Source organism: Salvelinus fontinalis, chromosome 8 (assembly GCF_029448725.1).
Source record: "Salvelinus fontinalis isolate EN_2023a chromosome 8, ASM2944872v1, whole genome shotgun sequence".
NCBI lineage: Eukaryota > Metazoa > Chordata > Actinopteri > Salmoniformes > Salmonidae > Salvelinus > Salvelinus fontinalis.
In genome coordinates, this window is record NC_074672.1 from 11,957,609 (window position 1) to 12,203,964 (window position 246,356).

At 45.3% G+C, this 246,356-nt stretch overlaps 4 protein-coding genes across 11 annotated transcripts in view; 3 read left to right on the top strand and 1 right to left on the bottom strand.

The window, feature by feature from the left end:
* The window catches only part of LOC129860564 (extended synaptotagmin-1-like), a 28,024-nt gene extending 277 nt beyond the window's left edge, over positions 1-27,747 (top strand). Inside the window, exons 1-31 of one of the 2 annotated variants that reach the window (XM_055931076.1) lie at positions 1-718; positions 2,019-2,060; positions 5,711-5,845; positions 6,150-6,223; positions 6,371-6,443; positions 6,650-6,739; positions 6,858-6,913; positions 7,668-7,788; positions 8,036-8,212; positions 10,190-10,272; positions 10,453-10,501; positions 11,135-11,224; positions 11,447-11,542; positions 11,704-11,775; positions 11,886-11,972; positions 12,415-12,564; positions 12,920-13,105; positions 19,669-19,845; positions 20,036-20,118; positions 20,197-20,245; positions 20,414-20,503; positions 20,633-20,728; positions 20,980-21,051; positions 21,186-21,272; positions 21,535-21,681; positions 22,316-22,443; positions 23,302-23,388; positions 23,948-24,085; positions 25,377-25,482; positions 25,576-25,625; positions 25,719-27,747. The exon at positions 1-718 is cut by the window's left edge and continues 277 nt beyond it. In XM_055931076.1, the coding sequence (XP_055787051.1) occupies positions 359-718; positions 2,019-2,060; positions 5,711-5,845; positions 6,150-6,223; positions 6,371-6,443; positions 6,650-6,739; positions 6,858-6,913; positions 7,668-7,788; positions 8,036-8,212; positions 10,190-10,272; positions 10,453-10,501; positions 11,135-11,224; positions 11,447-11,542; positions 11,704-11,775; positions 11,886-11,972; positions 12,415-12,564; positions 12,920-13,105; positions 19,669-19,845; positions 20,036-20,118; positions 20,197-20,245; positions 20,414-20,503; positions 20,633-20,728; positions 20,980-21,051; positions 21,186-21,272; positions 21,535-21,681; positions 22,316-22,443; positions 23,302-23,388; positions 23,948-24,085; positions 25,377-25,482; positions 25,576-25,625; positions 25,719-25,746 (3,279 nt within the window). In that variant the 5' untranslated portion in view covers positions 1-358 and the 3' untranslated portion in view covers positions 25,747-27,747. Of the gene's footprint in view, positions 719-2,018; positions 2,061-5,710; positions 5,846-6,149; positions 6,224-6,370; positions 6,444-6,649; positions 6,740-6,857; positions 6,914-7,667; positions 7,789-8,035; positions 8,213-10,189; positions 10,273-10,452; positions 10,502-11,134; positions 11,225-11,446; positions 11,543-11,703; positions 11,776-11,885; positions 11,973-12,414; positions 12,565-12,919; positions 13,106-19,668; positions 19,846-20,035; positions 20,119-20,196; positions 20,246-20,413; positions 20,504-20,632; positions 20,729-20,979; positions 21,052-21,185; positions 21,273-21,534; positions 21,682-22,315; positions 22,444-23,211; positions 23,389-23,947; positions 24,086-25,376; positions 25,483-25,575; positions 25,626-25,718 lie in introns of both variants that reach the window. The other variant, XM_055931075.1, reaches the window with a different exon arrangement.
* A 1,387-nt stretch (positions 27,748-29,134) lies between these two features.
* LOC129860566 (formin-like protein 3) lies at positions 29,135-88,479 on the top strand. 5 transcript variants are annotated; one of them, XM_055931081.1, is made up of 24 exons: positions 29,135-29,769; positions 62,415-62,498; positions 62,743-62,900; positions 65,097-65,180; positions 65,714-65,860; positions 68,977-69,085; positions 69,372-69,448; positions 70,288-70,381; positions 72,560-72,745; positions 73,018-73,167; positions 74,569-74,670; positions 75,017-75,398; positions 76,106-76,189; positions 76,391-76,515; positions 76,783-76,985; positions 77,374-77,677; positions 77,919-77,999; positions 79,821-79,950; positions 80,096-80,256; positions 80,596-80,697; positions 81,577-81,669; positions 81,988-82,111; positions 83,071-83,206; positions 86,516-88,479. In XM_055931081.1, exons 1-23 carry the CDS (start codon positions 29,653-29,655, stop codon positions 83,160-83,162), a joined length of 3,189 nt encoding a protein of 1,062 aa, XP_055787056.1. In that variant the 5' UTR covers positions 29,135-29,652; the 3' UTR covers positions 83,163-83,206; positions 86,516-88,479. The 5 variants fall into 5 exon arrangements, with proteins under 5 accessions (XP_055787056.1, XP_055787059.1, XP_055787058.1 ...); XM_055931084.1 differs by lacking the exon at positions 83,071-83,206 and adding an exon at positions 85,257-85,304; XM_055931080.1 differs by having other exon boundaries at positions 29,136-29,769; positions 83,071-83,192.
* A 106-nt stretch (positions 88,480-88,585) lies between these two features.
* Positions 88,586-229,989, bottom strand: LOC129860565 (low-density lipoprotein receptor-related protein 1-like). 3 transcript variants are annotated; one of them, XM_055931078.1, is made up of 91 exons: positions 229,356-229,989; positions 196,223-196,345; positions 175,686-175,820; positions 165,098-165,217; positions 164,132-164,260; positions 163,262-163,368; positions 162,794-162,947; positions 148,321-148,483; positions 147,584-147,806; positions 147,274-147,466; positions 146,811-146,960; positions 146,321-146,557; positions 145,903-146,083; positions 145,413-145,635; positions 144,849-145,038; positions 144,464-144,586; positions 144,086-144,226; positions 143,411-143,536; positions 143,155-143,271; positions 142,812-142,892; positions 141,911-142,078; positions 140,166-140,348; positions 139,167-139,364; positions 138,786-139,031; positions 138,304-138,501; positions 135,892-136,096; positions 135,471-135,635; positions 135,150-135,394; positions 134,108-134,239; positions 133,648-133,875; positions 132,776-132,950; positions 132,516-132,610; positions 131,567-131,719; positions 131,076-131,216; positions 130,799-130,924; positions 130,452-130,583; positions 129,897-130,031; positions 129,678-129,807; positions 129,347-129,473; positions 129,075-129,226; positions 128,667-128,791; positions 128,049-128,423; positions 120,956-121,145; positions 120,463-120,667; positions 120,054-120,246; positions 119,526-119,651; positions 119,281-119,409; positions 119,014-119,133; positions 118,814-118,927; positions 118,402-118,551; positions 117,994-118,116; positions 117,591-117,707; positions 117,250-117,378; positions 116,586-116,708; positions 116,180-116,320; positions 115,662-115,849; positions 115,251-115,434; positions 114,458-114,543; positions 113,924-114,043; positions 113,408-113,595; positions 112,929-113,134; positions 111,416-111,604; positions 111,167-111,315; positions 110,644-110,737; positions 110,235-110,351; positions 109,979-110,098; positions 109,618-109,740; positions 109,252-109,377; positions 108,819-108,935; positions 107,840-107,946; positions 107,413-107,545; positions 107,066-107,185; positions 106,701-106,823; positions 106,371-106,508; positions 106,070-106,207; positions 105,868-105,987; positions 105,419-105,708; positions 105,066-105,247; positions 104,780-104,886; positions 104,492-104,611; positions 104,053-104,229; positions 103,396-103,536; positions 103,136-103,309; positions 101,221-101,382; positions 100,716-100,890; positions 100,318-100,419; positions 92,594-92,667; positions 92,353-92,446; positions 91,649-91,684; positions 90,875-91,019; positions 88,586-90,655 (listed from the first exon to the last, which is right to left on the bottom strand). In XM_055931078.1, the coding sequence occupies exons 1-91, from the start codon at positions 229,450-229,452 to the stop codon at positions 90,506-90,508; spliced, it is 13,722 nt and encodes a 4,573-aa protein (XP_055787053.1). In that variant the 5' UTR covers positions 229,453-229,989; the 3' UTR covers positions 88,586-90,505. The 3 variants fall into 3 exon arrangements, with proteins under 3 accessions (XP_055787053.1, XP_055787052.1, XP_055787054.1); XM_055931077.1 differs by having other exon boundaries at positions 131,070-131,216; XM_055931079.1 differs by lacking the exon at positions 91,649-91,684 and having other exon boundaries at positions 229,356-229,988.
* LOC129860567 (delta-type opioid receptor-like) lies at positions 122,572-126,962 on the top strand. The gene is made up of 5 exons (XM_055931086.1): positions 122,572-123,908; positions 124,054-124,190; positions 124,346-124,741; positions 124,867-124,948; positions 125,056-126,962. Exons 1-5 carry the CDS (start codon positions 123,689-123,691, stop codon positions 125,322-125,324), a joined length of 1,104 nt encoding a protein of 367 aa, XP_055787061.1. The 5' UTR covers positions 122,572-123,688; the 3' UTR covers positions 125,325-126,962.
* Positions 229,990-246,356: the final 16,367 nt, after the last annotated feature.

The following is a 246,356-nucleotide window of genomic DNA, read 5'->3' on the forward strand; positions in this document are numbered from 1 at the left end:
CGTCGCTCATTGCCTGGTTGGTGCGGGGGAGTCAGTGCGTTACAACTATTCTCGGAACAAGTTAATTTTAAGGTTACTTTTTTCTCTATTTGATTTGAGGAGGGCTTTCACTTAGAAAACACGCCCTCTCAAGTCTGACAAATATTAGAATCCACTTGCCGGTGTCTGCTTGTCAGTGCGTACACGAAGAGAGGGTTTTGGCTGTTACCTATTCAAGAGGTATTTTAGACGAACATTTCGTGTCGATAGAGTAAACCACTGTCAATGGTTTGCAGGCTTAACTTAATTCGGATTTCGTTTAATTAGTAATTCACCAACAAGAAGGCACTGAACGCTGAACTGCATAGTTAGCTGTTCCATGGAGAAGGATTTTGCGACGCCATCTAGGGATGCAGGGCCGAGCATGGCCACAGGCTCGGGGGCTGCAGATTCCGCCTTGCCGGAAGAGACGCAGCCACCCAAACCGCCCGGCCAACATGCGGTGTCCGTTTTGTGGTCCTTTGGAAAATGCCTGGCTACACTTTTGCCAGTTTACCTGGCAGGATACTTCGGGTTTAGTATCAGCTTAGTTCTGTTCGGTCTGATGGTCTACATGGGATGGAAACACAGTCGCAACGAGAAAGTGATGCGGCTGCGGTCAGCCATGTACGTATTGGAGAACGAGAGAGCATACACCACTGCAAGGGCTTTTAGGAGTAAACGGGAATTACCCCCATGGGTAAGTGACAAACCTATACTGTATTGTCTATTCTCTATAGGCTCAGCCTGCTGCTGCAACTGCAGATTGCAGAACACATCTGCACCCCACTATCTAGTCTGCAATCTGGTAATTTAAAGCCACAGTCTGCAATATAATATTTCCATTCATTCAAATTAATAAAATACACCCTTTGATTTAGAATAATACCGAATGATTTAGAAATGCATTACATTAACTCGTCATAATCAAAAAACAAAGACTCCGTTGTTTACACTGTCAAAATATGTCTACATCTGTAAACAAATGATCCAGAAATTGTCTGACACAGTTGATAATGTTTATAAACATAACTGATGAGCGAAGATGTCTCTCTGTCTCCGTCTCTTTCTCTCTCATACCTTTTTATCATCTGCTGCTGAAAAATAAATCCTGACCTTTTAGTTTTCCTACTGTACCCTGTTCTTACCAACCCCCACCTCACCTTCTTCATTCTGTAGTCCATCCAACCATAGCTATATTTGGACATTGTTTATGTGCAGGGCTGGGGGAATGAGTCCAAACTCTAAAATGCCACAGTCACGGTGGAATTCAGAATGAACATTTAGTCCAACAAAGATGGCCACAGAGATATTACAGTATTTACATTTAGCACAGTTAGCCCAGTAGTGACTGTGAGTTACTCGTACTATGAGTCTCAACATTTCACAAGAGAGAGTTTGCACTCAAGGTTTTGTTGTGCCACCCTAATTTGAGGCGTTTTTCTGTGTGCACCCCCATTTCCTGTTTCAGTTCCAAGGTTCCTTAGAACTTAAGGGTTGTACTACGGTTCTCCTTTTAGATGCCAGAAGCTTGATGACTCAGAGACATCAGTCAGGGGGAGGGGGAGACTAGTTGGACCATATCAGGAAAGAAAGAAAACTTTCTTAGTCATGGGACTATTTCAACATTCCTTAACTGTCCCATCCACAGGACACTCACACTATACCACGATCTTTGTGGTTTGTGTCAACAGGATATCACAGGATATCTCTCTCTCACACACACACACATAGACACTTGATCATGATCAGTGTGATCTTGTGAAGGTCTTGTGACTGTGGTTTTGCTTTGGAGGAAAGGTTTAGGGTTGGTCTGTGGTTCGTTATCTTTTGAAACATGGCCAAAAAGACACACACATCTTCATTTTACTGTCTCAAGTCAATCTTTATCCATTTCACGAGCTTCACACATTCCTACCCAGGTTACACTCTTCTGATATTTTGTTTAAAGGCAGTTCAAAGTTCAAATCTAAACAATCACTTTATCGCTTTCTCTGCAGGTCAACTTTCCGGACGTGGAGAAAGTTGAGTGGATGAACAAGGTATGTAGTGTACACACACACACACACACACACACACACACACACACACACACACACACACACACACACACACACACACACACACACACTGCAGTTTTTTTTCAGGTCTTTTCGGGTAGTAAAAATGTATTCCCATTCAAAATCTTATTTTCCCTAACCCTAACTCTTAACCTAACCTTAACCCAAAACCCCTAATGCTAAACCTAACTCCAAATCCCAACCCTAACTTTAACCCCAAACTCTAAACCTAACCCTTAAGCCTAAAATATCACTTTAACAAATTCAGGACATAAAAAAGTCCTGGCTTTTCAAAATATGTATTGTTTTCTTACCTTGTCAGGACACTCTGGTCCTGATGATATAGGAAAACATTTACACACAAACACACATACACAGCTGGTGTGGTGATGGAGGAGCTTTGTGCTGCCTGGCATGGCGTAGTTGTGCCTGTCCATCGTTGCCCTGGGTTGCGGTGTGTGTCTACATCCTGTCTCTGGCAGCGCTCCACTCCCTCCATTAGTACCCATCATCCTCTAGTAAGAGTCAGGGGGGAGTGTAAAGGTTCCCCCTGACAACACACACTAAGCACACACACTAAACCCTCTGCAGCAGCCACAGCAGCGAGCCTCCCTCCCATCTCCACTGAGTGCCAGCAGCATCTTCAGCGAGGATGATGGTGATGTGATTATCAATAAACAAGGCTGCCCTTCTCACTGGGCGATGTAATGAAGTCTCTGTGACAAAGCACATATTGTAGGGGAGTGATCTGCTCGGCTTATCGTTCACAAGCAACAACCAGGGCTGCTCCAGGCTAGCTGCCTGGCTGACACCCACAGGCGTGCTCTGACTGCGTAGGGGGCTCTTTCTCTGCCTGGCAGGCTGCAACTACAGACCCTGGCCTGATTCCTCATCTCACTTCTTTAGGACAAGAGATAGGATGGCACAGACTAAATGTTATTCAATTAGAATTTGACCATATCTAAAACAACAGATAGGATGACACGGGCCAGAATGTCATTATATTCTTGTTAGGATTTTTATTAATTTACATGCAGTTACAGTATCTTTCATAATCCCTTGGCTTAATTCCTGGATTAATGAGGAGGAGGATTTTCACCGCACGATACCTAGTTACTGTACCTGGTTTGTGAGGATAGTCTTTGAGCACGTAGTCTCTCTTGACAGTCTCTTAACATATTGAGTAGCTCAGTGCTCACTGGATTTTCTGGGTTCCGGGAGTAGTGAGTGAGCACACATCATATCACTGAGATCATGGCCGTGCCCCAAACAGCACCCTATTCCCTATTTAGTGCACCACTTTTGACCAGGCCCCGTAGGGAGTAGGGTGCCATTTGGGACGCTGTTACGGCTTTCATATTCCTCGGACGAGGAGAGGCGAGAAGGATCGGACCAATACGCGGAGTGGTTAGTGTCCATAATGTATTAGCATTGAACTGAACACTATATGAAGCAAGATAACAAATAGAAAATCAAACCGACAAACAGTCCCGTGTGGTACAACGACTACACGGAAGACAAACACCCACAAAACACACGTGAAACCCAGGCTGCCAAAGTATGATTCTCAATCAGGGACAACGATTGACAGCTGTCTCTGATTGAGAATCATACCCGGCCGAACACAAACATCCCAACATAGAAAATCAAACATAGACAAACCCACCCAACTTACGCCCTGACCAACTAAATAAATACAAGAAAAAGGAAAACAGGTCAGGAACGTGACAGACGCAGCCCCGTGACCAGTCCCAGACAAACAGACAGGGCCCAGGGGAAGGTCAGCGTCAAAGGGAATGGCTTGGCAGTGCGATGAGAATTATTAGTGCCACTGCATTAAAGGGCCAATCAGCAGTTGCTACATCAATCTTTGGGCCTTTTAAATCAAATCAATATGTACCCTTTTGATTCTTGAAGGATATAACTTCTAAATGCCCCATGAGCTTAGCTCAACTGTCGTACCCCATCAGAACCCAATGGGTAAACAAACACTATATAGCCTGAAAACATGGTTAAAACTATACATTTGATTTCATAGATGGTCAGTCCTTGCATCCATAGCTACGTGTATGGATTTGAGTGGTTATATTTCTCCAGCCCCAGCTTTTTACCGAAACAGGGGCGGGGTCAGAGCTTTGTTATCGTTTCTACTGCTGATTGCCTCTTTAAATCCCACACACTGATTCAGAAATTAGCACCGTTTCAAAGTGACGCCAAGCTTTAGATCTCGGATGGATCTTGCCGTTAATTTGCTGTATAAAAAACTGCATGGCAGTTTGATTTAAATAGTATGACCAACAGTGATGACTTGCACAGTGGAACTATACAAAAGTGAACCATCAAATGTACAGTTGATTTATTTATTTTTATTTATTTTTTCACCTTTATTTTACCAGGTAGGCTAGTTGAGAACAAGTTCTCGTTTACAACTGCGACCTGGCCAAGATAAAGCAAAGCAGTGTGACACAGACAGTGGGCTAAATCAGGGTCACACAGTGTTTCTTGGTAGTCTTAAACACTTCTACTTTGAAACAAAAGTACACACCTCACACACATGGTTATGGACTGAAGAAAAGAAGACACCTGTACCATGTCAGATATAGAGTTGAAATAAATTACATTTTGAGTTTGCATCCCAATATTACACCTTATATACATCACAGAAGCCTGAATTTGTTTTACTGTTTGACACAGAAGCACTACATTTTTGTCAGATAAAAATAAGATGGGAAAAAAATAATGTTTATTATTCATGAAACATATGAATAAACTTCCACCCATGAGGTCACTAGGTCATTTGACTGCAGGGCCACGGCTTTTGTGTTTCCGTCATGTGAAGAGCCTCTCAACCAGATATGTGGTTGTCGTTTCCTGTAATGTAAGTGGATATGTGATACAGGGGAGGGGACATCATGCTCTAAGGTTGTGAAATCTTTCACTATCAGGTCCTCTTTCTGCGTTTGCAGATGCAGTCAATTATAAGGGACGTGTACATGACACGGGGGACTGGAAATAAATATTGTCACTGTACACAGAGGGATAGTGAGGTTCACAGTGCAGAGTGCACAGGCTCGGTTTCAAATGTTCCTTTTGCTCACAAATCCGTGCTGTGTCAATCCATTATCACATATCCTGGAGGTACAACACAAACAAATAACATTAGAGGGCGACTGCACTTCCTGATTTGGCCTCATTTCGAAGATTGCCCATTAAGAAATACAAGCGGCCATGACTAAAGCCAAAATGAGAGTTATCTTGGGGCTGTCCTTTTTGGTTGTCCAGTAGAGTTAGTCAGTTGTTATAGAACCTACTATCTGTGACTTCAAATGTGATTATACAACGTAAATATTAATGAATATAGCATAGCATATGTTGACCTAATGAGCTTTGGCAAGCAAGCTAATGCAGATCGTATATTCTAGATACGTTTTACATTCAATATTCAGTGAAGTCGCCTGCAAGCACTGCAGTCGTTGAAAAATGACAAAGGTGTCCTTGAAGCGTGGTCAAGCGATGATGATAGGATCTCATGTATATTTATTAGGTTGTAAACACACAGTGAGAAGCATGACTACATCCCCCTTCCACCCTCTCACTATCTCCCTCTCTCGCTCTCTCGCTCTCTCCTGTAGATTCTGCAGCAGGCGTGGCCGTTCGTGGGCCAGTATCTGGAGAAGTTACTGGTCGAAGCCATTGCTCCAGTCATACGTGCATCCAACACCCACCTACAGACCCTCAGCTTCACCAAAGTCAACCTAGGGGACAAGGTACAAGAGCCCTGGCCTGCATATAACACCATGTCACTACTGTATAGTAGTGCCTAGAGCCAAGCCATTTATAGAGATGTACATATGTGGCTTTGTCATTATACAAAGGAAGATGGACAGGTTCATTCGGACACTAATGACCATACAGAACATTTCCACACAAACAAATCACTTCTTATTAGCACCAGACCTCCTCCCCAATAGCCTGCAGACGAGGTTACCTTATACACAGCATCTTGCAGTAAACACGATCTATGTTGTGGACTTTCTATGCGCATGATATGATGTGTTTTTTTTGTCGCAGGCCATGAAGGTTGTGGGAGTGAAGGCTCACACGGAGCACGACAAGCGGCAGGTCTTACTGGATCTGTACATTAGGTACGCAGCCGCCGCCGCACACGTGGCTACCCTCACCACCCTCTGTGATGAAGAGCACGTCCATCGTCTATAGCAGCAGCAGAAGCTTGACAGTTACATCATCTCCCTGTTCTCCCCCCTGACTCCTCCCCTCTCTCCTCTTTCCAGCTATGCGGGTGATGTGGAGATCAATGTGGAAATCAAAAAGTACTTTTGCAAAGCGGGAGTGAAAGGAGTACAGGTACAGAGAGAACGAACAATGTGGCTGGGGATTTGGTGGGAGTGCAGTACATGAGACATTTCCCCCCGCAAATTCGTAGTCTTTCTATATAAAGCTAACCTGTATCATTCTCTCTCTTTCGGTTTCTGTCGCTAATCTCTCTAATTATTTCCCTCATTATCTCTTTTCCTCTTCTTCGCCCCTCTCCCCCTACCCCATCTCTGTAGCTACATGGTATGTTGAGGGTTATACTGGAGCCCCTGATTGGGGACGTTCCTTTGGTGGGAGCCGTCACCATGTTCTTCATACGCAGGCCTGTGAGTCTCTGTTACCAATCGCTTCATTCCTTCATCTGTCCGTCCATACATCCACCCATTCATTCATTTGGTGCAGCATCTTCTGAAGTTGACTCTTTAACTACATCTGCCTTCACAGAAGCTGGACATTAACTGGACTGGGCTGACCAACTTGCTGGATATCCCTGGACTCAAGTGAGTGAGAGGGCTCTTTCTGGCTTTCTCAAAGGAGTACTTATATGACATTGTTGATTGATGCAGTATGGAGTTTGCGGTGTGTTTTATCTTTGTGTCACCTCAGGGGGAAGTAGCCTGGTCCCCAATCTGTTTGTACTGTCTTGCCAAACTACGGTCATTGTCATTGGCCATTGTCAATGACCATAGTTGTAGCACATTTTTACTAGGACACTGTCAGTGTCCCTGCTCACATTGTGTGTGGATAAGACATGTAGCTAATTGTCTGATATTGCAATTAAATCATTAATTGTCAGTGATGTTTTAGTTAACTTTAGTTGCTAACATCATATATCAAAGATTCCTGGCAACACGTTTAATGACACAGTCTGTCATTCTTATTTCATTGTATTCTCTGAACTGAGAAATCACATTTAGCTAAAAATGATTTCAAGGAAACGTCCCCTGCCTCAACCACATCCGTACTCAACGGGTGCCGTTGGTTGGTCCTATTGTCTATTACCCAGAGCCCGCAAAGCGTCTCATAGTAGGAGTGCTAACTTAGAATCAGGTTCCATCTGTCCATATAATATTATTTATTATGAGCTAAACTGCAAAACTGATCCTAGATCAGCACTCCTACTCTGAGACGCTTTGTGCCAAGATATCATGTTTGATGCATGTTCATGTTGTCAGCAGTAGTATATAGTCTTTGTCTATTTGTTTGTTTCCCATCTCTGTGTGTCCCCAACGTCACCCTTGCATTCATTTGCAGTGCCATGTCGGACACTAAGATAATGGATGCTATAGCCTCGTACCTGGTCCTCCCCAACCGCCTCACTATCCCCCTGGTGGCCAACCTGCACGTTGCGCAGCTCCGCTCCCCTCTCCCACGGGTAACACCACTGAAATACTAAATCACCTGTCCTGGAGAGTCAGACTCAGACTGACTGAAGCATTTACCAAACACAACAGATTGACTGACCCTATTTGTATGATTGACATAGATAAACACCGATTGTACTGAGACATATGACTGTAGGAGTTCACAGCCATGTCTCAGGGCAGAGCTGCAGAATGTGGAACCAGTGAACGGCAAAAGGTAGACTCTGTGTTAATCATGCCTCTCTGTCGGTCTGTCAGGGAGTGGTGCGTATCCACCTGCTGGAGGCGGAGGAGCTGACAGCCAAGGATACGGTCATTAAGGGGATCATAGACGGGAAGTCTGATCCGTACGCTGTGCTGCGTGTGGGCACACAGACCTTCACATCACACACCGTGGACAGCAACCTCAACCCACAGTGGAGAGAGATGTATGAGGTGAGAGGGAGAGATGTTTGAGGTGACAAGAGCGGAGCGAGAGAGAGATGTTTGAGGTGACAAGAGCGGAGAGAGAGAGAGATGTTTGAGGTGACAAGAGCGGAGCGAGAGAGAGATGTTTGAGGTGACAAGAGCGGAGAGAGAGAGAGATGTTTGAGGTGACAAGAGCGGAGAGAGAGAGAGATGTTTGAGGTGACAAGAGCGGAGAGAGAGAGAGATGTTTGAGGTGACAAGAGCGGAGAGAGAGAGAGATGTTTGAGGTGACAAGAGCGGAGAGAGAGAGAGAGATGTTTGAGGTGACAAGAGTGGAGAGAGAGAGAGAGAGATGTTTGAGGTGACGAGAGGAAAGAGCGAGAGAGAGAAGATTGAGAGAGTGGAAGACAGACAGAGAGAGTGAGAGAGAAGACAGAGATGTATAAGGTGAGAGGGGGGGTGGGGAACTGATACATTACTGTCTAAAGATGAATATTCACCGTTTCGAGGGGCACAGCTGGGATAGTTCTCCGACCAATTATTACAGAGATGTGAGAGCGGGGAGAATAGATGGAATACAACACCACAGACTGTCTAAAGCTGAATTCATTACTCAGAGCTGCCGCAGAGCGTTGCTGGTCCCCCAGCTCATTATTAGTTATTGCATATTTATGAGCCTTGTTAAATGCGTCTGTTATTGAGGTGGGGCTTGCAGCTGGGAACCCTGTGAAAGACTAACTGAACAAGTAAAAATAGTTACACTAGATCCTCCTTACTTCAAGTGCCTTTCAAGACAACTCAGGAGGACATTGCAAATTGTCAGCAAAATGAAAATATGAAATTAGAACACAAAAACACTGTACATAGGAGGATTTCTACATTACTGTAACAGTGTTGAACTTAAGAAAGGAGACCTCCCACTGGTTGAAAACTGGTTTCCACGTCATTTCAGCAACAATGTTCAATGTGACGTTGAATCAACGTGGGAAACTGATTGGATTTGCTAAAAGTAATCAATGTAAGGGGATTTTACCAAATGGATCCTAAATCCAATGACATGGTGACGCTTCTTCTCGATTTCACGTTGAATTCATGTTAGTTGACAACTCGACCCATTGTAAATCGTTGAAACGACGTCTGTGCCCAGTGGGTTGACATCCACTGCTTGTACAGCGCCATTGTAAATTACTTTCTCCCTGTAGTGACCTGATGGTAGCCCTGAGCGTGACATCTCTTTTAGGCCTCGGTCCATTAAGAGTGGAGTCACTGTCCCTCCACCACCTGCAGCCTGCTAGGAGAGAGAATGTCGCAGTGCCCCTGGTTTGTTTTATCTGCTTCTCTCTGCAGAATCCCACAAAAAAAGGAGGCCTGCATATTGCAGAAATACCACTTTAGTGAACCACGCAGAAATATTTACAGTAGTAGGAGCAGATCAGCATATTATAAGTGCGTCCCAAAATGGCACCCTATTCCCTAAATAGTGCACTACCTCGCAGAGTGTTTTGACCAAACTGTCAGCGTATTCTGCTCTGTGCAACGAAGAAAAGGGGAAGCTCTGGCCTTGGTTTCTATAGAGATGGTTTTGTTTATCTAGTTTGATCTGGTACTTGTTTCCTCTGCTGTATCATAAGAGATGAACAGTCTGCACAAGGTGCAGAGTATGTCTGATAGCATGGACTTCAGGGCTGTTGAGAGAAACACAGATGCCTTATATTTGCTGCTAAATAGCTTTGCAATAATGTAGTTATCAAACATGGGACCTTTTGGGATATTTTCAATTGATCCTATTCGCATGTGTCTGTCATATTGTATTTTTAAAGAAATTACATTCTTTATTAACCAACTCCATCGGAGGACAAATAAATGTGTCGTTTTTTTTATACAGCTTTTCTGCTACATATACATTCAGTCTGTCGTGTTGTTTGCTGTTACTGTTGCCACGGTGTGATCTGGTGTCGTGTTTACGTGTGTACATGTGTTTTATACTGCGTGTGTGTGTGTCAGGTGATTGTCCATGAAGTGCCGGGTCAGGAGTTGGAGGTGGAGGTGTTTGATAAAGACCAGAACCAGGATGACTTCCTGGGCAGGTAGCGTCGTCGTCACTCCCTCGCGGTTTCTCTGTATTTCTCTGTAACACCATCCCCATCGCAGTTACAAATGCACTTGTGTTACGTTGTAATGCGCTGTAGATGTAATGTAGATATACATGTTCCTTCTTCTCTCTCTCTCTCTCTCTCTCTCTCTCTCTCTCTCTCTCTCTCTCTCAGGGTCAAGATGGATCTAGATATCGTACACAAGGCCAGAGTTCTAGATGAGGTGAGTTACAAGTGCTAATGGCTATCTGCTTTAGTTTTTCATCTTATTTACTTAATATTGAAAGTAAGTCTGACGTCACAATAGTATAGGTTCAGTAAACAGTCATTGACTTTCCCTATTTAGAAGTAGCTCCAGTCAATGAGGATTTTAACTGAGGTATACTGTATATCCCTCTCTACCAGCTATTGTCCGTATCTCGTATAAGATAGTAAAAGCTGGAATGAGTTGGAATTAAGGCTGCCCTTAAGACACGGCTGTAGACTGAATTACGGTTGAATCTGGTAATCCCGTTTAAGCAGCAGGTGTCACGCAGACCCCGTGTGCCTCCCTCCTCCTGATCTCCTTCTGGCTCTCTGGGCTCACCACCATCTCACTACAATAACGTGACCCCCCTAGTGTTTGAATTGTGCCAGTGCACACCAGTTCAGAGAATCGCCACCTCATATTGTCTACTGCTTGAGTACCGGCTATTCTAGAATATTTTCTCTAAACACCGGTACTTTAAAATGTAAATGGTTACCACCACCTAGAATGAGTATCTTTGTCGTTCCACTTCAAGCACTCACCCCCCTCTTCAACACTCATTGGTTCAGTCTGAAGTTCTCTTTAAACCCCCCTCTCTTTTTCTACTAGTGGTTTAGTCTGAAGGATGTACCATCTGGCAGTGTTCACCTCCGTCTGGAGTGGCTCTCTCTGCTGTCCTCTGCTGACCGACTCAATGAGGTGCCCACTTCATTACTGTATCACTACTATGTTCCCATGGTCAAATAAAATGCTTGCATGGTTTTGGGTAGACTCCCCTCACAGTTTTAGAATAAGGAGTGTTTGTGATGTAGTTTGTAAACATTGCCATTGCAAGTTGGATAGAAATCTCATTACGCCTTCAGCATTTAAACTGTAGTCATGGTGATGGACCACTAAAGCCCTGTCTTCCCCTGTGATCAGGTTATCCAGAGGAACCAGAATATGACCTGTAAGACAGCAGACCCTCCTTCTGCAGCCATCCTGGCTGTCTATCTGGACCGGGCTCAAGACCTGCCTGTGAGTACAGACTGACTGACTGACGCTCTGGGCTGCAGTGCCGCGGTCTTTGTCTATTCTGACCCCCCCATTAGCTGTGACAATAGCAAAAGCTTCATTATGTCCCCTGTGGCTGGCTGTTGGTGTGTGTCACATCTGTATTATATGTTGATGGGCTTCAGATGAAAAAAGGTAACAAGGACCCCAGCCCCATGGTGCAGCTGTCCGTAGAAGATACAACCAAGGAGAGTAAGGTAGGAATTCACCCCCATAGGCCCTCAGAAGTTCTTAATAACTATGGTGTATAGGTTAGTGTATTTCTCTCATGTTCCATCACTTGTATCCTCTCCCCTATGGTTCCTAGACTTGTTATCTTACCACTGACCCAGTGTGGGAAGTTGCCTTCACATTCTACATCCAGGACCCTCGCAAACAGGAAATTGATATTCAGGTAATAAGATATCCACAAGCCTATTTTCTCTCTATCAATCTCTGTCTTTCTCTATCAATCTCTGTCTCTCTCTTTCCATCTCTTTCTCTCTCTTTCTCTCTCTCTTTCCATCTCTTTCTCTCTCTCTTTCTCTCTCTCTTTCTCTCTCTCTTTCTCTCTCTCTTTCTCTCTCTCTTTCTCTCTCTCTATCCATCTGTCTCTCGTAATGTTGGCTTAACGGTCACAGTGGTTACGAGTGGATCCTCGTTTACTGCAGATGTCACAGACACACACCACTGTTGTAGAATATCAATCCTTATCCGCCCTTATCCACCTGTCAATCATATCCACACATTTTTTTACCTTTTCTCTGTCAAACACCCAACCTCCTCCTCATCTGCCTCTCTCCTCCTCCTCCTCCCCCTCTCTCTTCCTTCTCCTCCTTCTCCTCCCTCTCTCCCAGGTGAAGGATGATGACCGGGCTCTGTCTCTGGGCAGTCTGTCCATCCCTCTGTCCCGTCTGCTGGCTAGTCCTGACCTCAGCATGGACCAGTGGTTTCAGCTGGACAACTCTGGCCAGGCCAGCCGCATCTATATCAACGCTGTTCTGAGGGTGGGTGGGGAGCACGCACACAAATGCAGGAAAGCACGCACGGGAAGCACAGCGCGCACACAGAAAACCCACACAGGCACACGCAGCATGCAAACACACACGCGTGCATGCAGGCATGAGTAGGCACACATATACACACACACACCTACACACACACACACACCTACACACACACACACACACACACACACACACACACACACACACACACACACACACACACACACACACACACACACACACACACACACACACACACACACACACACACACACACACAGTGATGCCATGGCATAACCTGTCCTAAAATGTGTCTCCGACTAAGTATCTCCCTCTCTTCTCTCTCCTGATATAGGTGCTGTATTTAAATGAGGATGCCTCTCCTACCAGCCCCGTATCTCCTCACCCCCTAAGCCCAGGGTCAGGCCACGGAGATGGGGGTATCTCATCAGAGGTGACCCCTGGGGGAGTGAGTGGAGCCCCCAAACCTGTACCCACCCGACCCCAGCAGACCACCCCTGACTCGGACTTTGCTAGTGAGGTGAGTCCGCTAACCGAAACACACACACACACACACACTGACTTCCACTACAGCTTGTGTGTTCACTGATGACTGTATAATCGATGCGGGATGCACACAGTCTGCCACAGACAGAGCACACAAAGGCCTGTCCCGTTGAGGCCGGAGCAGGCATGGTCATATGTCTTCTCTGTGGCTTCGCCAGGCGACATTCAGTCCTTTTTTCATCGGCCAACAGCACTCCTTGTGGCAGAGGCCGCGCCAGGTGGAAGGGTTGCAGCAACAGTCTGGAGGGAGGCAGGGTTCATCCCACACTACTATAGTGATGTCTTCGGTTGGTCCTTTAGCCTGCTTTATCCTGCCCACCTGCAGAGCGACCGCCTAGTTGTAGCTGTCCGTACAGCGTCATTCGCAACAGGCGGTCCTCTGGCATCCGATGGCATGGCCGAGCTATCTAAGCTGGTTGCGTGTGAGGGACGCCTCAATGCTCTTCCAGTTGGTTCTCTGGAGGATCTCTGAGTGCGGAACACTGTCCTGCCAGGTCACTTTTCAAATGTGTTGGAGGCATTTTATGTGAAAGGACGCCAGTTGTGTTAAGTGTTGGCCCGTAGACTGCCCATGTTTCACATCTATATCAAATCAAATGTATTTATTTAGCCCTTCGTACATCAGCTAATATCTCGAAGTGCTGTACAGAAACCCAGAAACCCTCAAATCCCAAACAGCAAGCAATGCAGGTGTAGAAGCGCGTGAAGATACGTGAAGGAGTGAAGATACACACACTGCCTGGTACACTGCAACTTTGGTGGGTAGGTGCAGGTTGCTGTTGTTGAAAACCCTTTTCCTTAGCCGTCTAAATGAGGATGAGGCCTGTTTGATCCGATTGTGGATATCCTGGTCGATGTTGCAGTCTTCCCGAGTGGATGCTTCCAAGGTATTTAAGGTGTGGTACAATGGCCAGGGAGGAGTCTGAGATGGAGAACGCGGGTGATTCAGGTGACGCATCAGATGACCTTTGACATAGGACCTCTGTTTTCGGGATGCTAACAGACAGGCCCATTCAGCTGTATGGTCGTGTCTTTACTATCATTGAATGTGAAGACTTATTTGATCAAATCAATTCTCTATGTGTAATTATTATTATTACGTGATTAAACTAACCATGTAAACTTAATTAACTAGGAAGTCAGGGCTCCACGGAAAATGTTGAGTTACAGAGCTAGAATTTTCCGAATATAACTCTTCAGATATTTTAATATCCGATCGATTAGTCATTCTCGTTTTAATGTATTATTACCTTGTTAGTCTCTTTCCAAACTTCGTAAAATTCTTGGTTATCTGCACGAACCTCAGCATAAATTATGAATCAGCGATATACAAATTGGCTTAATTATTTATTTACTAACTAAATAATCACAGAAATACATAACAAACAGTAAATATTGGTTACTAACAATGATAGAAAAGTCCCTAGTGGGCTAAGCCGATATGACGTCTTGGTAGACAAAAGGAAAGGGGTGGGACTGAGAAAGAGCGGGAAAGACTAAATGGATTCATTACACAGTCCTATAATTATATTCATTGAAATGCTAATCCATTGCACATGAACGGCCGCTCATTCGAGAATAATTGCAATGTGTATATATATTTACGCTCGTATGTCGTTATTGTCTACTCTGTTGGAATCCTCGATCGTCCTGTAGGGTTCATCAGAGTCTCTGGTTAACTTTCATTGAAGTCACAAAGTCTTTTGTGGTTAGAATGGTTACTTCAGAGTACCATTCAAACATTTTCTCATAGAATAGATGCTTCGGTATCTGTCGGTATTCTCGTTCTAGGTGTACGTCATTTCTCGCTGCAGACTAGTAATTAGTGTCGTCTTGAATTTGCTCCTTCTGTAGTGAATCGATAGTCTCCGAGTTGAACTATTTCCAGACATGTAGCCAATGCTCCACGTGAGATGGTTTTCTAGTCTTATGGTTTGCATGGTCTTAACCATTCAAGACGTCCGGCTTACCGTGGGTCTCTTTGGCATGTTGTAGATTAAACAACTTTACACACCAGCGTCACCCGGCATGTTTTGGTGGGAATTTCTTCAGGAGTGGGTTTTATCCTCTGTCGAAGAACGGGTGGTTCTATGACGCCTAATGTGATGTCTGGGTTCACGGGGTTATGGCCATTGACTAGTTCATTTTTATATGAAAATCCATACTCTCATTTAGAAGGTTAATATCAATTACATCTTTTCTCAAATGTTTTCATGTTTAATCACATACGTTTCACAGTATTTAGATGTAATCCTGACAGCTGGGAAATGTACACTTTAAGAGATACCGTTGTGTGTGTTTCCTGTCCTTCATGAGATCACCAAATGAAACACACTCGTCATTACTGTCCCTTAAGTGTCCGTGGACCACTCCCACATTCTCAAAAGTAGAAATATTGTTTAATTCTCCCATTTTGGGAATTTAAGAGTTTGGCCAAGAGAAGTCCTTTGTTCTCTCTCTGTGCTCTCCCCGTCTCTTTCTGCATGACCAGGGGGAGAGAGTCTCTGCCAGGAATTTATGACCTGAGATAATAAAACCTGGGTTAGGAGAGAGAGAGAGGAGGATGGGGGGAAACCACGATCTACACCGAAGAAAGGGCCACATCAGGACAGTATGCTATCCAGTGTGCCAATTACAGGGGGTCAGGGAGGGCTTAGCCCCCCCCCCCCCCCCCCCCCAAATGAGACATGAGCTCCCATTATTGCAAACTTTGGGGGGGGGGGGGGTGTCTCCAATTGAACAATTCTCCTATTTGGTTAAAATGTAATTTTGTCCTGCTACAGTGGTAAATATGAAAATAAAATCTTATCCCAGCTGGTATAAACTAATGACAGTTGGTTCAGGTTCTTTTAATGGCATTCATCTCTCTACTCTGTCTGCCTCTGTCTCTGTCTGCCTATGTCTCTGTCTGCCTCGCTCTGTCTGTCTTGAGCTTTCCTTAGCAAACTTGTAACATTGTATTGACTGGGTCCAGCCCGCTAGGGAACTTGTAACATTGTATTGACTGGGTCCAGCCCGCTAGGGAACTTGTAACATTGTATTGACTGGGTCCAGCCCGCTATGGAACTTGTAACATTGTATTGACTGGGTCCAGCCCGCTAGGGAACTTGTAACATTGTATTGACTGGGTCCAGCCCGCTAGGGAACTTGCAACATTGTATTGACTGGGTCCAGCCCGCTATGGAACTTGTAACATTGTATTGACTGGGTCCAGCCCGCTAGGGAACTTGTAACATTGTATTGACTGGGTCCAGCCCGCTAGGGAACTTGTAACATTGTATTGACTGGGTCCAGCCCGGTAGGGAACTTGTAACATTGTATTGACTGGGTCCAGCCCGCTAGGGAACTTGTAACATTGTATTGACTGGGTCCAGCCCGCTATGGAACTTGTAACATTGTATTGACTGGGTCCAGCCCGCTAGGGAACTTGTAACATTGTATTGACTGGGTCCAGCCCGTTAGGGAACTTGTAACATTGTATTGACTGGGTCCAGCCCGCTAGGGAACTTGTAACATTGTATTGACTGGGTCCAGCCCGCTAGGGAACTTGTAACATTGTATTGACTGGGTCCAGCCCGCTAGGGAACTTGTAACATTGTATTGACTGGGTCCAGCCCGCTAGGGAACTTGTAACATTGTATTGACTGGGTCCAGCCCGGTAGGGAACTTGTAACATTGTATTGACTGGGTCCAGCCCGCTAGGGAACTTGTAACATTGTATTGACTGGGTCCAGCCCGCTAGGGAACTTGTAACATTGTATTGACTGGGTCCAGCCCGCTAGGGAACTTGTAACATTGTATTGACTGGGTCCAGCCCGCTAGGGAACTTGTAACATTGTATTGACTGGGTCCAGCCCGCTATGGAACTTGTAACATTGTATTGACTGGGTCCAGCCCGCTAGGGAACTTGTAACATTGTATTGACTGGGTCCAGCCCACTAGGGAACTTGTAACATTGTATTGACTGGGTCCAGCCCACTATGGAACTTGTAACATTGTATTGACTGGGTCCAGCCCGGTAGGGAACTTGTAACATTGTATTGACTGGGTCCAGCCCGCTAGGGAACTTGTAACATTGTATTGACTGGGTCCAGCCCGCTAGGGAACTTGTAACATTGTATTGACTGGGTCCAGCCCGCTAGGGAACTTGCAACATTGTATTGACTGGGTCCAGCCCGCTAGGGAACTTGTAACATTGTATTGACTGGGTCCAGCCCGCTAGGGAACTTGTAACATTGTATTGACTGGGTCCAGCCCGCTAGGGAAATTGCAACATTGTATTGACTGGGTCCAGCCCGCTAGGGAACTTGCAACATTGTATTGACTGGGTCCAGCCCGGTAGGGAACTTGTAACATTGTATTGACTGGGTCCAGCCCGGTAGGGAACTTGTAACATTGTATTGACTGGGTCCAGCCCGGTAGGGAACTTGTAACATTGTATTGACTGGGTCCAGCCCGGTAGGGAACTTGTAACATTGTATTGACTGGGTCCAGCCCGGTAGGGAACTTGTAACATTGTATTGACTGGGTCCAGCCCGCTAGGGAACTTGTAACATTGTATTGACTGGGTCCAGCCCGGTAGGGAACTTGTAACATTGTATTGACTGGGTCCAGCCCGCTAGGGAACTTGTAACATTGTATTGACTGGGTCCAGCCCGCTAGGGAACTTGTAACATTGTATTGACTGGGTCCAGCCCGCTAGGGAACTTGTAACATTGTATTGACTGGGTCCAGCCCGCTAGGGAACTTGTAACATTGTATTGACTGGGTCCAGCCCGCTAGGGAACTTGCAACATTATCAACTGGCCCCTCAGTTTCCCGCGCAGATGAGGACAGACAGCTGTATTTGCATCCCGTATTTCAGCCCCTTTTCAGGTGTCCCAACTTTTTTTTTTTATAAAAAAAGGTCAATTTGTCAGCAAGCAGCATCAATTCGACAATTGCCGAATCACAACAATGTTTGGTGATTTGTAAAAGATGTCTCTTTCCACAAATCAAATGGAGGTTGTATGGTGCACTGTTTGGATGCTGGAATCTTTTTTAATTTTTTTTATTATTATTATTATTTTTATCCCATTTTCTCCCCAATTTTCGTGGTATCCAATCGCTAGTAATTACTATCTTGTCTCATCGCTACAACTCCCGTACGGGCTCGGGAGAGACGAAGGTCGAAAGCCATGCGTCCTCCGAAGCACAACCCAACCAAGCCGCACTGCTTCTTAACACAGCGCGCCTCCAACCCGGAAGCCAGCCGCACCAATGTGTCAGAGGAAACACCGTGTACCTGGCCCCCTTGGTTAGCGCGCACTGCGCCCGGCCCGCCACAGGAGTCGCTGGAGCGCGATGAGACAAGGATATCCCTACCGGCCAAACCCTCCCTAACCCGGACGACGCTATGCCAATTGTGCGTCGCCCCACGGACCTCCCGGTCGCGGCCGGCTGCGACAGAGCCTGGGTGCGAACCCAGAGTCTCTAGTGGCGCAGTTAACACTGCGATGCAGTGCCCTAGACCACTGCACCACCCGGGAGGCCGCTGGAATCATTTTTTGAGTGGGCGAACATGCGCAGGTAGCGTTAGCCTACTTTCTGAAGTCATTTGTTTGACAATCAGATGAAAACATCATAACTGGTTGTGTTCATGCCACATTAAAAGGTAATACATTTTTAAAGATTACGTGTATTTACAATAAGTCCCATGCGTTTTAGGATGCTCAAGTACTCGTTCAGATTTGATCTTTGTAGAGCCTCCTAATGTTGAACAGGACACAAACATGCACTCTCTCTCTCTCTCTCTGCCCCTCTCTCTCTCTCTCTCTCTCTCTCTCTCTCTCTCTCTCTCTCTCTGCCTCTCTCTCTCTCTCTCTCTCTCTCTCTCTGCCTCTCTCTCTCTCTCTCTCTCTCTCTCTCTGCCTCTCTCTCTCTCTCTCTCTCTCTGCCCCCTCTCTCTCTCTCTCTCTCTCTCTCTCTCTGCCCCTCTCTCTCTCTCTCTCTCTCTCTCTCTCTCTCTGCCTGTCTCTCTCTCTCTCTCTCTCTCTCTCTCTGCCCCCCTCTCTCTCTGCCCCTCTCCCTCTCTGCCCCTCTCCCTCTCTGCCCCTCTCCCTCTCTGCCTCTCTCTCTCTGCCCCTCTCTCTCTCTGCCCCTCTCTCTCTCTGCCTCTCTCTCTCTGCCTCTCTCTCTCTGCCTCTCTCTCTCTGCCTCTCTCTCTCTCTCTCTCTCTCTCTCTCTCTCTCTGCCTCTCTCTCTCTCTCTCTCTCTCTGCCCCTCTCTCTCTCTCTCTCTCTCTCTCTCTGCCCCTCTCTCTCTCTCTCTCTCTCTCTCTCTCTCTCTCTGCCTGTCTCTCTCTCTCTCTCTCTCTCTCTCTGCCCCCCTCTCTCTCTGCCCCTCTCCCTCTCTGCCCCTCTCCCTCTCTGCCCCTCTCCCTCTCTGCCCCTCTCTCTCTCTGCCCCTCTCTCTCTCTGCCTCTCTCTCTCTGCCTCTCTCTCTCTGCCTCTCTCTCTCTCTCTCTCTCTGTCCCTCTCTCTCTCTCTGTCTGTGTAGGGTGTGCTGCGTATCCACCTGGTGGAGGCCAGTAACCTGATAGCCAAGGATAACTTCATGGGGGGCATGGTGAAGGGGAAGAGTGACCCCTACGTCAAGATCAGGGTCGGGGGAGTCACCTTCCGCAGCCACACCATCAAAGAGAACCTCAACCCCTACTGGAACGAACTCTACGAGGTAAAAAGAGCACGGTGATAGCAACTGGATGTCGGAAATATTTCCGTTTTAGATGAAAGGAGGTTCCGGACACAGCGGATCTATGCTCTCATACAGTAAACAATAATGATTTGGATTGAATGAAGGTGGAATTTAGACTCTGGAAGACGTTAAGCACCTGTTGTATATGTGTTGTGGTTGGCTTCCTCAGATCATCCTAACCCAGCTGCCTGGTCAGGAGATCCAGTTTGAGCTGTTTGATAAAGATCTGGACCAGGATGACTTCTTGGGCAGGTGAGGATCTGACCAGACGACATGTTGCCTCATAACGACTCAGAGCCAGATGAAATACGTGAATGCATTGTGTTACAGGTTCAAGTTGAACCTGCGAGACATCATCAGCCCACAGTTCACTGATGAGGTAACGTCTAACGATTCACTATAAATTTTATGACAGATTTAGCTGTGTTTGCTATATGGCCAGTGGTAGAGCTATGCCTCCAAAATATGTGTGTCATACAGTATTGCAATGATACTCTCATAGTCTGATAATGGTAGTCTGGTAATCGTGTGTCTGTTTCTATCACAGTGGTACACTCTGAATGATGTGAAGTCAGGTCGGGTTCACCTGTTCATGGAGTGGCTCCCCAGGCTCTCAGAGTCCGCCAGATTAGATCAGGTTAGCTCCCCCTGTTCTCTCTATCTCTGTCTCTCTCTATCGCTGTCTCTCTCTCTGTCTCTGTGTGTGTGTCTCTCTGCTCTACCAGTGTCTGGTTCTAACGGTGTATTATAATTCTGAACCCTCCAGATCCTTCAGTTCCAGGCCGAGCAGCAGTACCAGAACAAGGCAGTGCCGTCGGCTGCTGTGCTGTTTGTGTATGTGGAGAGAGCACACAGCCTGCCGGTGAGACCAGGGGCCTGCTGCCCTGCTGTGTGCTCTCATGCTGCTGCGGTTGTTGTTGTTGTCCTTTGACTCTATATAGCCCACAATACTTCCTCAGTGTTTATATACAACAATATTTTTGGGGGTTTTGTTACTACATCATGACCTTACATTATTGGTTTGTACATTTGTTATGTATGTACATTTGGCGATTCTGCCGCAGTCCTTTCATTTCTTTAATACACACAAAAAAAAAATCTTCATGTTCGCAGTTGAAGAAGAACGGAAAAGAGCCAAAAGTGGGGGCAGAGATTCTGCTGAAGGCCATGTCATACAAGACCAAGGTAACACTTCCTCTTCAAGTCTTCTTGACTCCTGGTCTATTTACATACTGTGTATGCTTACTAGAGAAACCAAAATGAAGTATGGACAATTTATTTGTATCTTTTTGGTTTCTCCATCCATCTCTTTTTCCAAGGTGTGCGAGCGCTCTACGTCTCCTCGGTGGGATGAAGCTTTCCACTTCCTGGTTCGTGACCCTAGAGAGGAACTCCTCATAGTGAAGGTGAGAGAAAGGTCTCGCAAAGGGTTGAAAAGTATACATTTGTTTTTGGGGCCTAAGAGAGCTGATAGCGCTGTTAGCACGTTTTCATACAGAGACACCTATTGAAACCCATTTTTAATGGACCCATTCGACGCTGGGAGAATGAGTGGTGACATCGGGAGTGATTGTGGACGAAGTTAGAAAGGAAGTATGGTACTTAATGTTACCTCTGATCATTGTGTGCGTGCATGTGTTCATGTTTTTCTATCCCTCTCTACTATAGTTGTCCCACAGCTGGGGCCAGGCCATGGGTACGGTGGTACTACCACTGAGAGAGGTTCTGTCAGAGCAGGGCCTGGTGCTGGACCGATGGCTGAGTCTGGACGGGGCCCTCCCTGAGAGCCAGATACTACTGAGGGCCACACTCAAGGTAAACTCAAAGTAAACAGACACTCTGTGTACCAGACTCACCACTGTCCAGACCTGGGTTCAAATAGTATTTGTTTTCTCTCCAATGCGTTATCTGTGCTAGATTGAGCTCGTCTGGCACAACGGAACCAATGAAACAGTCCCTAAAGTGTAAACTCTACCCGTCTGGCATTTCAGGCAGGCTCAATTTAAACACTCAAAGTATTTGAAAGAAAATATACTATTTGAACCCATGTCTGACTCGTACACCCACTCTCTATACCAAACAAACTCAGCACTGTCACATGATTTTCATACTCAGAGACTCACAAACTCACCACTTGTCCCATGACTATTCCTCCGAAACAACACGATTGCATGAATGATCCAGTTCAGACAGTGCCCCTAAGTCATTGTCTATGATTGCATTTGCTCTGAAGCCCCTCTTTCTCCATTAACGTCATCATGTGCGCTCTTAATACCTTCTATCCTGATAATCATTTTACTGTCACGTGTCTCTTACTCATAAATGTCATATTTGATCTGTTTTTCCAAAGTTTGTCGACCGTGTGTAAAATGACCTTTAAAAAAAAAAAAGTGTATTAAACAGAAGCTTGAAACTTGAGAGGAATATTAAATGGTCTTTTGTCTTGCAGATCTTGGACACCCAGCTGGCAGTGTGTCATAGTGATGGCACTAGGGAGGGCAGTGAGGACAGAGACCATGTCATCCACAGACGGGACACTGAACCAAACCTACGACACCGATCACCGCTCTCTCAACTGTGAGTCATTCTAAAGCTCACACTGACATCAGTGTCCCATTGTTTCCCGGTCACATTACAGTGTAGTACAGTGAGGACTGAGGAATCATGTCCGGCGGGCCAGCATGGCACATGTTGTTTTTCTCTGTACTGTACTTCACCATAGAAATAAATAACCCATTTCTGCAGTTTAAAATTATCATGTATCTGTAATCAAACATCATAATTAGGGCCAGGAGTGGGACCTGACCAGGAAAAACTCTGGGCCTAGTCATAATGAAGGAATGAATACATTTTATAATCCATGTAAACTGTAACCGTGGGAGATTCTCAATTGGACAAAAGTCCGTCTTCGTCTCGACTCCTCCTCGACTCCTCCTCTCCTCCGTGACCCGGAAACCATTAAGTGGTCACCGTATGAAGGAGCTGTGTCAATTCGTTAATAGGCGAACGGAGGAGTTTGCTCCTCTCCTCGGTTGCCTCCTCCGGCATAGGGTACTGAGGTGTATGCTACAGGAGTCCTACTGCAAGAGTTTGGACATTTGCCACAAACCCTTTGAAAGTCAAAGTAGAAAATAATACATTTTAGAAGCGATATGCTACTCATCCTTTTATCTATAAAATGTATTGCGCAACTCCCTACATTTAGTTTTTATCATTTTACATAGATTTTGTGATTCCTCCTCTGTAAACGTCATTTGCCAGAATCTGAAGTCATAAAAGCGCATTTGTTTCCACATTTCCCCCCCTCGCCTCCTCCCCTCGATTACCTTTGACCTTTTTCAAAAGGATGCGAGGAGAGGACGGAGGAGAGGACGCGAGGAGTCGAGCAAAACCAATTGAGATTCTCCCCCTGTCTACCTGTGTCTCCTCGCTCAGAGGTGATCAGAGCCCCGGCCAGGTGAAGCTGCAAATTGGCTACTCAATAGAGGAGAACCGGCTGTTCATCACCGTCCTTTCCTGCAGGTATGTCCCAAACTACAATACCCATAATGCACTGTGTATCACTGTACCTTGCCTGCAGGTCTGTCCTGAACCACACTGGCACGGACCGACTGGCTGGTGGTGTATAGTCACTAGACCTATAACCTTAATTTGTATCTATGTTGTGCGTAATTTATTTATTTATTTATTTATGAATGTTAAGCGATTCTTTTATTGTATTTGAATGAATTAATGCATAAATCAACTTAAAAAAGGGGGGGAAAGCTAGCCTTAATGTATATGCTAAGCAAAACAATCCTGCAGCAACAGGAAATGTGAATTATTATGTGGATTATAATTCATGGACATTTTTGTAGGACAATGATACATTTTTCATAAGGGAAATTGGAAATGACCAACTTCAGAAGCTTTTTAAAATCTCAAATACACTACAAGTTTAACATTTCCTGCATTGCAGGAAAGTTCTCCTGCAACAGGGGGATCAAATGAAGATCCTACATCTGTAAGGAGCCAGTGAACATTGTGCTAAACAGTGTCCACGCGCAGTTAGTCACCCGGTTTGTTCTCTGTTTGCCTTTAGGGGCCTGCCAGCTTGTGGGTCTGCTAAGGACGGGTCCGACCCCTATATCTCCTTCATCCTTCTGCCAGACAAGAACAGGATCACCAAGAGAAAGACCAACACCAAGAAGAGAGACCTCAATCCTGAGTTCAACGAGAGGTGAGACAGAAGGGGACGTAAGGAGACAGAGGGAATGTGTAGGGACAGGAGTTTTCATGACCATGTTTAGTTTTTTATTTGACCTTTTAACTCGGCAAGTCAGTTAAGAACAAATTCTTATTTTCAATGACGGCCTAGGAACTTGTTCACGGGCAAAATGACAGATTTGTACCTTGTCAGCTCAGGAATTCGATCTTTCGGTTACACGTCCAATGCTCTAACTACTAGGCTACCTGCCGCCCCAGAGTTACCTTAACTAGGGCCCAGAGTTATTCCTGCTATCTTTGTGTACTGTGTGGTACTGTTTGCATTTTTGTATGTCTGAAGTCCTAACCCTATAAATGGATAAAAAATAAAAATCCTCAGCAATCTACACACAATACCCCATAATGACAAAGATAAAACTGTTTTTTGGTTTTCTAAGCAAATATATTAAATACAAAAAACAGATACCTTATTTACATCATCAATATTTGCTATGAGACTCGAAATTGAGCTCAGGTGCATCCTGCTTCCATTGATCATCCTTGAGATGTTTCTACAACTTGATTGGAGTCCACCTGTGGTAAATACAATTGTTTGGACATGATTTGGAAAGGCACACACCTGTCTGTATAAGGTCCCACAGTTGACAGTGTATGTCAGAGCAAAAACCAAGCCATGAGGACGAAGGAATTGTCCGTAGAGTCCCGAGACAGGATTGTGACGAGGAACAGATCTGGAGAAGGGTACCAACATATTTCTGCAGCATTGAAGGCCCCCAAGAACACAGTTGCTTCCATCGTTCTTAAATGGAAGAAGTTCGGAACCACCAAGCTTCTTCTTCTAGCTGGCTACCCGGACAAACTGAGCAATCAAGGGTAAAAGGGCCTTGGTCAGGAGGGTGACCAAGAACCTGATGGTCACTCTGACAGAGCTCCAGAGTTTCTCTGTGGAGATGGGAGAACCTTCCAGAAGGACAACCATCTCTGCAGCACTCCACCAATCAGGCTTTTTGGTAGAGTGGCCAGACAGAAGCCACTCCTCAGTAAAAGGCACATGACAGCCCGCTTGGAGTTTGCCAAAAGGAACCTAAAGGACTCAGATCATGAGAAAAAAGATTCTCTGGTCTGATGAAACCAAGATTGAACTCTTTGGCCTGAATGCCAAGTATCACGTCTGAATGCCTGAATGCCAAGGACCTCAGACTTTCCGAAGGCACTGTATATCAAACTAGCACCTCTACAGTAGGGAGTTATGTCCTATCCCTGTATCTGCCATTCTATGTCTTTTCCTTTTTCTGTGTGTGCAGGTTTGACTTTGACTTCTCTCTGGAGGAGTCCATGCAGAGAAGACTGGACCTGACTGTCAAAAACAACGTCTCCTTCATGAGCCGGGAGAGAGAGCTCATTGGAAAGGTAAGCTACTGTAGGCTATCTAATGATCTCTGTCCTGGTTTAAGCACCTTTTTGAGATGACCTCTGACCTGTGTTTTTCGTTGTTGTGTTTAGTTACAGCTGGATTTGGATCAGATAGACCTGAAGAGTGGCAATGCACAATGGTAGGTGCCATCCCACATCTTACCTTTCTGTATTCATTCATGTAGATTCCATATTACTTTGATTGATAAGCTACCTATCTGTTACTTTTTCAGGTACGATTTGGTAGAGGAGACCAATTAGATGAGAGGATGGTCTCGCTTTCCCGCAGTGCAATGTTCCTTTTACGATCACTTCTTCAGTTCAGTTTGTTTTATATTTTTATTCAGCTTATGAGCCATGGGGCCACCACTGAAGAATTGCTTACATTTACATATCATCCCAACAATACCCCAATTCATTTGTAAATTGAATTCCTCCAATCAATGACAGATTTGGTCTGTGTTACTACTGTGCTATGAAGGCTCTGGAAAGAGAGAATTCCTAAATCCAGAGTCATGAGAATATTTTATTTAAGATTGTTTGGCTGAATAGATATTTGATATGAAAGCAACTATGAAATAAGAAATATACACTGATTGCACAAAACATTAAGAATACCTTCCAACTATTGAGTTGCACCCCCCATTTTGCCCTCAGAACAGCCTATATTTGTCAGGGGAATGGACTAGAAGGTGTTGAAAGCGTTCCACAGGGATGCTGGCCCAGGTTGACTTTTATGCTTCCCACAGTTGTGTCAAGTTGGCTGGATGTCCTTTGGGTGGTGGACCATTCTTGATACACACGGGAAACTGTTGAGCGTGGGAAAAACCCAGCAGCGTCGCACTCCTTGACACAAACTGGTACACCTGGCACCTACTATCATACCTCGTTAAAAGGAAATTAAATATTTGTCTTGCCCATTCACCCTTGGCATGGCACACATAAACAATCAATGCCCCAATCGTCTTAAGGCTTAATGTCCCCTTCACGTACACTGAATGAAGTGGATTTAACAAGTGACATCAGTAAGGGATCATAGCTTTCAGCTGGATTCACCTGGTCAGTCTGTGAAGGAAAGAGCAGGCGTCCTTCATGTTTTGTACATCAGTGTATGTTACCAAAGCACTTAAATTGTATTAACTTAAGTCACAAAAGGCGTTTAGCTTCAATCACATTGATGTTTTGATGTCTCTTTTAATGTTTGATTATGCATTTGTATCAACCCCAGAGCACCACAAAAGCAGCAAAAATCCAGAACAGTTTCAACTTTTAAGTGTTTAGAGTTGTTCTAACCGGTTAAGTTATTATTTACTCAAAAAAGGAATTGTTCTGAGTAATTTTTTATTTATTTGTTTTTAAGTCTTTTCATTCCAAAGATATCAACAACTTAACGTGATGACTCTGTGTACCATCATGGATGTTTCCAATCCAAATGAAATGATTACTGATTCCTGAAATTATTATTTTAATGATGCTTTAAGAAACAATGTTTTAACTCATCAATTCCTTCTGTTATCCTGTTTTTATATGTTACGTTTTTGCCTTATGTGTTCCAATTATTGTGCACAATTTCTTGAACTAATGATTATATGTTCATTCTGTTCCCAAATGAAGAAGTTTTAAATGTTTTAATCATATATATATATATATTTGAGGGTTGATTTTATAATTCAGGAGAAGTATTACAAAATGACCCAGAACATCACATTTGCCAGTGAAAATGTTACACATTCTAGCTTTACAGTATTGCAATATCCGAATCACTGTGCTTTTATTTGATAAAGAGAACGTTGTAGCTATATAATTCATGTATGTTCACATTCCAAGGCAGCATTGTGTTGTATACACTATGTTTGTGTGTAATTGTGTGTATTTGTAGTGCCAATAGTGACCTGGGGTCTGCTATAAGTCAGTCAATCAGAGTCATGTTACAAGTTGTTTGTTATAAAACACTTAGTCTTAGATAAAATACCCTGAAAGAACACTGAGGGACGGTTTCCTAGACACAGATGAATCCTATCCTATACTAAGAAGCATGTTCAATGGAGATTCCATGGAGAGTGCTGTTTTGTCCAGGACTAGGCTTAATTTGTGTCCAGGACACCGGCTCTGAAAGAAGCAGGCAAATTTTTTGGCAAGGAAATTCCCTTCCCTCTGCTGTCATTTCACTGCTAAGGCTTGAAATTTTTATGAAATGTTTGTAGGCAATATAAAGAAGTGGGGGAGAGAGAGAGACGGAGAGAGCTAGACGGGGGCGGGGGGGACGGGGGGACGGGGGGACGGGGGGGGACGAAGAGACAGAGAGAGAAAGACGGAGAGAGAGAGAGAGAGACTGCTGCTGCTTTAACACATATGCCTAATCACTGAATGTCTGTGTCGTAGTTGTTTCATTAAACGTTTGCACTTGCTGTAAAATGATTTATCTGATTTCTACTTTTTTTAATCATCTCTAATCAAGATGATTCCAATCTTCCATCCACCTCTTACTCACCTCTTCTGTGAAACAATGTCTTTGTCCCAAATGGCACCCTATTCCTTATATACTGCATTGCTTTGACCAGAGCCCTAACGCCTCGATCACACCGACAGCGGCATTACATTTTGGGACACCAGAAGTACATTAATTTCCAATGGAACGCTGCGTTTGCCTGGCAGCGTTGTGTTGGAGAGACAGTTGCAGTGTGCTCTGTGTGGTGCATATGTTGTACTCCAACCTACGCGTCAAATTGTATGTGTAGACGGCTTGACAAGAAATGGTAGCAGAAGGTGAATGTTGAGCTTTTGTTGCACACCTATCCAGATGATGCTGCATACTATTTTGCTCAATGGCGCTGTTGGAATGATCTAGGCGTACGGGACTAGGGTGCCATTTGTGACTCACCCAATATCTCATAAGATTTGAGGGTTCCAAAAGGGTTCTTTGTGTTCTCCTATGGGGACAGCCAAAGTGGTTATACCTGGAACCAAAAAGTGTTCTTCAAGGGGTTCTCCTATGGGGACAGCCAAAGAACCCTCAGGTTCTAGATGGCACCTTTTTTCTAAGAATTAATAGACCTTGTAGACTAAACTGAAGACTTACTGGCTTATGGACTGTCATGCCAAGTTCAAGTGCTGTCAAAATAAAGACATTGTTATACATGGTGCATGTGATGTACTGTATGTGCATTGTTGGTGCCGAAGTCATGATTAATGAACTTCCATTAGCTAACCACCAGGTGGCATTAAAGTGCTGACATAAACTCTCCAATTCCCGAACTGTAGCTAGGCCTAGCTCAATTTACTGCTACGCCTCAAACACACCAACAGAAGTAGATTCGTTTCCAATGGAACGTTGCGTTTGCCTTGCAGCATTACGTTGCAGAGACAGTTGCGGTGCGTTCTGTGTGGTGCGTACGTTGGATTTATTTGAGCATATGCATCAAATTGTATGTGTAGACGGCTTGACATAAATGGTAGCAGAAGGTGAATGTTGAAGTTTTGTTGCACACATATCCAGATGAAGCGCATACCATTTTGCGCAATAAAACTGTCGGTGTGATCCAGGCGTATATGTGTGCGAGTAGAGCGCGATAGGCAGTGTGATTGATAAGTCAACGCTTCAATAGGGAGAGTAACCCTATCAAGGGCGGGACAATAGCAGAAAGCCTGCTTCTGGGTGGAAGCAACATAGAAGAGTCTTCTAGACTGAATCACACAGCCATCTGGATCGCACAACAATAATGAATGCAAAGGCATCGTAGCCAAGAAAGTTCAGTCCAGCAACTAAGAAGTCGCTATTTGGGTGGGATAAAACATATATTATTGAAAAAAGATTTTACAGAAATAGATGGAGATGGATTGGCCTGGTAAATCGGAAACCATTCTTTGGAACAGAAAACAATTGTTACTTTTGAGGTGAGGTTCAGTTTAGAGTAAAATACAGATGAGAGTTCTCTACAAATGCAAAAGTATACGTTTTTTTAATGAGACCGCATGGAACTGGTGTGGTGTAAACGTTTGATTTAAACTGGAACTTTTGGATCAGAAGTGGCTGATTTTGTTATAACGCACTGGTGCGTTTTGGAGGAACGCAGGGAATTTTCCCACCTTTGGAAAGACTCTGAAAAAACACTCGGGAAGAGGGAACTTTATTTACTCTACTAAAAGGATACAGTACGGCTTTTAACCATGGGGAATATTGAGAGTGTGGATGGACAGGCGGACAATATGAAACATCATATGATGCCATTGAAAGTGCCCATGCCTGACCAGTCGGAGTTGGAGGAGAGATTTGCTTTAGTTTTGGTAAGTGACTGCTGCCTCAGAGTCATGTTTGAATTGAAATGGCTACTTGGTTCGGTTAACTGCGCTCCAGATTGTCACAGAGAGAGAGAGCCATATGAAACTTCTGAAGCGCATAATTAACATAGAATAAAACATTAGGCTACATACAGATCTGTCATGCTGAAATGATACGCGCCACAGAACATATTACCTACCATATGATTAGGAGTAGGCCTGTGTGAATTTTCTGTTTTTAATTAGTAGCCCATAGTTTCACCTTTTGATTCGGTGAACAAGCTCAACAACAGCTCATGGATTCACACAGGCAACACTTCTGTGTTATTTTTTTCTTTAAGATGTTATTCCTTTTATAATATGCATCACAGTTGGTCAATAAGCGCAAAACAGGTTTCTAACAACCGGAGGATTAACCATTATCAAACACAAATGCTTAAACAAGACAATAAATATGTCTGACAGTACACTCGGGTGCCGTTTACAGTAAGACAATTGATCCGTTTATATTGTCTCGTGTGTACTTCTTGTGGAAAGCAAGATGTTATCATCATAAGAGTGAGCGAAATGAACCTATCCCACTTTTACATTCTTCTCCTGTAATGCTGGAGTTGCTGATATTCTAGACCAGCCGACCCGCTCTGTCCCACCCCCACACCCTATCTGTTTCCCCAACTCGTTCCTTCGGTTCTTTTGTTTAAAAAAAGTCAACTCGAGGCTTTGGGCTAATTTACCTAAGTCCAGTAGCTTGTTCAAGAATTGGCTCGTTTTCAGAGTACAATTTCACTTTCATTATCAAACCTTTAATGACACATATAGTCAAAATTCCCAATGGAATACACCTTTTTTTAGTTTCAAGTTTAACCAGAGTCGCATTTAGGTAATTCCATGACAGATTCCGACGACAACATTTTGTGAATTCCCCTAAAACTCCCACACCGGGGAGATCGTAAAAGAGGGACCACCCCCTCTCCTCTATTGCCCCCTTCACCATCTTTGAATGCCGTCCCGCTTCACAGGCTTGAGTTGCGCTGGGGCTTTGTGATGCTGTGCACACAGTCAACACCCACTTTATCCATTGATCAACAGCTGAAGTGTCAAGTGTGTCTGTCATCCTAAATCAAGAGGCGAAGAAGATACTTTCTTTGTGCACAATACCGATGCACAGTTATGGGGCAAAGTGATCAACAATTTAAAGTTGGTGGACTTTGTTTTTATTATTTGGAATGCCTTTGATTCCTAAACAAGTTGATTCTGAATGGAATGGTACAAATCATCTCTGTATTGTAAATAATTCAATAATGGGCTTTAGGCCTTTATGGTTTATACTACCTTTTATAATGGCTGTATCACAACCGGCTGTGATTGGGAGTCCCAAAGGGCAGTGCACAATTGGCCCAGCGTCATCCGAGTTAGGGTTTGGCCGGGGTAGGCCGTCATTGTAAATAAGAATTTGTTCTTAACTGACTTGCCTAGTTAAATAATGGTACAATACATATATATTTGTAAATAAACACTTTCATCATTTTAAGAAAGCTTATTGCGACAAAAACCACTATTGGAAAAATAAAATATCACATTTACATAAGTATTCTGACCCTTTACTCAGTACTTTGTTGAAGCACCTTTGGCAGCAATTACAGCATAGTCTTCTTGGGTAGGATGCTACAAGCATGGCACCCCTGTATTTGGGGAGTTTCTCCCATTCTTCTCTGCAGATCCTCTCAAGCTCTGTCAGGTTGGAAGGGGAGCGTCGCTGCACAGCTATTTTCAGGTCTCGCCAGAGATTTTCAATCAGGTTTAAGTGTGGGCTCTGGCTGGGCCACTCAAGGACATTCAGAGATTAATAAGCCACTCCTGCGTTGTCTTGGCTGTGTGCTTAGGGTCGTTGTCCTGTTGGAAGGTGAACCTTCGCCCCAGTCTGAGGTCCTGAGCGCTCTTGAGAAGGTTTTTATCTCTGTACTTTGCTACGTTTTTTATTTTTGTATTTTTTTTAACCTTTATTTAACTAGGCAAGTCAATTAAGAACAAATTCTTATTTTTAATGACGGCCTAGGAACAGTGGGTTAACTGCCTTGTTCAGGGGCAGAACGACAGATTTTTACCTTGTCAACCTTTCGGTTGCTAGTCCAACTCTCTAACCACTAGGTTACCTGCCGCCCGTTCACCTTTCCCTCGATCCCGACTAGTCTCCCAGTCCTTGCCGCTGAAAACATCCCCACAGCATGATGCTGCCACCCCTATGCTTCACCGTAGGGATGGTGCCAGGTTTCCTTCAGATGTGATACTTGGCATTCAGGCCAAAGAATTCAATCTTGGTTTCATCAGACCAGAGAATCTTGTTTCTCATGGTCAGAGTCCTTTAGGTGCCTTTTGGCAAACTCCAAGTTGGCTGTCTTGTGCATTTTACTGAGGAGTGGCTTCGGGTCTGGCCACTCTTCCATATAGGCCTGATAGGTAGAGTGTTGCAGAGATGGTTGTCCTTCTGGAAGATTCTCCCATCTCCACAGAGGAACTCTGGAGCTCCTTCAGAGTGACCATACCTCCCTGTCCAAGGCCCTTCTCCCTAGATTGCTCATTTTGGCCGGGTGGCCAGCTCTAGGAAGAGTGGTTCCAAACTTCTTGCATTTAAGAATGACGGAGGCCACTGTGTGTACTTGGGGACCTTCAATGCTTCAGAATTGTTTTGGTGTCCTTCCCCAGTCTCGGAGCTCTACGGACAATTCCTTCAACCTCATGGCTTGGTTTTTGCTCTGACGTGCACTGTCAACTGTGGGACCTTATATAAACAGGTGTGTGCCTTTCCAAATCATGTCCAATCAATTGAATTTACCACAGGTGGACTCCAATCAAGTTGTAGAAACATCTCAAGGATGATCATTGGAAACAGGATGCACCTGAGCTCAATTTCGAGTCTATTAGCAAAGGGTCGCGATACTTATGTAAATAATGTATTTCTGTTTTTATTTTTAAAACATTTGCAAAAATTTCGAAAAACCTGTTTTTGCTTTGTCATTATGTCCTATTGTGTGTAAATTGAGGAGGAAAAATATTTATTTAATCCATTTTAGAACAAGGCTGTAACGTAACAAAATGTGGAGAAAGTTAAAGGGTCTGAATACTTTCTGAATGCACTAGCTGTGTCAATAGCTATGGGCAGTAGTTATGCAAACTGTTTCTTATTCTTACATTAGAAAGTGAGGTTCCTTGTCATTCTTTCAAAACAAACTGTCCCCAGTTCTCACGTCCCTCCAAACCACCAATTTAAGAGTCTAAACAAAGAAAGACTAATCACTTAATTCCACCATGAATCTAAACATTCTTTCTCTGCCAATATGGCTTCCACTGACCATGTCAGTACACCATGTTATCCAGCGACAAATGTGTTTGCTCACAAGTGTTAGTCTAGTGTTTCCCACGTATATGACTAACCTCACCACACCACATCACACCCGGCCTGAGTTTAGCCACTGTGTACCAACTCTACAGTAACAGTATTGCATGTCGCAGATTGTAAAGGCAGTCAATGTTGTTCTCCCCCTTAGACGAGAAGGAGCATGGATAGGACCAAGATGCGGATTGAGGGAAATAAGCCATCTTTTAATGAAAAACAGCAAACAAGACACTACAAACTACAAAACAACAAACGTGACTAACCTTCAACTGTCCTGTGAGGACACAGGAACAAACACCCACAAAAGCCTACTGCCTATGGCTACCTTAAATCTGGCTCCCAATCAGAGACAAATGAATGACAGCTGTCTCTGATTGAGACCCAATCTAGGCAGCCATAGACATAACTAGACAACCTAACAAACACTATCCCATACACATACAACACCCATGGACTAACCAAACACACACAACATACAATGCCCACCCCAACTCACGCCCTGACCAACTAAACATAATCAAAATAACATAAAAATAGGTCAGGAACGTGACATAACCCCCCCCTCAAGGTGCGTACTCCGAACGCACCACCAAAAGTCTAGGGGAGGGTCTGGGTGGGCATCTGTCCACGGTGGTGGCTCCGGCTCTGGACGCTGTCCCCACACCACCATAGTCACTCCCCGCTTCCGTATCCCCCACCCAATGACCACCCTCCAACTAAACCCACCTAACTGAATGGGCAGCATCTGGATAAGGGGCAGCACCGGGACAAGGGGCAGCACCGGGACAAGGGGCAGCACCGGGACAAGGGGCAGCACCGGGACAAGGGGCAGCACCGGGACAAGGGGCAGCACCGGGACAAGGGGCAGCACCGGGACAAGGGGCAGCACCGGGACAAGGGGCAGCACCGGGACAAGGGGCAGCACCGGGACAAGGGGCAGCACCGGGACAAGGGGCAGCACCGGGACAAGGGGCAGCACCGGGACAAGGGGCGGCAGGTCCTGGCTGAGGGACTCTGGCAGGTCTGGGTTGAGGGACTCCGGCAGGTCCGGGTTGAGGGACTCCGGCAGGTCCGGGTTGAGGGACTCCGGCAGGTCCGGGCTGAGGGACTCCGGCAGGTCCGGGCTGAGGGACTCCGGCCGGTCCGGGCTGAGGGACTCCGGCCGGTCCTGGCTGAGGGACTCCGGCCGGTCCTGGCTGAGGGACTCCGGCCGGTCCTGGCTGAGGGACTCCGGCAGGTCCTGGCTGAGGGACTCTGGCAGGTCCTGGCTGGACGGCTCTGGCAGGTCCTGGCTGGACGGCTCTGGCAGGTCCTGGCTGGACGGCTCTGGCAGGTCCTGGCTGGACGGCTCTGGCAGGTCATGGCAGGACGGCTCTGGCTGGTCATGGCAGGACGGCTCTGGCTGGTCATGGCAGGACGGCTCTGGCTGGTCATGGCAGGACGGCTCTGGCGCTAGGCAGACGGCAGACTCTGGCCGGCTGAGACGCACTATAGGCCTGGTGCGTGGTACCGGAACTGGAGGCACCGGGCCGTGGGCACGCACCTCAGAGCGAGTGCAGGGAACAGGAACAGGGCACACTGGACTCTCGTGGCGCACTCTAGGCCTGGTGCGTGGTACCGGAACTGGAGGCACTGGGCTGGAGACACGCACCATAGGGAGAGTACGTGGAGGAGGAACAGGGCTCTGGAGATGCACTGGAAGCCTGGTGCGTGGTGTAGGCACTGGTGGTACTGAGCTGGGGTGGGAAGGTGGCGCCGGATATACCGGACCGTGAAGGAGGACACGTGCTCTTGAGCACCGAGCCTCCCCAATCTTACCAGGTTGAATGGACCCCGTAGCCCTGCCAGTGCGGCGAGGTGGAATAGCCCGCACTGGGCTATGCAGGCGAACCGGGGACACCACCTGTAAGGCTGGTGCCATGTACGCCGGCCCGAGGAGACGTACTGGAGGCCAGATACGTTGGGCCGGCTTCATGGCATCCGGCTCGATGCCCAACCTAGCCCTCCCAGTGCGGCAAGGTGGAATAGCCCGCACTGGGCTAAGCACGCGTACTGGGGACACCGTGCGCTTTACCGCATAACACGGTGTCTGACCAGTACGACGCCCTCTTACTCCACGGCAAGCCCGGGGAGTTGGCTCAGGTATCCAACCCGGCTTCGCCACACTCCCCTTTAGCCCCCCCCCAAGAAATTTTTGGGTGAGCCTCTCGGGCTTCCGTGCTAGCCGCGTACCCTCATACCTTCGGTTCCTCTCTCCGGTTGCCTCTGCTCTCCTCGCTGCCTCCAGCTGTTCCCATGGGAGGCGATCCTTTCCAGCCAGGATCTCCTCCCATGTGTAGCAACCCTTGCCGTTCAAGACGTCTTCCCATGTCCATTCCTCTTTTCCCCATTGCTGTAGTTCCTTCTCTCTCTCCTCAATCCGCTTGGTCCTGTTGTGGTGGGTGTTTCTGTAAAGGCAGTCAATGTTGTTCTCCCCCTTAGACGAGAAGGAGCATGGATAGGACCAAGATGCGGATTGAGGGAAATAAGCCATCTTTTAATGAAAAACAGCAAACAAGACACTACAAACTACAAAACAACAAACGTGACTAACCTTCAACTGTCCTGTGAGGACACAGGAACAAACACCCACAAAAGCCTACTGCCTATGGCTACCTTAAATCTGGCTCCCAATCAGAGACAAATGAATGACAGCTGTCTCTGATTGAGACCCAATCTAGGCAGCCATAGACATAACTAGACAACCTAACAAACACTATCCCATACACATACAACACCCATGGACTAACCAAACACACACAACATACAATGCCCACCCCAACTCACGCCCTGACCAACTAAACATAATCAAAATAACATAAAAATAGGTCAGGAACGTGACACAGATACTCTACTCTACTGTACTCTGCTTTACTGTACTTTACTCTACCGTACTCTACTGTACTGTACTGTACTTTACTCTACCCTACCCTACCATACTCTACTGTACTTTAATGTACTCTACTGTACTGTACTTTACCATACTCTACTGTACTCTACTGTACTCATGGTACTCTACAGCTTAATTAAACCAATCAACATCTCTCCTGAGAATACCTGCCTCTTGTATGCTGTATACTGTCCTCTGTAACTGTACATCAGTACACTAGGGACATTCATGTCTGTCCAAGTCTCTCTGTTACTCTGGCACAGAGCCATCTGAATCAGTCCACTAGGGACATTCATGTCTGTCCCAAGTCTCTCTGTTACTCTGGCACAGAGCCATCTGTATCAGTCCACTAGGGACATTCATGTCTGTCCAAGTCTCTCTGTTACTCTGGCACAGAGCCATCTGTATCAGTCCACTAGGGACATTCATGTCTGTCCAAGTCTCTCTGTTACTCTGGCACAGAGCCATCTGAATCAGTCCACTATGGACATTCATGTCTGTCCAAGTCTCTCTGTTACTCTGGCACAGAGCCATCTGAACACTGGCCTGCCAGATATCCCATGCAGCCTTCACACCGTAGGGATGGTGCCAGGTTTCCTTCAGACGTGATACTTGGCATTCAGGCCAAAGAATTCAATCTTGGTTTCATCAGACCAGAGAATCTTGTTTCTCATGGTCAGAGTCCTTTAGGTGCCTTTTGGCAAACTCCAAGTTGGCTGTCTTGTGCATTTTACTGAGGAGTGGCTTCGGGTCTGGCCACTCTTCCATATAGGCCTGATAGGTAGAGTGTTGCAGAGATGGTTGTCCTTCTGGAAGATTCTCCCATCTCCACAGAGGAACTCTGGAGCTCCTTCAGAGTGACCATACCTCCCTGTCCAAGGCCCTTCTCCCTAGATTGCTCATTTTGGCCGGGTGGCCAGCTCTAGGAAGAGTGGTTCCAAACTTCTTGCATTTAAGAATGACGGAGGCCACTGTGTGTACTTGGGGACCTTCAATGCTTCAGAATTGTTTTGGTGTCCTTCCCCAGTCTCGGAGCTCTACGGACAATTCCTTCAACCTCATGGCTTGGTTTTTGCTCTGACGTGCACTGTCAACTGTGGGACCTTATATAAACAGGTGTGTGCCTTTCCAAATCATGTCCAATCAATTGAATTTACCACAGGTGGACTCCAATCAAGTTGTAGAAACATCTCAAGGATGATCATTGGAAACAGGATGCACCTGAGCTCAATTTCGAGTCTATTAGCAAAGGGTCGCGATACTTATGTAAATAATGTATTTCTGTTTTTATTTTTAAAACATTTGCAAAAATTTCGAAAAACCTGTTTTTGCTTTGTCATTATGTCCTATTGTGTGTAAATTGAGGAGGAAAAATATTTATTTAATCCATTTTAGAACAAGGCTGTAACGTAACAAAATGTGGAGAAAGTTAAAGGGTCTGAATACTTTCTGAATGCACTAGCTGTGTCAATAGCTATGGGCAGTAGTTATGCAAACTGTTTCTTATTCTTACATTAGAAAGTGAGGTTCCTTGTCATTCTTTCAAAACAAACTGTCCCCAGTTCTCACGTCCCTCCAAACCACCAATTTAAGAGTCTAAACAAAGAAAGACTAATCACTTAATTCCACCATGAATCTAAACATTCTTTCTCTGCCAATATGGCTTCCACTGACCATGTCAGTACACCATGTTATCCAGCGACAAATGTGTTTGCTCACAAGTGTTAGTCTAGTGTTTCCCACGTATATGACTAACCTCACCACACCACATCACACCCGGCCTGAGTTTAGCCACTGTGTACCAACTCTACAGTAACAGTATTGCATGTCGCAGATACTCTACTCTACTGTACTCTGCTTTACTGTACTTTACTCTACCGTACTCTACTGTACTGTACTGTACTTTACTCTACCCTACCCTACCATACTCTACTGTACTTTAATGTACTCTACTGTACTGTACTTTACCATACTCTACTGTACTCTACTGTACTCATGGTACTCTACAGCTTAATTAAACCAATCAACATCTCTCCTGAGAATACCTGCCTCTTGTATGCTGTATATTGTCCTCTGTAACTGTACATCAGTACACTAGGGACATTCATGTCTGTCCAAGTCTCTCTGTTACTCTGGCACAGAGCCATCTGAATCAGTCCACTAGGGACATTCATGTCTGTCCCAAGTCTCTCTGTTACTCTGGCACAGAGCCATCTGTATCAGTCCACTAGGGACATTCATGTCTGTCCAAGTCTCTCTGTTACTCTGGCACAGAGCCATCTGTATCAGTCCACTAGGGACATTCATGTCTGTCCAAGTCTCTCTGTTACTCTGGCACAGAGCCATCTGAATCAGTCCACTATGGACATTCATGTCTGTCCAAGTCTCTCTGTTACTCTGGCACAGAGCCATCTGAACACTGGCCTGCCAGATATCCCATGCAGCCTTCACTACGACTGCAGCGTACTGTAGCCACTATGCCAAGAGAATACAGATACAACTAGAACACATTATGTAGGCCTAACTGTCTATGTTTCTGTTGTCAAGAGACTCAAGGCAGCAGCTCGGTGGGAAACCCACTTGTTCAGGTCCCACGTGTGCTAGTATCTGATAGTATGACAACTATCTGTAACCAAAGATATTTGCTCTGATTACTATGTGAAGAGACACGCCGGCACAGTGAGAAACTGCTCAGAGATCAGGAATTGTTGCTTTTCTATCATCATCCTCTATTTCTATGCCATTGAAATGAACCTACCCCCCATACAAACATCCTATTTTTAATCACTTTTCCATGATTTTCTATGTTGTCCCGATCAAATCCCTGCCCTTGTTGACTGCTGTGCTAAAGTCTCAGCTTTGCGCGATCATGACAAACTATTATAACAAATAGCCACATCATCTATCCCGCATGCAGGACTGCCTGCAGGAGCCAGGGGGTTAGAAATCAAAGACTATGCTCAGCTAGAAGCTGTTCTCACTTAGTTATGACTGTTGGGGGTCATGCAGAAACAGTTAGAAACAGTTATTTTTAGACATCATATTTTCCAGAGGGCACAACGTTTTCTCAAGGGGTATGTTATGTATCAACAGCACTGTGTCCTCTCAAGGCCATTAGTGCCTTTGTTAGAAACGATAGTTCTTAAATCTCGACGATGACAGAAGGTAGGCCAATCACTTCACGTCATCCCAGAACCCAGAACCAAATCGTGCAGTTTGTGTTATTTGTCTCTGTCATAAGAGACAAATACGATGCGTAATCGATTTAACTGGATAAACCATGAAAATATTATACCAATACAAGAGATATCAACTATGGCGGTAACGTGAAGGCCCTTTTCGTAGATCAAAGCTCCACACACACACACACCATGTTGAAGTTGGGAGGTTGTCAGGAAGAGAGCACCAGGCCTTGACTGGCTGGGCGCGATTGGAGTTCAGGTCACGCAGGGGCTTTTCCTTCGCAGAGAGAATGATACTATTATCTGAAAACACTGGGGTTTTACATTGTTGTTTCACTCTGTTTCCTACAATAGATTGGTCATATTTTCCTTGAGTCCAACATGTTTCCTGTCTCCATTTTGTTACAAGAAGCATGGTGGGATAATCTGCATAAGTGGTATTTCATAACTGTTTTCCATAAATAGAATTGTCTAATCACAACATTCTTCCATCTCCCCCTGTTGTGTTTCCGCTGTGTACGGATGTGCATCAAGTGGAAACCACGTGTTTGATGTATCTGATACCATTCCACTTATTCCGCTTCAGCCGTTACCGCGTGCCCGTCCTCCCCGATTAAGGTGCCACCAACCTCCTGTGGTGTGAATGTGCGTTACTGCGTGTGAGCGTTTGGGAGGTTATGTGTGTACTAGGGATGTTCCAATGTTTCTGTGTCTGGTGGGGTAGCCTCCTCCTCGCAGACAGAGGCAGGCAGCTCCCAGACATCCCTTGGCCTTTGGAATGGCAGCAGCACATTATGATGTCATGGGTGTAGGCTGTGCCAGTGCAGTAATATCCACAACCTACGGTAACGACTTGAGCAGGATCACTCTTCTGTGGATGGGAGATGAGGGAGAGTAAGATGGAGGAGGGTTTGAGTGGGGAGGGGGGCAAGGGGATGGGATGAGACCCCTGGGTTAAATTAGAGTACTTCATGCAGTCTGGTTGGGTCAAGTCTAACCGGGAGAATGTGCTAAAGGCATCTCCTCTTTTCTCTCTCTCTCTTGCTCTCTCTGTCTCTGTCTCTGTCTCTCTATCGCTCTCTTCAATTCAATTCAGAGGGATTTATTGGCATGGGAAACATAAGTTTACATTGCCAAAGCATGTGAAATAGATAATAAACAAAAGTGACAAACAAACGTGACATAAACAATCAGAAACGAACACTCTCTCTCTCTTCAGAAACAGCACTAGCTCTGTTTATCTTCTTCTGTGGCTGGAAACAGCTGTCTTCCCGACATCTTCTCTCTTTTTACAGAGGAAATTGCATTGCCGGCACAGGGCCGTTGTCAGCCCTGTACAGGACCACCACCATGTACTGTAGGTAGACCACAGACAGAGACTGTTCCCCAAATGGCACTATATTCCCTATATAGTGCACTTCTTTTTAAACCAGTGCCCATAGGAAATAGGCTGCCATTTGGGATGCAACCAGACACATGGACACGATACTAGACTAGGATACACATGTGCAATCAGTGTATATCTATGCACAGATACTGGGTGTCAGCATCAAAGAGCAGGGTGATCCTATCCCTCTCAGGAGTCTCAAGTCTTTCGTCTTTTTCCCTTACCTACTCATTATTGTGTCCTTGGAAGCTTTGAATTCAAACGCTATGGGTTTGTGGGATACTAGGGAGCTTTGACTTTAAACGCTATGAGTTTGTGGGATACTAGCTAAGCCTCATGGAATACTACATGAAAAATGGAACTTCTCTCTCACTGTTGCAGCATGGGTTTTCCTTCCTTCGGATTCCTTACGTCCTACTCACCAAATTAGGGTCTGGCTTATTAGCTAACCTTCTCCATATGCCTTTCTCCTTATGCGAGAGACGTGGAGGTGGTGGTGGGGTTTTGAAAGGTGTGTATGTCTGGAGCAGTTGGAATGGGGGCCGGGGGCTTGGCGTTCTGGACGGATCTTCTTTCAAAGTGCCCCCGCACAATTCCACTCCACCGCTGGATTCCTGTGGTCAGGTCTGGGCTGGGACCACAGGACAACTCAGCTAGGCTCAGCTAGGCTCACAGAGGGAAGATTCCCTTTGAACTGGCTGCCTGCTGCTGTGATGACTTTAACAACGTTTTGAACAGTACACACACACACACACAAACATCTTAATTTTTTGGGGGGGAAAGTGACTGATTATTTTCAATACTCGATTACGTTGGTTGGAGTCCACCCTAACAGAGTCAGAGGGCTCTGGTCAAAAGTAGTGCGCTATATAGGGACTAGGTTGCCGTTTGGGACACAACCAGAGTGTTGCAGAGAGTTGCACCATACTCTGAGGTTTGACTGTGGTACAGGCAGGAAAGTCCCTCTAGTTTGCAGGAGCTCATGGATATTTGTGTGGAATTACATTTTGAGGTTGCAGGAAGGCAAGGAGCCCACTGGGCACAAACTGGTTGACTCAACATTGTTTCAATATAATGAAACGTATTGTGACGTGGAATCTACGTGTAAAATACATTGGATACGAAATAAGTCATTCATGTGAACAGCTGTTTTTGAGGGTGCAATTTCAACCACGAGATGATGTCATCATGGTAACTTAATTTCAACATAGATAAACCTTGTATAAAATACATTGATTTTGTAGCTTTAAAACCTCATCAGATGTTCCAAGTTATATCTACTGAGCAGCACCTTCTGCTACCCTTTGGTCTCCCATCCAGAGTTTTAACCAAGCACCGTCTGCTTAGCTATGACATTAGTCACTGACTTTGACCAATGTGCTATTGTGAGAATGATTGTTAAGAGATCTCCACTTAAAAACTAGATAGATTCACTGTTGCTATCGAAGTCATTCCAAAGGGTAGGGTTAACAGAGTAAATGTATAACATCGCTCATATATCATCAATGATACTATTTAGGCCTGTATATTATTTGCAAAGTCATCAACCCAGAATTCAACAAAAAAATATGGTTGATTTAATGATGTTTAGTGATATTGAATTGTAGTCAACACAACCAAATATCAACATAGCCTATTAACTTGTCGACAAGTTAAAAAATGATATGTTGGATTCACGTCTCCAACTCAACCAAATATAAAAGTTAAAGAATGGGATTAAGCCAGTGGCTCAGATGGAACTATACAAGCAGTAGATTCATCTCCTTTAAATGTTGATATTTGGCTTGCTTTGTCAACCAAACACAATAAAATATTACATTTGTAATACACTAAATAGCCTAAAGTTAAAGATGCACTATGCAGAAATCGCTCCGCCATTTCCCGATTGCTTGAATTCTAATAGTTAGCTTAATTTCAGTTGATGTGACATAACAAGCAAGTGTAGAGAATCATTGTACCATATAAACAGCTGTGAAGTACATTTTCACTAACCAAAAATATTGTATTTTCAGCTGTTTGAAGCTGGTGTAACAAAACTAAAGTAAAAGACGCAAAAATAAAGCTTAAGAATGGCACGCATAGAACTAGCGCACGTAGAACAGATCTACAGCTTCTTAGACTTACTTTCAATGAGAATGACATCTATAACTCACATTTCTAGTTGAATTTGGTCAGGTCGCCTAAAAAGTTACATACTGCAGTTTTAAGAACATTCTTGCAAACTAATGTAACATTCAACCTTAAAATGAGTAACACATCCATAGCCAACATTTTGAGGTTACTTAATGTAACTGTACATTTCTCCTTATGTAATCATATAAAATGTGCATGTTTAAGATAGCATGCATAGGTCATCGCAGGTCTGTGGAGATCTTCATAATTGCTGTGCAGAATCATGAACAGCATTGATCACTTGCACCATGTATTTTTCATGTAATCTCAACTGCAATCCAGGTCATTTGGTTCTGCTATTAGATGAAGCACAGTGGTAACCCATTAATATGTTGTATAAATAAATAAAGTATCGGACATTGTATTCCCATTTTATTTTTGCTGTGCTTTTTAAATGATTGAAAGCACAGTGATAAGTAGCCCTTTGGAAATTCAACAAACTTTCGGTTGTCTTTATGAGTGGTGTGAACGTAGGTTGTAATCATTGATCAACGGCTCAACCAAATATTACCCAATTATTCACGTTGAAATGACGTGGTGTGCACAGTGAGGGGGTTAAGTGAACCGTAGGGGAAGTGAAATGAGACGGAAAGTGCTGACAAAGGGACTCCTCCACCCCTCTGACATCAGCAGTAGTCAGAGCGAGATCGAAATAGAAGTGGAAATTACCCATGAGTGGACTGTCAAATGATCAGTCTTGGGTTGCAAAGTAGGCTTAAGGACAACGAGGCAGGCAGGTAGAGGTGTAAATGGTGATCAAATGTATTTACACAGCGCTGGTGATGATGGGGATAAATGTACAATTCAATTATATTTACAAATATATATAGAGATAAGAGATAGAGCGCAGCTTTGTGAGTGTTGTGAACGCTCATGTGCACTACAAACATCCCTCCCACCCAGGGGGGTGAGAAAAGGCTGCAGTAAACGGTAAGGGAAAGGAATGGTGTAACACTAACAACTACAGTAGTATAATATGGCTTTAACAAATATCCTTTTGAACCTGTGACAGCAACAACAAACATTTCAGCAAGGAAACAAAGCTTTCTCCACTGGCGGGAGTCTTGCCTATAGTGTGTCTTCGTCACAGGGGCGCTTTTGTCCGTTTCGTTTGCCCCTTAGTCTATTTCTCCTATTTCTATGATCAGAGAGCACTGAAAAGACCTGGGGAGTTGAGTCAGGATGGCCTCACAGATATATGTGGAATGAGATTTTGAGAAGTTGGAGGAAGGATAGGAAGGGTAACTGAAACACAGAGAGGCGACATGAGACAGAAAGCACCTACAGTACAAAGTGAATCCAACTTCTACCCACCACCCTCTCCTCTGTGATCACTCTGAGTTGAGTCAGGAGGACAGAGTGTTTGAGAGATGCCACTCAGCTGGAACTAATGGCCTAAACTGTGTGCAGCGTTTATTGGACAACTTAAATCATTTTATGTATCTGCTCTGACCACGCTAACCTCTGTCAACACATTCGACAGTTCTAAAGAGGCAGTGCGTGTGTGTTTGTGGTGTTGGGGGTCATCTTTTGTTTGTTTGCTATGCCACAAACTCCCGCTGGGAGAATCGTACATATGTCTCTGTCACCGCCAAGGCCAGGACCAGGCTTCCATACAGCTACAGAGAGGAGAGGAAGGACTGTGGGAGCATAGTCCCAAGTGAAGGCAGGTCCATCTGGCTCCCTCTCCCCCAGGCTATAGCTAGTCCTCATTATGGGTTCGTCTTTACGGGCCCAGAACGATAGGTTTTAGTGCTTTTCTGAGCAGAGCAGTTATTTTTTGAAAAGCCCAGGTCAAGTTGAAGAGCATGACTGAACAGATACAGCGTGTCTCTACGCACATGGAACGTCAATAACTCTGTGAGGTTCTTTGTGTGGCCCACCTGACTGAACAAGGATTCTTCCGTTCCATTCTTCCATTGCATTATTTTAAGGCAGTCATTCAACTGACCACCTTGATACTGTTCAAGAGTACTCAAGACTTCAACTTGAATGGTCTGGGCTGGAGGCTGAACACAAACAGTGTTCTCCTCGCTGTGACTTTGGGATATGAAGTCTACAGAACGAGCGTACGTAGTTCGTTGTACTGCCTCTGTACAATAAGCCATTTTGTTTGATCCTTAGTGTGGTTCACGTAGCCGAGTGTTGTTTATGTGTGAGGGAGTGTGGCGGCTGTATTTATGTATATGTCAATGTGTTAGTGTGTATGTGCATGCAGTGAGTGTGTGTGTGTGTGTGTGTAGGTATGAAGTTAAAGTGGGGTGTGGGGGTTACATGCTCTGTCTCTGATGCAGCTGCAGTGAGCCCCTAGCCTTTCCTCTGGATAGAAGTGGTTTCCTCCTCAATACAATGGGGACTCTGTTGGTTGGGTTGTTTAAACAGGGGCCCTCATCCCTTGGTGCCTTTTGTGCTGCACTCTCTTACTCTTTTACGTTCCCGACCCTCACAGGGACAGACGGGTGTAAATCCAGTTGAATGACTAATGGGTTATGGCTTTAACACTACGTTTGTGTTCCAAACGGCACACCATTCCCGATTCAGAGCTGTTGTTTTGAGGTTAGTTAAAGTAATGTCCGTCAATTCTAGTCCGGAATTCCACATTTGGGTGACATTCCAGAGCCTTTAGTTCCAGATAGACAGTTCTCCTGGTTCTGTTGTGTTCTTCCCTCCAGGCTCCAGCAGATCTCTAGCAGACACTCTGACTGACTGTGCAGGGTGCCGAAAGGGCCGGCGGGCCACGACCTGATTTACTGAGGCATTAATCTACCTGCATTCCTGGCATACCATACGTATATCCTCTGGTCTGGGGCTTCCCTCTGGACGGCCTGAGGGAAACAAACAGGACGTCTGTTGGCCATGCTGGATTGAAAGAATGCCTGATTCATGATCAGTTGTAGTGGCCATTTTGTTTATTTTTCATCTCATAACCTTTTTAATTTCTCTGTTTCCTGTGTCAAAACATTGGTTGGTTAGCCAGTAGTCGTGTTTTGTCAAGTGGGGGCATTCTAGGACATTGTTGTGTGATAAGGTCATTGGTATGTTTTGGACATTCACAACAAGAGTGACCCAAGGGGCGAAACTGGTTGAAATGACATCAATACAACCAGTTGGATGTTATCTAGTTGTAATCGCATCATTTCAACGTGTTCTGTCCGCTTGGAAATGCCACCACTAGGCTTTAGATTCACGTTGGAGGTTTGCGCATCTGGCTCCTTCACAGAGCCCCTGAGTCCCAGACACGGCTTTACATTTCCCACCCTGGCCAGATCATAACAAGCCTGGTCCGGCTTCAAAGAACCTTATTATGATAATTGTCTGGAAACTCATCTCGGCAGGACTCAACAGGCTATGGACGGCATAGATCATTCTTCTCATGTCCCCGATCCAGACCCATTGGAGGAAAAATACATAAATACACTCACGCAGTTTTGAGCGGCAGCCATAGCTCAATTACTTGTTGTTTTGCTCCGAAAAGGTTGTTTGCCATCACATCCAGTTTTTATGGCTCGTTTCATGAATTAACAAACAGTTGCGGGGCAGCCATACCTCAGTTATAATTTTTTATTTATTTTTCTGAAATGGTTGTCAGATATCACACCAAGTCTTTACGTCTACATAACGTATGTCTCAGATTGGCGGTGGAGGTCTAGATGTTTGCCTCTTTGGGTCTCCATTGGCAAGCGGCGACTGGTAGAGAACTTATACAAACGTCTGAGAGCCAGAAGGCACAGGGGAGATGAGGGGGTTTTCGGGCCAGGCTTCTAGACCTGGGTTCAAATCATTTCAAATACTTTTTCTGTCCTGGATTGAGCTTGTCTGTTGCAGTGGAACCAATAGAAAAGACATGAACTTGCAAACCCCGCCCCCCTGGCACTCCAGGCAGGGTACATCAAACGCTGAAAGTGTTTGAGCGATTTTCAATATTATTTGAACCCAGATCTTCAGAGGGGAAAGTGATGCGCTGATCAACAGTCAGCCCTGGCTCCTGCGCTGCAGGGAGAGCAGAGCCGACTGTAGGACAGACTCACAGTCACACCACAGCTGGAAAGCCTGTTGCTGCTAACTGCCGCATCAAGATGGTGTCATGGGGATTTTACACGCTTGTGTTTTAACGCTTTTCAGGCCATCAATTCAGCTATTATGTTGCTTAGTAGCATGGATTCATTGTCTGCAGAGAAGCAGATCAGTGTTAGATCATTCATTTTCCTTGATACCAACTGTTTATACATTATATGTAACCTATTAAATTCATTTTTTATATTCCTTTTTTATTTTTACTTTGTGTTTTAATTACTGCAGTGGGCTAAATCAGGGTCACACAGTGTTTCTTGGTAGTCTTAAACACATCTACTTTGAAACAAAAGTACACACCTCACACACATGGTTATGGCCTTAAGATAAGAAGACACCTATACCATGTCAGATATAGAGTTGAAATATATTACATTTTGAATTTGCATCCCAATATTACATCACAGATGACAGAAATATAACAAAACCATTGGACATAGAAACACCAGATTTTTGGCAGGTTTAAAAAAAACAATGTTTATTAATTAGGAAATGATGACAAAAATGGATAACATTCCACCCATGAGGCCACTAGAGGGTGATTTGGTCAGTTGACTACAGGAAAGGTGGTATGTACAGATCAGTACTATCATTAGTTGTCATTACTGTAAGTTGTTTGGGACAATGGGATTGGAATGTTTTATTGTCCTGGTGGTTCAGAGAATGTGGTTCTGTCATTGGATTTAGCTAGCATGTTAATGAACACCTCAGTTAGCTCAGGCTTGTTATGTTAATACCTTAATGTGGCTGCCGAGCCTGTTTTAGTTGGTTCTGTCAACAAGAACCTCCAGGGGGTAGAGATGGGGTCCTATGTCATCCTGCCAATACTCCTCCCCCAATACTCCACCTCTTTCTCCCCCTCTCTTCTCTCTTTTCATTCTCTCGTCTCCCCTTCTCACTCCGCTCTCATTTTTCTCCTACTCTACCCCTCCCCTCTCACTCTCTCTCCCTCACCTACCTTCTATCCCCCCTCTGTCTCTCTGGGTGAGGTGGCAGTAGGCTAGCTGGTTGGTGGGCTCCGGCCCCGGCAGTTCTCCAGTCTCTTTGTGCTGATTGCTCTGGCTCTGTTGGTCTTTGTTGTGACTGCCTGCTTCGGGTTACCTTGTGAAGAGCGCCAGGCGGATCAGATGTCGGTGCAGAGAAAGGGGGCAGCGTTTTCTCACACTCCTCTCTTCATTTAATTCAACAGGTCTTTTACCTGAGAGCATGAAAACAGTGATGGCATTTTTCAAACACACACACACACACACACACACACACACACACACACACACACACACACACACACACACACACACACACACACACACACACACACACACACACACACACACACACACACACACACACACACACACACACACACAGCCCCCCTCAGCAAACACGTAATAACATCTACCAAACAAAAAACTCATTACTCAAGGCTGTTTAATTTACTGAAGAGTCAAGGAAGTCCCCCTGGTCCCATGACGATGACGGTGACAGCTGAGGTTCCTGTCCTGTCCGCTTTCATTGTCCCAGGGTGTGTGCGAGTGTGTGTCTGTCCTCTTTCATTGTACTTTGCTCACAGGGAGGAGGACAAGGCAGACAATAGTGTTGGCAGTGATGTTAACAGGGTAAAAGACTACAGTGTAGCTAGCAGCAGTGCATCTGCAGATGTCGCCAGGGATGGAATCTTACCAGAGACGGAGCCTAACAATACATTGTCATTGATTCACTTGCATGACATTGGATTACATTGTCCCACCTATGTTTACAGCCACTGCGATGTAATATTCCTTGGTACAAACAGCCTTACCTCATGCATTACCTCAAGTATGGGAGTCTGTAGGACAGGGGTTGGAGGAGAGGGAGAGAGTGAGAGGGAGAGGAGGTGAGAGGGTATTAGGAAAAAGGGGAGAGGAAGGGAAGAGTCGGAGGGGGAGGAGGGGAGACGGGGGAGGGGGAGGAGGGGAGACGGGGGAGGGAGAGACAGGGAGAGGGGGGGAAGAAGAGAGAGGGGAGAAGGGAGGGTTAGGAGGCTGCCCTTCCTTGCCCTGGGGAGGGAACAGCCTATATTTTCAGATTCTTCTCCCACTTGTTATTTAAGGGGGGAGTCATTTATCTTGAGCCAAATACAGACTACTCTACTCACTAAAAACTGATTCACCGCCCAAACTCAATATATAGGGTTTGCTTTTCTCATCCACTGTGCCTAAGATGTGCTCAATAAAAAGGGCTTAAGAAAACAGTCAGTCCAGGTCTAGGCCATATTTATGTTGTTTTCTTTGCCTCCTCAGTCTTGGATTCTTCTTGGATCTAGTTTCTGTCAGGGATCAACGGCGAGAGGTTTTCCATCCTTACCAGCCAATACCCTTTCATTAAAGTGCAGCAGGAGCAAGCCTATAGTTTCTCTCTCTAGGGGTAAATTTCTCAGACGCAGTCTAGCGCAGTCATTTTTACAGTGGGATTGCTTTCAAAGGGAAAGTCACCAGTTGGCACTTGGCAGGGAGGGAGGCCATTCTCTTGAAAGGCATTTTTATGCAGGATTGTCACATAAAAACACCTTTGGACCACAAGGCTGAGGTCTCATCTGCTGTAGTCCTACCAGATGAGGAGGCGGTCAGACAGTCAGATTTGGTTGGGGTTGGGTTCTTCGGCTGTCCTCATAGGAGAACCATTTTTGGTTCCAGGCAGAACCCTATTTGGTTTCAGGTAGAACCCTTTTGGGTTCATGTAGAAGCCTCTGTAGAAAGGGTTCTGCATGGAACCCAAAAGAGTTCTACCTGGAACCAAAAAAGGGTCTTCAAAGGGTTCTCCCATCGAGGGGCACAACAGATTTGTTTGTTACCGATTTGTTTGCCAAAATCTATTTGCAAGCCAGAAATCGGCAATTACTGTAGTTTTAAATGTATAGGTCCATTATCATTTCTACATACTTTCTATCTGGTTTTAGACGGTCAAGTGTCGCCTGGTCTTTAACCCAAAATAAGGATTTTTACTTTGTAAGATCTGGTATGCATCAGCAATGTCTGGGCAGAGATAGTGTACTAAACACCGTAGCTAGATGTCAAATTGCGTGACTAAAACCTCCTCAGCAAAACTTCTAAATTAATTACAGATTTCTTGAGTTATCTAAGATTTCCAAACTCGGTCCTTTTTTTGTTTTTTGCCGTAGTACTACACAGTGAATTGAAATAATCAAAGCTTGATGATGAGTTGGTTATTTGAATCAGCTTTGTAGTGCTAGGGTAAAACCAAAACGTGCAACCAGGAGGGACCCCATGAACGAGTTTGAGAAACCCTGGTCTAGTGTTCAAACTACATTACAGTTCTCAGCAATCTTAGAAAATCTTGACTCAACTCAAATGGATTTAATCAGTTTGGCTGTGGGACTGGGATCCAGTTTTCAGTCTAGAATCTAGATGATCTAAATGTTGATGATTCATCACATTGAATGTTGGCCAGTCTATGGATCTAAAACAGAGAGACGATCCCACCCACTATATATACAGTTGAAGTCGGAGTTTACATACACGTTAGCCAAATACATTTAAACTCAGTTTTTCACAATTCCTGACATTTAATCCTAGTAAAAATGCCCTGTCTTAGGTCAGTTAGGATCACCACTTTATTTTAAGAAAGTGAAATGTCAGAATAATAGTAGAGAGAATAATTTATTTCAGCTTTCATTTCTTTCATCACATTCCCAGTGGGTCAGAAGTTTACAAACACTCAGTTAGTATTTGGTAGCATTGCCTTTAAATTGTTTAACTTGGTTCAAACGTTTTGGGTAGCCTTCCACAAGCTTCCCACAACAAGGTGGGTGAATTTTGTCTAATTCCTCCTGACAGAGCTGGTGTAACGGAGTCAGGTTTGTAGGCCTCCTTGCTCGCACACACTTCTTCAGGTCTGCCCACAAATTGTCTATAGAATTGAGGTCAGGGCTTTGTGATGGCCACTCCAATACATTACATTTAAGTCATTTAGCAGACGCGCTTATCCAGAGCGACTTACAAATTGGTGCATTCACCTTATGATATCCAGTGGAACAACCACTTTACAATAGTGCATCTAAATCTTTTAGGGGGGGGGGGGGGGGTTAGAAGGATTACTTTATCCTATCCTAGGTATTCCTTAAAGAGGTGGGGTTTCAGGTGTCTCCGGAAGGTGGTGATTGACTCCGCTGACCTGGCGTCGTGAGGGAGTTTGTTCCACTATTGGGGTGCCAGAGCAGCGAACAGTTTTGACTGGGCTGAGCGGGAACTGTACTTCCTCAGAGGTAGGGAGGCGAGCAGGCCAGAGGTGGATGAACGCAATGCCCTTGTTTGGGTGTAGGGCCTGATCAGAGCCTGAAGGTACGGAGGTGCCGTTCCCCTCACAGCTCCGCAGGCAAGCACCATGGTCTTGTAGCGGATGCGAGCTTCAACTGGAAGCCAGTGGAGAGAGCGGAGGAGCGGGGTGACGTGAGAGAACTTGGGAAAGTTGAACACCAGACGGGCTGCGGCGTTCTGGATGAGTTGTAGGGGTTTAATGGCACAGGCAGGGAGCCCAGCCAACAGCGAGTTGCAGTAATCCAGACGGGAGATGACAAGTGCCTGGATTAGGACCTGCGCCGCTTCCTGCGTGAGGCAGGGTCGTACTCTGCGAATGTTGTAGAGCATGAACCTACAGGAACGGGTCACCGCCTTGATGTTAGTTGAGAACGACAGGGTGTTGTCTAGGATCACGCCAAGGTTCTTAGCACTCTGGGAGGAGGACACAATGGATTTGTCAACTGTGATGGCGAGATCATGGAACGGGCAGTCCTTCCCCGGGAGGAAGAGCAGCTCCGTCTTGCCGAGGTTCAGTTTGAGGTGGTGATCCGTCATCCACACTGATATGTCTGCCAGACATGCAGAGATGCGATTCACCACCTGGTTATCAGAGGGGGGAAAGGAGAAGATTAATTGTGTGTCGTCTGCATAGCAATGATAGGAGAGACCATGTGAGGATATGACAGAGCCAAGTGACTTGGTGTATAGCGAGAATAGGAGAGGGCCTAGAACAGAGCCCTGGGGGACACCAATGGTGAGAGCACGTGGTGCGGAGACAGATTCTCGCCACGCCACCTGGTAGGAGCGACCTGTCAGGTAGGACGCAATCCAAGCGTGGGCCGCGCCGGAGATGCCCAGCTCGGAGAGGGTGGAGAGGAGGATCTGATGGTTCACAGTATCAAAGGCAGCCGATAGAGTTAGCTTTAGCAGTGCGGAGCGCCTCCGTGACACAGAGAAGAGCAGTCTCAGTTGAATGACTAGTCTTGAAACCTGACTGATTTGGATCAAGAAGGTCATTCTGAGAGAGATAGCAGGAGAGCTGGCCAAGGACGGCACGTTCAAGAGTTTTGGAGAGAAAAGAAAGAAGGGATACTGGTCTGTAGTTGTTGACATCGGAGGGATCGAGTATAGGTTTTTTCAGAAGGGGTGCAACTCTCGCTCTCTTGAAGACGGAAGGGACGTAGCCAGCGGTCAAGGATGAGTTGATGAGCGAGGTGAGGTAAGGGAGAAGGTCTCCGGAAATGGTCTGGAGAAGAGAGGAGGGGATAGGGTCAAGCGGGCAGGTTGTTGGGCGGCCGGCCGTCACAAGACGCGAGATTTCATCTGGAGAGAGAGGGGAGAAAGAGGTCAAAGCACAGGGTAGGGCAGTGTGAGCAGAACCAGTGGTGTCGTTTGACTTAGCAAACGAGGATCGGATGTCGTCGACCTTCTTTTCAAAATGGTTGACGAAGTCATCAGCAGAGAGGGAGGAGGGGGGAGGAGGGGCAGGAGGATTCAGGAGGGAGGAGAAGGTGGCAAAGAGCTTCCTAGGGTTAGAATTTAGAGTGGTAGAAATTGGCTTTAGCAGCAGAGACAGAAGAGGAGAATGTAGAGAGGAGGGAGTGAAAGGATGCCAGGTCCACAGGGAGGCGAGTTTTCCTCCATTTCCGCTCGGCTGCCCGGAGCCCTGTTCTGTGAGCTCGCAATGAGTCATCGAGCCACGGAGCAGGAGGGGAGGACCGAGCCGGCCTGGAGGATAGGGGACATAGAGAGTCAAAGGATGCAGAAAGGGAGGAGAGGAGGGTTGAGGAGGCAGAATCAGGAGATAGGTTGGAGAAGGTTTGAGCAGAGGGAAGAGATGATAGGATGGAAGAGGAGAGAGTAGCGGGGGAGAGAGAGCGAAGGTTGGGACGGCGCGATACCATCCGAGTAGGGGCAGTGTGGGAAGTGTTGGATGAGAGCGAGAGGGAAAAGGATACAAGGTAGTGGTCGGAGACTTGGAGGGGAGTTGCAATGAGATTAGTGGAAGAACAGCATCTAGTAAAGATGAGGTCAAGCGTATTGCCTGCCTTGTGAGTAGGGGGGGAAGGTGAGAGGGTGAGGTCAAAAGAGGAGAGGAGTGGAAAGAAGGAGGCAGAGAGGAATGAGTCAAAGGTAGACGTGGGGAGGTTAAAGTCACCCAGAACTGTGAGAGGTGAGCCATCCTCAGGAAAGGAACTTATCATACTTATACATATCATAATACCTTGACTTTGTTGTCCTTAAGCCATTTTGCCACAACTTTGAAAGTATGCTTGGGGTCATTGTCCATTTGGAAGACCCATTTGCGACCAAGCCTTAACTTCCTGTCTGATGTCTTGAGATGTTGCTTCAATATATCCACATAAATTTCCTCCCTCATGATGCCATCTATTTTGTGAAGTGCACCAGTCCCTCCTGCAGCAAAGCATCCCCACAACATGATGCTGTCACCCCCGTGCTTCACGGTTGGGATGGTGTTCTTCGGCTTGCAAGCTTCCCCCTTTTTCCTCCAAACATAACGATGGTCATTATGGCCAAACAGTTCTATTTTTGTTTCATCAGACCAGAGGACATTTCTCCAAAAAGTATGATCTTTGTCCCACTGTGCAGTTGCAGAACGTAGTCTGGCTTTTTTATGGCGGTTTTGGAGCAGTGACTTCTTTCTTGCTGAGCGGCCTTTCAGGTTATGTCGATATAGGACTCGTTTTACTGTGGATATAGATACTTTTGTACCTGTTTCCTCCAGCATCTTCACAAGATTCTTTGCTGTTGTTCTGGGATTGATTTGCACTTTTCGCACCAAAGTACGTTCATCTCTAGGAGACAGAATGCGTCTCCTTTCTGAGCGGTATGACGGCTGCGTCGTCCCATGGTGTTTATACTTGGTACTATTGTTTGTACAGATGAACGTGGTGCCTGCAGGTGTTTGTAAATTGCTCCCAAGGATGAACCAGACTTGTGGAGGTCAACAATTTTTTTTCTGAGGTCTTGGCTGATTTCTTTTGATTTTCCGATGATGTCAAGCAAAGCACTGAGTTTGAAGGTAGGCCTTGGAATACATCCACAGGTACACCTCCAATTGACTCAAATGATGTCAATTAGTCTATCAGAAGCTTCTAAAGCCATTACATAATTTTCTGGAATTTTCCAAGCTGTTTAAAGGCACAGTCAATTTAGTGTATGTAAACGTCTGACCCACTGGAATTGTGTTACTGGGAGATATAAGTGAAATAATCTGTCTGTAAACAATTGTTGGAAAAATGACTTGTGTCATGCACAAAGTAGATGTCCTAACCGACTTGTCAAAACTATAGTTTGTTAACAAGTAATTTGTGGAGTGGTTGAAATACAAGTTAATGACTCCAACCTAAGTGTAACTTCCGACTTCAACTGTATATATACTGTATATATGTCTGCTTAGCCAGTACTTAATGAGAGCGTTCAGTAAAACTCCCAGATTTACATGGATTTAGCTCAAACATGGAGCACATTATTGGGCTTGTTTGTGTTTAACCTGCCTAGGATGAGGGTGCCGCTAGCGGCACTCCCCCCCCACCCCCACTGAAAAGGCAGAGCCGCGAAATTCAAAATAAATATTTTTTTTAAATATTTAACTTTCACACATTAAAGTCCAATACAGCTAATGAAAGACACAGATCTTGTGAATCCAGCCAACATGTCCGATTTTTAAAATGTTTTACAGGGAAGACACAATATGTAAAGATGTAAATCTATTACCTAAAAACACATTAGCATAATCCACCATCTTTTATTTGTCCACCAACACCAGTAGCTATCACCAATTCGGCTAAACTAAGATATTTATAGCCCCTAACCAAGAAAAAAACTCATCAGCTGACAGTCTGATAACATATTTATGGTATGGGATAGGTTTTGTTAGAAAAATGTGCATATTTCAGGTAGATGGCATAGGTTACAATTGCACCCACCGTCACAAATGGACTAGAATAACTACATAGAGCAACGTGTTTACCTACTTACTAATCATCAAACATTTCGTAAAAATACACAGCATACACTAATCGAAAGACACAGATCCTGTGAATACAGACAATATTTCAGATTTTCTAAGTGTCTTACAGCGAAAACCCAATAAATCGTTATATTAGCATAGCACATAGCACATAGCAGCCCAGCATTGATTCTAGCCAAAGTGAGCGATAACGTCAACATCGCCAAAATATATTATTTTTTTCACTAACCTTCTCAGAATTCTTCAGATGACACCCCTGTAACATCACATTACAACATACATATACAGTTTGTTCGAAAATGTGCATATTTAGCCACCAAAATCATGGTTAGACAATGTGAAATGTAGCCCAGCTGGTGAGAAAATGTCCGTGCGCCATATTAGACAGTGATCTACTCTTATACATAAATACTCATAAACGTGACTAAAAAATATAGGGTGGACAGGGATTGATAGACAATTTAATTCTTAATACAATCTCGGAATTACATTTTTTAAATTATCCTTACTTTTCAATACAGTTTGCGCCAAGCGAAGCTACGTCAAAAAACATGGCGTCCTAAGCCACTAACATTTTTCGACAGAAACACGATTTATCATAATAAAAATGTCCTACTTTGAGCTGTTCTTCCATCAGTATCTTGGGCAAAGGATCCTTTCTTGGGTCTAATCGTCTTTTGGTGGAAAGCTGTCCTCTTGCCATGTGGAAATGCCAACTGCGTTCGGGATGAACTGGAAGCGTGCCCAGCGATTCACAGCGTTTCAGAAATAAATGTCCCAAAATCGCACTAAACGGATATAAATTGCTATAAAACGCTTTAAATTAACTACCTTATGATGTTTTTAACTCCTATAACGAGTCTTAACATGACCGGAGAAAGATTACTCCCAACACTAATGCTTGGAACAGGTGCGGGTCGGTGTCCTCCACGCGCATAACGCAGCTCCAAAAGACTTACTAGCTACAGGGTTTTTTAATTTATAGTGCCTGTGAACGCGCAATCGACCCCATTCAAATTGTCATCACGTAAAGGCATCCAGGGGAAGACGTAAGCAGTGTCCGTATACTCATAGCAATAACAGTGGCCTTTTAACTGACTCCAGATCAGGGGCCAACATTTCTGAAATCTGACTCCATGTCAGGGAAATTGCTGTAGAATGGGTTCTGTTCCACTTAGAGACAAAATTTCAACTCCTATAGAAACTATAGACTGTTTTCTATCCAATAATAATAATAATATGCATATTGTAAGATCAAGAATTTTGTGGGAAGCCGTTTCAAAAATTACACGATTAGCATAAATAGTGACAACAGCGCCCCCAGCCTCAACAGGTTAAGAATATACTACAGAGATCTTGGTGAAATAAACTGATGTCTGATATCTGGACACAAACCAGCAACACAATCAAACCGAGTTTGGGAAACCCTGCTGTAGGGAATAGGGTGCCATTTGGGATGTAGCCTATGAGTAATGGACCTAATTTGGTTCAGTGCAGTATATCTGTCCTTTGTTATCTCTGTAGGTGTTGAATCTGTGGGAAAGTAGCTTGAGAAATGTCCTGTTGGTCCGCCGTGTTTTTCTCAGTAGTTTATTTGGGAGCTTCTGGCTGCTTTAAGGCCCTACGATAGACATCCTGTCCTACGGGCTGCTCTGGCTTAGACAAGGCTACTAGTCTGGCTGCTTTAAGGCCCTACTATAGACATCCTGTCCTACGGGCTGCTCTGGCTCAGACAAGGCTACTAGTCTGGCTGCTTTAAGGCCCTACGATAGACATCCTGTCCTACGGGCTGCTCTGGCTCAGACAAGGCTACTAGTCTGACTGCTTTAAGGCCCTACGATAGACATCCTGTCCTACGGGCTGCTCTGGCTCAGACAAGGCTACTAGTGTGGCTGCTTTAAGGCCCAACGATAGACATCCTGTCCTACGGGCTGCTCTGGCTCAGACAAGGCTACTAGTCTGGCTGCTTTAAGGCCCTACGATAGACATCCTGTCCTACGGGCTGCTCTGGATCAGACAAGGCTACTAGTCTGGCTGCTTTGAGGCCCTACGATAGACATCCTGTCCTACGGGCTGCTCTGGCTCAGACAAGGCTACTAGTCTGGCTGCTTTGAGGCCCTACGATAGACATCCTGTCCTACGGGCTGCTCTGGCTCAGACAAGGCTACTAGTCTGGCTGCTTTGAGGCCCTACGATAGACATCCTGTCCTACGGGATGCTCTGGCTCAGACAAGGCTACTAGTCTGACTGCTTTGCAGGTCCTAAACTGAACTAGAGGATACGTGGAAATCAGTGAGGCAGACTCAGTAAGAGAACTGGCTGGAGTAACAGGGCACATGAAGTTCCCTGTTGATTATGACGTCCGAGCTGAGTCTCTGTGGTGCTGAGCTGGGACTGTTCTCTCTCTTTCTCAAGCTGATCATTAGTCAGATACTGCTGGTGATAATACAACTTTAAGAGAATAAAGGCCTGTTCACAGATCTGTTTTGCTAGCCTGCCAACTCCTATGGTCACCAGGCTATGAGATTAAAGGTTGGATGTGTATATTTGTACAGTTTTTGTGTTGTTACCAGGCTCAGGCCCTGTGTGTGCCTTGTTTGATCAACGGGGAAACATATTGGTCCTGCCCACTGGCTATTGTCCTGCAATATGCTATTGGGAAAAAAATAGCTCAAATGTCAAAGGATGAGAATGGCATTGACTTCACAGAATCAACACAAAGCTGTGTATTCACTCCTTTGTCAGGCCGATCAATCTCAGGTCAAACAAGACAGACCTTTGCTGGGTTTGCTAGTGGGCAGCGTGAAACTATGACAAGCACCACATTTTTGGAGTTTTCTTTCTGCATCACTGTATTTTTCCTCATTCCAAAACTATCAGGAGAGGTGCTAACTCTGTTGGAATAGTATTCTTTTGCGAATCTAAAAAAAAAGTCCTACTTTAATACTTTTCTTAGCTTCTTCTTGTAAACACAGGATGTAGAAAGTAAAATGAAGTTAGCTAAATTGGGTTATGTTGCTCCAATTACCCAAATCTAGCTCGAGGCAACCACTCCGTATCAGTGTGTGTGTGTTGCAGTCAGGGGGCCTGGAGAAACAGTAGAGACACTCCTAGTCTTCCTCTAGTCTGTCATGCTTTTAAAGCAACATTATAAACTTGGTGGTTCGAGCCCTGAATGCTGATTGGCTGAAAGCCGTGGTATATTAGACCATATAGTACGGGTATGACAAAAACATACGTTTTACTGTTCTAATTATATTGGTAACCAGTTTATAAGGCACCTCTGGGGTTTGTGGTATTTGGCCAATATACCACGGCTAAGGGCTGCATCCAGGCACTCCGCGTTGCATCGTGCATGGGAATAGTCCTTAGCCGTGGTATATTGGCAATACACCACACCCCCACGAGCCTTACTGCTTAATTTTACAGCTGCACACACACATATACATGTACCTGTATGTACAGTACACACATACAGAGCTGTGTGTGTTCTACCCAGTTTTAACCATTAGAGGAGAAACAAACCTGAACATAAACCTGAACATCGAGCGGTTTGGTGGGTTTTCATGTTAGAGATCATGGCGCCGCCATCAGGAACAGGAACGAGTAGATAAGTAGCCTAATATCTTTTGTTTTTCTTTGTAAAAAGGTTCATGTTTGGATAATAAAAACATATTCATATGACACAATGAACAAACGTTATGCCCCGCCCCCTTGCTTTAAATATTCTACTGTGCCATGTTCTTTACCAGAAAGCTGACAGAGATTTTCATGTTGTTATTCAGGGAACACATTTTGCTCTTTAGGATTTAAACTAATAACTACAATACAGGAAGCTATCTCTCTTTCTCTCTGAGGAGACTGAGTCTCTCTGAGTCTCTCTCTCTTTTTAGGGCTAGTGCAGAGTAGGCTGTGTGTACTACATAATTAAATTAGGAGAGTAGTGAACCCTGCTCTGTGCCTGTATTGTGCCCGGAGGTTCTTCCTTAATCTGCACGGCTAGTTGAGGCTGAGCGTGGCAGGAAAACAAAGAGGAATAGGTTCTGGGCTGACGCTAGCCTGATCCCAGATCTGGAGTTGGCAAGACAGCATAAACAGACCTGGGACTAGGCTTGGCTGTGGCAGATCCTGGATCAGATGTGAGGTTGTTTGATCGATCTTAACGTCATCGCATGTAGGTTCATTATCACTGGGTTGTTTGCATTGGAGCCGGACTTATTTCACATGATGAACTGTACTGGGAACTGTGGTAGTGACACCCACTCAGCAAACATTCATAGTTCTCTCATCCTAACAGGATTAACAATGAAGAAATACAGACTATTTACGTTGACAGAGTGTCTGTCTGGATCCGCCAATGAAGCCCATAAATACTGTTTAGACCACTCAATCCTACTGTATCTTTCCCCCCCAAGAAGCTGACAGACGCCGTATACAACGTTATTGTACTGAACTGGTGGTAAACCACAAGTGTCATCAGCTTTATTTGTTACTGTCTGAGATTCTGAAATATTTCAAGTTTTAAAGTATTGTTGGATATCAAACTTTGTGGTCAGTTGTCCCATCCTGTTTCTGACATTTGGAATGAATGAGATGGAGCTCACACGGCGACAGCCCTCCGAGGGGGAGAGGGAGAAATAAAGAGAGAGAAGGAGAGAGAGAGAGGAGAAATAAAGAGAGAAGGAGAGAGAGAGGAGAAATAAAGAGAGAAGGAGAGAGAGAGAGGAGAAAAACAGAAGGAGAGGGAGAGAGAGAGAGGAGAAATAAAGAGAGAAGGAGAGAGAGAGGAGAAATAAAGAGAGAAGGAGAGAGAGAGAGGAGAAATAAAGAGAGAAGGAGAGAGAGAGGAGAAAAACAGAAGGAGAGGGAGAGCGAGAGAGAGAGGAGAAAGAGAAGAAAGGGAGAGACTGTGGAGAGACTGTGGTAGGTAACATTCTCCCCCCAAGAGAGAAGGGAAGGAAAGGAAAGCGGGAGTGAGAGAATTTAGAGCAAATTTGTACCGTTATGAACAGGACACATTCCTTGTGTAATTCTGGACATCTGGAATGCTCGTGTTTTTTTCGGAGCGGTGTAGGTTTTGGTCCTATCTAGTGGACTACTTTTGACCAGAGCCAATGGGTAGCGCACTAAATAGGGAATAGGGTGCCATTTGGAAGGCAATGTTTTGTCAAAGAAGCCTAATGTAACAGATTCTCACTGATCACTCCACTTCAGTCCTTCAGGTCTGAGAACCCTACAGTAGTTCTTCTCAGAGACTTTTTCTGTGAGTCAAATGATTGTTCATTTTTAGAGGCTTTCAGATAGATTCTTTCCCCCCTCAGGCAGGCAGCTTTGGATTCTTTTATTTGTCATTTATTTTCAGAAAGTTTAACGAGTACTCTGTAGACGTTCAAAGGATCAGTGATTATAGTTGCCGTTTCTGTCAGTGTTTTTTTAAACAAAGCCGGCAAATGTAGAGTAAAGTTGAGTCGCTATGTGATTTCTGCTTCAGATCGTGTGTTTAGGAGCAGCGTCTTATCGAAGTCTGACTCCCAGCACACATCTGAGTCAATGACACCCTCAGCAGTAGCCTGGAAATCCAGTCTGTACGCTGCTCCATTTGTTCCGTCAGGATTTCCAGGCTACTTCAGCAATACTGCACAGAAAAGAAGCAATGTACCACAGTCCTCATCCAGCCCCTCAGACAACCAGTCCAACATGACTCATGCTGCACACGTATTGCTGATGGAAAGATCCAATCACCCCCACTGCATTGTGGGAAATAAATACAAATAACACTTTATATGTGATATTCCACCGCTATGAATCATTGTAGGGATAGGAATAGCATTAGGAAGTCCATGGGGGCATGATACTACACCACATGCTGGCACTATTGATATAATGGTTTTTGGTTCATTGGTACATTTCATCTTGTATACTTACAAGATGGTTGAATGGTTTACATCCTATCTCCTAGCCTCCTTCTCAACCACATTGGAAGTCTCTCACCTCAGACTTTCTTTCAAGGAGGCGGCGAGGAGTAAGGAAAGATGAACGAGGAAAGATGAATTGAGAAAGAGCCTGTGTGTGCTAGGAGGTGAGGCCAGGGGTAAGTTGTAGCGGAGGGTCACAGGTCAAGCTGACAGGCAGTTTGTGGTGTGTGTGTCTGTGTGTGTATGTATTGGTGTGTGTGCATATGTGTGGTTTGGCTGTGGGGCTCTGTCTATGAGGGATGTAAAATGAGGGGCCCTGAGTCTGAGCCGGACTGAGAAAACAGATCAAAACCTTCATGGTCTCTTCAAAGAGAAATGCTGAGGCGATCAGTTACACATGACCGGGTGGCGAGGAGAGGAGCTAGCTGTAACTAACAGCCTCGTATTGTTGCACTTCCTGGTGTTGAAGAGATTTCAGAGTTGACCACTGACCTCTGTTTATGGTCTCATGACTCATGGTAGGAAGTCTTTACCCAGAGGCAGAGGCCCATGTCATAGAACGAACACACACACGCACACGCGCCTGTGTTATACTGTATGGCGCGTGTGTTAACGCTCACGACGGTGGAGTAGAGACATAAAATGGGATAGTTGTCAAACAACAAATTAGCGCAATCATGCTAAATGTCTTAATTTGAGCCTCAGCAGTAAAACATTTGGCCGTCGCCTGTGGGCTGTTCTCCTCTCTCATGTTGTGTGGTGTTAAGTGTTTTTATGGCTGGATAAGTGATAGCAATAAGATAGTAAGTAGCAAGTAATAATAGCCATTTCCTTTCTGTTTTAGAGAGAGGCTGTAGCTACTAGCTAGCCGGTGGTTAAAAAGTGCAGTGTAGTCACTACTGAAAGATTCAGACGCTTATTACGACCAACCGCAGAGAACGGGTGCTTCCCAAATGGAACCCTATTCCCTATTTAGTGCACTACTTTTGGGGCTCTGTCAAAAGTAGTGCGCTAAATAGGGAATAGGGTGCCTTTTGGGGTGCAGAGGAGGGTTTTGGATGAGCTCATGCAACAGGATGCTACAAGTCAAGACAGGAAGTGAAGTCATAGGCCTCATAAAAAGACTAAATTGGCCTCTAAAAACACAACATACTGACGCATGATCATCAGCCCTGAAACTGCCATGAAATGATCAATTATGATGAAACGATTAATTATAATGAAATGATTAATGAGTGATTCAACAAAGATGTGTGCTCTGAAATTTGCACTGGGGTGTGTCTGATGAAATCTTGTCTGTCTTGTGTTTCAGAATTCCATGAACCTTCCTCCCGACAAAGCCAGACTCCTCAGACAGTATGATAATGACAAGAAATGGGACCTCATCTGTGACCAGGTAAACTCCTTTAAATGCGACAACACATGTAGGCTACTACAAGTGAACAATCCCACAGCTACACCTCTACAAACCTACACATCTAGTCTGTTCGAACACCAATAGCTGTGAAGCAATGTTGATAGATTAGATAGAAAGAAACATTTTGTTGCAGTATAGGTTTAGTCTTTTCTCCATAATGGTTGGAACCCTATTACGTTACACTGCTCACTCTGTCCACCCTCTTCCCCGTGTGTTCTATTAGGAACGGTTTCAAGTGAAGAATCCTCCTCACACCTACATCTCCAAGCTACGAGGCTACTTAGACCCAGGTGTCACACGCAAGAAGTTCCGAAGGCGGGTCCAGGAATCCACTAAAGTTCTGAGGGAACTGGAGATCTCGTTGAGGACCAATCACATAGGGTGATGATCTATTCTCATCCCTCCCCTCCTCTCTTCTGTCAACCAATGAGAGTCAGAGTACTGGAAATCCCCAATATTACTGTTCCTTCTCAGATGACGTTTACAAGAATTGATGTGTCTTCTACGAATACCACACTGTAACGTTACCCCTGGGGCGGGGCACAGCTACAAGAATAATGGCTACTATGGAAGTGAAAGGCCGGTGGGAAATCAACTCCCTTATTATTTTCCCCTACAACAACCAATTCCATTATCTCCCCTTTAAGAATGACCCTTTTTTCCCCTTTAAGAGAGAAAGGGCCTTTCTGTGCTCTTCCTCTTTCGCTTCCTGTCCTAGGGAGCAACAGCTTGTTTTCCTGATGCCCAGATCATTCCTATTGTTCTGTCCTGCCACCCTCCCCAGCCTGCTTTACTTCATAGTGGAGTCTTCCTCTTCACAATGCCCAGATGGTAGTCATTGTACTGTAATGCTAGGAAAGGAATGGTCCACTGCACCATAACATAGCACTGAGCAGGAAGCTTAGTTGTGTACGCCAGAGGGACAGTAAGCATGGCATACCAACGATGAACCCTGAGGAAACAAACAAACAAACAAATATGCACACACACACAGAATTTGGTCAAACCTCTATTCAGCCCTTCCTTCCTCACTATCATCCTCAAATGTCTCCTTGATGTCACACAGATACTTACTGTAACTCTGACGGAAGTGCGTCAGAGATGTCCCCCGCCCTTTAAATCCAACTCAAATATACTCTCGTATTAAAAAGAGTTCTTTGTGATTTTTCATTGTATTCAGGGCATACCTCCAATAATAACTCCTATAATAGTCTGTGTTCTAATGTCTTTCCCAGAAAGACACACAGGCAGGAAAAGACAGAGGCTATTTTGAGACGGAGGCTTTGGTTTGGTTGGTGAATTCAGTGGAACAGAGCCCTGTTTATTGTGTCCGAATCCTGGCCCTCGACGACATGTTATTCCTCAGATTGCCAAGACAATCTGAAATAGCATCTGGTTGGACAGGAAAAGAAGGGGGAGAGAGAGAGGGGGGGGGGGGGCTGGTAGACAGGAAACTGATGATCAGGCGCGCCTCCCCCTCCTCCCTTTTTCTACTCCCCCCGCCCCAATCTCAATGCTTCTCACTATTTCCTCTCTTTCTCTGCTCACCTCTCTCTTCCTCACACACGGGCCTCTCTCCCGCCTTTCTGCCTTACCCTTGGCTATCCAGAGTCTTGTGTTACCAAACAGTCTCCTGCCCCAGTAACCTCCCTAAACAGCATATTGGGGATATTTTGTAACCTTTGGAACCTTTACACCAATTCCACTCCCGTGCATTTTACTACGGGGGAAGCAGGGGTTTTGGGACTAAGGGGGAAAGGAAGACTGAGGGCTTGATTGTTCAATCCGTATCGCTGATGTTCAGCGCTATAGCGAGAATGAAATTGAAAGGCAATGTTCCTGCGTTTGCGGAGACCGCATTCACTCTAAACGTTGCATATGCCGGCTCAATCGGAAATGACCTTTCAATTGAAATCGCGCTGTGGCGCGGAACTTCAGCGATACGGATTGAATCGAGCCCTAAATACTATGACTGTCAGGGACTCGAACTTGAGTCCAGTCTTCACTCTCTCTTAGCCATACCATATGCCTTCCACATTCTTTCTCTCATCGCAATGGGAATTCATTTGTTTGGACTTTCCCCCCTCCAGAGAACTAGAGTTAAATAGAGAGGAAATCTGAAGCCTTGCTCACTCGCGTTTACTTTCCGTTGCTGCCTTGCCAAGTCTTTTCTCTCTCTATCAGGGGTGTAGTGGGGGTGTAGGGGACCCCATTCTGAGCAGACTTTAGTCTACAAGATGTAGACTCAAATATGTTGGCTTTTGCAGCTCTTAGGAATGTGTGTGTTCAGGTTTCAGTCTGCCCCTTTCCTTGTCTCTCTCTCCTGCCTCTCTGTACCTCTGACTATTAGGGCTATTATCATTTTCCATGCATCATAACATGGGGCCAGGAGTTTTTCCTGAACATGTGAACTCACCAGGAAAAACTATGGAGTAATGCCCAGAGTTTTTCCTTGTTCAGGTCATGTGGGGGAAAAGTCCTGGCCCTACCTAGGGATGATCCGTGACTAGCAGATAAGGGTGTTAGGCCTTGAATACTCTGCCCTGCTAACCCCTCTCTGTGTCCCATGTCACCCAGGTGGGTCCGGGAGTTCCTCAATGATGAAAACAGAGGTCTGGATATCCTGGTGGAGTACCTCTCCTTTGCACAGTGTGCTGTCATGTGAGTACACACGCCCTAAGCTTAGCACATCTCTTCAGAAGAGACTAGAGGTAGTTCGCTACCCAACCAGATTGGTACTGGATCCGAGAAGTGTTGATCCCAACAGATAGGAGCTAAGGTCACACTGTCTGTGAAAAGGGGCAACAGCAAACTGGATGGATTCCTTATAGCATTGTGTTCCTTTGAATGTGCCTGAATGTGCTTGTATGCCCCATATGCTGCGTACTTGGCAGACTGAATGAGTGGTTGGACTTGATTGGGAACCATGTGTCTGTGCTGTTATATCGCCATGCTGGCACATCATGGGCCTGAATGGGAATGACTGAGCCTGTCAACTCTGTGTTGCACTAAGCTTGACTGTGCAGCCTTTTACTGTGCAGTTCTTCTGTATAACATAACCTTTGACCTTTTACCGAGCTGCATTCCTAACCTAATCTACCTCGACCTCTGTCTGTCCATCATCTGTATGTCTATCCATCTGTCTACCCGTCTGTCCATCCGTCCGTCGGCCTATCTGTCTGTCCGTGGCCCAGGTTGAATTTTGAGGGTCTGGATAATGGGGAGGAGGGCTCCCTGGACAAGGCTACTTCCTGGAGTAGGTCTATAGAGGATCTACACCAGAGTGGCGCTCAGCCTTTCTGCAACACGCTGGTCCGCTCGGCGCGCCAGTCTGTGCTCCGGTACGTATCATCTGCTACCGCGTTGCTGCTGCTGTCGCTGCTGTAACTGTGCCTCGCTCATCTAACCCCCTGGCCCTGACGTATGTTAGCATGTTAGCATGTCAGGTAGCAATACAAACATATGTTAGCATGTCAGCCAGTTGTTTGCTATGACGATGATGCCATGATGTAGAGCGGTCTGGGTCTGGAGAGGATGTGAAAGGAGTGATGAATGATTCGTCACTCCCGACCTCACTGCAGGGGTTTGTGGGTTAAACGATCTGCAAGGACAGGGACAGAGACAGAGAGGTGATTTCTGACCCCTGCACTGTGCGTTTCCTTACATGTTTGATGGTCTTCCTCGTTCCAGGTGTGTTCCACTGTCCTGTCCTGTCTAGCTCCAGGTGGGCCTCCTGCCCTGTGATTCTCCGTCTAGTGAGCTTTTCACACACAGAGAGAGGAGAAAAAATAGGGTGTGATAGGAATAAGAAATATATAAATGTACCACGAAACATAAACCTGAATCATTTTGAGTTTAGAATATTTTTATTCAGGCTCTCCCTGCGTCAGAGCCTGGACTTGAACCCAGAATCTCTAGTGGCACAGCTAGCACTGTGATGCAGTGCCTTAGACCACTGCGCCACTAGAGATTCTGGGTTCGAGTCCAGGCTCTGACGCAGACCAGCGTTGTCCGGGTTAGGCTGGTAGGCTGGTTCCACTAGCGACTTCTGCCAACGCATTGCACGCGGACACGGTCGCCAGGTGTACGGTGTTTCCTCTGACACATTGGTGCAGCTGGCTTCCGGGTTAAGTGGGCATTGTTGCTTGGTTGGGTTGGGTTGTGTTTTGGAGGACGCGAGGCTGTTGAACTTCCTCTCTCCCAAGTCCGTACTGGAGTTGCAGCAATGAGACAAGACTGTAACTACCAATTGGATACCATGAAATTGTTGAGAAAAAGGGGTATACAATTTTTAAATAATATATATATATATTTTTTGTCAACAGACAAAAATTGACATGTCTGTAGAATGTCTGTAGAATGTAAAAATGTACATTCCTGTATTAAACCATGTCTGTTGGTTTACTACGGGAAGAAATGCTTGAGAAACTTATGATTCAGTTTTCAAAAAAGACAAAAAGGTAAGACAAGCAGAAAACACAGACACATGAAAAAGAGAGAGAGCTTGGAGGATGTGGAGGAGAGACTGTTCTGTAACAAGCAGACCTCAGTCTGGGGACAAACGGATGTCATGCAAGAAACCAACGGCTTCACCTCGTCCCAGAATGCATCATTCTGTAACCACATGGGCCTTCTCTGGTCTCTTTCCCCGCCTGATCTCTCTTTGACACACTTTAAGCTAGGGGCATGGAACACAAACCCTGCAGTCACATGAATGTCAGATACTGTACAGCGTTTCGTTTCTTGCTGTCATAAATCAAGATGACACAAAAAAGCACACAATATGAACACACAATGAAGATAGGCTCTGATTATTTAGATCAGCCAAGTGAAGTGGAATCAAAAGCTGTTAAGAATGAAGTGGACTCACAAGTTGTTTTTGTTGTATGATAAACATTGAATAAAAATATGTACAATGGGAAGAAAAGTATGTGAACCCTTTAGAATTACCTGGATTTCTGCATAAATTGGTCATAAAATTGTATCTGATCTTCATCTAAGTCACAACAATAGACAAACACAGTCTGCTTAAACTAATAACACACAAACTATTATCATTTTTCACGTCTTTATTGAACATACCGTGTAAACATTCACAGTGCAGGGTGGGAAAACCCTTGGATTTAATAACAGGTTGACCCTCCATTGGAAGCAATAACCTCAACCAAACATTTTATGTAGTTGCGGATCAGACCTGCACAACGGTCAGGAGGAGTTTTGGACCATTCCTCTTTACAAAACTGTTTCAGTTCCACAATATTCTTGGGATGTCTGGTGTGAACTGCTTGAGGTCATGCGACAGCATCTCTATCGGGTTGAGGTCAGGACTGACTGGGCCACTCCAGAAGACGTTCTGTTGTTGATTTACTTCTGTCTTTTGGGTTGTTGTCCTGTTGCATCACCTAACTTCTGTTGAGCTTCAATTGGCAGACAGATAGCCTTACATTCTCCTGCAAAATGTCTTGATAAACTTGGGAATTCATTTTTCCGATGATAGCAAGCTGTCCAGGCCTTGAGGTAGCAAAGCAGCTCCAAACCATGATGCTCCCTCCACCATAGTTTACAGTTGGGATGAGGTTTTAATGTTGGTGTGCTGTGCCTTTCTCCAAACAACACAACTTTAGTTTCATCTGTCCACAGAATATTTAGCCAATAGTGCTGTGGAACATCCAAGTGCTCTTTTGCAAACTTCAGACGTGCTGCAATGTTTTTGGACAGCAGTGGCTTCTTCCGTGGTGTCCTCCCATGAACACCATTCTTGTTTAGTGTTTTACTTATCGTAAACTCGTCAGATGTTAACATGTTCCAGAGATTTCTGTAAGTATTTAGCTGACACTAGGATTCTTCTTAACCTCATTAAACATTCTGCTCTTGCAGTCATCTTTGCAGGACGGCCACTATTAGGGAGAGTAGCAACAGTGCTGAACTTTCTCCATTTATAGACAATTTGTCTTGCTGTGGACTGACTTTTAGAGATACTTTTGTAACCCTTTCCAGCTTTATGCAAGGCAACAATTCTTAATCTTAGATATTCTGAGATCTCTTTTGTTCAGGCATGGTTCACATCAGGCAATGCTTCTTGTGAATAGCAAACTCAAATTTTGTGAGTTTTTTTTTAATGGGGCAGGGCAGCTCTAACCAAAATCTCCAAACTAAATCTCATTGATTCGACTCCAGGTTAGCTGACTCCTGACTACAATTAGCTTTTGGAGAAGTCATTAGTCTAGAGGTTCACATACTTTTCCCAACCTACTGTGAATACATCATTTAAACATTCAATATAAACAAGAAAAATACAATAATTTGTGTGTTATTAGTTTAAGCAGACTGTGTTTGTCTATTGTTGTGACTTAGATGAAGATCAGATCAGATATTAGGTCAAATTTATGCAGAAATCCAAAGGGTTCACATACTTTTTCTTGCCACTGTAGTTGTTGACCTTTGCCCTCTGTTGCAGCTATGGCACAGCACCTAACAGCAAAACCATCAAGAACTCAAGACTCGTGAGCCAGAAGGACGACGTGCACGTTTGCATCATGTGCTTGCGAGCCATAATGAACTACCAGGTACTGACTGTGGATATCCACTATCAAAGCCACCCCCATGTTACCAATAATACACAGAGCAACCTAAAACACCTATTGTTCTCCCTAGTGGCATTAGGACAGAACGGTAAAGCATAAATGCAATTTTGTTTTTAAAGATGTCAAGAGTCTCTGTTGCAGATGTTTCCTGTACAAGCCACAGTAAAAGTGAATCTAGGCAGTGTTCCAGTTCTATGCACTGGCAGCATTCAGCCTCTTTTGCTTCTCTTTGACCACATCCTGTTCTATCGTTACCTTCTCTCTCCAGTATGGCTTCAACCTGGTCATGTCCCACGCACACGCAGTCAACGAAATTGCCCTGAGTCTGAACAATAAGAACTCACGGTAAGCAGATCTCAGGCTCTATTTAGAAGCTGTTACTACACACGTCCAGTAACTCTAGGTTGATTTTGATTCGAGGTGCAGGGTACAACAGTGTGCAGGTATCTATCACCAATTCAAGTTCAGGCCCTACCCCTGCCTCCACCACCTCTGCAGCTTGAGAGATTTAAGGGTGGGTCAGACAATAGAGGAACATTTGATGAGCCTGTTCATATGATATGCTCCTCATTCTCTAAGGGTGCTCCCATCGGCTTCTCTCTGATGTTGGGAATGAGAACCATACATCCAGCCTGGTAAAGGCATGGTTTGCCGTATATCCCAAATGGGGTCCTATTCCCTATTTAGTGCACTAATTTTGCGTAGGGCCCCGGTCAAAAGTAGTGCACTACGAAGGGAATAGGGAGCCATTGCGTAGAGACTAGGGTGCCATTTTGGATGAAGGCCTGTTATAGATGCAGTGTGTTAGAAGAATGTTTGGTATAGAGGGATTACAGTGTTAAAGCGTGGAGCTGATCACTTCATAATGACCTCCTTTTAGTAGAAGCGTGACAAGCCCCTCGCTTCGGCTCCTCTGTGGGTAATAAACCTCAAAGTATAGAATTATGGATTTCAGCTTTGCTATGTATTTATTTAGTGCTTTAGGTTATCAATTGATGACTACATTTTGCACCGGTGAAAAGAAGACGGCTAATATTTAACGAGTATAATATGAAATGCTGTTATAATAAAGTCATAGTGAGTTGGATTTGAACCACGTACAGGTCGAGCCATGGATTACCAGAGTCGTAATGCATTGTTATATAAACGTTGTGTCTATGAACATGCATATTCTGTCTTGACAGGACAAAAGCCCTGGTGCTGGAGCTGCTGGCTGCAGTGTGTCTGGTTAGAGGAGGCCATGAGATCATACTCTCTGCATTCGACAACTTCAAAGAGGTGAAGTATTACTTCAGTATAACCTCAGTATTAGGCTACTGTAGGCTGAATTCACCATTTTGTTTTTTCCAAATACTTGGAACGCTTGCACAATAAAACCAACAGAATAATCCCAAAAGTGCAAACCCTGCCCATCTGGCTCTTCAGGCAGGCTCAATGAAATGCTCAAAGTATCTGAAAGAAAATGAATACTATTTGAACCCTGGTAGGCCTGTTAGGCAAAGCCCAGAACCATTCTATGTCTGGGGCTATTAATCTCATTAAGCCACCAGATGTGAGGCAACCGTGATAAGGATCAATTTCCCAATGGGAGTGAGTGGATTACAAAGGTTTGCTTAGCCTCTCAGTTTCTAGCCTGTATAGTCGTCTTAACGCCGGAATCAGCCGATTACTGTGCGCAACCTGCAGAGCACCATAGAGCAATACTCCTACCAGCCACCCAGTCACAACAATGTGTGAACCAACCAACGACTCTGTGGTGGGATTTCAAAATGCAATCATAATGACAGCTGAGTGTTTACTGAAACGTTATAGCTGAGATGTTCCGCCACCAGGGCCTCCTCTGGTCAAAAGTAGTGCACTATATAGGGAATAGGATGCCATTTGGGATGCAGCTCTGGTTTATAGCCATATTTGTGCAGCAATTAAGTATAAATTACAAAACAACAACTCTAGGCTAAAGAATGCTGATATGGAATGAGGGGTTGGATTTTGTTCTGTATTTAAATCAGATGTTAAGTTGGGAAATCAGCCTGTTTGTTTTTCTTTGTCTCCTGTGTGTGTGTGTGTGTGTGTGTGTGTGTGTGTGTGTGTGTGTGTGTGTGTGTGTGTGTGTGTGTGTGTGTGTGTGTGTGTGTGTGTGTGTGTGTGTGTGTGTGTGTGTGTCTGGCGAGATCTCTATCCCGTTGCCTTATTTTTACTCTGTTCCCTTCTCAAGAATTCCAATAATTAGGAGGGCTTTTCATTGCAGATGGAGTGTGTTGACCTCTGCTTACACCCATAGCCTTGGCATGGGTCACGATCAGTGGAGGCTCCTCAGAGGAGGAAGTGGAGGACCGTCCTCCTCAGTGAATTTCATAAAAATAAAAATATTGAAACATTAAAAAGTTATCCTTTTTAGATAAAACTATACTAAATATATTCACGTCACCATATAAATGATTAAAACACACTGTTTTGCAATGAAGGTCTACAGTAGCCTCAACAGCACTCTGTAGGGTAGTACCATGGTGTAGCCGGAGGACAGCTAGCTTCCGTCCTCCTCTGGGTACACTGACGTCAATACGAAACCTAGGAGTCTCATGGTTCTCATCCCCTTCCATCGACTTACACAGTAATTATCACAACTTCCAGAGGACGTCCTCCAAACTATCAGAGCTCTTGCAGCATGAACTGACGTTGTCCACCCAATCAAAGGATCAGAGAATTAATCTAGTACTGAAATCATAAGCTACAGCCAGCTAGCACTGCAGTGTATGAAACGTGGTGAGTAGTTGAGTCAAAGAGAGAGAAAGACAACATTTTTACAGTTTGGAGCAAATTAATTTCTTAAAAAATTAAGGAGAAGATGGAGAGAGAGAGAGAGCGAGAGAGAAATGTATGAGGTGAGGGGGGCAAACTGATTGGTTGTATTTTTTTAAACTTTCACTTAGCTAGTAAATGCAGCTAGCTAGTTTAACCTACTCAAACACCCTGGCTCAAACAGAGGGATGCTATGTTAGCTAGCTGGCTATGGCTATCCAACACTGGAACTCTTCGAAGTCAAGATTTTCTTAATTTATTGCCACCAGGGCCAGCCGCTGTAACTGCTAAACTGCTTTCAGATTGTACACTGTACTACATGATTGTAGCAGGTTTACTAATGCGTTAGTTCTAGTAGTTTAAGTTGACTATGACGTGACAACGATGTAGGCTGTGTGAAGCGGTTAGCGGTCATGATATGAAGGTTTGGCTTGGAAAGGTTTTTTTGCCTGGTCACAGACAGATGATTTGTTGTGCACTGAAGTCCACAAGTGAAGGGTAAAAGTGAAAGGGGGAGAATGCGTAGATAGTTGTGAGAAGGAATTATATATACAACGAGCTAAGTGATCATGCTGTTTTTATGTGGCTGCTATGAAAGTGAAATGTTTGCGTGTGATCAGGGGTGTATTCATTCCCGATGTTCCTATTCCTTTTCAGGTGTGCAAGGAGAAGCATCGCTTTGAGAAGCTGATGGACTATTTCCATGTGGAGGATGGGAACATTGACTTCATGGTGGCCTGCATGCAGTTCATCAACATCATGGTCCACTCAGTAGAAGACATGAACTTCAGGGTTCACCTGCAGTACGAGTTCACTAAGCTGGGCCTAGATGACTACCTGGAGGCAAGGAGGATGCTATGAATACAATATAATAATCATGTATTAATTTGACCTGCCCCAACATCTCCTTCAGCATTCCTTGAATGACGTCTCCAAGGAGCCATATATACTGTAGGCTGTGTCTCATGCCTTTTGAGGCAGCATTTGAAGGCAGGGAGTAAAAAAAAAAAAAACGCCATTTTACATCATGTTCCCTTTTCCAAGATGCCTTAAAACGTTGCCTTCTACGGTACCTTCATAAATGTGAACCTGAACCTCCCCTTCTCTCCCTACAGAAATCCAAGTACACAGAGAGTGACAAGCTGTCAGTCCAGATTCAGGCCTACCTGGACAATGTGTTTGATGTGGGCGGCCTGCTGGAGGACGCAGAGACCAAGAACGTGGCTCTGGAGAAGGTGGAGGAACTGGAGGAACACCTGTCCCACGTAAGAACCCCAAGACTGACCAGACCACCCGCTAAGCCTCTGTGCAGGAGTGGAATGTTTTCAAATGGGTTATAGGTCAAATACACACATAGCGATGAGTCTTGCAGTTGTTATTAGCACGGAATTTTATAGAACATTTGTCCTTCTCCATACTGACGAATGTACATGAAAAGAGTTCTACGAAGTACCGGAGTCAGGTACGTCATTATCCGGTCGGATTGGGTCTCCTCTGCTATTTCAGTCAGGCAGTAATGTGAAGTACACCATCCACCATGTTCTTCCAAGGACCCCTTTCTAACACAGAAAGGTCAGGAGGCACACGTGCCGTCATCTGGAGAATTTCAAAACAAACCCGGCTTTCAGGGGCCAGGAATTACGGGGGAGGAGAAGAGCGAGCATTCCCAGAGAATTCCTTTTACTACTTGTACAGCATGTTATCCCATTTCAAAAGTGAAAGCTAGCTAGGCCATGTCAGCCTCACTTGAACTTGCTGTGTCATGCTGCAAAGCGTATCACATTTCTTATTGATGCTGTGGCGAATATAGTACACGAGAGAGAGAGAGATAGAGCGCTATAGTGGAACTGGGCGAGATGCCCGAGTTGGACTTTACTGAATCAACGCTTTAATTCACCTCTCCCCTCTATCCCTTTCTCCATGCCTGTTGTTCCATCTCTCCACTCACTCTGCTTCCCTCTCCATGCCTGTTGTTCCATCTCTCCACGCACTCTGCTTCCCTCTCCATGCCTGTTGTTCCATCTCTCCACTCACTCTGCTTCCCTCTCCATGCCTGTTGTTCCATCTCTCCACTCACTCTGCTTCACTCTCCGTCCCTGTTGTTCCATCTCTCCACTCACTCTGCTTCCCTCTCCATGCCTGTTGTTCCATCTCTCCACTTACTCTGCTTCCATCTCCATGCCTGTTGTTCCATCTCTCCACTCACTCTGCTTCCCTCTCCATGCCTGTTGTTCCATCTCTCCACTCACTCTGCTTCCCTCTCCATGCCTGTTGTTCCATCTCTCCACTCACTCTGCTTCCCTCTCCATGCCTGTTGTTCCATCTCTCCACTCACTCTGCTTCACTCTCCATGCCTGTTGTTCCATCTCTCCACTCACTCTGCTTCCCTCTCCATGCCTGTTGTTCCATCTCTCCACTCACTCTGCTTCCCTCTCCATGCCTGTTGTTCCATCTCTCCACTCACTCTGCTTCCCTCTCCATGCCTGTTGTTCCATCTCTCCACTCACTCTGCTTCACTCTCCATGCCTGTTGTTCCATCTCTCCACTCACTCTGCTTCCCTCTCCATGCCTGTTGTTCCATCTCTCCACTCACTCTGCTTCCCTCTCCATGCCTGCTGCCTTCTCTTTCTTTGCTCACCCTCTTCATCCTCTCCACCATGTACTAGGTGACAGAGAAGCTGCTGGAGGTGGAGAATGAGACCATCACGAAAGTGGCTGACCTGGAGAAGCAGCTCCTGCAGAAGGACAAGGATCTCCACGTAATACGGGTAAGATAAGCTGGTGATCACTATTATGATACGGAATCAAATTACCATCCCGTTTCTCATATACATCATCAAATGTACCCTCGATGATTCAGCACAGCCGTAGCTGTGTCTTCGCGGGTCTTAATGTTGTATTAATATGTTCTTTTGCAGCAGTGTTTTATTACACCTGGTTGAGTATATGTACGGCCGTGGCAGAATAACATCAACGTTTGATTAACTATGCTCTAGCAAGAATGCTATTATAGAAAATTGATCGGCAGGATATGGAATGATTATGATCCTGTATGGTTTGTGGAGTCATCAGAGTCATTTCTCTCTGTCTCCCCCTGGTGTTCTGACCCAACAGGAGACGTACGAGTCGACCAACACCCAGGTCCACACCCTGAGGAGGATGATCAAGGAGAAGGACGCTGCCTTCCAGAGGAGCTTCAACATCGAGAAGCGCCTGCTGGAGATGGAACAGCAGGGGACCATCCGCCTCCGCAAGAAGCCGGACGGGGACATCGCCATCGAGCCCCTGGGAGGGGGTGGTGGAGGAGGAGGAGGGAGTAGAGGTCCGGGGGTGCCTCTGGGTGACTTTGGGCAGAACGGAGGGTTCTCAGTGGGGCCTGGAGGAGTAACAGGGCCAGGAGGACCAGGAGGACCAGGGACTAGTCTACCATCAGCCAGTGAAGCACCTCCTCCCCCGCCTCCCCCTCCCCCTCCTCCGCCTCTGCCCTCTGCTTTAGGTACAGTACCATGATCAGTTATACTATTTCACATCATTGTGCTCCAACGTGTTGGCTTTCTTTTCACATTGTCCTTCATTGCAGGGGTTCCCACCCTTTTCCATTCCAAATTCCAAAGCCCACTGAAAAGGTTGAGAATCAATACTTTACAGCACAAACTATGGTGGGTGTGTAACCAGGCCAGTACAGCTCGGCTCTGTAGTGTGAAAAGGGTATTACTGTCTGTGCTAAACAGTGTGTGTGTGGCATACATGTATGTAAGAGAGAGGAAGTCACTCGAGTCCCAAGGGACACAGGGGACATAGGTCTATGAGGGCAGATCTATTTTAGAGTTGCACTTGTTGCCCTTTTGTGCCCAGCCAGGTGATTGGTCAGAGTAGGGCCCGGGCCCCGCCCGTCCAGACAGGAAAGGGAAACGCTAGGGTGTTTCCTCCCTCACTGTGAATCAAGGTGCTGACAGGCTGTGCGCGCAAACACACAAACACAAGGAAACAGCTGGATGGACGCACAACACTACTGTATGCAATCAGAAACCACTATTATGAATGATCTTCTATTCATCGTATTGATTTGGTACAGCATGCCTGAACTAGCCTCTCACAGATATCAAATCCCAAGCGTATGGACTACGGCTCATGAGAATAGAGCTGCCCAGACTTCGCCGTTATTGGTCGATGCTGACTGAGTGTTTGTGTTCTATTCCACAGGAGCGAATGCTCCACCCCCACCTCCCATGGCCCCGCCTTTACCAGGAACTACACCCAACTTCATCCTCAATATGGGCCTATCAGGTAAGAGCTAACACCAGCCTCCAAATACAATGCATTGCACGTCTGCTATGGTGCCACTACGGTTCATCTGAACTAAAAAGGAACTTAGGGTGGAGTATAGAATGTGTCGAAAAGATACAAGTCTGATTGTGTGACGGTAATGTGCATGATTTTCTATATAATGGCTGTCCTGATATTCTATGTAATAATGTCGGTCTGCAGCTATCAGGATCAAGAAGCCCATCAAGACCAAGTTCCGCCTGCCTATATTCAACTGGACCGCGCTGAAACCCAACCAGATCAATGGCACGGTATTCAGCGAGATAGATGATGAACGAGTACTAGAGGTGAGTCTACCAGTCCAGGAGAAACCTGACAGTTTCTCTCTTCATTTTGAGCCCGAGTTGTTCCGGGTCATGTCGCGTGGTCAGGACAATAGGCCCTCAAGGCCCTCCTCCTAACTCATTGTATACAGATAGTTAAACCAGCCCTGTTTTGTTGCAATCAACAACACAAAACAACTCCTAATTAAAACAGGTATTTATCCTAGAAGATGTACATGCTTTGAGGTATCACGTTTGACTGAGTGTGTGGTGTGTGTTGTCTGTCTAAAGGAGCTGGATGTGGAGAAGTTCGAGGAGCTTTTTAAGACCAAGGCCCAGGGTCCTTTGGTGGACCTGAGTGGCCCCAAGACCAAAGTGTCTCAGAAGGCTGCCAACAAGGTCAGCCTGCTGGACGCTAACCGCTCCAAGAACCTGGCCATCACCCTGAGGAAGGCCAACAAGAGCACTGAGGAGATCTGCAAAGCCATACAGAGGTACGTATTGTAACCTATACCTCGCTCTCCACAAATCAAAATGTATTTTTACGTCAACAAATCAGTTGTCACAAAGTGCATTACAGTAACCCGGCCTGGACCTTCAAAGAGCAAGCAACAAACAGTGTCCAGGAAAAACTCCCGAGAAGGAAGTAACCTAGAGAGGAACCATACTCCGAAGGGCCCAACCATGTGGTTCTATGTTGCATCGTTTCCAGTTCTAGCACTGATGTTTCTAACCTGTCTTCCCCCTCTGATGCTTTATGCAGATGCTTTAGGTCTCTCTACTCAGGTTTGACCTGAAAAGCACTGTCGGTGGACTTATTGGAGTTTCTGATGTTTCTAACCTGTCAGTGTTGCAACCTCTACTATCTGTTTCTCCCTATAGCTTTGATCTGAAGGCCCTGCCGGTGGACTTCGTGGAGTGTCTGATGCGGTTCCTTCCCACAGAGGCAGAGGGGAAGACGATGCGTCAGTACGAGCGGGAGCGACGACCGCTGGACGCGCTGACGGACGAGGACCGATTCATGCTCTTCTTCTCCAAGATCGAACGGCTCACCCAGAGGATGAATATCATTACGTTCGTAGGGAACTTCTCAGACAACGTCAGCATGCTAACCCCGCAGCTCAACGCCATCATCGCAGCATCCGCGTCCGTCAAGTCTTCACCGAAGTTAAAGCGCATGCTAGAGGTAAGGCTTTTCTCTCTTGGATTCCATCATCAGGGATTAAAGTAGTTTGACTTGGATGACAAGCGTCGTTTCAGTTTTAGCAATCAGTGGGGAGTTTCTTAACACTAAAATCATCTGTCAGTTTCAGGCAATGGTTCTTAGTGCAAAAACTATTTTGGAAAACTCTGTTGTTCTTTGCGTGACCCTGGCCACATTTTTATGGCGCCAAGATTGTAATTCTTTGCTTTCTCTACGCTCATAGATCATCTTAGCCCTGGGAAACTACATGAACAGCAGCAAGAGAGGCTCTGTGTATGGCTTCAAGCTACAAAGTCTTGATCTGGTGAGTACTGAACGAAACAAAGGAGAACATTCTAGAGAGGTGCTCTCTCCAAGTCCTCAAGCGGCATCTCAAGTGTTGACTGTATCTTCATATTAGTTACAAGGGGCTAGACTTTTTTCAAGATGTACTCCTCCAGAATGAGAAGGGCCTTGGTTGATATGTATTTTTTCAAGATGTACTCCTCCAGAATGAGAAGGGCCTTGGTTGATATGTATTTTTTCAAGATGTACTCCTCCAGAATGAGAAGGGCCTTGGTTGATATGTCTTTTTTCAAGATGTACTCCTCCAAAATGAGAAGGGCCTTGGTTGATATGTATTTTTTCAAGATGTACTCCTCCAGAATGAGAAGGGCCTTGGTTGATATGTATTTTTTCAAGATGTACTCCTCCAGAATGAGAAGGGCCTTGGTTGATATGTCTTTTTTCAAGATGTACTCCTCCAGAATGAGAAGGGCCTTGGTTGATATGTATTTTTTCAAGATGTACTCCTCCAGAATGAGAAGGGCCTTGGTTGATATGTATTTTTTCAAGATGTACTCCTCCAGAATGAGAAGGGCCTTGGTTGATATGTCTTTTTTCAAGATGTACTCCTCCAGAATGAGAAGGGCCTTGGTTGATATGTATTTTTTCAAGATGTACTCCTCCAGAATGAGAAGGGCCTTGGTTGATATGTATTTTTTCAAGATGTACTCCTTCAGAATGAGAAGGGCCTTGGTTGATATGTCTTTTTTCAAGATGTACTCCTCCAGAATGAGAAGGGCCTTGGTTGATATGTATTTTTTCAAGATGTACTCCTCCAGAATGAGAAGGGCCTTGGTTGATATGTATTTTTTCAAGATGTACTCCTCCAGAATGAGAAGGGCCTTGGTTGATATGTATTTTTTCAAGATGTACTCCTCCAGAATGAGAAGGGCCTTGGTTGATATGTATTTTTTCAAGATGTACTCCTCCAGAATGAGAAGGGCCTTGGTTGATATGTATTTTTTCAAGATGTACTCCTCCAGAATGAGAAGGGCCTTGGTTGATATGTATTTTTTCAAGATGTACTCCTCCAGAATGAGAAGGGCCTTGGTTGATATGTCTTTTTTCAAGATGTACTCCTCCAGAATGAGAAGGGCCTTGGTTGATATGTCTTTTTTCAAGATGTACTCCTCCAGAATGAGAAGGGCCTTGGTTGATATGTCTTTTTTCAAGATGTACTCCTCCAGAATGAGAAGGGCCTTGGTTGATATGTCTTTTCTCAAGATGTACTCCTCCAGAATGAGAAGGGCCTTGGTTGATATGTATTTTTTCAAGATGTACTCCTCCAGAATGAGAAGGGCCTTGGTTGATATGTATTTTTTCAAGATGTACTCCTCCAGAATGAGAAGGGCCTTGGTTGATATGTCTTTTTTCAAGATGTACTCCTCCAGAATGAGAAGGGCCTTGGTTGATATGTATTTTTTCAAGATGTACTCCTCCAGAATGAGAAGGGCCTTGGTTGATATGTATTTTTTCAAGATGTACTCCTCCAGAATGAGAAGGGCCTTGGTTGATATGTATTTTTTCAAGATGTACTCCTCCAGAATGAGAAGGGCCTTGGTTGATATGTATTTTTTCAAGATGTACTCCTCCAGAATGAGAAGGGCCTTGGTTGATATGTATTTTTTCAAGATGTACTCCTCCAGAATGAGAAGGGCCTTGGTTGATATGTATTCTGGCCATGTATTCAGTTTTAAGTGCTCAGTTTATCTCCATATTAGTAATACAAGGCTACAATTATACACTTGTTTCAAGAGTGATAAAAGAGGCTTGGCTGCTATGCATTCCTCTTCTCCCCCAGCTGCTGGACACCAAGTCTACAGACAGGAAGATGACTCTGCTCCACTACATAGCTGTGGTTGTCAAGGAGAAGTATCCAGAGCTGGCTAACTTCTTCAACGAACTACACTTTGTGGACAAAGCTGCTGCAGGTGAGTACACAACTACATAAACCTCACGAGACAGGACTGGGACTCCTCTTCTGACTGTATGAAGAAGACAGTTCATGTGAAGCACAGTAGAAATGAGGAGGCTTGATATTCGTGTGCCTGCGTGCGTATCTCTCTCTCTCTCTAGTGTCTCTGGAGAATGTGCTGCTGGACGTGCGGGAGCTGGGTAAAGGGATGGATCTGATCAGGAGAGAATGTAGTCTCCACGACCACTCTGTTCTCAAGGGCTTCCTCCAGACCAGCGACACTCAGCTTGACAAACTGCAGAAGGACGCCAAGACTGCAGAGGTAAACTAAACACATCTTATCAAAATTGCAAACACAATTGTTCAATACTAGTCTGTAAACTTCTAAACTTCTTCCACTACCCTAAAACCGCTAAAGCATATTTCTTCAGGGAAAATAGCCTTGCTAAAACTACAAATGGGTCAAAACCAAACGAAACATAACTTAGTGTAGCGGCGCAACACCTCTCCCTATAAGCAGCACAACAAAAGCCAAAAAGCCCAAGATACAACAATGCAGGACAAGACTTGACCTCAAACAAAAGGCTTTGTAAAGGTTGGCGATGTTGACAAATATTGTGTCCCGCCTTTTGTACTTCTGTCTCCCCCGGTCATTTTCTAGGAAGCCTTCAACAATGTGGTGAACTATTTTGGGGAGAGTTCCAAGACGACTCCTCCGTCTGTGTTCTTCCCTGTGTTTGTGCGATTCATCAGAGCTTACAAGGTAAGGGAGGACCAAGCAGCACAGTTCTAACATGCATCTTTACCTCTGTACATGTATATAATATGCCACATAGCAAACGTCGTTACAGTAAAGCGAGTGCATATATTTATTATGCATGTGAGATCCCTGTAGGTATCACACTCTTACCAACTATGCCACACAGGACCATGTTTAGGTGGAGATTGCTCTCTGTCCTATGGGAGTTAGCCTAACCTTTGGTTAGTCTGGGTCTGGGTGTTGCCCTGCTGCCTCTAAGAGCAGAGCTGTCTGTGTGCCACAGGACAGGGTGTGGACTGGAGTCACAGGTCTAATAACAGGATGGGCCAGCTGGGTCTGCCTTCAGAGCCGCAGCTGTAGTGTTTAGACTGGGTCCGGTCTCCCGCTTCCTTCCCCCTTTCTCCCCCTGCCTCCCCACTCTGACCCCCGGACCGAGGGCCCCGCCTTGCCTCTGCTTCCCCCTGCCTCCACCCTCCCTGCCTCTCCCCTGACCCCCCCCCCCCCGGAAGGACAGACGGCCCTGCCTCCGCCTGCCGGACAGCCCTGCCCTGCCACACAGACACCTTCCTGAGATTGTTCTCTACAAGGGTGTATGGATCTGCAGGATCTGTGCGCTTACATGCGTATCTGTGTGTGTGTGAGAGAGAGAGAAACAGAGAGGGGATCAGAGAGAGAGAGAGAGACACACACAGAAAAGTATATGTTGCTGACTGTTTAGCTACATGAAAGTGTGTTGTCTCTGTTTACTCAACACCCAAAACCATTTCTTCTATTGTAAAATATATATATTTCCATAGCTTGGTTTAGCCAGTGTCTTGATTTGTATTGAATTGAAGTCTCATTTCTCTGAGTGGCGTCCATTTTGTGTTCTCCTCCCTACAGGATGCGGTGGTGGACAATGAGCAGAGGAAAAAGCAGGAGGAAGCCATGAGAGAGAAATTACTGGCTCAGGAGGCCAAGCAACACGACCCCAAGGTACAGTACTAGAAGTCTCCCTAGCCCTGACTGACAGACAAGGCCCAAAAAGCCAGGAGGATTATAGTAGTCACTGGACTCAACCAACAGTAGTAAAATTGAGCTTATTGTACAATGACTCTAGAGGGTCTAGATGTAGAATGTAGACTAAATTGTGTATAATTATGCTATCAACAGAGCCTTATATTTCCTCAATATATATTTCTCACACTTCCAGTAAGGAGTTCATGCATTTTGTATGATTGAAATGATCCATGCGCAGCTCAAGCTATTTGGGGGACCTAGGCAGGATTTGATCCTTCCTCCTCTCCCTCCCAGGTCCAGGTAGTGAAGAAGAGGCAGCAGCAACAGGAGCTGATCTCAGAGCTGCGTAAACGCCAGGCTAAGGACCACCGGCCCGTCTACGAGGGGAAGGACGGCACCATCGAGGATATCATCACAGGTGGGCTCGACATGCAGCCACGCAGGCAGCCACGCAGCCCCCAGCCAGGCCCCAGGTTTCCTGGTCCAAGCAGTCCTAGGGGCAGAGGCCGGGGCCAGGCTAAGATCACTGTGGTCCTCAACTGCTCGGCTGGAGGAGCACTCTGTTACGTGGTTCAGACACCACTGCTAGAGGCTATACAGCAGCTAGACAACAGCAGATTCCAGTTCTGAACGTCCCAGTAGTTTTTGTTTTTGTGGCCTGCTAGTTTTCTAGATTAGTACTGTCTTGTTATTACAGAGTAGAGGAGGCATGTAGTCAGGCCATTGGCTGTTATGCGTGTCCCGATAGATCAAAAATGCCACCATATCCCGATGCCCTGTTTGGTGGGAGGTGCAAGCTCAGGACAGTTTCTAACTTAACTCTCATTAATCAGCATCTACAGTGAAATCTAAATGATCAATGTTAATAATATGCTAATAATGCTTCCTCCCCACTACTGGTCCTTTACAACACTTGTGTCATCTCCGTTACTCTACATACAGTATAGCCCTGTCATCCTGGACATAGCGCGCGCCATCTCCGTTACTCTACATACAGTATAGCCCTGTTATCCTGGACATAGCGCGCGTCACAAATAGCACTTTATTCCCTATAGAGCACTGCTGGTCAGAAGTAGTGCACTACATAGGGAATATGGTGCATCAAAGACCTTTCGAGGGCTGGAAGACTCACATTAGTGTAGTCTGGTCCTCCAGTACTCCAATACAGCGAGGTGTGGCACAGAGAGAGCTGGTATACTGTATATACAGATATAACAGTTATAGTACAGTTGCAGCAGCTTGAGGAGTGCCAGTGCCGTTCTAGACTGTACCAAGCTGACGGAAGATGGGGGGAGGGGGGGGGGGGGGGGTGTACAACAGTACAGTAACAGTTCCTCTGTCTCAGGTGTGACGTTTTCTCCCCTCCTCCCCCCTCAGTGCTGAAGAGCGTCCCCTTCACAGCCCGTACTGCTAAACGAAGCTCACGGTTCTTCTGTGAAGCACAGCTCTGTGACGACTCCAACTGCTAGCCCCTACAGTTCCTCCCCCCTAATGCCAAGGTTGTCCAGAACAGGTGTCCTCTCCTCGTTACCCCCCCGCCCCACTCCCTTGCCTGACCACTCTGCATGCAGCATGACCACCTCGTCACTCCCTAAGATTACTCCTTACATCCCCCCCCCTCTTTACTAATTTAGGCCAGTCCACGGTTTGCTTGAATCCCGACATTTGACTCTTATTGGTGGCAAGTGTGTCTTCTGTCTACTTCAAAGGACTTCTACCTGAATTAACAGGATAGAAGTCAGACAGCCAAACCTCTGAATGACTGAACCTGATATTTAGATATTCATACTGAAACACAGGCTAATGTTACAATGGGAATATATGATTATTTACACTGAACAAAAATATAAAACGCAACATGCAACAATTTTTCTGAGTTACAGTTCATAAGGAAATCGGTCAGTTGAAATAAATGAATTAGGTCCTAATCTGTAGATGTCACATGACTGGGAGTACAGATATGTATCGGTTGGTCACAGATACTGTACCTTAAAAAAAAGTATGTGCGTGGATCCGGAAACCAGTCAGTATCTGGTGTGACCACCATTTGCCTCATGCGGCGCCACACGTCTCCTTCGCATAGAGTAGATCGGGCTGTTGATTGTGGCTTGTGGAATGTAGTCCCACTCCTCTTCAATGGCTGTGCGAAGTTGCTGGATATTGGCGGGAACTGGAACACGCTGACGTACACGTCGATCCAAAGCATCCCAAACATGCTCAATGGGTGACATGTTTGGTGAGTATGCAGGTCATGGAAGAACTTGGATATTTTCAGCTTCCAGGAATTGTGTCCAGATCCTTATGACATGGGGGCGGATGAGGTGATGGCGGCGGATGAATGGCACGACAATGGGCCTCAAGATTCGTCACGGTATCTCTGTGCATTTGTCTGTAACTTATGCCTGCCCATACCATAACCCCACCACCATAGGGAACTCTGTTCACAACATTGACGTCAGCAAACCTCTCGTCCACACGATGCCATACACGCTACGCTGTCTGCCATCTGCCCGGTACAATTGAAACTGGAATTAATCTGTGAAGAGCACACTTCTCCAGCGTGCCATTGTCCATCAAAAGGTGAGCATTTGCCCACAGAAGTTTCTTATTATGCCAAACTGCTGTCAAGTCAAGACCCTGGTGAGGACGACGAGCACGCAGATGAGCTTCCCGGAGACAGTTTCTGCAGAAATTCTTCAGTTGTGCAAACCCACAGTTTCGTCTGCTGTCCGGGTGGCTGGTCTCATATGATCCCACAGGTGAAGAAGCAGGATGTTGATGTCCTGGGCTGGCGTGGTTACATATGGTCTGCAGTTATGAGGCCGATTGGACGTACTGCCAAATTCTCTAAAACGACATTCTGGTAGAGAAATGAACATGACATTTTCTGGAAATAGCTCCGGTGGACATTCCTGCAGTCAGCATGCCAATTGCACGCTCCCTCAAAACTTGAGACATCTGTGGCATTGTGTTGTGACAAAACTGCACATTTTAGGGTGGGCTTTTATTGCCCCCGGCACAAGGTTCACCTGTGTAATGATCATGCCGTTTAATCGGCATCTTGATATCCCACACCTGTCAGGTGGATGGATTACCTTGGTAAAGGAGAAATGCTCAATTACAGGGATGTAAACAAATTTTGCACAAAATATGAGAGAAATACGCTTTTTGTGCCTATGGAACATTTCTGGGATCTTTTATTTCAGCCCATGAAACATGGGACCAACACTTTACATGTTGCGTTTATATTTTTGTTCAGTATAGTAAGTAGTACGAAATATAATCATATCAAGTTGCATTTACTGTAGCATAATAGCATGAGTATGGAAAGCTACAATATGTATAAGATATCAGTTCTTTCAGGTTTTATACTTTTTGAGATGTGTTTAACTAAAAAAAATACAGTATTAAGACGTTTGGCTATAAAACCGATCTTGTTAACCAAACAATGCCTTGTTGTTCCATGAAACTAACTAATGTGGTTGGTTTGGTTTCTCTCTAACCTGGTAACAACCTTTCCTCAACCATCACTCTTTTTTCCTTCATTCTACCCCTCTGAACAGCTGAACAGAAGATAAATAACAGTATATGCCACTCCTAAACGCTGCAGGGTAAGGAAGGTAGCCTGAAGCCTGGCCTGTCTGCTTTGGCCCTGCTTGTACTGTGGCCCCTCTGTGCTGCTAGCTACACAGTATATGGTGCTGCTACAGTCATGTCAGCTGCTTGAGCCAACCCAGCGCTTCAGATTCATTACAACAGCAAGACCTGCTTTACTGTACTGCACAGCAGTAAGATATGCAATGCTTTACAGTACAACAGTAAGAAAGATGCAGCTGAGCCTACATTGCTTCGAGATTTATATAGCGGTTTACAACCCCCTCAGCATTTCAAACAGACCAACTCCCTTTCCCAAAGAGCCAGCAGAAGCGCACGTATCCGGTCTCGTTTCCATTTTTATTCATGTTTTCTATTTAACTAGGCAAGTCAAACCGTATACCTCTCAAGACAAGACTATTTCATCCACCACTCTACTCAGGTCCCTCCATCACCACCTCACTCACCTCTTTCTTCCATGTTGCATGCTGTGTCCAGTGTTCTGTCCATCCACCACTTACCAGTCTGTCACCTGTTGATGTCATGTCTCAGCGTCCTGTTTTGCCCTGTTAACTGTGACTTGTGTGCTGAGCAGCTCAATGGTCAACAAGCTCTGTTGAGCCCCCTGCGCATCCACACAAACACCATCATATTCTGACAAAAGGATATATATATATATATATATATATATATATATACAGAAACATTGGTAATACTATTTGAACACTCCATTATAAAGGGCTACATAACTGTAATAATCATGACATAGCAGATACATATTTAGTGTCTTTAGCATAGTATCTCACAGAGCTTGTTGACTGCCACAACTGTGATATTATTTGAACGTTTGATTATTATTTTGTTCCCTAGTTAGGTTGTTGAGATTGTGATTTATTTGAATAACTACACACCCATAGCATTGGATTGAAAGATCCATATTTCTGTCAGTTTTAAGTTGACAATGCAAGGCTATGGGAAGGCATCATTCTCTTATTCGTTAACGGATATCCACTTTCAATTGGCTACCCATTTGACAACATATAAGTAAAATTGGAAAATGTGAAACATAATTGGCACTCTATTTGCAGAAATATACTGTTAGGATAAGCACTGCAAATAGAAGTTCCTTCATCAACAACCTCAAACATGAGCATGACGCCACTAGAGCAGTTTGACTTCCCAGTTAACCTGAGTGACCCCTCTCTCCCCCTCCCTCACCCACTCACAGATCTCCGCAGCCAGCCTTTCCTGCGGCATGACGCGCTGATCCGGAGCGGCTGGAAGAGACCCTAAACAAACACTCGTTCCTCCTCATTTATCCCCCATTCGCTTTATAACCCCCCCCCCCCCCTTCCCTACCTGTGTCCCGGTGGTCTCACCCACCTGAGGCTGCATCTCCCTGCAGATCAGAGACTGAAAGCCGGACAGGACCGAACCAATGGCCCAAGTTTTACGGGGGTATTTATTTATTTATGGAGATCCTATATGGACACGATCTCTCAACAAGCAGGTATAAGCACAGACATCAGGTGGGTTAGCCTACCCCCTCTCCCACTGCAAACACACACCGCATGCACAAAGGCACACACACAGAAAATAGAGGACTACAGCGATTGCCAGTGTTGGCATTAAGAACAGGACTGGGCAGAGAGAGTCCAAAGAAGAAGCGTATGATGAGTTGAGCCCTTAAGGGGGTGGCTCGCCTCACAAGCAGGAAGGAAGGACACTGCAACTGCATAATGTGGACATGGAACCACAAGTGCCTCCTGCCAAGTGCCTGCCAACGTGGATCTTATTTCCATGAATGTGGATTTCCTCCGCGCAAGTTGAGGATGGGAGACAGTCGGTCGATTGTATAAAATGACAGCATATGTTGACTCTACTGCTGGGATTTCCACTTCAAAGAGAACAGGGTTGTTTTCTTAAGGCCCCAAAACGAAAGAAAACAGACAAACAGGGAGGGACTAGCTGGACTTGACCAATAAGAAACGCTTATTTTTGATTTCCGTGGCCGGACGCTTTAGGTTGTGTGCCCTAATGAATATGGCCCAGGGTTTTGCCATCACAGAACGTCTCTGTCCACAGATTAAAGAAGGATGGAAGATTATTGTTAGAGACCTTTAATCTTTGGAGATGTTTCTGTACAAGCTAGCCAAACCAAACTTCCTCTACTCTCATGTCTTATTATTTTGAGAACGAATAAGTGCCTTTTTGTTTAGACAGTATTATTTCTGTGACTCGGCTATAATTTGTATCTTTAGTTGTTAAATATTTTATTTTTTATTGCATTTTTTTGATAACATTACCTTCAAAAACAAAACAAAAAAAGAATCATATGCAATGGTTTGGAATCAGAATTCCAGCTTTAATCACTATACAGTATTTAAAGGTTGCTTCTCAGCACTGTAATCTAAATTAGTTTAGGCCAAGTGTCTTTGAAATCATTTGATGAGTGGGTAAAAACATTCCATGTATTTACTTTCTATTACTTAACTTTATGACCTACAGTCCAATCACCATTTAGGCCGGGATTCATTCCAATCCGCCTTATAGTGCGGTTGACATTCAGGGCTCCATTCAAAAACTGGATCGCTGGAGCGTTACAGATTGGGGGATAGAAATGTTAAAATGTAATTTCCCGACTGAGCCGACATATGCAGCGTTTACAGTGAATGCAGTCGGCGTTTGGAACTTACCTTTAAGCTTCAATTACGCTGAACTTCCGAGACACGGGTTGAATAGAGCCCTTTTAAGGTCTGTCCGATTAAGCCAAGATATCCAGCGTTTCCGTCAATACGGTCATGCATTTGTTGGTAGGTAAAGAATGCATTGCTATGAGTCTAACCATGTTCTTTATGCTCTCTTCGCATTAAGTTTTAGAACTAATGCTGAACAATTTCCCCCTTAATAGCCATCAAGTAGGCGCAATGATTGTGCACTCAGATTTACAATCTGTGTTTCAATATGGCATTTCCACAAAAGGGACAGCGCATATTTACACTACTTACATTGCCTTAATGTTGTATGAGACACTACTTCTATAGCAGATATTTCTACATGCATTTACATTTGATGTAAATCAACGAATAGAAGCCTTTTACTTGTGCTTTTCTGTCGTAAGGATGAAATGAAATAGTGCCTGTTGTCCAAAAGATTACTCCCCCCCCCCCCCCCCCCCCTTAATAAACAAAATGACAATGTGACTCACAATTGAAAATCTCTGCTGTCTCTCACTCTCGGTCTCCTTTCTCTCACTCTTTCTTGCTCACTCACACCAAATGAAAGTCAGATCCACAACTTATTTCTACTATAAAAATCCATTTAATTTCTGATATCAAAAAGAAATAAAATCATAACTAACCAAAACAGAGCAACAACAATCCATGTGTGGGGTTTTGTTTTGCTGAAGTGTTTCTGTCAAAATTAAAACCGATTGTTCCTAATTTACATTATTCAAATAAAAATGTAACAGAGCAGAAATGTTATTACAATCCAAATGATAGTGCATACTGTTAATAAAAGTGATGGTTAAGCTAGAACAGTTTGCTATAGGGTTTGTATATGCGTGTGTGTGTTGTGAATTGCATGCAGTGTAATCTGTAATATAGAATGGCAGTTATGGCTGATCACCTCCAACTGGTTAGAAGCAGCATGTTCAGCAGCGCGTGATTGGCTGAGACTGAGCCTGGACCAATGACAGTTCTATCAGACATACAAGACAGGCAGGCAGACAGACAGGGCTGGCTGACAGATGGTTAGACGGACGAGCCGACAGACAGACGGCTAGCTAGCGTTAGCAGCAAGGCAGAGGGGGGAATCAACAGGGGACGCTAATCAGGAGGCTAATAGTCCGAACCTCCCGAGGAATGCGCTTACAATGAGCAGAAACCGAAATTACATCGGCATAATGTAATTATTACATACATTCGAAACAAAACACAGCATTGTTGTTATAAATTCCCACAAGTACCATAAAAACAACTGGCCTCTCCTGAAAGTATGTTTACTATCACCGACAAAAGACAAAAGCATGTTCAGCTTGTTGTACTGTAGATGGTTAGTTTCAGCAATGGCAGGTTTTCACAGAGGCATTCTTGGTGCCAAACTGCCTATTTCCAGGATGAACGCTGGTCCATGAACCCTCTGGGCCCCAATATGTATCACCGGTCACATCAAGGCCCCCCCAAAACCACATTCGGTGTTACCCCCAAAACATGTCCTCTCGTAACCCAAAGACATCCTCAGTTACTTCCCCCGGAATTGTCATCCTGGAACGTCTGCTTCAATACAAACATATACCTCCAACAAATTACACACTCCATTAACACACTGACTTTCATTCATTAAGCAAAAAAATCAGCCGTTCATTTATTCAAGACTAAAACAGAAAAGGTGGTAAAACATAGTACAGACAGACTGCTATATGTTATTTGATGTTTTGTATTCCTGGGTATATTGTCAAGACACTTTGTTAATAGGGTTATATATATATATATGCGTGTGTAAATATATTTCAGTTTTAGTCTGTGCAAGGAGGTAAAAGACAATCACTCAACTGAACGGACATTAGTATGCGTGACGCTGACTGACTCTGCCATGTGGACATGTGCAGCTCTGGTTCTGGTTCCAGAACTACAGTTCCAGAACTCTTTTCGTTCCATCAGCCATGGTCTCACTCTGCACCTCCAGCACAGACCAAACCAGCATCAATTGGCATTCGGAACTGACTGAGTATTGAACTTGGCCCTCCTCTTTTCTCTACATCTTTCACAAACAACAAGCACTTCTCTGAAATGGAACAATGTTTTCCCCCCTATACAATTCATACAAAAATAAAAACGTAAAATTGTTCCACCGCTGTTTGTTTTGCTCTACACCTATGCACGGAGGTAGTGGCTATATGGATGAAGAGTGGAGGGAGAGTAGCGAGGGAGGATGGAGGTGAGCAACATTTTCAAACGAGAGAGTTGAATGAATAAATCTGTCTATAAAATGGTTCTTCCTTTTTCTGACCAGAGGAATTTTCTTTTTGTTTTTGTCAAAAGAACAAAATATAATACTGCAATCACATACAAAAGTACTCCTTCATTTTATACAGTGTTCTGTTTTTGTTCCTTTTCTTTTCTCGATTGGTAAAAAGGCATAAGATCAGCGTTTGTCTCTTTGCGGGCGTGGTCTAGACTTGGCTCGGTCATGCCTGACCTCTGACCCCTGACCTCTAGGCCAGCGGGTCACTCATGTCCTCATCCTCCCCATCGTCCCCCTGTGACAGCAACTCTTTCTTCTCGTCTGTACTAGCCAAAGAGCTGCGGCTGTTGTGGGCTCCCATGTACAGGGTGGCGTACACTGGGTTGGTGAAGTTGGTGGGCTGTAGGGAGGGAAACACAGAAATAATGTTTGGACAAAGAGCATCCAGGTAGTCTAGAGGCAGAGTATCATGGAGTGCAGAAACATGTTTTAAAAGAGGACAATGCCAAATGCGCTGCAGTGTTAAAAACACGTATCAAAACGACTAACCTGAGTGTTAAAACAAGTGTTCCCTATTTAAGATGGGTCATGTGTGACGATAAGGGGACGTGGGCGTTACCTTGTCTGGATCTAAAGCAAAGTCCGAATCCAGGAGTTCCCCAGCATCGTCGTCTGGCTCCCCTTCGTAGATCTTGTAGGCTGGGTTCCCTATCTCCACGTTCATGGCCCCGTTGGTCATCCTGTGATGCTGGAAGCCCTTGGCCCTGTGGACACACACAGCGGGTTTGTTTCGTCTCAACACTGACAGTAGCGGAGACGTAGCCACAACACAGGAGCACACGCTGAAAGAGAGCCTTGAATCAAGCCAGTGACTGGAGAGAAATCCAACATGCGACACCAGCTACATGTACAGTACAGGGGAAAAACGCTCCCACACAGTCAAGGCAGCACAGAATCACGGTAAAATTGACAAAACAAATGAGCTTTTTTCAAAAGCCATTTGGACACGTTAGTGTCTATCCCGGTGAATGCTGGATTTTCCACAACGCAAATGTTCCACTGCCATAATGCAGGCACAGAAGCACCACTGATAGACACATGTATTTACACACGTAGATAGGGAAAAGTATGAATGGGTAAGGAAGAACCAGTCAATCTATCTGTCAATACACCCCTGCGTCCCTGGGTGGGAAACCCTGTCCTGAACAAGAGAGAGGAGGCAGGGACAGACAGACCGACTCTACTACAGAAAGACAAGCAAAATGGAGGACTGTCACTGGACCGACAGACAAGATGGTGGCTTAGATGAGCCATTGGGGAGATGGAGGAGAAGGGGGGGGGGGGGGGGGGGGGGGGGGCGAGACAGGTGATAGACATGACCCTATTAAGTTACCGAGAACGTCGGGAGCGTTTGCCCGGCCATACAGACCTAGAAAGAGAGCGATAGAGAGAAAAGAGAGAGCGAGAAGGGAGAGATAAAGAGGGAGTGTGATGGTGGGAGGTACAGATGAAAGGTGGAAAAGAGATTCGAGTTTGACCGAATGAGTGGGAGCCCCCCCACCCAGTCTCGACACAATGGTTGTCTACTTCAGTAGCCCCCCCCCCCCCCCCCACAAATAAAATGGGGGACGACGACGACTCAGTTAGTAGAATCCTCTTGTCATGTCAGTCATTGCATACCTTAGAGAGCTATTTATAACTTGTCAGAAATGTCCAGGTCTACTCGCCCATCCCAGCTAACGTTTCTTAAGCTAGGTTTCTTTAGCCCATAGATTTTGTTGTAATATTTGAGTCACTCAAACACCACAAGCATACACATTAGAAATGGAAAAATTTACAGAATTGCTAGAACATTTGCTTAAAAAGAGCTATATTTTCTCTGCACCTCATGACAAAATGTGTACAATTGCAGGAAATATGCTTTAAAACCGGCAAAAAAAAAAAAAAGTATCGGCCAACAAAAAGGTTGTGAACGGTTTGTGTCGTGAACAGTGCTTGTGCCCATAGAAATATACGTGGCACACGGGATGTTCCCCCAATGCTGGAAAGGGGGGCCTGAGTGAAAGAGTTTGGGAACACCTGATCTACTTTACTCACCCACGCATTCTCCTCTTGTACCACAAGATGGCCCCGACGACCAGCAGCGCCAGTAACAACAGCAGCAGCACTGGGATGACTATGGAGGCAGAACCTGCAGAGAGAGCAACACGGACACCAATGAGAACAGAGTATATGCAACACGTCGGCCAATGAGACGAACAGGTTATAACATGTGTTATAATCATGTGTTATAGTCTGTGGTTATAACATGTGTTTCACTGAGACTAAAGTAACGTACTTCCACTGGAGACAGGAGAATCCACAGGCGAGGCAATGACTTCACATCGATACCCACTCCATTCTATAGGACACCTAAATAAATACACATCCCACAGGTTACAGAGAGACGCATAAATACACATCCCATAGGTTACAGAGAGACGCCTAAATACACATCCCACAGGTTACAGAGAGACGCATAAATACACATCCCACAGGTTACAGAGAGACTCCTAAATACACATCCCACAGGTTACAGAGAGACGCCTAAATACACATCCCACAGGTTACAGAGAGACGCATAAATACACGTCACACAGGTTACAGAGAGACTCCTAAATACACATCACACAGGTTACAGAGGGACGCATAAATACACATCCCACAGGTTACAGAGAGACGCCTAAATACACGTCACACAGGTTACAGAGAGACGCCTAAATACACGTCACACAGGTTACAGAGAGACGCCTAAATACACGTCACACAGGTTACAGAGAGACGCCTAAATACACGTCACACAGGTTACAGAGAGACTCCTAAATACACATCCCACAGGTTACAGAGAGACGCCTAAATACACGTCACACAGGTTACAGAGAGACGCCTAAATACACGTCACACAGGTTACAGAGAGACTCCTAAATACACATCCCACAAGTTACAGAGAGACGCATAAATACACATCACACAAGTTACAGAGAGACTCCTAAATACACATCCCACAGGTTACAGAGAGACGCATAAATACACGTCACACAGGTTACAGAGACTCCTAAATACACATCCCACAGGTTACAGAGAGACTCCTAAATACACATCCCACAGGTTACAGAGAGACGCATAAATACACGTCCCACAGGTTACAGAGAGACTCCTAAATACACGTCACACAGGTTACAGAGAGACGCCTAAATACACGTCCCACAGGTTACAGAGAGACGCCTAAATACACGTCACACAGGTTACAGAGAGACTCCTAAATACACGTCACACAGGTTACAGAGAGACGCCTAAATACACGTCCCACAGGTTACAGAGAGACTCCTAAATACACGTCACACAGGTTACAGAGACGCCTAAATACACATCCCACAGGTTACAGAGACGCCTAAATACACATCCCACAGGTTACAGAGAGACTCCTAAATACACATCCCACAGGTTACAGAGAGACTCCTAAATACACATCACACAGGTTACAGAGACGCCTAAATACACGTCCCACAGGTTACAGAGAGACGCCTAAATACACGTCACACAGGTTACAGAAAGACTCCTAAAGACACATCCCACAGGTTACAGAGAGACTCCTAAATACACATCACACAGGTTACAGAGAGACTCCTAAATACACATCCCACAGGTTACAGAGAGACTCCTAAATACACGTCACACAGGTTACAGAGACGCCTAAATACACGTCACACAGGTTACAGAGACGCCTAAATACACGTCCCACAGGTTACAGAGAGACGCATAAATACACATCCCACAGGTTACAGAGAGACTCCTAAATACACATCCCACAGGTTACAGAGAGACTCCTAAATACACGTCACACAGGTTACAGAGACGCCTAAATACACATCCCACAGGTTACAGAGAGACTCCTAAATACACATCACACAGGTTACAGAGAGACTCCTAAATACACGTCACACAGGTTACAGAGAGACTCCTAAATACACGTCACACAGGTTACAGAGAGACGCCTAAATACACATCCCACAGGTTACAGAGAGCCTCCTAAATACACATCACACAGGTTACAGAGAGACGCCTAAATACACGTCACACAGGTTACAGAGAGACTCCTAAATACACATCACACAGGTTACAGAGAGACGCCTAAATACACATCACACAGGTTACAGAGAGACTCCTAAATACACGTCACACAGGTTACAGAGAGACTCCTAAATACACATCACACAGGTTACAGAGAGACTCCTAAATACACGTCACACAGGTTACAGAGAGACGCCTAAATACATGTCACACAGGTTACAGAGAGACTCCTAAATACACGTCACACAGGTTACAGAGAGACTCCTAAATACACATCACACAGGTTACAGAGAGACTCCTAAATACACATCACACAGGTTACAGAGAGACTCCTAAATACACGTCACACAGGTTACAGAGAGACTCCTAAATACACATCACACAGGTTACAGAGAGACTCCTAAATACACATCACACAGGTTACAGAGAGACGCCTAAATACATGTCACACAGGTTACAGAGAGACTCCTAAATACACGTCACACAGGTTACAGAGAGACTCCTAAATACACATCCCACAGGTTACAGAGAGACTCCTAAATACACATCCCACAGGTTACAGAGAGACGCATAAATACACGTCCCACAGGTTACAGAGAGACTCCTAAATACACATCCCACAGGTTACAGAGAGCCTCCTAAATACACATCCCACAGGTTACAGAGAGCCTCCTAAATACACATCACACAGGTTACAGAGAGACGCCTAAATACACGTCACACAAGTTACAGAGAGACTCCTAAATACACGTCACACAGGTTACAGAGAGACTCCTAAATACACATTACACAGGTTACAGAGAGACTCCTAAATACACATCACACAGGTTACAGAGAGACTCCTAAATACACGTCACACAGGTTACAGAGAGACTCCTAAATACACATCACACAGGTTACAGAGAGACTCCTAAATACACATCACACAGGTTACAGAGAGACGCCTAAATACATGTCACACAGGTTACAGAGAGACTCCTAAATACACGTCACACAGGTTACAGAGAGACTCCTAAATACACATCACACAGGTTACAGAGAGACTCCTAAATACACATCCCACAGGTTACAGAGAGACGCATAAATACACGTCCCACAGGTTACAGAGAGACTCCTAAATACACGTCACACAGGTTACAGAGAGACTCCTAAATACACGTCACACAGGTTACAGAGAGACTCCTAAATACACATCCCACAGGTTACAGAGAGACTCCTAAATACACATCCCACAGGTTACAGAGAGACGCATAAATACACGTCCCACAGGTTACAGAGAGACTCCTAAATACACATCCCACAGGTTACAGAGAGCCTCCTAAATACACATCACACAGGTTACAGAGAGACGCCTAAATACATGTCACACAGGTTACAGAGAGACTCCTAAATACACATCACACAGGTTACAGAGAGACGCCTAAATACACGTCACACAGGTTACAGAGAGACTCCTAAATACACGTCACACAGGTTACAGAGACTCCTAAATACACGTCACACAGGTTACAGAGAGACGCCTAAATACACGTCACACAGGTTACAGAGAGACGCCTAAATACACGTCACACAGGTTACAGAGAGACTCCTAAATACACATCCCACAGGTTACAGAGAGACTCCTAAATACACATCCCACAGGTTACAGAGAGACGCATAAATACACGTCCCACAGGTTACAGAGAGACTCCTAAATACACGTCACACAGGTTACAGAGAGACTCCTAAATACACGTCACACAGGTTACAGAGAGACTCCTAAATACACATCCCACAGGTTACAGAGAGACTCCTAAATACACATCCCACAGGTTACAGAGAGACTCCTGAATACACGTCACACAGGTTACAGAGAGACTCCTAAATACACATCCCACAGGTTACAGAGAGACGCCTAAATACACATCACACAGGTTACAGAGAGACGCCTAAATACACGTCCCACAGGTTACAGAGAGACGCCTAAATACACGTCACACAGGTTACAGAGAGACGCCTAAATACACGTCACACAGGTTACAGAGAGACGCCTAAATACACGTCACACAGGTTACAGAGAGACGCCTAAATACACGTCACACAGGTTACAGAGAGACGCCTAAATACACGTCACACAGGTTACAGAGAGACGCATAAATACACGTCACACAGGTTACAGAGAGACGCCTAAATACACATCCCACAGGTTACAGAGAGACTCCTAAATACACGTCACACAGGTTACAGAGAGACGCCTAAATACACGTCACACAGGTTACAGAGAGACGCCTAAATACACGTCACACAGGTTACAGAGAGACTCCTAAATACACGTCACACAGGTTACAGAGACGCATAAATACACGTCACACAGGTTGCAGTGTGACACCTAAATACACGTCACACAGGTTACAGAGAGACGCCTAAATACACGTCACACAGGTTACAGAGACGCATAAATACACGTCACACAGATTACAGAGAGACGCATAAATACACATCCCACAGGTTACAGAGTGACACATAAATACACGTCACACAGGTTACAGAGTGACACCTAAATACACGTCACACAGGTTACAGAGAGACGCCTAAATACACGTCCCACAGGTTACAGAGAGACGCCTAAATACACGTCCCACAGGTTACAGAGAGACGCCTAAATACACGTCACACAGGTTACAGAAAGACTCCTAAAGACACGTCACACAGGTTACAGAGAGACTCCTAAATACACGTCACACAGGTTACAGAGACGCCTAAATACACGTCCCACAGGTTACAGAGAGACGCCTAAATACACGTCACACAGGTTACAGAGACGCCTAAATACACATCCCACAGGTTACAGAGAGACGCCTAAATACACGTCACACAGGTTACAGAGAGACGCCTAAATACACATCCCACAGGTTACAGAGAGACTCCTAAATACACATCCCACAGGTTACAGAGAGACGCCTAAATACACGTCACACAGGTTACAGAGAGACGCCTAAATACACGTCACACAGGTTACAGAGACGCCTAAATACACGTCCCACAGGTTACAGAGAGACTCCTAAATACACATCCCACAGGTTACAGAGAGACGCATAAATACACATCCCACAGGTTACAGAGAGACTCCTAAATACACATCCCACAGGTTACAGAGAGACTCCTAAATACACATCCCACAGGTTACAGAGAGACTCCTAAATACACATCCCACAGGTTACAGAGAGACTCCTAAATACACATCCCACAGGTTACAGAGAGACTCCTAAATACACGTCACACAGGTTACAGAGACGCCTAAATACACATCCCACAGGTTACAGAGAGACTCCTAAATACACATCACACAGGTTACAGAGAGACTCCTAAATACACGTCACACAGGTTACAGAGAGACTCCTAAATACACGTCACACAGGTTACAGAGAGACTCCTAAATACACATCCCACAGGTTACAGAGAGCCTCCTAAATACACATCACACAGGTTACAGAGAGACGCCTAAATACATGTCACACAGGTTACAGAGAGACGCCTAAATACACGTCACACAGGTTACAGAGAGACGCCTAAATACACGTCACACAGGTTACAGAGAGACGCCTAAATACACGTCACACAGGTTACAGAGAGACTCCTAAATACACGTCCCACAGGTTACAGAGAGACTCCTAAATACACATCCCACAGGTTACAGAGAGACGCATAAATACACGTCCCACAGGTTACAGAGAGACTCCTAAATACACGTCACACAGGTTACAGAGAGACTCCTAAATACACGTCACACAGGTTACAGAGAGACTCCTAAATACACATCCCACAGGTTACAGAGAGACTCCTAAATACACATCCCACAGGTTACAGAGAGACGCATAAATACACGTCCCACAGGTTACAGAGAGACTCCTAAATACACGTCCCACAGGTTACAGAGAGACGCCTAAATACACGTCCCACAGGTTACAGAGAGACGCCTAAATACACGTCCCACAGGTTACAGAGAGACTCCTAAATACACGTCCCACAGGTTACAGAGAGACGCCTAAATACACGTCCCACAGGTTACAGAGAGACGCCTAAATACACGTCCCACAGGTTACAGAGAGACGCCTAAATACACGTCCCACAGGTTACAGAGAGACGCCTAAATACACGTCACACAGGTTACAGAAAGACTCCTAAAGACACATCCCACAGGTTACAGAGAGACTCCTAAATACACATCCCACAGGTTACAGAGAGACTCCTAAATACACATCCCACAGGTTACAGAGAGACGCCTAAATACACGTCCCACAGGTTACAGAGAGACGCCTAAATACACGTCACACAGGTTACAGAGAGACGCCTAAATACACGTCACACAGGTTACAGAGAGACGCCTAAATACACGTCACACAGGTTACAGAGAGACGCCTAAATACACGTCACACAGGTTACAGAGAGACGCCTAAATACACGTCACACAGGTTACAGAGAGACGCCTAAATACACGTCACACAGGTTACAGAGAGACGCCTAAATACACGTCACACAGGTTACAGAGAGACGCCTAAATACACGTCACACAGGTTACAGAGAGACGCCTAAATACACGTCACACAGGTTACAGAGAGACGCCTAAATACACGTCACACAGGTTACAGAGAGACGCCTAAATACACGTCACACAGGTTACAGAGAGACGCATAAATACACGTCACACAGGTTACAGAGAGACGCCTAAATACACATCCCACAGGTTACAGAGAGACTCCTAAATACACGTCACACAGGTTACAGAGAGACGCCTAAATACACGTCACACAGGTTACAGAGAGACGCCTAAATACACGTCACACAGGTTACAGAGAGACTCCTAAATACACGTCACACAGGTTACAGAGACGCATAAATACACGTCACACAGGTTGCAGAGTGACACCTAAATACACGTCACACAGGTTACAGAGAGACGCCTAAATACACGTCACACAGGTTACAGAGACGCATAAATACACGTCACACAGGTTACAGAGAGACGCATAAATACACATCCCACAGGTTACAGAGTGACACATAAATACACGTCACACAGGTTACAGAGTGACACCTAAATACACGTCACACAGGTTACAGAGAGACGCCTAAATACACGTCCCACAGGTTACAGAGAGACGCCTAAATACACATCCCACAGGTTACAGAGAGACGCCTAAATACACGTCACACAGGTTACAGAAAGACTCCTAAAGACACGTCACACAGGTTACAGAGAGACTCCTAAATACACGTCACACAGGTTACAGAGACGCCTAAATACACATCCCACAGGTTACAGAGAGACTCCTAAATACACGTCACACAGGTTACAGAGAGACTCCTAAATACACATCCCACAGGTTACAGAGAGACGCATAAATACACGTCACACAGGTTACAGAGACGCCTAAATACACGTCACACAGGTTACAGAGACGCCTAAATACACATCCCACAGGTTACAGAGAGACGCATAAATACACATCCCACAGGTTACAGAGAGACTCCTAAATACACATCCCACAGGTTACAGAGAGACGCCTAAATACACATCCCACAGGTTACAGAGAGACTCCTAAATACACATCCCACAGGTTACAGAGACTCCTAAATACACATCCCACAGGTTACAGAGAGACTCCTAAATACACATCCCACAGGTTACAGAGAGACTCCTAAATACACGTCACACAGGTTACAGAGAGACTCCTAAATACACATCCCACAGGTTACAGAGAGACGCCTAAATACACATCACACAGGTTACAGAGAGACGCCTAAATACACGTCACACAGGTTACAGAGAGACTCCTAAATACACGTCACACAGGTTACAGAGACGCATAAATACACGTCACACAGGTTGCAGAGTGACACCTAAATACACGTCACACAGGTTACAGAGAGACGCCTAAATACGTGTGTGTGAGATAGGGATCATCCTCTTACTTGCACTGGGGCAGTAGCGTGCGTGGTTCGATAGAGCAGAGTCCATTGGTGCAGAAATCTAGACAGGTGTAGCAGCTGTGATTGGTTTGCCCGTTAGGACAGCTGGACATAGACAGGTACACAGAGACAAGGAGAGAGAGAGTCAACAAACACTAGATCTTTTTTAGGATAACACCAGGAAAACTAATATTAAAATAAAACAAACTGGGGACTGAGCGGAATGTGTGTGTAGGTGTGTGTGTGTGTGTGTGACTGAGCAGTGTGTGTGTGTAGGTGTGTGTGTGACTGAGCAGTGTGTGTGTGCATCTGTGAGCCTGTGACTGAGCAGTGTGTGTGTGCATCTGTGAGCGTGAACGGACTGAACAGTGTGTGTGTGTGTACGTAGCGTGCACTCCTACCGGCACATGACCTCTCCTGAGGCTTTGGGCAGACACTTGCCGTTGGGTCCGCAGTACTGGCATTTGTCCAGCTCACATAGCTGTCCGTGGAACTGAGGGGGACAGCGACACAGCTTGGTGGCATTGGCCGTCTGCAGACACTGCCCCTCATTCTTACAGTAATCCTCACATTTACCTAAAGGGGGGGGTGAGCAGATTGAGAAGCAGAGAAACAAAGTTTACAGTCACACAGTGAAGACTCTCCTTTAGAGCCATTTCTGATTAGAGATTAAGAATTGCTTTAAAAAGTGGATTGAAGACCGCCCCCCCCCTTTCCTGAACTACTTCAAAATAAAGAATTTAAATCAGGACGAATTCAGATGAAAAGCCAGGAACTGTACCTTTGCTTACACTGTTATACCAGGCTGATACAAAGCTGAAAAGCTCTACATCCACTTGACTTGGAAGTGGTGCACATGGTTGGGTAAATAAACTTTTACTAACCCATTCTGGATTATACACTCACTGTATTGACACTGGTCTGCCAGGTACTCAGGCGGACAGCGGCAGGTGGGCTGGTTGCCCTGGGATACGGTGCAGTTGCCTCCATTGTGACAGTAGTCCTGACAGGTGTGCAGGTTACACTGGGGCCCTGTGAAGCCCTTCAGACAGCGACATGTAGGGGCCCCTGGAAGAGAGAAGGACAAGGTCAAAAGGTTAAGAAGGACGGGTGTGGACGTTACACAGGAAACAAAAAGGGTCACGCTAAATGAGAACAAAAATATAAATGTAAGCTAAATAAACTCTGCATAAAAAAAAGAAGAAACGTCCTCTCACTGTCAACTGCGTTTATTTTCAGCAAACTTAACATGTGTAAATATTTAAATGAACATAACATTCAACAACTGAGACAAACTGAACAAGTTCCACAGACATGTGACTAACAGACATTGAATAATGTGTCCCTGAACAAAGGGGGGGGGGTCAAAATTAAAAGTAACAGTCAGTATCTGGTGTGGCCACCAGCTGCATTAAGTAGTGCAGTGCATCTCCTCCTCATGGACTGCACCAGATTTGCCAATTCTTGCTGTGAGATGTTACCCCACTTGTCCACCAAGGCACCTGCAAGTTCCCTGACATTTCTGGGGGGAATGGCCCTATCCCTCACCCTCTGATCCAACAGGTCCCAGACATACTCAATGGGATTGAGATCCGGGCTCTTCGCTGGCCATGGCAGAACACTGACATTCCTGTCTTGCAGGAAATCACGCACAGAATAAGCAGTTTGGCTGGTGGCATTGTCTTGCTGGAGGGTCTTGTCAGGATGAGCCTGCAGGAAGGGTACCACATGAGGGAGGAGGATGTCTTCCCTGTAAGGCACAGCGTTGAGATTGCCTGCAATGACAAGCTCAGTCCGATGATGCTGTGACACACCACCCCAGACCATGACGGACCCTCCACCTCCAAATCGATCCCGCTCCAGAGTACAGGCCTCGGTGTAACGCTCATTCCTTCGACGATGAACGCGAATCCGACCATCACTCCTGGTGAGACAAAACCGCGACTCGTCAGTGAAGAGCACTTTATGCCAGTCCTGTCTGGTCCAGCAACGGTGGGTTTGTGTCCATAGGCGACGTTGTTTTTGGTGATGTCTGGTGAGGACCTGCCTTACAACAGGCCTACAAGCCCTCAGTCCAGCCTCACTCAGCCTATTGCGGACAGTCTGACCACTGGTGGAGGGATTGTGGGTTCCTGGTGTAACTCGGGCAGTTGTTGTTGCCATCCTGTACCTGTCCCGCAGGTGTGATGTTCAGATGTACCGTTCCTGTGCAGGTGTTGTTACACGTGGTCTGCCACCTCGAGGACGATCAGCTGTCTGTCCTGTCTCCCTGTAGTGCTGTCTTAGGTGTCTCACAGTACGGACACTGCAATTTATTGCCCTGGCCACATCTGCAGTCCTCATGCCTCCTTGCAGCATGCCCAAGGCACGTTCATGCAGATGAGCAGGGACCCTGGGCATCTTTCTTTTGGTGTTTTTCAGAGTCAGTAGAAAGACCTCTTTAGTGATTTATGTTTTATATATTATCATAACTGTGACCTTAATGCCTACTGTCTGTAAGCTGTTAGTGTCTTAACGACCGTTCCACGGGTGCATGTTCATTAATTGTTTATGGTTCATTGAACAAGCATGGGAAACAGTGTTTAAACCGTTTACAATGAAGATCTGTGAAGTTATTCAGATTTTTACAAATTATCTTTGAAAGACAGGGTCCTGAAAAAGGGACGTTTCTTTTTTTGCTGAGTTTACTATATGACTAACTAACACACAGTGCTGAATCCTAACTTGAGACATTTTCGGATTAATATCAAAATAACATAAAAATGTGCATCAAGTTAGGATTCGGCGCCTAGAGTAGTTTGTGACCACACCAATGACCTACCTGCGACTGAGGCAGTGCAGGACCCTCCATTCCTACAGTAGTCTCTACACTGGTTGACCTCACACCTCTCTCCCGTGAAGCTGGACTGGCAATGACACTTGGCCTGCTGCCTGGCGTTCAGGAAACAGCTCCCTCCGTTCAGACACAGGACCGTACACGGCCCAGACGGCGGAGCTGGGGGTGGCGGGCAGGAGATAGGGGGAAAGGTTATTGATAGTGTGTGTGTGTGTGTGTGTGTGTGTGTCTGCGTGTGTACTCACAGAACGGAGACAGTGTGGGAGGGGGTCTCTCCACACATGTGCCATTTTCAGCCACGCGGTCGTTAGGACAGGTGCAGACTGGACCACTGGGGCTGAGCAGACACAACCACTCACACTTCTTCCTGTCACATGGGTTGGCCACTGAATCACAGAGCGATAGAACAGACAGTAAGAACCAGAGCATGATAAAGGGAAACACCAGTGAACTTTATGTGGAGTGAACGTCAACAGCAGTGAACTTTATGTGGAGTGAACGTCAACAGCAGTGAACTTTATGTGGAGTGAACGTCAACAGCAGTGAACTTTATGTGGAGTGAACGTCTACAGCAGTGAACTTTATGTGGAGTGAACGTCAACAGCAGTGAACTTTATGTGGAGTGAACGTCAACAGTAGTGAACTTTATGTGGAGTGAACGTCAACAACAGTGCACTATAAGGAGGAATAGGGGTCGGAAGAACACTGGAATATGGGTTCACTGTATCGCACTTTATAGTGAATAAGGGGTCAAAAATAAGAAGTGCACTAAATGGTGAATCGGGGTCAAAAGCAGTGACTACTCTATATAATGGATAGGGTGTCGTCTGAGGTATTTTCAATGAGGAAGGGAGCTGTAGAGACAGACAGCCAGACAGAGTGACAGACAGACAGACACTCACTCTCTGGTTGTTTGTAACGGTGGTACAGGACTATGTCTGTGGCGTGGTTAATGCCAGTGGTCAGGTTCTCCATGGGGCCCTTGCCAAACTTGTTGACCCGGAACACAAAGTTATTAATGTAGGTGACGCCATATATGTAGTCCTCAAAGATGTCAATGCTGAACGGATGGAGCAGGTCTGTGGAGGTAAGGAGAGAGAGAGGGAGAGAGAGTTTTTTGTTATCCATTCTGCTCAAACTCTATGTTGTTGTGAGAAGTGAAGGCACGACTCCATAAACCAGCGACACCTGCTGGCGAGAGCAATAACCCGCTCACGGTTAGCGATGTCAGACCTTTTGGTACAATGTCCATCTGTGGAAACTTTCATACAGAATTCATCCCTACAAATACACTATGTAGCACTGAACCCCAACCCTGATCAGTATGAAGGGGAACTGAACTGTTTTTGAGTCCGGTGACGGCAATGACGGGGTCGGAGCCGTTGAGATGCACGCTGCCGATGACCGAGAGCTTAGCGTCCGCCCAGTAGAGACGCTCGTTGAAGTAGTCCACCGCCAGACCTGGAGGGAGGAGGAGGACAAGCAGAGGAGAGTCAACACAGAGACCAGAAGAGGCTATAATGCTACTCATGACATTATGAAGAACGCTACGCTAACGCTAGGTTAAGCATACCACAACGCATTACGCTAGGTACTAATGCTAGGCTACAACGCTAACACTATACATACCTGTGGGCCACTGGATGTTCTCATGGACCAGGGTCTGTCTCAAGGTTCCGTCCATGGCTGCCGTCTCAATCTTAGGGTGGTTTCCCCAGTCGGCCCAGTACATGGTTCTGGAGGGGACAGAGAAACACAGTCCAAACAGCTCAGCAGGAAATACAAAATGGAATATTTGACAAATATTGATGTATTGTATTGGCATTCCAGCACTCCAGCTGTTGTGGTAAATAACCAGGTCGACTCAGTACAGATGGGCTTGGCTTGGCAGCGGTAAAGGGTAATCATCGCTCACCCTCTCTGCGGGTCCACTACGATGGCGTAAGGCTCGTCTATCATGCCTGAGATCAGGGTCTTGCGGTGTTGGCCTGATATCAGGGCCACCTCGATCACATCCCTGCCAGAGTCAGTCCAGTACAGGTTACCAGCCACCCAGTCCACCGCTATACCCCGAGGCATTTCCAGATGCCCTACAATCTAGTCAGGGGGGAGAGATCAGATGTGGGTGTTTTAGGTACCGTACATCACAGTATGTTGTGATCGGAAAACAACAGACCGCATTCCACTAATATTGTATCACACATAGGAAGTCATGATCGTGCCCATGTTTGTGTGTGTGAATTCATTCCTGCTCGCGTCGGGCCTCACCTCCAGGGTGGTAACACTTCCCTCACTCTGGCGACGGTTGCGGTGTGTATTGGACGATGGACCAGACGAGGAGGAGGACGACGAAGGCAGCTCGTAGGAGGAGATCCTGCCCGTGTGCCAGTTGGTCCAGTAGATGCGGTTGGTCTTGACGTGCAGGTCCATGGCGTCGATGCGCACGTTGGCGTCGCCCTGGAAGGTCTGCTCGTAGCGCCAGTTGGGCATGCCAGGGTCCAGGCTGCGGATCTCGTTGTCGTCGGCGATGTAGAGCACCTGTCTGCTACTGTTCAGGTCTATATATAGATATAGATAGATAGATAGAGTGAGAGAAGTAGGGACAGGGTGGGAGGAGAAGTGAGAACTTTGACACACAGAATCCATGAAAATATCAATGAAAGAATACACTATTTCAACTAATCTCAGGGTTTGAAGAGTAAAAGTGCACTACTTACTGTCAGCCTTGCAGGTGTCGTTGATCCTGGTGAAGTATTTGTGGCAGCTGCACTTGTAGGATCCCTTGCTGTTGTTGCACACGTGTGAGCACACCCCAAACTGCTTACACTCGTTCTTATCTGAGGGGACAGGGAGGGGAGGGTTAATAATGCCGATCGAGCTCCCAGTGAGCGAGTGTACATTCAGGTGGGTGTGGCGTACCTCCACAGGTGTTGTGGCCAGTCTTCTTGAAGCCTGGTTTGCAGGAGCAGAAGGAGTCTGTCCCGTTGGTGACGCAGTGTGCCTCGTCCCCGTCCCCACACAGAGTCCTGTTACTCCTGCAGTCGTTCAGCTTGGTGTCTGCGGGGTCAGAGGGGAAAATAACATGAAGGATCTGCAACGGCGTTGAGCCACCGGGAGGTTAGCCCGAACGCCGTGCGAAACAAACACAGTTTTTTCTAACATGCCAACTGTATAGGGGAGTAGTCACGGCGATGTGTCAGCCAGTCGTGACTTGGGGCACCTGTCTTGCAGTGGATCTCGTCTGAACCGTAGTCCTCACAGTCGTTGAAGAAGTTACAGCGCAGGCTGGAGCTGATGCACCTCCCGTTGGCACACAGGAACTCGTCCTTCTCACAGGTCGGCTCGGCTGGAGGGGGCTCTGAGAAAACACAAGGGGATAAATACGTCAATTTAATTGAACAACGAGGCGGTCGTTTTTGATATGCATTCTGTTATATGTATGCCAGGGTGGACAGACCGAACCTGTCCACAGGGAACAACAGATCAAGGAGGGCGCCAGATAGCCCTGTGTTGGTCTACGTGCAAAAGGCCAGCAGCACAGTAAACTCACGGCAGTTGAGCTCATCAGAGTTGTCCCCGCAGTTGTCAACTCCGTCACACTGTTTGGACACCTGCAGACACACACGGTCGTTCTGGCAGCGGAAAGTCCTGGTGGGGGGGCACTGGAACCTCCCTGAGGGGAGGAGAAAGAGGGGTTAGGAGACACGGAGTTAGAACAGGCTTTAGGATCCATAACCTTTTCACACCATCGCGACAACCAGAACTATGATGTTTCCTTATCACGCGGTCCATTGAATCCCGATTTATTTCAGCTTCTGGTGGATGAGTAACCAGGCCAACACAGTACAACTGAGCTCAGGTCTAGGGTACTAGTAGACAGGATATGATGTCACAGGATGCGAGGTCACTACTCACTGCACTCGTCAGGATTCTCATCCGAGTTGTCTCCACAGTCGTCCTCTCCGTCACACTTCCAGGCCAGGGGCTTACACAGCGTGTTGTTACACTGGAAGTCATCCAGGGGGCAGTGTTTAGCTGAGACATGGAGAAGGGAAGAAACACAAATATAGGTTGTCTATTACCGACCCGGAACCTAGAAATCCTACCACAGGATCCAGAATCGCTCTGAATTAGGGAAAAGTTCAAATCTCAATATGACCCCCTCTCTTTAGCACTGTGGCCATGTCAAACGGGAGCCTGAGTGACGCACACAGGGACACACACACACACACACACACACACACACGCACACACACACTCACGAGCAATGTGACACTTCTCCTCATCGCTGCCGTCCAAACAGTCAGCGTCTGCGTCGCAGCGCCAGCGGTTGGGGATGCAGTGTCCGTTCTTACACTGGAACTGGTCACTGTCACACCTCAGCTCACAGCCGTCCTGAGGAACACACACAATATGTCCCTCACTCTCAAACGATGCACGAAACCCTCACACATCAGCAACATCAAAGCACAACCATTACAGTGGATGTCCGAGGACAGGATATCCAAATAGCAAGGTTATTTCTATTGGCTATTTCATATGTCCTCCTCAAGTAAAAAGGCAGATGGCAAAGCTTCAAGGACAACCCGATAACACAGAGGGTTGTTAGAAAAGTACGAGTCAGTAGTGTTATCTATTACACAAGTATCTGACCCAGCCCTGTTGCTATGATGGAGTCAGGCGCGTTACCTCATCAGATCCGTCAGCACAGTCATGGTCTCCATCACACTTCCACCTCCCGGCGATACATCGTCCGTTGGTACAGGCAAACTCACTCTCGGAGCACGGCCGCGGCACTGTAAAGACACACAGCGATGCAGGTCTCGCGTAAGGACCCTACAGCTTCGCTGGAAACGGCTTCCAAATCTTTGTCGTCCAAACTCACAGGGGAGAGCATGCTCAACACACAACAACTAATGGACACCCAGATCGAGGCCAAACAATGACGGTCAAAGGAGAGCTCCAGAGATTCAATAGTCCGCTTTAACGGACTTAAGCGTCTTCGAAAATAAGGCAAACGCTTTGTGGAGTACAATGAACTCAGGTGGCCAGGTAGGAAATACCAATACTTCACAAAGCAGTAGAAACTATCCTTTGGAGCGCTACCTTTGACCTCTCACTGTTTGAGGAGACATCAAGTGGGGACTGGAGTTCAAATGGGCAGCATCAGACATGCAAACGAGCGCGATGGGATTGAATGGGGTGCAATGGGAGAGGAGGAGCAGAGTGACATTAGGGTTGGAGGAGATGGGGATGGTTAAAAGTGGAGGCCTACCTCTGGCTCAAGCCAACAGGCCAGTCGGTGTGAAATGAAACATAGACATTAGACGAGGTGAGATGCATAAGAGATGATTTTAAAAGGAGTAAAGGCCAAACTGAATGAATTTCTACCGAATGAATGGCAACTTTGCAGGTAAGGTTATGTTTTAGCTACGAAACAGACCCGCAAGAAGACACAGACAAAGACAAACGCAAGAATCAAACAATTGAAACTATGTTTCGGGCCAGTCATACGGAGCAAGCCACCAATGCCCAATGTGTAATCCCTAGAGGAGCACAAACCATGAGCATTATAAAAATGCAATGGAACAACGCAGTGACACTGTACTGGTGACACGAGTGAACGAGGATAGTGTGCACGAACAGGGATGACAGAGAGAGACCTTACCGCACTTGTCCTCGTCCGAGTTGTCCCCACAGTCGTTGTCGTAGTCACACTGCCAGCGGCCCGGGACACAGCGGTTGTTCTTACACCTGAACTGGTACGGCTCACACGTCCTCTCATCTACACAGAGACACACACCGTCAGCGCCGTAACACAATCATATAGAGTACATGCAGTACAGGAGGCCAACGCCGTAAAATGAACCGTCACACAGCAGATCACCACCAAAACAGAAAGATCTGCTGCGAAACACCTCTACATCCAGGGTATCGGCATCATAGTCGAACCTTCGACACTAGAGAGGTCATTGGCAATGCTGACGAGCAACCACGGATGCGGTCCCAGATCATAACCAAAACTCCATCGTAATAGGGAGCGGAGTTTTGGAGCTGCTGGTTGAGCCGTATCACTGTTCCCTAGGCGACAGAACACCCACCACATTCCTCTTTGGGTTCGTCAGATGAGTCTCCACAGTCATTTTCTCCGTCACACTTCCACCGGGCCGGGATGCAGCGTCCAGAGTCCTTACAGCGAAACTCATCCACGCCACATGTCATCTGGGCTGGAGGGGGAGAGAGATTGAGACTTGTAACATGCCTGATAGACTGAGTAAAGTGAAAGGCGATGGGAGGATGTTACGAGGTCTGTAAGATCTAGTGCATTTGTAATTGACTAGTTCGGTAGGTTAGCCAGAACCCGTAAGCAAAAATGTGTATTCTTCTTCAACATGGATGCTGAACTTGACTCGTGTGTCTGTCATTAGTCTAGAATAGTCTTCTGAAACAGAGGGAGGGGGTCTCACTGCAGTTGGCTGGTTCGTCCGACCCATCCACACAGTCATTGTCACGGTCACACACCCAGACGCGAGGGATACAGCGCTTGGTGATGGCACATTGGAACTGGGTGGGAGCACACGTGACCTCGGCTAGAGGGAGAGGGAACAGACGACTGTTACTGACAGGAAGCAACTCACAACAACAGTTTATTTATTACTGAACAGGTTAGTCTCACTGACATGCAATCAAGTTTACAAGAAAGACCTTGTGCAAGTCCAGCAGTATTACCCCAATAAAACACAAAACATATGTGCATGATGTATATAACGGGCATATAAACACATGTAACAAAGCGTGCAGATGGGGAGATGGGACGTGTGGACTCACGGCAGTCCTTCTCGTCCTCTCCTTCGCCACAGTTGTCCTGTCCGTTACAGCGGAAGATTCCCGGGATACAGCGGCTAGGGTGGGAGCACTTGAACTGACTGGGCAGACACACGTGGATGTCTGGAGAACAAGTCACACACACAGAGAGGAAGACATGTCAGAGATGAGAAGAGAAACAACGAGTGGGAGAGCGAGCAAGAGAGAGAGTGGGCGAGAAAGATTGAGGGAGTGAGTGAAAGCATGAACGAGGCTGTACCGCAGTTGGCCTCGTCCGAATTGTCCTGGCAGTCGTTGTCCCCGTCACAGATGTAGGCTGGGTTGGTGCAGATGCCTGTCCCACACTGGAACTGGCCTGGCCTGCACTTGAACTCAGCTTTAAGGACAAATGAATGACAGACAGACACATTCAGATTGAGCTTGTGTTACCAACGATCTTCCTCTACCACCACCTACCTCTCATCCTCCACAATCTCAGAGCCCAGTCGAAGTATCAATGACCCTTTGCTATACATCCACATACTACTCCTTCACCCATTTTATGTAGAGCTGGCTTTGCCAAGGTCGTGGGTTCAATTCCCACAGGGACCACACACACACACACACACACTAGAAATATACGCAATCACTTTACTAAGTCGCTTTCTATGAAAAAGTGGCACACTCACGACATTCTGCAGGCTCGTCCGAGCGATCCCCACAGTCGTCCTCCGTGTCACACTTCCACCAGAAGGGGATGCACTTGTCGTTCTTACACACAAACTGGACGAGGGGAAGAGGAGAGAGAAAGTGAGAATGGGTTAGCAAACAGAGGATGTTGCAAAAATGAATGCCACGTAACCTGAGCAGTCTCTAACAACAGTCTTCAACTCGTTGCCATTGAAGTCTCCGCTGATCATTTCATTAAGATGAATCCTAAACAGACGGAATGGAAGTCTGATGCCTTCCCTTTCATCTATTAATACCACAGCTAAATGGGGAATGTTCTATGTTCTACTTAGTTCTACTACCGAAGCCCAGGTAAGAGGCTGAATTTAAGGTAATGACACACTGTACTGTGACGATAATGACACTTAATTAACTCACAAAGCATAATAAACAGCAATGTAACATCCTCTCATTCCACAAGAGGCTCTGCTGCCCCCTAGCTGTCTGGCCCCTCAATAGCCATATCATTCCACAGTCCCTCACCTGGCTGGCAGTGCAGTTGGACATGCAGGTGCGTCCATCGTTGGCCAGGTAGAAGTTGGTGGGACAGGCACACTTGTAGCCCCCGCCAGGGCTCAGCAGACACAGGTTACTACAGCCGCCGTTGTCTGTCTGGCACGGGTGGTTAAACACTGGAAGCAAAGGGGATGAAGGGAACTCTTAACCGGAACTACCGTGTGTGTGTGTGTGTGTGTGTGTGTGTGTGTGTGTGTGTACATGTTTATCTCTTACCCTCAGGCTGGCGGTAAGGGTGGTAGATGTGGATGTCCATGGGCCGGTGGAGGGTAGTGATCAGGGTGGTCTTGTTGATACCCAGGGTCTTGTGACACCTGTTGATGGACTTGGTCTCCCAGTCGGTCCAGTAGATGTACTCCTCAAACAGGGTCATGGCGAAGATGTGGGGGATGTCCTGGGTAAGCACTGTGGACACAAACACACAGCCATACAGCAGTGATGTCATTAGTATCATATTACACACAGGGCCCTGAGTTTTACCTGGCCCCCACATGACCAGGAAAATCTCTATCGGCTACAACCGGGGTCCAAGAGTTTTTCCTAGTCCAAACACTGGGGGACATCAATTACATCACAACGTTGTCAGTCAAATGCATATAGTCACACAATGCCCAACGACTAACACAAGGAGAAGTGGTGACGGAGCATCAGACATTCATGATACCAACTCACTACTGTCTATGGGTTAAGCAATAAGAGCCACGCTTCACATACTTCTCACGGTTACGGTCATGACTATGTGTTTAAGAATGTTCCTCCTCAATGCACTCATTCTGTTTGCTCCATGTCGTTATGGAAACACACCATTAGCTACCTGACTGTCCTCTGCTGTAAAAGCACAGGACACACACACCACATCCTGGGTTGAAACAGCACACGTTAGATTTAGGATGGTGGTGTCTCATCATTGGCTAATTGATATTCTAATCGGTGTTGTGGTACAAACGTTATACGAGTCTCCTGCCACCTGGACAAGTCCTGAGGGAGTTTCCTTCTATGATATTGGAGCTGAGAGGAGATGCTGGTGGACCTACACGGAGTGACCTTTGAGTTCAGATAAGGGAAAGGAGCTGGTCAAACAGCCCGTGTCCCCATTAGAAAGGCAGTTTGTGTGCGCAAAGGTTAATGACCCACGGGTGGGATAGCACCACCCTACCAGAGCACTGACACGGATCCACGGCTGACTACAGAACATCTCTTTCCGTCAGGCAATAGGAACCATGGCCAGTCTGGTCACGACAAGGCCCACAGAACACACATACAGCCATCCCAACTCCACTATGAAACCTCCACGACCACCAAGAGGATATGGCCGGGAAGATAAATCCTCTCAAACCCACGCTTTATGTGCAACGTGCCCTAGTTTCAAACTGAGGTTTGTGAATGTGAGGAATTCAAATCATCAGGAACTCCTCCGCATCCCTGCATTCTTCTGCACGGTTGGCTGACAATATAAAGTATTGTCCTTTGTCTGGTAACAAGGCTTGGGGTATTCAGACCTCATGCAGATAACAGCCTCATCAGTAGTCTGACAGAACAATAGTCCCCTCTCTCTCTCTCACTCCTCCCCCTCCCCCCAATGGGCCCAGGGCTCTAAACAGCACCACGGAACAGTGCGCTGGACCGTGGCTCTCATACAATTGCGTGTGCGCGCGTGCGTGAGCATCTGCACATCTGTGTGTGTGTGTGTGTGTGTGTGTGTAGGCTACTGTGTGTCAATATGCATTACCCGTGTGTCTGTTGGTCCCATCCAGGCTGGCAAACTCAATGTAGTCCTCTCTGGCATCGGCCCAGTAGATGCGGTCGTTGATGAAGTCTAGCGTAAGACCATTGGGCCAGGTGATCTTGTCCTCGACGATCACACTTCGGTTGGAGCTGTCCATCCCAATCCGCCCTATGTGGGGGTTGTCACCCCAGTCTGACCAGTACAGGTACCTGAGGAACAAGACGGGACAGTATCACATTACACCATCAGAACCATTGTTAGTGAAAAAGACCGTCTTGTAGACATGGACCTTGGAGCCGGACAGGACTTCTGGCCTGACCAGGAAAACTCTGGGTACTAGTTGCAGCCGAAATGTCCTTCCATTGCATTTCACTATTCATTCGTACAGAGGCTGAGTATGTGACAACGCTTCAGTCTCAGACCATACAGGACTTTCTAGCCTCATGTTCTGTGTGTATCGTACTCTGGGCTGTCCCTCTCACCCGTTGCGTACATCCAAAGCCACAGCGCGTGGTTCCCTCAGGCCGGTGTTCACCAGGACCGACCGGAAGGCTCCTCCTAGCTTGGACACCTCGATGGTGTCCCGCCCCTTATCACACCAGTACAGGTTTCCTCCGACCCAGTCTACAGCCAATCCGTCTGGGTTACTGAGGGAGGTCCGGTGCAGCACCTGGACAAGAGCCAATCAGAGAGTCAGATACTGGCCAACTAACTAACCAGGAAGTCATGTACGGGCCAACTGTCCATTCAGAGCCACAAAAAGGCCTGCTGTTCAATAAGAGAGAAATAAACTAGCCTACTGTCCAATGAGAACAACAGACTTGAGACATATCCAATCTGAAAGCCACTAACAGGTCGGTTGTCCAATCAGAGAGCCACAGACAGGCCAACTGACCAATCAGAGTCACCAACAGATCAATGGTCCAATCAGAGTCAAGGACTAGCCAGCTGTCCACAGACTCAATGAGAGTGACAGACCGGACAACTTCCAAACGGACCTCGATGTTGCTGCCGTTGATGTTCATGCGTCGTATCATAGAGCCCTGAGTGGTCACGTCGGTCCAGTAGAGCATCTGCTCTGCATAGTGGAAATCCAGAGCCACCGCGTTGTTCAGGCCCTGGCACACACACACACACACATTAGAAAAGAGATTATCTGGATCCGCAAATTCTATTATTACACACACACACACACATTAGAAAAGAGATTATCTGGATCCGCAAATTCTATTATTACACACACACACACACACACACACACATTTAGAATCCGTGAATTATATTTAATTTGCAAACGATCCAAACATTCCAAAAAGATCATACCTTGGATGTTTATAGTCACGGCAACAAAAAGCCACACTCCCCCCAAGCATACACACCCGAAGGTACGCACGGATATGCACCAAAAACACGGCACACACACAGGGCCTACAATCGGTTTAGATTATCACTATCGCTGATAATAAATAGTCCTATAAAGTGACACCTGGTTAAATGGCACACTGATCCCAACACAGTGCTTGCCGTCTCACCTGTTTAATCAGAGTGTAGTTGGTGCCATTCAGGTCCAGTTTCCTCAGGTAGTACCGGTTGGCAAAGATCAGGAAGGGCTCCTCATCTGTAGCGAGACAGACCGATAGAGGATAACAGTTAGGGGGACCAGAAAAGGGCTCTGTACATTTTATTTTATTATTTTACCGTTATTTTACCAGGTAAGTTGACTGAGAACACGTTCTCATTTGCAGCAACGACCTGGGGAATAGTTACAGGGGAGAGGAGGGGGATGAATGAGCCAATTGTAAACTGGGGATTATTAGGTGACCATGATGGTTTGAGGGCCAGATTGGGAATTTAGCCAGGACACCGGGGTTAACACCCCTACTCTTACGATAAGTGCCATGGGATCTTTAATGACCTCAGAGAGTCAGGACACCCGTTTAACGTCCCATCCGAAAGACGGCACCCTACACAGGGCAGTGTCCCCAATCACTGCCCTGGGGCATTGGGATATTTTTTAGACCAGAGGAAAGAGTGCCTCCTACTCGCCCTCCAACACCACTTCCAGCAGCATCTGGTCTCCCATCCAGGGACTGACCAGGACCAACCCTGCTTAGCTTCAGAAGCAAGCCAGTAGTGGTATGCAGGGTGGTATGCTGCTGGCTATGGTCGAACTTGTCATAAAGAGAGGCACATGTGCCCAACACTAAGAGATGGGTATTGCTCCTTGAACGCCGCAACGGAATACATTTGGAAACATTTTACGACGGACAACGAAAGAGCCTTTCTTATTGGAAGAATCCAAGTAGTCCCTGCTGTTGGTCTTACCAGAGGTGGACTTGCAGATAGTAGGATTGTCCGGTCGTAGCTGGAAGCCCTCCACACAGAGACAGTGGAAGGATCCGTGAGTGTTGATACAGCGCTGGGTACAGGGATAGGACGTGGTACACTCATCTATGTCCACACACGTCTTCCCATCCCGCTTCAGCTGGAAACCAGGGTGACACCTGCACTGTAGGGCCCAGGGGACACAGACAGCATGTCAATACAGTGGAACACATTTTCAGCTACAGTAGGTCGGTGCTGTACCAGCAGACTCACTTGGTTCACTAATAGGAAGGAGATGAGACTGAGGTGTACAGATTTGATAATATCGCAGAATTTCCAGGTTGTATTACACAGGTAGAAATATTGGAAACATGCACAAAAGCACACACACACACACACACACACACACACCTTGAAGCCAATCTTGAGGTCCTCACAGAGCTGAGAGCAGCCACTCTGCTTGCTGTTGAGACACTCGTTGATGAAGCAGTTGAGTTCGTCAGAGCCGTCACCACAGTCGTCGTTACGGTCACACAGCAACGTCTCGTTAAGACACTTCCCGTTACGACACATGTAGGCAGAGTCATTACACTTCCTCTCTGTAGGCGGTGCAAAAAGACTGCAGTTTAGGTTATGCAGACTGAAGGGCTAACAGCTCCAACATTGCTTTACTGCAATGACCACAGAGAAAAGATTAAAGATGCACTATGCAGATATCGCTCCGCCATTTCCTGGTTGCTAATAAACTCGAATAGTTTGCCTAACGTTTTTAATTCACTACCAAAACAAAACCTACAGTGAGGGATGCTATGGCCTTTTCAGCAGAAGCCACAGCCAACTACTTAACAACGCAACCACAAAATGACACACAAATGCAGTGTTATACTATACATTCCTACAGATATAGAACACAATGTGTCCCTTTAGACCTGAGTCTGTGCACCGGGGGTTCTTGGGAGCTTCATCAGAGCGGTCCTGACAGTCAAAATCTCCATCACACTCCCAGCTCTTCTGGTTGAGGCAGCGGCCGTTGTTACAGCGGAACTCCTCCGGCCCACACGTAGGATACTCTACACGGGTAGAGAGGTATGTCAGCACTGAGACATTGTCTGTGTCTCTATAACTGTAAAATGGCTTCCTTTCTATGTCCCTATCCTTTCAGTTATTGGTAATAATGAAGGAAATGATAACCATATATTGAAAACTCTTCAGTTATCCTGTACTGCCAGGTCAGCGGTTAAGGGAAGAAGGAACGGACAAAAAGACATATCACAACCGCCAGCATCACTTCATCCCCGTCTCCTCCTCTGTGCTCACGCAGCGTCACACACTCACCACACTGTGGGGACTCGTCGGATCCGTCAGAGCAGTCGATGTCGTGGTCACACACAAAGTGCTTGGGGATACACTGTCTGTCCTGACACATGAACTCATTCTCGTCACAGGTGTTGTTGTACACTGAGAGGGAGAGGAGAGAAAAGAGAGAAAGTGAGAATGGGTTAGCACACAGAAGGTGTTGCAAAAATGAATGACACGTAACCTGAGCAGTCTCTAACAAGTCTTCAACTCGTTGCCATTTAAGTCTCCGCTGATCATATCATTAAGATGAATCCTAAAACAGACGGAATGGAAGTCTGATGCTTTCCCTTTCATCTATTAATACCACAGCTAAATGGGGAATGTTCTACTTTCTACTTAGTTCTACTACCGAAGCCCAATTCAGGTGTGGTGATTATTATGGAGTGAGCGGAGGAGATGAGAGATCGTTCTCCAACTCACAGCAGCCAGCCTTGATGGGTACAATGCATAGGGGCAGAGTACTATACTATATTATCTATCCAAGTCCAGTCCAGATCAGCTGTGGTGACTATTAGGACATTTGTGGACGTGTTGTGGCTCTCCTCCTACTCACAACAGAGAAAAATAAATGCTGTTGCTACCTCACTTTCAAACCAAGGTGCCTGAACAGCGGCGCAAACCGAAGAAGGCGACTACTCACAGCAGCCAGCCTTGACACTCTCGTCAGCCCCGTCCAGACAGTCCTTGTCCCCGTCACACTTCCAGCGTTGAGGGACACACACATGCGTGCCGGGACACTGGAACGCCTCTGGGCTGCACGTCTTGGTTTCTATGGCAACGTCGGAGACATGAACAGGTTAGATAACTTCAGAGTAGCGGTCGACCAATTAAAAGGATCAATCAACCAACCAATGAATCTGGCTCCTCCTGAGTAAATATGTTTGGGAGAATTTGGGAATCGTGTTGCTAATTGCTGCCAATGTCAGCAGAGGGTCTGGTAGAAAACTCGGTGTGATCTGGGGTGTCGGTTGAGCCACTCACTGCATCTGCTGTCCTCGTCACTATTGTCGCCGCAGTCGTCGGCGCCGTCACACACCCAGTGGTTGGAGATACAGCGATGGTTCCCACACTCAAACTCGGTGGACGTACAGAACTTATCTGCAGAGACAGAGGGAAAACGTTAGCGAATTTCATCTGGGTTACTTTGTGCAAGAATAGATTTATCACCACATTTTTTATTTTTTATTATTGAAATTAGGACAACGTTGAATGAATTATTAAACTCTGACCCCCATGCTCGTTGTGTTTATCTATTGAATACGCAGGGAGACCACACCGTTTTGATCTTTGTGGCACAACAGTACAACACAAAGTTGTGCATTACATCAGCTAAGGGAATACGGGGAAGCACAGAAGGCATCTAATATCTGTCAAAGAGACTGACCACAGTGGGTCTCGTCAGCGCCGTTCTCGCAGTCGTTCTCCTTGTCACAGGTCCAGCTCATAGGGATACAGCGACCACTGGGGCACGCAAAGAAGTTCACCGGGCACTTCAGCTTCTTCTTGTCTGGTGGAGAGAGATGGAGAGTACATTGTAACGCTTTGAAGACCCTAAAGACGTTTGGCAATGAGTCAGACCAGGGGTTCAAATAGCCATGCTTCATTTCCTGCACAATGTAACCAATTGAGCAGTCCCAAAAGTGCCACCCCCGCCCATTTTGGCACTCCGGTCAGGCTCAAGCAAACGCTTTAAGTGTTTGAAAGAAAACGCAGAACGTTTAAAGCCCTGTCCGAATGATATACTGCCCAATAGGCCCTAAAAGGAGAAAGGTAAGATCTGTCTGCCCGTTACCTGGGCAGTTTCTCTCATCCGAGAAGTCTCCACAGTCGTTGTTGCCGTCGCACTGCCAGGAAGGCAGGTAGCACAGCGTGGTCCTCTCACAGCTCTGAAAGGTCGCCCCCTTCACCCCCAGACGGAAGTAGCGGGAACAGTCAGTTGGCACTGGGGAGGAGAGACGTCATACACAAATGAACAATCATTAGGTGGTTAGTTGAGGGGCTCCTGGGAGCAGCGTCTGTACGTTCAACACGGAGTGGGGATCATATGTGCCCTATGTGGGCTATGTTAAAAACGGATGCACTAGCCACAGAATATACTGAGCCATTTCAGACGCATCCATACTTAACAACAGTTCGACATTACTGAGCTCAAATGACCTTTCGTCACAGATATCCGACATGTAAAAGACAGCCTGTAGACTTACAGCAGTTCATCTCGTCACTGGCGTCCTCACAGTTGACCACCTGGTCACAGCGGCTGGTGTTGGAGATGCAGCTCCCATCTCGACACTGGAACTCTCCGGCTTTGCACAGGGTCACTGGAGAACAGGCGCGCACACACACATTAGAACGGGTATAGTAACGCGCACGCACGGACGCAAACACCCAGGCACACACTACTTACTGTTGCAGGGCAGCTCGTCGGAGTGATCTCCACAGTCGTCAGTCCCGTCACACCAGAACATGTGGCCGATGCAGCGGCCGTTGATACAGCGCCTGTAGCCTTTCTTACACAGCCGGTTCGCTGCAGAGAGCAAGACCAGCGTCAGAAGACGTGCTCTAGCCGTCTTACTATGACCAATATAGTATGACTAAACAATTATTACACTATTCTCTTTCTTGAAATTGAACTGACATCCCAAAAACACCAGACGCACACACACAGACTCACCGCAGTAGGACGGTTTCTCGTCTGACTTGTCCTTGCAGTGGGCCATGCCGTCACAGGTCAGGCTGTAGTTGATGCAGTCCCCGTTGCCACACTCAAAGTCGTCCACACTGCCACACGACGTGTTCAGAGCTACGGTAGTAGGGACAGGGAGAGACCGTAAGCACCATGTGTATCCTAACCTAGACCGTGACCCCTAACGATAACCTATTGATTGACAATGTCCACAGGCCCCCACCCCTTCTCACCCGAACAGGAGTTGTCCTCCAGGAGTCTGCGGTCTCCACGGCAACTACAGTTGACCCTCGCGTCTGAGGTGAGCAGACACAGGTCCTGACAGCCCCCGTTGTTGATCAGACAGGGAGAGAACTCACCTGGTAGAAATAAAATCAATTAAATGTACTTGCATAGCCTTTACATTTTTATTTGACCTTTATTTAACTAGGCAAGTCAGCTAAGAACAAATTCTTATTTTCAATGACGGCCTAGAAACAGTGGGTTAACTACCTTGTTCAGGGGCAGAACGACAGATTTTTACCTCGTCAGCTCAGGAATTTGAACTTGCAACCTTTCGGTTACTAGCCCAACGCTCTAACCACTAGGCTACCCTGCCGCCCCAAATACTGAAACTTTACAGTAACCCTGTGTAATATCCGCATGGACATGATTAAGCGTGCCTATTTGAAGCCATCTAGACTACGTTGGACTCAATTGGCAGTTCGTCAGCATAAATGACCCGCCCCTTTTTGACCTTCCCCATGAGTTCCATCACTCACAGCTGTTGGTGTCGTTGGCCACAGCGATGATTCCCATTGGCTGCTGGGGGATGTCATTTCTCAGCAACCTCATGTCTCTACCCACAAACTTGTCGGCCCTGAGCACGGCCCTGCGGACCCAGTCAGTCCAGAAGATGTAGTCTCCATACACCGCCAGGCCAAACGGATGCACCGGCTCATTCTTCACCACCACCTATTGGGGGGGGGGGGGGTTAGGGGGTCACATGGCTAGTAAGAAAAGCAGTTTGACTTCAAACAACCAAAAGTATTAGAGATCTTATTTCGATAATGATTCAGAACAAATAAAAAAAATGGTTAGATAAGAGAACACAAGCGCAGACCCTTGGGGGTCCACAGTGGCTGGCGTCAACACCGTCCCAACAAGTCACAGGTAACAGAGGTGACTCACGTATCGGTTGCTGCCGTCGTACTCGCAGCGCTCGATCTTGTCCAGCGTGGCGTCTGAGAAGTAGAGTTTCTCGGCGCGGTGGTCTATGGCCAGGCCGTTGGGGGTGCGGATGTCATTACCGATGATCACCAGCACGTTGGCACCAGACAGACTGGCACGCATGATACTGGGGGACTGCTCGTTCCAGTTGGTCCAGAACATCAGACTAGTAGACAAGGACAACAGGAAGTAATGGGCCAGTTAAAAATAGCCTGGGAAAATGGTCAGCTACATAAAACAAACAGACAACATGGTAGAAAGACAAAGTAATGGAGTCGATGAATCAAACGCTCCAGTAACAGACTAATAAAACTGACCAAGCAGCTACGGTTTGACATTTCATCCGTCAATTCAAATCTAGTAGTCGTTGTCGGGGGCTTTCAAAAGTCATTCACGCTCCTTCAAATTCTACATAAAAAATATCAAAATACAAACGAACATCACTGCCACTCACTTTTGACACTCATCCAGTACAAAGGCCCTGGGGTGGTCGTCTCCAGACATGGTGACCACGGTGTTGCGGTCGTAGGCCTGCGGTCGGCTCTGGTCGACCGTGTGTCGGGTGATGGTGGAGGTGGTGTAGCTGGTCCAATAGAGGGTGTCCCAGCCACGGTGGTACGCCAAACCCTCCACTGAGCCTACATCTGGTGGGAGAGAGCGAGAGAACACAGCGGTGGAAAGACAGTCAGTAAAGGTATATGCCCTATTGAGGGACTGTGACAGTACAGGAGAAGACAAGACATGATTAAGTTTTCAGCACCCTGTCATCCTTTAGTGTAGTGGTCACAACACATTCAATACTACTGTCACAGACCTTGGTGGGTCTCTAGCTAACGGACCAAGAGAGCCAATGAAAGAGCGTCACCTGCTGAGAAGGAAACAAATCCAAAACAAGTACAGCAGAAAAAAAGGGAACACTTCAATGTATGTAGTAGTATTGGCAAAGGGAGCGAACCTCTCTACAAAGGTCCTTAAGGGGTGAATTCAACTCTAATCAGGAATCATCATTAAAAGATGGAATAGGTTGCAAGCATGGTCAACTTTCCAGAAAGGCAGTGGTTAAATGGCAAAGGTTCTTATATGGGCATGTCCATCCAAATCAGCTGTCGAATGGAAAAAAGCTGTGAGGAGAAAGAGAGAGGGGAGAGAGAGAGAAAGACCGTGAGAAAGGAGAAAAGAAAGCGAGAGAAGAAAGGACAAATGGTACAGTGCTATGAGTGAAGGACCTTGCCATGCCTGCTGTTCGGTATCATCCTGTCATTTCATGGCTGACTGCCTGCACACACACTGCTCCTCTCCCCGCGGACCCTGTTATTCATGGTGACTTGTTATCCAGGAAGAAAATAAAAAAAAGACACCACCAGAACACACACACACACCTTCTCCCTCTACAGTTTCCATTTCAGGATTCTGAAACCCGTTTCTGACTCAAGTAGCTGTGTGACACCCAGCAGAGAAGAGGTCACCCAAACATAATCCCCTGTAGACTCTTTCAAGGGTCACCCCTTATGGGCTTCTCTCAGAGTTTCCAGCATCTGCTGGCGTCACACCACTGTCCATTTTTATGACAGCAACTGCTCAATAATAAAAGCCTGGACACTCCATGGAACTGTTTGCTCATGGTCAAAAGTCAATAACGAGTTATTTTTCTCCCAGGTGTTTAAGGTGGACTGAGGAGGGCTGGAAATCTGTCTGCACCTACAGACAAGCAGTCAAACTGTAGCAGAGAGGGACTACATTAAGAACAGGCAAAACATCCCTGCATTGCAGAGGCCAGCATTTAAAGCTAACCAACCAGAACTCTACTAAGTTGGCGTCCAAGCCACAGTCGATATTCTACATCCTTGAAATTCCTAGTGACAAGGGCAGACAAAAAGGGGATGTTGGCAAGGACGCTAGCAAACAACTGGTTAATCAGTAAAGCTATACAGATGTGATGTACCTGCCAGGGTTAGTGTGTTCTGAACAGTTTTACTGTAACTTAAATCAGAGACACCTCTGTGACTCCCTTCCTCCTCCCAGCTCCTATCTCAGCCCCTGTTCAAACAGTAGTTAAACGAGAAGCGGGCTGTTACAGAACTGACAACATTACCTATCCGACAGACGAACAGTGAGTATCGTCCTCAAGACCAACAAAGCCCTCTTTCCCCGTCTTTATTGTGTCCTCATTTTTTTTGTCGTCGTCGGTCTTCGTTCCTTCTCTCGCGTTCTTGGTTGTTCCGCCTTTTCCCTGGCTACCCGAGGAATCTGAATCTGTGGCCAGGCAGGCAGGATAGCTGCATGAACCTCATAACGGACGACAACACTACAGACACCGCAGCGAGGCACTTAACTTCAAGTAGAATTGACTGCTTTTAAATGGCAACTGAGACGGCAGCCAGCGACAGCAGCTCCTTCGTAGTATAGTGTTGCTTGGTTTCAACAAATCAATACAACATTAAGGAAGAGACTGGATAGACATTTTTCAATACAAGCTCAGGGCCAGAACTGTGTTGCCGTATATATTTTTTTAAATCACCAACTTCTTTGGAGGAGGAGGAGAGGGGGGGGTGCTGATATGGAACACAGCCAGTATGCAGCCAGCGTCAGGAATGGACTCTCTCAATGTCAGTCTCTAAGAAGAAGTATTTGTGCGTAAACTTGGATCATTAAAACTTGTTTTGGAAATCTGGAGTGGACTACGCCCCTGATTCCACGATACTATTTTCTTGTTGCGCGTTCTGGCCAGAGACCGTAGAAACTAAACAGAAATTGATGCTGCATTCTTGTCAAATACAAACCGCCCGGATAAAGATTGTCACATCGTCTAAGTGGAAACGTAAAGGAATCGCAACTGCATTCGAGACGAGGAAGAACAGACACCGATGCATTGTTCACACGCGTCTAAGCATGAACGACCTTAACTGCTCAGTTAGCTGCTGCCTGTCAAGGTGAACGTGTCAGTGAACCTGTCAGTCGTCGTGTTGAAGTGCCAATGTGGTTACGAGTGATAAGGTTTTACAGTAGGAGAGGGTACGTTGGGAGGAGGGGTGTTGGGGAGGAGTGTCAGAGACCATGTTACTGTTATGTTCCCTATTATCAGACAGTCATTATAACTACTATCAAGATTAGTGATAATTAGTAGTCTGAAATATCAGCGCCACCGTGCGGGTGTGTCTACGGAGGACAGAATAGAATAGAATTCAAAATGTGCTTTGCAACAAAGAACTGTGGTGAAATGCTGCTGATGAACAATAGTGATGGGGGAGTTTTGTATAACATTAGTAGTGGTGGGGGCCAGGGGAATGGGACAGACGGGACCGAGATGACGAAGTTGTTGGTGCCCATGCTGGACGGCCTCATCCTGGTGACGGGCCTGGCGGGCCACTGCCTAGTCATCTCCATCCTGGCCGGCCGCAGGAGGCGAGGTGATTGATCGATTTTTTGGGGGGTAAACATTTTGTGCAGTTAGAAAGTCTTAAATTAAAAAAGTACAAAAACAAAAAAAGACCCCAGAGGACGACACATTGAAAGCGTGAAAAAAAACTTGTTCCACTGTGGTCGTGTGTGTAGGTGGAAAGCCTCCTCATGGGACAGACACCCTGCTGCTGGCTCTGAGTGCTGCTGACCTGCTGCTGTTGCTCTGCCTACCCTTCCATACTGCGGCCATCGCCCTGGGCTCCTGGCCCTTTGGCAGCTTCCTCTGCAAGGTCCTTCATCTCGCCATCTTTTCATTCTTTGACCAGGGATACTTTATTTTTATGTACTTCCTTACTTAGATCTTCAACACTATTTTTATGATCATGTTGTATAGTGCCTTGGGTATGAAAAATACACTCTACAATTGTGTTTTGCTGATTATTAGGTCGTCAGCTTCCTGGGCGTGGCCTGTTCTTCCGCCTCAGTCTTCACGCTGGCTGCGCTCGCCGTGACCCGCTACCTGACTGTGGTCCACCCCGCCTGGTCCTTCCGCTCCCGCATGCACAGCCGCCTCAAACTGACCGTGGCGCTCCTCTGGGTTCCCGCCGTAGCCCTGGCAGCTCCGCAGTTTGCTTTCCGCACGGTGGCGGTGTCCAGCGCGTTACACTGCTTCGCCTTCCTGGGCGGCCTCAGTCAGCTGGTGTACAGCACGGCGTTGTTCCTGTTTGCCTTTGCGATACCATTGGGCGTTATTGTGATGATGTACGCCAAGATCTACTGCTTCCTGCGCCAGATGAGACTGTTGGGATGTGCCTCCCAGCTGGAGCGCTACCAGAGCCAGGTAACCTGACCAAGGTGGCCGCTGTCCTGTAGTCATGTTGCCGGGATATCCGGGGTCCATTCTAGTGTCGCTTCTAGTTTTAACTCTATGTATTCTAATGTTCTGTTTATTTCTGTGACCCACAGGTGACCCACACGTCAGCGCTGCTGGTGCTGGTCTTCACCCTCTGCTGGCTGCCCTCCTACGGCCTCATGTTCTCCCTCCTAGGTACCACATAAATGATTTTTTATTTTTCTGTTATATTGTCTTTTCAATTGTTGTAATATTGTGGACTGGATTAAACTTCTATCCCTCTCTCTCTCTCTCCCTCCAAGGGGTCAGAATCTCTGGTGTCTCCAGCTACCGCTCCATAGCAATCTTCATCCGCCTACTGGCGTCTTCAGCAGTGGTGGTTAACCCCGTCCTCTACGTGTTCATGTCCAATAAGTTCAGGAGGGATCTGATGGACTTGGGCCGGGAGAGATGGGAGGGGTGCAGGGGGTGTATGGCAGGGTGTACGGGGGTGTTCAGGGGCAGGGACATGGTGCAGCCCTTCAACCCTGTGGACCTGGATACGCCACCCCTACCCCTACCCGGATTCTAAGGGTTACTATGAAAACTCAATGGACATTCTGTGGATACTTAACGGATATTCTATAGAGCTTTAATGACCCTCTATGGACCAGGTATGTTCACTATAAACTTTCTATAGACCACTCTATGGGCCTTCTATAAACCACTCTATGGGCCTTCTATAAACCACTCTATGGGCCTTCTATAAACCACTCTATGGGCCTTCTATAAACCACTCTATGGGCCTTCTATAGACCTCTATGGGCCTTCTATAGACCACTATGGGCCTTCTATAGACCACTATGGGCCTTCTATAGACCACTATGGGCCTTCTATAGACCACTATGGGCCTTCTATAGACCACTCTATGGGCCTTCTATAGACCACTCTATGGGCCTTCTATAGACCACTCTATAGACCACTCTATAGACCACTCTATAGACCACTCTATAGACCACTCTATAGACCACTCTATAGACCACTCTATAGACCACTCTATAGACCACTCTATAGACCACTCTATAGACCACTCTATGGGCCTTCTATAGACCACTCTATGGGCCTTCTATAGACCACTCTATGGGCCTTCTATAGACCACTCTATGGGCCTTCTATAGACCACTCTATAGACCACTCTATAGACCACTCTATAGACCACTCTATAGACCACTCTATAGACCACTCTATAGACCACTCTATAGACCACTCTATGGGCCTCCTATAGACCACTCTATGGGCCTCCTATAGACCACTCTATGGGCCTTCTATAGACCACTCTATGGGCCTTCTATAGACCACTCTATAGACCACTCTATAGACCACTCTATAGACCACTCTATAGACCACTCTATAGACCACTCTATAGACCACTCTATAGACCACTCTATAGACCACTCTATAGACCACTCTATGGGCCTTCTATAGACCACTCTATGGGCCTTCTATAGACCACTCTATGGGCCTTCTATAGACCACTCTATGGGCCTTCTATAGACCACTCTATGGGCCTTCTATAGACCACTCTATAGACCACTCTATAGACCACTCTATAGACCACTCTATAGACCACTCTATGGGCCTTCTATAGACCACTCTATGGGCCTTCTATAGACCACTCTATGGGCCTTCTATAGACCACTCTATGGGCCTTCTATAGACCACTCTATGGGCCTTCTATAGACCACTCTATGGGCCTTCTATAGACCACTCTATGGGCCTTCTATAGACCACTCTATGGGCCTTCTATAGACCACTCTATGGGCCTTCTATAGACCACTCTATGGGCCTTCTATAGACCACTCTATGGGCCTTCTATAGACCACTTTATGGGCCTTCTATAGACCACTCTATAGGCCTTCTATAGACCACTCTATGGGCCTTCTATAGACCACTCTATAGACCACTCTATAGACCACTCTATAGACCACTCTATAGACCACTCTATAGACCACTCTATGGGCCTTCTATAGACCACTCTATAGACCACTCTATAGACCACTCTATAGACCACTCTATGGGCCTTCTATAGACCACTATGGGCCTTCTATAGACCACTATGGGCCTTCTATAGACCACTCTATGGGCCTTCTATAGACCACTCTATGGGCCTTCTATAGACCACTCTATGGGCCTTCTATAGACCACTCTATGGGCCTTCTATAGACCACTCTATGGGCCTTCTATAGACCACTCTATGGGCCTTCTATAGACCACTCTATGGGCCTTCTATAGACCACTCTATGGGCCTTCTATAGACCACTCTATGGGCCTTCTATAGACCACTCTATGGGCCTTCTATAGACCACTATGGGCCTTCTATAGACCACTCTATGGGCCTTCTATAGACCACTCTATGGGCCTTCTATAGACCACTCTATGGGCCTTCTATAGACCACTCTATGGGCCTTCTATAGACCACTCTATGGGCCTTCTATAGACCACTCTATGGGCCTTCTATAGACCACTCTATGGGCCTTCTATAGACCACTCTATGGGCCTTCTATAGACCACTCTATGGGCCTTCTATAGACCACTCTATGGGCCTTCTATAGACCACTCTATGGGCCTTCTATAGACCACTCTATGGGCCTTCTATAGACCACTCTATGGGCCTTCTATAGACCACTCTATGGGCCTTCTATAGACCACTCTATGGGCCTTCTATAGACCACTCTATGGGCCTTCTATAGACCACTCTATGGGCCTTCTATAGACCACTCTATGGGCCTTCTATAGACCACTCTATGGGCCTTCTATAGACCACTCTATGGGCCTTCTATAGACCACTCTATGGGCCTTCTATAGACCACTCTATGGGCCTTCTATAGACCACTCTATGGGCCTTCTATAGACCACTCTATGGGCCTTCTATAGACCACTCTATGGGCCTTCTATAGACCACTCTATGGGCCTTCTATAGACCACTCTATGGGCCTTCTATAGACCACTCTATGGGCCTTCTATAGACTACTCTATGGAACTTCTATAGTGGGGGAACATGTTTGACTTGAACAAGATCGGTCTTACAACCTCACCTCATTTCAATAAACACAATTAGCTCAGCTGAGGCCATTTGCTTTTTCCCCGTTTTTAATAGCACAAGCTGATTAAAAACCACACGTGTACGAGTGCGTGAAAGCCCAGCTAAAACGGCCAATTCTACACGATACCCCAGCATCCTCCATTGAGAGGATCCGCCAGAATGTTTTGCCTCTTGCGGACAGTAGAACATAACAGGGTCAACGTTCATACTCACTCTCCACCACCGTCTTGAGGTCTGATCCATCATCGTTTATCTGCTGGATGTTTCCAAAGTGTATATCACTGAAGAAGATCCGATTGGCTCCCCTCCCCCCTCCTCCGCGGTAGTCAAAGGTCAGAGCGATGACGTTCTTCATGTGTTCCGGGTCCTCGAAGGGCTTGATGGGGGCGTTCAGGTTGGTCTCGTCTGATAGGTGGATGCTCTTCAGAATGGTCCGCTCCGAGTAGAGCAGGTAGCTGTCGTAGTCGCGGCAACCGCGGCTGTCCTCGGCCAGCATGCCGTGTGCGCAGGCGCACGTCCGCTCCCCGTTGCCGCGGTAAAGGCAGAGCTGTTCGCAGCCGCCGTTGTTGTCTTTACAGACGTTGGTGCCTGAGGGAGAGCACACGCACATCAGTCTCATAGTCACATCAGTCTCACACAATTTAACACAGCACACCAGGGTTAGAGAGAATTCCGTTTCAGTCAATCCAGGAAGGGAATTAAAAATCCTTGTTCAAAATAACTGCCCCTATTTATTTACTTTTCATTTGAAATGCGTGCACCGATTTAAAATTAAATGAATCCAAACCCAGCCACACATGTGGGTCTCTCTTAGACGTTAAATGTCCTTACCTTGTTGCCGGTCCCTGTTGAAGACCTTGATGTCCTTCAGCTGTACGCCGATGCCTGTCCTCAGATACACATATTCTGTAGCGTTGTCTTTGTTGCCTCTCTTGATGGAACCGTTGGCGTGAGTCCTGGTCCAACACGGCAAACAAAACACTAGTCAGTCACGTTCAAACAGGCTTGGAGGTAAAACAAACACAAATTGTATTAAACGACACTCACGCGATGGGAATCTAAGTCTGGTAAATGGCAGGACGGCATAAAATGTAGGAAAACTGTTCGTCTATGGCCTTATGCTCCTTAAAGGAGCCAAGCACATTAGTCAAGTAAATCAAGTATACCATAGCAGGGTAACATATTAAGGGTTAAACTAAGACCGAGGAGGTGACAGGGATAGGACAGCAGGGAGCTCACCTGTCACTCCAGTAAATGTAGCCCTCGAAGACGGACACAGCGAACATGTCCATGTTGTTGTTAACCAGCACCACCTCTCTGTTCTCTCCCGTCTCCAGGTTGATGCGCTCGATCCGGTCTGTCCGTGCGTCACACCAGTACAACAGCCCCTCCTACACACACAAATCAGACAACTACTCACACCGCTTTCTAAAAGAAAACACGAGAGAGGAGAAAATAAAGCGCTAGGCGTGAATCTGAAAGATGGATGTGTGTGTGTGTGTGGACTGTACCTTGTAGTCGATGGAGATTCCGTTGGGCCACATGATGCTGGAGTTGACCAGAACTAATCTCTGAGAGCCATCCAGACGGGCCCTCTCTATACGGGGGACCTGGCCCCACTCTGTCCAGAACAGATACCTGCAGACACACACTCATATGAGGTTGAAGGCAAAAATGTACAGTTTCCCCGTCATATGACCAGTTACTGCTCGCAATTATTAATCAAAGTGCAAACATAACTGATTGCTGGACCAATAAAAACAACCTATAAGTAACCATGTTAAGACACACAGAGCACTACGGGCAGACACCCAATCCCTAGTCCCAGCCCCAACTACATACCCTCTCTCTGGGTGCACGGTGATGGCGCGGGGCTTGTCCAAGCCCTGGGAGATGACCACGTAGCAGAAGGATCCATTGAGTCTGGCCACCTCGATGACGTCAAAGCCCTGGTCTGTCCAGTAGATGTTACCTGACAGGGGACGGATGGGAGGAGTCAGTGGGTGTGCGTGTACGCGTCCCTGCGTGTGTATGTGGTTGCGGTTCTGGTTGTTCTCTGACCTGCGATCCAGTCCACAGTGATGCCCTCCACCCTGCCGATGCCGTTGGTCACCACGTCTTCTCGCCACGTCTGGTCTCTCTTAGCTCGGCTGATGGTGCTCAGTCCCATGTCCACCCAGTAGATAGTGTCATTTTCTAACAAGACAGACGTGATTACGGTTAGTAACTGGATACAATAATCATTACCGTTACCAAAATAAAGTCCTACTAAAATAGGTAGCCTAGCAGTTAAGAGCATTGGGACCGTAACCAAAAGGTCGCCGGTTCGAATCCCGGAGCTGAATGTGTGTGTGTGTGTGTGGGGGGGTCTGCCGATGTGCCCTTGAGCAAGGCATGTAACCCTAATTGCTCTGGATAATATTTGTCAATGTTGCTTGAACATAATAAAGTTACATAGTAATTCCTTGGAAGACCGTAGGCGGGTACAGCGTAGAAACAGTGTGGGGAAACATCTTTGCAGGACGGTTGGTGTGACTACACATTATCACTCAAGTGACTTGATCCTCAAACCAAACTCCTGTTTCGGGATTGGTAGGCCCACAGCAGTATACTCACCGGCGTGGAAGTCGATGCCCACAGCCAGCGAGGTGCCAGACACGGGCACCAGGGCATCAGATTTATCAGACGGGTCCAGGGGTATTCCTCTAATGCCCTCATGTACCGAGTAGAGCAGGAAGGAACCCATACCTGGAGAGGGAGGACAGAAAGTTACTAAGGCTACTGTTACAGTAAGATGTCTCTGTATATTCTACCCAGCAAGGCTATATAGAGGATGAGGTGCTTCTATAACCACGAGTGTCCAAGCGCCTGTGACCTTTTGAATGTTCGAATCCCTTTGCGACGTAACGTGATTTGTGGATTTGAATAAAGGGTTTCAAAATGTGTGTGTGACGGTCTCTTACCCTCGCAGGACTGCTGTCCACTCTTAAGGCTGTAGCCTGCAGTACACATACAGGTTCTGGTGGTAGAGGAGGTGGGCAGGCACAGCTGGGAACAGTCTCCATTGTTATTACTGCACAGGTTGATGCCTGGGACAACAGGGGAAAAATACAGTCAAACAATGAAAAATCACAAAAACCACCATCTTGTTTCTCATTCATTAACTCGCGGAGTTTCGACCTGGTAAGTCGGAAAGCGGGACATCGTAGGTGTGACAACAGTACGACGTCCTACCTGTACCTATCTGCAGGCTCTCGTTGTATATTCTCATGTGCATCATAGGAGAGGTGTTGTTACGTAGCACCTTCCAGTTCCCGCCATCACTTTTATCACACGTCCCTATCTGGTCTGTCCCCTGGTCTGCCCACCACAGCTTGTCACCTAGACACACAGCATAGATATTCAGTACCACAATGGTTTAAAATGGTGTTTCACACCACGTTGCCGAGTTTTCCTGATTCCATATTTTTCCTGAGGGCAGAAACAAATGTGATTGGTTAAGTTTAGACAAGGTGACTGCTTAAAGTTAGGCAGATAATGTTAATGGACAATAAAGCTTTTTCGGATTCAAACTGCATTTAATTCCAGACTCAACATAGACACAATAGACAAACGAATTACACAAAAAAAACTAGCGTTTCACAGATAACACTAACACAGCAGCAAACCCAGAGTGCAAAGTGGATTATAAAGACATCATTTCAGCCAAGCACAGCTTGTTTCTGCCTTACCCATGATGGCCAGAGCGGACGCCTTGGTCAGCCTGCCTGGTTTGACCCCGTCCAGGACCTCCAGGCCTGAGCCGTCCATCTGACAGCGGCTGATGGTGCCGTTCCCTGAGCTGACCCAGTACAGCTGCTCACTGTCGTAGTCTATAGACAGGCCTATAGGATATAGTTAGCACAACATGATCCCAGTCAGACCTCTCTCGTTCACTCACACAGTCTATGTCATAGTCTTCAGACAGGTCTGAAGGGGACAAATAGGACAGATAACACTACATGGTTAGGCTCCCTCCCTCTGTGCCGTAGTCTACAGAAAGGCCTAGCAGGGAAAGAAAGGGGACATATAACTACACTCACATTCTCTGACGGTTCCAAAATATTTTCTGTAGTTAGAAAAAGGTACTTTGACCATTGAAGACCATAACACTGAAACCATTAAAACTGATGCAGCCTAATGGTTTGCTTGTTCATCAGGAAAAGCCTAACAGTAACTAATCCAGACCTATTCTGAAGGGAACAAACTGTACACAACGGGGTCCTTTCTTGGACACAGGTTAAGAGAAACTGGCAAACTGAATTGTTTTCATGGAGGACTTGAATTGTGAGGGTGACCCCCCAATTTATTTTCATTATGAGCTAAATCTATTGGTCGTCGACACAAAATTGTGAAGGAAATGTTGTGATCTATTTAATAAGCACAGGAGACCAGCAAAATGGATAAAGTAGTGAGGCGGTATAGCAGGAACAGCAGCATCTAGTGGTAAAACACGGTACTGTCACATTAACTTATGGTAAACAATGCAAGCGACTTCAATGACTAATTTCTCTGAACAGGGCAGGAAAAAACATCACATAGTACAGAGGAGAAACAATACTCACACACACTCACACACTCTGACTCTCACTTTTCTCCCACTTGCTCAGCATTGTTGTACACTAGTGTTCACACACTCACCCACAGGGCCCTTTTGATTGGTGAAGAGCATGGTACGGTTGCTGCCATCCATGTTGGCCATACTGATGTTGTCCCCATCAGTCCAGTACATCTTTCTGCAGAAGGACAAACACATGACATGTTATTACACGTTAAGCTTGGTTTGACGGTCACTGAAATCACCGTGACAACATCAACGTTCTAGTGCTGTCGTCGTGTTATTCGAAAACTCCATTCCTACTCCAGTGTGTGTGTGTGTGTGTGTGTGTGTGTGTACTCACCCCAGTATAGGGTGCAGGACCAGACAGTGGGGTTTGTCAAGGCCCTGGATAATCGCGTTCTTAAAGGATCCGTCCAGTCTGGCCACGTTGATCTGCTTCTTATTGGCATCATAGCTGGTCCAGAACAGGTTCCTAGACACCCAGTCTACTGCCAGACCATGGGCGTTGGGCAGGTCTGAAGAAAACCAAGCACACATACAGGCAAATTTAACTAAACCACTAACTACAGGTAACTGCCAAAATGAAGGAAACACTTGAGTAAATGGATGGGTTCCTGAGTTAATTAAGCAATTAACATCCCATCATGCTTAGGGTCATGTATAAAAATGCCCAGTCGTCCATTATTTTGGCTACCATGGCTAGAAGAAGAGATCTCAGTGTGTGTGTGTGTGTGTGTGTGTGTGTGTGTGTGTGTGTGTGTGTGTGTGTCAGTCACCAGATCTAAACCCAATTGAACACTTATGGGAGATTCTGAAGTGGCCCTTAAGACAGCGTTTTCCACCACCCTCAACAAAACACCAAATGATGGAATTCTTTGTGTGAGAATGGTGTCACATCCCTCCAATAGAGTTCCAGACACTTGTAGAATCTATGCCAAGGTGCATTGAAGCTGTTCTGGTTCGTAGTGGCCCAATGACCTATTAAGACACCGTTGGTGTTTGCTTTATTTTGGCAGTTACCGAAAAATTCAATAAACAAATGATTTGGTTACAAATCAGCCTAGTGGATTCCAAAGCAGTTTCCTTTCAAAGACGTTAGCCGCGCTTGATTGAGCCTGCCTTGCCCATCGGAACTAATAGCCTCAAAAAGCAAACGTCGCACATCCGGGCACTACAAAAAGAAAGGAGTATTTGAAAGAGCGGTCATCCTACCAGCAGACACCACGGTCTCCACTCCGGTCCCGTTGATGAAGGCTCTCTTGATGGTCTGGGTTCGGACATCTGACCAGTAGATCCGGTGCTCCACGGCGTCATAGTCCACCACGGTCACGTTGTCTATGTCTGGCACGGTGAAGGAGATGATGTAGTTATAGTAGGGGTTGTCTATGTCCACTCCCCTGATCTCTATCTGACGGGCATACAGCAGGAACTGGCGGGACTCTGGAGAGAGAGAATGGAAGAGACAAGGGGGGTAGGGAGGGTACAGGGGAAGGGTTACTATCCAGAAACTACAAAAGGCAGTGTGAGCATATCAAAGAGCGGATGAACTAAAAACCGAGCTATTCTCATTAGTAAGACAATCGTCCGATTGGGTGTTTCTAAATTACAGCAAATGTAGACCCATTAGTCACCATTCAGCCCTCTGAGAGTGTGTGTGCGTGTGTGTTCCTACCTTTGCAGGTGCGTTTGTCAGCCTGCAGCTTCATAAGGTGAGGACAGGCACAGGAGAATGTCTGGTTGTAGCTGATCAGACACAGGTGAGAACACTGGCTCTGCTCATCAGAGGTGGCACAAGGGTTAGGAGCTGAGGGAGAGAGAGGACCAAGACATGTTTGAATAAAGAGACCTGGTCCACTGCGGCAATGATCCATCGACTCGATTCTATTCAATTTCGACCAAGGCAATTTTTTTTAAAGGTATTATTTGATTCAATTACTAAAACACTTCCATCACAGAGCATTGCGCTGGAGACTGAGTGAAGGGAGCGGTCGTCAGATAGGGATGGAGTATTAGAGGGAGCAGAGGACAGAGCGAGACACGGATAGGGACCGAGTCAGACATCGTCAGGCATGGTTTGTTTCCCCATCGGTGTCAGAGGGACTGGGGGAAGCTGTCAATCAACAGGCCAGTGAGACCTCAGCTCCGTATTCCTTCGCCTAAGATCAGGGCCCCTGTATCCAGAAAGCATCTCAGAGTAAGAGTGCTGATCTAGAATCTGCCCGTATAATATTATTCACTATGACCTAAAAAAAAAAGGAAACTGATCCAGGACTCTGAATTGCTTTGTGGATACGAGCCCAGTTCTCTCCATCTGTTAAACACTATGTGATCAGCTCAGGGCACAGTCTATTAACCCCTGACTGACTAAAAGTCTGGGAACTCCTACAGTATAGTAGGCCACTGATACTGCAGTGGGGGGCCTTTATGATCCACAGTGTGTGTGTGTGTGTGTGTGTCTACAAGGTGTTAGAAACCATGCTACGTCTCGTAGAACATGGAGGCAACGCAACACACAACAGACAGTAGTGACGGTTAGCCGTCCCAGAGGATTGATGTGTTTGGGTTCAGGAGGTCTGGAGCATACCTCTCTGCAGTCCTGCCCTTTCGTTTGACACTGTCCAGTTAGCAGTGAGAGACAGCTGGGAAGTGTGGGGTGGCTTGTTTGTGTCCGCGTGCATGTGTACGCATTTATGATGTGTGTGTGTGTCACCTACCTTGGGGCTGTCTGGAGGGATGGTACACCTGCAGGTCGAAGGGTTGTGTGTTGGTCCGTTGGACCACGGTTACGTTGTTGCCGGTCCACTTGTTAGCCTTGGCCAGAGTGTTGGTCCTCCAGTCCGTCCAGTACACCTCTCCTCCGTACATGGTGACAGCAAAGGGGTGGGACAGGTACTCATGACCCCTCAGCACCTCGATCAGACCAGAGCCGTCATACAGAGCAGAGTAGATGGCATCAGACCTGGGGGAGAGAGCGTCTGGGTGAGTGTGTGTGTGTGTGTGTGGGTGGGTGTGCGCGGTAAGGAGAACAACAGTACCTGGCGTCGATCCATACAATGCGTCTCTCCATGTAGTCTACAGTCAGTCCGTTGGGCCAGCCACCGCTGCCAGTCTCTCTGTGGATAGTCCTCCTGCCCTCACCACTCATAGATGCTGCCTCTATCCTGGGCAGACTGGCATCCCAGTCCGTCCAGAACAGAATACTGACAACAGAGGAAGACAACGAGAACAAAAGGGAGAGGGAGACAAATGCATGAATATCCAGCAGTAGTCATTCACACAGTGTCTGAATATGTGAAGGGGGACTATATATATATTTATATATATATATCTTTTTTACAGTTCTATACAGAAGTTATATCAGAGTACCATTGCTTGTATATGATCTACTATTTCCAGTTCTATTGTATCTGTGGTATGGTATCTGTCACTGTGGTGGTTCAATGGATTCATTCTCACCCGTCTCGGGGGTCCAGGGCAATGGCCCGGGGGTGCTCCACCTCTCCAGCCAGTAGGGTGGTCCTCATGGTTCCGTCCAGCTTGGCCACCTCGATCTGGTCCAGGTTACTCTCCACCCAGTAGATGTTCCCTGCTATCCAGTCCACGGCCAGACCCTCTGGAGTGGCCAGCCCATACTGGATCACTACCTCGAAAGTGGTCAGAGCTGGGAGGAGGACGGTGGTCAGAGGGAGAGAGCGAGAGGGTAAGGGATGGGAGATGGCTGGGTAAAGGCCTTGCATGGGAAATTCTAGATTTGTTTGACATTCCCATCACTGACCTCAACACACAGATAAAAACCAGTAAGACGGAAATGGAAGAAAATTACCTGATCGGATAGGTCAAACTCCTCTCTTATAAAGGACGTGACAGAAATGGGACACAGTGGACCAAGCTGTATTAAAATGTCTTTGCAAAACGGGGCAATATTTGCCGGCGCAATACAATACGTCTGTCTAGCTCATGGCAAAAGACAGCAGTTACAGACTAACTCTACCCAGCGGCGCACACGCTTTAACAAACCGCTGACAAACTGAGCGGACTGTTTGCAATTAATTCTCTGTGGAATCAGAATCAGTCAGTGGCATGGCACGCACTGCTTACCACTGTGGGATTTCTAGCAACACTTTGCTAACAAATCACAGAATGAAGGTGGTGAATTCTGGGAAACTTTTGAGAGAAAACCCACAGCACGCACGCGCAGACACACACAGTTCCCGGAAAAACCTGGCACCCCAATAAAAGCTACGCAGTAATGGTGTACTGCTGATGATTCTGTGGAGTCCTTCACATGGCCTTCCAACAGTCATTAGATTACAGCATTAGAGGGAGAGGGCCTCTTCACAGCTCGGTTGTTGTTATACTGCTGGAACCACAGTTGGCTTTGCCTGGGGACGGTGGGGAGGCTGTGTGTGTAGGGAGGAAACTTGTTGTTGTTGTTGTTGGAATGTTTGACCCTGTAGCGATAGCAGCTTCGCAATATTTTTTTACGTGGCAAAAATGAAAACACTTGAAAGCAGACCAAACTCTTTGGTCCTTTTAAAAACCTGCTGTATGGAAAATATTCTGCGCTACAGCTTGGAAAACAAATGTGACCTCGAATACCAACATAATGATGTTTGTTTCCAACATTAGAGCAGTTTTCCTAAAGAAGTTAAATCCGCTCATTTGTTTCCTTTGCCTCGACACTATGGCGATCCTGCTATTGTCCCGGCCCTACAACTAAACACTGAAAGATCTTAAATCAGCAGAAGCTGATTTTTGGTGGAGGGAGGGTTGTTTTTAAGAGGGTTAGAGGCGTGGGAGGGGGCCTGGGAACAGGGACTAATGTAATACGCTGGTTCCTACGCTACACCACAGTATGTGTGTCTGTTGCTCTGCCCCAGGGTGGCTGCAGTCACGCAACGGAGCGGTGAGACAAATTTGAAGAGACAAAGCCTTCCGTCGTTCTCTGTGTGTGTGTCCCTGGATTTCTTCTGTGGGATTCTGGGAACACACCCTTGATTGGCCAACAGACCTGGGGTTGGGGGGGGTGGGGGTCTGAGGTTGGGACGTTGGGGGGAGAACAAGGGCCAGCTGTGACCTGTCTGGGGGATTTATGCTGGGGACATTAATATACCTCTTGACTAGATTTGACAGGCGAGGCTACCATGAGACAAAACTGTTGTACTGAAGTACATTCAGAAAAAGCGCAAAACTTTGTAACTCATTTTTGTTAGTCCTCAGACTAAGAGGAAAGACACTGTAGCCTACATCATGGAAGGGGGTTGTAGGCACTGCCAAAACAGTACCTGCACGGCTAAAATAACACGGGCCTGCCTACAATGCATACTGTAGATAAAAAGGGAACGTCGGCTCAGTCTCAAAACATATTTTAATAAAGATTTGGTGATTAAGAGTTATTTCCAAGCGGTCTCAGGAGCTAATCCCTTTTATTGACAGTCTAGACTACTTTACGATTGCGTTGGGCAGACAAGAAAAGGGCCTTAATTGAGGGGAGGCTATGCTTGGTTTTTAATCAAATAAAATGAAACGTGGGACAAATTTTTTTTTTTTAATGTTTCGAAATAGGAAGTGAACAAGTACAAAATGCACAATAGGCTACTCTTGTTCCATGTTCATATGGGCAGTGTGCGTCACGGCTGGGTAAGCCGAGTTTCCACTGTCAAAATGAATGTCATAACTAACTGGTAAATTGCCAAACCTGGCGTCAGGACTGGAAAATACCCGTGCGGCAGTTTCTACACGAAGCAATTGCTAACTAACGAGTGTTTGACACTAGTGCCGCCTTAACGCCAGCTGGGGGAAAAAAAGAAGAAAAACAAAAGAGTCCAATGAGTATAATAACTTGAATAAATGGAGACGCTCCCTCACCTCCGTTCTCTGACAGTTTCCCACGGTAGATCTTGTCCTCCACCACGTCAGTCCAGTAGAGGGTGTTTTGGCTGAGGTGGAAGTCCAGAGCGATGGTGTTCCTCAGGTTAGGCACCAGCACGCTGAACTCTCCCTTGTGGAGGTCAATACGACGGATCTCATGACGGTTGGAGAAGATGATGAACGGCTTGAAGGAGTCTGGGGGGGGGGGGGGGGGGGGGGTAGAGAAATATGGGATATGGAAGAGATCTTTTAGGGGCCCTGGAGATTGTCCTTGTTCGGTCACATGGTCTTAATCGTGGTCTCCGTTCTTATGGTAATCGTTATCTCCGTTCTTAAAGTGCAATATTTACAGAACGCCATAACTCACACAAACAACCACGGTATTCATCGGATGGCCAACAAGATTATATATTTATTTTCTACCTCTCTACTACCTTAACCCCTCTCTCTAACCTCCTTTCTCCTTCTCCTCTGCTCACCAGTGCTCTTGCAGCTCTCCATATCTGTCTCCAGCTCCCAGCCCTCGTAGCAGGAACACTTGACGCTGCTCTTCTCTTGCTCACACTTCTGGCTGCACTTGAGGTGCTTGGCGCAGAGGTTCATGATGTGGCAGGTCTTGTTGTCGGCGCCCAGCTCCATGCCCAGAGGGCAGGAACACATGAAGCCCTCCCCAGGGATGATGGAGCAGTTGTGGCTGCAGCCGCCGTTGTCTATGGAGCACAGGTCTGTGGAGGGTGGCGAGTAGAGAGGAGAGGAGAGAGAGGGGTAATCATATAGATGTGTGGTTTGAGGCAATTCCTACCTTGACCACGGTGGTGTAGTTATGGGTAGGGAGAGTGGGCGAGTGTGTGTGTTCTTACCACAGAGTTTCTCGTCAGAGCCGTCGGGGCAGTCGTCAGTGCCGTCACACAGCTTCTCGGTGGGCAGACAGATCGAGTCGTTGGTGACACAGACGTGGTGAGACAGCTTACACACCAACGCCTCGCAGTTGTCCTCGTCCGAGTTGTCCTCACAGTCACTGTCCCCGTCACACACCCAGGCCTTGCTGATACAACGAGCTGGGGACAGGTCAAAAGGGTACAGGTCAGAAGTCACACCCCACTGACACAACAGGCTGAGGAGACAACCAGACAGAAGATCACACACCGGGGTCTTACTGAAGGGACAACGAAACACCGTGGCAACATGAAAAGGGACACCCCGAAGAAAAAAGAAAAAAATCAGGCAAGCTCAACTCCGAATAGAGAAACATAGATATTGATGGCTGCAATGCTGAACTCTGGAAAAAAAACATGGTTGCCTTCTTGTGACTGCTGCTGGGAAATCAATCGTAAGAACTAGAGTAATTCAGTCCATTTGCGAATGCTGCTGGCCGTGTTAATCCAGACATCTTAATCCCCGGAGCACCAAGGGGTCACCGTGGGTAAAAGCCATCCTCGTTCCCAGAGAGCAGCTTGCTGTCTTATTCTGTCACAACAAGCCCCTTTGGGATAACAAGCTCTCTTAAGTGATACATTGTGTTTGACCATGCGTGTCCAAACCGCCCAGACACTGCTGCCATGACTTACTACATGAAGAATACTTGCTCTGAGACATGGCTGTTACTATTATGGCGTCTAGAGGATGTAGGGCAAGAAGACACCAGGACTTCTCACTGACTAATCTGATGAGGGCAGAAAAAACCCATGGTACACGCACACACCACAGCCTGCCCTACACAGATTTCCTGAACCCGCACTAACTGGTCTGATTAAAACATTTAAAAAAGGCCACTTAGCCAATAGCATAGAGGAAGAGACAGGAAGAGAGAGCGGTTAGCTCATTTCTCTTGATGGCTGAAACGGCCCACGCAAACTCACCAGAGTTCCTGCAGCTGAACTTGACGGCTGGGTCACACATGTGCGTCACTCCCTCACAGTCGCTCTCGTCACTCAGGTCCATGCAGTCGGTGTCCCCGTCGCAGCGCCAGCGCATGGGGATGCACAGGCCGTCCATGCGACACTGGAACTCATCCACGTGGCAACCACCGGGAGGACGGGTGGCTAGGGAGACACAGGAAGAGAGAGCGGAGTCAGCCAACAGCAGAGGGGTTAGAGTATGGCGAGCGACAAGCGAAGAGACTTCTATTACGGACATCCAATCCATTCAATAGCAGAGACGGGAAACCGTCGTAACACATCCAATACCTCAACCCAGTTAGCCGTCGACAGGAAAGGTCTGCGGGGTCAGAATGTGTTAAGGCTCCAGATGGGTCTCGGTCGTGAACAAACAATGACAAAGCTGTTCTGTTCTGTTCCCACGGACATCATCGCCTGATGTTAAGGGCGTCATTAAGGAAGAGGAATAATGACATCCCTTCATGGCAAGAGTTGGCATGGAGGAATCAGCAGTTGGCATAGGGGCATAAGGAACAGGCCCAGGACCTTCTAAGTGGAATACAATATGTGAGACAGAGGGGAAAGCAACAGTATTGCTTTTCTTCTCAAACTAATGACTTCCAGAAGGTTTGGCACTGGCACACACACACACACACACACACACACACACACACACACACACACACACACACACACACAGGAGTAGGAATGGAGTTTGGAATAACACGACAACAGCAGAAGAACGTTGATGTCACTGTGATTTCATACTAGGCACAGATCTCTCATTAGGCCAGAAGATCATGCTGGGCTCGATGTTGCATGCTGAACTCAAACAGGCACACACACACACACAGACAAACACACCTCTCCCCTGTCACTCCGGGGCAGGACAACTTCTAAGCAATTAACTCCTCTCTCAAAGCCAAACAGAGCTGCAGAAAAAGCAGAGAGACAGAGAAAGAGAGTCTGGGAGAGAGAGAGAGAGAGAGAGATAGAGCGAAAGAGGGGCTTTGGAAGTTCTGCCTGGCCTCCACTGATCTCTGCCAAAGCCACAGCCATTACCAAGTCATTACCAAGCCCCTCAACACCTCACCAGAGAGACTAGTCACCCCCCCACTCCCAACACCCCTGACTAAAACTTTGCCTGCTCTTTTTACTCCAGCCATTTCACCTGACTTCACTTTTTTCCCATCACTTAAATTGAAGGTCGATGTGACCAGCCGTCATTAAACAACCGCACAATTTCAGCCAGCCATACTGAAGGGAGGCATGGTTCATGTTTTGCTTGAGATCTGCAGCTAACCGCAGAGCATAAACACATCCCTGAGAGCAGCAACATGAAGGATCAGCCGGACAACATTGTACACAATCCAAAACGACAACACGTACACAGCCTGAAATAGGATACAGGCATTTCATGTGGCGATAATATACCAGTATACTAAAAAGAGGACAAATATACTGTATACTCTCCTTCATGTGAAGAACAATGGAAGCTGCAATGCAGACTGCCAGACTCATGCAAACACTATGAGCACAATGTCACTCTCCTGCCAGGTGCTCAATGAAGAAGGAGATGCTCTATAACATCCGTTGGGGTGGTACAGTAGAATAACAATACTAGGAGTTGGACGCTAGTGTCAGCCACAGTGCAGCGCCTCTGGGCCAGTTTAGGGGTCAAGTGGCTTGCTCAAGAGCACAGCGGCAGCACCGGTACCAGAACTCACCCTGGTTGGTACAGTTGGCGTGGGTCTCGTCGCTGTAGTCTCCACAGTCGTTGTCCCCGTCACAGGTCCAGTACTCAGGGATGCAGCGGCCGCTGTTACACTTGAACTGAACACTGGAGCAGGAGTGGCTGCAGCCTGCCTCGTCGCTATTGTCCCCGCAGTCGTTGTCTGAGCACACAGAGAGAGAGAGAGAGAGAGAGAGAGAGAGAGAGAGAGAGAGAGAGAGAGAGAGAGACAGGCGGAAAGGGTAGGCGCACACACACACACGCAGAGACGCACAGAGACACACAGGTAACATTTTTTACTAACTTGCATGAACAAGCCATTATAAATGCTTAACCCACTAGAGTCGATTAACAAGCCCATGAAAATCCGTCAGTTTCTGTCATTATATCCTCCACATCTGCCGATGTCGCACTTCCACATCTAAAGGTGAAAGGTGAAAGGTGGCAGAGCTAGAGCGGTGTCTGTCAGACCACGAGACACGCCGAATATGGGTCTTCTCTCCAAAACGTCTGTAGCGTCCGAACGGTTTGACCTACAAAACTATTATGACCCCCTCTATTGAAAAGGGGATGCTCTCACAAATGTCTCCATTTTGCTTTATGGCTCGTCTGAAATCGGTACCGTCGATGTGCCAACTTCTGTTTGTAGCGTCCGAACCGTTTGGGCTACAAACTAAATGTGACCCCACAAGTGTCACGGGACTTGTCTGAAGGTAACCGGTAACCGGTTGTAAAAGAAATTAAGGAAGTATGATGGGTAGTTTTAGCTAAATGATCCATAGTATGACCATCTTAAAACAATTCCATATGTCAGCCATAGACGTTTAAGAATGAATACATTATACAGGTCACAAATGCGTATGAATTGCAATGCTTAAAAGGAGATTTGCGCTCACCGTTGTCACAGCGCCAGTTGACGTTGATGCAGCGGCCGTTGGCACAGGTGAACTGGGTGAGGGGGAAGCAGGTGGGATAGGCTGGGGAGAAGGAGAGGCGAGAGGAAACCAAGATGACATCCTAGAAACATCCACAAACAGACCTCTCTTGGCCCACTTCAAACAAGTAGTGTGAGAGTCTAAAACCCCAAACTGCCCAACTAACCAAACTCTTGCCTGGCTAAAAAGCAGAACTACATCTGCTGACCAGGCTTCAGGTTTAGTGAGTTGACTTTCAAACATGAAACTATTCAGAATAATATAGAACGCTACAGAGGTGATGTGTGATGCCAGAAGTCCCCACCACAGGAGGCTGGCTCATCAGAACGGTCCCCACAGTCATCATCCAGGTCACATGTCCAGGAAGTGGGGATGCAGCGCCCACTGGCACACGCATACTGGTTGGGCGGGCACGTACGAGCTGGAGAGGGGTGGGGGATAGCAGCATTACAGATTGGGAGGGCGTGTGTACGAGTCTACATGCATGAGTGAATATATATATATGTGTGTGTGTGTGTGTGTGTGTGTGTGTGTGTGTGTGTGTGTGTGTGTGTGTGTACCTGAGCAGGTAGTATTAGACTCATCCTCATAGGCGCCACAGTCGTTGTCCCCGTCACAAAGCCAACGCAGCGGGATACAGCGGTTGTTCTGACACTTGAACCGGTCCGATGGACACGTGTGCTGGTCTGTGGGAGAGAAGAAACTTACGATTTACAACAGTAGAATTTGAACGTGAGATCAATCGAATTAGACAAGACCATACAGCATCTCTCTCAGAGAGACTGGGTCCCAGAGGAGTCTTTTATAACTGGACTAATATTAGGCCTAGTCAGGAACCATTTACGTTAACTGTAAGTTCATAAAGTGGACATCACACAGCTATAAGCACATTTTGTTCTGGGACACTTGAGCTTCTGCTGCTGTGTCATCCTCTAGAAGTGGGCCAACATAAGAACTTTCATGTACACACAGAGGAAACCAGGTGTTACTAATTGTCACACCAAGAGAGAGTTGGATGGAGAAACTATGGGCCTATTTGACACTCAATTGATGTTTAATATTGCATGGCTCAAGGTAGAGCAAGCATTAGGGCTTGGATTAGGCAGCTCATCCTCTGTTGCCGCTAATTCACAGCACATGAGTCTCAACTGTGCGCGTCGTGTGTGTGTGTGTGACTTGTTGTCGCGTGTGTGCTCGTTGCTCAGTAACCCTGACGGCGGCGTGGCCCGACTCACGGCAGAGCTCGGGCGCCTCGTCGCTGTTGTCCAGACAGTCGTTGTCCCCGTCACACTTCCATCGCTCCTGGATACAGCGGTTGTTCTTACAGGCAAACTCCCCGAGCTGACACTGAGGAGGAGGGATGTAGGTGGGGTTGGCTGGGGAGAGGAAAGGAGGGGACTGTTACGGATAACGTGGCAAAGCAACGGCTTTCGCAGTCTCTGCTGTTCCTGTGTGGAATGGATTGATCTCAGCTGAAGAAAGCAGGTCTGAGATTTGCTTCTCGACACACCAGCTTAAAACACGGATATTTCGATATGGCATCCCAGTTCAACGTACATAGATCACAGACACTACTCTGACTGAGACTCTCCTGAGAGCGTCCCAATGCATACCTTTACAGGTGACATTGTCGTCACCCAGTATCTGGTCGTCAGCACAGCCACAGGACCTGCCGTCAGGGATAGCCAGACACAGACTGCTGCAGCCGCCGTTTTTTACGCGACACAGGTTGGTCCCTATAGAAACAAACAGAAGACAGGCAGACAGGACCGTTAGCGTTGTTACCAAGCAAATTTGCCTATGGGACATTAAACGTATTCTTTTATTCTAGACTAGTTAAATCACTGATATAGAATACAATTTTAGGATTTTGTGGCATAAGAAGTCTTGCCATGGGTTATGACACTTCGTGACGTGCTTACGACACTGTTAAAGGTGTTCAATGTGTTCCCCATTGACTGTAGTGTTTACCCACCAGGTGTCCACCAGTAAAGTTACCTTGCTGCTGGTGAGCGTCGTACACACGGATCTCGAAGAGGGGTGGGCGTTCGTTGCGGAGCAGCGTGACAGTGCTGGTGGAGGTATCTAGTTTGAAGATGCTGCCGCCGCGGTACTCGTTCCAGAACAGGTACTGCTTGTAGTGACACAGGCCGAAGGCGTGGTTTAGCTCGTTTCCCTCGTACACCATCTGACCAAATCAGAAAGAGAGAAGAGGATCATGCTGAGGATGAAATCCATAGAACCTGTCTTTTTTCCACTCACACACACTTTTTTTCCACTCACACACACTTTTTTTCCACTCACACACACTTTTTTTTCACTCACACACACTTTTTTTCCACTCACACACACTTTTTTTCCACTCACACACACTTTTTTTTCACTCACACACACACTTTGGCAATCAGAGGGGGATACAGACAGGTGTGAGAAACAGTGGGAAGGGTGGACGCGACGACTGAACCCTGCGCTCCAGTGGGGAGATTTCACATGTGCGACAACCAGTGTGACTATCACGATCATCATCATTCGGGTTGAGGCTTGCTGACCAGTCGAACTGACCTTGCGCTCGGTGGTGTTGAGGTAAACCATCTCGATGCGGTCGTAGTATGCGTCCACCCAGTACAGGATGCCCTGCGGGATGTCCAGACTCAGGCCGTTGGGCCACAGCACGGTCTTACTGGTCAGCAGGACCTGGTCGTGAGAGCCGTCCATCCACGCCTTCTTGATCTTCCCTCGGTTACTCTTCTTGGGGTCCTCCTCCCAGTCTGTCCAGTACATCCACCTACAACCACACACTCTGTTAAATCCATACTAAAAGGGTGACAAATTCCACCAACTTGCCCCAAATTTCGAGGTTTTCCGGAAATTATTGTTGGAAGATTCCCGGAAGCAGGAGCAAATAAGCAGGAAACCAGGAATCCTCCAACCGGGATTTCTGGGAAATCCTGGTAGTTTTTGGGAAAGTGACCAACATATTCTCATTCTGTGAGGTCTTTGTGTGAGATGTGTACAGGAGCAAAGGAGCATAAGGAGGGGGAAAATGTCTGACCCGTGCTGGGGGTCCACTACGATGGCGCGGGGGTGGGTCATCTTGCCCTCGATGAGGGTCTTGCGTGTCTGAGAGGCCTTCTCCAGCCTGGCCACACTGATGGTCTTCACAGGCCCGTCGTCTGTCCAGTACAGGTTACCTGCCATCCAGTCTACCGCTATCCCCTCCACGGTGTGGACGCCTGAGGGAAGGGACAGAGGGCAGGAGGGAGGGACAGAGGAAGGGAGAGATATTGAGGGTCACTGTCCACAAGGGCTTTCGTGACCTCATGATATCATTTCTATCATGACACATTGGTCACAATTCAATATATATATTGCATCCCAAATCTACATGCATTGCAATTCAATTCTGCAATAGGTCTTGATGCAATGCACGACATGTTAAATACTACGGTAGTCGAACAGACATTCCTTACCGTCCTTCAGGATGGTGTCTCTCTCCGTGCCGTCAATCTTCTGCCGCCCGATGATGTAACTCACGGCGTCAGCGAAGTAGATGAACTCGCTCTCGGCGTGGAAGTCCAGCGCCCGTGGGTTCATCAGGTTCTCAATGGGGATCATGAACTCGTCGGGGACCTTGGCATTCATGTCCATGCCACGGATGATGCCAGGGCGACCCTTACCGTACACAAGGAACAACTCGTGTTCAGGTTCTGCAAGGGGAACATCGACAACGTGGGGATATCGCTCAATGGTTAGTTACAAGATCTGAGAAATGAAACAAGGTATTTCCTGTATGTAAATTTTCAAATTATGTTCTAGAGACGTATTTCAACTCATATTGCTATAATATAAATTGCAGGTCTGTGCTGTATGGAGTTCTGTGCTGTTGTGTGTGATTTTTGCGATATGCTCTATGTATGGAATGCAATTCAATTCAAAACTTCATGTATGTAGAGCACTCACTCTTGCAGGACTTCCCGTCGCTGCCCAGGCTGAATCCAGAGCGACAGCGGCAGGTCCGGGTCTTGTGGCTGTTCCCCAGCAGACAGATGTCGGAGCAGCCTCCTGGCTTCTTAAACTGGTCCGGTGCACACGCATGACTCTTCTCTCTCACTGGGCACCAGGGGACGAGAGAGCGGGGTCAGAGGTCAGCACTAGGCACCAACAAGGCAACAACTATGACGATCGATACAGACAGACAACACTAGATACCCTTCTGGACTCTTTCAACCAGGAAAACCCAGGGATTTTTGAAAGTTACCGTAATTCTGCAACCCTAGGCGTGTACCTACATGGAGTTCGGCATCTCTGGTGGAACACGTGCAGGGCTGGAACAAAAGCCCGACCACACTACATGCCAATGATTGCCCCGTACCCTCAGTGCCTATCTGGGTAAATACACAGGGGGTTGTGGGTGTGTACCTACCTGGGGGTTGACGTCTCTGATGGTACACGTGCAGGGCGGCGCCGCGGTCCACTCGGGTCACCACCGTGAAGTCAGAGGAGTTGAAGCGGTTGACCCGGATCACGCTGGTCTTAGCGTGGTTCAGGTTGCCCTCGTTGGAGTTGGTGGCGTACAGGTAGTTCTCAAACACCGTCAGCCCGTACAGATGCTCAATCTGACAGAATGAACAACAGACACACAGTCAGAGCTGGTGGTTGTGTGTGTGTGTGTGTGTGCGTGTGTGTGTGTCTGTTTTAATGGAACTTCCTCCCTGATTCATTCATGACCTCACCAGCAGGCCCTGTATGATGGTGTGTCTGTTCTGGCCCTCGTAGTCCACCACCTCTATGTAGTCCAGGTAGGCATCAGCCCAGTAGACCAGCCGGTTGACCAGGTCCAGGGTGATACCGTGGGGGAACACGATCTTACTTTCCACCAGCTTGGTCCGGTTCTGACCGTCCATGTCACAACGCTCCACCTTGGGAGTCTGACCGTAGTCTGTGAAGAACACCTTGCTGTAGGGAGAGATGGCGAGGGGGAGAGCGGGGGGGGGGGGGGGGGGCGGGGGGGGAGATAAAGAAACCATGAGTGTGTGGGGAGATTAAACAGAGGAAATGGGAGGACTGACTGTGTATTCCAACAGACGAACTCTACTTCCTTAAATCATATTTGACCTCAAATCACGCTGCTTTACGCAGCTCATAAAAAGCGTCATCTGCATTAAGGGTGGTTAATATCGGAGACGTCTACATCCTTCACCAGGAGATGCCTTCCAAAACTGAGAAGTGACACCTTGTAAAAAAGGAACCACACAGGAACCACCAAACTATTTTTAAGTGTCACCGTCAGCAATATGAAGTGATCATACACATGTTGTGTGTGTGCGTGAGAGAGAAGAGGAAGTGTTTTCACTGACTAAGGGCTGGGACAGCATTCATCTGACCAGGAGGACCAGGGGGAAGTAAACAAAGGACCTTCTGAGGTCACTACTTCAGGGGTCTCTGGGGTTGTTAGTGGGGTAGAGCTCACCCCATCAGGGGGTCCAGGGCGATGCCTTTAGGGTTGTAGAGCTCCTGATCCAGCAGGGTGACACACGTCTGGCCGTCCGCGTTGCACACAAAGATACGATCGTCCATGTTGTCCTCGAAGTAGAAGTTCCCGGTCAGCCAGTCAATAGCCATCTGTCCCACATCTGAAGGGACAGAGAGAAGAGGATAAGTGTGGGAGAGAGAGAGAGGATGAGTGTGAGAAGCATGGGGAAGAGAGAGACAGAAGGAGAGAGAGAAAGAGGGACCGAGAGAGATTGCCGTATCAGAATGGAACTCCAATCAGTGTCAGTGACCGCAAACACAACCCATAAGCCCATCTCACCCACAGAAAAGCATTAACCCTCGCCACCCCAACCCACAGCCTGCTTGGTGACCTGACATGGTCCCACCCTGCCTCATTTACAGTTGAGGTCGGAGGTTTACATACACCTTAGCCAAATACATTTCACCTCGTAAAAAATCCCTGTCTTAGGTCAGTTAGGATCATCACTTTATTTTAAGAATGTAAAATGTCAGAATAATAGAATGATTTATTTCAGCTTTAATTTCTTTCAGCACATTCCCAGTGGGTCAGAAGTTTACATATACTCAATTAGTATTTGGTAGCATTTAAATGGTTTAACTTGGGTCAAACGCGTCGGGTAGCCTTCCACAAGCTTCCCACAATAAGGTGGGTTAATTTTGGCCTATTCCTCCTGACAGAGCTGGTGTAACAGTCAGGTTTGTAGGCCTCCTTGCTCGCACGCTCTTTTTCAGTTCTGCCCACAAATTTTCTATAGGATTGAGGTCAGGGCTTTGTGATGGCCACTCCAATACCTTGACTTTGTTGTCTTTGGAAGTATGCTTGTGGTCATTGGAAGACCCATTTGCGACCAAGTTTTAACTTCCTGCCTGATGTCTTGAGATGTTGCTTCACTATATCCACAATTTTCCTCCCTCACGATGCCATCTATTGTGTGAAGTGCACCAGTCCCTCCTGCAGCAAAACACCCCCACAACATCATGCAGCCACCCTTGTGCTTCACGGTTGGGATGGTGTTCTTCGGCTTGCAAGCATCCCCCCTTTTTCCTCCAAACATAACGATGGTCATTATGGACAAACAGTTCTATTTTTGTTTCATCAGACCAGAGGACATTTCTCCAAAAGGTACGATCTTGTCCCCATGTGCAGTTGCAAACCGTAGTCTGGCTTTTTTATGGTGGTTTTGGAGCAGTGGCTTCTTCCTTGCTGAGCGGTCTTTCAGGTTATGTCGGTATAGATACTTTTGTACCCGTTTCCTCCAGCATCTTCACAAGGTCCTTTGCTGTTGTTCTGGGATTGATTTGCACTTCTTGCACCAAAGTACGTTCATCTCTAGGAGACAGAACGCGTCTCCTTCCTAAGCGGTATGACAGCTGCGTGGTCCCATGGTGTTTATACTTGCATACAATTGTTTGTACAGATGAACGTGGTACCTTCAGGCATTTGGAAATTGCTCCCAAGGATGAACCAGACTTGTGGAGGTCTACAATCTTTTTCTGAGGTCTTGGCTGATTTATTTTGATTTTCCCATGATGTCAAGCAAAGAGGCACTGAGTTTGAAGGTAGGCCTTGCAATACATCCACAGGTACACCTCCAATTGAGTCAAATGATGCCAATTAGCCTATCAGAAGCTTCTAAAGCCATGACATAATTTTCTGGAATTTTCCAAGCTGTTTAAAGGCACAGTCAATTAGTGTACGTAAACTTCTGACCCTGTGGAATTGTGATACCGTGAATTATAAGTGAAATAATCTGTCTGTAAACAATTGTTTGGAAAAATGACTTGTGTCATGCACAAAGTAGATGTCCTAACCGACTTGCCAAAACTTTAGTTTGTTAACAAGAAATTTGTGGAGTGGTTGAAAAACGAGTTTTAATGACTCTAACCTAAGTGTATGTAAACGTCCGACTTCAACTGTATATACTCTTTTCAAACCACTGAGCTAGGCCGAGCCAAGCTCTACTGGTTCTGTATCCAACATAGTTGCTTGAACCATGATAAATGACAATGATGATAAACGACAATGATAAATCAGAGCAAGCACTGTAAAGTACAGTTTGAGTCGGTATGGTAGTGTGGAAAGGGTAGCACTTTCTCCATGTGAAAGATGGACAACACACACTCACCCTGCCTGAGCACTGTCTGACTGACTGGGAACTTTAGACAGCAGAACGTGGAAAAAGATCTGGCTTTGAATGAAATGCTAAATGGTGTTCTTTTGGAGGCTGTGTTTTGTCCCTATCAGTATCTCCCAGCTGATTTCCTAGCAAGTGCTCTGACAATGAGAGTCTGTATCTGTGTGAGAAGGCGGCTGGGGTGGTGGGGTGGTCCCACAGAGAGACCCAGCTGTGGGAGGGCGGGAGGGAGGAGAGGAAGGGGGGGGGGCTCATGTGGCCTTGTGTTTTAACAGCTGCCACCATGCTTCCTCAAAGAGGGGAGAGAAAGCTCCTAATACACGGCACTGTACTCCATCAACCGGCCCCCGTAAACCAAAACCATTGTTAATCCACAGAGCAACTTTGAAGTTGGGCCACACTGGCCCATCCCACCCCCCTGTAGTTAGCCTATCCCAGCTTGTGACTCCAGCAGTTATATCCTATCCCAGAATCCCATGGGTCTGACATGAAATGCCCTGTTTTTTAGTCCCATAGCATGGTTGGCCCCGCAAAGACCAGCGGTGGAAAAAGTACACAATTGTCATACTTAAGTAAAAGTAAAGATACCTTAAGTATATTTAATGATTTAATCTATTTAGTATCAAAAGTAAAAGTATAAATAATTTAAAATTCCTTTATTAAGCAAAACAGACGGCACCATTATCTTGTTATTTTAATGTACGGATAGCCAGGGGCACACTCCAACACTTAGACATCATTTACAAATGAAGCATGTGTGTTTAGTGAGTCCGCTAGATCAGAGGCAGTAGGGATGACCAGGGATGTTCTCTTGATAAGTGCGTGAATTGGACCAACTTCCTGTCCTGCTAAGCATTTAAAATGTAACTAGTACTTTTGGGTGTCAGGGAAAATGTATGGAGTAGAAAGTACATTATTTTCTTTAGGAATGAAGTAAAAGTAAAAGTCGTCCAAAATATAAATAGTAAAGTATAGATACCCTTGGTAACATGATACTACCCTCGCCGGTCCATGTTTCCTAGACTCCCATTCACAAGCGGGCGATGGTAGTTTCTTTTTGTCTTCTCATTTGTGGTGAAAGCAAGGAAGAGCCCTTGCTGCATCTTCCTTCCCAACGCAGTTAAGCCAAAACCACGCCCAGTTATTCAGAGGGGCGTGCTACTACGCTCCCATTGGCTAGCTAGCGTTGTCTCACTCGCAGGAGACCAGCGCAGAGACAGTGGCCTTCCAAGGTAAGGCTGGAAAGTGTAATTTAACAATTAGCTGCCTACCATAATGCAGGCCTATTATTATCATCATGTTTGGTAACATTTGTTTGGTAACACCCACACGTTTGGTATCCCCCACAGCTGCGCAAGGATAGACACGGTGTGTCCCAATTTTCATTTGGCACGGGAGCACGTCGAATGTCAGAGCGAACTACTAGGAGCCGCCCATTTTGTGATGTAGAACGACGTTCACATACTCCGTGGCACTGCGCTTGTGTAAAGTCTGTAGACCCCTTCAGACACCACCAGACCCCTGTCAGGACCATTAAACAACACCACTATGCTGACCCTCGACACAGGGGCCCCATAAGGGTGCGTGCTTAGCCCTTTCCTGTACCCATGACTGCGTGGCCACACGTGCCTCCAACTCAATCATCAGACAAAAACAGGGGTAGGCCTGATCAACAACAACGACGAGCCCTGGCAGAGTGGTGACAGGAAAATAACCTCTACCCAAACGTTAAAAAAACAAAGGAGCTGGTCGTGGACTTCAGGAGACAGGGAGCACGCCCCCATCCACAGGACCGCAGTAGAGGAGGTGGAAAGCTTCAAGTTCCTCGGCGTACACATCACTGACAATCTGAAATGGTCCACCCACACAGACAGTGTGATGAAGAAGGCGCAACAGCGCCTCTTCAACCTCAGGAGGCTGAAGAAATGTGGCTTGGCCCCCAAGACCCTCACAAACTTTTGCAGATGCACCATTGAGAGCGTCCTGTCAGGCTGTATCACTGCCTGGTACGACAACTGCACCGCCCGCAACCGCAGGGCTCTCCAGAGGGTGGTGCGTTCTTCCCAACGCATCACCAACACTGCCCTACAGGACATCTACAGCACAAAATGTCACAGGAAGGCCAAAAAGATCATCAAGGACAACAACCACACGAGCCATGGCCCGTTCACCCCGCTCATCAAAGCTGGGACCGAGAGACCGAAAAACAGCTTCTATCTCAAGGCCATCAGACTGTTAAATAGCCATCACTTGCCAGCCTCCACCCAGTACCCTTCCCTGAACTTAGTCACTGTCACTAGCCGACTACCACCCGGTTACTCAACCCTGCACCTTAGAGACTGCTGCCCTATGTACATAGACATGGTACACTGGTCACTTTAACAATGGGAGAAAAAAGATATTTAAAAAAATACTTTATTTACATAAGTATTCAGACCAGTTGCTATGAGACTCGAAATTGAGCTCAGGTGGATCCTGTTTCCATTGATCATCTTTGAGATGTTTCTACAACTTGATTGGAGGCCACCTGTGGTAAATTCAATTGATTGGACATGATTTGGAAAGGCACACACCTGTCTATATAAAGGTCCCACAGTTGACAGTGCGGTTGACGGAATTGTCCGTAGAGCTTAGAGACAGGATTGTGTGGAGGCACAGATCTGGGGAAGGGTACCAAAACATTTTTGCAGCATTGAAGGTCCCCAAGAACACAGTGGCCTCCATCATTCTTCAATGGAAGAAGTTTGGAACCACCAACACTCTTCCTAGAGCTGGCCGCCCAGCCAAACTGAGCAATCAGGGGAGAAGGGCCTTGGTCAGGGAGGTGACCAAAACCCCAATGGTCACTGACAGAGCTCCAGAGTTCTTCTGTGGAGAAGGGAGAACCTTCCAGAAGGACAACCATCTCTGTGGCACTCCACCAATCAGGCCTTTATGGTAGAGTGGCCAGACGGAAGTCACTCCTCAGTAAAATTGCACATGAAAGCCCACTTTGCCAAAAGGTACCTAAAGACTCTCAGAATATGAGAAACAATATTCTCTGGTCTAATGAAACCAAGATTTAACTCTTTGGCCTGAATGCAAAGCGTCACGTCTGGAGGAAAACTGGCACCATCCCTACGGTGAAGCATGGTGGTGGCAGCATCATGCTGTGGGGATGTTTTTCAGCGGCAGGTTCTGGGAAACTAGTCAGGATCGAGGCAAAGAGGAACAGAGCAAAGTACAGAGAGATCCTTGATGAAAACCTGATCCAGAGCGCTCAGGATGTCAGACTGGGACAGGACAATGACACTAAGCACACAGCCAAGATAACGCAGGAGTGGCTTTGGGACAAGTCTGAATGTCCTTGAGTGGCCCAACCAGAGCCCGGACCTGAACCCAATCGAACATCTCTGGAGAGACCTGAAAATTCAATGGGAGAAACTCTCCAAATACAGGTGTGCCAAGCTTGGAACGTCATACCCAAGAAGACTCAAGGCTGTAATCGCTGCCAAAGGTTCTTCAACAAAGTACTGAGTAAAGGGTCTGAATACTTATGAAAATGTGATTTGAGTTTTTTTTTAAAAATTGCTAACATCTCTTTTGCTTTGTCATTATGGTGTATTATGAGTAGATTGATGAGGGAAAAAAATATTTAATACATTTTAGAATAAGGCTGTAACCTAATGAAATGTGGAAAAAGTCAAGGGGTCTGAATACTTTCCAAAGGCTGTATATATTTCTTAATTCTATTCTTGTACTTTTAGATGTGTGTGTATTGTTAGATACTACTGCTACCCTCGCAATAACGTCTGCTAAATATGTGTACATGACCAATACAATTTGATTTGGTTTATATCAAACACTACTAAAGTATTGGTGCAATTCCAAGAAGGAAATCAATTATTTACGATCAGCCGCCATGGTTTTGGCATATTTCTTTATCTCAGCTTCCCAAATGGCACCCTATTCCCTATAAAGTGCACTACATTTGACCAGAACCTTATGGGCCCCAATCAAAGGTATTGCACTAAATAGGTAATAGAGTGCAATTTGGGACCCACACCATCTCATGTTCCAAGGGAGGTAACTGCAAATACATAGACTCATAAAAACAAGCCCAGGAGAACAGAGATTGAATGAATATAGATGAGCAAACCTAGTTTCCCAAAAACAAACACACGCGTGCAAGGGACGTGTGAAGCAAAAAAAAGCCTTGAGAGGAAATTGGCTGACAATTCAATTTCACTCATTTCAAAATCAGCACTAGGAGACTACACTTAAATTGACCTTGGAAGAAACGAAACAATCGAACAGCAGCACCAAAAGTTATTGGGTTGATTGGGTGGATGTAATGAACATGAATTTGCACTTTTCTGCATTAGGAAGTGTATTGTTGTGGAACAGGTGGGACGCACAGTCCCCCCAGCCCACCTCCCTCTCTCTCTCCCCTCTCTCGAGAGAGCAGAGCGCGAGAGAGACAGCAGAGAGAGAGAGAGACAGCAGAGAGAGATACAGAAGAGAGGAGAGAGAGAGAAAGAAGAGCGGAGAGAGAGAGAAAGAAGAGCGAAGAGAGAGAGAAAGAACTGCGGAGAGAGAGCAGAGAACTGCGGAGAGAGAGCGGAGAGAGAGAGAGAGAGGAGAGAGCAGAGAGAAAGAACTGTGGAGAGAGAGCGGAGAGAGAGAGGAGAGAGAGAGAAAGAAGAGCGGAGAGAGAGCAGAGAGAAAGAAGATCGGAGAGAGAAAGAAGAGCGGAGAGAGAGAGCAGAGAGCGGAGAGAGAGAGAGCGGAAAGAGAGCAGAGAGAAAGAAGAGCGGAGAGAGAAAGAAGAGCGGAGAGAGAAAGAAGAGCGGAGAGAGAAAGAAGAGCGGAGAGAGAGCGGAGAGAGAGCGGAGAGATGGTCGGAGAGTTGAGGGTTGGGCAACAACATCATGGAACAGTACAACTATTTTTCTTACAGTGATTCTCTTACATTATCTTTCTTTTTCTGGGAAATGGAAAGTTATGTTTCATGGGTAACCTAACCACCCAGCCACTTCCTGCCATTACAACACACCACCTCACACTGGTGTGACTACAGCAAACACTCATTCACACAGTAACAGTATCTCAACTGACAGGTGCGGTTGGAGCCAGATGGAGAGCTCGCAGACAGAGCACGTGACTGATTCCTCTACGTGAGCGCTTCCAGACAACCGCTGCTATCATGTCTGCTAATAAGTCACTAAAATCAGTCTGTTTATAATGTAGGCTACACAGTAAAGAGACACTAGGTTGTTTGTGGGTGTAAGACAGCACGTGTGGCTTCTTCTAAATTGTCTTTCTTTGATTCCTTGTGTCCTCTCCTCACCTCTTTCTCAAAAAGTACTTCAAATTCTACGCAGTCTTTCCAAGTGTCAACAGTGACAGTAACTCTGAGTATCTCTGGGCATTTTGTAATTGGGCAATTCCACAGTAACGGAATATTAGTCTGGCGCAGCAGTGTTGAGGCGTCACTACAGCCTGGGGTTCCATCATGTGTCATTACCGGCCATGTTCCGGAGTCCTATAGGGCGGCGCACAATAGGCCCAGCAGGGAATCCTACGCAGGGAATTCTACGCCATTAAAAAAAAGAAATTCAAATTGAAATACCTGTTAAAATTTGGATAAAACTAATTGAATGTGTCATTGAACCAATTGCACTTTATAGCAGCGATGTGTGTGGGGTCAACTTGCAAAACAAGATTTCACCAAATGGGACAAACACCCCATTAGAACCCTGCATGCAGAGTTCTGTAAGATTCTCCTACATGTCCAGAGGAAAACTACAAACACTGCATGCAGGGCAGAATTAGGCCAATATCCACTAATAATAAAAACTAAAAAAAAAAGCAATTAAGTTTTGGAAACATCTAAAATACAGTGACCCCCTCTCATATCATTACCAAGCCCTGCAATGCCAAGAGCTGAGCAAAGAAAAGAGTCCCCTCATCCGGCTGGTCCTGTTTTACTGACACACTGAAGCCTCAGAACATCCAATCAATCAGAATAAACCAAATTACAACACAGTCAAAACAAAACTACATTGCTTATTGGGAAACACAAGCACAAAGCAAAATGCAGTGCTATCTGGCCCTAAATCGACAGTACACCGTGGCTAACTATTTGACCATGGTTACTGATCAAAACCTTAGAAAAACCTTGACAAAGTACAGGCTCAGTGAGCACAGCCTTGCCATTGAGAAGGGTAGACACAGGAAAACCTGTCTCCCTGTAGAGGAAAGGCTGTGCAACCACTGCACAACAGCAGAACCTGAGACAGAGTTGCATTTCCTGACAAAATGTCAAAAATATAAAACAATTAGAGTGTGTCATTTCCCCAAATTTGAACATAACAGTATGCCAGTGGAAGAGAGGAAAGTAGCAGGTGACCCAACTGTGCTTTGTGACTCCCATGACTTCGCCTTTCAGCCAATGAAATTGCAGTAACTCCAATCGGGTAACAGAATTCCCAGTCTGAATCACTTAATATCAGTAAAAACTACACTGCTCAAAAAAATAAAGGGAACACTTAAACAACACAATGTAACTCCAAGTCAATCACACTTCTGTGAAATCAAACTGTCCACTTAGGAAGCAACACTGATTGACAATACATTTCACATGCTGTTGTGCAAATGGAATAGACAAAAGGTGGAAATTATAGGCAATTAGCAAGACACCCCCAAAAAAGGAGTGATTCTGCAGGTGGTGACCACAGACCACTTCTCAGTTCCTATGCTTCCTGGCTGATGTTTTGGTCACTTTTGAATGCTGGCGGTGCTCTCACTCTAGTGGTAGCATGAGACGGAGTCTACAACCCACACAAGTGGCTCAGGTAGTGCAGTTCATCCAGGATGGCACATCAATGCGAGCTGTGGCAAAAAGGTTTGCTGTGTCTGTCAGCGTAGTGTCCAGAGCATGGAGGCGCTACCAGGAGACAGGCCAGTACATCAGGAGACGTGGAGGAGGCCGTAGGAGGGCAACAACCCAGCAGCAGGACCGCTACCTCCGCCTTTGTGCAAGGAGGTGCACTGCCAGCGCCCTGCAAAATGACCTCCAGCAGGCCACAAATGTGCATGTGTCTGCTCAAACGGTCAGAAACAGACTCCATGAGGGTGGTATGAGGGCCCGACGTCCACAGGTGGGGGTTGTGCTTACAGCCCAACACCGTGCAGGACATTTGGCATTTGCCAGAGAACACCAAGATTGGCAAATTCGCCACTGGCGCCCTGTGTTCTTCACAGATGAAAGCAGGTTCACACTGAGCACATGAGCACATGTGACAGACGTGACAGAGTCTGGAGACGCCGTGGAGAACGTTCTGCTGCCTGCAACATCCTCCAGCATGACCGGTTTGGCGATGGGTCAGTCATGGTGTGGGGTGGCATTTCTTTGTGGGGCCGCACAGCCCTCCATGTGCTCGCCAGAGGTAGCCTGACTGCCATTAGGTACCGAGATGAGATCCTCAGACCCCTTGTGAGACCATATGCTGACACATGCACATTTGTGGCCTGCTGGAGGTCATTTTGCAGGGCGCTGGCAGTGCACCTCCTTGCACAAAGGCCACAGCTCGCATTGATGTGCCATCCTGGATGAACTGCACTACCTGAGCCACTTGTGTGGGTTGTAGACTCCATCTCATGCTACCACTAGAGTGAGAGCACCGCCAGCATTCAAAAGTGACCAAAACATCAGCCAGGAAGCATAGGAACTGAGAAGTGGTCTGTGGTCACCACCTGCAGAATCACCCCTTTTTTGGGGGTGTCTTGCTAATTGCCTATAATTTCCACCTTTTGTCTATTCCATTTGCACAACAGCATGTGAAATTTATTGTCAATCAGTGTTGCTTCCTAAGTGGACAGTTTGATTTCACAGAAGTGTGATTGACTTGGAGTTACATTGTGTTGTTTAAGTTTAGGTCCCGTGTGGCTCAGTTGGTAGAGCATGGCGCTTGCAACGCCAGGGTTGTGGGTTCAATTCCCACGGGGGACCAGGGTTCAATTCCCATGGGGGGACCAGGATGAATATGTATGAACTTTCCAATTTGTAAGTCGCTCTGGATAAGAGCGTCTGCTAAATGACGTAAATGTAATGTAAATGTAAGTGTTCCCTTTATTTTTTTTAGCAGTGTATATAACTAATTGGTAGGTCTACCATCTACCTTTACTTGTTACTTTCATTAACTTTCATTATCCCTCATGAGGGAGAGACATTTGAAAATATCTTAAAGATGTGGGTTTTTGGTAATGGAATAACAAGGCACAAGGCAATGATTAATAAACTTACAGAAGGCAAATCATTTCTCCAAAACTAAATGTAAGTGTTGATATTAGTTGTCAGGGGTTTTTATTCAACATTATTGTGTTCTGATGTGTTTCTGATACTTTAACACTTTATCTGCTAGTTGCTTGACCAGAAATCAAAGCCTTTGCTTATTCACCTTTTTTAGGATGGAAAACAGTTGAAGAATGTATACACACACGCACACACACGCACACGCACACACGCACATTCCTGCCCACTAGTAATAGCACTGTCAGGAAAACAAACCTTGTCTAATGATCAATCTTAAGTCCATATTTTCCCATTCTAATAATTGTGCCAGGGTTGTGTGCATGTGGGTGTGTCGCCCAACAGATGACAGCCCTGAGTTAACGCAGGGCCTGTGAGGACATTCAAACTGCAGGCCAGACATTCCCAAATGGCGCTCAATTCCTTTTATAACGCACTTGTTTTGACCAGAGCCTTACTTTTGACCAGCCCCATGGGGAAATAGGGCGCCGTTCGAAACAAACCCGCTGTAAAGCTGTCCAATCAGAATCAATAAATGGGAGGTGGTTTATAATGGATCGCGGCTACTGGCTAACGCGCCGAACCTTACATTATCAACAGTGTGTTGTGGTCTACTTTATTGTGGGGTCGGTACATCAAGCTGTACCATACTGTACGGCACAATGTGCCAGTTAACCCTCAGAGGGCATATTGTAACTACTCCTCTCTGGATGATATTACTGTACATCAGCCACGCTTTGATCCGTAGTGATTTAGCACCATGTCAGGGCAGCACTGTTCAGGAAGACGAACCTTTACTGGAATAGAGCTGCGCGCAGCACTTCTGCTCTGAACTTTTATGCTGCTACGAGCAGGTTTCAAAGTCGGGCGCCGCCGGGTGGCTATTGCGTCACCTCTACTGTGTGTGCGTACGTGTGTGTGTACCTCCAGTTGGAGCGGTAGGCTGGTCGAGGCTTCTTTCTATATATCTCTCCTCTCTACATCTCTCCTCTCTACATCTCTCCTCTCTACATCTCTCCTCTCTACATCTCTCCTCTCTACATCTCTCCTCTCTACATCTCTCCTCTCTACATCTCTCCTCTCTACATCTCTCCTCTCTACATCTCTCCTCTCTACATCTCTCCTCTCTACATCTCTCCTCTCTACATCTCTCCTCTCTACATCTCTCCTCTCTACATCTCTCCTCTCTACATCTCTCCTCTCTACATCTCTCCTCTCTACATCTCTCCTCTCTACATCTCTCCTCTCTACATCTCTCCTCTCTACATCTCTCCTCTCTACATCTCTCCTCTCTACATCTCTCCTCTCTCCATCTCTCCTCTCTCCATCTCTCCTCTCTCCATCTCTCCTCTCTCCATCTCTCCTCTCTCCATCTCTCCTCTCTCCATCTCTCCTCTCTCCTCTCTCCTCTCTCCTCTCTCCTCTCTCCTCTCTCCTCTCTCCTCTCTCCTCTCTCCTCTCTCCTCTCTCCATCTCTCCTCTCTCCATCTCTCCTCTCTCCATCTCTCCTCTCTCCATCTCTCCTCTCTCCATCTCTCCTCTCTCCATCTCTCCTCTCTCCATCTCTCCTCTCTCCATCTCTCCTCTCTCCATCTCTCCTCTCTCCATCTTTCCTCTCTCCATCTTTCCTCTCTCCATCTTTCCTCTCTCCATCTTTCCTCTCTCCATCTTTCCTCTCTCCATCTTTCCTCTCTCCATCTTTCCTCTCTCCATCTTTGCTCTCTCCATCTTTCCTCTCTATATATTTTTCCTCTATATCTCTACATCTTTCCTCTCTATATATTTTTCCTCTATATCTCTACATCTTTCCTCTCTATATATTTTTCCTCTATATCTCTACATCTTTTCTCTCTTTCCTCTCCATCTCTCCGCTCTCCATAGCTCTCTCTTTCCTCTCCATCTCTCCGCTCTCCATAGCTCTCTCTTTCCTCTCCATCTCTCCGCTCTCCATAGCTCTCTCTTTCCTCTCCATCTCTCCGCTCTCCATAGCTCTCTCTTTCCTCTCCATCTCTCCGCTCTCCATAGCTCTCTCTTTCCTCTCCATCTCTCCGCCCTCCATAGCTCTCTCTTTCCTCTCCATCTCTCCGCCCTCCATAGCTCTCCATCTCTCCGCCCTCCATAGCTCTCCATCTCTCCGCCCTCCATAGCTCTCCATCTCTCCGCCCTCCATAGCTCTCCATCTCTCCGCCCTCCATAGCTCTCCATCTCTCCGCCCTCCATAGCTCTCCATCTCTCCGCCCTCCATAGCTCTCCATCTCTCCCCCCTCCATAGCTCTCCATCTCTCCGCCCTCCATAGCTCTCCATCTCTCCCCCCTCCATAGCTCTCCATCTCTCCGCCCTCCATAGCTCTCCATCTCTCCGCCCTCCATAGCTCTCCATCTCTCCGCCCTCCATAGCTCTCCATCTCTCCGCCCTCCATAGCTCTCCATCTCTCCGCCCTCCACTCCCCCCTCCATAGCTCTCCATCTCTCCGCCCTCCACTCCCCCCTCCATAGCTCCCCACTCCCCCCTCCATAGCTCTCCACTCCCCCCTCCATAGCTCTCCACTCCCCCCTCCATAGCTCTCCACTCCCCCCTCCATAGCTCTCCACTCCCCCCTCCATAGCTCTCCACTCCCCCCTCCATAGCTCTCCACTCCCCCCTCCATAGCTCTCCACTCCCCCCTCCATAGCTCTCCACTCCCCCCTCCATAGCTCTCCATCTCTCCGCCCTCCACTCCCCCCTCCATAGCTCTCCACTCCCCCCTCCATAGCTCTCCACAGCTCCCCACTCCCCCCTCCACAGCTCCCCACTCCCCCCTCCACAGCTCCCCACTCCCCCCTCCACAGCTCCCCACTCCCCCCTCCATAGCTCCCCACTCCCCCCTCCATAGCTCCCCACTCCATAGCTCCCCACTCCCCCCTCCATAGCTCCCCACTCCCCCCTCCATAGCTCTCCACTCCCCCCTCCATAGCTCTCCACTCCCCCCCTCCATAGCTCTCCACTCCCCCCTCCATAGCTCTCCACTCCCCCCTCCATAGCTCTCCACTCCCCCCTCCATAGCTCTCCACTCCCCCCTCCATAGCTCTCCACTCCCCCCTCCATAGCTCTCCACTCCCCCCTCCATAGCTCTCCACTCCCCCCTCCATAGCTCTCCACTCCCCCCTCCATAGCTCTCCACTCCCCCCTCCATAGCTCCCCACTCCCCCCTCCATAGCTCCCCACTCCCCCCTCCATAGCTCCCCACTCCCCCCTCCATAGCTCCCCACTCCATAGCTCCCCCCTCCATAGCTCCCCACTCCCCCCTCCATAGCTCTCCACTCCCCCCTCCATAGCTCTCCACTCCCCCCTCCATAGCTCTCCACTCCCCCCTCCATAGCTCTCCACTCCCCCCTCCATAGCTCTCCACTCCCCCCTCCATAGCTCTCCACTCCCCCCTCCATAGCTCTCCACTCCCCCCTCCATAGCTCTCCACTCCCCCCTCCATAGCTCTCCACTCCCCCCTCCATAGCTCTCCACTCCCCCCTCCATAGCTCTCCACTCCCCCCTCCATAGCTCTCCACTCCCCCCTCCATAGCTCTCCACTCCCCCCTCCATAGCTCTCCACTCCCCCTCCATAGCTCTCCACTCCCCCCTCCATAGCTCTCCACTCCCCCCTCCATAGCTCTCCACTCCCCCCTCCATAGCTCTCCACTCCCCCCTCCATAGCTCTCCACTCCCCCCTCCATAGCTCTCCACTCCCCCCTCTATAGCTCTCCACTCCCACCTCTATAGCTCTCCACTCCCACCTCTATAGCTCTCCACTCCCACCTCTATAGCTCTCCACTCCCACCTCTATAGCTCTCCACTCCCATCTGTCTCATCGGTTTCCTCTCTCACCTTCACGAGTGTCTGTCCTAATGAAAATACAGGAGTGTGGAATAGGTAAAAAAAAGGACCGGTAGGTAGGCTCCTCGACACACAGTACAGGCTGTGCGTGTGTGTGCTTGCGTGCACGTTTATGTGTGTGTCTTCTACTCACGGTGCAGGCTGAGGGAGATGTTAATGATCCTGATGTTAGTGACCGTCTTCAGCTCTGGGATGGAGGCACACTTCAGATGGGTGTTGGCGGGCGAGTCGCCCACGTCGATCCAACAAACCGTCTCCTGGGCGTAGTTGAAATCCATGGCAGTGGTCTATTTTTGGACAAAATAATCAGGTGATGAATAATACATTGGTTTTTATAAAGCGCTTTCTCAAAACACCAAAAAGACACTTTGCAATAGTTTCAAATCCCAGAAGACATGAAACCGTTATACAACACGTATTTCCAACGGGGTCATTGGTGCAAGACAAACGGGACTTATTGAACAGAGAGGACGACAGTCGAGAGAGATAAGAGAGGCTGTGTCAAAGGGCACTAGGCTGGATACCGTCCCGGTCGATACAGTATGTGTGCCTAAACCAGCCAGGCCACAGCTTGCTAAAATTCTTCCAGGGAAAGGCTCACCTGGTTGGTGCTTATGGCTGGGAGGCGGGTCGGCATGCCGCTCAGAGACGTACAGCGGATGTCATTTAGGTTTGTGATCAGCAGCACCGGCAGCTGCTCCACAGGATCTGAGAGAGGGAGAAGAGAAGAGAGAGGGAGAAAGAGGAGGAGGAAGAGAGAGAGAGAGGAGGAGGAGGAGGAGTAAGAGAGAGAGAGAGAGGAGGAAGAGAGAGAGAGAGGAGGAGGAGGAGTAAGAGATAGAGAGAGAGGAGGAAGAGAGAGAGAGAGGAGGAGGAGGAAGAGAGAGAGGAGGAGGAAGAGAGAGAGAGAGAGAGAGAGAGAGAGAGAGGAGGAGAAGAGAGAGAAGGAGGAGGAAGAGAGAGAGAGAGAGAGAGGAGAAGGAGGAAGAGAGAGAGAGAGAGAAAGAGAGAGAGAGAGGAGAAGAGAGAGGAGGAGGAGAGAGAGGAGGAAGCGAGAGAAGGAGGAGAAGGAGGAAGAGAGAGAGAGAGAGAGAGAGGAGGAAGATAGAGAGAGAGAGAGAGAAAGAAGGGAGCGAGAGAGAGAAAGGGGAAGAAAGGTCACAGACTCATTGCATCTGTCTGACATCTCATCCCTGTAAATTAAATTGTAACAGCGTTACAGACTGTCACACCATGCAAATCTGATTCCCCCACTATAACACAGCATGACAAGACTGCAAATAACAGACTCAAAGAGAAAAAAAATAAACTGAATCGCAATTATTCATTTTTGATATTTGAAATAAAGTCTAGCTTTGCTCTTTGGCAAGTTAGCACATGTAGACCTCACATCTGCACAATATGTTAATGTTACCCAGGAGGCTGTGGTGTGCGTGTGTGTGGTTGAATGCTCTGTGTGTGTGTGTCTCACCATTCTTGGCCTTGCAGGAGCGGTTGTCTGGCTGCAGTAGGTAGCCCTCCACACAGCTGCAGGTGTAGGAGCCCTCGTTGTTGGAGCATGTCTGACTGCAGGTCCTGTACACACTGCATTCGTTGAAATCTGAGGAGGCAGGCAGGGCACAGTCAGCCAGTGAGTCAGCGAGTGAATCGCTCAGCCAGTGAGTCAGCGAGTGAATCGCTCAGCCAGTGAGTCAGCGAGTGAATCAGTGAGTGAAGTGAATGAGTCAGTCAGTCAGCAAGTGAATCAGTCAGTCAGCAAGTGAATCAGTGAGTGAATGAGTCAGCCAGTCAGCCAGTCAGCCAGTCAGCGAGTCAGCCAGTCAGTGAGTCAGCCAGTCAGTGAGTCAGCCAGTCAGTGAGTCAGCCAGTCAGTGAGTCAGCCAGTCAGTGAGTCAGCCAGTCAGTGAGTCAGCCAGTCAGTGAGTCAGCCAGTCAGTGAGTCAGCCAGTCAGTGAGTCAGCCAGTCAGTGAGTCAGCCAGTCAGTGAGTCAGTGAGTCAGCCAGTCAGTGAGTCAGCGAGTGAATCAGGCAGCCAGTCAGTGAGTCAGCGAGTGAATCAGGCAGCCAGTCAGTGAGTCAGCGAGTGAATCAGGCAGCCAGTCAGTGAGTCAGCGAGTGAATCAGGCAGTCAGTCAGTGAGTCAGCGAGTGAATCAGGCAGTCAGTCAGTGAGTGAGTCAGCGAGTGAATCAGTCAGTCAGTCAGTGAGTCAGCGAGTGAATCAGTCAGTCAGTCAGTGAGTCAGTGAGTGAATCAGTCAGTCAGTGAGTCAGTGAGTGAATCAGTCAGTCAGTCAGTGAGTCAGCGAGTGAATCAGTCAGTCAGTGAGTCAGCGAGTGAATCAGTCAGTCAGCCAGTCAGCCAGCCACTGGTCAGGCCTGGGACTGTTTTCATAGGGCTACTGTAACTGCATGAATATGGCCAGGTGTCGGTCTCACCTTTGCATGTCTTTCCGTCCTGGCTGACTTCATAGCCGACGTTGCAGTAACACTTGGGCCCTTGGTGCGTCACAGAGCAGTTTCCTGTGCAGCCATGGTTGGCACAGTCTGGTCCAAGCTCTACCACACAGAGAGAGAGACAGGGGGTCCCAATGAGAACAAACACATGGAAGGAAACCTGGCTGGAACCAAATGGAATGGTGCACGCACGCACGCACCAGCTGGCTCCAGCAGACCAGCTGGCGGGAGTGTTTATGGACTTATTCGATCTCTCCCTTTCCCAGTCTGCTGTCCCCACTTGCTTCAAGATGTCCACCATTGCTTTCTTGGGGGCAGGAACAAAGGTAACTGAACTAAATGACTATCGCCCCATAACATTCACCTCTGTCATCATGAAGTGCTTTGAGAGGATATTTAAGGACCAAATCACCTCTACCTGACACCCACTTCAATTTGCTTACTGCCCCAAAAGATCCACAGACGATGCAATCGCTGCCCTATCTGGACAAGAGGAATACCTATGTAAGAATGCTGTTCATTGACTATAGCTCAGCATTCAGCACCATAGTGCGCTCCAAGCTCATCACCCCGCCCAATTGGGTCCTGGACTTCCTGACGGGCCGCCCCTAGGTGGTGAAGGTAGGAAACAACACCTCTACTTCGCTTATCCTCAACACAGGGGCCCCACAAGGGTGCGTTATCAGCCCTCTCCTGTACTCTGTTCAACCATGACTGCGTGGCCATGCCGGCCTCCAACTCAATTATCAAGTTTGTAGACGACACAACAGTAGTAGGCCTGATTACCAACAATGACGAGACAACCTACAGGGATGAGGTGAGGACCCTGGGAGAGTGGTGCCAGGAAAATAACCCCCCCCCCAAAAAAAGAAGAGTTGATTGTGGACTTCAGGAAACAGCAGAGGGAGAAAGCCCCATCCACATAGACGGGATCACAGTGGAGAAGGTGGAATGCTTTAAGTTCCTCGGCATACACATCACTGACAATTTGAAATGGTCCACCCACACAGACAGTGTGGTGAAGGCACAGCAGCGCCTCTTCAACCTCAGGAGGCTGAAGAAATCGGTCTTGGCACCTAAAAACCTCAAACTTCTACAGATGCACAATTAAGAGCATTGTGTCGGGCTGTATCACCGTGTCGGGCTGTATCACCGCCTGGTACGGCAACTGCACCACCCACAAATGTAAACGCTCTCAAGAGGGTGGTGCGGTCTGCCCAACGCATCACCGGTGACAAACTACCTACCCTCCAGGACACCTACAGCATCCAATGTCACAGGAAGGCCAAAAAGATCAAGGACCACAACCACCCGAGCCAAGGCCTGTTCACCGCACTATCATCCAGAAGGCGAGGTCAGTACAGGTGCAAAGCTGGGGCCGAAAAACAGCTTCTATCTCAAGACCATCAGACTGTTAAATAGCCATCACTAGCCGGCTAACACCCGGTTACTCAACCCTGCACCTTAGAGGCTGCTGCCCTATATACATAGACATGGAATCACTGACCACTTTAATAATGGAACACTAGTCACTGTAATAATGTTTACATACTGCTTTACTCATTTCATATGTATATACTGTATTCTATTCTACTGTATTTTAGTCAATGCCACTCCGACATTGCTCGTCCTAATATTTATATATTTCTAAATTCCATTCTTTTACTTTTAGATTTGTGTATATTATTGTGTGTTGTTAGATATTACTGCACTGTTGGAGCCAGGATGTGACCGATACAATTGGATTTGACACACACACACACCCACCCCACAGTCTCCTGGGTCATTTGAGGCCCTGATCGACAGAAAGGAAAACCCCAACCTTCCTCCCAGAGATGGAATAATGGGGGTATGCAGAAAACGGGGTTAACCCAGAGATATACAGTACGGTCACCCTACCTGATCTCCACAGAGTTATGGGTGTGTGAGTGTATGTAATCTCCCACTACAGGCTCATACAGTAGATGCTGATATGAAGCGACACAGCAGTCTCCGCCCGCTGCAGTCTTCAGCATGCTTCCTGAGAACAATCTCAAACAGCCCTGATCAAAAAGGCAGGTATGAGAGATGTGGCCACATACAGCACGGCGTCTGTCAGAGAAGACTGCAGTGCATCAGCAAAGAACTGCCAAGAAACACAGATAACCACACGCGCAAGGAAGTGAGATGGAACACTCTCCGAGTCGGAGCATCATCACCAAGATTGCAGAGCATGGAATCCTCAAATAACCCCATTTCCGAGATAAGTAAACATGTGGCACCAAAACAGACTATACGATCTTACGCAGTAAGAGTAGAACAGCAGACTATACGATCTTACGCAGTAAGAGTAGAACAGCAGACTATACGATCTTACGCAGTAAGAGTAGAACAGCAGACTATACGATCTTACGCAGTAAGAGTAGAACAGCAGACTATACGATCTTACGCAGTAAGAGTAGAACAGCAGACTATACGATCTTACGCAGTAAGAGTAGAACAGCAGACTATACGATCTTACGCAGTAAGAGTAGAACAGCAGACTATACGATCTTACGCAGTAAGAGTAGAACAGCAGACTATACGATCTTACGCAGTAAGAGTAGAACAGCAGACTATACGATCTTACGCAGTAAGAGTAGAACAGCAGACTATACGATCTTACGCAGTAAGAGTAGAACAGCAGACTATACGATCTTACGCAGTAAGAGTAGAACAGCAGACTATACGATCTTACGCAGTAAGAGTAGAACAGCAGACTATACGATCTTACGCAGTAAGAGTAGAACAGCAGACTATACGATCTTACGCAGTAAGAGTAGAACAGCAGACTATACGATCTTACGCAGTAAGAGTAGAACAGCAGACTATACGATCTTACGCAGTAAGAGTAGAACAGCAGACTATACGATCTTACGCAGTAAGAGTAGAACAGCAGACTATACGATCTTACGCAGTAAGAGTAGAACAGCAGACTATACGATCTTACGCAGTAAGAGTAGAACAGCAGACTATACGATCTTACGCAGTAAGAGTAGAACAGCAGACTATACGATCTTACGCAGTAAGAGTAGAACAGCAGACTATACGATCTTACGCAGTAAGAGTAGAACAGCAGACTATACGATCTTACGCAGTAAGAGTAGAACAGCAGACTATACGATCTTACGCAGTAAGAGTAGAACAGCAGATTATACGATCTTACGCAGTAAGATTGAGTAGAACAGCAGCAAAACGGGAGGACAGTATAGTATCGCACAGGAAGTGGAATCTTCTCAGTCAGTGTTCAACAATGGTCTGAACGAGAGGGAAGGGACGTATACACCACAGCCCTGTCCAACCATGCTGAGGGGACAGCCAGAGCTGAAAGGGTACCATTAGCGGCATGGCAGACCCGTTGGGGCTGGCCAGAGGAGAGAGCAGAGAAAACCGGGGTTGGACCACTGAAGGGTCCTCGTTATGTAAAGCCTGTGGGGCACCCGGGGCTACAATGGCCCTTTTGTGTGGTCTCGCTGAGAGGAAGAGCCGCAGGCTAACACTGTGTGCCCCGGATCACACCTATTCACTGAAACCCACTGTGCCAAATGACCAACACTAACATTCACACAGAGGCAAACCGTGCCAATGCGAGCCAGGGTGCTGCCTCTCCAAGCCAACATCAGCCCCAGGCCACCACCTCACCATCCTTCAGAGCCTCTAGCTTTAACCATCACAATCAGTACTGCAATATGTAGATATTGTCCGAAGAACCTCAATTTCAAGCGGTCTCTCATCTAAACATACACTACCGTTCAAAAGTTTGGGGTCACTTGGAAATGGCCATGCTTTTGAGAGAAAAGCGAATTTTTTGTCCATTAAAATAACATAAAATTGATCAGAAATACAGTGTAGACATTGTTAATGTTGTAAATGACTATTGTGGCTGGAAACGGCAGAATGTTTATGGAATATCTACAGAGGCCTATTATCAGCAACCATCACTCCTGTGTTCCAATGGCACGTTGTGTTAGCTAATCCAAGTTGATCATTTTAAAAGGCTAATTGATCATTAGAAAACCCTTTTGCAATTATGTTAGCACAGCTGAAAACTGTTGTTCTGATTAGAGAAGCAAAAAAACTGGCCTTCCTTAGACTGGTTCGATTACAGGCTCAAAATGGCCAGAAACAAAGACCTTTCTCCTGAAACCTGTCAGTCTATTCTTGTTCTGAGAAATGAAAGCTATTCCATGCGAGAAATTGCCTAGAAACTGAAGATCTCGTACAACGCTGTGTACTACTCCCTTCCCAGAATAACACAAACTGGCTCTAACCAGAATAGAAAGAGGAGTGGGAGGCCCCGGTGCACAACTGAGCAAGAGGACAAGTACATTAGAGTGTCTAGTCTGAGAAACAGACGCCTCACAAGTCCTCAACTGGCATCTTCATTAAATAGTACCCGCAAAACACCAGTCTCAAAAAACAACACTCTCAGGGAACGAGTCAGAAATGGAATACATGCATGCAGAGTCAGTGGTTGTGGCCATAGAATTACTATAGAATGGAATTGTGTTTGTTGTGCCCCACAGAGAGGAGATGAGAGCAGAATACCATAGAAATAGATATACTTCTATTGCTTTCATTTCCATACAGAACACTGCAACGAATAGACATTTTTCACAGGACATGGAGTGTTACTAAGTCAACAGCACCAGTAGTCAAACAGGCACCAGTCAACAACAGCAGTCTTCTTTCAGCCATTTAGCCAGGGTTAATGACCTGAGGAAACACGTCACACTGTTGTCTTAAGTCAGTGTTCAACAAGCATACCGCACAAACACACACCAGCCTGAAGTGCTCAACAAGCATGTCAGAACGTCGACAGTGATCCTTTTAGTTCCACCGAGGATGGGCCGGCATAAGCCCTCTCACTAATCTAAATGTCTAGAAAACAACTTAGAGAGCACATGGATGGACTACAGGGGGGGGGGGGGGGGGGGGGGGCAGGGAGAGTTGTCTATGAATTCTAGTGTCAGGGGTTAGGGAGACTTGTCTATTAGTATGCGATGTGTGAGCCTGAACCACACACACACACGAGTATGTGAGTGGAGTGGAGCGAGGAGCGGAGCATGCCCAATTTGACTGGAGCGGAGCGAGATTCCTCAGCCTTCTCTCCCGCTCCAATAGCACTCACTTCACGAGCTCAGGGCATGCCCCGGCCCAGCATGCATTTGTAGTCTACTTGTGTGCTGCTATAGTCCCTTGCTTTATCTACTGTCATGGAGTTCACTAAATATTTTCATTAAGAAACAGATAAAACAGACAGGTGTTAAATCAAAGCGACTTACAAAGATGAGGAGCAAGAGCGGGAGTGTGGTGATGTAGTGTCCACAACTAAATAATCATTGTGGGATCTGAAAAGACACATATCCCGAAATCATGATCGGCGTACTTACTACTGTACGTGCACATGCTAGGTGAAACAAACGAGATGGGTAGATAACTGTGTCAATGTAGCAAAGTATTTATAAACAAAATCAGATCTCTTAAGTTTCCTTCATTTTGTTCTATTATCTACACAATAGGCCATAATATTGGCATATTCCAATATTTCAAGAAGCTTTCCGTTTTGATTGGGTTATTTTTCCTAAAAATCTTCAGGCCTACCTAGAATAAAACATTAAAAAAGAAACTTTGTATCCGTGCCCAGCCTGGCAAGAATGGCCCGGAGGGTGTTTAGCATCCACAATGGCTCTGCAAGTGTGGAGAGGATATTCTCTAATGCTGGCCTGCTCTCCAGGCACCATCGCATGAGCCTGAAGCCACAGCCAAACCGGTGTTTCTAAAAAGGAATTCAAAAGGCACTGTAGACTGAGCCTAAGACATTTTTCATTTCATTTGTATTTCATTCTAAGTAAGTCACAGCCTATATTCGCAATTTATAGACTAATGATTTAATGCAACTAAATGTTGTTTAAATGCTGAGTGCTTTAGGTCCCTACCGGCCTATTGTGTTGCACTCGCAATGCTTGACGATGTATTTCTTTGTAGGCTATAGCCTTGAAATAATATAAGCTGAATAATTAATTTCCGTTCTTTCTTAGGCTCCCCGTCTGGCTCCTACCTATTTAGAGTGTTTATATGCTGTTTAATAGGACATGTAGCCTATTGAAATGATGAGCGTATCTTACATTCACCATTCCATGTTTATTATAATACATTTCACTCAAATCATATGGATTTGTTCCAATACTTCAAAAGCAATTGGTAGGCCCAGGTAGTCACAAAAATTGCTGGGTGTTGGTTAAATTGTAAATTTAATGAATGGGGAGCCATTTTTCTTTTTTCTGTGAGCAAAGGAGCGGGATTTCCGACCGCTGAACCACACAGACACGCACAGAGAGAGAGTAGGTGAGTGATGCTGAGTGCTCTCCCAAACAGGGAAGCACAGAGGAGGAAACATATACAAGTTTGATGTTTCCTCCACCTCCAGACAAACAGGCCAGTTCCAGGGCCTCTGATCAACATTTCAACTCACAAGCCCTGAACTAGGTGGGGTGAACTAGGTGGGGTGAAAGGGACAGACAAGGACAGGGCCCTGACCAGGTATCAGTACACTAGCGTCTCCATCCTATTTCACAACCTTCATTACTTCTAAGACTCTTTTCCTACCCCAGCAGACCTATTGATCGCATCCACATCCATTCCCTGCTACATCAATCTATACTGTAAACTGACTGGCTGGCTGGCTTGTTGACTGAAGGAGACGGCATGTGATTCAGCGGGCATGTTCTATTGGCTTCTGTATAAGTGACACTTAGCAGTGAGGAAGCTGCAGCGTCTACCTGTCCTTTCATCTAGGCCAGCCCAGGGTCGAGACATTCCTAACCCTCCACTCTGCTCCGTCAGTCTCTGCCTGGTCTGGAGACATGCCCGGACATGACCCTGTCCTAATCCTCCACCTGGACAGTGCCACAAATGGCACCCTATTCCCTATGCGGTGCACTACTTCCGACCAGGTCCCATATGGCTCTGGTCAAAAGTAGTGAGCTGGGGAATAGGGGTGCCATTTTCTGGAGCACAGTTTCCATGTATTCGATGACATTCCCGAGTCCGTTCCAGCCATTATTATGAGCCGTCCTCCCCTCAGCAGCCTCCACTGGTGTAGGCCGTTGTTTGCCGTCTCCGTAGAGAAAGGGGGAGAGCCAGAGTGAAGAGCAAACAGACCCAAACACTGGCAGTATGTGCTAAACACACAGAAGGATTAACTAATAAGAGTAGCAAACAGCCACAGACTGGCTCATGTACGCATGCATACTAATGACTGTACACATGAATGGACAAAGCCATCGATCACGTGATACCAGTGGAGGCTGCTGAGGGGAGGACTGGCGTCAAACACCTGGAAACCAACGTTGGATAGATTTGATACCATTCCACCTCTTCTGCTCCAGCCATTACCACGAGCCCGTCCTCCCAAATGAACGTGCCACCAACCTCCTGTGCGTGACACCGTTCAGTCCTGTGCAGAGACTCAATAGCACATTGAAGCCAAATACAGTTGGTTAAGATGGCGTCTCATGGAGCCCTACTGTAACATACGCAGTTTGAGCTACTCCAGGTAGTGACGTTGCAGGCTAGCTCAGTCCCTCTCACTGACTAACTCAAATTGACGGCTGCCCGGGGTACTGCTGGGTGCCATTAGCAACTCAATACCCTTATACAGTTGCGGCCAAATATATTGGCACCCTTGCACTTCTCTTTAATAATTTCCCATTTCTCCTAAAATAAGTTGACATTGAAGAAAAACTGTTGGTCTTCACACCTTGTTATTTGGTTTTTCAACATTGCAGAACCAATTATATACTGTTACGTTAAGTTTACAATTTTTATTTCGAAAATAAAAGACAAAAGTATTGGCACCCCATAGCTAGTACTTGGTTGCACAGCCTTTGGCCAAGCTAACTGCCAACAAATGCTCATTGTAGCTATAATAAGCTTGGTGCACCTTTCTACGAGCACTCTTCAGCAGACCACATTTCAGCTCGAGTCATAGGTCATGGATGCGATTAAGATCTGGACTCGGACACTGTCCACTCCAGAGTTTCATCTTGTACCAATACAGAGTGCTTTTGATGTGCGTTTGGGGTCGTTGTCCTACTAGAAGACCCACAGCCTTCAAACAGAGACAGTTTTTGGACACCGGGTTGACCATTGAACATTTCATCAGATCTTGCACAGAGTCAAGGCGTCCAGTCCCAAAGCAACGCATTATCCAACCTTCCACACACACACACTAGCGCGAGGGCACACATGCACAACCTAGACTGTTCACGCATACAGAAAAACACCAGCACTAATATTAACAGCATACAGGCTAATCTTTTGATTCCGTTAACTAGCCTGCAACACTCTGATCTTATCTTCACCAACAATCCAGGAATGAAAAGTGATAACAGGATGGGGCTAGTGGGTCATAAACCCAGCTTTACAACACTGTACGGCCTAGTTCCTGACTAGCCAGATATACAGAGCAACGTGACGCAACACAACCATAACGACAAGACAATAAACTAATTCTGCTCCCAGAATCGAGCATACAAATTAATATGATGACTTTTCAAAATCTCTTGCCTCAAGTAGGTTGCCGGTGCTTTCAATCGATTTTCCTTTCAAAATGACTGGAATTTATTATTGGTCCCAGGTCTGTTGGTGCCGTCTTGCCAATGACCATAAGAGCAAAAACAGATCAGGCTATAAAGAAGGGCGTGCATAAATCATGGAGGGTTTCCATTGTGGAATTTGGAGCAGAGAGGGACACTACCCTGACCCCATTCTCTTTCCCTGTCAATTAAACACTAGTGTGGAGATTATATGAGAGGCCTTGCCCACTTACTGGCCTCTTCTGTGTAGGTAGGTGTAGAGCGAGAGAGAGAGAGCGAGAAAGAGCGAGAGAGAGAGAGAGAGAGAGCGCGCTGTCGTAAGTTCTTTAAATGTTCAGAGATGTGTGTGTGAAAGCCTCAGCTGCCCAGTAACACAGTAGACAGGACAAAACCTGGCCATAACCCACATTTAAAACACCCTTCCACCACCCCTCAACCTCCCACACCCAGCTCCACCATATTACCCTGTCACTCAAATGGATTATAAAATGTTGCGATAACTTCCTCCCTTGCCTGCCTCCTACTCTGGCTCCCTCACTCCCCTTGTCAACAACTTCTGGATAATTCTTTGAACACAGCGAATGACAGAAGCGCGCTTTGACACATCGGCACCAGGCTAGGGTCCACTTGGATTGCGCAAGCCGGCCGTTTGTTCAAGCAAACACTGGGATGCTTGTGAAATGGTGAGGCTTTTCATGAAATTGGGAGGCTCACACACACACACTCAAACAACGTCGCAGCAGAAAGTTCTGGCAAACACACTGTCACTGGTGTGTGTGTGGTAGTCCATCCTCACGGGGACAGATGGACCGGCATGCTCGACCCGGGACAGGCGCTGCGGGTCATGTCTCGATGACATCGGCAGAACGTTGCGCAAGGCAGGGAATCTGTCCTTTAACCTACTTCACACAAATGTCACTTCAACTCTTATCTTCCCCCCCATTTCTGCTCAATGTGTTCCTGCTAGAATTCTAGTAAGCCGGATTATGAACACATAAAACTTAAGCAGAATTGTAAACACAAAACTAAAGCGGAAGTAATAAACACATAAAAAAAAGAGGATTTATAAATGCATAAAACAAAAAGAAATAAAGAGGCCATATCTTTCTTGGTATAATATAGCTAGGACTGTGTGTATCTGTCAGTTCTAATGTGTACTGGTCTTTGCAGAGCCCGTCGGTGTTCTAGGACGTTGGTCCGCAGAGACCCGTTTGTTTGGCGTCAATATTTGTTGTTGGGGAACGCACCAAACCAATAAAAACATGTCCCAGTATAATAGAAACACCATGACATCAAAAATGTTTGACTAATATCACTCAATTTCAGCTTTATGAATCCTCTGTTCTCGTCCTTTATCTCTCCAGTACACCCCCCCCCCCCCCAAACTGTAATCTCTTCTCTTTTCCAATAAACACCGTCTTCCTCCATCAGCTGCTTTAATGAGATGGCCTCCGTTATCACAATGGCTCCTCTTCTCTCTGGGGGAAAAAAGTCATTAATTTATCAAATCAGGCCCTAGAGGCCCTAAATCAGCCCAGGCTCTGAGGCCACTTCCCCGGCTCTGGCTGGCAGAGCGGAGCATTTATCCAGACAGCCAACCGGGCCGACAGAAAGGAGGAGAATCCCATCATCAAATCCAATCCCTGATATTAATTAGAGCCATAGAGAGGACATTATTGAGGCTTCTCATTGTGGAACCAGACAAAAAGATAAGAGCCACACAGAGGGGACATATTGGCTGTCTGAAATAGCCTCCTATTTCCTGGCCAAAAGTAATGCACTATATGGGAAATCCGTTGTCATTTCAGACAGCTATTGAGTTCACAGTGTCGTGTTGTGGAACCAGACAGAAAAGGAACACAGTCACTGGCTGCAACAGGATTGGCTGGCCCAGCGTTCTGTAGGAACTAGGAAGGACCCCAGAAAGCTGCGCGCCTGTTTGTGTGCGTTACCTCGACAGTGTGGCCCCTCGTCCCAGCCATCAGTGCAGTCAGGGCTCCCATCACACAGCCTGCTCATGTGGACACACACATCTGTCCCCAGACACTCAAACTCATTGGCCGGACACCGGGACACTCTGTGTGGACCTGCAACACAAAATGCACAGCAGACAGACATACACATTAGTCCGAGATCAAAAAGTACCACAGGAACGAGTAAAAGTCGTAGGATGGCACCCTGCAAACACGACTACATTTACAAATATCAGCTTAAAACACATCCTCAAAACGAATCAGGGACTTTTCAAAATGTTTCAAAATGTGTTCAAAAGACGAGAACATCTTCAAAAAGGGTAAATCAGAGTGTCATTCAGCCAGTCGGCCTCAGCCAGACCGCTATAGAGAAGTGTTTAGTGTTAAATAGGTCGTGCCAGGCTGTAGCCTCACCATTCATTGGGCGTGCTGTGATAAGTAGTGGACTGACGGCAGTGTATTAGGCCGGCAGGGGCATCTAGCGGTTCGCGTTTCCTTTGTCAAGACTTGGGCCACGAGCTGACCGTACAGAACAGCTCTGTATATTGCTTAAAGATCGTCGTGTTGCCACGGCGCTGAGAGGATCTTAGAGCTCCTAGCTGCTGTTTTTTTGTTCTGCTCTTTAACAGAAAATAAACATGTCGACGTACCTGTTCCCGCAGGCACACACGGTAAGTTAGAATTCAAAACCACATCCCTAACAACGAACGTCAAAAAGAAAAACGCTTGTTAGATGGGACCAAAGTTCTGTGTACAGGGAAACACACTGAATAAAAAACTCAATTTCAGACAAGAACGCTTTGTCATGAAACGAAAACAGTGACAAAGGAATATTGTATATTACAGTCAACAATGGTAAAGAATACCAAGTGGTCTCTATCTCTCTCTATCTTCCTCTCCAGAAGAAACTAGGATTTCTCATCTGTCTCTCTCTCTGTTTTTGCCTCCCTCTCAACTCAGTGGGCTTTATTGGCATGGGAAACATGTTTACATTGCCAAAGCAAGTGAAATATATAAAACAAAAGTTAAATAAACAAAATGTACAGTAAACATTACACTCACAAAAGTTCCAAAAGAATAAAGATATTTCAAATGTCATATGTCTATATACAGTGCTGTAATGATGCGCAAATAGTTAAAGTACAAAAAGGGAAAATAAATAAATATGGGTTGTATTTACAATGGTGTTTGTGCTTCACTGGTTGCCCTTTTCTTGTGGCAACAGGTCACAAATCTTGCTGCTGTGATGGCACACTGGTATTTCACCCAATAGATATGGGAGTTTATCAAAATTGGATTTGTTTTTTCAAATTCTTGTGGATCTGTGTAATCTGAGGGAAATATGGGTCTCTAATATGGTCATACATTTGGCAGGAGGTTAGGAAGTGCAGCTCAGTTTCTACCTCCTTTTGTGGACAGTGTGCACATAGCCTGTCTTCTCCTGAGAGCCAGGTCTGCCCACTGAGTCTGTACATAGTCAAAGATTTCCTTAATTTTGGGTCAGTCACAGTGGTCAGGTATTCTGCCACTGTGTACTCTTTTTAAAGCTAAATAGCATTCTAGTTTGCTCAGGTTTTTGTAAAATCTTTCCAATGTGTCAAGTAATTCTCTTTTTGTTTTCTCATGATTTGTTTGGGTCTAATTGTGTTGCTGTTCTGGAGCTCTGTGGGGTCTGTTTGTGTTCGTGAACAGAGCCCCAGGACCAGCTTGCTTGCTCTTCTCCAGGTTCATCTCTCGGTAGGTGATGTCTTTGTTAAGGAACATTTGGGAATCGCTTCCTTTTGTTGTACATTTTTGGGGGATTTTGATAATTAGCAGGTATCAGCCTAATTCTGCTCTGCATGCATTATTTGGTGTTTTACGTTGTACACTGAGGATTGTTTTTGCAGAATTCTGCATGCAGTCTCTCAATTTGGTGTTTGGTGTTTGTCCCATTTTGTCAAATTCTTGGTTGGTGAGCGGACCCCGGACCTCACAACCATAAAGGGCAATGGGTTCTATAACTAATTCAAGTATTTTTAGCCAGATCCTAATTGGTATGTCAAATTTTATATTCCTTTTGATGGCATAGAAGGCCCTTCTTGTCTTGTCTCTCAGACCGTTCACAGCTTTGTGGAAGTTACCTGTGGCGCTGATGTTTAGGCCAAGGTATGTATAGTTTGTGTGCTCTAGGGCAACGGTGTCTAGAGGGAATTTGTATTCGTGGTCCTGGCGACTGGACTTTTTTTGGAAGACCATTATTTTTGTCTTACTGATATTTACTGTCAGGGCCCAGGTCTGACAGAATCTGTGCAGAAGATCTAGGTGCTGCTGTAGCCCCTCCTTGGTTGGGGACAGAAGCACCAGATCAGCAAACAGTAGACATTTGACTTCAGATTCTAATAGGGTGAGGCTGGGTGCTGCAGACTGTTCTATTGCCCTCGCCAATTCATTGATATACATGTTGAAGAGGGTGGGGCTTAAGCTGCATCCCTGTCTCACCCCCTGGCCCTGTGGAAAGAAATTTGTGTTTTTTGCCAATTTAACCACACACTTATGTGTACATGAATGTTATAATGTCGTACGCCCCCCCCCCCCCCCCCCCCCCCTCTCCATCACCCCTTTCCATCAATTTGTATAGCAGACTCTCATGCCAAATTGAGCCCACATCTTTTTTGAAATCAACAAAGCATGAGAAGACTTGGCCTTTGTTATGGTATGGTTTGTTTGTCAATTAGGGTGTGCAGGGTGAATACATGGTCTGTTGTATGGTAATTTGGGAAAAAAGCTGAGAACGATGTTAAGAGTTTTAAGTATAGCTAATTGGAATTTGTGGTCTGTATATGATATCATTTCATTTAGCATATCATCAACCCCACAGGCCTTTTTGGGTTGGAGGGTTTGTATTTTGTCCTGTAGAGAGAGAGCGAATGACAGAGCGAGCGAGAGAGCGAGAGAAAGCCTTGCCTCCTGCGCAGGAGAAGAAGAAAACATTAGCTTTGGAGTGTCTTGCAAGGTTTGGATTTCATAAGAATAGTTCTGAAACTGTTATTTTCATTGAGGTGAGGTCAAGTACAACCAGGTGTTTGAATAAAACACGCTACAAGTGCCCGAGGACATCACTAGTAGCCAGTTTGAAATGCATCCTTTTCCATTTACGAGCCTTTACGACATTCATGGAGAGTTCTCAGTCTATCATAGCTACAGCCACCACAGAAGGTAGTCACATTTCACAGTCACTGTGCCTCCACCACAGAAATGTCTACGTAGACGCCGCTCTACTTCAGCGTAGTACTACAGCTGGCTCAGCACCAGTGCCGCAGGTACCTTTAGATAGAATGAAATACCTCAATAGTATTTGAATGTAGACGCAGTTCTACCACAGTAATGCGCCGGGCTCAGCAATGGAACAGCATGTAGTCTTAGTTAGACATAATAAAATAGCTCAATATAAATCTCTGCAAGTAGATCAGCCACTGCAGGGGACACTGCCTCATACCCAGACTTCCCACCACCTTGTCCTCTCAACGCTCCTGCTTTACATTCAATCAACTCTGAGCCTAGCCATTTCACAATAGACTGCAGGATATGGAATAAACTAGCTAGCCCACAGAATGGATCTGTTTGGCAACACTCCAAACCCGGTGCAGGACACGCTGTTGATTTACTGTTGTCCCAAGCAGTTGTCCATTGCAATCAAATGGCCTAGGAAAAACTAGATATAGCGGGTAATAAGAATGTCAGAATCCTCTCTAAGCCCGAAAGGTCTGCGTAAGACCTAAGAGTTGCCGGAGGAAAGTAAACAGAAAGGAAAATGAGGAATTGAATAGCAGGGAGCAGGACACAAGACAACCATACCGGATTACACAGTGACTTTAAGATGAGGATAATAAACGGTGGCCTCTGGCCTGTCTGTTACAGTCTGGGAAGTTGTTGGCCGTCTATTGAGTGACACAGACCAACTCCCACACCACACAGGCAACGCCTGCCTAGTCACTTCCTCCTTGATCTGTCAGTGGCACCGGTCAGCACATTGCTGTGCAGCAGTGTCAAAGGGAGACTGATCGAGAGCTTCCGGCCTTGCCTTCCGCCACCTCGGGCTCTAGAAAAACACAATTCTGGTTCGAAGCCAAGACAAGCATTTCTTACAACATTCTCGCCATGAAAAATGGCTATATTCCTTATAACAATCCGGTATCAATTAACATAATGTGATCCCTGCGACTATTTTCTCTTTGAATGTTGATTGGCTCATGCTTCCTAATGAACAACAGTTACAGATTAGAAAGTACTGAAAATACAACATTAGACAGGGGAGTGCAGTGTGATCACTGCACAATACACATGGTTTAATTCACAATCCATTCCTGTAACTAATTACTTTCCATTCCATTTCAATAGCATAAAGTTGTGCGTGTGCGGGGCAGCCTGATCTTTGGAGAAAGACAAAGAGGGGCGAGTCAGAACAAGGTGTGGAGCGTATTGGAGCAGTATGGAGGGTTCGCGTACGGAGAGCTACTGAGATAAATTACATCTCCAATACACATGACTGTTCCCAATGAGGGATAATTACAGCAATCTAATGAACTCCCTCATCACCTAATGGTGATGATACTAAATGGAAGGGGAGGGAATCCTCACTGTTTCTTTAGGGATGTTAATGACTATGGTCTATAGATCTAGTGATGATATCGGTTTCATACCATGTATTTCTTTGTTCCAGATTCATATGTGATTCAGGTGTGAGATGAGACAAGGGGCAATTACACCTTCCCCCTAACCACCTCAGACTCTTTCACCTCCTTCTGTCACCTCAACCAACCCCTACTACACAACCCTACCCCTCTCCCCCCTTCCTCGGCCAGTGTGGTTACATAAAGACCATAAATTGTGATCCCCTGTCGCGCTTTTGTCCTCAGTATAAAGGCCTGGGTTTATTCCCGTCCTACAGGGGTCCGTGGCTCCACTGCCAGGCCTCTGACTCCCATTCAGACTGCTGTCAACTGTAATGAACATGTACCTCAGGCAGGGTCAAAGGCTTGGCTAGTGACTACACTGGAATCAGAGGCAACGTCCCAAATAGCACCCTACTCCCTATATAAAAAGACACTACATTTGACTGAAGTAGTGCACTAAAAAAAGGAAATATGGTGCCATTTGAAACGCATTAACAGTGTACCGTACAGTAACTACTCAGTGCAAACATATGCTGGGTCTGCCCTGTCTGACCCTACAGTACCAGAGCTATAAACACAGCTCTCGTAGAGAGCTTACACACCGAGGACACTTTCCTACCGGAACGAATTAAATCATCAGTGGTGCCAAATCCAGACATATGGAGGTGACATTTAACTAATACGTCCAGTGATCAAATGTCAGAGAGGGCATAGGCTCCTGCAAAACACTGTTATAACTCTTCCGACAAAGTGATTGTCTGAGATGGGGCTTACATGAACATAGTATTTTCTACACAACATCCAAGTCCATAAACTCTCTCCCAGACTCCCACCTCGTCTGAATTAATAAATAGCAGAACAGCATTTTATAAATGTTTCATATCTCCAGAGGTTGTTATAAAAAAGGCAGGATATCATGAGGATATCTCCACGAACATAATGTCAGACTTCTCTTTACAACTTCAGATACAACAAAACAGTCCCTTTGAATATCTCCTAAAATAGCATTGGGGGTGAGTGGTGAGACAGCCAGGAAAAGGGAACAGAGGATGACTAACATGTCTGAAAGGTAAGAAAAAAAGGAAAAAAACCACTGCAGCAATTACACAAGAGGAAAGACTGGAGAAATTAGATTTGAGGACGAGAGAACAGAGGCTTGCTTGCTATGTCTAGATAGTCAGCATGGGTGTAGAGTGGAGAGAGAGATAGAGGGAGAGGCGAGGCGGAGGGAAAAGTGGTGGGGGGGGGGGGGGGGAGAATGTGTGTGTGTGTTAAAAGATAGCACCAGAAGAGACAGAGGGAAGACAGAAGCGCTGCCTGTCTGGCGTGAGAAAGCCCTGTATTCTCTGGCTACTGACAGGCCTTGGAGGGTGAAGAGGGCTCCGAAGCACCGGTCTGAAGGATTTAAAGGGCTTTGCTCCTTCCTCTGTGGAAGTCTGTGTGCGTGTGCGCGTGTGTGTCTGGAAGCGTCTGCACCTGCTGCCCCTCCAACCTCTACAGCAGCCACTGTTAATGGGACAATGAGCACGCACACACACGATGGGCAACTGGAGACCCTCCCCCTGCCTCGAACTGTACAAGACCATTTCTCTCTAAAGGGATTATTTTAGCTTTAGAATGCAAACCCACTTCCTGAATGCTGAATACGAGGCCGCGTCCCAAATCTCACCATATCCCCCATATAGTGCACTACTTTTCACCAGAGCCCTATGGGTCCTGGTCAAAAGTAGTGCAATAAATAGCGACCAGGGTGTCAATTGGGACACAGCCCTAATCTGGTAATTTTCTGTTGTATAAAAGACCCTTTCCCCCTTGGATAAGCCATTCCCTGACACTCCTTTAGTTCACAGACATTTCCTCCACTGGTTCCTCCATCCCTCCACCGTTTCTCCCCACCACCCCTACATCCCCACCCCTCCCACATCTCAGTCCTGTGTGGCTCAGCTGAATGTGGGTTCCGATCCCATGGGGGACCAGTACAAACAAAATATGAAAATGTATGCACTCACTACTGTAAGTCGCTCTGGATAAGAGCATCTGCTAAATGACTAAAATGTCCACCATTCACTACACCCCTCTGCAGTCTGCTCTTTCCCTCTTCCCAGGGGGAAGAGTCAGCCGATGCATGACAGACAGACGGCTCAGACAAACGGGGGCCACACACAGACAAACACACACACAGCCTCCAGCCGGGGCTCAAGGGCACAAGATGTACAGATAACCTTGGTGTGGCCTTGTCGCCTGGGGCCTGGCTAGCTCGGGAAGCTGCAGGGAGCAGATAACTCAATCACCCAGCTCTCCTCGGAAGCTTCAGGCTACAGCATCCTAACCATCCACCTCCAAATGGGGCACTGAGATTGTGTGTGTGTGTGTGTGTGTGTGTGTGTGACTGTAATAATACCACAGCGTGGACACATCACTCCTCTCTGAGCATCTTTATTCTGTACAGGCACGGACCCATCAGCTGTCGTTGTCAATATTCCATCTGTCCAGGCTGTCATTCCATAGGACTGGACCATAGTGTGTGTCCTGATGCTAAACTAGAACAATTACGTAGAGATATCAGCAGAGTTGGAGCTTTCGAGGGGGTCAGCTAGGTGACTTTAGGGAGGCAGTGGTTGTCTTGGAGCATGGTGCCCCCATAGGGACAAGGAAGGGGTTGGTATACCAGAGGGCAAGAGTGCCTCAATAGAACTATAGGGAGTGGCTGGAAGTTAACAAGTGCTAATTGACCATAGTTTTAAAGCTCATTTTCTCCCACTGACTCAATAGAAGCTGTTAACATACCTTCTGAATACAAAGGCAAAGCAATTTACATGATTCAAACGCATCTCGGCCAGCCCATCTTGGACATTAGCATGCTAAATGGAGAAGAGGGGAGGGAGAAAGTTGAACACAGAATTGCGGGGAAGGGTAGTAAATCGTTGCATAGAGTGGCTTAGGTTGGATCAATCAATCGAGAGGGAGAGAGGGGGGGGGGGGGGGGTTCATCTAAAGAAGAGAGAGTGCTTACTTACTACGGAGGCCCGTTCAAACATCTGGTCCCAGTTGCTGCATTTCTGAACCAAACCACAATGAACGTGGCTCTGGCATCGCATCACAAGCACCTAATTGCACACAGACTCACAGCCGTTTTTTCTTCTGAGTACTTCGCAGAGATCTCGAAACTAGCTGGAACCACCATTATGACACAGCAACTTGCATTGTAAGTTGAATGCCCGCAGTAGGGTTTATACCTGCAGTATGTACCTCACGAACAGTGGCAGAAATACATTTGAACAGCGTGTTTGGTTCCTTGTATAAAACGCTTACAAAAAAGATGCATCAGTCCTCAATTAGGACTCAGTTGGATTTCATTCATGCAAAAATACTTTTGTAAGCGTTTGGCCCAGTCGCTTACTTCAGAAAATAACAGAATCGAGCTCTGGTCCTGTAAAATGTCCTAACCTCAGAGTCCATTACACTACAGTATAAACCATTATCCACACAGCAAAGAAATTGGACAAAAAGCAAGGAAATAAATACATTGGGAGTGGGTATATGCTGACGGTGCTCTATAGCCAAACAGTATACATTGCATCGAGAGAGAGACAGGGGGCACAATGTAGTTTCACCCAATGAATTTGTGTTTGCTTTTTGATACTTCGCCTACCTGAAATAGATTCACTTCTTCTCTCAAAACACAAAGACATGCATTCAAAAACACACCCACCTTCCTACCCCACTTCTTCAACCCTGTGTGTTTTAAGCATAAAGTATGTGGATCCCTGGTTGATGCTTTGGTTTTGCTCTTCCTCTTCCTGTCTCCCTGTACTGTGCCATTAGAGGGGATTCCTGAGGTAAGACAGCCCCGTTATGTAATGATCTGCTACAGACTTCAAGGAGAAGACAACTTCGCCCCCAGACACACAATCTCCCCATCACAACAGATTCACCTACCGTACATTGGCTGAATAACACGCAGTTTAAATCACTTTTAGACAAAAAAAAAAAAATGGAAGGAAGAAAAAAGCGAGGAACATGACTCATTGTAGTTCAATCCTGGTATCACTGTGGGCCACTTCCTGAGCTTAAGGACACTTGAGGCGAAGTCTTATGTTTCTAAACAATAGGAAGCATGCAGTGTTGCACTGCATGGAGGGAGCCCACAGAGAGGGGTTTATAGGATCACACCTGGAGAGACAGGCCTGTACACGCAACAGGCTGATGGTTGTCTGGGAGCATTGACACTCTGGGAGGGAGGAGGGGAGAAGGAAAGCGCGAGAGAAAGAGACCGAGACGGAGGGAGAAAGAGAGGGAGACGAAGAAGGGAAAAAAAGAGGGATACAGAGACGGAGAGAGAAAGATATGGGGGATCCTGACTACGGGCCATGTACCTGGCAACCCGCCACCTTCCTGGCCTCCCCCCTCCTAAAAACGGCCCACAGGCCCCAGACCATCTAGGTGACCGCTGACCCCCCGCTCCTCCTAACAAGGCTATAAGAGAGAACGCTCTACAGTGACTCCCAGCATCAACAACCATCACCACTACTGTATGCCAGAGCCCCATGTTAACTTACAACCTCTCGTTCCTGCCTCACTAGATCTGTCTGCGTCAGATCTGGGTTTAGATGGTATTTGTTTTGCTACAAAACACTAACTGTGCTTGATTGAGCTTACCCGGCACAATGGAACCAACAGAATAGTCCCAAATGTGTAAAGACCGCCCATCTGATGAACAGACAGGCTCAATCAAACCCTCAAAAAATTATTTGAAAGAAAGCAAATACTATTTGAACCGATGTCTGTCTGAGTCTGTCTTTACCCCCCTCAGGATGATTACAGTGTAGGTAAATGGGGCTGCGTAATGACAGTGCAATAACGGCAATTACAACCCCAGACAGACAGATGGAGGGAGACAGACAGAACAGCAGTGGAGCACTGCCGTCTTCCTGCAGGTTTAGTTCCTGGGCAGGTTCCCAGGGTTGTGGATCAAAGCACAATGATCGTCACCAGACGAACCCACACGCTTTCCGTTAAAAAATCCCCCTCCGCCTGCTATTAAGATGGCCTGCAGGTGAATTTATGGTGATGGTTTTGCTGCAAGGACTATCATTTGGATTACTAGTGGTGGTATTTAAATCTGAAACACGGCGCACTGGAGTTAAATACACAATCACTACGACTGTGATATGTGGTTGTCCCGCCTAGCTATCTTCAAATGAATGCACTAACTGGCACTCGCCCTGGATAAGAGCGTCTGCTAAATGATTCAAAAATGTTAAATCCATGATGGTTTTAGTTAACTGGTCGTTGTGTAGGGGTTAGTGGGTGTAATGTTCAGCATGAGAGCTTGGATTCATATAGCCTGGTCCCAGATCTGTTTGTGCTGTATAGCCAACTCCTATATGACAATGACTACAGACAACAAACAGATGTGGGGTCCAGGCTACTGGCTTTGTGTTACTCAGGAGAGAGAGATAAGAGAGGAGAGAGAGGAGAGGAGGTAGAGGAGAGAGGAGAGAGAGAGGAGAGGTAGAGGGCAGGGGGTTCCTTGTTGCTTTATTTCTGTTCTTTCACAGTGAGTGGAGAGGCATTTTCCTGATGATATATTGACCTTCTTAAAGAAATAAGCAAGGCCCATGGCTGCCAGCTTCGCCTGCTCAGTCACAGCGTCTGATTTACTGTACAGAGTACAGCACCAGGGTGATCCGGCAGAGAGCGAGATTGAACGACAGCCAGACGCCAGGAGATCGTCAGGGAGGGAAAGAGAGAGAGGGGGGGGGGGGGGGGGGGGGAGAAGGGGGAGATTGATCAGATGCCATCATTCTTCTATGGATAGAAATATAGAACAGCAACAACAGGGGGGAGAGGGAGGGGGAGAGAGATAGATAGATACTAAAAGGGACGGGGAGAGAGGGAGAGAAAATAAAAAGGGAGAGAGAAAAAAGGGAGAGATCAGACACCATAATTCTTCTATGGATAGAAAGATAAAACAACAACAAGGGAGAGAAAGAGAAATAAGAAAAAAGGAACAAGAGAAAAATTGAGAAAGAGACATGTGTGTGAATTGAAAATACCTTGGGACACAATCTGCTAGTTAGTAATTAACTGGAACTGGTTATAATGCTGTAATTACAGTACTCTGATTCCCGACAACACACCCACTTGATTGTACTTTGGTCACGGGGGAGGCATGTCAAAACGAAACTATTGGGAAAGAGCAGGGAGTTGTATTTACACCCCCTGACGTTTGAACTAAAAGCTCTGTGTAGAAAGCCAGATCTCTGTAAAGAGAATGAGTGTCTGAGTGTGTTCGTAGAGAACTATTACCAGACCGAGTTAAACCTTTGGATTCAGTAGGCAACTAAACTTTCCACTTTTGGAACAAAACAACGAATGCCTTGAACTCCTAAAAATACACAGGTTTGTTTACCCCCCCATCACCTTTACGGTGTGAGTCCAGTATGGACACCCTAGAGCTATGCCCCCACAGAGCAACAGTCACTAGACAGGAGGTTGGTGCCATCATGCCCGATCCCTGCCACTCATTGTCATGTTTGACTTGACAACCACACTGATGGAGTAGAGCACAAACAGATCTGGGACCAGGCTAACCAGTCATTCCTGGGTTGATACTCTGTGTATTTTACTCCTTGTGTTACTTTGTGTTATTTTTTTAAACTCTGCATCGTAGGGAAGAGCTCGTGAGCAAGCATTTCACGGTAAATTCTACACCTGTCGTATTCGGCGCGTGTGACAAACACAATTTGATTTGAGTTATCTGTAGGCTGTCATTGTAAATAAGAATTTGTTCTTAACTGACATGCCTAGTTAAATAAAAGGTTAATTATTATTACATTTTTTATTTGTCCTGTTCTATTGCCGTTCTGGCATCTCTAGTGCGGTTTTATTTTCCTGGAAAAGGCAACAACGGGATACAACAGAAGTCAACAGAGAACGTCCAACCTGTCTAAGAGAGAGAAATCTACACAAACTGCTGAGTTGATGATATGCGGTTATATCTGTCCTGCTCTTCAGCCTAGTATGGGTTTCTGGACATCCCACTGACTGCCTCCACAGAGCCTAGTCACTCCTGGGTTGATATGTGGTTGATATGTGGTAATATCGGTCCTGTTTTGGGGCTCTGGGCCAGACCCTCAGTTACTCATCTCCATATGGTGTTGGAGTGTTTATCGAGAGAGAGAGAGAGAGAGAGGCCTCATTGTTTACAGCCTGTTAGGCCGAGTGGCTCTCATGCTGTTGGCTTTAAAGTAGGGAAGACGGAGAGAACAGCCAAGGCTGACCTGAACACTGCTGTAGTACTCGTACCTGGGTTCAAACAGGATTTGAAAGATCGCACATACTTAATGCCCACTTGAAGAGTGAAATGAATAGTAAAAGACCTTAAACTCCTGAAAGACTGAACTGCACCCCCCCCCCCCATCAGTTAGGCTACAAAGCAATTGGATGTAAGTGAAATGTCCATACCACTTATGTAATTTGTTCACATAGACAATGCAGTGTTTCATCTGACTGAAGAGGACTGTGTGGCGAGCAATGTTTCAGCCACCGGCAGCCCATCAAGATCAGTTCAGGTCAATTAAGCCTATCACACAGTCACTACTGTTTCTTCAGCCTCTGTTAAACTGAAGAAACTCCAGCACACCGGTGATCTTGATGTCTGCAGATTTAAAAATGGAGCTGTATGCCAACGTTTCTATTGAAATCTGGCTCTGATCTAGCATTTGAAATGACCATCAACGTAATAAGTCTCTGAAGGGTCACACTTTATTTGGATAGTCCTGATAGTATGACCATCCGTAGAGCATGTACAGATGGATTATCAACAAACTAGCTGTCGATAAGCACCCGCTTCCTAAAGTTACGGTTACGTTCAGGGTTTAAAATAAGCGTATAAGCGTTAAGGTTAATTTCCGGGATAGCGTTAGTAGCATCAGCTGTCAGAGCAGCTTATCGATCACTGCACCTGTACACAGCCCATCTGTAAATAGCCCACCCAACTACCTCATCCCCATATTGTTTTTGTTTTTTTGCACCCCAGTATCTCTACTTGCACATCTATCACTCCATTGTTAATGCTAAATTGTAATTATATCTCCACTATGGCCTATTTATTGCCTTAACTGCCTAATCTTTCTACATTTGCACACACTGTACATAGATATTTCTATTGTGTTATTGACTGTACGTCTGTTTATCCCATGTGTAACTCTGTTGTCTGTTCACACTGCTTTGCTTTATCTTGGCCAGGTCGCAGTTGTAAATGAGAACTTGTTCTCAACCAGCCTACCTGGTTAAATAAAGGTGAAATATATATTTTTAAAGTAGATAGTTGAAACATTACTGATCTACAGATGGACTATCCAAATAATGTGTCACTCTCGGAAGCTCTACATCAAAAGAGATTTACTGTGCCTTGAGGAATCAGCCATTGTAGGTTTTTTGGCACAGGATTTAATTCAACGTTTTTTCCCCAATAACTCAGTGAAAGTCAGAGGTAACATTAGCTTCATGTGCAAGCTGACCTTTCTTGAGTAGACTCATCCATTAAAGAGGAGTCAGAGTGTTAGCTTGGCATGAGGGATGACGGAGAGGAGAGTGAAGGGGGTTGGAGACTAGACTGTCTAGGCAAGACAAGAAGGACAGGGAGTTGGTAGTGTGTGTGTGTGTGTGTATTTAGACTAGAGGAGAACCGGGAGTTAGGAGGAGTGTTAGTCAGGCTACACGTTATTAAAGACCCCGTTAGCTCCGGAGGAGGAGGAGGAATAGAGAGACCTGCTGCTTTTCTTTTACACCCTTTTCCATTTAGGGGGTGAAATCAGACCTGGGTTCAACTAGTATGTGTTTCCTTTCAAACACTAGATGGAACTATTCCATATTATTTTAGGATTATTCCATTGGTCCCATTGCTCCAGCCAAGCTCAATCATGTGCAGCTTGACCAATGGGAGAGAGAAAGATGAAGGAAGTGGAGGAGTATTTTGTACTATTGAACTGTGACTCTTTCTAGTCTATCTCCAGACAATACATTTTAACTCAGACTGAGGAAACAAACATTTGTATAAAAAAAAGAAAGTTAGTCTGGGCTGGGTGTCCAATGTACTCATTGAACTGGCAGATTTGGCAATCTAGGGAGGGATATAGGATACAGCTTGTATCCAGATTAGCTTGCACTGTCTCGCCAACTTTAATGGCCATTGTCACGCCAATGACCACAGGAGTTGGCAAGACAGCACAAACACATCTGGAACTAGGCTAGGATAGGCTACAAGAGAATTTGACAGAAAACTTGTTGACCTATCCATGGATGGGAGACGCATTCAAGCTCAGAAACATTGATATGCAGCAATATAAAAGTTCCCTTTCTCAATTTCAACACCAACATTAATGTTTTATTTATCTATTAATGCAACAGAAAATATTTATTGCACTAAGCCATATCATACATTTGGGATCCAAAAGGCCCATCTGTGAATACTTAAGTGTTTTTCTCCAGCAATAACAAACGACATCATTCTGGGTGTCAGCCACTTGTAGGGCCCTATAAAATCTGTATTGCGCAGAGAATGCGGACAGAATCACAGAATCCAGACATTAAAACCGAATTCAACAATATTCAAACATTTATTGAACTTCGTAACAACTAAATATATTTAACATATTAGAAAATGCATTACTTGCCCAATTTAATAATAAGACATGAGCAAAATGCATCAGTGACTCATGTTTTCCTGTAACGTTCTGAAACGGCACAGGAATTCCCCTGTCTGTGTGTTTTTTGTATTTAACCTTTATTTAACCAGGTAGGCTGGTTGAGAACAAGTTCTCATGTACAACTGTGACCTGGCCAAGATAAAGCAAAGCAGTGCGACACAGTTACACATGTAATAAAGGAGCGTACAGTCAACACTATAGAAAAAAAAGAAAGTCTATATACAGTGTGTGCAAATGCCGTGAGGAGGTAAGGCCATAGTAGCAAAGTAATTACAATTTAGCAAATTAACACTGGAGTGATAGATGAGCAGATGATGATGTGCAAGTAGAAATTCTGGTGTGCAAAAGAAGAGAAAAGTAAATAAAAACAATATGGGGATGAGGTAGGTAGATTGGATGGGCTATTTACAGATAGGCTATGTACAGCTGCAGCGATCGGTTAGCTGCTCAGATAGCTGATGTTTAAAGTTAGTGAGGGAAATAAGTCTCCAGCTTCAGCGATTTTTGCAATTTGTTCCAGTCATTGGCAGCAGAGAACTGGAAAGAAAGGCGGCCAAAGGAAGTGTTGGCTTTGGGGATGACCAGTGAGATACACCTGCTGGAGCAAGTGCTACGGGTGGGTGTTGTTATCGTGACCAGTGAGCTGAGATAAGGTGGAGCTTTACCTAGCAAAGACTTATAGATGACCTAGAGCCAGTAGGTCTGGCGACGAAAATGTAGCAAGGGCCAGCTGACTAGAGCATACAGGTTGCAGTGGTGGGTGGTATTAGGGGCTTTAGTGACAAAACGGATGGCACTGTGATAGACTGCATCCAGTTTGCTGAGTAGAGTATTGAAAGCTATTTTGTAAATGACATCGCCGAAGTCGAGGATAGTCAGTTTTACGAGGGTATGTTTGGCGGCGTGAGTGAAGGAGGCTTTGTTGCGAAATAGGGAGCCGATTCTAGATTTAATTTTGAATTGGAGATATATTTTTTTATAATATATTTTTTTAATTATTATAATAGATATTTTTTATCCCCTTTTTCTCCCCAATTTCGTGGTATCCAATTGTTAGTAGTTACTATCTTGTCTCAGAGACGAAGGTCGAAAGCCAACACAACCAACCGCACTGCTTCTTAACACAGCGCACATCCAACCCGGAAGCCAGCCGCACCAATGTGTCGGAGGAAACACTGTGCACCTGGTGACCTTGGTTTGCGTGCACTGCGCCCGGCCTGCCACAGGAGTCGCTGGTGCGCGATGAGACAAGGGTATCCCTACCGGCCAAACCCTCCCTAACCCGGACGACGCTAGACCAATTGTGCGTCGCCCCACGGACCTCCCGGTCTCGGCCGGCTGCGACAGAGCCTGGGCGCAAACCCAGAGTCTCTGGTGGTAAAGCTAGCGCTGCGATGCAATGCCCCAGACCACTGCGCCACCCGGGAGGCCCCGAATTGGAGATGTTTAATATGAGTCTGGAAGGAGAGTTCACAGTCTAGCCAGACACCTAGGTATTTGTAGTTGTCCACATATTCTAAGTCAGAACCGTCCAGAGTAGTGATGCTAGTTGGGCGGGCGGGTGCGGGCAGCGAAAGGTTGAAAAAGCAAGCATTTGGTTTTACTAGCGTTTAAGAGCAGTTGGAGGCCACGGAAGGAGTGTTGTATGGCCTTTAAGCTCATTTGGAAGTTAGTTAACACAGTGTCCAAAGGAGGGCCAGATGTATACAGAATGGTGTCGTCTGCGTAGAGGTGGATCAGGGAATCACCCGCAGCAAGAGGGACATCATTGATATATACAGAGAAAAGAGTCGGCCCGAGAATTGAACCCTGTGGTACCCCCATAGAGACTGCCAGAGGTCCGGACAACAGGCTCTCCGATTTGACACACTGAACTCTGTCTGAGAAGTAGTTGGTGAATCAGACGAGGCAATCATTTGAGAAACCAAGGCTGTTGAGTCTGCCGATAAGGATACGGTGATTGACAGAGTCGAAAGCCTTGGCCAGATCGATGAAGACGGCTGCACAGTACTGTCTTTTATCGATGGCGGTTATGATATCATTTAGTCACCTTGAGCGAGACTGAGGTGCACCTGTGACCAGCTCGGAAACCGGATTGCACAGCGGAGAAGGTACGGTGGGATTCGAAATGGTCAGTGATCTGTTTATTAACTTGGCTTTCAAAGACTTTAGAAAGGTAGGGCAGGATGGATATAGGTCTATAACAGTTTGGGTCTAGACCCTTTGAAGAGTGCAGCTTTCCAAACTTTAGGGATCTCAGACGATACAAAAGAGGTTGAACAGACTGGTAATAGGGGTTGCAACAATGGCGGCGGATAATTTTAGAAAGAGCTGCGGTGCACACGTATGTCTACACTTTGTGTAGGGGTTAGCAATGACGCTAACGATAACCTTCTTCTGGTATACATGGAAAGGCTTTCCCAACCTTCTTAAATAAATGTTAACTGCAAAGTAGACTCCATCGCATAATGATATCATGATTATTTCCATCAATCCAATGGCCGTTTGTTTTGCAAACACAGCAATCACGAGTCATATGAGCGCTACAGAAACGTCGCTAACCAGTCTCTGGCTGGTGCACACCTGCATTAAAGCTATAATATTTCACTTTTTGGGCAACCCGATCAAATGTACATAGAAATGTGAGTTCTAGATCAGACATTTTCATTGAAAGCAAGTCTAAGAAGTAGGATATATTCTATTTCTTTGTTTCCAGTTCATTTCACAGCAGTTTCGATGGTACAATGATTCTCTTCACTCAGAGCTTTTTTTGTCACAAACTGAAATTAGGCAAACAATTAGAATTTTTGCAACCGGAAATTGGCGGCGCGATTTCTGCATATTCCACCTTTAAAGGGTAACTACACCCAAAAATCCCAGACATCAAAAGTGGTCTACTGATGTGGTTTGAGTATTGTTGTGGACTTAGAACATCCAATTTCCTTGTAAAAATAAATAAATAAAATAAAAGTAATAAAAATATTTAAAAGATAAATAAATTAAAAACGAAAAACAATTTTTTGGGGAAAAGCAGAATATTGGAAAAAACATAAGAGAAAATAGATTTTGGGGAAAAACGAAACGTAATCAGGAAAAAAATTTAACAGATCTGATGAGTTGTCGCCCTATGACAGACAGACTGCTGGGAGAGACACATCGCAATTAGTCACCATTATAAACTCCTCCATACCATACACTCACACCCATACATAGTGAGAGTGGCTGGGTGCAGAAACCCAGAGGGTGGCTGTCAGATGTGACTGTCTTGCCTAGCACCAGCCTCTCAGAGAGACCACACAGATGAGATGAGGCCGAGTCTAGACACGAGCAGACATCCCTCTGAACAGCCAGACTGAACAGCCAGACTAAACAACCGGACGTCATTAGAGAGAGCTATTAACTCACTAGACTATAACTGCCCAACCGGGCCAGACTGGGCAGTTGGATAGGGCAGTCTCTACACTGGTGTCCTTCAGACAAACAGAGGAGGGCAGAACCTGACCCAATGTTACACTGGCTGAACAAGGCTTCATCTCTTTACTGTACTAATTAAATGGTGACGTGAGCGCAAAGAAATGGCCACCATGGTTTGTACAGTATATCATCTGTGGATGAGCTGAATGGGAAGGAAGGTCAGTGATGCTAAAAAGCAAATCGTAACATCTAAGCGCAATGTCCTGCACGCTCCAGCAGTCCTGAGGGCACCTCCACAGAGAGATGGTCCTATAGAAGCTTTACAGTCACCTTTCAAGAAGAAGTTAAACATAAGTGACTGGGGGGGGGCTTGCCCTGTTGCCTGTAGAGCAGCATTTCTTAAAGTATCGACCTGTTAATGGTGGGTTGCGACGGAAATGTATAATTATTTCATTAATTACTGGAATTGATTTGGCCAAGTGCTCTCTGCTTAGCAGCGGTCTCTGCTCTAGTTTGGCAGCTGTGCGAGTGGGAGAGGTAGCGGGAGATGCCCGTGTGCTTCACGGTTTACCGGATATTTTTTCTGCAGTTTTCTTGAGGATCACTCCGCGACACACAAGCTGAACTGGACTCATGCTAGCCACAAGTTCTGACTGAGCGCAATCGTCTTGAAACGCAAATACAGCGACAACTTTTTGTCTCTTTCATACAAACTTTGAGAAATAACAAGGAGCACCCACAATGCGTTTTGAGTGGGGAAATGCTTAGTAATGAGTCTCTCGAAACGAACAAATTAATAAAACGACACGTCCTGACCAAACATCCAGGCACTACTGTACATGACGGTAAACCCAGGGAGTCATTTCAGAACATGGTAGAATGCTCCAGGAAACAGTGCTCGCTTCGAAATTGTAAGTCAACTAACAAGGCATTGTTGTCATTTTATAACAAGTGATGATAAGCAGCAATAAGGAAGTACTCTCTCTCATAGTAGAAGATGCGAGTTTCTCTTTCAAACAATCCCCTGGCCTTTTAACGTTACACAGCTAATAGCTAACGTTAGCCAAAGCAAGCTAACTAGCTACAGATAGTACGACCCTCAGAAACAGTACAGATGAAGATGAAAATTATCAGGCCTACCGTTATTGTTACTGTAGAAATGATTGTTGAAAACAAGTCTAGGTTGGAACTGTTGCAAGTAATCATTTTTATTCTGAACTGGAATAAACTGATTGAAGCAAGATGCTTTTTGAGAGAAACACTCACACAGTTCTGGGTTGCTAATCTGCAGCAGGAAGCAGTCTCCTGCCTGACTGAGAAAGCAGTAAGAGGTTCTGCTCCAGTTTGGCACCACATACCTATGCGAGTCAGGGTTCTCAAGTACAGAAACAGTGTCAATGCTGAGTATGACCTCAGTGTTGGACTGTCAAAAACGGAGCTCAGAATAGACATGCTTGTTGAAAACTTCAACCAGCCACACACCTCTCATTAGGACTGTGTGTATGTGTGTGTTTTCTGAACTACATCTGTGTGATGTGATCAGTTTATTCCAGTTCAGAATTTAAATATGTATTTTATCAACAGTTCCAACCTAGACTATCAACAATAATTTCTACAGTAGGCCTGATATTTTTTTTAATGTATACTGTTACTTAGGGTTGCACGATCAAAAAGCCTGTGTTTGTGTTCTGTTCTACATCTGTGCGATGTGATCAATCCGTTTATTCCAGTTCAGAATGAAATTATTTAATTGTATTTTAACCTCAACAGTTCCAACCAAGACAGATATGCAAGAGAGTTTTTAACAGGGAAAATGAAACAGAATATATTTATGGGTATTTCATTGTTATTTGTTTTGTCTACATTGCATTGCATTTTGGGGGGGGGGGGGGGGGGGGGGGGGGCATAAGGGCAATGACTCGTACCGATAATTACGTATAGTTGCGTATTTTCCTAAGCTTGGGACCCAGGAACACACAGAATTTCTCATTTGGATCCCAGGCTGAAAAAGTTTAATAAGAAACCCTGCTGTAGAGGGCTATCCTATAACTGTACTTACAGGTATCAGATATCACGTAACATGCAGGCTAACTGTACTTACAGGTATCAGATATCACGTAACATGCAGGCTAACGGTACTTACAGGTATCAGATATCACGTAACATGCAGGCTAACGGTACTTACAGGTATCAGATATCACGTAACATGCAGGCTAACGGTACTTACAGGTATCAGATATCACGTAACATGCAGGCTAACGGTACTTACAGGTATCAGATATCACGTAACATGCAGGCTAACTGTACTTACAGGTATCAGATATCACGTAACATGCAGGCTAACTGTACTTACAGGTATCAGATATCACGTAACATGCAGGCTAACTGTACTTACAGGTATCAGATATCACGTAACATGCAGGCTAACTGTACTTACAGGTATCAGATATCACGTAACATGCAGGCTAACTGTACTTACAGGTATCAGATATCACGTAACATGCAGGCTAACTGTACTTACAGGTATCAGATATCACGTAACATGCAGGCTAACTGTACTTACAGGTATCAGATATCACGTAACATGCAGGCTAACTGTACTTACAGGTATCAGATATCACGTAACATGCAGGCTAACTGTACTTACAGGTATCAGATATCACGTAACATGCAGGCTAACTGTACTTACAGGTATCAGATATCACGTAACATGCAGGCTAACTGTACTTACAGATATCAGGCGCTTCGTCGGATCCATCCGGACAGTCCTTCTCTCCATCGCAGCGCCATCCTTTAGAGATGCATGTCACCTGGTCCTTACACACAAACTGCTTAGGACTGCATGTCTTCGGAGCTGGAACATACAGAACACAGACAAGGTGTTATTACCAACATTTATCACAGAGTCCTTAGTTATGTAATACAACGACATATGTAATTCTACGATTTTCCCCTATACTGCGTTTTTGTGCCTGCATTTCTGTAAAAAAGGTATGAATGTTTTATTTTCAACTGAACAGAAATTAGGTAGCGAACCACTACTGAAGACATATCTATTGGATCAGGACAGTTGTTGCTTTGGGTGTGTTTTTTGTGGGCAGGTTGTTATAGCGTTAGCATATAGACTCGCATAAACTGGCCTAATTAAAGTGGCGCTTCACAAGGTTTCCCAGAGTGTGGCTGAGTCTTACCAGACCAGACCTGGTCTCAAGTACTATTTATTTTATTTCAAATACTTTCAGCGTTTGGTGGAGCCTTGCCTGGAGTGTCAGCTGGGCGGGGTTGCACATTTTGGGACTATGCAATTGGTTTAATAGCGCCAGGCAAGCTCAATCCAGGGCAGCTAGAGTATTTGAGAGATGGCAAATACTATTTGAACCCAGGTGTGAGTTTCAGTTTAACCATGTCAGCAGAGGGGCAGTGCCAGACATAGCTAGAGGGCCATTGGGCTGTCAGGGCTACTCTGTGGTGCTACCATGTGGTAAACCAACCTTAACAATCTCTGCTGACATGTATTGCTCAGAAATACCACACCGGGATTCTTCTCAGAGGTCAGAGAAAATGACTGACTGCTCAGTGATGACCGTGAATATTGTGGTAGAAATGAAAAGGCTTCTGGTCGGTAACCCCCTCAGAGGTAAATCCAAAGCAGAGGGAAAACGGGCTGTCTGGGGAGAGGAAATAAACAAACTGCTAACCGACTTAAAGGCACCAGTGTTGAGAGTGAGTGAGTTTGTAGAAAAGTGTGTTTTCTGAATGAGGTGCTCCACTCCCTGTGGTGGATTGGATACAGAGCAGGGTTATTGACCTTGTGTTGACCCCTGCATGGTCACCCAGCAACAAGGTGTGTGTGTGTGTGTGTGTGTGTGTGTGTGTGTGTGTGTGTGTGTCACCCTGGGCCTGGACTAAGGCCTTTAAGTCTGGAAAATTCCATCACAGATCATGAGGGGAACAGCCTGGTTTGTTGCTGACAGCCAGGTCCTACATGACAAATATGCTAGTTTGGCAGACTGGCAGCATTGCCTCATTGTATCTAGTTCCTGCCTTTCAGTCAGTACATTGGTATTCAGATAGAGGAGGCGGCGGAGGAGGAGGAGGAGGTGGTGCTGTTGGGAGGCAGAGTTGAATACTGTTGGCAAAGACTCTTCTCGTGAGTCAGCAGAGTACGATCACGATGTGTTGACTAGATGAAAATGAATCATTTCTGTAGGATTAAACCAAGCACAAAACTAACAACAAAAAAATAACATTCCAGACAGTTACACTGGTTCCCAACTATAATCAGGATTCAGGAGGAGAGAAGAGTACTGTATTGGTTGTGTGTCAACCTCAGCTGGGGACGTCATTGTTACTGTACTTGTTTTAGAGAGAGCAGAGCAGCAGTGTTGTGGAAACAGAGTATGTCCCACACACACACAGAGAGAGAATCGCAGCACATAGCAGACCACCTCATTGTGATTCTCTGCAGGAACTGCCTCGCTCGCCCTCCCTCTCTCTCTTTCTCCATCTTTCCTTCCCTCTCTCCCTCCCTCAGCACATCATTTAGCAGGCAGAGCGGTGTTTGGGGGAAGGGAGCGGAACACAAGGGGAAAGTGATGTGACTGCAATCACAAGAGAGTATGAGGGCAGTGTATCATTGTGGTCATGTTCTCTCTAAACTGTCATGCTAAGGGATTTAGGCTAGAGAGCCCTGGGAGTGAGTGTGTGTGTGTGTGTGTGTGGACTCAAATGCGGGGACTCATGAGTGTCAGGTTATTGTAAATACAATTAGAAGCTGAAGGGTATGCTGCAGATCAAATGACAGCCGTCTTTAATACACTAACAGCACCTTGATGTTTGAAATGATTAGGAGAGTGACGGTACTTAACATTCAGAGCAGCATCGCCGCTCTCTTTCAGGCCTCTCCATTTACACTCAAGGACATGAGAGGACAGACATTTCCAAATGAAGGCATTTCCCAATGTGACAGGAATGTAATATGTGAACACAACCATGAATGGATAGGAGAGAACGACTTTGAGAGTGCACAAACTTCACAAGGCCCTAGCAACCGCACAGGGGAGGGGCAAAAATAAAGACGGAGGGAGAGAGAAAACATTGTACAATTTTTTTTTTTAAAGAACAGACAGAAGCCGATGACTGAAGGAACTTAGATGACATGCACACACCTAGTCCCAAAGAGGAACCACTGAGATGGAACAAGAGGCTAACCATGGCCCGAGGATTATTAGAAGTTACAGCTCACTCTCTATTGGTCATTTATGACCATTTCCTGTATTTGTCAATTCTGCAACACTGTAAATACATTAGCTCCACTTACACTGATAAACAGCACTACCCTTCCATTGATTCTACCCTTCCTTGAGCCAGTCTCAACAGCTGAACATAGCCAGACAAAAAGGGTAGGTCCAGCAATGAGACCGGGAGAGGAGTGGTATTGAGCCCAAATCAGGCTGCTGTGTGTGGATATTCTCCTCCTCATGCCCTGGCCTTTCTAAGCCTAACCTGGAGCATAGATTCAGGTAGGAGAAGGGATCAGTGGAAGTATAAAAACCTAGAGTAGGCTGCTATGTACGGGCATTTCCCTCTCCTCCCCTTGCCTCTCTGGAGCAGCTCAGCCACTTGTTCTCCATGACTGGGCATAAAAACTGGAAATAAAACATTGCGGGTTCTAATTTTATCAACGCTCCACATACCAGTGTGTACACACACACACACGGGAGAACCTCCGGGGGTAATTGGAGGTTGCTGGCTAGCTTTTCCCCTCAGTCGTCCCCTTTCAAAGCACAGTACTGAAATATCTCAGACAGAGATGGGGATTGTTAATTCCTTATTAACAACCTTATTTTTTCCCCCAAAGGCAAGGCCAAAATGCTGCAGAAGGTGCAACATCAACCTGGGATTTGATGGTAATCATTTGAATATGTTTGAGCTCCAGAAGGGGGAAGAATGAATGAATGAAAGAAATTAATGAATGGCCTTCATTTGCCCTCCTGGGACTGGCTGGACCAAACAGTAAACAGGTATTTAAAAGGCTATGATGCCAGCGGAAGCTAAAGCTGGCATTGCCAGTTAAATTACTTCCTTTTCCTGCCACCTCTGAAAGGTGACTTGGATTACATTACCATTGGTGCTGTTATCACTAGACCTCCGGGAACACCCATCAATGAATCATTTCTCACCTCACTGCATTTCATCCAAAAGGAAAAAAGCCACAACAGAATTGTGTAAGTCATTCAAATGTGTTAAACCTCGCAAGGCTGCCGGCCCAGATGACATACCTAGCCGCGCCCTCAGAGCATGTGCAGACCAGTTGGCTGTTGGGTATTCTGACATTTTCAAGCGCTCTCTAGCTCAGGCCGCTATCCCCACCTGCTTCAAGATGTCCAATATTATCCCTGTACCCCAAAAAATAGAAAGTAACTGAACTGAATGACTAACGCCCCGTAGCACTCACTTCAGTCATCATGAAGTGCTTCGAGAAGCTAGTCAGACCACATCACCACCTCCCTTTTTGACGTCAACGACTGTCAAAACAGTCCTCTGGCTATTTATTACACTCAATAATATCACTCTAATTTGTGATCCAGATTAAATTTGACAGCAAATTACGAGTACTCTCATTTCATATGTACACTACCATACAAAAGTTTGGCGTCACTTAGAAATGTACTTGTTTTTGAAAGAAAAGCTATTTTTTTGTCCATTAGAATATCAAATTGATCCAAAATACCAGTGTAGACAGTGTTAAATGTTGTATATTGCCACTATATTGCCACTATTGTGGCTGGAAACGGCAGATTTTTTATGGAATATCTACATAGGCCCATTATCAGCAACCATCACTCCTGTGTTCCAATCGCACGTTGCGTTAGCTAATCCAAGTTTATCATTTTAAAAGGCTAATTGATCATTAGAAAACCCTTTTGCAATTATGTTAGCACAGCTAAAAACTGTTGTTCTGATTAAAGAAGCAATAAAACTGGCCTTCTTTAGACTAGTTGAGTATCTGGAGCATCAGCATGTGGGTTTGATTACAAGCTCAAAATGGCCAGAAACAAATAACTTTCTTCTGAAACTCATCTTCTGAGAAATGAGGGCTATTCCATGCGAGAAACTGCCATGAAACTGAAGATCTCGTACAACGCTGTGTACTACTCCCTTCACAGAACAGCAGAAACTGGCTCTTACAAGAATAGAAAGACGAGTGGGAGGCCCGGTGCACAACTGAGCAAGAGGACAAGTACATTAGAGTGTCTAGTTTGAGAAACAGATGCCTCACAAGTCCTCAACTGACATGTTCATTAAATAGTACCCGCAAAACACCAGTCTCAAAGTCAACAGTGAAGAGGCGACTCTGGGATGCTGGGCTTCTAGGCAGAGTTCCTCTGTCCAGTGTCTGTGTTCTTTCGCCCATCTTAATCATTTATTTTTATTGGCCATGTGAGATACGGCTTTTTCTTTGCAACTCTGCCTAGAAGGCCAGCATCCCGGAGTCGCCTCTTTACTGTTGACGTTGAGACTGGCGTTTCGCGGGTACTGTTTAATGAAGCTGCCAGAAAAGTGATTTTCTTTCAAAAACAAGGACATTTCAAAGTGACCCCAAACTTTTGAACTGTAGTGTATTCTACTGTATTTTAGTCAATGCCACTCCGACATTGCTCATCTTAATATTTATATTTATTTATTCCATTATTTTACTTTGAGATGTGTGTATTGTTAGATACTACTGCACTGTTGGAGCTGGGTGTAGCATTTCGCTACACCCGCAATAACATCTGCAACATATGTGTACGTGACCAATAAAAAAATTGGCTTTGAGGTGAACGCTCTAATAAACATAGCTGATGTTGCTGCACTCACGTTTCTATTTACTACTGATTTATGAACTACAAATAAACCTATAACTAATAGTATAAACTACTTATAAACCCTTATTTCTTCCATAAATCAATGTTGGTTATCAGACAAAAATAACAATATCTCTACAGGCCTACTGTATATGGAGGCTTTGTACACAGAGACAAGAGAGTTCTATTGTAGATTAGCATTAAATATAAAAGCAGAGTTCCTCTCTCAATACCCATTAGAAGCTGAGGAATGCGGTCAGTCAGTCTGGCCCACTTTGTAAGATTTGTCATAATATTTGTTCAATAAATACCTGAGAAGTGAAAGCCTTTTCACACATCTGTCTGAGGAGGTCACAGGAAGCTACTGTATGTCTGTATCTGTGTTACTAGCCAGTCTGGAGGAAGTGCCCTGCCCTGTATTCCCTCACAAATTCAAGCATCTCAGAGTAGGAGTGGTGATCTAGGATCAGGTCTGCAATGTCCATATAACTGTATTAATTATGATCTAAAATGTTAAACTGATCCTAGAGATCAGCAAACACACTCAAATGCCTTATGAGTAGGATGTTAACGAGGCCTAACAATTAATTGATGTTGTGGTTTGTCAGTGCTGTATTTATTTTACGTACATTTATATGCACAAGGCACATTTGAGGCAATTACCAATTCAGCACAGATAAAAGTTATTCTCGTCACACTCTGCTGGTGAATGTCAATGAGGTGGCAGAGGGCAGGATGAGATGAAACTAGTCAGCGTCGTTGCTCAGATCACAGTGTGTGTGTGTGTGTGTGTGTGTGTCAGGTGATAAAGAATAGGTAGAGAACGAGAGAGAGTGCCAGAGCGACAGAAAATAAACAAACTGGAGACAGCATAAAAAATGGCAGAAAGAGACCACAGCAGAGTATAGGATAGTAGAGTGGGAGTTGTTCCATGTCACCACTATTTAATGAGCAGAGCAGGCAGGCAGGCATATGACAGAGGCCTCCAGACATCAAGCCCCAGCTGGGACACACCAAATGACGGGCCCACTAACTCCCTCCCTCATCCTGCCATCCCTTGCTATGTCTCCCTCAATACGGCCATCCCTCCATCCCAACAAATCAAAACCAGACCCTCATAGCACATTCCAGCACCTTTTAATTGATTTCATGTGTAGGGTTCTCGCAACCCTCCCCCCCCTCAAATCTCAGAGAAGAGACACATGCTTTAAAAGAGGAGCATGGAGTCGTTCTTGGAGGAGACCTAAGGATCATGCGTTGAAATTTGGAAGAATAAAGGTAGTTAGGGTTTTGCTAAGAGGCTGAGGGTGTTTAGAACTTCCAGGGTGCAGTATCTGTATGACACCCATAATTCTGCTGGTTAAATCTCTCTAAGGCAGCAGTTACGGTTTCAAGCTTGTCCTGGTTTACAACTCAGAAGAGTGTGCCGTGATGCCAAAGAACAGTTGCAATTGTCCCCTAATCCATGCTTGACTTGGGCAGGAGCTCACCGGAGCCGAGTACCGGCACCTCAAATGTTCCACTGCTTGAGCTCCTGTTCCTCATAGAATATTAGCTCAAAAGTATTCTGGAGCTCCTGCACCTAAATATAAAAACAGTACCGGCACCCAAAGTGAGTACCGGAACCTATTTCAGTCCAAGTCAAGCACTGTCACTAACTGTACAGAACACAACAGATAGCTCAAATGTTTACTAACGGAGTACACTAAAATGTTAGAAACACTTCCACATGTTCTAGCACTGAGTTAAAGTGGAATAGCAGCCTTTTATCCTTCCCATTCCCCAGTGGGCCATTTCCCCGGGCCTGGCGATAGTGATTGGATTATATTACATGCTGTTAAAAGGTAAGAGCCCAAATGGGAATCTGAAATGAATGGAATAAAATGAACGAGTCAGAGTTATCGACATTCTTGGAGCATACACACACACAAACAGTCAAAAGTTTGGACACACCTACTCATTAAAACATTTTAAAAAATGTATTACTATTTTCTACATTGTAGAATAATTGTGAAAACATCAAAACTATTAAATAACACATATGGAATAATGTAGTAACCAAGAAAAGTGTTAAACCAATATATATATTTTAGATTCTTCAAATAGCCACCCTTTGCCTTGATGACAGCTTTGCACACTCTTGGCATTCTCTCAACCAGCTTTGAGGTAGTCGCCTAGAATGCATTTCAATTAACAGGTGTGCCATCTTAACAGTTGTGTTGTGACAAGGTAGGGGTGGTATACAGAATATAACCCTGGTTAGAGCCAGAACAAGAATAGACTGACGAGTTTCAGAAGAAAGGTCTTTGTTTCTGGCCACTTTCAGCCTGTAATCGAACCCACAAATGCTGATGCTCCAGATACTCAACTAGTCTAAAGAAGGCCAGTTTTATTGCTTCTTTAAAATCAGAACAACAGTTTTCAGCTGCGCTAACACAATTGCAAAAGGGTTTTCTAATGATCAATTAGCCTTTTAAAATGATAAACTTGGATTAGCTAACAACGTGCCATTGGAACACAGGAGTGATGGTTGCTGATAATGGGCCTATGTAGATATTCCATAAACATTCTGCCGTTTCCAGCCACAATAGTCATTTACAACATTAACAATGTCTACACTGTATTTCTGATAAATTGATGTTATTTTAAAAATTAAAAAGTGCTTTTCTTTCAAAAACAAGGCCATTTCTAAGTGAACGGTAGTGTGTGTGTCATATATATATATATATATATATATATATATATAGGGGTGACGGAGAGGTGGAGGGCTCTGCAGGAAAGAGAGTTAAACCAGGGCTGTTTCCCGTCACATTAATTCTCTCCAACCCACTTTGCTTTCTATTATATGGAATTTGGAACTTCCAGAGTTCCACACAGTTCCAAAGAGTTCCAAGAACCGAAAAAGCAAACCAACCACTAGTATGTAATGACACCCTGGAGGTCAATTTGAAATCATTTCTCTGTTGCTCAGTTTAACAGCAATATTTCAAAGCAAGAATTCCCCGCTTTGAAAGTAACAATTAAAACCAAACTAGGACCATAAGAAAGAATGAAGAGAAGAAGAGAAAGAGGGCAGAGAAGCTAGTTGTTATTCCAGGAGTTTCTGTGGTTCATTAAATATTCAGTGGGACTTGGCACAAAACAAAATTGTGAAAGAGGAGGTAGTTAGTTATACAATGGGATGTTATAGATAGATGTGTGCCAAACAAAATATTCGTTAAACTGTCTAGTTTGTTTCCAGATTTCTATGAAATCTGACCTATAATTAATTACAATATTAGTTAAATAAATTGTTTTCCTTCCCAGAAGAATGCAATTAAGTATGTTAAAAAGCAGCTAATTTGTGTTGGAATGGTGTGGGCATGCCCCAACAACAATGGTGTGGGCATATACCGGTCATTAAAAATATTCACGCAGGTAGACTGCTGATTGGCCAGCTCATCCGCCTCAGGAAGATGACATCATCCTCTATGAGGAAATAGCAAGCATTTCTGAAACGGCCTGTTTGAGAATCAAGTTTGAGGTTGGGTTTATGAAGTGTTTTTTCTCCAATTTATGCTTTGGCCCATATATGATTATAGGAGGAGTCAACAACATTATTTGGGTATGAGTTAACAGAATATGAACTTTTATAAAGTGAGATTTTCACTGGACAGTTACATTAACACTTCATATAAAGCTGCTGCTATACCTGTGTAGTAACACTATCGCTATGTTAGTGTATAAGTTGCAGTGTTACAACACAGGTATGGAGCAACTTAATGTAGAGTGGAAGGGAACAATGGTAGGGCCCTATAAAATATGTTGTATTTCTCCATGTTTCAGTTTTTCCCCAATAGGTTCAGGGTTTCTCTCATAAAATGACACTTTTTAAACAGAAATAAATAAAATTGATGTTCCAAGTCCACAACAATGCCAAAAACACATCAGGAGACCACTTTTGAGGTCTGGGAATAATCTAAAAGAAATTTTGATTTTGGGGTGTAGTTACCCTTTAATTCAAGTGCGCACCAGCAGTACACTGTAGCACTCATGTGATTGCAAAACAAATGGCCACTGAATTTATGCAAATAATCCTGATATCGCTCTGCCAGGTAGGCATTTGAATTGAGAAGGTTTTTGGGAAAGCCCATACATCTCTACCAGTAGACAGTTATCATTAGCATCACCACTAAAGGCTACACAAAGTGTCATTGTTCAGTCTTTAAGTATACTATATGTTGACTATCATTACACTTAAACACACTTATTTAAACGTGTACTTCAATTGCATATGCTTTAATGATGTATTTTCATTCAAAATACACTTGGAGTTGTTTTTAAGTTGAAGAATTTATTTTCTATATGAAACTGAGTGATCAAGTACACTATAAGTATAGTTTCAGGGCCAATAATGAGTTTCAAAGTACTTTCTGAATTCCTGTTCATAAGATTGCAGGGAAAGAGAAAGTTGACAATAATTGTTTATTACACATAAGGGAACATGCGCAGCTGAGGAACATGCTTCCTGAGTGTACTTTTTCATATCTCAAGAAAATACACTTAAGTATAATTTCAAAAAAGCATTTAAATGTCCACAAAATATATTTAAGTACTTTCCAAAAATGATTTTGCTCAAAATGATAATTGCATATTATCCAGCATCCTTTTCTGCAGCTAATGTTTTGCTTTATAATACTGTCCTTCAATATATTAATGAAGTATGATTTAGGTATATTTAAATATTTTTTCCCCCGCCCGCTTGGCATAACTTATTCGAAAAGTCATTAATATGACCAAGTTCAATACATTTTTGAATATTGTTGAACTGGATTCCGTGATTCAGTCCACGTTCTCTGCAATGCAAATTTTACAGGGCCCTACAATGGACTAGAGGTCGACCGATTAATCGGAATGGCCGAGGCAAGTCAGTTAAGAACAAATTCTTATTTTCAATGACAGTCTAGGAACAGTGGGTTAACTGCCTTGTTTAGGGGCAGAACATCAGATTTTTACTTTGTCAGCTCGGGGATTCAATCTTGCAACTTTACAGTTAACTAGTCCAACGCTCTAACCACCTGCCTCATTGCACTCCACGAGGAGCTTGCCTGTTACGCGAATGCAGTAAGAAGCCAAGGTAAGTTGCTAGCTAGCATTAAACTTATCTAATAAAAAACAATCAATCAATCATAATCACTAGTTAACTACACTTGGTTGATGATATTACTAGTTTATCTAGCATGTCCTGCGTTGCATATAATCGATGCGGTGCGCATTCGCGAAAAAGGACTGCCAATGCTCCAACATGTACCTAACCATAAACATCAATGCCTTTCTTAAAACCAATACACAAGCATACACTTTTAAACCTGCATATTTAGTTAATATTGCCTGCTATAACATGAATTTATTTTAACTAGGTAAATTGTGTCACTTCTCTTGCAACAGAGTCAGGGTATATGCAGCAGTTTGGGCCGCCTGGCTCGCTGCGAACTGTGTGAATACTATTTCTTCCTAAAAAAGACAGCCAATTTCACCAAACGGGGGATGATTTAATAAAAGCGCATTTGCGAAAAAAGCACAATCGTTGCACGAATGTACCTAACCATAAACACCAATGCCTTTCTTAAAATCAATACACAGAAGTATATATTTTTAAAACTGCATATTTAGCTAAAGGAAATCCAGGTTAGCAGGCAATATTAACCAGGTGAACTGGTGTCACTTCTCTTGCGTTCATTGCACGCAGAGTCAGGGTATATGCAACAGTTTGGGCCGCCTGGCTCGTTGCCAACTAATTTGCCAGAATTTTACGTAATTATGACATAACATTAAAGGTTCTACAATGTAACAGCAATATTTAGACTTAGGGATGCCACCCGTTAGATCAAATACGGAACGGTTCCGTATTTCACTGAAAGAATAAATGTCTTGTTTTCGAGATGATAGTTTCCGGATTCGACCATATTAATGACCAAAGGCTCGTATTTCTGTGTGTTATTATATTATAATTAAGTCTATGATTTGATAGAGCAGTCTGACTGAGCGGTGGTAGGCAGCAGCAGGCTCGTAAGCATTCATTCAAACAGCACTTCCATGCATTTTGCCAGCATCTCTTCGCTGTGCTTCAAGCATTGAGCTGTTTATGACTTCAAGCCTATCAACTCCCAAGTTGAGGCTGGTGTAACCGATGTGAAATGGCTAGCTAGTTAGCGGGGTGCGCACTAATAGCGTTTCAAACGTCACTCGCTCTGAGACTTGGAGTAGTTGTTCCCCTTGCTCTGCAAGGGCCGCGGCTTTTGTGGAGCGATGGGTAACGATGCTTCAAGGGTGGCTGTTGTCGATGTGTTCCTGGTTTGAGCCCAGGTAGGGGCGAGGAGAGGGACGGAAGCTATACTGTTACACTGGCAATACTATAGTGCCTATAAGAACATCCAATAGTCAAAGGTATATGAAATACAAATGGTATAGAGAGAAATAGTCCTATAAATACTATATTAATTACAACCTAAAACCTCTTACCTTGGAATATTGAAGTCTCATGTTAAAAGGAACCACCAGCTTTCATATGTTCTCATGTTCTGAGCAAGGAACTTAAAGGTTAGCTTTTTTACATGGCACATATTGCACTTTTACTTTCTTCAACACTTTGTTTTTGCATTATTTAAACCAAATTGAACATGTTTCATTATTTATTTCAGGCTAAATTGAATTTTATTGATGTGTTATATTAAGTTAAAGTGTTCATTCAGTATTGTTGTAATTGTCATTACTACAAATATATACATATATTTTTTTTAATGGTCTGATTAATTGGTATCGTCTTTTTTTGGTTCTCCAATAATCGGTATCGCCGTTGAAAAATCATAATCGGTCGACCTATACAATGGACACCTGCTGTCCACCCTAAACACTGCAAAACACCATGCTCAGACACACAGGGCACACAGGGCACACAGGGCACACAGGGCACACAGGGCACACAGGGCACACAGGGCACACAGGGCACACAGGGCACACAGGGCACACAGGGCACACAGGGCACACAGGGCACACAGGGCACACAGGGCACACAGGGCACACAGGGCACACAGGGCACACAGGGCACACAGGGCACACAGGGCACACAGGGCACACAGGGCACACAGGGCACACAGGGCACACAGGTAACCTAGTGGTTAGAGCGTAGGATTAGCTAGTTTGAAAGGTCGATAGTTCCAATCCCGGCGCCGACAAGGTGAAAGGTCTGCCAATGTGCCCGTGAACAAGGCACTTAATTGCTCCAGGTTTGCCGTTGATAATGGCAGACTCTGGCCGTGACCCCACCCTCCGAGGTTGTCTCAGGGAGAGTTGGGCTATGCAAAAAAATATATATATATTTCCAATTCACAAGTGTATATTAATACCCACTTGAACACGTGTGAAATAGGACAAATATAAGCACCCGCCAAATTATTATTACACACACACACACCCCCAACCTCGGTCCCAACTTATTCAATGGAGGCTCTGTGCAGTGCCCATCCAACAGGAACAGCCATTTAGCTTTGTGCTAAAGGAGCAACTGGCCTTGCAGTTTGACTGCAGCTTACTTTAAGCATTAACCGGCTTACTGTTCTCACACAATATCCATTGGTCATTGAAGCCCATTCTAATCCCTAAGTCATTTTCTAAGTGGTTAAACATGCATACAACAGCTGAACTTTGAGGGCCAGGCAGTCATCACGTACCCTAGCTGGCTACCCTCCCTTTTTGTACCATAAGCACAACAAAGGGGTCTGGGGCTGAACTCTGAAGTAACATGATGAGCTGCTGCACGCTGTCACAGAGGGGGAGGAATTGATAGACATAGAAAGGAGCCTATAGCGATTACGAGTTTCTGTCAACTCACTCTCTCCAGCAGCCTCTGCTCTCTGACTGTGAATGTGCAGCAGGCTACAGCCTCACTACACTGCCTTCCACAGATTCAGCTGGTAAAAAAACAGAACATGGGAGCCACAAAATGAATCAACGCTGGACCACATAAATTGACTGAGGCCTTCATTCATTGCAGCTCTACGAAAGCCATTTAAAAAAAACTGAATGCATGGCTTACTCTTTACTTCTGAAACCAAGACAGCAAACAAAGACTGGGGGAGGAATTAAACTATATAGTAAATGTTGTATGAAAATGTTTGATGAAACAAGACAACTTAATTCAGTTCAAAGGATTCCCACTGTATTGAAGGTTTATGTGAAGGTTTAATGAGTGTTGATTTCCCTGGATCTCTGCTAGTCCAAAACACTCATTAGAATCACATCAAAGTTGGAGGCCGAGCGGCGTGTGTGTGTGTGTGTGTCTGGCTCAATAACAGGCAAGAATGAACGATAAATAATTATTTGCGCCTTTCAAAAATACCCAAGGGCAGTTACAGAGTAAGGAATAAAACAGTGAATATAAATATGACAATACTAAAACGACACCCCAAAAATTGCAAGCTCAATAATACACAACAGAAAAACAAGGTTATCAAGGCAGTTCAAATGAAGACGATTCCTGATTGGTAGATTAAAAGAAAAAAAGAACTTGACCAAGGTTTCAAACTATAGGCTGAATCCTAGTCTGAAAAGGGGAGTTTTTAGATTGTTTTTGAAAGTTTGGATGGGGTCAGAGTCGCAGAGTCATTGAAGGCTGAGGGTGGGGGTGTAGATGTGTAGCATGACGGAGAGATAGGAGTGAGCCAAGCCATACAGGGATTTGTAGGTGAGGAAAAAGGATTTTGAAGTTGATTAAAAGCCAGTGGGGTTGTAGGAGTGTGGTGTAATGTGCTCCCAGGGTGTGGTGTGGTTGGAGTCTCAGAGCTGTTTTGGATATGCTGAAGTTTGTTGAGGGAGCTGAGCATTGCAATAGTTCAGGCTTGAGGTAATGAAGGCACGTAGAAGGGTGTCACCAACTGAGTCGGTAAGGGACGGGCGGAGTCTGGCGATGTTCTTGAGATGGAAAAAGGCAGATTTTGTGATGTTTTAATGTACGCATCAAAGGAGAGTGTGGAATTGAGGATGACCCCCAGATTGTTCAACAGAGAGACAGGACAGATAGAGCAACGGTCAATGATAAAGTCAAACTCCTCCACCTTCTTCAGGAGACATCTTGGCGACCACCAACATGGTCTCTGAGCTTCACAAAGCTGGAGCTCATTCATGATTGTATTTATTTCGTTTAGACAGCTGGAGTGAACAGGTGTGTCATCAGTGTAACAGTGGAATTGTTGACCGTGTTAATGATGTAGATAATAAAAAGGAGAATCCACTAGGACTAAGCCTTGGGGGACCTCTGGCGGACAGGAGCACGGGTGGATTTGAAGTGCCCCAGGGTCACAAACTGCTGCCTGTCCGACAGGTAGGACCCTGAACCGGGCCAGGGCTGTTCGAAAGGTAGGACCCTGAACCGGGCCAGGGCTGTTTCGGTGATTCCCAGGGTCCTCTCCATTCTTTCAAGGAGGATGGAACGGCAAACAGTGTCAAAGGCAGCTGGTAAGTCCAGTAGGATGAGGAGGATGAGATTGCCAGGCAGCCGCTAGTAATAGATCATTGACTACTTTGACCAGAGCCGTTTCTGTGCTGTGATTGTACCTAAAGCCTGATTGAAGAGGTCATGAGAAGTCCATGTGCTGCTGGAGTTGGAAAGCTACAGCATGCCCAATGACTTTAGCCACAAAGGTAAGGTTGGATATGGGCTGGTAGTTGAGGTTAGCTGGGTCAAAGTCCTTGTTTTTGTAACCAGAATGGGTGTGATAGCGGCCAGTTTGAGTTCGGGGGGGGGGGGGTACAGTGCCAGCGCAATGGGACACATTGATAATGTCAACCATGAGGGGAGAAAGCACAAGACAGGTCTTGACTAGGGTGGTGGGCATAGGATCAAGTGAGCAGGTTAAGGCTTTGATGAGTAGACCAGAGATGAACACAGCAGCAACAGGGGAGAAGGCAGAGAGGGAAGAAAGGATTGCTACCATTTGTCCATTACTCATTCAATAGCCAAGCATGCTCATAAGTAAATATACCGGTAGCCTATTTAAAATATATTTCACAGTATGGGTAGCCTACAGTATTGCTGTGCGATAGGGGCACGACATTCTAGACTTTAATCTCAGAGCCTATACCAAAGCAGTAGAAACAATCATGTATTGATGAACAAAATATTGAACGACAATTCGTCTTTTGGAAGTGTGGGCTGTCGCATTTACTTTTAAATTGTTTGAATAGACAATTCATCTTGCAGAATGCGCACTGTAAAAGATGAAAACATTCTGCCCAAACCTCTACAGAACAAATGTGAGCACATTTGCCATTGTGCTTTCCTTTAGAAACTGTCAAGGCCCAGTTCCAACGTCTCCAGATCATACAGCAAATGAGGGGGTTTCTGTTACCATAAAAAGTTGGGGGTTGTAACCGCGGGGTTGTATGCTCGTTCACGAGTGCACAAATATAGTATGTCTCGGATTTATCAATGAAAACATGTGTATATGTTGCGTGTGGCATCCTACAAGCTCCATGTGCGCATGGTAGATAAATGAGATCCCGGATGCTGATTACAGAAGGCTGCTGGAGCAGTGAGTCGTTAGGTAGTAGATTGTTGATCGTGGAGAAGAGAGCTCTCTCTACAAACAATGCATTAATGAGCTGCAATGCAATGTCACTTTAACGTGGAGAAACGGGTCATATTTGGTAGATACGTTGATCAATGAGATTGCAACCCATTTTTCACCCACTCAAAAAGACATCCAAAAGTTGAATTCCCAATGTGTTATCACTATATGCTTTCAAACCATCTAAAAGCACAACCCAATTCCAAAGGAAAATCTATGTCTGATTAGTTGTCACCTAAATGTGTTATCACTAGTGACACACCGATATGACATTTTTGTCCAATACGGATATCCAATATTTTCCTTGACAAAAAACTGATGCCGATAACCGATATTTAACATTTTAGCGTCCTTTTAAGCATTCTAGTACAGTTAAATAATTAACACACACACACGAACCACTACAGTCCCTGGTTCGAATCCAGGCTGTATCACATCCAGCCGCGATTGGGAGTCCCATAGGGCCGCGCACAATTGGCCCAGCACTGTCCGGGTTTGGCCTGGGTAGGCCGTCATTGTAAATAAGAATTTGTTCTTAACTGACTTGTCTAGTTAAATAAAAGGTCACACACACCAAAAAGTTATTTTGTTGGCATTTACGTATGTCCCCATTACCAGTAAAACATAATCAAAACCTATTTCTTTCATTTACTTGCTAGTGCTGTTTCGTTGCTCATTTGTTCAGTCGTTTAATTCTCAACCAGGATTTCTATGGAACACCGTTTGTCTTTGCGTGTCAAAAAATATACTATTTAACGTGTCAAATAAGCTTTTTGACCAATCAGGACCTGAAAGACTGCACATCACATAATAACTTAACGTGTTCATACATTTTTTAAGGAGTTATTACACATTACACTATCACTACGATTCATCGATACGTATGCTATGATGCTGGTAAAGTTGCCTCGCGTACCTACAATGCTGGTCATTAAAAAAAGCGAGCTAGCTCATGGATGCAAACCATGTTCTTCCCCATAAACATTGCAGAATGACAATCTGTTTCAGTAGCTATAGTTAGCTAGCTAACTATATAGCTAAGTGACATCATCTAAAAAAAATTATAAGACAGTTCTTAATTGATTAATGGTGGACGGACCCATCTGTGAAGCTCGCAATGAAAGGGACTTGGGGTTAGGCTTCAAAATAAAAGTATGGCAAAACTCTACTGTGTATTAATTTGCATCACTGTCAATGACATACTTTTATTTTGAAGGCAAACCGCAAATTCCACTATTGTGCCTAATCTTTATTGCGGCGAGCTTCACAACACATAACCCGGTCCGGTCGAGCCTCACTAGCCAGATGAAGCTAGCTGGCTGCTTATAACGTTAGCTTTGGGCAACAGGGTTAAGTTGCTGACTTGCGAACAACAAGTGGCAACCTATCTAATACTTACTCACAAGGATTCCTAAATCATTGCTAAGAATAATGAAAATGACTGCAGTTTCTACTGGTCATTATTTTCAAGCTGGTTGTATTGGTGCTAGCTAGATACCAAGCTAAAGCTAGCTACCCCAGAAGTTGCGGTCAAACAAATTATGCTTTATTACCAATGCGGTATTGTAAACACATTGTTCGTGGCCGGTATTTGCAGACTTTTTTGTACAGCTTTGACAGTGCTACTGTATCTTTGACACAAAGACCCAAACGGCACGCCACAGTATGTATGTTGTGGAGCTAATAGCAGTGACACTATTACTGCGTAACACCGGGAGGGCAACATCTGAAAAATAGTGCACTTTGTAGTGTGTACCGGTGCTCGACCAGTCGGCGAAAGCCAACATCGCCCACGACAGAGAACAGTTGATTGTCAAGGGCAATGAATTCCATTATATAGCTTTTATGGATTTCACCTTTGAGTTGTCTCACTGAAATTTTCTTACTTATTCAAATGACTGCTCGACTGGTTGACTGCTCGATCCACACAGCAGACATTGTGGGCTAGGTTAAGAATGCTGTGTTGCACGTATAGCGCAACATTTTACGTGGCGTCATTACGTCGTGTACCAACGTTATATAGGTATGCACGTCAGCTTTGACATTGGTTTTGCACCTCGGCATTAAACTAGACATCGGCCGATACCGATATTGGCATTTTTAGCTATTATCGTTCGATTCCAATATGTTCACCGATATATCCTACATCCCTACTTATCACTGCGATTTCAACCATTTAAAATGCACTTTAAATAGTTTGATTTAATCCTATTATTCAACTTTTATTTTGGGTTGAGATGGAGACGTGAATCCAACATATTTATTATTAACTTGTAGATTCTATATACTGTCTATTTTTAGTTGAATCCTGGGTTGAATTTAAACAATAGCCGTTGATGACTTCCCAAATTCTATATACAATAGGCATAAATAGCAGTGGTATGAAGTACTTAAGTAAAAATGTTAAAGTACTACTTAAGTAGCTTTTATGGGTGTTTGTACTTTAATGACAACTTTTACATCACTATATTCCTAAATAAAATAATATACTTTTTACTCCATACATTTTCCTTGAAGTACTTGTTACATTTAGAATGCTTAGCAGGACAGGAAAATGGTCCAATTCACACATTAAACAAGAGAATATCCCTGGTATTCCCTACTGCCTATGATCTGGCTGACTCACTAAACATACATGCTTTGTTTGTAGATTATGTCTGAGTGTTGGAGTGTGCCACTGGCTATCCATACATTAAAATAACAAGAAAATGGTGCCATCTGATTTGCTTAATATAAAGAATTTGAAATGATTTATACTTTTACTTTTGATACTTAAGTATATTTTAGCAATTACATTTACTTTTGATCCTGAAGTGTATATATATATATATTCACGTATTCCTTTTTTATTAAAGTATCTTTGCTTTTAGTCAAGTATGACGTGCTAGTAGGACGTGCTATCCAGCCTATAGTTTTTTTTCTTATAGTGGATATTACGTTGAAGATCTGACGTTGTTTCAAAGGTACAAATTCAACATTTATACAAGGTTTGTCTATGTTGAAAATTGGTTGCCAGGATTAATCAATCCTGTGGTAAAACTTTACCCTCAAAACAACTGTTTACAATGTATTTTCCACATCACAATGCGTTGACAAATTGCGTTGAAACAACATTGATTTAACCAGTTTGTGGTCAGTGGTCAAAGACTTTCTGTGACATAAGGCTGACAAAGTGATCAAGTTGTCACTGACAGTGTAGCCTTGCTGTGCAAACGAGTCAAACAAACGCCCAGTCAAGGATAACTAAAGAAAAAGCTGAGCAACTGTGTGAAGTCTATATGGCCCACCACCTCCTCAAAGAGCTCAGTACCGGGAGAGTGGTTCATTCTCATCCTAATGTATGCCATATGCATAGCCAATCAAGCCAATGGCTGTGGTTGCATCCCAAATGGCACCGTATTCACTATTCACCATAGGGCTCTGGTCAAAAGTAGTGCACTAGATAGAGGATAGGGTGCCATTTAGGACACATCTGAATCTGAGTTCAATAGCTGTGACTAACAGAAGCAGACAGGTCTGACACATGGCAGTAGTCCATGAAATTGGAATCTTATCACCACACATCAGTTGCCTCTCTCTCGCTCTCCTCTCTCCTCCTGGCCAGGTGTGAAAGCAAGCAGCAGAGTGGAGGAGATTGGGGCCTCCTGTTCAATCGATTCTCCAGTCGAGCGCAAAACACACACACAGCCATGGAACGGCCTTGGAATAGCCAATGTGTTTCTGGAGGTGGAACCAAGACGAGTGGAAGAGCCTGGAAGAGTGCTCAGTATAACGTCCGGTCTGCCTCGCTGAGCCTCACTGGTCATCCCCAGGCGTCGGGTGAAAAGTTCACCATCAGGAGATAGAAAAACAACAAATCTTTAGTGACAAAGCCAGGATTCACACGTTTGTGTCAGATGTCAGGCAAACGTTGCAACATTTGAAGAGCTAGGTTTACTCCTTGGGCTCCATTTGAACAAACCTAGCGCAATGGTCAATCTAAGCGCAGTAGTGTTATAGGTTCGGGGGTGTGTCAAAAAGTTTAGCTATTTTCACAACCACAATTATTGGCGCAGTTGCTGGCATTTGCGTGAAAGGGCCGTGTTTTGATGAATAAACAAGTTGTGGGTGTGTCGAGGCTTGGCCCCACTGGCCAATCAGACTCTGCTCCATGGTTAAATATGTGGTTGCTTTAGGTTGTGTATTTACGGGATTTTATATAATCGCCTTGGAATCAAATCCAAATCCAACGTTAGGGAAAGGGAAAGACCTAGTCAGTTGTCGAACTGATTGTATTCAACGGAAACGTGTCTTCCGCATTTAACCCAACCCCTCTGAATCAGAGAGGTGCGGTCCTGCTGCTGGGTTGTTGCCCTCCTACGGCCTCCTCCACGTCTCCTGATGTACTGGCCTGTCTCCTGGTAGCGCCTCCATGCTCTGGACACTACGCTGACAGACACAGCAAACCTTTTTGCCACAGCTCGCATTGATGTGCCATCCTGGATGAACTGCACTACCTGAGCCACTTCTGTGGGTTGTATTCTCCGTCTCATGCTACCACTAGAGTGAGAGCACCGCCAGCATTCAAAAGTGACCAAAACATCATCCAGGAAGCATAGGAACTGAGAAGTGGTCTGTGGTCACCACCTGCAGAACCATTCCTTTATTGGGGGTGTCTTGCTAATTGCCTATAATTTCCACCTTTTGTCTATTCCATTTGCACAACAGCATGTGCAAAATTTATTGTCAATCAGTGTTGCTTCCTAAGTGGACAGTTTGATTTCACAGAAGTGTGATTGACTTGGAGTTACATTGTGTTGTTTAAGTGTTCCCTTTATTTTTTTGAGCAGTGTATTATTAAAACAACGCCGACTATGGAGGGTTTTACGCATATCCAAAACTTTTCACAGCAGCTGGACAAATATCCAATATAAAGAGAAAGGGAGAATGTTCACTGACCGTTATACTGCGCCCAAATATAATGTTTAATATACATATCGAAACCATCTTACAGATCACGTTCACACTTCTCCTGAAGTTGCTTTCCATGCGCGCCACGGACACTCACCATTAAAATCAGGACAGTGAATAATTTTTATTTTGCCTTTATTTAACTAGGCAAGTCAGTTAAGAACAAATTCTTATTTTCAATGACGGCCTAGGAACAGTGGGTTAACTGCCTGTTCAGGGGCAGAACGACAGATTTGTACCTTGTCAGCTCGGGGATTTGAACTTGCAACCTTTTGGTTACTAGTCCAACTCCAACCACTAGGCTACCCTGCCGCCCCAATTCGAGTAAGTTTGGTTTTAATAAATTGCAACGAAAAACAAGCATTGTTTTTCCAACCACAATAAATAGATGTAAAATGTAATGACAAAATCACCAGCATAAAAAAAAAGACAATGCATTGTGGTTGAACCAGCCTTCGTTATTATAGACCTATGGTAAGGGTAGTCTACGGAGTGCTTGGGTTTTAAAAATATGAAAACGGAAAACAAAATTGTTACAGGAAAACCATTTCTAAATACGAGGTTCACCGGTATTCCCTGAGGTTATCATCTTGTTTCATTATGGGCATGGACACATGTAGCCTCCATCATGGAGGAGGTTAAATGCACCCCCAAAGCATGGCTAAAATAATGTAGGCCTGCCTACAATAAATACATAGATAAAACGGGAACGTCAGCTCACTGTTTTGCGCCTCTCAAACTTGATATTTGAAAAAAGCTTTGGTGATTAAGATTGATTTCCAAGCCATCTCACAAACTTTAATCGACGGCTTTACTTGATTACTGTACATTGGGCAGGACAAAAATAAAAACAGCCTTTATTGAGAGAAGAGTCCATGCTTGGATTTTTGTCAACTAAAACGAAATGGGGGGAAAAAACTTTTAGGTTTCGAAATCCTAAGAATACAGGCACCATGGCAGTTTGCGTCAAAAACTAAAACCAGCTTTTGGTTGGTCTTAAATATCCCCACCAAGCGCTGCCTGAAATTAGCCCTTTGGGTCATGTTTTAAAGGACACACCTAATATTTCCACCCCTCCCATCTGAGCGCAAGCATGCTAATGTTAGACAGCTAAATTGCCAAAACTGGCTTTAGGGCTGGAAAATGCCAATGACCCAGTTTTTACATGACAAAATTTCTAACTGACGTGCGTTTGACACTAGCGCCGCCTTAAAGCCAGCCGAAAAATAGAGCCCCTTGTGTGAAAAGCATGGAAACGACATAAGCATTGGCTTAAGGGACCTTTTAGCCTGGGACTAAGCGAGTGTTTACACTTGCACATTCTAAAGTGGGTTAGCACTGACTTTTCGGGGCTAGCCAATCACAGAGTTAGACTATTACCTCATTTGTATATTCTACTCCATAAACGTGACATTTGGTTTCAGGTAGCTCTGGTTGTGTGAACACAGGCTAAGCTAGCATAATGTCAGTCATAGCCCAGGGCTAAGAACAATGCAGTGTGAAAAGGCCTATCGTTTCTATAACCTAAAGAGAAATCCAAGGCACCTCCCTTGTTCTCCCTTCCACATCACCCCCCCCCCCCCCATTATGTTCAATAAATCAATCTGCTTCTTTCAGGGTCTTATGGGAGTTAAATGCAGAAAACACCAATTACAACACACCCCTGCTATTCACCATCAACAAACACTCTTTCATCTAGCGAGCCGCACGCCTTCGTACAGGGAGAAACCACACTGAACCATTCATGCTAATCTGTGCATGTGTCTCTAACGGCACCCTATTTCCCTATGGGGCCTGGTCCTATATAGGGAGTAGGATGCCATTTGGGACACAGCCTGCCTCTAGCCTCCAGTCTGTGCTCGGGCTGAATCTACGATGCTATACAGGAAGAGGGAGGAAAGAAAAATGGATTTTATACAGTTATTGTCAAGGCTCCCGCTATCGCCACATTATTATTTCGGTTTAGGTTAAACCTGCATTGTCTCCCGCTAGGAAGTATTAGTAGACACCCACCACCATAACCCTGCATTTACTGCAATCTATTCAAAGGCTAAACTGCTGCCTTGTGAAAACATGGAGACCTGTTTGCATCTTAATTCCAAAAGACACTGTTCCATTTCCCACCCCCTTTAATATACATTGCTTTTTCACAAATCTCATTACAGAAAAAAAAATGATAGAATTTGGTGTGCCACCTGAGAGAGTGCTATAGCTGACTACCTAAAAGCTTCAGCTGTGTTAGGCCAGGCAGCATGCCAATCAATGGCCATTCCTATGTAACAGGCTAGCCAGGTAGAGAGCCTGGTCCCAGATCTGTTTGTGATCTTGCCAACTCCATTGTAGTCATTATCACACCAAACATGACAATTCCATAAAGAGTTAAGAAGAGGGCACAGAAACAGACTGGCACCCAGGCTAAGGTAGAAAGTCTAAAGAGAGTAATGTATAATCTATGATCTGCTGAATGTGTGGAGGACAACGGATGTTCTAGAACGTTCCTGGCAGATGTTTCCAGTGGAGGTTCTGAGTGTTACACCATGCCCACTTGTTTTGCAACGCAACACGACCGGTGTGGTCAGCATATTAGGGTTAGAACCAGGCCACAGGTCTGGAATATATCTAAAATGACCCCCTCCAGACCCACAGAAAAAGGTCCAAAAGAAAAATGACCCCTGATGATCATAGAGGGTCATTTTCTTAGAACCCTTTCTAACATCCTATTATCCTGGAGATAATAGGATGTTAAAAAGTGGAAATGTCCCTTTAAAAGGGGTCAGGTAAACAGAGTCTAGGCTCCTCTGGAATTCACACTCCACCTCCTGACCCATCTCCACAGTTCAGCTCAGCCGTACCTTTGTTGTGGTCATGTAAGTCTGCTCAGTATCATAGGGGCATAGAAATGTACTTGGAAGTAAGACTGGAAGATTTGTGGCAGGCTAGATATGTAGGAGGTAACATGTGCACATTATCTCTAATGGTAACATACATCCGTGGCGGTCGGTGCAGTTTTTGATGAGGGAGGAGTTTTTTTTATTTTTTTTATGAGATGGCCTTATTTCTATTAGAGCATGTTGGATGACTGTCATTCATATTCCATTCGCCCAGTTCAATGTAACATCGATAGGTTTAGGCTACTACATGATACTCACATTTTGCCTATAACCACCATGAGGTTGCTACAACCTATGAATTATAGTTTACAATGTAGGTGCACACAGGTCGAGAGAAATTTGAGGTGACAGACACATTCAATACCGCTTTGCAGACTCGACTGCATCTAGACGATCTAGGATGTAATCATTAGTCCAACAGTTGTAAACAAGAGTTTCTATTGAACAAATTCAGGTATGTTTATCCCCGTTTCGTTAAGTTTGCTTCCATCAACAGAATTGGCGGAATGAATACACCGCTGATCACGCGTAAACACAGCTCACTTTCATAGCAGCCACGTCGTATTCCTTCTCACATCTATGCTCTCCCCTCTCACCTTTTCCCCTCACTTGTGGAATTCAAATGGACAACACATCAGCTGTGTGACCAGGCAAAATAAATTAAAAATAATAACTTTAAAAGCCAAACCATATAACCGCTACACACAGCCTACATCGTTGTCACCATATTAGCTAAAGTAACTTCATAGTCAACATAGTTCTATTAGCTAACGCATTAGTAAACACAGTACAATCATGCAGTAGCATTGCAGTGTATGGTCAGTAAGCAGTTTCACACTTACACCGGCGAGCCCCAGTGGCAATACATTTGTAAAACCAAAAGCTTACCTTGACTTGGAAGAGTTCCAGTACTGTGTTGGATAGTCATAACCAGCTAGCTAACATATCATCGCTCTGTTTGAGCAGGGTGTTTGAGTAGGCTAAACTAGTTAGTTGCATTTGCTAGCTAAGTAAGTGGAACTGAAAGTAAAAAATAAAATTTAAATCTCTTGCTTCTTCATTTTGGAAGAAATGTATGTATTACTCACCACATTTCATACACTGCAGTGCTAGCTGTCTGTAGCTTATGATTTCAGAACTAGGTTAATTCTCTGATCTTTTGATTGGGTGGACAACATGTCAGTTCATGCTGCAAGAGCTCTGATAGGTTGGAGGACATCCTCCGGGAAGTTGTCATAATTCATGTCTGGATGTCATTAGGTGAATGCACCAATTTGTAAGTCGCTCTGGATAAGAGCGTCTGCTAAATGACTTAAATGTAAATGTAAATGTGTAAGTCTATGGAAGGGGGGTGAGAACCATGACCCTCCTAGGTTTTGTATTGACGTCAACGTACCCAGAGGAAAACGGAAGCTAGCTGTCCACCAGCTACACCATGGTGCTACCCTACAGAGTGCTGCTGAGACTTCTGTAGACCTTCATTGCTAAACAGTCTGTTTTAATCAATAAATTGTGAATATATTTAGTATAGTTTTATCTACAAAGGAGCCTCCACTGACTTACATGCACAGTATCTCTTATGGTAACATTCCCTGAGTGTACAAAACATTTCCATGACTGACTGACCAGGTGAATCCAGGTGAAAGCTATGATCCCTTATTGATATCCCTTGTTAAATCCACTTCAAAATCAGTGTAGATGTAGGGAATGAGTCCGTTTAAAGATGGATTTTGTTTAGCCTTGAGACAAGTATTATGTGTGTGCCATTCAGCGGGTGAATGGACAAGACAAAGGATTTAAGTGCCTTTGAACAGGGTTTGATAGTAGGTGCCAGTCACACCGGTTTGAGTGTGTCAAGAACTGCAATGCTGCTGGGTTTTTCACATTCAACCGTTTCCCTTGTGTAGCAAGAATGGTCCACCACCCAAAGGACATCCAGCCAACTTGACACAACTGTGGGAAGCATTATTGAGTCAACATGGGCCAGCATCCCCGGGGAACGCTTTCGACACCTTGTAGAGTCCATGCCCCGACGAATTGAGGCTGTTCTGAGGGTAAAAGGGGGTATAATTCAATATCAGGAAGGTGTTCTTAATGTTTTGTACACTTAGTCACAAGTCATGCAGTTCATCGAGTGGGGTTAAAATGATCCTGAACCTATATTTGTAGGAGGCAGAGGCATCATGTGTATCTATTCCTGTAACATGAGTCATTTGAGGGTCAGTTGCTCTGTGTTATTAAATCACTTCTAAGCAGAGTGGTGGTGAAATAATCCAGAACCTTGCTGGTGAGAACATTACACTACACACCATCAAACCGTTACTTACATTTGAGTTAATGCATTGTAAAAGTATTGCATTTGCTAATTTTACAGCCTTCACATGCATGTGATCACCAGGTCACCCCACGTTTCTGGTTTGGCATCTTTTAGAGGATCATGACTCAAAGATCAACAAAGCTGATATACGATCCAGATAGCCGTTTAAAATGTGCAGCTCAGGATAAATAAACTATCTAGCTAGGAAAGGACAGTCCTGGAACAGAACAGACCAGGGGATGGCCTTGCCCTCTGAACTTCGCCTGTCCAATCCCCTCCTCAACCCCTAAATCATGCTGTGGACAGCCAGCGGAGCCCAGTGGTGATGCTGATGAATCCACGTGTTTCAGCTCAAGTGGCTGACCCCTGCCCTCTAGCATAGCAGCATCACTCTCTCAATCACACACACTCATCCCCTCCCTCCTCTTCCCTGGCCTCTAACATAGCAGCATCCACTCAAACACACGCTCACTTATCCCTTCCCTACCCTGGTCTTGCATCTGGACATCTGTGACATGGTTCCTTGTGCTAGCAGCACGAGATCAGGTTCCTGTACGGCCCACTGTTTCTCAACACTGGTCATACTGTACATAGTGTTGCCCAGACGTCAAGGGGGATTGATTTCTGCAGGTAAAGTATGTATTTAAAAATAAAAATAAATCTGATTCTGTACTGTCCTGCTCTGTCCAATGTTTCCCAATACTTGCCATCACTGGTGATCGAGTCAGAAAGGTTGGGAAACAAAGGAAACAAATGTTACTCAGACGTCATGGGGAGAAGGGTCAATACTTCAGCTGGTTTGATTCCTGCTGGTAACGTTTGTTTTGTTTTTATCCTCTGTGTGAGTGAGGAGTCAGTTCCTTCCCCCATAGTCACATACACTGTGGATTAATGGTCTCACTCTGTCCAGATGTTTCCCAGAGCTTGGAGGTGGGAGGCTAAGGCCCGGGAGAGTAGACCTATACTCACTCACACGGGGTTCTTTAACAACCTCAAAAATGGTTCTTATCCCAGGACATGTAAAAAATAAAATAAGGAGCCCCCTTATTGCTAGATCTGGGCTGAACCATGTCTGGAATGTTCATTCTTTAAAAGGTCCAGTGCAGTCAAAATTCAGTTTTCCTGTATTTTATATTGTACAACATTGTAACACTGTAAAAGTGTGAAAAAAATTGATCAGTGTCATTTCCTGATATTTGCTGGTTGAAAACACTATCTACACAGGACCTTCTAATCAGCAGTTTTGCATGGGAGGGAGTTTAATCTTTCCATGGTGACATCACCATGCAGTAAATTGGTTAATTGACCAATAAAGTGAGTTCCAAACCTCTCTGCCAATAACAGATTTCAGCTTTACCCTACCCACTCAGACCACACGCATACAGTCCTAGCAAAATTCTTGCTTCAGAAATGCTATTTTTGCCCATTTTAAATGCTCATTCTTTTTCGTACATACAGTTACGCATGTTATTATATGCTTTGTGAATTGTCAATAAAGCATAATTGTTACCTTCTGCTATGGAGTACATCTTAAAAGCCCAGTGCAGTGATAAACATGATTTCCCTGTGTTATACATGTCCACATTATAAAGGTTGGAATAGTACTGTAAAAATGATAATGCCCTTAGTGTAAGAGCTGTTTGAAAAGGCCAACTGAAATTTCAGCCTGTTTTGGTGGGATGGCGTTTTGGCCTGCCTGGTGTCATCTCCAGGTGGTAAATTAGTTAAATAGATAGAGTGCCAAAACATCTTTGCCAATACCAGCTAGTTTTCCCCTCCCCAATCCAACCACTCACAGACTGTCTTTAGAAATTGCTCTTTGCTAAGAAGCTATTTTTATTTCTCCTTTTACCATTTTAATTAAAGGAACCACAGTAAGGTACCTAAATTGCTACCCAGGAATGATTTGAAAAAGAGATAAAAATGACTGCATTGGACCTTTAACAATATGGAGTTTAAAAATGAATGGGAACCTAGTACAATCCTTCATTTCACAAACAAAATGAGCAGATGTAGGCCAACTGTTATTAAAATCAGCTGGGACCTTCAATGCCTTGGAATACCATGGAAACCCAACACATTATTTATGCATGTCACTGAAAAGAATTTGGGGTATTTTTGCAAAGGTGTTTAGTGGGTTGACTAGTAAAAGTGCATTGTATAACTCTCGCTGTGCTGGCGCAGTACTGCAATATTGACTGACATGAGGTTTAAAATAACAATTAAAGTATTTGAGACGCTGAAGTTACGTTAATTTTCAGTTCTGAATGAAAGTTGAAAAAACATTATTTACAGAAGTCCTTTTTGGTAATTGATCCTATGGCCAAATTTCAACAGCACATACATTCACAATGAAGTAAGCATTTATCCATATATATATATATATATATATATATATATATATATATATATATATATATATATATATATATATATATATATATATATATATATATACAGAACAAAAATATAAAACACAAAATGCAACAATTAGGCACTAATCTATGGATTTCACATGACTGGGAATGCAGATATGCAGCTGTTGGTCATAGATAACCTTTTTTTAAAGGTAGGAGCAAATATCAGAAAACTAGTCAGTATCTGGCATGGCCACCATTTGCCTCATGCAGCTCCACACATCTCCTGCACAGAGTTGATCAGGCTGTTGATTAGGCGTGTGTAATGTTGTCCCACTCCTCTTCAATGGCTGAGCGAAGTTGCTGGATATTGACGGGAACTGGAACACGCTGTCGTACACGTTGATCCAGAGCATCCCAAACATGCTCAATGGGTGACATGTCTGGCGAGTATGCAGGCCATTGTACTGGGACATTTTCAACTTCCAGGAATATGGGTACAGATTGAGACATGGGGCCACGCATTATCACGCTGACACGAGGTCATGGCGGCGGACGAATGGCACAACAATGGGCCTCGGGATCTCGTCACGGTATCTCTGTGCATTCAAATTGCCAACTGCAATTGTGTTCATTGGCTGTAGCTTATGCCTGCCCATAACCCCACCATGGGGCACTCTGTTCACAACGTTGACAGAAAACCGCTCGCCCACACGTCACCATACACGTGGTCTGCGGTTGTGAAGCCAGTTGGACGACTGCCTAATTCTCAAAAAAAAAAAGTTGGAGGCGGCTTATGGTAGAGAAATTAACTAAATTCTCTGGCAACAGCTCTGGTGGACATTCCTGCAGGCAGCATGCCAATTGCACACTCCCTCAACACTTGAGATATCTGTGGCATTGTGTTGTATGACAAAACTGCACATTTTAGAATGTCCTTTTATTGTCCCCAGCACAAGGTGAACCTGTGTAAGGATCATGCTATTTACTCAGCATCTTGATATGCCACACCTGTCAGGTGGATGGATTACCTTGGCAAAGGAGACAATCACTAACAGCGATTTAAAACACATTTTGTGCGTATGGAACATTTCAGCACTCGACGGTCCCGTTCAGTCAGCTTGTGTGTCTACCTACTTCGCCGCAGAGCCGTTGTGGCTCCTAGACGTTACCACTACACAATGATAGCACTTACAGTTGACCTGGGCAGCTCTAGCAGGGCAGAAATTTGACAAACTGGCTTTTTGGAAAGGTGGCATCCTATGACGGTGCCACGTTGAAAGTCACTGAGCTCTTCAGTATGTGCCATTCTGCCAATGTTTGTCTATGGAGATTGCATGGCTGTGTGCTCGATTTTATACACCTGTCAGCAACGGGTGTGGCTGAAATAGCCAAATCCACTCATTTGAACGGGTGTCCACATACTTTTGACCATGTGGATGTAAAACAAAAAAGTCTACCTGTTGGTTGCCTGTTGTCACTTCTCATTTCGCTAGCTTTTAATTACATCATTTTTTCCCCCCATCTTCCATTGCATTACTGAACTCTCAGTCCACATTGATCCACTTTGCCGGTTTGATTGGCAATCAACATGCTACAAATGTGAAGGCTACCGGTCGGCTACTGGTTATTTTTTATGGGGCGCATGTCAAAAAAACTACATTGAAAAGTTTGTTTTATTAAATTACTCATTTGAAATGTCATGTGGATATTTTGATTTAAATTTAGAAAAAGCCTTTGTGTCAAAAATAGGCCTATGTTTTTTGTTTTATGCAACAACAAAAAAAGGGAATACTCACAAAATACTAAGTGTTCGAATACTAACATCCGTTCAGATATTCATAACCATGCACATCCCTATTCCAGTCCAGACCAAAAATCAGCGTCCGTTGACATTGAAATCAAGGCTGGTCCAAACCACACCAAAAAAAGATGGCCAGCCCAGACAGGACCAAAAAAAGACATTGGCGTCAGTCCGTGCTTAGTGGGTTCATTCCATTTCATTCAAATTAACCATGCCAGTGACACTACAAATTATGGTCTACTTGACATTTTGTATTGCCAAGACATTGCCAGATGTTACAAATCATTGGCTAGAATATTGCAATGTTCTAGCTCTGCAAGTGCATGGCCACAGTGCTGCACCAGACAGAATCCTTGTTGCAAGGATGCACTGTAGCCAGTCACTATTCTCAAACTAGCGAAGAGTCAAACGCAGCCCTGATAAGCACATGAGGATTTTAGGATGGCAATACATTGCAACATTATTTAATTTAGTTCTCTATAAGCAACCTGACTGTCATCAATGTTAGTATCTGTTGTGATTCATGTAGTTCCACCCATCACAAGACATTCTAATGTTTGCTGCATGTCGGGACAAGTCACAACAACAGCCTACCTAGCTATAAAGATTACAACTGAAAAAACACAACACAGTTGTTTTTACTGCATGCAGCTCAAAACAAACATGAAAACGTATAATTCAACAAAATGATTCTGCTTGAACTATACCTTCTAAGGTGTAGCCTGGTCACTGCTAAAATCCTTAGTTTACAGCAGCCTGGTCTCAGAGTAGACGTAACATAGTAAAAGTAAATCTGGGACACTGAAATCTGTATGATGTTACGTTTGGTACGGTTTCATAAGATAGAAGTTAACTTAACCTTTTGACACATACCAACACACAGGTGTGTTTATTCGACAGTGGTCCCTGCAGCGTACGCTCAAACCGGTGTGATTAGAAAGCTTATTAGAACGTCCAGTTTCCATTGATGCAACAGTCAGCGGTTGAGCTGGCCACACCTTTTTCACGGAAATATTTTGCACAAACACAGATCTTACAATGTTATGTCCTGAATGTGAGCAGTTATTTTTTAGATGCAACGTTCAGACATTCACAGAAGTAGCGACAGCATAGCACAATCATCCAATCCGGAAAATGTGGGCTATATTAGTCCACGCGCTAACTGAGGAAATATTGACAAAACACAAGCGGTCATATTTAGCTAACTCTCGGCTGACAAACTATAATATGAATTAGCTAATACTAATTACTATTCATCACATCACGTGTGAGCTCTCCATTGATCTAAATAATTTTGCAAAACACTTTCTAAAAATCTGAAGTATTCCGACGAAGGGTAGTTGGTGTGCGCTGCCATGTTTGTTTTTTCGTGTCAACCAAAGATATATGAGTTTGGTCTGTTTGTAGTATGCATGTTAAAGGGATTGTGTCACCTACCATCATTCCCTTCCCTTCATTCACTTCCGGAAATTTACAAGAAAGATGAGTGAACCATCCGTTCACCTCATTTTGTCATAAGAACAGAAAATAAAGGCACTTACTTTGATAGGAATGCACACATGTCCAAAGAAAGTTCATTTGTAAGCGAAACAACAATGAAAGCAATGCGAGTGCCAGACAGAAAATGTGCCAGGGGGAAAAGTTTCTGCAAGACTGTGCAAATGTCTGCATACTTGATCTGGTGACGTGCTTGGGCTCTTGTTGAAGAGAAGTTTGTCCAACTCAGTAAAGCCTCAAATATAAATTGTCTGCTACAATGAAATGGGCTACTTCTATTTAAATTAATGAGGAGACGGAACATGCCTCAAATAAAACTTGAGGGCAGCACTGGGGCGACCTTAGAGCTATTTGGAACTCAATTGTGAAAAGATATTTAGGCAAAAACGAAAGGAGGGTGGTTGGTTGGGGTGGATCGTGGGTGTATAACGGTTGTGTGTTCGAATCTCTTCACGGACAACTTTTCAACTACTTAATACTTTTTAGCTACTTTGCAACTACTTAGCTAACCCTTCCCCTAATGTTAACCTAACTCCTAACCTTAACCCAGCTAACTTTATCTAACTAGCTAATGTTAGATTAATCACAACAAATTTGAATTCGTAACATTTAAGTTTTGAGAATTCGTAACATATTGTAGGTTTTGCAAATGTAACATTGTATGAATTGCACATTTATAATATACCATACAAATTGCAATTCGTAACATCACACTAAATGGATGATCCACAAATTAATACATATCTTAATAAACGTGTGTATCGGGTTTATGTAGAGAATAATACGAAATGCTCTGAGAGCAGGTTGCAGCCAGACCTACAGCCATAGATTCTGAACCATAAACGATGCACACATAGAAGGCTACCGTTTAGAACCTGCAAATTATACAAATGTTGGGGGATTCTACAGCGGAAAAATCGGTGATAAACATAGGCATGTTGATCGGGTCCGTGTAGCCTACTTATCGAATCAAGGTAGTGTTTTGCTGTGTCGGTCTAGCCTACCTAGAACTGGGGGAAAGCAGGCCTTTCACTGATGTGCTGTGATACCATAGCCTTTTTCTACCTGCTGAATGACCTTACAACATTGAACGACCACCTTCTTCATGAGCATGACAACAACAGAACAAGAACAAAGGGCATATTAATCCTGAAACATTCGTGGGGCTACATCTGGAAATGGGAGTAAAACAGAGTAGCAGCGCAACACTGAAGTCAATGTAGCCATGCACCGCTTTGAATCCCCGTTGATTAAAGCCAACAAAGCCATATGAAACTCAACATCTGTTGACGACAGTTTGTCATGTCAACAACACCCTAAAGGAGGCATGTATGCTAGGCTATAGCAGGTGGTTATGAAATGAGCGATTGCCAATTGTCACACAAACATGGCACCTTCTAGGATGATTAGCTTAGCTAGAAGGAAAAGCCTATTGCTCATATCGATCACATCGAGTCTGAAGCCTATTGGTGTTATGAAGGCAAATAGGCTAGCTACTGTGTGGTGAATAGGCCTACACTGTATAGGCCCTATATTGCTAAGTGGACATGCAGTTTCACAAAGCCATAGACTAGAACACTAGAATGTCACTTACCATCAATAGCTCCTGTAGGAGACAGGATCTTCAAACTGAGTAGAAATCCCACGAAGAACAACCTCATTGCTAACACATTTGCAATGCCCGATGGCATTACTACTGTAGACAATAATGGATATAAAGTTCGATAGAATTCTAAAATCAAAGAATCTATTCAAACACCTCATCCGAACCCCGGAACGGTCCGGTGCGATTGTCCGTTCTCTTTACGCCCTGCAACCACGTAGTACGAATAGCAAAGGTAGCTTCACAGTCAGCGGTATGGATAAAACTGCAGAAACAGGGGGAAAAAAGGCTTGCTACAGCCTACTGAAGCTAAGGGTTGTGCTCATGCACAGTCATGTATATTTCTTAAACATACATTTTCAGCATGCATAATCCATATAAACCCACACACTATTTTTCAAAGGAAAATCTATTGTGAACACAATGTGGCTTCAACATTCCTCTAGAAACGTCCAACTAGTTCTCAAGCTCCTCAGATCTCCGTCACTGCAGCATTGTTGAAAATATCCCATGCCATGAACCAAAAACTAAATGCGCCTTTTTATTTGGGAGCTCCACTGCCTCTGTTGCTGGTGGTTACAACACGTTGACTGGATGGTGATTCTGAAGCACCAACACACACAGCCCTCTAGAACCAGATGACATCACCAATTAAATTCATTTGGAAATCGCGAAAACTACGAAGCAAGCTCCCTCTGCACGAACGTTTTCTCCCTAATTTCAACACTTTTCAAAGAATGAAGCTGGCGCCCCGACACCAGCCATGTTGGCGCAAGAATAGTTGTGCTCTGGCAGTTTCAATTTGATAGACATAAAATAATAATAGGCCTAAACTTGCAAACAAGTGGACACTCTCAAATGTATCTATCATTAAAGTAACAGGTCAGAAATATTTTAACACATATAAAATACAAAATGAAGAATGGGGCCACCTGGGTCTTGCAACATTGTAAAAGTTTTCCCCTGATTTTTGTGCACTTGTGAAGTAACTAACTAGAAATACTTTGAAGTACTAGGCTACTTAAGTAGTTTTTGAGGGTATTTGTACTTTACTATTGATATTTTTCGCAACTTTTACTCTATATTCCTAAATAAAATATACGAAACAACAATATAAACACAGTTACAGTTCATATCAGGAAATCAGTCATTTGAAATAAATCCCCATTAGGCCCTAATCTATGGATTTCACATGACCTGGCAGGGGCACAGCCGTGGGTGGGCCTGGGGAGCCAGACCCAGCCAATCAGAATGAGTTTTTCCCCATAAAAGGGCATTATTACAGACAGAAGTAGGCATTGGCGTCGGCAACAGGTCTGGTGGACATTTCTGCAATCAGCATGCCAATTGCACGCTCCCTCCCTCAAATTTGGGACATCTGTTGCATTGTGTTGTGTGACAAAACTGCACATTTTAGAGTGGCCTTTTATTGTCCCCAGTGTAATGATCATGCTTTTTAATCAGCTTCTTGATATGCCACACCTGTCAGGTGGAAGGATTATCTTGGCAAAGGAGAAATGCTGACTAACAGGGATGTAAACAAATTTTATTATTTCAGCTCTTGAAACATGGGACCAACACTTTACATGTTGCGCTTATATTTTTGTTCAGTGTATGTACTTTTACTCCATACATTTTCCCTGACACCCAAAAGTACTCGTTACATTTTGAATGCTCAGGCAAGACAGCAATATGGTCTAATACACACACCTATCAATTTAACATGTCATCCCTACTGCTGCTGATCTTCCATTTTTACTTGAGTCATTTACTTTTTCCCACCACTGACACACAGCTGCTCTAAAGGTTATGTTATACACAATCTTCAGTATTGATAATTGTGCACGGTAGAACTCTCCAGAATCGTAACCGTAGGCTACTATGTTGCCATACTGAAAGATGAGATTCATCCCGGCCAGGGTTGGAGAGTGGAAGGATGTGCTATTTTCTAAACAGTTAGTTGAATTTTCTATTCTATGACATCCAACTCAAGAGAACATTTCTGACTCGGACCCACTCCAAGTGCATTTCTCAGGAGAGAACCCCCTCTGGTGGTAGATGAAGGACATAGCAGATCATTTAGAGTGAGCACCATCTGATCATCTCAATAGTGTAACGTGCTGAACAATAACTTTAAGCCATGAAATGAATATGCATAAAAGAGCCTATAAATCAGGCGATAAAACACCCAAACATTTGCACTGACTTCAGACAAAAGCACCAAAGTTAATGAAACATAACCAAAACTACAGCACTCTTTGAAAATGTACTCTGGACTCAGACATAACATCTGACATCATGATCAAATCATTTCTGATATATGGATTCCCATCCATCATTGAATGTCAGCTGACTTCACAGTGCTTTATAAAAAAATATCTACATTTTCTTCCCAAAGCAGCAGAGTTGTATTCTGGTTTCCAAGGATGTGTACCAAATGCTTCAAGGTCCTTAGCGTGCCCATCACTGAGGACCTGAAATGGTCCCACCATACCGACACCGTGGGGAAGAAAGCGCAGCAACGCTTCTACAACCAATGGAGGCTTGTGTGCGGCTGCTCAGCCATGGAAACCCATTTCATGAAGCTCCCGACAAACACTTCTTGTGCTGACGTTGCTTCCAGAGGCAGTTTGGAACTCGGTAGTGAGTGTTGCAACCGAGGACAGATGATTTTTGCACGCATCAGCACTCGGTGGTCCTGTTCTGTAAGCTTGTGTTGCCTACCACTTTGTGGCTGAGCCGTTGTTGCTCCTAGACGTTTCCACTTCACAATAACAGCACTTACAGTTGACCGGGGCAGCTCTAGCAGGGCAGAAATTTGACGAACTGACTTGTTGGAAAGGTGGCATCCTATGACGGTGACACGTTGAAAGTCACTGAGCTCTTCAGTACGGGCCTTTCTACTGCCAATGTTTGTCTATGGAGATTGCATGGCCATGTACTCGATTTTATACACCTGTTAGCAACGGGTGTGACTGAAATAGACGAATTCACTAATTTGAAGGGTGTCCACATACTTTTGTATATATAGTGTATATTTTGGTGTATACAGTTGAAGTCGGAAGTTTACATTACACCTTAGCCAAATACATTTAAACTCATTTTTTCACAATTCCTGACATTTAATCCAAGTAAAAATTCTCTGTCTTAGGTCAGTTAGAATCACCACTTTATTTTAAGAATGTGAACTGTCAGAATAATAGTAGAGAGAATGATTTATTTCAGCTTTCATTTCTTTCATCACATTCCCAGTGGGGCAGAAGTTTACATACACTCAATTAGTATTTGGTAGCATTGCCTTTAAATTGTTTAACTTAGGTCAAACGTTTCAGGTAGCCTTCCACAACCTTCCCACAAAAAGTTGGGTGCATTTTGACCCATTCCTCCAGACAGAGCTGGTGTAACTGAGTCAGTTTTGTAGGCCTCCTTGCTCGTACACACACTTTTTCAGTTCTGCTCACAAATTGTCTATAGGATTGAGGTTAGGGCTTTGTGATGGCCACTCCACTACCTTGACTTTGTTGTCCTTAAGCCATTTTGTCACAACTTTGGAAGTGTGTTTGGGATTATTGTCCATTTGGAAGACACATTTGCGACCAAGCTTTAACTGATGTCTTGAGATGTTGCTTCTATATATCCACAACATTTTCCTCCTCATGATGCCATCCATTTTGTGAAGTGCACCAGTCCCTCCTGCAGCAAAGCACCCCCACAACATGATGCTGTCACCCCCACGCTTCACGGTTGGGATGGTGTTCTTCGGCTTGCAAGCCTCCCCCTTTTTCTTCCAAACATAACGATGGTCATTATGGCCAAACAGTTGTATTTTTGTTTCATCAGACCAGAGGACATTTCTCCAAAAAGTACGATCTTTGTCCACATGTGCAGTTGCAAACCGTAGTCTGGCTTTTTTATGGCGGTTTTGGAGCAGTGGCTTTTTCCTTGCCTTTCAGGTTATGTCGATATAGGACTTGTTTTACTGTGGATATAGATACTTTTGTACCTGTTTCCTCCAGCATCTTCACAAGGTCCTTTGCTGCTGTTCTGGCATTGATTTGCACTTTTCGCACCGAAGTACGTTCATCTCTAGGAGACAGAACGCGTCTCCTTCTGGAGCGGTATGACGGCTGCGTGGTCCCATGATGTTTATACTTGGTACTATTGTTTGTACAGATGAACGTGGTACCTTCAGGCATTTGAAAATTGCTCCCATGGATGAACCAGACTTGTGGAGGTCTAAAGCCATGACATAATTTTCTGTAATTTTCCAAGCTTTTTAAAGGCACAGTCAACTTAGTGTATGTAAACGCCTGACCCACTGGAATTGTGATACAGTGAAATAATCTGTCTGTAAACAATTTTTGGAATAATTACTTGTGTCATGCACAAAGTAGATGTCCTAACCGACTTGCCAAAAATAAATTTGTGGAGTGGCTGAAAAACGAGTTTTAATGACATTTTGGCTGCACTGTTAGGAGCTAATAACGCAAGCATTTAGCTGCACCCGCTAAAACATTTGCTGAACTATGTATGAGACCAATAGACTTTTATTTGAAATGGCAATCCATTCTCTGTATAGTGCACTCCCTATGGGCCCTGGTCAAAAGCAGTGCACTACACAGGGAAGAAGACGCCAGTTGGGGAGCAGACAAGGCTTGAGGCAATACAGGAAGTTGGTTTCTATCTGGTGTAGTGAGCCAATGAGACTGTCTATGTCCCCTTCAGAGAGAGAGTAAGAGATCTGAGGCTGGCTAAGATAACTAGCCATAACAGAACAAGATTGCTGAGTTTAGTGGGGCCCACTATTCTGTGCCTGTAGTCATTACTGAACTCTATCTCTCGCTTTCAGTCTTTCTCTTCCAGGCTCTCTCTCAGTCTACTTTGAAGACTGATACTCTAACAATCTGAGTGAATGATAACTGCTCCAACTTCCTACACAGTATACTGTGTAGTGAGTATGACTATCCCAGTCACTCAAAACAGCCTTCGAAATTTTAGGAAGGCAGTGGATTCGAATCGAAAGCACATAGACAGACGGTGTGTCAAGACATGTGCATGTAGCAAAGTTCGGGCCATTCATAATCCATTATCATGGACTTAGAAAACATAGAGGGATTTGGCCTGGTTTCCAAGGCCTGGAGCGAGAGGGGAAGTCAGAATCCAAACAGAGATCCTGTCTAGATCCCCCCCTCTGAGAGAATATCTATGTCCCAAATGGCACCCTATTCCCTATATAGTGTACTCATTTTGTCAAAAGTAGTGCACTATGTAGGGAATAGGGAGTCATTTGAAAGGGAGACAATATAAGGCTGGGTTAGGCTCCTACTGTTATAAGAAGTAAGCAACGTTTGACAAAATGGAGGGGAGGGATTTGGAGGGAATCTCTATGTCTGAGTTCACTGTATTTACCTTACCAGACTTACTAAGTCTGTCATATTGAGACTATAACAGTACTGTATCCCTTACCAGACTTACTAAGTCTGTCATATTGAGACTATAACAGTACTGTACCCCTTACCAGACTTACTAAGTCTGTCATATTGAGACTATAACAGTACTGTATCCCTTACCAGACTTACTAAGTCTGTCATATTGAGACTATAACAGTACTGTATCCCTTACCAGACTTACTAAGTCTGTCATATTGAGACTATAACAGCACTGTATCCCTTACCAGACTTACTAAGTCTGTCATATTGAGACTATAACAGTACTGTACCCCTTACCAGACTTACTAAGTCTGTCATATTGAGACTATAACAGTACTGTATTTACCTTACCAGACTTACTAAGTCTGTCATATTGAGACTATAACAGTACTGTATCCCTTACCAGACTTACTAAGTCTGTCATATTGAGACTATAACAGTACTGTATTTACCTTACCAGACTTACTAAGTCTGTCATATTGAGACTATAACAGTACTGTATCCCTTACCAGACTTACTAAGTCTGTCATATTGAGACTATAACAGCACTGTATCCCTTACCAGACTTACTAAGTCTGTCATATTGAGACTATAACAGTACTGTACCCCTTACCAGACTTACTAAGTCTGTCATATTGAGACTATAACAGCACTGTATCCCTTACCAGACTTACTAAGTCTGTCATATTGAGACTATAACAGCACTGTATCCCTTACCAGACTTACTAAGTCTGTCATATTGAGACTATAACAGTACTGTATCCCTTACCAGACTTACTAAGTCTGTCATATTGAGACTATAACAGCACTGTATCCCTTACCAGACTTACTAAGTCTGTCATATTGAGACTATAACAGTACTGTATTTACCTTACCAGACTTACTACGTCTGTCATATTGAGACTATAACAGTACTGTATTTACCTTACCAGACTTACTAAGTCTGTCATATTGAGACTATAACAGTACTGTATTTACCTTACCAGACTTACTAAGTCTGTCATATTGAGACTATAACAGTACTGTATCCCTTACCAGACTTACTAAGTCTGTCATATTGAGACTATAACAGTACTGTATCCCTTACCAGACTTACTAAGTCTGTCATATTGAGACTATAACAGTACTGTATTTACCTTACCAGACTTACTAAGTCTGTCATATTGAGACTATAACAGTACTGTATCCCTTACCAGACTTACTAAGTCTGTCATATTGAGACTATAACAGCACTGTATCCCTTACCAGACTTACTAAGTCTGTCATATTGAGACTATAACAGTACTGTATCCCTTACCAGACTTACTAAGTCTGTCATATTGAGACTATAACAGTACTGTACCCCTTACCAGACTTACTAAGTCTGTCATATTGAGACTATAACAGTACTGTATCCCTTACCAGACTTACTAAGTCTGTCATATTGAGACTATAACAGTACTGTATTTACCTTACCAGACTTACTAAGTCTGTCATATTGAGACTATAACAGCACTGTATCCCTTACCAGACTTACTAAGTCTGTCATATTGAGACTATAACAGTACTGTATTTACCTTACCAGACTTACTACGTCTGTCATATTGAGACTATAACAGTACTGTATTTACCTTACCAGACTTACTAAGTCTGTCATATTGAGACTATAACAGTACTGTATCCCTTACCAGACTTACTAAGTCTGTCATATTGAGACTATAACAGTACTGTATTTACCTTACCAGACTTACTAAGTCTGTCATATTGAGACTATAACAGTACTGTATCCCTTACCAGACTTACTAAGTCTGTCATATTGAGACTATAACAGTACTGTATCCCTTACCAGACTTACTAAGTCTGTCATATTGAGACTATAACAGTACTGTATTTACCTTACCAGACTTACTAAGTCTGTCATATTGAGACTATAACAGCACTGTATCCCTTACCAGACTTACTAAGTCTGTCATATTGAGACTATAACAGTACTGTATTTACCTTACCAGACTTACTAAGTCTGTCATATTGAGACTATAACAGTACTGTATCCCTTACCAGACTTACTAAGTCTGTCATATTGAGACTATAACAGTACTGTATTTACCTTACCAGACTTACTAAGTCTGTCATATTGAGACTATAACAGTACTGTATCCCTTACCAGACTTACTAAGTCTGTCATATTGAGACTATAACAGTACTGTATCCTTTACCAGACTTACTAAGTCTGTCATATTGAGACTATAACAGTACTGTATTTACCTTACCAGACTTACTAAGTCTGTCATATTGAGACTATAACAGTACTGTATTTACCTTACCAGACTTACTAAGTCTGTCATATTGAGACTATAACAGTACTGTATCCCTTACCAGACTTACTAAGTCTGTCATATTGAGACTATAACAGTACTGTATCCCTTACCAGACTTACTAAGTCTGTCATATTGAGACTATAACAGTACTGTATTTACCTTACCAGACTTACTAAGTCTGTCATATTGAGACTATAACAGTACTGTATCCCTTACCAGACTTACTAAGTCTGTCATATTGAGACTATAACAGTACTGTATCCCTTACCAGACTTACTAAGTCTGTCATATTGAGACTATAACAGCACTGTATCCCTTACCAGACTTACTAAGTCTGTCATATTGAGACTATAACAGTACTGTATTTACCTTACCAGACTTACTAAGTCTGTCATATTGAGACTATAACAGTACTGTATCCCTTACCAGACTTACTAAGTCTGTCATATTGAGACTATAACAGTACTGTATTTACCTTACCAGTGATACATAGGGCAGTTAAGAATACACGTGCTGTACGTTAAACCCAGTGAGGCAGACAAGGGGCAGACCATCAGATCACAAACACATATATTGCATGCCTCTACTCATGACTTCTGTGTACAGGAGTTGACCTGGTTTGTTGCCATAATCAAACTACAATATCAGCAAACTATCTCAAAAAGGTTCTCGGCACAAAAAAAAGTTAATTATATTGCGATGATATGCCTTCTGATGGATTTTAGATAGAGAGTTTATGTTCAGTTGAATTTAGCGTGAAAACACCGACATCATATAGACTGCAGAAACTCTACTTCTCTAGTAACCCTTCCAGACCTGCAGAGGGCGCTGAACACTTCACATGGTGTAAATGGAACCAATGCTCACTATAGTATAGATTTTCAATGGATATCAAACATAAAGATATGTAGGATAAATTATTATTGATGACAAATTATTATCAACACATATTTAGGGGTCTTTAATATGTTTACTTGTGTTATTTAATCTAAGAGCACAATAGCCATTTAATCATTGTAATAATATACTAATAACATAGAGATTCATTTTAAAAGTGGGATGAACATTTTATAGAAGTAACGGCTGCAGCTTTCATTCGTGACGTTTGCGCTTACTCTCACTAACAAAGGCTGCAGGGTGTGTTTGGTGCAGAAGTGTTCCAACGCATTGATTGGTAGGCAACCAGATTCAGCCACAGAAGGATTTTTGTCAGAGCAGATGGTTGGGTGGTTCCATACTTTGATTACATTGAGACACGATCACATTTGTCTATTTTTTTATTTGTGGGAATACTTGGTTTCCTAAATTAAATACTTGGTTTCCTAAATTGAATTCATAGTGATTTTTAAAATGATTTTCATTTATTTTGGGGGTCCAAAATAAAACACTTGAGGGTCGGTTTTGGCCCCCGGGCCACCTGTTGCCAACCCCTGCCATAGATGTTTGTTAAGAGACAGAAGCACAGAATGGCAGAATGTGAGGTATGTGGAGAATCTGTGAAAAACAGTGTCTGGGTATCCCTAGACCCCAGCAGAATGTCCAGACAATCACTCTTCGGCCCTTAGCTGAGAATAAACAAGCTTGGGAAGCTGAAGTGAATCAACCTCACTACAAAGCAACATATCTGACTGGCTTTTAGATTTAGTTTAGCATATACTTGAATTCCTTTTATAAACTTATTTAGTTGTAATTTGTTCTGTTAATACAAATAATCAACAATGATCATTTTTCACAGTTCAACCTGATAATCCCCCTAGAAGTCAGTGCTGGCATTGTGAAGCTGGCATGGACACAGCATGTGTGGGAGACAGTTTGAGAGAGTGCCAAGGTAAACAGTGCCTGACCACATGTTCTCCCAGGCAAGGCAATCTGGCCTCTTTCCAGACGGCACATCTGCAGCAGCGCACAGTCAATCCCCCTGCTTAACTGACCCAGCCAAGGAGAGGAGACAGGGGAGGGCATGAGAGGAGAGAGTCTAGGGGTGGAAGGGAAGAGAAGGAGTAGAGGGGGAGACTAGGCCAGGGGGAAGGAGTGAAGGGGGGAGGGAGGGAGTCTATTGGGGGAGTAAAGAGGGAAAAGTAGCAGAGGAGGAGGTGAGGAGGGGCATTTTCCCAGACAGAAAGAACCTGATTCCCTCAGTATCACAGACAGAGAACCCTCCAACAACCCCTACACAACCCAGCCAGGTGAAATGACAAGACAAGTAGGTCTACCTGCTGATATATGGGATAACTGAACAGATGAGACAACACAGGTGGAAAAACCCGTCTTCGAGAGCTAAGGAGGTGAACTAAGATAAGCTAACTTGCCATCTAAATTAAATGTGAATCCATGGACCCATATGCTGACAGTATGGGATTGATGGAGGTTGGTGTCACACAGCGATTGAAATGTGTCCACACATTCGCAATGGTGAGAAAAAAAACATTATACTAGCAGCTGAATAGTGTCCCACTACTGGAACTGTGTCAACATTACCCAACTGCATCGGCCCTCAGCCTTGGAATAAGAGGGATTGTTGTTGCATAAAATAAATGATGTTCTCTGTCACGCCCATCCAGCTTCCGCTAGTACGCTGTGCTCCATCTACAGTATGTTTGCAAGGAAACATACAAGAACACGTGCATGCCTGTACACAAAGCCTTGACCTTGAATGAATTGGAGACAGTTACAGTATGTCTGTCTTTAAGAAGAATGACTTCTCAAGCGATTTTGTGACAGTCCGTGTGAGTGTGTACTTCTATATGAAGTCCATTGGTATTATCAGATAGATTAGTGGTTTGGTTCATCAGGCTTGCTTCCTAACACTATACTACAGCTTAATTGACCCATATCTCATTTATTGCAATATTATCTGAGCTAGTACATATGGTTCCAATCTCTATACATTACTCATCACACAAAATACATTTGCAAGACTAGCCACCTCCTCTAACTACTTGGCTCCATCTGCCCATCTGTTTAAGATACTCATTATATTGTCTATCTACAATGTTAATATACTCCAATTATGCACCTTCATCTACAAATATACATACCTCCCAGACAGCCTACCTAAACCCTTCAATGGATTCTGCCAGGTTCATTCCCAAATCCATACATACAACACAAGACACTGCGAAATCCTTCACCCTCTCCACCTCACATAGTCAATTCTCTTGCAGATACGGAGGTTCCATTCTTTGTAATTCTTATCTTCATATTGCCAAAACATCATCAGTCCCCTAAAGAACTTCAAGCTTAGACTAGGGGTCAGCCTGATGAACCAAACTACCAAGTAGTCCCCTCCGTGTAGCCTAGCTGTTACTATCACGTTTCAGGTAAGACCCAAATGCAGACTGTGTTGAAGTAACAATGTTTATTACAGCAACAGGGGCAGGCAAACGACAGGTCAAGGCAGGCAGGGGTCGATAATCCAGAGTAGTGACAAAGGCACAGGACAGCAGGCAGGCTCAGGGTCAGGTCAGACAGAGTGGTCAAACAGGCGGGCTCAGGGTCAGGTCAGATCAGGTCAGACAGAGTGGTCAAACAGGAGGGCTCAGAGTCAGGACAGGGAAAGGTCAGACAGAGTGGTCAAACAGGCGGGCTCAGAGTCAGGACAGGGAAAGGTCAGACAGAGTGGTCAAACAGGCGGGCTCAGAGTCAGGACAGGGAAAGGTCAGACAGAGTGGTCAAACAGGAGGGCTCAGAGTCAGGACAGGGAAAGATCAGACAGAGTGGTCAAACAGGCGGGCTCAGAGTCAGGACAGGGAAAGGTCAGACAGAGTGGTCAAACAGGAGGGCTCAGAGTCAGGACAGGGAAAGGTCAGACAGAGTGGTCAAACAGGCGGGCTCAGAGTCGGGACAGGGAAAGGTCAGACAGAGTGGTCAAACAGGAGGGCTCAGAGTCAGGACAGGGAAAGGTCAAAACCAGGAGAGCGAGAAAAAAAGAGACTGGGGGAAAGCAGGAGCTGAGACAAAATGCTGGTTGACTTGACGAACAGGACGAACTGGCAACAGACAAACAGAGAACACAGGTATAAGTACCCAGGGGATAATGGGGAAGATGGGCAACACCTGGAGGGGGGTGGAGACAAGCACAAGGACAGTTGAAACAGATCAGGGCGTGACAGTTACACTCATATACACACACATGCACACACAAACATTATCAAACATGTTTTTTTATAATCATTTTTTTAGGGGAAGGATCAGCTTTAATATTGCAAATAGATTGTGGCTTCTATCAATGTAATTGTCTGCACATTTCCAATCAGCCATATACATATTTTTTATAAATACAGTGTATATATATATATATTCATTTGATTTATATATATACACTACGGCCAAACGTTTTAGAACACCTACTCATTCAAGGGTTTTTCTTTATTTTTACTATTTTCTATATTGTATAGTAATAGTGAAGACATCAAATCTATGAAATAACACATATGGAATCATGTAGTAACCAAAAACGTGTTATACACATCAAAATATATTTTATTTTTGAGATTCTTCAAAGTAGCCATCCTTTGAAGTGATGACAGCTTTGCACACTCTCGGCATTCTCTCAACCAGCTTCATGTGGTAATCACCTGGAATGTATTTCAATTAACTTCTATAGGATAGGGGGCAGCATTTTCACATTTGGATGAAAAGCATACCCAAAATCACCTGCCAGCTCCTCATCCCCAGAAGATAAGATATGCACATTATTAGTATGGATAGAAAACACTCTGAAGTTTCTAAAACTGTTTGAATCATGTCTGTGAGTATAACAGAACTTATTTAGCAGGCGAAACCCCGAGGACAAACCATTCAGATTTCTTTTTTTTTGAGGTCACTCTCTTTTCAATGGGATTTCATTGGGAATACAGATTTCCAATTGACCTTCTTGCAGTTCCTACCACTTCCACTGGATGTCAACAGTCTTTAGAAATTGGTTGAGGTTTTTTCCTTTGTGTAATGAAGAAGTACGGCCATCTTGAACGAGGGTCACTGGAAGTGTCCTGTTAGTTAGAGGCGCGTGACCAGAAAGCTAGCTACAGTTTGTTTTAATCCTGTATTGAACACAGATCATCCCGTCTTCAATTTTATTGATTATTTACGTTAAAAAATACCTAAAGTTGTATTACAAAAGTAGTTTGAAATATATATCAAAGTTTACAGGTAACTTTTGAGATATTTTGTAGTCATGTTTCACAAGTTGGAACCGGTGTTTTTCTGGATCAAAAGCGGCAAATAAAAGGAAATTTTGGAGATATATCGATATAACAAAAAGGACCATTTGTGATGTTTATGGGACATATTGGAGTGCCAACAACAGAAGCTCGTCAAAGGTAAGGCATTAATTATATTTTATTTCTGCCTTTTGTGTTGCGCCTGCAGGGTTGAAATATGCTTCTTTCTCTTTGTTTACCCTCCTTGCTATCCTCAGATAATAGCATCGTTTGCTTTCGCCGAAAAGCCTATTTGAATTCTGACATGTTGGCTGGATTCACAACCAGTGTAGATTTAATTTGGTATCTTTCATGTGTGATTTAATGAAAGTTAGATTTTTATAGTAAATTATTTGAATTTGGCGCTCTGCATTTTCTCTGGCTTTTGGCCAAGTGAGACAGTAGCGTCCCGCCTAAACTCAGATTTTTGGATATAAATATGAACTTTACCGAACAAAACATACATGTATTGTGTAACGTGAAGTCCTATGAGTGTCATCTGATGAAGATCATCAAAGGTTAGTGACTAATTTTATCTCTATTTCTGCTTTTTGTTACTCCTCTCTTTGGCTGGAAAAATAGCTGTGTTCTTCTGTGACTTGGCTCTGACCTAACATAATCGTTTGGTGTGCTTTCGTCGTAAAGCCTATTTGAATTCTGACATGTTGGCTGGATTCACAACAAGTGTAGCTTTAATTTGGTATCTTTCATGTGTGATTTCATGAAAGTTAGATTTTTATAGTAATTTATTTGAATTTGGCGCTCTGCATTTTTACTGGCTTTTGGCCAATATGGGGAATTTCTTTCCTTCTTAATGTGTTTGAGCCAATCAGTTATGTTGTGACAAGGTAGGGGGGTATACAGAAAATAGCCCTATTTGGTAAATCTCAAATAAGCAAAGAGAAACGACAGTCCATCATTACTTTAAGACATGAAGGTCAGTCAATACAGAACATTTCAAGAACTTTGAAAGTTTCTTCAAGTGCAGTCACAAAAACCATCAAGCGCTATGATTAAACTGGCTCTCATGAGGACCGCCACAGAAATGGAAGACCCAGAGTTACCTCAGCTGCAGAGGATAAGTTCATTAGACTTACCAGCCTTAGAAATTGCAGCCCAAATAAATTATTCGCAGAGTTCATGTAACAGACACATCTCAACATCAACTGTTCAGAGGAGACTGTGTGAATCAGGCCTTCATGTTCAAATAGCTGCAAAGAAACCACTACTAAAGTACACCAAAAATAATGAGAGACTTGTTTGGACCAAGAAACACGAGCAATGGACATTAGACCGGTGGAAATGTGTCCTTTTGTCTGGAGTCCAAATTGGTGGTGAACGGATGATCTCTGCATGTGTATTTCCCACCGTAAAGCATGGAGGAGGAGGTGTTATGATGTGGGGGTGCTTTTCTGGTGACAATGTCTGTTATTTATTTAGAACACTTAACCAGCATGGCTACCACAGCATTCTGCAGTGATACGCCATCCTATCTGGTTTGGGCTTAGTGGGACAATCATTTGTTTTTCAACAGGACAATGACCCAACACACCTCCAGGTTGTGTAAGGGCTATTTTACCAATAAGGAGAGTGATGGAGCGCTGCATCAAATGACCTGGCCTTCACAATCCCCCGACCTCAACTAAGTTGAGATGGCTTGGGATGAGTTGGACCGCAGAGTGAAGGAAAGCAGCCAACAAGTGCTCAGCATTTGAGGGAACTCCTTCAAGGCTGTTGGAAAAGCATTCCAGGTGAAGCTGGTTAAGAGAATGCCAAGAGTGTGCAAAGATGTCATAAATGCAAAGTGTGGCTATTTGAAGAATCTCAAATATAAAATACATTTTGATTTGTTTAACACTTTTTTGGTTACTACATGATTCCATATAAGTTATTTCATAGTTTTGATGTCTTCAATATTATTCTACAATGTAAAATAAAAAAATTAAATAAAGAAAAACCCTTGAATGAGTAGGTGTTCTAAAACATTTGACCGGTAGTGTATATATATATATTTTTTCCTTTGTCATTTTCCCCTAACCCTACCACCCCTCCCCCTAATTGGAGTAAACTATTGGACAACAACACTTAGGTTTCTACTTCCAGCTTATACATACTGTTTACTTTTTATGGACACATTACATTTTATATTAGTTTTCTTTGTTTATTTTTAGTCCCATCATTCAGCTACCCTCAAACCCTCCCATCTATCTCTGAACATCATCCAGTTTTGATTTCTATTTGCCAGATACATTTCAACTGTGCTGTGATGTTTCACAAAAGTTCTGAACCTTTCTATTCTCATAGTTTCTACAGATTGTAAATGAAATAAAAACAATTTTGCTAAGAGTATAATTATACTATTGATTGGTTGATTATGACTTTTCATATCACTCAGCAGTGCTACTTGCAGAGTTAACTCCAGGTAAATGTTGCAATTCTTCAGCATCCCTTAAACCTGTGACCAAAAACAAGCTACATATGGACAGTACCAAAACAACTGATATAATGATTATGTCTCTTCGCAGCAAAGTCTGCAGAACTGGGATGGTTGTATCCCCCATATATAGTGCATTCGGAAAGTATTCAGACCCCTTGACTTTTCCACATTATGTTACGTTACAGCCTTATTCTAAAATTGATTAAATAGTACTTTTACCCCTCATCAATCTACGCACAATATCCTATAATGACAAAGCAAAAACAGGTATTTAGACATTTTTGTACATTTCTTAAAAATAAAAACCTTAAATAGTACATTTACATAAGTATTCAGACGCTTTACTCAGTACTTTCTTGAAGCACCTTTGGAAGCGATTACAGCATTGAGTATTCTTGGGTATGGCGCTACAAGCTTGGAACACATGTATTTGGGGAGTTTCTCAGATTCTTCACTGCAGATCCTTTCAAGCTCTGACAGGTTTGATGGGGAGCGTCGCTGCACAGATATTTTCAGGTCTCTCCAGAGATGTTTGATCGGGTTCAAGTCCGGGCTCTGGCTGGGCCACTCAAGGACATTCAGAGACTTGACCCGAAGGCACTCCTGTGTTGTCTTGGCTGTGTGCTTAGGGTCGTTGTCCTGTTTGAAGGTGAACCTTCGCCTCAGTCTGAGGTCCTGAGCACTCTGGAGCAGGTTTTTTATCAAGGATCTCTCTGTACTTTCTCTATTAATCTTTCCCTTGATCCTGACTAGTCTCCCTTTCCCTGCCGCTGAAAAACATCCCCACAGGATGATGCTGCCACCAGCATGCTTCACCGTGGGGATGGTGCCAGGTTTCCTCCAGACGTGACGCTTGGCGTTCAGGCAGAACAGTTCAATCTTGGTTTCATCAAATCAGAGCATCTTGTTTCTCATTGACTGAGAATCCTTTAGGTTCCTTTTTGGCAAACTCCAAGCGGGCTGTCATGTGCTTTTTACTGAGGAGTGGCTTCCGTCTGGTCACTCTACCATAAAGGCCTGATTGGTGGAGTGATGCAGTGCTGGTTGCCTTCTGGAAGGTTCTCCCATCTCCACAGAGGAACTCTGGAGCTCTGTCAGAGTGACCATCGGGTTCTTCCTTACCTCCCTGACCAAGGCCCTTCTCCCCGATTGCTCAGTTTGGCCGGGAGCCAGCTCTAGGAAGAGTCTTGGTGATTCCAAACTTCTTCCATTTAAGAATAATTGAGGACACTGTGTTCTTGGGGACCTTCAATGCAGCAGACATTTTTTTGGTACCCTTGTGTCTCAACACAATCCTGTCTCGGAGCTCTACGGACAATTCCTTCGAACGCATGGCTTGGTTTTTGCTCTGACATGCACTGTCAACTGTGCACTGTCAACTGTGGGACCTTATATAGACAGGTGTGTGCCCAATCAGTGTCCAATCAATTATATTTACCACAGGTGGACTCCAATCAAGTTGTTGAAACATCTCAAGGATGATCAATGGAAACAGAATGCACCTGAGCTCAATTTCAAGTCTCATAGCAAAGGGTCTGAGTACTTATGTAAATAAGGTATTTCATTTTTTTTTTTTTATACATTTGCAAACATTTCTAAAAATCTGTTTTCGCTTTGTCAATATCGGG

Bases quoted from the DNA above. Each gene is read 5' to 3' on its own strand.
- LOC129860566 (XM_055931081.1), top strand. From the start codon at position 29,653: ATGGGGAATATTGAGAGTGTGGATGGACAGGCGGACAATATGAAACAT. The intron at 70,382-72,559 runs GTGAAGTATTAC...ATTCCTTTTCAG, and splicing joins CATTCGACAACTTCAAAGAG to GTGTGCAAGGAGAAGCATCG. The intron at 74,671-75,016 runs GTAAGATAAGCT...CTGACCCAACAG, and splicing joins AGGATCTCCACGTAATACGG to GAGACGTACGAGTCGACCAA.
- LOC129860567 (XM_055931086.1), top strand. From the start codon at position 123,689: ATGTGCTTTGCAACAAAGAACTGTGGTGAAATGCTGCTGATGAACAAT. The intron at 124,742-124,866 runs GTAACCTGACCA...TGTGACCCACAG, and splicing joins TGGAGCGCTACCAGAGCCAG to GTGACCCACACGTCAGCGCT. The intron at 124,949-125,055 runs GTACCACATAAA...TCTCCCTCCAAG, and splicing joins CCTCATGTTCTCCCTCCTAG to GGGTCAGAATCTCTGGTGTC.
- LOC129860565 (XM_055931077.1), bottom strand. From the start codon at position 229,452: ATGCCATCGGGCATTGCAAATGTGTTAGCAATGAGGTTGTTCTTCGTG. The intron at 128,792-129,074 runs GTGAGCTCCCTG...GTGTTGGACCAG, and splicing joins TACATTTACTGGAGTGACAG to GACTCACGCCAACGGTTCCA. The intron at 106,509-106,700 runs GTGAGTTTACTG...GTGTTTTCTCAG, and splicing joins CTCTGATGAGCTCAACTGCC to AGCCCCCTCCAGCCGAGCCG.